Source organism: Nymphalis io, chromosome 24 (assembly GCF_905147045.1).
Source record: "Nymphalis io chromosome 24, ilAglIoxx1.1, whole genome shotgun sequence".
NCBI classification, from domain to species: domain Eukaryota; kingdom Metazoa; phylum Arthropoda; class Insecta; order Lepidoptera; family Nymphalidae; genus Nymphalis; species Nymphalis io.
Window position 1 is genome coordinate 3,014,793 of NC_065911.1, and position 288,358 is coordinate 3,303,150.

The 288,358-nt window shown below is 31.8% G+C and overlaps 3 protein-coding genes and 1 long non-coding RNA gene across 12 annotated transcripts; 1 reads left to right on the plus strand and 3 right to left on the minus strand.

The window, feature by feature from the left end:
* Positions 1-6,297: 6,297 nt before the first annotated feature.
* LOC126777795 (zinc finger protein 628-like) lies at positions 6,298-116,393 on the minus strand. 6 transcript variants are annotated; one of them, XM_050500929.1, is made up of 10 exons: positions 115,967-116,393; positions 71,173-71,755; positions 69,516-69,581; positions 68,797-68,859; positions 66,982-67,050; positions 39,611-39,842; positions 14,456-14,652; positions 13,762-13,927; positions 12,683-12,904; positions 6,298-12,466 (listed from the first exon to the last, which is right to left on the minus strand). In XM_050500929.1, the coding sequence occupies exons 3-10, from the start codon at positions 69,546-69,548 to the stop codon at positions 11,481-11,483; spliced, it is 1,968 nt and encodes a 655-aa protein (XP_050356886.1). In that variant the 5' UTR covers positions 69,549-69,581; positions 71,173-71,755; positions 115,967-116,393; the 3' UTR covers positions 6,298-11,480. The 6 variants fall into 6 exon arrangements, with proteins under 6 accessions (XP_050356886.1, XP_050356884.1, XP_050356883.1 ...); XM_050500927.1 differs by having other exon boundaries at positions 68,767-68,859; XM_050500926.1 differs by having other exon boundaries at positions 69,483-69,581.
* Positions 85,624-149,511, plus strand: LOC126777805 (uncharacterized). 4 transcript variants are annotated; one of them, XR_007670094.1, is made up of 4 exons: positions 85,624-86,288; positions 86,764-86,894; positions 144,334-144,477; positions 149,279-149,511. It is a non-coding gene; the product is annotated as an uncharacterized LOC126777805 (long non-coding RNA). The 4 variants fall into 4 exon arrangements; XR_007670097.1 differs by lacking the exons at positions 144,334-144,477; positions 149,279-149,511 and adding exons at positions 124,628-124,739; positions 135,494-135,783; XR_007670096.1 differs by lacking the exons at positions 144,334-144,477; positions 149,279-149,511 and adding an exon at positions 135,494-135,783.
* On the minus strand, positions 133,848-143,972 carry LOC126777800 (trypsin-1-like). The gene is made up of 5 exons (XM_050500933.1): positions 143,909-143,972; positions 142,475-142,591; positions 138,874-139,114; positions 136,668-136,811; positions 133,848-135,572 (listed from the first exon to the last, which is right to left on the minus strand). The coding sequence occupies exons 1-5, from the start codon at positions 143,968-143,970 to the stop codon at positions 135,426-135,428; spliced, it is 711 nt and encodes a 236-aa protein (XP_050356890.1). The 5' UTR covers positions 143,971-143,972; the 3' UTR covers positions 133,848-135,425.
* LOC126777798 (trypsin-2-like) lies at positions 149,245-151,154 on the minus strand. The gene is made up of 5 exons (XM_050500932.1): positions 150,998-151,154; positions 150,538-150,916; positions 150,115-150,370; positions 149,505-149,654; positions 149,245-149,435 (listed from the first exon to the last, which is right to left on the minus strand). The coding sequence occupies exons 1-5, from the start codon at positions 151,056-151,058 to the stop codon at positions 149,280-149,282; spliced, it is 1,002 nt and encodes a 333-aa protein (XP_050356889.1). The 5' UTR covers positions 151,059-151,154; the 3' UTR covers positions 149,245-149,279.
* Between the last annotated feature and the right edge of the window lie 137,204 nt (positions 151,155-288,358).

Here is a 288,358-nt window from a genome sequence, read left to right on the forward strand (position 1 = left end):
AGCTTGCACAAAGCCCTACCACCAGTAGATTTATATTATTATCGAGCTTGTTTTTTGTTTATAATTCATCTCGTGCGATAGTGAAGGAAAACAACGTGAGGAAACCTGCATGTGTTGGATAAAAATCTATCATATGTGTCCACCAACCCGCTTTGGAGCAGCGTGGTGGAATGAGCTTTTTAACCTTTTAAGAAGGCTTGTAGCACAGAGATCTTAGCTCAGTGGGACATGCAATCTGTTAATTTAAAAATAAAAATAATAAAATAAATAAACAACTATTAAATAAAAAGAATATATAAAAACAAAATTGAAATACATTTTCTTTAATTTGCAGTTAGATGATTTCAAACGTAGTAAGTCTATTTTCTCACGTTCATTTTAAAGACTTTGGTATTTTCTTACCCAGTTTTAATTAACACGAAGGCTTTATAGTCTATGGCGATAGACTTATTTGTTAGAAAACCATCGACCGTAGCTCTTTGGACGGGAAAAAGCAGCGGCTGTGAACATTTTTTATGGTTTTTTTGTTTATAAGCTAAATAAAATTCTTTGTAAACTTTGTTTCAAATATATACGTACTATATATTATATACTTGTGATAAGATTTTTTTATATATGTTTTATATTTATTATAATAAGTTATAAATATAATTAATTTTAATAACAAATGTTACGTAAACGAAAACTTACTTTAATATTTGAAAAAATATTTTATTTGTAGACTTCATTATTAAATTACATATTCATTAATTATTATTAATTCCAAAAACCATTTTAAAAATAACTTTCTTAAAACAACATAAAAATGTAATCTAAATCACGTTACGATTCATGTTGAATACAATTCACAAATAGAACGGTTATATAAAAATCAAATCAATGCGTGTGTAACGGAAAAAATGTAAACATTGACAAAAACGCGCACACAAAAACTTCGTTTCGTACAATAAGTTTGAACGCAGTCTACAAAAACAAAAAACAAAAAAAAACAACGTGTAGCGCCCCTGAGTCGTGAAAAAGTTACTTGGAATGAAAATTACACATCGTCGATGTGAAAAAGCTAAGAAAAAACTCAGTTAACGTATTCTTAGTGATAAGCGTTGCACGCGATCACCGCTTACGCTGAGCTCGTGTGGAGACGGATTCGAAATTTAAATTACAAATCTTGATTACATTTGCAATCAATAGTTTTATTAACTTTTTACGTGGTGGTATGGCTTAGCGCAAGCTCGTCTCAGTAGGTACCACTCACTCATCAGATATTACCGCAAAAGAGCAGTACTACATTAGCAGCACAAGAGACATAAGATCTTAGTTCCCAAGGTTGATGGCACTTTGGTGATGTAAGCGATGGTTAATATTTCTAAAAATGTCAATGTCTATGAGCGTTGGGGACCATTTACCATCATGTGACCCATTCACTCGTCCGCGTACCTATTCTTTAAAGAAATAGCTATTAATTAATTTATGTTATTTACCGAAAAAACTATGTTTTGAAAAGACTGTTATCATCGCCAGGGAATAGAAGTCTGACAATCGGACGAACAAACAACTCTCATTTATATACCTACCTAATATGTGTATATTGGATAGATTTGGAAATGTGCTTATGCTGCTTTAATTTCGTTATAAAAATCAGACATAAAAACATGGATATCAACCAACAAGAAGGTCGTTGTACTCCTTTGTCGTTTTTCTATTTGAATTTTCCAAAATAAATTCCCAAAAGAGTTTAGTTGACTGTTAAGCGTGTAAATATTTTCTAGAGGCAATAACGTTTAAAATAATATCTATGACATTATTTCAATTATTACAAATAAAAGGTTAAAGTTTTACCAAAAGTAGCTGACAATACCTCAAAGGATCAAAGCCGCTGTTATCGTCTTACACTCGTTGTATGTGATGTTTGTTCGTCTATTTTATTCTGTCAAAAAGATTACATAGTAAATGCTATACCTAAGCGAGAGTGTATTTAACATATTGTTTGATTAAGGTAGAATAAATAAATATATATTATATTAATTTAATGAAAGAAAAAATGTTTTAAATAAGCTATTTTATCTCGTTAACGTGTAAAAATGCTGTCAAAATATAAATGTTGGCATATTTATTACCTATTTGTGTATGCATTTACGAAGTTTTTACATACTTTTTACTGGAACTAAGACTAATTATTTGCAAATTCTAAAATATGTAATTACATTAATAGTAATTAAAAAATATCATTCTCCATACGCACCGAGCCCGCGCGTCTCAGAAGCGCGTCGGTCGCCCGTTCGATGTCCGTATCAGCGTTTTTTCAACGGCGATTTATTTTAATATTATATTAATTATTACGCTTCGCTGGGAACATTCGCTCTGAACGGGAAACACTCGACATCTATGATCGTTAATGCAGCGTCATTTAGCGCGGTCTCATTTAAAAACGTTTTTAATTTAATTGCAAATAATATTTAAGTTGCAACTATGTAACATCGCTTATTAGTTGCAAGTTGTATAGTAAAGTAGTTCAATGTTGAAGCAATACACCCTTGTTTCTATTGAAAATACTATATTAAACTTAGGTAGTCTGGCAAATGGACCATCTGAGGGTAAGTCATCACTGGTACAGACATTTCATCAGAGAAATATTATTCATCCTTGACGCTCCCGCCTGGTGACGCTGTAGAGGCCACTCTGGCCAACAGCAACTAGACAATTCGAAAGAGAAAATTTTTGTTTGCCAGTGGACAATACAATGAAAGGCTGGCACCCAGACGGGCTTGCACTAAGCCCTACCTTCAAATAAATGTAATATTAAAATCTAATATATAAAATACCTCGTGTCACGGTGTTTGTGGTCGAACTCCTCCGAAACGACTCGACCAATTTTTATGAAATTTATTATGCATATTTGGGAGGTATGAGAAAGGTCGTAAAGTATGTTTCATACCGCTAGCTGATAAGACTGTCCCTATCCAGATTTTTTTTCTTTTTTGTAGACATTTTTTTATATTTGTATTTTATTTTGATTAAGCATTAAAAATACATATAACCCCAAATTTTCACTCTCCTAACCCCATCATCCCGTTTTGTAATCACGATTTTAGTATTTTTGTATAAACAATATCAAAATAATTATTTATAGTGAATCTCATCGAACTTTCGTCTACGTCATTCACGAGAAACGTCGCGTCATTTTGACATTTAAAAATTAATTGACACTTAAAAATTTAATTGATAAGAAATATTACGTGTTTTATGATATTAAAAATGTTGGTAAATTACTAAAAGATCAAATATATTATCGGTATACCGTTTTTATCACTAAATATAATAATTCGGTCTATTTGTGTGTGTGTTGCAGTGAAAAATGCCAGCAAGACGCAAGGGGCCCATTTGGGCCGTGCAACTAATAAAGCATCAAGCATGCGTAATAATAGGGCAGAAAGAACAGACAAATAAATCCAACAAAATTACAAAATGTGCGTGTGAGCATGTCACCATTGAACGGTTTGCTCATCGGCACAAATCCAGTAGCAAAGATGTTCCTGATGTCCATTCGCACTCGAAAAAATATCGCAAAGGACTTCGTTCCTCCCTGGGTCTCTTCTTCTCCAACCGTACATTTTTTTTGTTATTGTTTTAATTTACACGGGACTTATATCATTGCAATTTTATGAAGGAAAGTCAAAAAACCGAAATTTTAGCAATATGTTAATAAATCATGTAAATTAATTCAAGTATACATACATTATATACATTTAATATACACATGATTCGAGATTTCTGATTATACTGACTGTATAATCAGAAAAATGATAGTATAATCATATGCTTAGCGTCAAAAAACCTATCGAAAGAAAAAAAAATCAATGACCATTATTGATCAAACAATTATAGCAATATTTAATTTATAGGAGTCTCTTTGATTGTTTGTAACTTTTAAAGACATTTTTGATGTTTAATTTATTGTTAAATGGTTTAAATAACTTTGACAATATTCAAAATAAAATCCTTTAGAAATAATATCATTATTCTGAATAAAATTTAATTATTTAATGCAATAAGTAAAACTTAATTCCATTTGAATTCTGTTAGCAGCATCACCTTTGAACAGATTATGTTTGTTTATATAGTTTGTGTAAAATAAATCATCTCGAGTTGTGTAAAAACTATATTTCAAAAAATATGTAGCAGTAATTCAATTTGTCTGTTTTAATAGAAACTGTTAGTTGCTAATAATTGAATCGTTTGAAAGGCAATAAAAAGACTCGGTTGCCTCACTGGAATTATAAAAGGATTAATTTAAATTAATATCTTAGGAGTCACGGCAATATTAAAACTCTCGCCCAAGAAGAAAAATTATGGTGATGGCCAACGATGCGATAGCGAAATAGCCAGCGCAAAGATTATGTTCCATTCGTATGTACTATGTTTATCCCATATTCTACCGCCAAACAGCGATATTTATTGTTGTGTTCCGGCATAAAGGGCGATGGAGCCAGTGTAAGCCATTCGCGATGCAAATAATGCTTAATATTTTTATAGTGCCAATGTATATGGGTGGGGGTGACCATTTATCAATATTATAAAGAAAACAAATAACGGACCACCTTTTTCAAAAGTTATGTCTAATAATGTGAATCGAATGTACGATCACTCACACACAAAATCCATAGACAACCTAAGAAAACTATAATAAATAAACGCATGAAAAAATTCGTAGGGTGGTGCTATATGCATATATGTATAATGACAATCAATAAGTCACAAGGCCAAACGATGTCTGTTTGTGGCTTAGATTTGGGCAGACCATGTTTATCACACGTGGCATGTTCTTGGGTGGGCAAACCATCGAGCTTATTTGGGTTGGCTAAAGAGGGATTGACAAAAAATATCGTACACTCAATTGCTAATCGAAATTAAGTAACTACTTTAGCATAATAATATATTACTTTTTCACTTTACATTTAACTTTTAATCAAACAATGAATATGTCCATTACATTAACGAAATACATTGAATTGAGAAAATGAATGGTTTGTGGTTTTTTGTTTTTATCGGCGGTTATCGTCTTTTTTTTATCTTTGATTCGGAAAGCGTAAATTAATATGCAGACAATTGTATAAATTATAACTATCGTATAAGGTATAGGATTCCAGACCGCACTCTACGTTTTACCAGGCCATGTTTTATACCCTTTCAAATATTCCAGCGATAGAATAAAAACTATTATCACAAATATGTATATACGTAAATGCCATATATTTTCTATTAATATTTATAATTTTAAAATATTTACTCAAACTATACACTTAGAAGTAAATATAGCATATCTATATATAAGCGATATACTGATCGACTGACTTCATCACGAGATCTCTGAAACTATAGGTCTGATTGACTTGAAATTAATTATAAGATGTTACTTATTTCAATGACTCATTATCTCAATTAACATTATCTCAATTGGCACTAAGAATGGATTTAACACAAATCCTATCAAAAATACATCATTCATAATCTGAAGCTTGAATAAGGGTTTAAATAAATTAAAAAATAATACGAAGTACGGACGGGAAGCTAGAGTTTTATGTAAAATATTTTTATCTTATTATCCAACCGGGAACGCAAGCGCCATCTTACATATGCTTTGAACATTAAGTAAGAATTTATTTCTATAGAAACATTATCTTCATGCTTGTTTAACGCCATCTGTTGTACAATAAGAGTATATATACTTGTTGTATATACTTGTGCTGCCATCTATCTTATATCATATTTTGTAAGATTAAAAGAAGAAAATGGTGCTTATTCTACACACTAGATGGCGTTTTAAATGATTGACATCTTAAACACATTTTGTGGTTTTTTCATTGTCTGCCGTCAAATTTTATAACACAATGCTGTACCCATCTTTACCTGTTTAATGAATAATAAAAAATAAATAAAAAGGAAATATTAATAAAATAAAAAAGGCTTTTTTGTAGAAAATTAGTTGCATTGTCTCTATTTTTGATAATAATATTATTTTAGTGGTTTTAAGCCTTTTATTACATTCAAAATAGTTATATTTGAAAAAGTATATTTTATTTTTATTAGTTACATTTTAATAGAAATCCTATTCATCAACAGATGGCGCTTTCCACACTCATTAGTTTTTTTATGTATTGCAAATTTAGTTTTTTACTTAAATCAGTCATGAAACATAAATTATCATGCTTTAAATTAAAAAAAAAAACTTTTACAAGTGTCATCATTTAATACAGCTATATTATAATATTTTAATATCGGGATTAAAAGAAAAACACTATGTATGAATCATCCTTTTTATTTTTTAAAATAATTATAGCTAACCGTTTCGGCAATAATAGTTACTATTCTCATTTTAATGACACAGTAAGCATTTTCCGTTGTTAAAAATAATTTTAACATAAAATTAATGTGTTAAATTTGTTCAAGTAAATAGTAAATTAAAAATATTGCATAACATAATTCAACACTAAAACTTAACTATTAAATACATAGTGTTTCGTATTAGTTACGAATAGAGTACGAAAAAATATAACCTCTATAAAAATATAATATTCAATAAACACATTGCGGCTTACACTAAACAAAACATGGCATCGAAAAATTTAACGTAACTAGAAATTAATTTTAACATACGTTATCTATACAAAAAATACAAATAAGAAATTAATTTTGTCGTGTTTATGAAGCTAATTTTTTTCAGTATTTGTCTTATGACTTAGGTACATCGTATGATAAGTCCGAGCCAAGTCACGACCGTATCACATGCCTAAATTATTTACATTTTTTTTTATAATTTACCAATCATTACATAAACGCCAAACTTGAATTTCGACTCCTACCTAATCGTTAATTTTTATTTCTAATGTCTAAACAATTTTACAGTTTACGCCAAATAGATACTTAATTTTGAATTTTTTTTCCATTAATTTACAATTTTAAACTTCATAGCGTTTATAATAAGGTACAATATCGTCCAAAAAGTGTTCCTAATTCGCATTTTCAATTTTTTATACTTCGCACGACAGTTAAAATGTAGAAATTGTATAAAAATAAGACTAGAAATACACCAATTGGAAAAAAATACTCAAATTTTTATTTTTATGAAAAGCAAGCAAAGATTATGAAAACGGTTTTCAGTTATTTTTTGTTAATTTGCTTGTAATCAGTGCTTTAAGAACAACGTTAATGCCCACGTGACATTATGAGGCTATGTTGTTTAAAATGCGCTGTTGGCTTAATTTTGATTAACAAACATTCCAAGCATTTTTTATTAAATAAATGTTTTTTTTTTGTAAAGTGAAAAAAAGAATACAATATTTTCAAACTGAAAATGTAAACCAAATACATCTGAATCAGTTCCAAATTCAATTATGTTATAAAACGTAAATGTTTTCACATTAAAAAATTCACAGATAATAAAAATATTACTCGTTCAAAATATTAAAAAAAATGACACAAAAAGATCTCAATGGATATGACACGTATCATGTTGATTATTATCCTTTAAACATCAATACGGAGATTCATTAACTATAATATTTAAGTACGTTTAAGTACAAGTATTTTTTTTTGTATTTATTTGTTTTTTTTTTATTCGTTGTTACTACATAGACGACACGGAGTAAGCAATTCTGGAATAAGTATTTGCTTAGTACATGTTATCTCTGGACCCGTTTATAAAAAATACACCTCTTTATATAACGGAGTTTTATAAAAGAGCCCTGAATTACATTACATTAATTACTAACTTACTTTATAAGATACATGAAATTACTACTATGTGAATTATGAATTGAAAACCTGGCTATCCTGTCTAAGCTTAAATTACGATTAATAATTGTGTATATTTGACTAAATATTATTTAAAACAAGCTGTTAATTAACAAAAACTATGAAGCGTTAAATCATAAACATTAACATTCAATAAGGATGATTAATTCAAATCAACAGCAATTTATATTTAAAAACTTAACAATTTCTCACATTTCCAACCTTGCACGATGTGTGCACTAGTGTGCGTGAACGTGCAAGTTCAGAAATGTAATTTAACTTTAAATAAAAAATGTAATGTAATCGCAAGTTGAAAACGCGAATTGTTTTGATCTATTACGATATTAATCCATAAAATTTTTATTTATTGTCAAATCCTTTGTGTTCATTTTCGTTTTAACGGATTATTTTATTGATTATTTTCGTAATAGACCGTGAGCGTTTTTTTGCCACGATTTGTTTATCGGTCGTTTTTGGTTTCGTCTGAAAACAGAATCGTTGCATTTGAATTTCCATCATACCACGATATAACAACAGCGAGAGATATATTTTTTGTTTATAATATTTAAAAGTCAATAAACTCTTTTTTTTTTTCAAAATGTAACATATTTAAAATTTATCTCCTGCGTAATTTTTAATACAATTTACAAAAATTTTGTGAAGACAAAACACATCTCTCGCTGTTATTTATTATTTCTAGTATGAAATAACGATGTTATTGTTTCAAAATTGATCAACTTATTTTCCTAGTAACAAAAATTGTAAAACAATTATTTTAAACATTAAACGCCAATTAAACTACAACATATAAGATTGTGTCATATCCATCGTAGCTACACCAACAGCGCATCGTTTCGAAAAATCCAGTGATTTTCCGTTTTGAAGAGTGACTTTAACATAAACCAGTACTATTGATACTAATTAACGAATTAGAAAGATGTAATTGTAAAGAAAGTGATCAAGTACATCCTCCTAATGTTCGTTTCAAGCGGCCGATCGGCCATTTACTGTTAATTAGGCTTTATTTTTATTATTAAATGTACACAGCTTATCTATGGAATTTTTCATCGTAAAATAAATGTAGAAAAAATTTTTTTCATCTTCCTTATTTTCGTTTTAACATTAAAAAATGTAACCTTCAAAAACTTAAAGTAATTTCTGACAACTCGCAGACACGATCTGTTAGTTTATTACTATTCCTTTTCGATGATCACAGAAAATACGTTTGTTCGACATTTGTGTGAGTACATTAAGATCTCCTAATAATCTTTTTAATTTACTCAAAAAGTCCTTATCTAATATTAAAATTTTATTATCTCGAAAATACGGTTTTTTTTTTACAAATATTCCTCATGTATTCACATAAATGTTGATTGAATTGAACACTTTCTTGGAAACGTAACTTTTGCTCTAAATATCTAAATTTAGGATACTTGATCCGTGCTTTTTTTATTTTTGTACAACTCGGCAGTCACGAGTTAGTTCCTTAACACGATGGATTATTTATAACTTTAAAAATACCAAACGTCCATAAATTTTTTCCATCTACTACGACCTAAATTTAAAACAATACCATTTATACAATATTCATAGGAACTTTTTTTCTGTTGTTATATTAAATTTATTTATATATTAAATTTATGTGAAAATTTTTACATAAATAGCGATCCGTTCACTTATTTTTTTATTGCGATTGTTGGAATATTTTTTTTTAATTTCCATATATATATTTTTTGTTTGTTTCGTTTTGTGTAATATCAGTCGAAATATTTCAGTTTTGAGTCCAAATGTGAGATTTCACGTTTCCTAGAAAACATAATCATCATCGGGTAACCCTTCGCGTCGTACCGTCCAATACACTCCAAATTATAATAAAACATCGGCCGAAAAGTTTTGTATTTAATAAATAAAAAATTCTTAATCGAAAACAATAATCAAAATATTACTCTCATAACGTAAAAATTACGACTTAAACGTAAACGAGTTCGGGCTATTGCATTGTGGTTTTTTTATTATTTACATTGAAATCTCATAACAGTGACATTACACATTATGAAGTATGCTATGTAAATGTTACTGTTTGACGAAATTCCAATATTAATTCAAGAATGAAATAATTATATACGTTAAATCAGCTTACGATAACTTGACCTATGTTACGATTATATTATTTACTCGTTTCTTGCGCACATGTGCGCTGGTGCGCTCATATGCGCAAGAATCGACACTTAATTATAATACACGATGATAATATTAAAAGAATTAATATTCGGCAACACTTGACATTCTTATATGATTGCAGAATCGTTCTAGAACATTCGTAATAGGACGATCTTGCAATTTTTTCGTGAACTATTAAACTACTGTTCGGGCAACTGTATACCATTGTATTGATTGAAGCTTAGTGCTTCGTTTATCATTTAAAAATGATTCGGGCTATTGTTTATTTATTTGATTAATGTAAAATGAAAATAAATATATTATTTGGGCTGTGTCTGAGTCCGTGTTGAAGAATGTCTCGTGTTTGTAGTCCATCCAAGACTATTTTCGTCGAAAATGATTTTAGTATTCGACGAAGTCCAATTAGGCGTTCGTCGGTCGACGATGTCATCGATTCAGTGAATAATCGCTATTTTTATTATTATTTCATGAACAATCACGTATTTATTTACATAAAGAAAAGAAAAATAACGGCAGTCTTATGAAAAAAACATAATATTCAATATATTTATTTACACCTATACAAAATAAAAATAATTTGTAAATAATTAGATTTTTTTTCGTCAAAAATAATAACCGTTTAATAATAAAATAAATTGTTATTTTAATTTTCTTTTAAAAATAATAATAAACAGACGCATCAACATTGTCTAAAGTGCCTACGTATTTACAATTATCACTAATATGGCATTTAAATAAAATTATAAGCCAAGAAAAAAAACAGATATATGAAAAAAAAGTAAAAAATTTCGATATTAATTTGAAAATAGAACATTTTGTGCGTTCAAAACTTGACTAGCATGAGACGTGTTATTGCGTGAAAGTTAAAACGTAATATGTTAAACGATTTCTATAGAATAAAAATATTATTTGGAAACTTAATGCAACTAAATATTGCAGAGACTCGCTAAATGCGATAAAACGTGCTTAAAACAGTTTGGCACATCCAAAAGTTTGTACTAAGCTAAAAAATACATCGTTCTGTGATAAAGCTAGTAAAAAATAAATATAATAAACACTCAAACAACCAAACAAATATTTATTGAAGATTGCACTGACACTATTCTCTACAGCTAATTATTTGTTCGGCGAGTTTTCGTTCCACTTTGTTCATTCGACTATTTTATAACGTAATTTTTTATATTTACACGAATATTTGTTTCCGCTAAACGCTCCTATTTACAACAGTTAGTTCTATCTAAGTTTTAGTATTATTTATCATAATATAATTTCATTCGGTATAGAAAAACAAGTTAATTTCGCTTAAAGAGAAAAACATCACTGTTGTAATAAAACGAACACAATTACTAATCAGAGGCGATTTCATTTCACGCTCCGTCGAAAATAAATTTCTCATTTCGTTTACCGAAAATAGTAAAAACTTAATTTTTAATTTTTTTTTCATATAAATTTAGTTTTCGCGATAAGAAGTTAGGAACCGAAATCGCGTCGGATTAGTAATAGCTGAATTTTCATGGTTGAGGGTTTTGTTGGAGGTGGACAGCTTGCTGTGCGGCTTGCTGGGCAGCCTGCTGCATTTGTTGCTGTTGTTGCACGACTTGCTGGGCAGCTTGGGCAGCCTGTTGCATTTGTTGCTGTTGTTGTACAACCTGCTGGGCGGCTTGAGCGGCTTGCGCAGCTTGAGCAGCTTGAGCCGCCTGAGCGGCCTGAACTTGTGCCTGAGCCACCTGCTGAGCGGCCACTGCCTGCTGAGCAGCTTGCTGAACTGGTGACGGTAAATTGAAACCCAACATCCTTGGATCGTGCAACCGCAAGGCCTGTTGCAATCTTTCTTCCTGAGCGATTCTAAACGCTTCCACCAATTCAGGAGATAACTGTCCACTCGCGTCATTCGTTGGAGGGAAGCCGCCATTGTGTCTTAGCGGACTTGGACTTTCATTGCTATGGGCTGCTGCTGCTTGAGAAACTGCTAATCTTAATGCCTCTGCTTGACTTCGTAATAGAGCTTCAGCCTGTTGGATTCTAAGAGCGGCTTCAGTTGGAGCTGGAGGTGTTTCAGGAGGTGGTTGCACTGGCGGCTCTCTGGCTAGTTGTTGACGCATAGCTGTAACTAAATTAGCAGCAGCAACTTGTACCGCATTTGCTCCTTCTCCTGGTTGCGCCATCATGTTAGCGGCAGCTGCTGCGATGGCTGCTACTCTTTCATCTCCGTATGCCTGGTGACCGTTATTTGCAGAACGTAGTAAATCGGAAAGTTTATTTACCGCAGCTCCTGCTTCGGATCCCGCTGATGATGAGAGACGGCCATTCGATGATGAATCAGAATGTGCTGGTGAAGGAGGGGCCAGATTGAGAAGGCCTGATCCTCCCGCAGATGCTGAAACGGCTGCGATAATATCTCTTTCTCGTCTTTCTGCGGCTGCTCTTGAGAGGACGTACTGCGCAGCGAACTGATGTTTAGGTTCCATTCTCATATGCTCCATGTGGGAGAGAAGACCTGCAATGTATTGTATATTATTACAGCATAAACTTTAACAAGTAGACAGACAAAGACAAGGCTGAAAAAATAGAATTACGCAACGTACCGATAAATGATATGTAGGGAAACTTTATTTTGATTAATGTATTAAAATAAAAACCTAAATATATTGCTTTAAGGGAGTCGTGTGTCCAATTCCCAATTTCGTTTTAAAAAACAGAATACAAAACATACCGCTCTCGTGTGTGAACACGGCTTGACAGACGGAACAGGGCCACATCCGCAGTCCGCTAGTCAGTTGTGTCTCTGGATGGCAGGCAAGGTGCTTTCTCAATGAACCCTCGTTAACGTAATGCTTCCCACAAACTGGACATGGATGGTTCGCAGTACGCCGCTTCGCTATATAAGGATCAACAGGTTTAGCTTGCGCTGGGTACGGTGATGTGGCGGGCGGACCTACCATCACCACCAGGAATGGGTAGGTTAGTGGGTTAGAGGAGGGAAAAAAAAAAAACAAACCGGTTAGTTCCATGTTAGACTCAGTTGAAAAACGACGACCCTTTTTAATTGCTGATTCGATTTCATTTAATAATCATTACTGATTCGAAGGGGGCTTTTAATAAAAGTCGTCGTTGCTTAAAATAATAAATAAATGATTTGAAATGACGGAAAACTAAATAAAACAAACTAAATTGATGGCATCGAAGCGGTGCCTGTTGGTAATGAAGAAAACAAAGCTATAAGATATATAAACAAAACATGTTATGATAATAAAGCTCGCACACCATCCGAAGAATCGTTTGATGCAAGAAATGTTTGCAAAACAGTCTACCCTTCCAATAAAGCAGAAACAATAACAGACGATACCTCAGATGGCGTGCCTTTTACTATAGTTACCACTTAGATTATGGAAACGATACGTTTTTTGTTATACCGTTGATTTTGAAAACCAACACCCCTCATGGCTTTGCGTCAGCTGGAAGCTTTTCATTTATTTAATATATATATATTTTTTAATTTCTATTTATTCATACTGTGACACAAATTATTACAAACTTCCACTGACGTAAATTATAACTAAAAATCCCTTCTGTCTATCGTGTCTGTACGTTTATCAACGTTACGAAGTTAGCTGATGTTTTAACACATTCAGCGAATGGTTCTATACAAAAGATGACACTTGACAAAAGAGATACCTTAGACTAGACTTAAAATTAGGACCTTGATCATCACCTAACAAAGAAACCTTATCTATAAAACATAGATGACATTCCTTTAAACGAAGAGATAAAACCGAACAGCCAGAAACTTACTCGCAACGCCGGACGCGTTCGGGTCCTTGTGGGTGTTCTTCATATGTTCAACAAGGGCTTCGCCCCCGAAAACGACTTTGTGGCATATTGGGCATGGTGTTGCGGTGGCACCACCTATCATGAGTGCCGCATGTTGCTGCAAAACACCAAGGTGCAGCTGAAGCTCCTATCCACCGGGCGGTGGCGATGCGGGCATAGTGCAAAGATTAGCATCATTGAATAAAACAAAATATGTTATCAAAGGGAATTTTGAAATCATAGTAACGATTTAAATTAAAAATAACGGCCAAACAGGAATTTTGATTTTTTTAAAGAATAAAAAGTAAAAAATAAACTAAAAATAAAAACCCGTGCACCTTTTCATTTATAAAAAAAACAGAATCGAAACATTTATAAAAATTATAATAGTTGGTGCAGCTTATAATATCGATTATAAAAACCAAATTCGATATTTTGTATCAACTATTTTCTAATAAGATAAAACCATTTGTAATAAATTTGCCAAACAGTTAAATAAGTTTTTCACAGTATTTTTTTTATCTTTATCACAAATAGTAATTCGAAATGAGTTAGTTATGTTCTTTAGAGAATATATTTAAAAGGTCTTAAGTAAGGAATTATGAAACAATGTAGATTGAATCTTAATCATATGCTTATGTGAATGTTAGTAGAATTCTTCACAAAAACAACTCACATCAATACTGACCTTGGCAGTATGTGTTCTTAGACTGCTCTCAGTTGCAAATCCCTTGCCACAAATGTTACAGTGAAAGGGTCTGTTCTTGGCCCTTTCCACCTGAGCATCATGGTTCCTCAGATGTTGCTGCAAATTGGATAGCTGTATGAAGGCTCTTCCACAATCTGGTAGGTGACATTTATAAGGTCTTTCGCCTGGAAAGAAGACAATATTCTAGTTAATACGGACGCCATGAGGTTTAGTTTTGTGTTTGTATACTAGATGGCGTTACTGCCTACAACTTTGAATTTTTACAAGAGTAGAATACATCAAAGTTGATTTTGCTATTATATTTTTGCCGTAGTATTTTATAAAATCTTCAAAATTATATATAATACGAGTTGTCGCTTGCGGCTTCGCCCGCTTGCTGTGAGTGGTGAGGTCTAAAAAAGCCTTAAGGGGCTCGAGCTTGCATTATATCAAATTACATCAAATTCGGTTCAGTTGTTAAGCCTTGAAAGCATAACTAACAGACAGAGTTACTTTCCCATTTATAATAACAAATATATTAAAAATTAAAATACATTTTATCTTATTAAAAAAAAAAACTTCATTAATCTTTTAATTGTAAAAGTGGACCTATAAACGTTAACGTTAATACGCTATATATTCCCGATATAATTAGGTCAATATTATAACTTCTAAGTACCTTCTAATTCGCCGCGTAATATAAGCAGTTACGGATAAACTTTAAGCTGGCAATCATTTTAAAATACCTGTTTAAATCTAACTAGTTCCACTGTGATCAGAAAAAGTGGGATATTAAATAATCCTTGAATTACTCGTTCATCTCGAACCCTCTGATGGTTATTTTATGGCGAATGATACTTGACTAATGGTGTTTTAAGCACCTAGTTTGCCTAGGTTTTCAAACAGGCTATTTCCTACTAGGACGTTTTATGGCTAGTGTCTTAGTTGCAGTGATTATGTTAGTTTATTTATTATTTAAATTATTCAATTAAATTTTATAATTTTGTTAAATATTGCTAAAACTTTATCTAACTTTATCTAAGAAAAATTTAGTAATTTAATTTTTTTTTAAATTATATTAGAATGAAATATGTATGAACGGAAGTACAAACATCATTCATGAAATTGGGACTTTCAATTGAATTTCACATTTGAAATATTTTCTTGTTACTAATCAGCGAACATCGAATGTAATTGAAACGTGTTTTCCAATACTTCTCTTATATTAAAGGTTTCAATAAATGATATGTAGTGACACAAATATTTTAATTTATGTTGATTATAAAAACAAATTATTTATTATCTATCTCTCCAACTTATATACTGATGCTAAATAATAAATGGTAAAGATATAAGTTAATCGTACGGACAATAATCAACTATAAGAAAAAGTTGGGAGCCAACTACAGGAACTTTATAAGGAAACGAAATACAATTTAACATTTATTTCAATATTCCAAATTCAAATCAACAAATTGTCATTGCCTTTAAATTCGGTTACACAAACCGGTCACTCACCGAATAACCTAAAACCCTCGTCCGCCCGCGACCTAACCCAAGATGACCGCGCTCATTTTTAAAATAAGACCATAATAAAACCAGCGCATACTTTTAGCCGTACTCCAAGCAAATGCATAGGTCATTGCACGCACGCACACAGACTAACAGCGTTGTTACAAGGATCTTTTCTGCGGTGCTACGTCTATGTGTGTGTATTTTTGCATGTCTGAGAAGAATGCGCGTGCACACATGCATTTAAGAAAGATATTGTAGAATTATTTCCTAGATGCCACGGTACGATATACGAATATGACATAGATGTAGCTATAAATCTTGTTTGTAGTAACGGAACGATTTATATAGTTTGAAGACTTGCATATTGAATATGAATATGTTAAATGTCTCATATTGTTATTTGTCATATAGATTACATTTCTGTAATAAATTTCGGTTTTTGTTCTTGAATTTAATTATATATTTTAAATATAATTAAATTTGTTTATTTGTAATTTGTTAATTTAAGTTTGCTAGTATTTAATATTAATGTTACAAAATAATTTGCTAATGCAAAACCATAAATAGACTTGATATTAGTCAAACTATTAAAAATTAAGTAATTCGATGCATTAAAGGTCTAAATCAGAATTCGTTTTAATATAAAAATGGTTATTGTTTTAATTAAATTATTGTAACTGTCAAGTTATTTTTCTAATAAATATAATAATAGTTTTATTTTTCTGTTAAATAACCTCTTTAGTTGTTAATAATGTAATCCTTTTTATTACATAACCGTAAATTACATTGAATTTATTTTGTACGTAAAACTTAGATATATTTGTCGGGCACTTTTAGTACAAAGTGAATGTTTATATTTTAACTATAGCGACGGTACTTTTATTGATAGTAAATTTTACAAGGCTAGTTTATTAGATCAATAGATTATATTTCGTAAAATATTAGTTTACTTTATTAGGCTTAGAGATGCTTAAGGCGGTCATTGCAAAACTAAAACTATAATATTATTTATTTACCGTAATTAATTGTAACACATTAATTCAATCAAACCCATTTTTAGACATTGTGAAAAAGATACGTAGTATAATATAATTATTAAAAAAATATACTATAACCTCAATTTTTACAGATAAAAAATATAATAAGGATCAAACATGGCGGCATTGGTCGCACAGATTATCTAAAAACTAGCCGTTGTACAGATTAAATCTTGTCTAAAGCTAAATCTTCCGGGTTCGCTGTTCCCTATACTATTGTAGCTAGCCGGCCGTTTTTCAACTATACTGCCTACGCGTAAACGCGACCACGTTAACTTGACCTCTCATTTCTTATACGAATGCCTTTTATTGGTGTGAAGTGTGAAGGTGGTGGGAGGTGAGGGGGCTCGTGTAATACTAGCTGGTATTGTATAGGTATATTTTTGTTATTTCTCTATGAATAAATGCAAAGGGAAAGGCGTTCGCCTTAGCACAGTTTGGACGATGTTCGTAAAGGATGGTATATCGTTAGATTGTAATATTTATTGGTAGTAATTTTATTAAATTCACTTTGTTCAAATATTTTTTTTAATTTGAATTTTATTTTATTTTCTCAATTTTCGTTATCATTTTAAATATTTGTACGTTAAGTTTCGATGTTATATATTATTTTAAATTCATATACTCATTCGTATCATAGTAACCAATAACCATAATAATATTTATAATATTAAAAAAGTATGTTAATTAAACACAGTATAAGTTACGCAATTAAAAAACGAATAGTTCCTTATAAGACAAAATCATTGAAAATAATTTATAATTTCTCTCTAATTGGTGATAAAATTTAACATAGAAAATAAATAGACAAAATGGTAATTACTTTCAAGCAACAATCGTGTAGATATCGAAATCTAGGCTCTCAGAGCCTAGGCGGCCTAAGCCTACGCATTCAATTTACATACAAAAGTACTTGCAGGCAATACAAGCATTACCTCTTGACTGCGCGTAGGACTGACATTCTTATAAGATACATAAGTATTTAGAAAAACCAATTTTTTTTTTAGTTTGGTATAATTTAATCGGATTTCATTGAGAAAAGGTTTCTTTTTTCGGTTTCGCGAATTTCATTTTAATATGTAGGCAGGTCTAAATAATTAGTAACTATTACAGAATATAAAAGAAAATTTTTGGTATTTACACTTTAAAAAATAACTAATTTGATAAATTATTATTTTACCTATACCGCCTTTGTATGGCACGTAGAAATGTTTCATATGAGAATTAAAAAAAAAATTAAAAGTTTTTTTTTCTTGAAAATAAAATGAAAAAAACCATTTTAAATTTCAAACGCAGAACATTCCGTGTCGATTTTAAAACACACCGATGCCGACGGCGCGTGTGTGTAGCGAATTTATTTTTGAATTTGGAACGCAATCTTACGCGCCATTTTGACTTGTATACGAATAATTCTTGCATGTTTTCTCATCCAATATTTCAGTTAGTTTTCGACGGACAGATTATTATCTTAACTTGTTGTTTCTTAGCTATACCTCGTTGGAATGACACACAGTTATTGATTGAAGCGTTGAACACACAAAGGGAATAGTCTAACATAGAAAATCCGTGACAAGCAGTCTGTCCGATTCTATCAACCGACTAAATTAGAGAGCCGAAAAATGTTGTTAAAATTGGACAGATAATTAAAAACCGGATATTAAATATATTATAATATACGATGAATTCAATATAAAATCTCGCGTAAAAGATATATAGTAAGTACGAAACATTAATCGTTAAGCAATAAAACATTTTCCATTAATCCTCAAATAAATCGAGCTCCGATAAAATATTTCTACTTACATAATGCATCGGCGAAGCGAAATACATAACATTAATTTTGTATTAATCACGGGTACCTATCGGAAATTTAAATTATTGGGCATGAATTTGCGTGCACACACGGTAAGTGCGCCCCCACTCGCCATCGAGCCCCCGGTGGGCGGAGGGCGGGGGGGTCACGCACCACCCCAACTATCCTCTCCCCCAACTATTTTGGGGTGGCCAGTGGGCATGAAAAAAATATAATAGTATTCCACCTGCGTCGGGCGGGCAAATGCGCTATCGGCTCGTGTATGCATAACGCCGCCATTTTGTTTAATAATAAAACGCCATTTTGTGTTGATATTAAATTCCGAATATTGTTGAAAGAATTGCTGAGTTATGTAAGAGCAATAAAAGTTCAGACGACTGGCCCCTTCCCACGTTGTAAACTTTTATCCCGACTGGATACCTTAATTTTTTTTCTCGGTACTTTTTTTAATTTTCACCGCGGCGCTATCTTGCGAATGCTTCAGTGGTCAAATAAAAACTTAAGGAGTTTTCAAAGAACACAGAAATCCATAGAGAATCAAACTTTTTAATATAAATTATTTTAAAATAAAGCTTTTTAAATGTTACACGCTATTAAGGTTATTGTCATTGTAAAACAAATGAGAAACGATAACAACATGACGCATTTAATATCAATCTAACTTTTATTTGTAATCGTAATCGAGGCAACATAGTTTCGAATACATAGATTTCTGATGAAAATCAAAATTTAATATGAACATTTATAATATATTTTACAAATTTCTAAAAGTAAATAAAAATGCTTAAAGCATATAGTGGGTCAGAGTTATAAAACAATTACACTATAATACAAAAAAAAATTAACAAATTACCTAATTGGAAGCGTTACAGAGTGACTAATCTTCAAGAATACAAAATAATTAAATCTATCAAACAGAAGTGGATATAAATTATATAATTTAAAATTAGAATCTATTCGTAATTGAATTACAAAATAAAACAAAACAAACTCAACTCCACACCGCTGTTGTTCTGAACAGTCAACTTAAGAAAGATAGCAGGCCAACTCCTGAAAAGGGTACACGTTTCGAGAGAAGTAAAAAGATTCAACCGGGCGGAGAGAACGGAATAAAAAAAAATAACCGCTTTGCAGAGAAAAATGGAAAAAGAACAAAACTATAGTTGGCGAGTTTTCCTTAAGTTGGAGGAAAGCGTCTCAGTTTACGTTAGGGCTGTCGCTAACGACTTAACTAATTAGTGTTATCTTAGTTCTGTATAAATATTATATGTGTATAGTAATTGTTTTGTGGTTTATTTTTTAATTACAGATTTGTTTCATAAATTATTAAAATGTATATGGTCAACATTATATTGATTTCAATACCATCGATTCTCATGATATATTTTAATTAGCAAAAGCGATAATTATATCATTTTTGGTTTGGTTTGTGAATCTATATTTCCAACTGGCGATGTAGACAAGGTAAATAAAATATATTTTGTAATAAATTATAAAATATAAAGCTAAAAACATTTTATAATACAAATAAATCTTTCATGTTGTCACCATATTACGAATTTGTAGCAGGAATTATTATACATGTACATATGTAACAAATTAAATATATAATCACAAAGTTATAGAGAATAAACCTTAGACGAACCTTACCTAACGAATTAAAAAACAACAAGTCTGTACGTTGCAATATCTTTGTCATTTTCATAAAAAAAAGTATAAAGTACATTGAAAACTAATATTTAAAGTGTCAGCCCTAGGTAATCGTGTGAACAGGCCAGAATAGAGTCTGCCAGCGTCACTCTTCCAACGATTATTTTTATTCATGGTCCGGGACGTAGTTTTGTTCGGAAAAAGACTTTTGCATCTTACAACGATTTAAAAATTAAACTCGACTAGAATCGTTTCCTTTGAATGAAGTTCTTTGTAGCTTAGTCTTACAGATATATTATTTTAGGAATTGTTCTCTGCGACTTCATTCGGGGGTTGTCATTTTTATTTGCTCTTGTTTTTTTTTAAGTATATTTGTTAGACTAAGGTATATTTTATAATGCCAAATTCCGCAAATAGATGCGATATAGCATTTAGATTAATTCAACCATAGCTCTACTAATATCTTAAGTTTATATAGAAATAAAAATGTATATAATGCATTAATAAAAACCATTTGGATACCAATACCAAATGTAATAAGGATGAGATGAGCAAGTGCCGCATATATAATATTTAAGAAAACCCAACCCGCATTGGAGCAGTGTGGTGGAATAAGCTCCAAACCTTCTCCTCAAAAAGAGGAGAGGAGGCCTTTAGCCCAGCAGTGGGACATTTACAGGCTGTTATGGTAGATAAACAGACACTTTACTTACTTATACATAGTAGGTATGTAGAAACAGCTTTATCAAGATTTCTTCGCAATATGAATTAATTTCATAAAAACACGTTATGAATTACAAAATAATATTTTATCTTAATTAGTCTATTTCATAATAAATGATAGATTAGTATATATGTAGGACTGCGTCTTAGTATATGATTAGATCTAACAAGCAGTGCATTAAGAAATCACAAAGTTAAAAAAATATAATGAATATAATGTTGATTACTGTGGAATTTAGAGACATATTTTACCATCAAAAAGCAGTACGTAGTCTCAAAGACCGATGGGACTGAAGGTCCGACACGATCGGAAATGGTCCGAGGGAAGAACCAGCGGCTTTACGTGCTTTACGAGGCAAGGCACACACTTGCAATTGCCAGACTCCGGGCTATTACTGAGAGTTTTTTCGACTGAAAATCGCAATGACTTTTAACGGCCCGACCTGGGTTTTAAATGCAAACAAACTGCTTCTTTTTAAGTTTATATGAAAAACAACATGTTTTTAATTTGGATCGCTGCTACCTAATAATTCAAATATTTTATATGTATTATTCGAATAGACATTATGTACTTTAAAATGGCGGGGTTTGAAGGATTTTATAGTTACAAACAACATTACAACTTTGACCGTTAGAAAACAAAAAACCGTAACGCAATATTTCTATAAATCTTCCATTCAACCCTTGATATTTTTTTGTCTCGTCAGAAACTATTATTCTTAACCCTTTGATTACCTGTTGTTTTGGAAAGGGTCCGGTATGACGACTCGTATTATTATTACTGTATTTGAATTCAATTGTAAAACGTAATGAAAAAAATTGTTGTATGTAAAATTAATAACAAGTTATTTAAAATAATTACGACAATATTAAGTAAAAAAGATAATATTGTCTTTTGTTGATTTTGAATGCGTTCTGTGATTTTGTTCAGCGTGGAATTAAAAATATATAAAATTTCAAATTCTAAAATCTCAATTAATATTAATTCAATGTTGCATATATTTTTTTGAAAAGGGTTTGTATATCTATTGTTTCGTTAAAGATCCAAAAAGGGTGACCTTTGATCGCTTCGAACGAATTCCGGTGGACAATGACCTCAGGAAAAAAATGGCCTGCAGCTGTCCAGGGCATTTGTTAGCCAATATGCCGAAAATAATAGTTTAACGCTATTATTATGCTAATATAGTGCGAAGCTATTATTTCACAGGTATAAGGGGTATCTTCGGCCCATTGTGTCCGAATTTCTGTTTGTGGACGCGCGACGGGTTAACTTTTTGTACGCTTTGACCGCGTGGACGTTATAATTTGATTGATGTGTGACGGAAATATAATAGCATTTTTATTTTATATTATTGATGTTGATGTTCAAAAAAGAAAACTCATATAAAATAATATTATGTTGACAAGATATTTGAAAGACTTCCAATTTTAAACATTTACAGAATAATTATAATAGTAAACCGTTTATGTCAATGTTATGTCATGGATTTTAAAATTCGAATTGATTCCAAAAATAATTGCCACCATAATTATTCATCCAATTAGAATGCACCGCGTCTTATCCCGTTCGATTGTTCTAAAATTGAATTTTAATCACCGATTCTTTACTCACAATGGTCCCACGAAGAATGCCAAAAAATAGGGAAAATGTTGAAAATGCCTTTAAGAAATGGATTCGATTTTATCTGGCATCGGGGAAGCGAAGAGCAATTATCTCGAGTATCTTTTGAGTTTAAATTAAGTGAAAAAACTTAGTCGTTTTTTTAAATTGTTAGGGCGAAGGTTAAGTTTGGAACGATAAAGAAAATCTTCTTTTAATTTTATTATTATTTTAAACCTTCCAATAATTTATTAGTATTTTAGGTTTCTCTTTAACATTGAAATCTAGCTTTAGAATATAATTTCCTTTTATTGCTTCAATAATTTAGTAATACTAGTTATTTGATACAAATCACGGTTTTAATTAAGGTGTGTCCAGGCGATCGGTTAAATCCCAGTGTACACGATAAACAACTTAACCCTTCCTCGCTGGAAAGGTCAAAAAGGCCGCACGCAATGAAAACTACAATGTAGATACCTATATATAAATCATCTATGTACATTACAATCATAGAAATATATAATAAACACAAACACTTCTATTTTAATAACATTTTTAAAAATATAATGATTTACTTTTTTACAAAACTTTTATTAAATAATTTTATGATATATAATAATAGTTAATGATATATTGCCATAAATAAAAACTATCAATCAAAAAATATATAATTAAAGATAAAAGGTACCATAGTATGTAAAATAAAAATCAAATAGACACCTATTGTATAGAAAACATGACCGTATTATGTCTGTGCATGTCTGAAAACCGGTAAGACGGTATTGCACAGCGCGTGTACCGTTAGTCCGCAAGTGATGCAACTTTTGATGCCTATAATAACATAATAGTGCACTTATCCGACCGGTGAAAATCGATACATGCCTTTATAAGTGTTCTAAAAATTGACATTTTTGACGTGTAAAATATAATAGGTAACAGAAACTTCTTGGCAGTAAATATTTTACACACTAGCAATTTTTTCTCTTAATAAAATATTTTATTATTTCACGCTATGTATTTAAATTCAATTAAATTATTTGTATAATTTAAAAAATAATAGTAATCTTAGGTACTTTAATATATTAATTAAACTTTTGCTTTAAGTTTTCATCTGAATAAAACACAAAAAAATTAGCATGTCATAACAAATTTGTAATGGCTGAACACATTATTCCCATTGTCTTTTCAAGAGCGGTAATTAAATTAAAAAAGTAAAAGCAACACGCAATCCCATTCTTTGTTAATTAAAGAAACGGCTTTAGAAGAATGAGAGACGCTTAAGTAGCAAGTTAGGAGTTAGTAAAAAAACAACAAAAGAATATCTTTTGTTTTTAAAACAGTTTGCATGTTCGCATCAGTTAACAATTTATTTTATAATTTCTGTTCTCTTTACAAATCCACAATTTTTAAATTTGGAACGTAAATTGAACGTTAGTTTTGATTATAAATTAAACCAAGTACTTAAGTATTCTGATTACTTTTTTTTCGTAAGTAGAGTTTAAAAATCTCACGCAACGCACCTGTTACATTCAGATGTTCCCGAAATCCGGTAAAAAATCACTACGCCGATATTGATGGGTCAGTTCCGGTTTTTTGGTTATTTCATTAAAACACGATTTTATTGAGCGGATCGAATGCAACCATCTGTTGCATGTATTTATTTAAAAATAAATGGATTTAAGCTTTACCAAACTATACCATTATTACTATATTGTTATAATTAAAAAAAATCGGCTTTGGCAGTGTAATAAACACAATTTAAAAAAATGTATAAATATTTTCGATGTCAAATTAATAGTACGCATGAATTATGGAATTTTATGTTAATATAAATATTCATACATGAAGTGACAATGATTTATCTCGATGGTTATTTAAACAATGGTTAAAAAATGTATTCTAGAAGGTCTTATGTGCATAAATGTATTTCAAAAGCAGGAAACCTGTTTTTCTGTTGCGATATTGTGTCTAGCGTCATTGTGCCATGTTAATTGTAATGTAAAATCTGCCATCTTTGTCTTGCAGAAGTGTGTGCGATTCGTTACAGTGCGCGGAGTTAAAAATTAATTCTTATCTAGACTAACAATATATTTTAGAAAATAATGAATTTAATTTTGTTGTTCTTATTTTAGATTATTTACATAATAATACAGAAGTATGCAAAATAACAACGTGATGACATTATAGGTATTTATGTAACGTTATACAAAGAAACGTTGCTTCTAATACCTATCTTGGCTTAAACCTCATTAAGTAAATCAAACGTTTCTATGTCCTAACTGAGGTGGTTTTTTTATAAAGAAACGAAAAAATGAGCTCAACCCTAAAATGAAGCATATGGCATCACAAAGGGTCGGGGTCTCGTGGACCCGAAGAAAGAATAAAAACAAAGCTCTATATAATTAATATCAGCGATTAATTATATTCCTTGTAACGTAATAAAAGTAAGAATCCAACTGTTTGTTCTTATAACACTTTTGTCTTTTTTTACGCTGATTAAATTGTTTTAATTTTTGTTCTCGGTTCGCTTGAAACTCTGTTTTTAGTTTTAGTGAATTCATTGTTGCAATTGTTTTGTAAAGAACAATTTTATTATTGTTTTTGATTTCGTAAATAATCATTCGTTATTTATGTTGAATAGTAAAACTTGTTTGAAAATTTTAAAGCCTATTCTAGTTGTCTTTAATTTTGTTTTATAAATTAATATTTTAAAATTCGAATACACAGATTAAGCAATCATTAATAATAATTAAGTTATTATCGATGTAAGTCTTCTTTTGATCGCACTTAAGCCACTACTTAAAAAATAATCTTTTTAATAAAGCCTACTCTGTATATGTATATATGTCAGATAAAAACAATGGATAATAATAATATTATTATTAACAGTGCCAGCGTCTTGAGTACAATGCCACAGGACAATCTTTTAAACGGCGTGTTTTTTTATATTTATGTAATGATTTTTTTTTTTTATTTTGTATATTATAAAAATGACTGTACATAGATTATAATCAATGGATTGAATGATTGCTGGATCTCGTGGAGGAACTAACACTGGGTGTATTTAATTCATACAAAGTATTTAAACAAAAAAGATAAAAGAGTAACTTTTGAGTTTGTTGCCGGTTCTTCTTTGTAGGATTCACATTCCGAACCGGTAGCGTTTGACGTTATGAATAGTCAAATTTACATACAAGTAAATTTAAATGAAAATATTTTAATTTGATATAACTTTATTGACACTTCTTTAATGATACTTAAAATACATTTAATTTTAAGAATAAAAATGCTTACGCAATCACAAATATATATTTCAAGTAAGTATGTAACATGTGCAAACGAAGTGTCTTCAATAATTCGTTTTGTAGTAAATTCAAAATTTAGACACCATTCGTCAGTAGGTACGAAATTTGAAGAAAATTAAAAAAAAATAGACAATTAAAAAGAGGGTGAAGTCGTAAGTCCGATTTAATAACCAATCGAGCCCCCGACACCTCGAGAAAAAAGATTGAAGAATCTTCCAGCCCCAATATAATTTCCTAATCACCGAACCGAACGTCCGGTTCCTACTAAAAAAGTCTTAGACGTCCTTGCTTCTGTCAAAATTCGATTTATATGGATACGACTTTATTTTGTTTTGCAATAATAATATATATAATAATAATTATTAGTTGTTTTTTTCATGTAAAATTTTACTCTCGTTATAAAATAAATCATTTAAAGATTTTGTAAAGGACTGATTTTTAGTATCATAAATATATTATTGCAAAAAATACTGTGTAATTATATGTATTATTTCTCATGTGTAAATAAGCTACTTTAACTTACATTTAACTTACTTTAGCTTAAGATTCCAAATTCAAAAGATACGTCCATTATACTCTAACGGCTCACCATGTCAATATTTACTCGGTGAAAGAAGGCGACAAAAAATAAATTAGGCAAAACTCATTTCGTCTTGAAATCTCAACATCTGCGGCCCGGGGGGTTGCAGTTCGTATTGTGAGCGTTCTGCATGATAATTGTGCGTTATATCTATGAACTTCTCTATATCTATCTTTAATGATAGATTTTATAAAGGCAGTTTTAATTATATGACGATTTGTGACTGCAAATTTGCGTCGAATTTTTGAGTTACAATTCATTTCTTGAACTTAATTTCTTCCAAGATACAATGATCTTGGAATAGAAATGTATTATATATTTTATTGAAAGTGTAAGCGAGAATAATGCTCAGTTTCATTAAAATGAAAACAGTTATTTTCGTGTGATGCATCTTATAAGATTGTATTTGTGATAATAAAGTTTCTTTAGTTAGTTTATAAACAATAAGTTTATATATAGCGTATTCGGCTTAATTATATGTACCTACCTATACATAAGAGATACCACATTGAATTGTGTATATATTTAGCGAAAATAGTCATGTGTTTTGTATGAACTAATAAAAATATAAAAAAAAAATTTTTCTGCCATCTCTTTATTTTTATAATACTATTATTTTTTATAATTTTCTTTATGTAATTATAAGAATCGATTAGCATTAAATATTCAAGCAGACTTTAAATAAAACTCCATAGAGATAAAGAAAAAAAAGAATGAATAAGAAAATTTAATTAAACTTAAATGTTGCAAAGAAACCTTTTCTTCGAGAAAACGTTATTTGAGATTTCGAGTAAAAATTTTATATGTAAGGATAACACTTACTGTTAATTAAAAGATAACTCGGGAGTAAGGCGGCACTTTTCTAAAAAAGCAAGGGTTATGACTTTTCGTTTACTCTGAATATTACACGAACCGTTACGTTTTTAATTATTTTAAAATTAATACAAGATAATATAAATTTTAAACTCTTTATATATCTCTTAAATAAATCCTGTAAATAAAGTATCAAGATTCAACAACTGCAGTGTCAATCAAACATTACAATATCAATTTTGAAAGATGTCATTTATTATATGTTTTTCGCTTTGTACGTATAATTTTAGACGAATTCGGTTATATACTTATGTGCTTATGTTAATTATAATAATAAAAAATATAAATATGTGTAACTATTATAACTATATAAGTTCTTATCCGAAAATATGTGTTTTTAACATTTTGTTCACAAAAATAATGTAAGGTGTATATGACTTATATATTAACGTTATATATATTGAGAATGAATTGAGAAGCAATGAACACTACGTTAAATCAATTTTCATTTTTTGTGCTATTGTTAAAATAAATCCTATAACAAAAAATGTACGATAAAGTATCTTGTATAATTAGTTACACTATATATAAAACAAAAAGAAACAAACATGATACGACGAAATAAAAACTGTGTCGAATTAAACGGTAAAATAATGTAAAAAGTACCACAAATCGAAATGTATGATATAATGTTAAATAAAGGCCAGACAAGGGTAAGAAAGATAATAACGTTAAGGTAGCGTCGCTAATTTGTACGCAAACACGACTGAAATCAAATAAAAACCGATCACGCGAAACAACCTTTTTTCCATCTCGCCTTCTGTAAATAGGCTCTTGTAGTGCATCCTGATGATGTTGATACTTGATCTTAGGTTACAAAACGACAATTGTATAAATTTAAGTTGTTTCTTGAAAATAATTTACATAAATATTAATAATTTTATACGCTATTCGTAACTGTAATAAGCGACTAATCTGTAATGGTGGATACGTCATTTTAATATAAGAAGCTATAAATAATCAAATTGAGTCATATATGTATCATATCGGACGCGGAAATCGTTGCTTAGTACTGCTTAGTACTGTTTTATATAAAACTGATATTATTAAAAATACGGATGTATATTTTTTTATTTCCGAGATAAATTATCGTTTGTGATTTGACCGCTACTAACCGTCAAAGGTGAACCAGAAACGCGTTACGTCAGATTGATTAACTACCTATATGCTATAATAATCTCAACCGAACGGCGATTAATATAATGTCACGTTCACTCACCCTTGCTATAAAATATCATTTAGTATCATCGCTTTATTGGATAGAAGAAAATATAGCTTGTAATTTATGTTTTATGATTTTTAATAAAAAAAACATTAAATATGTATTTTTTTACATTTATGACAAATAATAATAAACAAATATTCAAATATCAAGAGTGGTGAGTCGAACAATAAGCTGCCCGCTTTCCTGGAGGGTGGAATAAAGACGCAATGAACAAAAAAAATGACACAAAAAAGATAAGCGAGGGACTCTGGACCAATCATGGAAATTACAACCATTTCCATAGGATTTTATTTATTTTACGAACATTTTAAAATGTTTCCAATTGAATTGTCTTAAAATTATTATTTACGGTAATTTATAAAGTAATATTACTGCTATGCTAGTTATACCTAAATCACTTAGTAGTAGGGTTAGAGCTGAGCATGTGGGCCACCTGATTGTAAGTGGTCACCAACGCTCTATGGGCGTTGGTGACATTGGCATTGTAAGAAATGTTCACCATCGCTTACATCGCCAATGCGCCACCAACCTTGGGAACTAAGATGTCATGTCCCATGTGTTCACTCACCCTTCAAACCGGAACACAACAATACCAAGTACTGCTGTTTTGCGGGAGAATATTTGATGAGCGGGTGGTACCTACCCAGACGAGCCTGCACAAAGTCCTACCACAAGTAGTAGCCCACTCATACCATATTCTACCACCAAACAGCAATATTTAGTTGTGTTTCAGTGTGCAGGAATACACTCACACATATATAATCTTGGTTCCTAAGGTTGGTGGCGCTTGGACGATTTAGTAGTAACAGCTTGTAAATGTCCCACTGCTGGGCTAAGGCCTCCTCTCCCTTTTTGAGGAGAAGGTTTGGAGCTTATTCCACCACGCTGCTCCAATGCGGGTTGGTGGAATACACATGTGGCAGAATTTCGATGAAATTAGACACATGCAGGTTTCCTCACGATGTTTTCCTTCACCGAAAAGCACGAGATGAATTATAAACAGAAATTAAGCACATGAAAATTCAGAGGTGCTTGCCCGGGTTTGAACCCACGTTCATCGGTTAAGATTCACGCGTTCTTACCACTGGGCCATCTCGACTTTGACGATTTAACGGGTAGTTAATATATCTTACAGTGCCAGTGTTTATGGGCGGTGGTGACTTATCAGGCCCATTAGCCAGACATCATATTTTAATTAAAAGTTTACATAAATAATTACATAAAAGTCAACATCCATCATCATCATCTAAGGTGTTACAACCGCGGGAGGATCTTTGGCTTCCGCTTCCAGTTTTTTATACCGAATACCCTGATATTTTTCAAGTCTCTGTTGAATACTAAGCAAGCTAGTGTGTCGGTTGATATTTGATTTGTAAAAAAAGCTTAATTATTTATTTGTTACAAATGCGCATTTTACGAACCAATTAATATATAATATAAAAGTCAAGATTGTTTCAGAACGCAATAAAAGTCTAAAAATAAATTCAAATAGGTTTTTCGACGTAAAAAAGTTCGGTTAAATTTTCAACTGTTATAACGTTACTCTCCCACGTGTATACTACTGACAGAACTGAGTACTTTGTTTTTGTGAAACTTTCAGATTCAAATTTTCATAATTTTCGTTATAAACTTTTTTTTTTTTAAATAACTTCATTAAAACGTTATTTAGTCAACATAAATATTGCAATTTGTTTTTAGATATTTCGGTAGTTTTATAATAGCTTGTATCTCAATGGTTTAATAAATCAATTATCTTAAAAGATATATAGGCTGTAAAAAACTGTAAAAACTGTAACAGCCTGTGAATGTCCCACTGCTGGGCTAAAGGCCTCCTCTCCTCTTTTTGAGGAGAAGGTTTGGAGCTTATTCCACCACGCTGCTCCAATGCGGGTTGGTGGAATACACATGTGACAGAATTTCAGTGAAATTAGACACATGCAGGTTTCCTCACGATGTTTTCCTTCACCGTAAAGCACGAGATGAATTATAATCGCAAATTAAGCACATGAAAATTCAGTGGTGCTTGCCCGGGTTCATCCATCACCACGATCATCGGTTAGGATTCCCGCGTTCTTACCACTGGGCCATCTCGGCTCATACATATAGGCTATTGATTTTAAATTTATCGTTTTTATATGCATGTATATTGTTTATTTAATACGGTAATAGTCTGTAAACATCCCACAACTGGGCTGTGTCCTGTCCATTTAAAAAGATTATAAACTTATTTCATCACGCTACTCCAATGCGGATTAGTGGGATACACAGATTTCCTCGCGTTTTTCATCACCACGTCACACAAATGAAGCATATGATAAGTGCTTAATTTGTGTGCAGTCCATTAGTGCTTTGTTTTGAAGCCGAAATCTTCGATTCTTCAATTAATATTCATATATTCTAGCCACTGTGCCATCTTCACTTTGTTTTTAATATATAATAGTTATATATTTTATTTTCATTTTACTAACAATTATTCGTGTAAGACTAGACGGCTGCTGTTGTTATATATAAAATAAACGATGTTGTGTCTGTACTAATGGTAATCAGCGCCAATAATGAGATTGAAATGTACATGTTCATTTTAAGGATTAATATTTTACATCAGTAAAATCGAAATATATTTTATTCAAGTAGGTACCACCCACTTGTCATTTATTCTACCACTAAACAGCAATAACATTATTGCTGAGTTTCGGTTTAAGGGGTGAGTAAGCCGTTGTAACTGAAGGCAGAAGACATAATATCTTAGTTTCAAGGTTGATGGCGCATTGGCGATGTAAGACCAATGCCCATACCATCAGGTAACTCATTTAGTCGTCCGCTTACCTAATATATATATATATATATTCATTTCAATTTCAACCACATAATTTAAATTTTAAAGTCACAATGTATCAAGCGTAGACCATATTTATAATTCTATTCCCAATGGATCGGATTTCTTTCTCCCAAGCAAATTTTTCCATTAAAATTTTTCGAAAATTATAAGATGGATTATGTGCTCAAGTTACCACAATTCCCAATGGTGGTTTAACGTCCCCTTACTTTTAACGTCGTATCACAAGTAAAAGTACGGAGATAAAAATATGGCGAACGTTTTTATAATACATAAAGAAAGTAGCAAAGATATATGTAAGCAAGCAAGAAATTCAATATATATTATTTATTCTAAACAAATCTTGATATACATTATATTAAAATAATTGTTCCTTAACCTTTACTTAAGCTTGATAGGTGTCGGCGATTTAATCGTTTGTTGAGATACATCTCTATACTATATATATATATGTATACTCAAATGATATTATGATACCACTACTTCAATGGTTATGTAAATTAAATAAACCCCCTCGGGTAAGATGACTAGAAAAAGTTATATGTACTCTGTTAGGGGTGACAAATCAAATCACCGATGAGACGGGAAAACACGACAGAGCGACAGAATAGCTTACGCATTTCGAGTATTAATATCGAAACACTAAACACGACCCATATATTAACTATTATCCCACACATTACATAGCTCGCGATCAGTCTAATGCATGTTACGTTTAAATAAGCCCTTTGTGCGTTTAATACAAATGTTTATATTAACTTAAATAAATTAATTCTCTCTACCTAAATACTAAATCCAATCTAATTACTAAAACAAAATCGAACGCTGGCCGTACATTAGGCTATCATTTATTCCGCAATACGATAAAGCTTAGTTTAATTTAAAGGAAATGCATTAGCCGGCGACCGCATTGTGGTACGGTATTTCAGTATTTCTATCATCATTTTAATATTTAGTCATATATAAGAGTAATATGTACATACAGACCTCGGTGTGGTGGTTCATTGGGCTACAAGATTCGTGGATTCAAATCACGAGTCGAATTAATAGTTTTTGTTTCGAGAAGTTCTCAATAGTTGAATGTTACATGATTTTTTGATTGTTGCGTGTCGTGTATGTGAGTCAAATATAGAGTGCGTTTGTGTTTTTTTTTTTATTCAGACTTGTGAAATATCTCCTGTAGTTGGTTAGCCTCGTTGAGGAGGATATCTACGTCATCATATTATGTATATAAGAGTTTCCATGTGGTCACTGAATTAACAGAGTTAAATTATATTTTCATAAATAATTTGCCCACCTTATATATAATGTGAACGTGTATGTTTTATGTTTGTTAGTTTTTTCTCGCAGCAAATTATAAACGTTTTGCATAGGAATAGTTCCCAGCTAAAAAATTATGCAAGGAATCGGAGCCGTGGTTATTAGGAGAATATGAGGAACACTGTGCTGATGTACGATAGTTAAATATTTTTTCTTTATACACATTATTGTATTATACATAATAAAGCAAAAATTCACTTTAATATTTAATGGAGATAAAAGGTATGTAGACAAATATACCATTGCTGTTTAAAAATCATATTAAGACGAAGGATTTGGTTTCGATTTAACCACACATATACAACCAAGAGCTTAACTGGATTCAAACTTGCTATAAAGTGAACATATATCTACTTAGCCTTATGAACACATATATTTTATCTTATTATATTTCTATTTTATAAGGTAACAAGTACCGTATCATTTTCGAGTTAAACACATAATACTTTATATGGATATATACTTTAATAGTTTTATTATATATTCTAAAGTATGGCATCATTATTCAAAGTATAACGATGAATACATATTGAAATAAATAAATATAACTTAATAATAGAACCATTATAATAAAATCCCTCTTCAATATATACTGAATATAACTGAAGGTGTCAAAGTATTTTGGACATGAAATACATATTAAATGTAATATTAATGGAAATAGTGCATAAAAGAGAATTTCAAGCGTCACTGTATTTAGTATTCACGATCATATTACTGAATATTGTGTATGTGTGTCATATACGTGTTTATATTCAAAATGAGAGTTCAAAGCAAAATCGACTGTATCTTGTTTTATATAAATACGAAAATAGCATGAAATTTTGTTAGCCGCGGGGTCACCGTCATCGCGACGCAATGACTGTATTGATTTCCCCACTCCCAGATCAACCCCCACATGTAGGTATATAAGTGATAGTTGACACGACACCCCCCAAATGCACAATTTCGTATCAGGGCTGCTTAATATGACAGCGATCTCGTAAGTGTGGCTTATGGTACGCGTTTACGTTATGTTACATCATTATATTAAAAAAACGGATGTGTGTGTGATGCTTTGTTAGTGTATGATGCTTAATACACACGCATATAATTCAAATATCTTATTAACACACACACCCATCGTAATGTGTACAACGAACACTTAACCGATTTTTTTTAAACATGGGCAAAGATGTTGTATTTTATTGTAATTTAAAAATCACTCTTGATACTTTTTAAATAATAAGTCAGTTGAACATCTTACCTTTTTACCATTACATTTTATTTCATTATGTTTAATTTTGTAGGCAGCATCAGTGTTTGTGGTCTGGTTTATGTTTGTGTTTCTGGATCCGACACGATATACAATTCGATAACTTTAAATCGTTTTTTAAATTTATAATTGGAATTTGACAAACGAAATAAACAGAGTACAGATAAAAAATACTTAGACGATAATTGAATAATGTGACGTTGATGGCGCAGTGGTCGTAAGTTGAATGTGAATTAAATTCGTTGGTTCGTTTCATGCTTAAGATTAATATTTGTTATAAAGCTTAAGAGGTTGTATTAAAACTATAATCAAATAATATTAGTTCACGATATAGATAGCTCATATACTGAGGTATATAAATATTCACATATCGAATTAAGAAATTCACCCTTAGGAGCGGAGTCAACAATAAGTCCATAGAAAAATATTTATTTATATTTGTTTTTAATTTTAAGGCGTTATAAGTTAATTTGAAGTAGGTTCTTCGTTCGTCTATTTGTTTTTAATTTATAAATATTCTAATTTTCTTTCGTTCCATTTTTAAAATCGAATAAAATGATAATTTTTTTTGATATTTATTGCAGTTTAAAAAAAATAAAAAAATTCCAACCTTAAATCACGTTTCGCAAAGAATCAAAAGTGATATCAGAAAATGTTATTAAAAAAACTTCTCAACAGTTTCAAAGGGGATGAAAACTCTGTAAATTAGTAAAATACTTTCCACTCGGACAGTGAGTCTTTGTTGGCTGGCTCCGATTTTTAGGGTTACGTAAGAAAATCCGTTGATCGAAAAACGCTTACAGTTTAAACTTCAGCTGGAACTCTTTAAACGCTATCGACGGAAAGGGCTTACACTTCTTATAGTATTTACTTTATATAAAAACTAAAGATAATAATATATATGAGTTGATCCATGGGTAGCTGGTGGAGTATGCTCTAAACCTTCTCTTCAAAAGGAGAGGAGCCCTTAGCCTAGTAGTGAAAAATTAACATTCTTTTTTTAAATCGTAATATTTATATCGTGTGCGATTATACATAAAATATTGAAAATAATTAAGCAAATAAATGATCATATGATTATACTTTATTACAATGTTCAATACGATTCGGTCTTGACGATTTCACCTCGCCTCGTCTTTACAGTTTAATATCGAGTTTTCGCGCTTTCGAGCGTAAGATCTCAGCAACTTGTCAGAACACCTGCGCTTTTTTATCTGGACCTATGATGAAGTTTCGATTTAATGAGATTATATATATATATATATATATATATATATATATATAATGTAAAGTGCTACACAGAGCAATTTAGGAGAGTTATGTGTAAAACAGAGGCAGGGGTCCAATTCTACTAACAAATTGTGACTTTATCGCAATCGAGTCTAAGTGTAATCGTAGCCGTTTGCCTTCCTATTATTTTATTTAATTATTGACTAGTGGCATAAAAGTTAACAATTAAGTTGGATTGGAATTGAATCGGAAGCGTATCGTTATCGTTTAGTTGAATTGTATAACTCATCCGATAAAACGTATGACATTGAAGAAAGAGGATTTAGAAGGTACCTGATTCCTGTTAACCGTTAACGTACGTAACATAACTAAATTGTTTTATTATCCCTTTGTAAATTTACATACCTAAATTTAATAATTTGATTGAATTTAATATACAAAAGTCCCTCCGATCCCTATTCGACGCAAAGCTGCATAACACAGGTCGCATGCCACGCTGTACAGCAATGGACAATCATTTATCCATTTGTTGAATTATAATAAACTTTACCGTAAATCAATATACATATGTGTTTTACATTAAGACCTTTAAATGCTGAATACATAATATAAGCGATGCCAATCTAAGATTTTAACCTCGTATCTTAAATAAGAACGACTTATTTTAAGCACACAATAGAGATGTCTGAAGAGTTTTTTCAGACAAGCTATACCTGATATGATCTGTTTAGTGGTCCTTTCCCATAACAGACACATACTCAGACACACACAAATATTGCCACAGATAAATAAATCACTTATTATACAGTTCAAGGTAAATTGTGCTAAGACAGTTACTATCATTGTGCAGCTAATAATGGGATCTAAGCCATATTTACACTGACTCACTATTGAAACTGCAATACACCAATACAGACAGCAGATTAATTAGACAACAGATTAATAAATGAGTGGATAGTATAATAAGTCAACCAAAATCCTACTACAGGGTAAAATGGTATATGATCCACCACAGAACGGAAAAGCTTGTACGTTTAAGATTTGCGAACATTTAAACGTGTTTATATTTATTTACATTAATTCGCAAACAATTATCGTTAATTATATTACTTCTCGGTTAAGATTATGTGATAAAGTTGACCTATTGTTTGTTGAAATATTTACATTGTATTTTATTCATAACTTTTTATATTTATTAAAACTAGCATCCTCAGTACAAGTCTATTATGTATACTGATATTATATATACTATAAATGTTTACTGCCTGTTTCACTGTCGCGTCTTTTTAATCCATGCAAATCTGGACCATACATTTATACGAAAAAAATCATGCGTATCCAGTAGAGATGCTTTCTAAGAACACGCGAAATTCACCATAGAAAACAATCTATTAATAGCCCACCGCTGGGCTAAGGTGAATCCTTTCTCTCTTTGAAAAGAAGATTTGGAGCTTATAATAGTAAAATGTCAAAATGTGATATGCGACATTGACTATTATAATTATTATCATACACGCTTCAAAATAGCGTGTCACCATTTACCATAACGGTTACCAACATCAATAATTATGCGAGTTAATTCACACGGAATAGCACTACAGCGCTCTGTTTATGAGTGTAAGAAAGAAAAAAGAAGATAGAAGAACTTTATGCCTCGTTAGAATTATTATTATGTTGTCATTTTTTCGTACTATTTTTTTTAATTTAATATTTTTTCATTATCTGCATTATTTAAGTTTATAGTTTGGCTATGGTCTTAATATATTAATTTTTCATCAATTCAAAAAAAATAAAATATATTATGAACAGGATATGAACAGCATTTTCGTAAAGTAAATAAAAGGAAAATCATATCGGAAAAAAAGATTTATTTTCCACTTAAAATTATTTATTGAATTAATTATTCATATTTTGCTCAGTTCGAATATTCAATTTTCGAATACGTGAACAACACAGATTGGGGCTGATCTATGCGTACGAATTACTTAACTTTAGTAATGATTACTGCGGAAAGAATCGTCCGAAATACAATACGCTAAAATGATACCTCATACCTATAAAATCTACCTTATGTATACCTAACCTACTCATTAGTTGGGTAGTATCTAATATATGATTGCATTGCATTTAAATTGTATTAAAAAAATATAAAATTCGCGTTTTGTCAACGTCATTCTCAATTCAAAAAAAAATATTTCGCTCCATCAAGTTCCAATTTTAAAATAAATAAACATGGACCCCGAAGAACCATTGTTATGTAAAATCGAAGTAATTGACGTAACAGACGGAGATTTTACTTCGCCATTCTATTTATTTGAAAAACTTTTAAAATCTCTTTCTTTGATTAAGCTGAATGGAAAAATTGAGAGCGTCGCTCTTTTGTAGGTTTTTATCACAATATTGGCGGTTCGAATATAAAGTAATAAAAAAAAAAACATTAATACATTTTCAGTACTAGGCTTAAGAATATGAATTATTTAAAAAAAATATACTTTAAAAGATTGGTATAATTTAAACGTTTGGTATATAATTCATATTATAATATCTCAAAACATTAAATTAAAAAACAAAAAGACAATTTAACACTACATTTAAAAAGCCGTAAAGTCAACATGTTAAATTTCAAAGTCACACTTCAACTGGCCGTCATATGTGGACACTACTGTAATTACGACAATTAAAAAACTCATTACGCACTGGCAGCCAACAATCATCGTGAACCGTGAATAAATATTTAATTACTAAAGGCAACACTACTATTGACTATTGTGTGAAAAAGTGTGGGAACATTGACAATGCTTTGTTCTATTTTTTTGATTTCAAATAGTTATTACAGCTGGTCATTAAGCTATACATAAATATATTTTCAATATTTACAATAAAACATAAAAATATTTTTTAAAAGAAAAATTTAAAACGGAAAACACATTATAATAAAATTTAGATATGTCATTCCGCTTAAATGGAATATTAATTAGATATCATTTATCTATGCATTATTTAAATAAGAAAATATAAAATATGTTAATAGTCGCTTATATCTACATATCAATAAAAGTCGACATTGAAAAAAGATTCCACCGAATAACTAATTTAATTATATTGCGCATACGAATAGCCCGAAACGTCGCTATTGGCTAGTTCGAATATGGAAAAACACGTGAATTTTTTTTTTCTAAACCACGTAGAATGTACGTTGCGTAAAGCCGTGTTCTGATTGGCCGGCCGTCCGGCAATAGCAGACCATTGGACAATTTTTTTTCCCGCTTTTCACGTATACGGCGTTCGTAATTTTTTTCGCGGAAACTCCGGCCAATGGAACGAACGTAGTTTTAATTATAAAAGTTGTTCTAGTCTCGGATTGTTTTTGCGGCTCGTATATGGAGGCAGCATAACGAGTTGCATGAGTGTTATAGGTATTTTATAAGGCCACTGCTATTTTAACCACGGAAATCGGATTTAGTTTTTACTAACTTCTGATGTCGTCGACGTGTTAAATAACTTATTTTTTCGTGAAATTAATGCAAAGAAATAAATTAAAAAAAAGAATTCTATGCATTCGGAATTTTAAATAAGAAATTTAGGTTTAAATACGTATTATTACATTGAAACTGTAATTTCGTATCGAGAGAATGTTTTTAAGCGCGAAATAGCTCGCGATGCGATCTGTTTTATAATGGCCGACCGGTTTAAATTTGGAATTCTGAAGACACATCCCGTATGCCGTGATGTATGCGCTTGCGTTTTATTAAATTTGTTTATTTACACTAGCTTTAGATCACGTTTTACCTTATGGATGCCGCGATAGATGATTGTTGCGAAACCTTTTAATGGTTTGCGTTAAATATAAATTCAATAGTTTAAGGCTATAAATTCGTTATTCGGATACAATATGATTTTGTAGCCATTAAGAAAAAATAATAATAAAGTAATTACTAGAAAAGCTAATAACTAGGAAAGACCTGTTTTTTTTAATCTGCTTTAAGTTGAAGAAACGATTTATTTACACATTAAAATTGGATTTTAATAAAACCATTATATTTATAACGCATACGTAACGTTGATTTTCCCGGGACAACATTTGACTTCCATGGAGTGACCGGTATTACTGATATGTGAAGTCAGTAATGTAATATCAATATTATGAATAATAACTCTTATATATAATACACCAAACTAACCTGTATGTAATCGCGTGTGTTGCTGAACATGGCTCAATTGCTTGAACCGTCTGTCGCAGTATGAGCACTTGTAGGGCTTCTCGCCCGTGTGAACCCTGATGTGCTGGACCAGCTGGTGGTTCGAGCTGAATGATTTCAGGCACTGCTGGCACTGGTGTGGTTTCACCTCACCACCCAAGCCACGTTGCAGCTCCCTCGCGTGCATCTGCATTGCGTTCTTGTGCATGAAGATCTGGAAACGGGTGGTTGGCTGATTTATTTGGTAATTTGAAGAGTTTTCTTGGGGTAATCAGATTTTGAAATTGTTTCGTACTTTCTTTACAGTATTTGGACAAGTTTGTATCATAATGATTTAAGACGTTATGCCTTATTATTTAATTAAATGGGTAATATAAATATTTGTAAGCACTTCTCTGAACTTAAAACTTATAATTAATTGCGTTTAATGATTGATTGCGATTTTCGGGAACTTTATAAATCGGTCCAGGAGTTTTTAGAATGCAAACGAAACGCATTCATATTATATAATATACTCATATGGTGAAATAAAATATATACCTATAATAGATCATTGTATAACTTTCACTAAATATATATAACTTGTAACATATAATGCTATTTACATGCGTCTGTATTTTAATAGATTATTTGTAAAAATGTTTTAAATAAGCTTGGATTCATTTGATACTACATATCCTATACATATCCTATCGATTAGACTTAGATATACTACATATCCTATCGATTAGGACTTTTCACAAAGAATATTTGATAGATTGATTGAATATTATTATATATTTTTTATTCCATCGTATTTAAGCAATGTATACGAAGTTAAAATAGTCACATATCCGATTATTTATCTTAAATAATTTTGTTTAAGTTAAAATGTCATTTCAACGTGACATATTGTACACTTAAATATTTGTACTAAATAATTTAAATCTATAATAATTTGAATACATTGGCAAAACACATACATAAACACAAGTATCCACGTTCAGAAAATCGATATACATCGAAAACCGAAATCAACATATAACCATAACCAAGTAGGCTCTTGAATCGTCATTTTACAAGATTAATTTATAGTTCCACCGGTTAGCAATTTAGATTCTATAGAGAATAACCGTCAAAACACACAGTAGCCACACTTTTCGACATTTAAATTCCACATTAAATAAAATTCAATTATTTATTCTGCACGGATATCAACAAATGCTAACTCGACGCTTATGTAAATGTTTTATGTTTATACGCCTTATTAATCAATGTTTTTTCAACATGACATTTATGTTCTTAAGTAAATAAATAAAAAGTCATGATGTATTTAAAATATAAAAATATATTAAAAATTTACAAATAAGACTGATAAAGTTAAGGAGAACTGATATTTTCTATCTGTAAAATTTTACCGGTAAATAAGAACTTGAGCAAGTAGGGTTATAGTATATAAGGATGAATATAAATACATAAAAGTCAGAAATAAATAAAATACGCAATGTATGATGAAAAGTATGTAATGTATACGAGAACAGATTCATTCACTTAGAATAAGAAAATACTATGGTGATAGAATATAGAAATATATGGTCTCGAACCGTAACCGTAACCGTAACAGCCTGTGAATGTCCCACTGCTGGGCTAAAGGCCTCCTCTCCTTTTTTTGAGGAGAAGGTTTGGAGCTTATTCCACCACGCTGCTCCAATGCGGGTTGGTGGAATACACATGTGGCAGAATTTCAGTGAAATTAGACACATGCAGGTTTTCGATGTTTTCCTTTACCGTAAAGCACGAGATGAATTATAATCACAAATTAAGCACATGAAAATTCAGTGGTGCTTGCCCGGGCTTGAACCTACGATCATCGGTTAAGATTCACATGTTCTTACCACTGGGCCATCTCGGCTTGGTCTCGAAGGTATTTATTTATTTATTTATTTGATTACCAACAATATACGCAATGACAAAATAAAGACTAATAATGGTACTTCAATTAAAGATCAGAACTGTATGAACAATAATACAACAAATACATTATACAAAATATCAAATTAAAAAACACAAAAATTTAAAAAAATATATAATTATATAGAAATCTATACATGGATCTTCTAACTTAATAAAATAGATGTATGTATAAGTAACAAAAGATTTTTTTTTTTTAAATAAAGTTAAGTATTTATGTCTCGATGTTAAAAACATGACGGGAAATAAACACACACGCAAGCACAGCCATGTAACGTGATTATAAGTAAAATATTTTTTTATTTTATTGCTTAAAGTAATTACTTAGTTTATAATTATTATCATTTAATTGTAAAACGTGCGCGTTTTGAGAAAAATCTTGGCGAGATGAATATTTATTTTTAACAATATATGTATATAATGTAAATAAATGAAATATGTATAAATAAGTGATAAGGTATTATAGGCCTGTACGTCCGTGTACAATCCACATTAGGTGTGGGGTGTTAAGTTTCGCGCTGGCTCCTATAATTTTGCCATGGCAAAGAAATTGCTTTCTACTAGTGAGTCAGATAAGAGGGAATTATAGGGACTTAAAATTATTTATCGCCTCCGTAGTCCGTGAGCGTTATATTTTGATATGCGATGGCTGGTCAGATTTGTGCTTCATGGAATCCTATATAATATTTTATTTTGTAATTGAATATCGTTTGTTTAATTTGATTATATATATGTATATATATTTTTAATATAATTTATAATGATTGATGATAATGATGGAACAAATTAGGTTTTTTTTGTTATTATTTTGTTAATCCGAGTATTATATTTTTTAATCTTCCTCTACTTGTTAATTGTTTTGTCTTAATTTTCGATATACCAAATAAAGTGTTAAGTTTTAACGTAACTTCTCATATAAATGATTATTCTTTTGAGAAATAAATGATCTTAAACCGGAGGTTGTTTTAATTTTTTTTTATTGTTAATTTTCAAATATATCTGTTGTTATTATATATTATGTGCTTAGTATTTGATTGTGTTATTGTTTTAAATATAAAACGATTATAATAAATACATTTTGTTAGCCATGTTCTAATGGCATTAAAAATATTTTTGAAATCTCTTTCTTAATAAAAGAGATTTTTGAGAGTTTTGTCTGTTCTTGATTATTTAATTTTTAAGGTTATACGTATAATAATTTATAATACACATATTTTTTTATAATCTGTGCATTGAATAATTTTGTGCTGTTATTATAATTATTGATATGGTGATAGATACGGATTCTATAACTTTATTGTCGTAATATTTTTTTTTTATATATCAAATGAAATGTACTTATAAAATCTTCATTAATCTTATTATTAATTCATTACACAATTTTTTTTTTAAAGTTTTATTATACGATAAGTATATAGTTCGTTTGTCTGGTAACAGCATAATATAGCAATTTAATTAAACGCCATTTTTTTTTGTAATTTTCCTTAACTAAATAACATAACAACAAAATAAATAATCAATTTATTTTAGAAATAAATTTTGTTTTTAATTAATGAAATAAATTTAAAGAGTACTCAAACGGATCGTTTAAGTATCCACAAATATAAATTAATTACGTTAAATAAACAATTGTCGTTAACAAATAATGCAATCAGCTTAATCTTAGTTATATATTACATAGGTATATTTATCGAAACCTTACTTCTATGCGATTGCAAAGAAACGACTTCAGACACGCAAACGTACAATGTAGGCCAAGAAAATGTATACACGTTTCAACGTTATTGCTATTAGAATGCGATATATTATTTTCACCTCAATCCTATGATATAAGTTTATACTTGAGTTAGTATATACCGCTATTTATAATATAGTGGGTTTTATTTATAACTGCATATACGGGTTAATAAATAAGAAAGGTTTAGCTAGTAAGTATTTATATAGGATGTTTTTGTTTGTTTGTTGTGATTATAAAGATGATATTTTATTGGATTGTTTTTTTAACTCACTTCCTTATAAGTGACAATATCTTATAATAAATGTTGATTATGATTAAACATACACGAAAAACAATACAAAATATTACCTGTGATAAAAAGGCAGCATTTTCAAACTTATTCCACACTTCACAGGGCATCTCATCACAAAAAAACGCGTGCATACTAAAACAATGTCTAATTGTAATGTAACGTAATATTAATCCACTTTGATTAAGGAAAATATGGTATAAACATTTATTAAGTTATTTTATATGAAATATTTTTAATTTCTTATCGCCTTCCTCTAATAAACGGCTATATTTTTCAGTAGACAACAGGAAAAGACGGACGCAGATTTGTTTGTATATACGTACTATATTAAGCCATGAGTAAACTTGTCCTTTATTTTTTTTAATTTATTATAATATTGTGCTAGTTTTAAATATATCAAGTGCTAAAAATATATGTGGTGTACACTTTAATTGGTCGATACTGTAGCCCTTTCACGCGTGTTAGAAAGTGGAACTAGAGGCTTTGATCACGCAACGAAGAAATTGCAAAGAATTTATGCTTTTGATACGCTATGATGCCGGGGTCTAAGGTTCTATTCCCGGAAGGCGCAACGTGAGATATACTCAGAGATTTATAACGATATCACTATCGACCTAACTGTTATAATGTTTTATTATAATCGTTTCTTGCCACATCTTCGCTCAAACGTATCGCCAACCGGTAGAAAAAAACAATACTATCGTAAAAATTAATTAACTTAATTAGTTGGTACGTTTCCTTCAATTGTTATTTTGGTTTCAAGTATTTATTAAAGTGTATTTCCTGCTCAGTATTTTTCAATATATATATATTATTACTATTATATATATATATATATATATATATATATATATATATATAATAATAGTTATATAACATATAACGTTTATGAAAATTTATATTGTTTTTTTTATCACAAAAATGGTTTTTTCAAAAAAAAAAATTTAACCCTTTGACTTATATTGATTGTGTTATCTATACTTATATAATAAAGGAGAGTTTGTTTGTTTGATTAATCTCATTAATCTCTGGAACTACCTGTCGCAATGAAAAAGAAACTATTTACATTTGATAGCCCAACTCTTGAGGAAGATACTCATCAAATGAAATCAAAATATACTTTATTCAAGAGTCTTGGAAGATTTCCATCAGTTTCCAGTGCCGGTTCGACACAGGTTACCATCTCTTAGGATTATGAGAGAGAGGAAACAACGCACACACTTGTGCACTGTAGTATCCTCAGTGTTAAAAAAAATATAATGAAATAGAATAGAAATGGAAAACGGAGGAACAGATACAAAAATCCTTCATTGCGAAAATAAACTACTAATAAATTTTAATAAAACATAAGAGCATTACTCTTTTTTATACAACGTTGAGTAACACCGTCAATGTTAACTTATCACCGTAATAACGGACGTGCTCAGACAACCCCTTGTAATTAGCAATATAAAAAACGACATAACAAAACCCATGAAAAATGCAAAGTTCATAATTTTTCCGTAAATCGTTCCGGCGTTGGAATTAAGTCTCTATTAAGGGCAACCCTTCCGATGCGATTTTTAACAAGATTCGAGCCTTGATAACTGGGGCCGAATTCTACTAATGTAATAATAATAGTCCTCACACCGATTTCAGTCACGGCAGCCAATCTCAATATTATGTGCACAAGTGTGTGCGCAAACACAGGTGCGCCCTCTATTCCCTAACTCTCACAATCCGATGGGACGGCAATCCGACACGACCGGAAAGTGTTCAAGCGCAGGACCAACGGCTTTACGTGCTTTCCGAGGCACGTGAGCGTAGACACTTTCAACTTCCAGACTCCAGGCTGTTACTGAGAATTTTCTGACAGAAAACCCCAATAACTTTTTATTGGACCGACCTGGGATTTGAGTTCAGGACCTCCGGGTCTTCGGCCTTACATGTAGCCACTAGACCAACGAGGCAGTCAATGTCAGTAAGTCTATTAATGTATAAAGGTAACGAAACGTTCTCGATTCAATATAACATGTACCGTTATGACAAAACCAAACTTAATTGTTAACTTTTATGCCAATAATCGATAATTAAATTAAATAATAGGAAAACAGATAACGGCAACGATCACGCTTCGATTCAATTATTGCGATAAGGTGACAATTTGTTAGTAGAGTAGTCCCCCTGATTTCGTTTTGAATTTTACTAGATATTGTTTTGTGTTGGATTTAAAATTATACATACTTATTTGTAAACTAGCTACGCCCAGCGGTTTCACTAGCGGTAATTTTGTATTATATAATTAAAAAAAAATACAATCAGTTACGAAATACGAATACGAAATTTAATCTAAATCAGTAGAGTGGTTTTTGCGTGATGAAACAACAGACTGACATACGGATCTATAGATGAAAGGTTATAATGACAATTATAAAAAAAAAACAATTTCGGATATAATATACTCATAGGTTAAAAGTTATATTGTAACCGCATTTTGTTTATTGTTACAACTCTGATAGACACAACAGATTTAAATGAAATAAGAACTAAGCGATATCCTATATAAGCCGAGATGGCCTAGTGGTTAGAACGCGTGCATCTTAACCGACGATCGTGGGTTCAAACCCGGGCAAGCACCGCTGAATTTTCATGTGCGTAATTTGTGATTATAATTCATCTCGTGCTTAACGGTGAAGGAAAACATCGTGAGGAAACCTGCATGTGTCTAATTTCATTGAAATTCTGCCACATGTGTATTCTAATAACCCGCATTGGAGCAGCGTGGTGGAATAAGCTCCAAACCTTCTCCTCAAAAGGGAGAGGAGGCCTTAGCCCAGCAGTGGGACATTAACAGACTGTTACTGTTACTGTTAGATAATATACATTAATATGTATACATAATAAAAAGCGTGGGATTAGTATTTCAATCAACAGCCAATCGTTGTCCACTGCTGAACATAGGCCTCTCCCAAGGTGCGCCAAAGCTCCCTGTCCTCCGCCTTCCGCATCCAGTTGGTGCCCGCCACCTTCTTAAGGTCGTTAGGATTAGTATTTGTTGATTTATAATACCATTAAATTTATTTAATGGTATTTGATAGACTGTAATTAAAGATGAAAAAGTGTAATCACTGAATTTCTTGTCGGTTCTTCTCGGTACAATCGACAAGATCTCGAACCGGTGACAGCTTTACATTTAATTCAATACTATAACAAAAGTACTCAAAGTCTACTTGAATAATGAATTATTTGATTTATTTCAATATTTATTTTAATCTTTCATAATCTACATTCTAAACCTCAAAAGGAGAACAGGCCTTAGACAGCAGTGGAGATTTTAAAGGCCACTATATATATATATATATATTATCTATCATTTAAATGAAATATTTATAACAATGTATATACTAGGCTACCTAAGGGTATTGGTGTTACCTAGGTATTTCCGTAAGCCCCAAACATTTGAAACACGCTTACAATCGTCAGTTCTAAGATGGTGTCTTTTGTATCGGGAATTACACTGGTTCGCTCACCCTCCATAACAACAACACAAAGCATTGTTGTGTCATGGCAGATATCGTTATATTTTGTATATAGATACCATAGACTATTATTTCAATGTTATTTTATTACAAATCAAATGATTACTTCATGGTAGGTTTTTATTGGTAGCCGTAATCGCTTTCGATTTAAACACGATTATCCTGTGCTAGCCAATTAGAGTACTGTGCTTAATACTTATTACATTGTTTGTTTTAATACTGTGAAAAACTGTCAGAAAAACTCGGAAATTGACGTGGGTCTCGATCGCGATATGCATATGCATATTGTCAACAAAAATTATCCTATTTGAAATAGACGCATCAAAACAGCGTAACTCGGTTTACGTTTTACATTAGTATCGATCGAGCATCTAGTTTCGATTTTTTTTTTCATATAGAATAGCTTTGCAAAGTTTTGTATCACAAAATCTATATTCAAGGCTCGAATTTTGAAATTCGAATGAAAAAAAATTTGAATTTCCATTTAACCATGTAAAACCTCTTTTTATCGAATAGAGTTCAATTTTATCTTAAAGTTATAAATAAAAAGGCGGCGCGATAATTTCAAAATGAAATATGTATTCGTTCTCCGCATAAATACTCGATAAAGATCAGATTTAATATGTTTAAAAATAAACATTGAAAAGAATTGAGTCAAGTTCAGAAAAATTCGTTCAGTGTCAGCTACACGGGTCAGGCTAAATATAATCTAAATGAGCTCGCCGATGCGCATGCGTTAAAAAATAAAAGTGCACATTATATCTACCAACGAGATATGTATAGAATGTCGAGTTTTTTATTAAGTGTTATGAAAGTTTTATGAGGAACTTTAACGGGGTTTAAATATATAGAAAAATCACGAAATGCAGATTTATATTTGAATCATAATAACTACGAGGAAAACTCTGTATTGGAAGAATTACGGAATTATCATATAAATCTTATACTATATAGTTTACTATTTAATTTCTTCGATTAAAACTATCTAATGACTTTATAATCTACATAAGGAGTAAAAGGGGGAGGGTCTACTTAGCCCAGCGCAGCGGTGGCATTTCCACGGTGATAATTTTTCTTTTTCTTAAATCAGCATGATTGTTACGAGTACTTATTCGTATCTTGAGCGGAACATATCCACTGATGCATTGCATAGCATTTTAATAGTCGTTAATTATAAAAATATCGCTGTAACATCCGGTTTCACGTGAATTTCATTAGTATGGAGGAGTACAGAACTAGGTTATGTGGTATCCCTCAATTTGAGCGCATAGTCCTCAAAGGCTGAGAGCATATTGGAGCATAGTTCAAGATACAATATTCTTAATTTCGTTATACTATAACAACATATTATTAAGTAGCTTTAAAAAGAAAATTTTAACATATATTTTATAAGGAATTTTAATAGTGAATTGGTATAAAAAAAAGTTAAATTTATACACTGTTATCTTTGACAGATTGCCATTAAAAAAAAATTAAACTACTCAAACAGGTAAAAAAAATATTGTTAACGAAAGCCATTAAGCTCAACAATTTCAATAGTTAATTATTATAAGTATACATATAACGCTTTTATTTAGTATAATATGGGAAACAAATGGAGAATTGGTATGATATAAATAATGTAATCATTATATATATATACGCCCTCAAGAGAGCTCTCCTACTGCACAAGAGATGTAATAGAGAACAAGTGCACTTTCTTTTCCCTTACTATCACAATCCGATGGGACTCCAATCCTGTATGACCGGAGAGAGTTTATGCGTTAGACGTGCATTCCGAGGCACGAAAGCTTAAAAAATGCGAACTCTAATACTCCATACAGATACTGAGAAAAACTTCACAAAAAACTATGATTTTTATTGTTCACTACCTTTAAAAGTTTATAATAAATTGCCGCCTACTTTAAGACGTGAGCTCTTTTAATGTATTAAAAACTAAAGTATCAGAACAAATTATTCAAAACTACGTTCTTTAAAAGTAAGTAAATTAAATGGGTAAATAACTTGTAAAAGCTTAAGACCAATTAGCTTTACTTTAATTTATTGTTTCCATGTAAGTGACGTTATTGAAAATAAACATCTTTAAACCTAGAATCTACCTTGACCAATATTGTTAAACTGGTTACTCGAGCAAATTTTTTACACTTTTGAATATTTTTTACGGTAGAATTCATGCGAAACTACTATTAAAAGCTAGTAATTTTAATTCAAATCCAACCCCATGCGGTTCACTTGTCAACATATTCGAAACAGGTGTCAAAGTTACAATTAACAAGTTATCGCTTCCCGTGAAGTATGTAATTTTGTTGTTACAAAAACCACCGATACATAAAAGGGGTTTTTTTATTTATTATTGCCCTTCTGACGTCTTTCGTTTGATTCTTTTTGATTGAATTATAATTCGTGTCGTTCTATTTTTAAGTTTTAATTGTTGGATCGATAGCAAAGCATACCAGTAGCTGTCTTTTAGACATAAATAAAAATAGTGCGATTCTGTAAGAACTCAATTTATTACTCACGGGTGTAAAGTTGATAACCGACTTATGTTGATATACTATTTTGATGCGTGTTTTCTTGAAATGTTATAATTATTATGGTCAATGTCCCATGTCACTTTCCGACATCTAACGACCGATTTCTGCGGTGATTTTAGTTTGTTCTCGAGAACAGCACCACATGACTATTTAAAGGTATTTTATTAATGTGTTTTTTATATGACTTTTTTGTGTTATAATAAAAAACATTTTTTGTAATCTAAAAAAATATATTTATGTTGATTTATTAGGTTAGTATTTCTTAACTTATTAAAAAACAAACATAAAAATCACGGCGGTAATAAAAAAATATATTTAATGATGTCATACGATGACACACGAGGTATTATTGAGAAAAAAAAATACATTTTTAAACAAAGTACGTATCGGTTCAAGGCGTGTGTTACTCATTTATCAGTCTTTATATAAAACTCGGCCTTGGCGTTCAGAAAGTATAAACAAAGAAATTATATTATGAAAATAAAATCTATATAGTGGTTTATTTATATAAACACTATTGGTTTTACCTTCAAATGTTGTATAGGAGGTGATTAGCTAAGCAACGCTGTGTCTTCTTTTTTCGAATGTCTAAATAATTATGACAAAAAGAGAGAAAACGATTTTATAAGTAAGGCAGTTTATTATAAAAAGCGAGATTTAAGTATAAGGCACACTGACACATGCTGGTTTCCTCTCAATGGTTTTATTCACAGGCGAGTACTAGATGATTTTAAAACATAAATTAAGCATATGAAAATTATGTGGTGCTTGCCCGATATTGAACCCACGATATTCGGTTAGAATCCAGCTGTTTTAATTACTACTCCTTACATTAATCTTAGTTTTCGTATGCTGATAATTCGCTTCGTGATTGGTAACCTATAGAACCATGGTTGGATAAGCTCCAAACCTCCTTAAGAGGAGAGGAGGCTTGTAGGTACAAGCCCTGGGTAGGAGCCATTATAATATATTACCTAAATTTTTAATATAAATTTAACAGTATATGTATAATATTTATAGTTTAAAAATATATTTTGGCAGAGTTTATCCTGTAACATTACAATTAAAGAGTTCTCGTAATTGCCTTATTGAATATATTTTAGTTTTGATTTCCGTTTCAAATTTTAATTTCATAATTTTAAAAATGTTTTTAAAATTTGATCAATGTATGTCATAGCGTTATGTTACTTGAAATGTTTCTGGCGAACAAAACACAATTAAGTTCCACTTATATCTTTAATAATAATATATTGATTCTTTTAATACTGTTAGCACAAAACAATAATAAAATATCTATTTAGAGACAATTTGAATATAAAGCATCCTATATTTCGCAGCTTTTACATTTGTACTTATTGAAGAGAATATTTGATTTGAGGCTGAGAAAAGTAGGCTATAAATGAATAGACCTAACAAGGATTGCTAAATAAATGATTCGTCCCGATTCATGGTATGTAGGCTATGCTATGTTAGAGAGAGACAGATATAGTCTGGTCAGATGACGGTTAAGATAGTACAATCTCGATTCTACGCCCACGATATTTTGTACTTCCTACTGAGGTACTGGCACATGGTGTACATACTTGACCTATCATATACAATCAAATCTCAACCTTATAATTAATGGTTTAAACTTGATATTCCATCGCATATTATTTAAGTTAAGACGTTTTGTTATGTATGGCGTTTAAAAGAATAACACCAGTTGTAGACCGCATTATCTTTTTTAATTGGTCAATAGTATTGGACGGTTATTACTCCTGTTTATTGGTTTTAATCGATTTTGATTGTAACAAAACATGTAATACAAGTCGATTTAGTTTTTTATTAAAACGAACGAATGAATGAATGAATTGAATATAAAAAGATTAAATCTTGAAATAAATATTTACTTAGTAAATTGGTGATTAATAACATAATTTGATATTTTGCTCGATTGGTAATAATATATAGGTTTAAATAATTATATTGATTACGTTGCTGAATAGATACATTCCTACACGTATGTGATATTATATATATAAAAAGCTGCTGTCTGTTTATAAATATTAAAATGAATTTTTATATTTTAGTTTTTTTTTATATAAAACTTAATAATGATCGAAGGTTGATAAGATGGGTGTTGATAATTATAACATAGCTTGTACTATGATAGGGTACTTCGTATTTTCATGATATTCCTTACATACTGTAAAATTTCTTGACTAAAGTTTAAAAAATAATAATATAAAGAATCATTGAGCTGAGATAGACCACCAGCTGGTACGTATGAACCGAATGTTGAAATCCACCACCGAATTTTCTGAGTAATTTATATTTACAATTCATATCACGCACATTCATGTGTTGAATGAAGAGTTGTCACCACCAAGCATCTGAGAAGTTTGGCGGAATAACCTCAAATCTCTCTTCAAAAGAAGAGGCTGCATATCCGTGGTACATATGCTTGTTACCATTAATAAATACTGTTTTTTTATAGAATAGGAAAGCGGACGAGCATATGGGCCACCTGATGGTAAGTGATCACCAACGCCCATAGCCATTGGCATTGTAAGAAATGTTAACCATCGCTTACACCACCAATGCACCACCAACCTAAAAAAAAATCATAACTATATGTCGATTTGAAATTCCTATAGTTTGTTCATAAAATGAAAAAAAACTAGTAAAACCAATTTTCATTAATAGCTTGACCCCAATTAAACGACAACAAGGCGCCGATAAGTTTAACTAAGTTGACAATAACTTGAAAATCGATCGAATTACAAGTCAACTATTATTACGAGTACATTATAAAATAATACTTGTAATACTATACGGTGAAGAAACGAGAATAAAAAACAACTGACCTATGTCAACATACGATGTGCTTTCGTGTGAGTGTCGACAACGCTAGATATGTGTGTATTATCTTTTAGTTTTATTTTTTTATTTTATTAATAATATATTATGGTTACTTGTGCTTTTGTAAATTATCATGATCGTTATTAAGAATTTGAGGAAAGTAAATTCGTTTGCCTTGCCAGTTTTTTTTTTCTATTGATAACCCTAAAGTTCGTCAGTAGCTTACAATTTGTCACTTAATCGCAATCGAATCGAAACGTTTCCCCTAAAATATATTGACTTACTAATCTAGAACTTTCTAACGCGACCTATTTTTGTATTCAAAATCACAGACTATATAAGAAACTGACAACGCAAAAAGTTGCGTAAATGTTATGTTTTTTAAATTTAATTAAATATGTAAAAAGTACACGACAAAATATCAGACGGACGTCGCGTTTTATATATAGTGAAGTCAGTGACAGCAGTAAAAGTATATCTGCGCAACACTGACCTATGTCAACATTATGAGCACGTGTGTGTGTGTAAAGAGACGTGTGTGGGTTATTTTATTATTTTCGAAAGCGAGAAAATTGTTTTAATGGTAATACTATAATAATTACGTAATGTATTCAAGTTATATATAATGTAATATAACATCCTTTACGACCTTATTGCTCTTTGGCTAATGATTTATTTTTAAGTGTTTATATTTTAAAAAAAATTAATGGATACTACAGCGTTCATTTTCAATATTAGTAAGTTGCGTAGAAAACAGAGTAGTGCACAATTATGTGCACAAAAGAGCACAATTGTGTGCAAAAACCAGGTGCACTGTTCCTCCGTTATCCGTTCGGACGGCAACGCCGATACGACCGGAAAGAGCTCAGGGGCAGGACCAACGGTTTTACGTGCTTTCCGGGTATTATCCCCTGGCAAACAGACTCCAGGTTGCTTCTGAGAATTTCTCGTCAGAAAACCCTTTCTAAGCGAATGTTATATAACAAACCGAAATCCAAATTTCACCTTTGTAGACTAAGTTTTGGCTATGAGTGGATAGGCAGTCAGGACTAACAACTTTATGAGCATATCTTACTTGTACTAAGAAATTAATTAATGACCTATTAATTAACGATGACGTAATTATTTATTACATCAGTCTAATTAACTTTTAGAATAAAATATATTTATTGGCATTTTTTATGTGAACTATTAATTATTTAAAGTTTATATTTTAGTTATGTTATGTAAAATAGTGTTTTATATATAGTATGTAGATGTATTTGATATGTTATATAGTATATTCTCTAAAACAAAATGAACGTTGTAAAAACTTGCCATTTTAGTAGCATACAAAATTGGTTTCTCTGTGGGATCGAACCGTATAGTAACCTGCGAGGGCATTAATAACATTGCAATCTAGGCCATAAAATAACGCATTGAAGATGCAAATCTAGCTGTAGATATAGATGGACTAGTTTTTATCTATCATTACATATATTTTGGGGCTATTATGACGTCACGCACTGACCAATGAACTCTAAGACAAACAAACAGGGCCAGTTGTAATATTATATTTTAAGGATAGTATGGATATAAGAATGAAAGTTAATAAAGGACGAGATATCCGCTATACAGTCTAGATATTTTTAAGTCCGTTTTATGTGTGTGAGTCTGTTTATGTATAACGTATCACACTTGTACAAACAATGACAGCGCATTCAGATAACCTCATTTCTTTCCGCGATAGCACTCACACAAACGTACATCTTGTAAAGACGTACACACACAGCGAAAGTTATCGAGTCTCCATAAAAAAGTATATTTTCGGGATAAACGGAAATGAACAATTATTAACAACCGTTTGTTGATAAAGACATAAATAAAATTCTAATTGATGCATAAATGGATTGAAATATATTTAATCTTTCAACCAAGAAACAGACATATCAATCAATCGTGTCAATCTATAAAATCAAGGTTCCAATAGTTCATTGGCTAATATTTATGCCATAATTAAACCTGGCTAAGATAAGTAATGGCAACTTTATGGCCACCGTACCTTTTAACAAGCCTAACACAATAAAAATGTACATCAATTCCAGTACACTAACCGAGTTGCCAATTTATTTCACGCCAAATTGTTATCTATTCCTAGTAAGATTGAAACCATAATTGCTTGCAATATTTATGAATAGAGAAAGAATTGGCAATATCCGCGAACGTGTTGTGCAACGGAGATGTGACATTTCGTATGAATTATTTCATTCGAATTTGTTCGTTACTCCAGTGGAAGTAGAGTTAAATTTGCGTGTCGCTATTATAACAGAGGGTAATAGTGATGGGTATTGAACGATGATGCAATATCTAACAGTGTTTATCGGAGAAATGGGATGTGCCTAGAATTTTTAGCGTTAAATGCAATGCAAGGCTTCGTTAGGACACTTTTCATATAATAACTACTAACATATATTATACAAGTCATAATCTTAATATAGAGTAATGAGAATATATTTAATGATTTATACAAAAAATATACATGTATGTTATTTGAAAATAGAACTTAATAGCATATTTGTAAATACGAGACGAAAAAATTAGCCTATGATGAAAACAATATATTAATTTAATTAAAAAAATCAAGTGTCGCCTCAGTGCAGTGACCTCTGTATTACAGTGCCTGGTGATATCTTTGTTATTCTTATCAATAGCCCTGAAGGTACATTAGCCCTGCGTTTTAAGAACTAACTTATACTCGTAAGTGGACAACGCATTCTTTAATAAATATATTTTTAACTTTAAATAGATAAAAACAAAAAGATATATTATTACTAGAGATGTTAGTATAAAAAAATCAGTATCAATTTTACCACCCAGCGTGGTCAATTCTTTTACCAAATACCCGAACCTGATTTCAATTTCAAAACGGGTAACGTTCATACAGTATTCATGCGCGTGCGCAGGTCACGATCAAAGACTTGCATTTTTACATCGATTACCGCACAATGCGATACGCAATCGTTTTTAAACTTTATTTCCTTCAAAAACAATATTGTATTCGTATACTTGATTGTATGTTAATTTATTAATTAAAATCTTTAAATAATATACTTTTGCTTTCTTTTATAAGTGCCTATATAAATTAATGTCTTTATTTATTAAATCAATGATTTAAACGATTTAAATCATTGATTAAATAAATAAAGGAAATTAAAAAATTAAAAAAATATAATTAAAATGAATTTAGAAGAGGAAGATAACGTAATAAAAGCTCAGTGCCGTGGTCCACGTGTTGCCATAATAAAAATAAATGGGAGTCTGCGAAACGAGAGAGGTCGCTCACCTCCCTAACCTAAGACAAGAGCTACGCATCACGCACACACCATTGTGGGTTACACGTTACACACACAGACGGGACACACTTACATGCAAAGGCAGCGCGTGCGCTGAACGAGTTTAGACAAACGGAAGAAATATTATTTCTCTTTTTAGGCACGGCTTTCGCGAACTCTGTTCGTACTTTCTTAAATAATGCGCAGAAACATTTTATATTATAAAATCATTTGTAAAGTCAATAACTGTCGATTAAGGATTAATTGTGTTATAAGTTTACAGTAAATTAAATGTAAACATCGAATCAAATTACGTTATTTACAGTTAAAATGGTCATAAAGCGTCAAATATCTCGATATATATAACGAATTAAAAGTAGGCACATAACATTTTGCTGTTAAAATAAATAGCCTACGATTTTACCAAACATTCCGAGTAAGCTGACTAAGCAGTACGATGATCCATTTAGAGAGAGAAAGGAAACCAAGGTTTGAATTACATAGAGCGCACACTTAAGATTTTTCGTCTCATACGCAATAATATTACATCGACTGAAAATCATGTATAATTCTGTAGTACGCGATCAGTTATGCTATAGCTAAAAATCTTTATATTTACAAAATGCGATACCGTTTGCGTGCATTGCTCCTTCGTGTGAACGTGTGTGCGTCTTGACCTACGACAACGTCTGTGTGACGCTTACGTAATTCTTTTTTTTCTGTTTTTTTTTGCTGGCTTTGACGTTTGGGTTTTGTTATTTTTAAATGGACACGCGTTTTATTTAGATATAATTTAATACTCAGTAATGTTTTGAAGAAATTAAATCATATTTCTGCAAGTCATTTTCTACGTTTTTTTAGTTTTTTTTTTAAATATTTTTTACAAGTTATTTGAAATCGATTATACATACAATTAGTGCAGTATTCAATATAAAATTTAAATATTTGTATTTTGGTAAAACAATCATATTATAAGATTAAATAAATATTAATATTTTCCCCGGATATATTATATATTTTGTATTCTATGACAATATAACTAATATGAAATACAGATGAAATATTAAAAAAATATAATTATTTATATCAACACATTTTTATATTTATTTCTGTCTCAGAAATATCTTTACAACCCGAAGGGAACCTTGACGCATGGATGGACAAAAGAAATTTATTTTTATCAAAGCAAAGTGCGCAATAACTTTGATATAAATAAATGTAGGTATAACGAAGGATTCAATAAAGGAATGTGTGTTATTTGTTTATATGTACGTTCACTTATACATATTAAATTATTAGATATAATACGTAATCGGAATCACGATATCATAAGTACATACGTTATTATATATTAAAATAATTAAAATACAGTTTTATTTTTTTTCATAATTATATTATGATAAAATCAAACGTCTTACTTAAAATATTATTTATATAAATATATTTTTTGCTCTCGTGTTTAGAAAAGGGTATAAATTAATTTATATTTTAAGATTGCGTAAGTTACATAATGATCAATATTTTAATATAATTTATCCATCTGTAAAGCAAAAAGTACCCCGTTTTATTGCCTCGACTGGTGCAGGAGGGCTGATTCATTTTTCGCCCAGAGAATAAGAATAGCGTTACAACCGGGCAATGCTGGTAGCTTTCATGTCACCATTCCACGCGGTCATGATTTGTACAGTTACTATTTTAAATATTGATTTCTATATATAATATAGCCAAGCAGCAACGTTAATATTGTTGTGTTCCATTTGCAAGGTGAGTGAGCCAGTAAAAAAAAACAGGCACAAGGGACATACAATCTTAGTCCCCAAGGTTGGTCCCCAATGCGCCATTGGCAATGAAAGGGATGGTTAATATTTCTTACAATGTCTATTGGTGACCACTTCATATCCGGTGGCCAACTTGCCTGTCGGCCTACCTAATACAATAACAAAAACCTCTATATATGTCTGTAGTGTATATAATACTTATATAAATAGAACGAAGAGAATTTATTATTATAATTATTATTAATACTAAATTAGTAATCCAGCATGCGTTACAATACTTCTCATATTGTAAGCAAATTATACGATACGGCTGGCAAGCTTTATTTTGTGTATATATTTATTTAAATATACAACATAATTATAAAGTATAAGTATAACAGTATTAAATAATTTCACTCATTTTATTTTATTATTTCAGAAAGCTTCACACAAGTGCAACAATTTGAAGTATATATTCCTAATATATAATAAATTGGGAATAGTTTTCTATAGCCTTTGCCTTTTTTAAATAACTGTGCTCAGTTAATTAAATTAAAAAGAAATAACGTATGAATGTAACGAAATCAAGCATAAATGTAACAGCTGGTTGATATAGAATATTTTCTAATAAAATATATTTATATATAAGATACAAATAGGTATCTATAAAAAGGTACAAAGAAATATATATATCTATTTTCCTTATTGCTATAAATTAATTTAATGTATTTCATTATTGTTATTTATAATAAACACTTTTTTATTAAAACGGTATTAAGTATGACAACATATTTTTTTTATTTTAATTTCTATCGACCACTATGGTTTTTAATTAGCTAAAGTTTAATTCAAATATGATTTAAAATAAATATCTTTTAAATTTCAATTATTTAACAGGAAGATAATAATAAACATGGTTTTTAAAACTCATTTAGTTTTCATTGCCAGTGTATTTTTTTATTTGCCTCATAATTATTTATTATCTATGCAAAATTACAAACAAATTATACCTGAATTTATTATAATCTATGGTTAATTTGTTAAGTATATCTGAATATAATTTGGAACTGTTATGTAGAAGAAAAAAACTATTCTTAAAAAAAACTTTTTTATAAAATTTATTAGGTGTTTTCTTTTGAAATACAGATCTAATAATGCTTTCCCATGTAAACTTTTTAACCCCTTTTTTGATTTTACTTTACGCTACTTTTGCATCACATTTAATAGATCAGCTGTGTATGTCCGTCTCGTATTCCAGCAAGAATTTGAAGAGTATCATCAATAAATGTTGTTTAAAAAAACAATAATGTATTGTTTTATTAACAAGCCTCACATTAATTTCTGAACAAGATGTCGTATTTTTATTTTATATTTTCGTGTATTTTATTCAGACTAAACTTCCATAAAAATACTAATTATCAGATTAGAGACGCACAAAATTAATGTAAGTGTTCTAGAGTATTATAATTAAAAAATAAAGTTTTAATATCACATATATATCTGCATTATTTATTTTTTTAATTAAAGCACCTTCAACAACAAATCGATATAAAAATATAAAATATGTTTATAATTCAAACTGTATTCATAAAATTAAAAAGTCAATTTACATTTTGTATATACATAAAAAGCTATTTTTTTTAAATTAAATAATAACATACATAAATCAATAAAATTGTAAATTCGAAATTCAAATTTAAAAGTTGTTCTTTTGCAGTATATATATATACCAATTATGCAACTTCACACAACTAGTATATTTGGATACTTCACAAGGATTCCCTGAGGAGATATCCCGTGAAAACCTACTGGCTATCCCATAATACCTGTTATGTTATCTATATTCGTCTATATATAAACTTTGAACAAAAGTATTAAGCGAGGGAATCAAAGAACTTCATATTTTCTTATTTCTAAACTTCCAATTTTAAAATAAAGTTTTTTTAAATGTGCAATTTTCTAATTAAAATTGGCGGCAAAGGAATTGCAATTATATTTGATATTTTTTCTATAAGTATTTCCTTCAAGATTGTAATGTATTTTTTGTATGTTTTGCAAATGTCTTCAATTGACATTTAGCGCGCTGAACTTTTCCAACTTTGTTAGGTTACTTTCCCTAACCGCAGGCTAAGCTTGCACACGACGGTTTAAATATAACTACAGATTATAAAAATATGTCAATAAAAAAAAAAAAACGAAACGGAAAATTTAGTAAATCGCATAAAGTGTGTCCGTTCTAATTAATGTCGATATTGCTTTCATTCATTACGAACAAGTTCTTATCTCATAAACAAGTATCGATAGTAATCATGATAATTTACCTGCATCGATTATCTTTCACAAATAGATCACCAACCAGATCAGAGTTACGCATCGCACACGAAACCGCGAAGCACAACACTAGCGCATAGAAAAAAAAACAATCCAGAGTCGTACCAGTGAACTTTCATATTACGTCACACGTTTAAAAACGCGGCAATGAAGCATCATAGATTATAAAAGACACGAACTTTTTTTTTTAAACGAAACGTTTCCAGCCAGTAATATGTCTGTTATCGTCAAATAGTATTTTTCAAATGTCAGTATACGGCAAAAAATCGCTGTGCTCCGTCCGTGGCCCGTAGGCGTTGTGTTTATAAGTACTATACTTGTAGCATGGCATCGTAATGCACTTATGTGTAGGTACTTGCTAAGTTTTTTATTATAGTCAGTTATATCCACGCGGTTCCTTAGTTTGAGGCTTGAACGTTGTGAACGGATTGATAAGTCTTGAACGTTTAGTTACGTAATTACAAAGTTCTTTATAGTTTTTGTTAAATAATTTTTACTAAGATCTTGTAGCTGGAGTTATTTCTATCTTATTATTATAAACTATCATTCATAATAAAGATTTATTTGCAATATAACGCAATAAATGTATTTTTTTAATAAAAAAAAAAATATACTTTTTATAGTTGTTAATTGCGAAAGTAATTCTACCAATCTGTTTCCACGATTAATCTATTGAACCGATTATAATTTCAATTCGATGGTAATGTAATGGCTTGGGACCTATAAAAAACATAAGCTAATTATATATAAGTATGCATAATTATATAATTACGGGTAAAAGATGGATACAGAAAGTCATGGAAAATAGCTAGTGTTTTATTATTATATACACAATATAAGTAATTTAAAAAATAATTATAAATTGCAGTATGTTTTAATTTTGTGACGTAAATAGTTAATAAGAAGCAACAAACACTAAGGCGAATGTATCAAAATGACTCTATCACGATAGGATGGGCGAGCGAAATAGCGATATTGCAGTTTTTCATAGCTCTCTCTCACTCTGCTGGTTTTTTCCCGCGTTTCGTTTTTATAGCTTATTCGAACTCTTGACATTTTTTATGGAACTTCTAGGTGGTCGGCTTGAAAAAATATATAAACTGTTTTCTCAAATAATGTTTTAGACATATATTTTGTCTCATAGTATGCGGCATTGTTTTAAAATTTAATGTATTTTTGTTTCTGAAATAATGAAAAGGAAAGAATTAAAAGAACTATTTGCAACACGTTGATTATTTTTAAGATCGCCTTAATCAGATTATATTTGGGAATACTATTCGAAAGTAATAAAATATTAGACATTAGTTTCTGCCCGCGGCTTCACCCAGAATATTGGATAATATGGTGTTAGATACATACCCTATGGTAGTTATGGTGGCTGAACAAATTGGCACCAATCAAAAGACTGTATAGTTCCTATCTAGGAAAAGGGTATATTTACAATGATTTTGAATGCCATTTAAATAACCTCTTCTTGAACGATTCACTTCAAAAGTTGCGAATAAATCTCAGTGTTTATTATTTTTAGATTATTTTTTAATCATATAATTAGTCGCAAGACACCATGAAATTATTTAATAACATTGTAAAACCTAACGATGTCTTCAATGGATCGCAATAAAAATACCCTATTCCTAGCTCTTAGTACTTAGGGTTCAACGGAGCGGCAAATGTCTGGAATTAGGTCGTAATGACAAGTTGTTAGATTATACCGGCGATGAATCTGAACTTTGTTGTCGATACATGGTTTGTCGTTTTTATTGTTATTTATGGTCATTATGGAAGTAATTATTTAAGTAAAACCATAAACAATGACAACACGCTATGCTTTTGCACGCGTTCTATTTGTAATATATTTTTTAACTACCGTCTAGGTATATTTATTTACCTGTATATAGAGTCTTATATAAAGACTCAGACTGACATACATAAATAAATAACTAAAAACTGACATTTATAGATTATGAGGATATATACTTTGCTTAAAGTGACTACCAAATTAAAACAGATTTACCAAAAATCAATCTAACCTTTGGAAATCTGTGTCAGAAAACTATAAATTGTTGAGTTTATTTATACTCTTAGCTAAAAATTTGTCATTAAATTCCTATCATAACCCGTAAATGTTAAATTAACTAATGTTATATAATGATATTATTTGTATCCTGGTTATTATGAAATTGAAAGGTTCATAAAACGATAGTATGCCACGTATCGTAAAATTTTTACGAATATTCAATCATCATTCTATACATATCTTAATTTATTTAGAATTCAATGGTGATTTATTTATTAAAATTGATTTAGGTTTTAATGAATATCTAAAAGCTAGATCAGATTAATATATAATACAGTTATATACCTATATTAAAAACGAATATAAATACGTATATATTTTTTAAAAAGAGTTGAACGAGTATTTATATAAGTATACATACGAGATTTAAATAATCTACGTTAATGAATGTTTTTTTTTATTGCTTACAAGACCATGAAATTCACGCTTGTCACGTCAATAGTCCAATAGTCTAAATTTAATGTTACAACGTTTTTTTTTTATATAAAACCTTTTCTGATACGCGTTGCATCCTTGTTATAAGTTTTATGTAAGTGTTTTTCATTAGGCACCACAAAAATGTTTCATTTATAATTGTAAAATTATAACTAATTGTAATTATCCCGCAGCTGGAATAGGGCCTTTCATTTTGAGAGGTATATTCCACCACGCTACTCCAATGCGGGTTTATGGATACATATGGTACAGACTTTCATTCGAATGCGAGATTAATTATAAACACAAATTAAGCTTGGCTAGGTATGAGCCTGTTAAAATTCACGTGTCCACTGAGCCATCTTGGTTCATCAGTGTATCAATGCCCGAATTATCAGGGAACTACTTTAAAAATCGTCGAAATGAAAATGAAACTTGAAGTTTATTAAAACTAAACCAATTACACAACATTTATATTTAGTGAGTATTTAGTGAGTAAATATCGTATTTTTGGTAGAAATAAGCCAAAAATTAGGCGGAGAGGTAAGAAACAGAATAGCCTTCGTTAGCCTCTTTTAATTTCAGCTAATTTTTATCTTTCGCTGTCGCCTTTTTTACTGAGCACGGGCCATTAGCAGCGAGCTCCTGTGCTTGACTAGTTTTGATACTTGGTTTTATAAAATACATGAAAAATATTCTACATTGAACTTCTTAAAAGGTCATGTCACGTCATATTTTATTAAAATTGTTTTAAAATGTATAGATATACCTAATTATTTTATACATTATTTTTATTTATTAAAATTAATTATTGCCATATAAACATAAAGTAAATAATGAGAGAGTCTTTCTCTGGAATGATAATATATTTTTAGATATTTAATTTTAATAATATTAATTAGATAGATTCCAAATCAATCAAAACTTTTGATTTAACTAAATTAATTTTTAATTTATATATTACCATTTTACTTTTATGATCATGATATTAACAAATCAGCATCCTATATAATAATATATCAGTCCTAAAATTAAGACGCGAGTATCAAGATTACAGCACCGTATACAATGTATAAATCTAATTTTTGTTCAGTTTTTCTCTTATTCCGTCGCTCCCAGGGGTGATGTTTTCCCGCCAATTTGTAGTGTTTGTGAAAATTTTCGCATTAAACGGTCATGTTGCTGCCATATTTACAAGTCAACCATTTCGTTTATAAAGTGACATTTGTTTTTTTCTTTTTGTATATCATTCTGTGTATTAAAATATAATGCCTATTATAATCATTTTAACTGTTGTTTACTTTTATGATGAGTAATATTGGTTAATGTGAATAATTATAGTCATTAAATATTCAACGATAAGCAGGTGTCCGAAAAAACGAATTTTTTACGAGCAATAAGAAAGTTTTCTAATAATGTCGCGACAAGTTAAGAGTGTCTCACCGCTAATTGCGAAATAAATTTTCAAGTTTGGCCAAAAAACGGTTTTCCTTGGCGTGAGTTATGACGCTGAGAAAAAAAAGATAAACTCTATAGAAGTAAGTTACAGCGCCTCTACAGTTATGATCTTGATTCGGTTAATAGTATTTATTTATATATTATATAATTTTAAATATTTTGTTTCTTTATTCGTAAATTCATATATTATCAAACATAAATTACCTTTATTTATATATCGATCGTATTTATTAAAAAAAAAGCATTTATGGTAATTTAAATATTTTAGAATTATAATTATATGCATGAATACTAATATGGCTTCTATTGCATATTAGCGAACCATTAAAAAACATGCGTAAATAATTTTTTTCTGAATCTGTTCCGCAATTTCGGCGTAATTGTGTAACAAACATTGCAATATTTAAAAAAATTGTAAGATAATACGATAATGTTATGAACACATTAGACTTTGAAAAAAGAACTGTCGCCGATAATATTACATTCAACCGGTATCAACCAGTTTGATAAAAAGTGGTTATGGAGAATCTTTCAAACCCTATTAAGTTTAAAAGCCGTTCGGTCGTTAGAGCACTTTTTTTAAACGTCTTCGAGGACAATTTTTCCTCCCTCGGACACTTTTCATAATTACCAACCCACCCCAGCTTCTTGTAACAAGATGTTATACTCCAACCCGTTTAAAAATACAATTTCATTTTCTTAAAAAAGTCATTTTAAAAACCTATTCATTTTAAAGGAATGGCTATTTTTTTTGACGCTGTTTGTAACATAACTCTACGTAATATAATTTTTATATGACAATTACATCGAAATCTATCTATTAATTATTCTCTTAGAGCTTAATAATTGTTTAGAACATTTATAAATACAGTAACAGCCTGTAAATGTCCCACTGCTGGGCTAAGGCTTCCTCTCCCTTTTTTGAGGAGAAGGTTTGGAGCTTATTCCACCACGCTGCTCCAGTGCGGGTTGGTAGAATACACATGTGGCAGAATTTCGATGAAATTAGACACATGCAGGTTTCCTCACGATGTTTTCCTTCACCGAAAAGCACGAGATGAATTATAAACAGAAATTAAGCACATGTAAATTCAGAGGTGCTCGCCCGGGTTTGAACCCACGTTCATCGGTTAAGATTCACGCGTTCTTACCACTGGGCCATCTCGACTTATAAATACAATAAAATAATTAAATAGTGCACGTCTTTTTTTTCATATTTTGTTTGCGTATATGAGTCCACAAAATAACCTAGGCTTTCTATCTTCACGTCTTAGTCACTTGTCATTTTATTAAAAGTATTGTACCGTGAAGTCATTTTAAAAAGTAAATAAATAAACGGACTTACAAAAGAACCTACGCTTTCGATCCGTACATCATTAAAAACCTTTTTAAAACAATATTTATAAGAGAGACGCCGACGCGGAAAAAAAAGTAAACCGAATTGATTTACTATCGTGTTTCGAAAAAAAGTATTTAAAAAACATTCCGTGTGTTTAAAAGGGATAAAAAGTGAACTGAAACACATGTCTTGCCTGAATGGCGGACGTCAAAATCGTCTCAATTTCCAACAGAAAAACAATTGCGATTTGAATTTCAAATTTGGAACGCGGTCATTTTCTTAAGATTTTTTTACGGAAAGCCGAACGGTAATAAATCTTCAAGCAATAACGATAAATTCATTGCGGATCGACATGCAAATGTGGATTTTTTCGACAACGCATTTAAAGAACTTTTGTTATGGACAATAAAGATATGGAGCGGCTGGTTAACTTATCGCTAAATTAAAAAGAATGTAAAACATTTTTTTTAGCTAGTATTTATAGTTTCGCTTCACTCTTACATTACCTAATAAATCTAGAAACTCATTTATATCTAGCAATTTATAAAAATAATTATAACACGTGCCTGGTGCAATAAAAAAAACAAAAGACCTTTCAGAAAGTGATCTCGAACACAACGTAATAAAAAAATTAACATAATTACGTGTCCACACGTCGCGGTTCCACCAAAAATCAACTAAAAATAGTTCTCATTTTGTGCACTTTCCCGACTTGTCCGACGTGGACGCTTTGTTTTTTCACCTGAGCCGTTTGCATGTTACATGCAAATGTATGTTTGTTCGGTAGTTTATTTCAGAGATTTCGGGTTGGAATAGTTTTTGTCGCGAAAAAAGATCTATTTCGCCGATAACTTCGTACGTAGTTGATATGTAAAGTGCTGTTACTTCTTTTACCTGGTTCTGATTCGTTCACAAAGAATTCCGATATGTAAGTGTGTATTTTAGACGGGTTTTAGCAATTGGTGGATTATATCATACTAAGGTGATATGAAAACAATCCTGTGCCTTCTTATATTTAAAAAAAAAAACAATGCTATGACTTTTTACCAGAGCCGTGTAATATGTAACAAGTATAATGCACGGAACAACGGATATACATCAAGTTTTATTACACTGTTTCGAACTGGACGTTCAATTTTATTTTTTATCGCAATAACTCAGCATAATACAGATGTTGCGTAAGTACAAGTACTTCCTGGGATACGAAACCACCTTTTACGCAGATGGCGCTGCCTCCGACGTAAGAAAAAAAAAAGAAATCGCGCGCGAATCTCGATTTAAATAAATTGTAAACACGCCCATGGCGTTTTATCGCGGCCAGTATTTTTTATCTTGATCGATTCTATGCGAATATGTTGCTAATGAATATTCAAGATAGATAGATAGGTCTAGATATTTTATAGTTCCTGTGAAAAAATGCTTCCCTACCACCCACTGCTAGCAAGGATAAAATCTCTACGATACGAGAAATTTCTTGTTTTTACAAACCATGAAGATTTAATACTTCTTAGCAATGTATTTTGTATCTATATAAAACTTAAAATTAAATACTATGAGTAATTGGTTAAAAACCAATACCCCACTTTATAAGGAGCTATGTTTTGGCGGCTATGTGTCGACGTGACATTAAGAAAACACTACTGGCGGTATTCAAAAAAAGAACATAATATTTATTTATTAAAGGAATTCTTAATAAATTTGAATATCGAACACGTCAAGCGCAGAGCCGCCGCCGCACGTCCCCTACTCTTGGAAGATAACAATACGCATTGAAACAGGTGCCAACTCACTCGCTGAAGTGTCGACCAGCATTCTTCTAGCGTTCTCTCGCTGATACTCTGGCCGGATCTCGCTTGTTGCTGTTTAAAAAAAAGAAAAATATTTTTAAAATATTGATCTACATTCTAAAAAAGCTTACTCGATCGAGTTACAAAACGATAGTAAGGGCTGCATTGAAATGACAACTGTTACGTATCGCTTATTATTAAACATATAATTTGAAACTCGGAAATAAGATTCGTGTTTCATTTAAATAACAATAAAGCATTAAAATAAACAACAAAAAATACCCAAGTTAGTATAAGCTCAACTGAAAATATTTTTAAATGACATCCTTAACCTTTAAAAAAAGTATATTTTCTTTAAAAAGGCAATAAGGCTAATAAAGCTGACCATATAATAGCGAAGTAAATAACGGAAATTCATTCGATGTCTTCTTACTTAACTATTTTAATTGAAAATATTAAATAGTTATTACTCGCCTCATATGGCATTACTTTTTTTATTCTTTCGTATTTTATTTTTTTATAGAATAGGATGGTGGACTGGGGTATGGGCCACCTGATGGTAAGTGGTCACCAAACGCCCTTAGACATTGGCATTGTAAGAAATGTCAACCATCGCTTACATATCCAATGCGCCACCAACCTTGGGAACTAAGATTTTATGTCCCTTGTGCCTGTAATTACACTGGCTCACTCACCCTTCAAACCGGAACACAACAATATCAAGTATTTCTTTTGCGATAGAATATCTGATGATGAGTAAAATTATAAATGTACTCTATGACTTATTTCATACTTTAATCGAATCCAATCGTTTAAGTGCAATTACGTCATTAGCATCCATAGACATTTTCGAATTTCTAATATAAGTTATATAATTTATATTTATATCACATTGATTTTAATAAAAAAAAAACAGATTAAATATCAATTATCAAAACAATACTATTTTTATTTTCATTTTTAGAATATAGAAGCAATATATATGCAATTTAATAATACTGGGCCTTCGTATTGAAACTAGCTTATATTTAAAAAAAAAATCTAATTCATCCAAATTATAAATATTTTTTATCTATTAAACATTGTGATACAACAAGTGAATACAATGCTCGTTTATAAGCAATGTAGCGATCATTACTTATATAATAAATTATATAAAATAACAATAAATAAGATATAACAATAAATTACTATAACGAGTACAACGTGATGTTAGATTATTACCTTCGCCTTAGTTAATAGTTTTTTAAAAAGCATATAATTTTCATTGTTATATTACATATATAAATTTATTGGTTCTTTATTTGTTCGCAATTAAATTTATTAACGAATTATTATATGCATTTAATGATAATGATTGAGCCAGTGTAACTACAGGCACAAGGGACATAAAATCTTAGTTCCCTGGGTTGGTGGCGCATTGGCGATGTAAGCGATGGTTGACATTTCTTACAATGCCAATGTCTTAGGGTGTTGGTGACCACTTACCATCAGGTGGCCCAAGCTCGTCCGCCTTTCTATTCTATAAAATTCACGTAATATAGATAAACGATGTTCTTTATTTTTTTAATATATAACTGGTTGTTTTCTGTTGATTACATATTATGATGAAACAAAACGATTCATCAACCCTAATTTATACCTATTAATTGTTTATTCCGTATCTATATAGTTTAGATATGCTATTATATCGTGAATTGCCTGAAACCCCGAAAAAATAAATAGAACGAATGAATTGCCGTCAAGCAGACACAAAGAAGGAAGAAAGAAAGAAAGAGAAATAATTACATCGATATTGAGGCTATTCAGGAAATTTACCAATGCGTAGGGCAGCACGTTGCGGTCGCCCAGCGGGGCTTCCCCGGACGGCGACTGCTGCGGCTGGAGCAAGGAGTTTTGATTATAGAACGTTAAACATCAATGCAATACATTATATACTATGAAACTACAATATTTAACCGTATTTATTATATACTTAATCAGAATACAAAATTTTTAACTTTGAGGGTAGATTGACATTTAAGAAGAATAAATTATGCAATTAGTTCGAATTAAAGAGTCGTATACTTTTATGTTTTAGAATTAATTATTTTATTATATTTAGCAATTTAATTCACTATGAAATTTAATATTCTTGTTAAAACTCTAAATATTATCTTTATTTCATTGTAATGGGACAGTGAATTATTTTTCACATAGCATATGTGATGCGATGCATGTTATGTGATCCAATATTCGAAATTTGAAACATATTCCAAGTTTGATGGAAAAAAATATTACATAGTAATTTCAAAGAAAGCGGCTTGTGTCATATGAAAATATTAAACCTACTTCAATTGAATTTATGTATATAGCTGTACTTTAAATAATATTAGCATTATATTAACTCACACATGCAAATAAACCAACACAACGAAATTTGAAAAGCGAAGGCAAGCATTAATTGAGCGCTAAAAACATAAGTTTTTTTTTTAAAACACATATTATAAAAAAATATTATTTACATCGACATTATTGAGTGATGATAGTAAATTTACCAGCGCGAAAGGCACAAGTGATCGCTCGCTCATCGTAGAATCTGCGGATGGTGACTGCTACTGTTGCTGTTCCGTTCCAACGGTACGTTGAGAAGGCGTGGAAAAAATAGGTAGAGTTATAATTTATAAATCTAAAAAACACTTAAATTTTATATAAGTCGTATGAGTGTAAATTTTACTGATGTATTTCTAACTAAAACTATATTTAAAATATATAAGGTGATTCTGATTTACTTTGCACTGCAGTTTTTGTAGTAAGTGTAGTTCTTTAAACAAATACAAAATTTCACCCATTCATAAATACTTTGCATATGAAATACAAACACTTCAAATCGCAAGTGAGGACCATAAAATAATAATAAAACAAGTTTTAATTAACCGTTGATTAAAAAAAAGTAACCACAAAAGTGCAACTCCGCCGCGTCGAACCGTTAAATCTCTATTTACGAGAAAAAAAAGTGATGAATACGAAATATGAATATCGAAAACCGGTTCCAAATTTAAACAATGTTTAAAACAAAAAAAAATTGAAACAGGAACAGATTCGCAGTAACAAATAACTGTCAACACCCCTTCCGTGAAACAAAGCGCGGCGTAGAAAAATTAAAAAAAATAAAATCACAATGAGCCCCTAATCCGAGCCGTGGGAAACCGACAAATGCAAGGTAAGCGAATCCGAAACTAATTTAAAAAGTAATATTCTTTTGTCTTCCATTTTCAAATTTTAATTTAAAAACACATGCACTGCAGTTAACATTTATTACGTTCGAAATTGACAAATTTATTTTATTTTATTTTTTGAAATTATAGAGCGGTAATCGACTATTTGGTAACAATTTTTGTATTAGCCGAAACTCCGATCATAAGGCATATGTTCAAAACAAACATTTGTTTGGACAAATGAAATATAATTTAAAAAAAAGATAGGAATTCGAGTGTTGTCGACATGTTGATCAGAAGCTAATATCGAAATAATAGAATTATCACTGATTATCGCAATTTACATATCCTTTGTAAGACCGGATGCGACATAAGGACAAAAACGATTTAATAATAAGTTTGACGCGCGGCCCTTAACCCTTTCTTAACAAAAGCTTTACAATATGTTGCCTTTGCGTCTTGTATCTTTTTTTAAGGAAGTAGGGATCATTCAAATTTGGAACGAGTTTTGTAAGACCTCTCACAGGTCATTCTATCGATATGTTTCGGAGAAGATAGACGTTCGTTTTTAATAATTTTAAAATTTTAAAATATTAATAAGAACTCTGGTATTCATTGCAAAGTAGTTAGTTTAAAGTGCAAAGTGAAAAAAATTGTGATAAACCCAAAGTGGTTTAGAATTAAAAGTGTCAAGTTATTTTTTTTTTTTTTGTATCAATATACACCGGAATGAAAAATGACTAATAAGAAAAAGATGTTTATTTTCGTTGGCCGTTATTAAGTTGCCGGCGGCAGGTATTAGATATTGTTAGTATAATATGAAATAATTTAAAGTATATATGAATTGATGTTCTTTAGCTAGTTATTACTGATTTTTTGTCTGTTTAGATTATATCGATATCTTTCCAAAACATAATAAGCCGAAATTGTAAACTCCTAATCAGCTACATATCATCACCTACACAACTTTTATCACATATTACTTATTTTGACTCACCTGAATTTCACTAACGAGTTTCTCGGTCAGGATCTTGTGGTCAGGTGTGGCAGACGGCTGAGGTGTGGGAGGTGCTGGACCAGGTTGGTTGTGATCCACCTGTTCCTGCACTGGTGATCCTGGTCGGCTTCTGTTCCAGAAGTCCTGCATCTTAAACCTCTGGGCCTCAGTCTGCAGCGCAGGTATATGCAGGGATAAGGGGGCGGCGCGAAGATCTAGTGCGCTGCCTCCTGCGGCTGCCTCGTTGCCTTCTGCGGCCGTCATCTTAAAGGAGTTGTGTAGCCAGCTGGCCACAAAGTTGTCTTCCTCCTTAGGCGGCTCCAGGAGCCGAGGGAACGGCGGCGCGGCGCCCGGCTCGAAAGCGCCCTCGCCGCCGACCGCCTCGCCTTCCTCCGCTATTTTTGGTACTTTTGCCTCCCTCGGTGAGTCCTCTACTTCCGCCTTCCGATACTCATGGAGGTCCCTGTACCTCTCCTGGAGCGCTAGGGATATGTTCTCATTGAAGTACTTCAACATTAATTCCAGTTTCGGGCGTATGGTCACAACGAATTCATGCGATATTGCGCGCCGCTACACGACGGATCTGCAAAGAACGAGTCGTTTAGTCTTCGCGCGCGGCGGTTATCTTTAACTTCGCGAGGACCGGTCTATTTACGCGGAGGGATCGGAGGGAAAGCGGAAGCGAGACCTCCTCGAGGCGCGGGCGGGCGACGACTAACTTCTTGGTGGAAAACTTGAGCGCCGCGACGCTTTCTTGCGGGGTGGGGCGGACGCGCGCGCCAGCCGAAGACGCCGCTCCAACTAGCAAGACGCGGTGCCGCCCCCGCCGCCTTAGACGACGTGAAGAACATCCCCACCGAGGCCGGGCGCACGCGCCCCGCGTTTTTTCCGCGGAAAAATGTGTCCGGTCAAGGAAAAGACGGTCCGGCCGGCGGGCGAGCGGCGCCCGTGTGCCCGCCGCGGCGACCGGCGCTCGGACCTCACCGAAAACGGTGACGGACCGCTCGGACCACGGCCGAAATAAGAACTATCAAAAAGGGCGCGAAGCGAGGGTCGCCCCTCTCGCTCGTTCGACCCCGACCGCTTTCCACCCCTGTGTTAGAACGGGACGGGTATCGCTCACGATTTTTTTCTAAGCCGCTATTAGTGAGGGAGGAAATAGAAAAGAATGGGTTCTTTGTGATTTTTTTCTTATTACTCTGTCTCGTTTGCTCTAAGGGAAATTGCGTATTGCCATCCCGGGTCGAGTTTTTAAGTATTTCTTTTCGTTCCGCCTCCTTTACTATTGAATTTTTTCGTATTCAGGCGGAGCTTAGCTTATGGGGTTTTAGCCAACGGCCTTTTACTAACGCGTTTTTTCCTTATTTTACCTAAACTTCGTATTTTTATGTTTCATCGCTCTTCTTAATCTAGAGTAAATCAGGATTACTGTTGTACTTAAGTGAAATCATAATAGTAACAGACAAGATTTATTAATAAATATTATAAGCGTACTCGACTTTTCAAACTTTCTAAGACCCTTAAACAATATTTTCGACTTAGAACAGAGAAACGAATCTAGGTTCTTATCTAAGATGCCGTGTGTTGTAACGAACCCGTCTCGAGTTTTTCTGAGGGAAAACTTTCCGCTGCGCTACCCCACGAGAGATGGCGTAGCGAGCTACGAATTGTCTACGATGTTTGTTTGCGATTAGTATAAAAATAAACTTATTCTTGTAGAAACAAAGTGAAGTGCATGATGTTATATTTATATACAATATATATATATATATATATATTAGTTATAATGTAAAGTTAAATAATTGAAAGTTAAATAAAAAAATGTTCAAGTTCAAACGTCTCATGACTTGAAATATTATTAAAACAAAATGTGATAATAAAAACGAAAAAAAAAATGTTTTTTTTTTCCATTCTTTGTATGAAGTAATCTGAGAATTTTCTATGTTTTGATATTAAAATAAAGATATATTAATAAAAATTTTGTTTTTATTTACTACAACATAAACAACTTCTTATTTACCTAAATATTTCTAAAATATTTACTGATAGACATACAAAGCATCGCCCGAACCTCTAGGTCTAACAGGATGATATTTTAAGCAGGAATTTATTACGAAACGTCACTGAGCACTAAGAAGGATTTTTGGAATAGTTGCTCCAATAATGTACGGAAAAAACAACAAAATCAATGTTTAATAGTATAAACTTAACAATGAATCCTTATCCTTATAATCATGAATATGAATGTTTGTTTCTTTGTTCAGCATTAACTGCTCAAATTCATTGTATTCATATTGACCATATAATGTAGAAGAAGATGAATGTTGATTTTTATGGTTAGGAAAGTCTAGAGCAAATTGTTCACTAATAAAAACTTTATCAAGCCATTAAAATATTACGACTTTATTTGTATATATATATATATATATATATATATATATATATATATATATATATATATATATTTTATTACAGATACTTTTTTATTTGAAGTGTAATTTTTTTTTTCTATCTCAATATCTTCTCGATACATTTTTTTTATTTTTTATTTTTTTTTATTTTAGTGTAGTTTTAATTTCTTTGACAAACTTATTTCATATATATTTTTTCTCTTTCTATTCTTTTATATATTTTGTACAAATCATATTAAAATAGCTCTCTTTCAAAGACAGTTCAAGCGAAGACAGAATTTTACTGAGTATATAATTGACGAGCCCAACTCATTATAGCATTAATATGCACATACAAACAATGCTAGCTACATAATGAACAGGCGTGGCTGCAATGTATGGGAGTGACTTTTTTTTTCACGGTTCGTAAACACAATTGTTTTAAAATTGACATTACAGTGAGGCGATTATAATTACGTCATTATTATGGATGATATTTATTTATATTATATTTAAGAACATATTTTTTATTTATGTCTTCATTTCAAGGTCTAATTTTAGTGCAACGTCTATGTAACGTTTGCATGAAACGATTCTAACGCAAAAAGGTTTTCCGTTCACGTGTCCTGAGTTCGAATATTGTCGTAATCATGTTATTAAAATTATGAAGTAAGCTCAAGGTTCGTATCTAACTTTTATATGAACCCAAGTTTTTATTGGTTCTTATCAAAATTGTGTTTATTTAATTTTCAAAAATACGTTTTCGATTTATCTTTAAACTTAAACCAAAATAAAAATATATCGTAAAATTTCCTATCGTAGTAGTAGATATGTATTGGAATGATTTATGTTACTTTTTTATGTAACTTATAAAATATTAGGAAGCCAATGTATGAACCCTAACTTAGTTCTGAACCGTTTCACGCAAGGGTTCATATCTAAGCAAATAACTTTATCCCTAAATTTTGAAGCGAACCCTTTCTCGACACGAACCATCACCTAAGTTAAAACGTACAAGCATCTCCATTATATTGAAATATATGTTTTGTGTGATAATGAAAATAAATAGGTAGAAATCTGTTTGGAAATTGTTCTTTTTTTAATAAATTTTTGTAAAGTGTATTTAATTTTAAAAAGTCCTTCAAACATGTAAAAAAAATATTCATTAGAGTATTCAAAATTTGTTTAAAATACCTTCATTTAGCAATTATTAACAAATTTATTCAAAATTGTAAATTTAATTATTGACATACATATAAATAAGTGTAATACAAGAACTATTACATTATCACGCTTCATAAAGATTTTTAATGTGATTTTATTAAAATCTAAAGCCCTACCAGCAAATAGGACTAGTGTTATATGGTTTCATTGCGTAGCAAATTTTTGAATTCTACAATATAAATAACAATAACAATAAAGATTTTGAAACATTTACTTTTGTAATTAGGTAATTAGGATAGACAAAAAACTTACTCAGACAATATACGAAGCCATCGAATTCTTGCAAGACATGTTACACTACACTGACTTATAACTAGATATTGAGTTATACTAATATTATAAAGAGGTAAAGTTTGTGAGGTGGTAATCTCTGGATCTACCGAACCAATTTTGAATCATTTTTTACCAGTAGAAAGCCACATTATTTGTGAATGTCATAGGCCATATATAAACCCGAAAAATGAAAAGAATTTTACTAATGGTCGGCCAACGTGACTATTGACAGTCAGGAAATAAATCATAGTACTCGGTACTAACCGAACCACAATCATAATTTCATCACAAGTAAAAATGTTTACCGTCCAACGAAGTGGGCACGGGTCAGCTAGTATATGTAAATATTCCAACCGATCATAAGGAAATTTTGGCAGTTGGCTAGTAGTAATTATTACAAATTTTGACAATATTTTCTTAGTTTGTCTTTAAAGTTAGAATAATTTTCCTTTAGAAGGATGTTGTACGCGGTCTTTTAAACTATCTACACACCATAATTAGTCCTAGCCTTTGTTAATTGTAATTTATGTTTGTTTCGTGTTCAGTGTGTATGTGATTAAAATATATATATTGATAATGATGTGGCCATTCTCATCAGAAAAAAAACCTGTAGCGTAGGAGACATTATACCGATGAAATGTGCACGTGCACCTGTAATGTACTCTCTTAATTCGATGGGAGTGCAATCTGACACGACCTTAGAATGTTCAGGCACGGGACTAGTGGCTTTACGTGCTTTCCACAGCACGGGACGTAAACTTTGCCCGTCCAAACTTCGGTCTGATACTGAGAATTTATTTACAGAAAACATTCAATAACATTTTATTGGTCCGACGTCCGGAGAATTGAACACAGACTTTTTGAGATAGATCGCTAAAGTAACGAATCAGCCTAATATACTACACAGTACTTACATCTTCGACTATCTGAAGTACTCTTAACTGGGAGTGAATTTTTTCTATGTGAATTCTCATGTAGCAAAATGAATTTCAATAATTAAGTATAAATAAACACTTGAAGAAATTTCAAGTTTGTTTTAGTATGTCTGTTTTAGTGAACTTATTTAATTAAGGTATTCAATTAATTCAAAAAAGTTATAGATTTTATTTTTACAGTCCGTGTAATAATTTATAAAAAACTTTCTTGTTAATTACTTTTCTTAAACATACCATAGTTATGTTCAACTATATTTAATTATAATAATTTTATTTTGAAATATTATTATTAAAAAAAAATAGCACATTAAACAATAGTTAAGTTAATTAAAATTTAAACACCATTTTTTTTTGAAAAACGTACCAAACAATTGTATGTTCTAAATATTTTTTATTAATAATTTGAATTATCAATTTCTCAACCTTAAGTTTAATTTAATCCTTGCATCTGCTGTTACTTTATGATATTCGTATTTACAGACACAACAGGCATACGCTAATGTTAAAGTAATATCCGGTTACATAAAGTTCGAGCGTCTTGTACGATTGACCCTACGCACCTTAAAACCACAATGGTATTCAAATGTATGTAGGACTGTTGTACGACTACCTACAGCTGCATAAAAAAAAAAAATAAAAATAATTTACATCATTGACACATAATGCTGAATTAAAAAAAAATAATGGATTGTATATAGTTATCATGAGTATTTTTTTATAGAATAGGAAGGCGCTCGAGCATATGGGCTACCTGATGGTAAGTGGTCACCAACGCCCATAGACATTGACATTGTAAAAAATTTTAACCATCGCTTACATCACCAATGCGCCACCGACCTTGGGAACTAAGATGTTATGTCCCTTGTGCCTGTAATTACACTGGCTCACTCAACCTTCAAATCGGAACTCAACAATACCAAGTACTGCTGTTTTGCGGTCGAATATTTGATGAGTGTGTGATACCTACCCAGACGAGCTTGCACAAAGCTCTACCACCATAAGAAATTTGAAGAGTTCTAAATTTAAAAATATCTTACTTATAGACTTACAGAGACAAATTAAAAACGTATTACTAATAACAAAATGAATGGACAAAGTCGCGTACTTGAGGAAGTGAATAAAGAACGTCCATTGAGGAATGAACCGACTGCTGTTAGCATTGTTACATTTTTATGTAGGTACATAAATTATATTTTCATGTAATTGTAATGTATATATGAAAATGAAATCATTACGAAAAATATATATATGACTACATCTTAAATGAATTACTTTTTGTTAAGTTTTGATTTACATTTAAAAGTCAAATTCAAAATCTTTATAAAAGAATCATAACATTCGCTTATCGATTGTTAAAAAATTACCGCAGCTTGGAAAGAAACGCTTGAGACTTGAGAACTTACGAAAGAATATCAGCTGAATTAACGGTTTTGTTTTATAGCAATTATTTATTGCTTACTAGTATTATATGTTATTTAAACGAGCTAGAGGCGAGTTATAATCTGTAAAGTAAGTTAGTTTTATTGCCTTTGCATTCAAACGCTATTTTGGCTCGGTTCGTGTTTAGCGTAAATATTTTCCTACAAAAGATATACGTGGAAAGTCAGGTCATTATATAATTATTATTATAAATTGTAATATTGTTTTAAGTTTTTCATGTTTAAATGTATAGATGCTTTAAGCTCATTTATTCAGTCAGATGAAAACTTCTAGAACAATTAGTTACAGCAGTATTCTGTAAGATTACACTTCGTTAATCACCCGTGAAATGTTAACAACCGACTTATATGTATTCATGATAATATGTTATAATTATTATGATCAATATCGCATGTCACTTTCTAATATTTCACGACCGATTTCTGCTGTGAGTTTCGAGTTTGCTCTTACAGGATATTTCTTTTTAGAAAAGGTACGTGGACGAGCATATAGGTCACCTGATGGTAAGTGGTCGCCATCGCCCATAGACATTGGCATTTTAAGAAATATTAACCAACGTTTACATTGCCAAAGTGTCAACAACCTTGAGAACGAAGATGTTATATCCCTTGTGCCTGTAATTACACTGGCTCACACATCCTTCAAACCGAAACACAACAATACCAAGTACTGCTGTTTTGCGGTAGAATATCTGATGAGTGGGTGGTACCTACCCAGAGGAACTTGCACTAACCCCTACCACCAAGTAACATACATATAAAGTAAGATGTTTTGTTTATCAACATAATATTATAAAACTACACTAATTGTTTTTAACTGGTGTTTTATGGCGTATAGCTTAGAAATCATCTAGTTTTGGAATTAAAAATAAAACTGCTTATAACTTTTGCATTTATAGGAAGTTAAGCTTAAGCTCCCTTTATTTTATCAATGATAATAAAATATATCAATCATTCAACTAAAGCACAGATAAAAAAAAACAATAAAAGTGCAACATGAAAGCGTTTTCATTACGAAATTGGTTCCAGTAAAAAAATTGTAATCGTTTGACCCTTGACAGTATGCAAATGAGGTCTCAAATATCTTTACAAGGGCGCTAATTTTTTTTTGTTTCTACCTTATACCGGTTCCGACCGGTTTTTACCGGTATTGTTTAGATTGGATTGTCCTTTTGTTGTCTATGAGAACTAAGATTGTTGATAAAAGATGTTTTGTTTGATTGAATTTTGATGTGTTTTTGTTGTTTGAAACGTGAGAACGTTCTAAAAGATAAAGATAGATAGCACTTTGTATAATAGTTTTCTATAAATGATAGTATTTAATTGTATTTTTACGTAATATAAGTAGAATTATTAATGTGTATCAGCGAGTTACTTCGTGATTTTTCTTTCATGTCAACAGATAGATATAATTGTTACGTCTCCGCTGTCATGCTTTGTCACCTTTTAAAAGAAAAATCTAATTTGTTATCTAATACATTACTTCAAAATATACGAAAGAGGTTTTTATAATCATTTCTTAGGAATTATAATACCTAAGTTCTAGACTCAGAAAAATAAAACTTTTGAGAAATTAAATTTAAACTCATTTAATATCTATATTTTAGAAATAACTTTACTTATTACATTTTATTTATAAGCTTGTTTGGAGTTAAATCGATCGAATCTATAATATTATAAATGTGAAAGTAAATATGTCTGTTACACCTTCAAGACTATAGGTACAACTGAATTGATTTTAATAAGCCGATTAGCGTGGTTGATAGATACTTGCCTTTACGCCGAAGGTAGTGATTTAGATTCCCACCCAGGACAGACATTTGTGTGCATGAACATGTCTGTTTGTCCTGAGTCTGGGTGTAATTATCTATATAAGAATGTATTTACAAAAAAAGTAGTATATGTAGTATATCAGTTGTCTGGTTTGCATGGTACAAGGTCTGCTTAATTTGGGATCAGATGGCCGTGTGTGAATAATATCCCAGGATATTATTATTATTGTGAAATTTGGACAAGAAAGGGCAAAGACTAACCACCAGACCAACATGAATTACTTAACCCTCTTCCCCTAACACGTACGAAAACTAGATTATAAATAAAACAATACAAACGGATATCAATAGGCTGAAGCAATTTCAATTAAGTCATCAATAACATTCGGTAAATAAAATATTCAATTTTGATTGCAATGTTAGTAGGATTAGTATTGCCAGATTTTCTCCGATTAAATTATATTTTTCTATTCATTTTATACCGTATTATTTATGTTGTTGCTTCGTTTGACGTATTTTAAAAAGTTAAATGTTTTATATGAATAATTTAAAATTAACCTTATTCTATGACGTCATCTTCAATGTCCATTTTTATAACAATTCAGTCGTTTGATCTCAGTTGAATATTAAGCATATATAAACTTACACATTTATTTGATTATGTAGTGTATAATTATTTTTATAGGCTTAGGCAGGCTATTTGGCAAGTGGTCACCACCACCTAAATATTAACCACCTTACATCGAATAGTTATACCGGCTCACTCACCCTTCAAACTAGAACGCAACAATACCAAATAGTGCTGTGTAGCGGTAGAATATCTGTTGAATGGGTGGTACCTACACAGAGGGGCTGTTTAAGCGAACCTATGTAAGTAAAACAATGTTTGTATGGACGTGAGGAGTTTCTAAAACGCACTGAACCACTAGAGCCCCAAGCCCCATGTTACTGTACTGTATGTACCACAAGATATTTATTAGCATGCATTAATATAATTATCACATTGGCCGTTATTAAATTGATATTTTGGGGAGGGGGTAATAGAACTCTTAGTGTTTACAATAGCAATCAATCCATCGAAATCACATTGCGAAATATTGATCCTCCAATTTATTAAAATTATAAAAAAATAGGAAAACAATCAACAAATATTAAGTTTGATAGTTGTAATGAACTGGCAACACTGGGGCTGCGATGAAAAAGTTATTTGGAAGAGGGCTAATGACGCCTCGCTCACGCACCGCAGCCTATTTTTAATCATTTTCGGAAGAAGGGTTAGGGATAGCAATCGTGGAAGCGACTTTTAAATCTTATAATAATTCTGTACGCTTGTATTTTTTTAAATTTCGAAGTAGGTACTCACGACACGTTCTTGGCTTTGTATTATTAAAATATGTTTACTTGTAAGTATTTTTTTATTATATTAAAACAGATAAGAACAGATACATAATCCACATTATTGAAAAACAAATCATTAAATGTAAGTTAATTAAACAGAAAAAATAGATATGAATAAATCAAACCGCAACTTAAATTTTGTACATTGTTTTATTAATTTTAGACGTTTACTTTAAGACGAGGTCTTGTTTTGTAAAATAAATAATTATTTATATATTTCTAAAAACAAGCCGAAATGGCCCAATGGCTAAAACGACGCTGGTTCTATGCGATGTGTTTAATTTATCTCATGCTTAGCTGTAAAAGCAAACATCGTGAGGAAACCTGCATGTGTAAACCTTTTCCACATGAAGGCCGCCTCAGCTTAGTGGAACACTATCATATTTTACTTTACATTCCTTTTATTTATAAAAATAAATAAATATATTATATGTATAAGCCGTGAAAAATACGCGAGGTGAATATACAGGATTGAATATTGAAGCCACCTCCACCCTTAGCTGCCGGTAAACGTAAAACGTTATTGATGGTACGATTCCGTGACAAGTGATAAGCGTAACGGAGACCGTGGGATCGATAGCCGACAGACTGAATTTTTAATTTACTATTCAATGTGGAATTTATTTAACCGAACTTACCTTTGTATATTTGTCGTAATATAATTGTAATTATTGTGTTTGCGTGAGTGTGTGTGTATGCAATTCTGATGCCTGGGATTTAACCTCACTCCTAAATTTAGTTGAAAAGGAAAATGTATCCTTTACTTATTTAAAACCTTCAATATATTATTAGGCATATAATTTTAAAATATTAGACTGAAGTCGTCACGGAGTGGTGGCCTAGAGAAGCAAAAAGGCCAGTGGGCAGACCACCCGCCCGATGGTCAGACGATTTTAGGAAAATGGCGGGTGCTCAATGGATGCGACTAGCACAGGACCGGGAGAACTGGCGCGCCTGTGAGGAGGCCTATGTCCAGCAGTGGATTAATGTGGGCTGAATATGATGATGATGATATAATTTTAAGAGAGATGCCTCAATGGATAGAAGACATCTAAGGTTGGTTGAAATCTAGAAAACTACTAAGCTTTCACAAGCTAAATTTGGTTAAAGAAGAAAAAGTTTCGAGGAGTAATGCAAATGTCACATGAAATTCTACATGTGCACTTAATATCGGATATATTTCAAATAATTACTGAACACGCAAAATGAATAACAAAATATAATAAGTTAATTACTTTTGCTCGTGACCACTTAAAGTTATTTATATTAGAAACAATGAGAAACAAAAATTACACGAAACTGTATTATTCTTATTTATAACAAACATTAAAATTCAATATAGTCTTATAAAAAGTGTTGCCACCTAACTATAATTATTATTAAAATACTTTGTACGTTATTCGTTATTTATTTTTATTAAAACCATTAAATTCTTAATTAAAAAATGATCAATATTATAGCATTTAATAAGTCATATTATAATTATAAATAAAGGTATAACATACAAATAATTTAACACCATCCATTCTAAACAGATAAGATAAAAAAAACTAATGATGTAAAAAAGCTCCCCCACTCTACTCGATCGACCGTTAAACAGAAGCCAAATATCAATTCTCGAACGTTTAAACGGATAAAAAAAATAATAAAACAAAAAAACGCACCCTGTCTAAATATTGCGTGTCAAAGCCCACAGCTCTAAACGTTACCAGGCAAAAAAAAGTGAAAAGCAGTTAATCTTGACACATTTGCTTAGAATTTGAAAAAAGAACTGGCACAAAAAACCGCCCCCTGCCATTAGGTCGACCAATAAAAAAATGAAAAAAAAACCATGTTAAACAGCGTTTGAAAAAAGAACGACTTAATTGGTGGTGCGCGTGCCGCCCTAGTTTTTTTTACGCTTCCATTCAGTAACTTTTTTTATTTAGCCGTGGGGTGAATTTTTTGTGACAATTACGCCGGCGTTCAGCCGACAAATTATTTAAGATTATAACCTTTTAAAAGCTGTTAACGCTGCATAATATTACGTTGTAATTTATGTCGGTTTTAATTTAGTATTTTGTCGTGTAATTTAATCATAATATTTTGAATAAAGAGTAAATTTTTTTTTATTTTTATTGTGTATAAATTGTAATTTTAAATTAAGAACTTTGTTAAAATGTACTCGTATGCCTGTGTGAATACTTTTTATGTATTTCAAAGCGATTTTTTAATTGCAACTTTACAATTTGTATTATAATAATGTTATGTCTATTGCACTTACCTAATATTTACAAAGAGTAGTGTGTTTTAACATTTTATGATAACACATAGATAATGAATTAAAAGTAGAAGATAAGCAAAAATATTATTCTAATAAGTCGTATTACTTTAATTATAGTGACATCTATTGTAGAATAGCAACAGTATAAATTTTCTTATAATTCCAATAAGATTTAATTAACAAAAATATTAGCAACTTTTTTTTAAACTTTCAACTGCATTTAAGTTCAATTATCTATTTGTATTTTTTTTTTTACAATTTAAACAATTCAATATAACACAATCTGTAATCACTCGTTTATGTGATACCAAAAAAGGTCACTCCCGAAAATATGTTAGTAAAAAAAAAAAATAAAAAAAAAAATATTGCATAATTATGGAAAATTACCTTAAACGTGAAAAAGCAACCGGCCCGCGCCGCGACTACTTATAAAATTTCCATTTAAAACACGCTGCTCATTATCTTTTTTCTAACGAAAAAATGCACTACTAAAGAAACGAAACATCTAAAAAACAATTAACCATTGAACAAAACTAAGCTTTAATTAGATAGAAATAATAATTAATTTAATTTGTCGCGAATTTCGATATAAGTCCTTAATGAATATGCGTTCAACTTCTTGGACTACTTTATAGCCAATAGTGAGGGGATTAGTCTTATTCGAATGTCTAGTCGAAATCTCGACTAAGGCATTTCTGATGGGAACGAGCTATATTTATTACTTATTAGAAGCGTATTTTAGCTATAATCTTTTTTATGGTTATATTTATTGATTCATTTTAGTTTATTTTCTAGCCGATTTTATTAATAATGTTAACCTTAAATTATATATAAGAATTCGGTTAAAAAAAACGCCCCTTTTTTATAATATTATGCAAACATGAATTTATAGTAATGCAGAACTTATTCAATAAAAATACGAAAAGAAAAAAATATATAAAAGACAATACTGATATAAAAAAAATTGTTTCCTTATTCTGCAATTTACACTTTTTGCTTCGTATTAACTTGCTATGTTTGTGACGTAAGTTTAATTTTTCCACATTAAGAATAAAACTTAACTTTCAATTGTTTTCATATTTATCTATTTATTAATTACATATGTAATATTTTATATTGAATGGGTTATATTTGTAACGAAATTAAGAAACAAATACACGACTGTTTATACAGTCTTGTCAAAATTATATAATGAATTCATTATTTTCTTATTCTTTACGAGTTAATAAATAAAATTTAATTTAAATCCGACTACAACGATACCCTAGTCATTATCTTAGCTGCACACTGCGAGTGCAGTGCATCACTACCTATGTATGTGTGTGTTATCTCCTCTGCTACGTATGTAGATAAAATTTTGAAAAATTCTCAACTTTTCCGCGATAACCCCGCCGGGCGCCCAGAAAAAAGCTTTACGGACGCATGTGTAGTCGAAGACTACATTTCATTATTTTTAATAATCAAAATAACTCATTTTATGATTAATTGCAACTGTTTTTTTTAAATTGATTGGTTAATTTTGTATTTACTTAAATACTACACTTGCATTATAATTGCATTGCGTTTGACACACCAAACAGACACTACAAATTAAATATATTATAATTCCCTACAAACTATTTATACGATTGCATAAAATTCAGTTTATTTGAATTTTAGCTTTCATAATATGCCTAATATTTACATTTATTATTATTAATTTTATAAACATTTTTTGTAAGCAAATCAAAGAAAATTTAAACTGACATACTAAGAGATACTATAAAAAAAACAATGTCTAAATCTAACCTCTTATTATCTGGCTGAAGAATAAGTACAGAGACATAACATCATAGGTTCTGTGGTTGGCGGCGCATTGATGGTCGAAGGAAAGGTTTACTGTTATTAGTGTCTATGTCTAATGGGCGATCATTTCTCATAAAGTGGCCCATTTGCTTTCATGTTTTCCATAAAAAAAGCAACCATAAACCATTGGTGTATTTTTTTAAATGCTGGAATTATTTAAGTTGTTATAATATAGTAATTCAAATAAATAATATAATTTATAATTAATATTATAATAAATAATCGGGAACAGAATAGCGACTGCGACTAAGGATAGAGCACATCTTATAAATAAACGCTATGACCGACAAGTATTTATTATTTGCTATAACGTTATCATGCGACATAGTATGCGTTACAGGGTGTCTTTGTGAGAGTCTAGATAATGTCCTATCTTTGCCTAGATGCACGGCGACTGCTATAACCTGGCTAGATTGAAAAGTACATTTTAACTATTGAATATAGTTTTAATTAAATAATTTTAATACTACCGGTGTTAATTGTTGAATTAAAATATTTGTTTTGTGTTATCGAAATTGTACTTTCGTGATTGTGTGACTGTGTGTGTTATTATTCAAATTGTAATATGTGCAAATATTTTATAACCTAAAATTAAGTTATTTAAAGGTTTGTTTTCTGTGTTTTTTTTAGCTGTGGTATATAAATGACGCGCATTTAATAGAAAATAGGTAAATATTTAGCTTGTATATATTATATCGTTTGAATTTTGTTATTCATTATTTTATAGATAATATCCCTTATCTAAATACAAAATTAGAGACAAATCTTTAAATCATGTTTTGGAATACACGAAATATATATATATATATATATATATATATATATATATATATTATATATACAAGAATTTCTCATTTAATGATATAAGATAATATAATTTATTCATGCGTTTATTTTTTCCAGTTATAATAATTAAGTGTCCAGTAGTTCTTCCAGTTTTCAGTTCTGTCCAATTATTTGTATGTAATAAATTAGAACTTTCATTAATTATATTTATAATATCTTCGCCACGGCGGCCATTTTCAATAGAGACTAATCAACTGCGTAGGAGATATAGTGCAGAAGTGTGTGTGCAAACACTTTCTAATTTCTCAGTCTCATAGCAGTAGACGGCAATCGGACAAGACTAAGCAGAAAGCACGTGGAGGACCCACGTCTTTCTGTGCTTTTTAAGTGAAGGATATAATTCCTGTTAAATCTCCAGGCTATTCCTGGGAATGCCTTGACGGACTTAAAGCCTTTGGTTTAGAGGTATACTGCTTGTAAGCTAGCTACAGTTACGTGCACGAGTGTGAAGGAGACGCATGTACGTAGCTCATGTGTCAAGTGAGGATGTAAAGAATCTTTATTCTAAATTTCCAAAAAAGTAATAATTTATCGCTTTGAGGCAGCGCCATACAACTAGGTGTCTAAAGCATGGCGAATTGCATAATAGAGTTTTTGCTATGACCCCAACTCAATGGGATAAAACAGTTTTCGCTGTCATCATTATAAAGCTTGCCGTATGTCAGATTGTATGATCGAGCTTATCTACGGTACTACCAGTTCGACTTGAGAAGATCTCTTTGCGTTAAATGGTAAGGAAGTTTATCCATGAGTTAAATAGCTTAACGCTGCACCTCATAGCTTCAAAGACATTGAGTAAAACACATGCGTATACTACAACTACTAACGTCTAACATTGCCCAGTGAATCACAAAACCCTTGAGCCTTTACCGAAATTGTAGCAAAAATCCCAATTCACTAGCATTTGTGTTTTTAAATAATTTCCTGCTTAAGTCAAGGAAAATATCATGATGAAACCTGGATGCATGCGGATGAAATTCTTCTACATATATATCCGATCTGTATAGGAGCACAAAACGTTAAAAGGTGAAATCTTACTAATTAATATTTACTCTCATGTCAGAGTTAACTGATTCGTTACTAGGTAGTGCCCGCGACTTTGTCCTCATGAAAAAAATCATATTTGCGTCCTGTTACTATTACCACCTACACTTTAAAAAAAACAATTTCTTCATATAATTATGATCTAAATTTTTATTTTTACAGAATATCATGATCTCTAAGATGACACCGGGATTGATGAAGACTCCATGGACAAGAGGCGTTGTATTCAGAGGATAAGAGACAATATTCTAAAGATATACGGATGTATCGCATCGCTTCCAGTTTTTTGGCAAGTACGTATACTTATCGTAATAGACTGTTATTTCGAATAAAATACTTATGAAACTTATGTGTATATCATCTGTACTTTCTATATTTATTTAAACGAGTCAGTCCAAGCGCAATGGAGGAGCGTAGTGGTATAATCTTTAATATAAATGTGCGATATAAATTAAATTTTTAATCTGTGAGAGCTGCTACGCATTTAACTTTGAAATTTATGTTATTATTATTTTTTCATTCAATAATTCATTTCATTCAATAAGATTTTTCTTCAGAATTTTAACTATTTTTCTTATTATTATACTTGTATAAAGTGTCTTGCTATATATATGTATATATATGCTAAATATTCATCAATAAATTATCTGCAAAATTACTCAAAGTTTTATCATGCGGAAGATTTAACGAAATCGGCTTAATTACCGCAGTCAATTAATATAGGAATTTTCTAATCGCGCGCCTGCGCCGTAAAAAGATTTATCTTGCGCACACGCAGCCAGCGACCTCTGCCGGTAATTGGAGTAGATATAGCCTAACGGGGTGCCGCTTTTTGCTTTAGATAATGGAAAATGTTGTTTAGTCTTAAAAGGCATGCACAATTTTTTTTAAATCAAGTTTTTTAAATAAACTAATTAATGAATAATATTTGGGTCATACATAGATTTATATTATTACATAATACGAATATATGTTGCGAATCCAAATTATTACTAACATTTTTATAAGTTATGTTTGTTAATTTATGACTTAGTATAAAAGCGCAAACCATAATTACAAATTCATTTATAGTAATTATTATTTATTACGTATTTTATAGTAGCTAATAAAGTATAGTATTTTAATTATTTATAAATTTTTCTATATAATATTTGCGGTATTATATATCTGCCTCGTTATTCAACTGGCTAGCATATAAGGCTGCGGACGTTGAGGCTTTGCATTCCAAAAAGACGTAAGTAATAAGTTTTTTTGTCAAAGTAAAGTGCTAGTCCAAAATAAGAAGGTCTTTTTAAATATAAAATAGGTGAGTGGACGAGCAAATTGGTCATCTGATGTTAAGTGATCATCACCGCCCATAAACATTGGTGCTGTAAGCAATGTCAACCGTTCCTTACATTGATTGCCAATGTGCTAACAACCATAGACGTTATGTCCCTTGTGCCTGTCTTTATACTGGCTCACTCACCCTTTAAACCGGAACCTACTCAAAGCCACCAAAGTTGACAAAGTTATTCTCCCATTTTTCATTGCACGTAAATAAATAAATTGGCCCTGAACTCTCTCATCCCATTGGATATGAGTCAAGAAATGTAAAGCGCCCCAGTTCTGCACCGCACATTTGAAAACTGAATCTGATTTTCGGTGAGGACAAATTTATCATTCCAAAAATTTATCAACCAATTCTAAAATCGAAATGTAAATGTTTCTATTTTTTATGTCGATTATTAAAGTTTCCTACAATGATTATTATGTATGTACCTAGTTGATAATTAAGTTCTTTGAATTTGCACCACAAACATACATAATATCAGCCTCTGAATGCTTGTTCTCCCCTTTTGAAGAAGGTTTAGGCCCTGTTCCATCAAACGGCTTCACTGTGAGTTAAAGAATGACAGATTTCATCCGATACATGATACATTTACAAAGATGTTTGCTAGATTTTGTATCCGGGACCTTTAGCTTAGAACCACGTGAAATCATCTCCCATTCTCAATTATTTTATTTATAGGAATCAGAGAAATGTCATAAATATTTTTAATAGTAATATTTAATAAACTCTATGTACATACAATTTACGTACACATGAACAAATTCACTGACACAAATTTGTATTATAATATATAAATAATGACCAATCCGGATTATGACTCAACATTACCTTACGTTAAAACGTCAATCTATTACAAACGAGATAAAAGAGATGCTGTCAAATGTACCGCGACTCGGCTAAGTTTAGGACACCTGAGAGACTTTGGGCATTCCATGTCCGTTAATCACAATTAATCCAATTAAACAAAACCTTTATATTATATAAATCTTAGAACTAGAATTTATATAATATTCGTATATAAAATACTAAACATAGGCCTTGGTATTGTCATTTTATAAACCTAGAAATATCTCTATCTATGAGAATTAACGGAAATTATCGTTTTCTAATGTGAATTCTACTATCATATTCAAACAAAAAAAACAGCAGATAAGTTTGAATTTTGATATTATATTAGGTCATTGTCATCCCCGAAATTTATTGTTTACTAGTATGTGACGTCATCGTTGAATTAAGTCTGTAATAGAAGATTATTCATATTAAATCTGTTAGTCCTTGGCGTCAGTGAGTCTATTTGTTAAGTATAATATTGCATTGCTCCATACAGATGCGGTCTGGGTGCATTATCCTTGCGATTGTATCCACTTGCTCCGGAGAGCATGTTACATTGCCGTTAATATTTATAACCATTTGTGTTAACACTGCCATTGAAAGTAGTAACATTTAGTATATTTATTTGTGTGACTTATAACCTTTAAATTCATTTTCAATCGTATTTAGAAATCACAGTTATTGTACGAGTAAGAAATCGTACTAAAATGGTATAAAGCTTTCAAAACTATAAAAGATTATGCTTCCAAATTAATACTTAAGATTTAATGACTGCCGCTAATCAATAATTGAATTGAAAGTATAACTTATAATTATAGTGATGAAACCAATATTGAGACATAGCACAAAATAGTTAAACTTGTAATATATATATATAGTACGTTATGTTAAATTCAACCTATTTTGCATATATACATTGTAGGTGACTAATATAAATTTACGCGAACCAAATCTATGCCAATATTGTTGTCAATCCAAAACCAGCCTTAAAAGACATATACAATTATTTTCTGTATGTTTCAGACACGCCTGCAGCTTTTGGTCACATAAACAAAACCTCACTTCAAAATGTCTATTTACAATATATTTTATCGTACAGTATTACAAGTGAGCTAGAACATAAAAAACGGCATTAGAAAATCGACTTAGATATAACAGAAAAATAAATCATCGTCCCACGCACGCGACCTAGCCCAACGGACACACGCAGAGTGAAAAGGACAAAAAAAGTCGGAGCAGGAAAAAAAGCATCGGGCGCGAATACACCCGAGGGGAATGAACTGCGAAAAATAAGACGAAAACGTTCGCCCGCGCACATGTGCGTTCGGCCATTTTTTTCTCGTCGTCCCGCTCTAGCGCCAAAAATGGTCGCGTATCGGGCGTGTGCGAGTGAGACGGGAGAAAAGAAAGCGCGAAAGAGTTGGTCGTTGTTGGTTCTGTGCGTTGCCGCGCGCGCTGCTGAGCTGGGAAACCTCTTCCTGTTTAGACGTATTCCTTACCATTTTGGTTCGTTCTCCATTATGCGCTTATGTTAGTTATTTGCTAGATTAACGGAATGCTTTATTGCCGTAACAGTATTTAAATGAATGTTCCCCTTAATTATTCTACTATATAATGCTTTTTAATATACGTTATACCGTGTCTAATATTTATATGTAAATAAAAATCATTACAATATCACGTATCCATTTCGAAACTAGTTGTATTAAAATAAATTAAAAACTAATTAAATAATGCAGTTGTAATGTCTTCCTACACAACGTGTTACTAGCTGATTCTGTACCGATGCAGGGAAAATTAACCTATAATAGATTGCAAATAAGGGCTAGGTTTCATTTAGGTATTCTAATGAATCTGTCGGACGGTGATTTAGCGTTCTCGAGGGACCTTTTTAATTGATGCCTTTTTCTCGGCATGTTTATAGCGTAGTTGTTAAGGTCTAGTTGTATTTTACTAGTTTTTTTTTCTAAGATTAAGATACTGGCTGGAAATAAAAAAAATATTATCATGACAGTGATTTATTAGGCATAAAAGATAGAATAATATGGTTTTAATGGGATGTAGGAGGTGATAAAATGTTCCCTTAGCAGTCGCACTAAAACTAGGCAAGCACTAACAATACATTCGCGAAACTTAGATTTTTGAAGGTAGAAATTCGAAAATAAAATAAAATAGGTATTTGAAAATTAATCATAAACAGCTGATAAGCATTTTATAAATAATACTAACCACAAATATAACAGTTGAGAGATGACGTCACATTATTTATTTAAATATCGAATTAAGCTTTTTAATTTATTTTTGATATAAAAACAAATGATTATGTAATTAATAAATGTTTATTATATAGATATTATATAATATTCTCCTTAAGTTACTTTCTTAACTAACGTAGATCATCGGCGGCGGCATTAAATTGGCGTAAATTTTTAAGAGCGCACTAAAACTCTCCTGCTACTTTACACTTCCTTATTCAAAGACTAATTGGCGTGTATAATTATTGACTCTAAGTCTCTTTATTATTAAAAAAAATTAACGGCCTTACTTATAAACGTTGTTTGATTAACGCTGTCTTCTGCTTTCGAATTTCACTAAACAGCGGCTAAGCAATGTTCATAATATTAAGGCCGATAATGTTTTTATTAAGAACATTTTAAAAGTTTACATTTTTATTATGTTATAGGTAAGTGGTCATAACCAACCCACAGATAATGGTCTACCAAGTTTGGGAACTTAGATGTTATGTCCCTTGTGCCTGTAGTTACATTATATTTACTGGTGGTAGAGCTTTGTGCAAGCTCCTCTGGGTAGGTACCACCCACTCATCAGATATTCTACCGCAAAACAGCAGTACTTAATATAGTTGTGTTCAGGTTTGAAGGGTGAGTGAGCCAGTGTAATTACAGGCACAAGGGACATAAAATCTTAGTTCCCAAGGTTGGTGGCGCATTGGATATGTAAGCGATGGTTGACATTTCTTACAATGCCAATGTCTAAGGGCGTTGGTGACCACTTACCATAAGGTGGCCCATATGCTCGTCGGCCTTCCTATTCTATATAAAAAAAAATTAGAATATCTGATGAGTGGCTGATATCTACCCAGACGGGTTAGCACACAGCCACTTGATTAGATTACGATAGCACGCTTGAATCATTTTTTTCAAATATTTCAGATTTTTAATTAAATATGTCGTATAAACGGGATCGTATTCGATTTTAACAGTAGGATTATTCTGTAGAGTATATTCGAAATCCACCGCAGAAAACTGTCGTGATATGTCATAAAGTGATATGCGACTTTGACCATAATAATTATAACATTTGATGAATACACGCATTTCACGGGTGAGTTATAAAATGAGATGTCATGACCGTTTAGCGTAACCATTTTTTAACGTTCTAAAGCGATATTCAATTAGGCCTTATATGATAAATAACCAGATTAACTAACAAATAAACTTATAAAATAGCTATCCATGATTACAGTTCTTTTTTTAAACTAACATTTCCACAGATGTGTTCATGTCTTTGATTTATCTCCTCTGATTTATCTATGTATATCTACGTGTATTTAGATTAAGTTTATTTGTGATTTGGCTGTATGTTATCATACCCAGACCGCAAAACAATAGAAAAAACTTAACTTAATCGCCTTCTGTGATATATTCATTTTTGTCCACGATTACAGTCAGTAGACTAGTTTTCGCCTGCGAGGAAGTATTAGGTAATCTATATCCTGTTCCTCGAACAACGTGTATGCAAAACTATATGAGTTTGAGTAGTTTAGGCGTGAAAGCGTAACAAATATATACACTTACGCATAGTTTTTTTTTTCTTATTTAATTGAGGGACTTTACACCTACACAGGTACGTCAGTCCCACTGTCCCTTCAATTTTTTGTGACATCACTAATTATTTATTGCTATTGGACAAAATTCCAGGAGCATCCTAAAATAGAATTATGCAATTGTAAAACGTTACTGTAAAATTGGTCAAGTGGTTCTCGAGATTATCTCGCAGATGGACCGTATCAATTATTGCCCTATAACAATTATATAATTGCACTTTATTTATATAACATTGTATATTACTGATTGATTTAAAAAAAACCATCTTTGATTGTAATGTTCGATTTTAAACTTGAGAAAAAAGTAGGTAATAGGGGAACGATGGTCTGTTAAAAACCTTACTAATAAAGTGAGTCGCGGCTTACCTACTCGAACAATCATGAAATTTTGCATACTTGATGTCAGGGATACAAAAAATGATATAGAGTACCTTGCTATTACTCAAACACGGGGCGAAACCGCGGACGGATTTTTTTTTTACCATGAAATTGTACCTTTTTAATTAAGGCTGCCAGGTACATCATTTCAAGGTGGTTGGTGTTCATAAATTAAAAATTGACTAGTTATATAAATAAAAGAGTCGAGATACGCGGATCATAGCCGAAGATCACGGGTTCAATCTGAGCACCATAGAATTGTCAAGAGCTTTTAATTGGGGCTTATCTACTCACGCTCGATTGTAAAGCATACCATTAAAATCTGCACATTGTATCTGTTGAAATTCTCCTACATATTTATCTAGAACTTTACTAACTTTAGGGGTATTAAAGCTCCATACCTTAAGAGAAGAGGAGAAATTGTTTGTTAAGCGTGCATGGTCTGACTTTACACCTTCATATAAATATTGATGGAAATACCGCCCCCTAATATGTAGACCGTAGATGTATAAGTACCGAGATGGCCCAGTGGTGAGAACGCGTGAATCTTAAACGATGATCGTGGGTTCAAACCCGGGCAAGCACCACTGAATTTTCATGTGCTTAATTTGTGATTATAATTCATCTCGTGCTTTACGGTGAAGGAAAACATCGAGAGGAAACCTGCATGTGTCTAATTTCACTGAAATTCTGCCATGTGTGTATACCACCAACCCGTATTGGAGCAGCGTGGTGGAATAAGCTCCAAAAACTTCTCAAAAAGAGGAGAGGAGGCCTTTAACCCAGCAGTGGGACATTCACAGTCTGTTACGGTAATATGTAGACGTTAATCAATATACAACCAGCTATGTAGACAACACTTGGATAAGAAGAGCGTCGGGAAATGGTATGTAGGTTAAAATCGAGAACACCATTTTAAAGTACAAAGCAAAACCTTCCCAGTTTAATTGCACACTCGTTACGGTACCTACGGACTGGTACAGCTTTTAGGGTTAAGTGCGTGAGGACCTAAAGCCGTACTTGTGTAATCACAATTATTTGGTCTAAAATATACGTATTCATTATTTTCTCTCTGTTTACGTAAATTTAATTTGGATCCACATAATATATACATACGTATTATTTAAAATTTGTCAGTTTTAATTAAAAGAAAATATCTTAGAAATCCGATTGCAAAATTTACCTATAGGTATTAATTATTCTTTATTCGGAAAACTAAAACCTCGTACTCTTTACAAAACATTTTATAAAGTTACAGATTAAAAATGTTGATACAAACGAAATCACACCTAACACACACATTCACACGTCAAGTATCACCCGTATTATATTAGGAATAAAGTCTAGAATAAAAATAGTGTTTATAAAAGAAATATAATAAGCTGGACCTAGTCCGTGCTTAGCCTTGCCTAACCTGTTTTTTCTCCATATCGCCTTACCTATTCTAACGTAATAGAATAACATGCGCAATGTCAATTAGCCTTTTTATTTAAACACGTGACGAAAAAAGTATTATTTAAACGCAAACATTTTTTTTTCATAAATTTGGCTCTGACATAAAAAAAGTTTTTTTTTTAATAATACAAGATATAAATGTTTATTTTATATGCCATTCTTTATATTCTTAAATTTATGTATTACTTACTGGGTAAATTAATAAGCATATACTAGATATTAATACATATATAATAACTTAATGCTTATATGAAATCATTCATATAGAGCTTTATCTTTTGCAAAAATATATATAAGTAAATAAAATAATTAGTCTAACATATTATTTATGTATTAGGGTTAGATAAAAACATCGCATCCGCTATTTCGAAATATCTAACTAACGAGCGTTCATTCTAACTAAAACTCGAATCTTAGGCAATATAATTAGAATGGGATGCCATTACACTAACGGTCCCACAGATATCCTTAAATATTCCTCTCACATCGAATATCTTAAACCAATTCTCGAATTTAAAATGTAAACTTATGTTACATTTCGTAAAATCTAACACAGCAGCCTTCAAATAAATTAACAAACGACAATAATCTCTATTTCTTTATATATAGGGTTCTTATTTATCATAATCTATTCGCACTAGGTATCTCCTCCCCACCACATAGCTTCGCGTGAGTCAACTTGCGCGGGCGCAATTTTGCAACCGAAATTCTACCAGTTTGAGACAATGGCATTATTAGGCGTTAGACGCCATTTTGTTTAGATAAGTCAAGATTTAAGGCACATCTAAACATTGTTTTATCTGAACCTAAGTAGATTAATATTATGTTTTCTATAATATTATTTAATTTGGAAATTATTCTTTTAAAACGGTCATGGCGATTTACTGTATTCGGTAATATTATTTATGTTGATATACCCTTTATATAAAAAAACTAACGGTTTTGTTAAATTAATAGTTTATTATAGACTAGCGCTTTATCCGAGGCTTTGGTAGCGTCATAATTCTTGCTAAACTACAATTTCCATAGCTCTTTCTTCAAAAATGAAAATGAAGGATTTTCATACAAACTTTTATATCCTTTATTAATAGTGGTACTATTTAGGGGTTATTTTTCTAAATATCCTGCCTTAGTACCCCGCTGGCTAAAAAAACCCGTATGCCTTTTTCAAGGTACTTTAGTAATTTAGACTGTGAGATGATATTAATCAGTCAGTCTAATTACTGGTGGTAGAGCTTTGTGCAAGCTCATCTGGGTAGGTACCACCCACTCATCAGATATTCTACCGCAAAACAGCAGTACTTGGTATTGTTGTGTTCCTGTTTGAAGGGTGAGTGAGTCAGTGTAATAACAGGCACAAGGGACATAACATCTTAGTTCCCGAGGTTGTTGGCGCATTGGTGATGTAAGCGATGGTTAACATTGCTTACAATGCCAATGTCTATGGGCGTTGGTGACCACTTACCATTAGGTGGCCCATATGCTCATCCGCCTTCCTATTCTATAAAAAAAGTCAGTTATTCTTATATAAATATGTAATAATCAAGTTAAATGTCAAATATTATTATCACTATTAATATTTAAGCGTTAAATTTAACATAAAAATAGAAGTAGTTAAAATAAATATTTAATTAAGACTTTTCATTATAATGTTTATGTATTTCTGATTGAATTTCGGCCACAACGCATCTGTGCGGCGGATATTATTATGCAGAAATGTGTACGCAAACACAGGTACACTCTCTATTTCCACACTCTTATCAGAACTCCCGTCTGATTGGATGGTAACAGGCGCAGGAGCAACAGTTTTACGTGTTTTTCGGCGTTTGACTTCCAGAAAACTTACTTCATTATGTTATAACCTAATATAATGCAAATACTTTTATTTAAAATAATACTAACAGTACATAAATATAATAAAATACCTATACTAAATATACAAAAAATATTTTATCGAGAGCCGAGTAAAAAATTGAGTTTTCACAAATAAAATTTCAACATAAATTATAATAATAAAATTATATATAAAAATCAAATCAAATTGTATACAAAAAAAGTCGAGATGGCCTAGTGGTTAGAACGCGTGAATCTTAACCGATGATCGTGGGTTCAAACCCGGGCAAGCACCACTGAATTTTCATGTGCTTAATTTGTGTTTATAATTCATCTCGTGCTTGACGGTGAAGGAAAACATCGTGAGGAAACCTGCATGTGTCTAATTTCATTGAAATTCTGTCACATGTGTATTCTACCAACCCGCATTGGAGCGGCGTGGTAGAATAAGCTCCAAACCTTCTCCTCAAAAGGGAGAGGAGGCCTTAGCCCAGCAGTGGGACATTAACAGGCTATTACTGTACTGTACTGATATAAAAATCAACGAATATTAACTCGACTTTTTAGTATCTGTATAATTATGTTTGGGTTAATATGCCTTATTATTGTTTATTTTTTTTAAAGATTTAAGTATCTGTGGCATGTTCTTACTAATTTAACATTTGGTCAATTTATATAGATATTATTATTTGTTTCGAAACGCTTCATATTTTCCATTAGATGAATAGTCATTATTCGAAATCATGTTTCATCAATGCGTCAAGATGTTTAAATATAGGACTGTGAAAATATTATTACACTGGCAAGTATGTCGCCAGTTTTTAATTTACCTTTCGTAACAGAAAATTGAAACAGTACCTATGTTTTTACATATAAATATAATACATAATATAACTAAGTTTGTAAAATGAATGCGCTTAATGATTGTATATGATGCTTTTAAGTAGATGATAATGTAATAAAAAAAGATAAAATTTTATTTAATTATTATCATACTATTTTTTCAATTTCAAAAACGATGATATTAAATATACACATAAGCAACGTTACATATATGTTGCATTTAAAGCAATTTTGAGGTATCAATCTTTATAGTAATAATATTTAAGGAAACCAAAGCAGACAAGAAAATTAATAAAAATACAATATAATATCTTTGCGTGGGTTACTTTAAACACTCGTCTAAAATATAGGATGTACGAAAGAGCTGGCCACTATCGCGTTGTTTGTTTGAACTGGCTGAAAGAAGGGAGTCTGGTGTTGTTAGGCCGAGTGTTGACAAGCGACGAAAAGATTATGTAATTAGATAATTTGGATATATGTATTAAAAATTTAAGAAAAAATATGTAATGCATTATGTAGATATGACAAAAAATACATCAGGGAGCCATTTGCGTACAATGTTATATAAGATTATTTATTATCCAGTTTAAATATATAATATTTCTTCGTTCGGTATTTGGTAGAATCGATTCGATAAGCCCTTAACGATTAAAAAATAGATTTATGCTGTTAATTAGATGCTAAATAAACTATGTTTTAAGCAATATCATAGAAAATAATCTGAATTAAATATAAGTATCAAAAAAACAAAATATATAATATTATATTTTGAATATTATGCAATAACGAATAAGAATTCAGTGAAAGTGATGAAACTAGTCAAAGGGCTTATACAAGACATTAAGATTTAATTTCGATTACAAAGTATATACAGAATTATTATGTACAATTATAATTTATTATCTATATTGTATTGGAATGAGACTTCGCAAGCCGTAAATTAAATTGCCGTATCTTTTTATGAATTGATCAAAAAACCACCTTTTCTACGGCGTAATAAACTTCGAGCGTGCTTGAAGCACAAACTTCCAAAACATATACACTTATTTTCATTTAGTTATAATACATATTAGTAAGATCTGCAAGTCGTATTTGTACATAAAGAATAATTTTCAAATGAAAATAAAATCGAACGGAATTATTATCTGGAAAAAAAGGCTTCCAATGATCGAATCCGGAATCTTCTGGATATATTAAAAAAAATATAATATCATACTTACAACGATCTGTATTATTTATATAATTTAAGCTAATAGGTACTTTTGTCCCAGAAATATATATTTTTTTAATGTAAAAATAAAATGATTCTTTTGCACAACTCTATCATCAGTTCAAAAATTCAATTGTGACTAATGGTCGCAGCACATTCTGCTTTAATGATTAAAACAAACATTTTTAAAAATTATTGTAGTTGTGTTTACATATTGTATTGTATATTTGTCACACGGATGTCGTTAAATTATATTTCTAGGAAGATTGGTAATGGTGCAGAATAAAATATAATATTTAAACAAACAAATCTCATACTTTTAAGAAAGTAAGACCGAATATGTTGAGACTATTATTTTTATTTAATAAAATATTTTTTTCAACTGTTGCAATGTTTCTTTGTAAATTAGGCTCACTTCTTGTATTTTATTTTCTAATTTAATAACTTGGTATTTACAAATAATATTAGTTAAACTGTAGCAATTAACAATTTTATAACCCTGCATGTGTGTACCCCGCACTAACAAATTCTATTTTTGAAGTTTAGATCGGTAATGCGCGCTGCAGTTTTATGCACAATTTTGCGGCCGCCGGATGAAACGCCCGCCATTTTTAAATTTAATTATAGAACCGAATCGCAGGAAGCGCGTTCTATTTTCAAATTTTATTTATTCATCTAGGCGGAGTTTTGGCCACTCCTAGATGAGTTAGAAAAACATGGCGGATTATAAATTGGATTAATTAATGTTTAATATCCTCTCAAACACATTAATTACTTTTAATTTTTTTATGTAATGTTATAATAAAATAATAGTTTATTTATTGGTAAATATCCACTGAACCAAAGCAACCCATAAATGTTTATTCATTCTTAACGGCTAATACATTATAAAATTAATATACTATTTAATAGACGTGATCTGACTTGGCTTTAGTTATAAATAAAATTCCCTCGTAACTTTATAAGTGCAATTCAATAAATTCTTTGCGTGACTTTCAATTTTGCTAAGACGCAGATATATACACAGCTCGTATAAATGTTATCGTGATGTGACAGTATACCAGTTTTTATACTTAACCGTACCATACTCCTTTCTATAACTCCGTCATATCTTAGGAGGCTCTGGATATTTAAGAATCAAATATTTTATGTGGATTAAATTATATATTTTTGTATCTCTCACGAGCTGGTATTAAATAAAAGAGTATGAAAGTGGGAGGGATATAGGTTAGCCGAATCTAATTATTGAAAATAAGCCGTTAGGCCTGCGCCTGAACTCTTTCCAGTCGTGTCAGATTTGCCGTCACATTATGAGGATGAGGAAATAGAGAGTGCATATGTGTTTGCACACACACTTGTGCATTATGCCCTGCGCAGTTGGCTAGTCTCCCTTGAGATTGGCCGCTGTGGCCTTAATCGGTCAGGAGGACATCAACATCAAATGTGATAAGATACAAGGAAAGACGGAACAAATGATGGTAGGTGTCATCTACAAAAATAAGGGTTATGTATAAATTGACACCAATCTTTAAACTATCGATGCGGATCCAACCTTGGAATTTAACGTATTTTGTCCGGTGTAATTTCATTTATCCGTGGTAACTAAACGAAGCAATATATAATATATATCTGTCCCAGTAGTTAGGGATGTGGACCGATGATTCCGAGTCCATCCAACCGATGCTTTCTGGGAGGCAGGCACCACTGAATTTCCATGTACTTACTTTGTATTTATAATTTATCTCGTGCTCGTGAAAACGTCACGAGGGAATCAGCAAGTGGCGGATGAAAATCTGGCACGTGCCAAGTCGCATTGGAGCAGCGTGGTGGAGTAAGCTCAAAACCTTTTCCTCAAAAAGTAGGCCTAAAGCCAGCAATGGGTCATTTACAGGCTGTTACTTAAGGAACAATTTATGAGTATGAGGGCTACTTACCTGGGTGGGATTATAAGTCATCATATGTATACTAACATTAAAAAAACTAAAGAGTTTGTCTGTTCTTGCTAATCTCAGAATCTACTCAGAGCAATCTAATTTGAATTTTTTTTATGATTAAAATAGACCAATTAATGATAGGTTGCCGCGCAATGTTGTATACATTGCGCTGCAATCCAAAGAGGGTAATGGGCTGCCTTTGCAACCTTATCAAATATTAATCATGTTCTATAATTATTATTTATTATTTTATTAACAGGGCAATTAAGATGTATTTTGTACTCTTGATTATAATGACTCACTCATCAATGAATACGGAACGCAGCGATACAGAATATTGTTAGTTGGTTTCATTCCAACTCAGTCAAATAGATTGTGTTCAATAAACTTATATAAACCAAGCATCTCCTATTGAATAGGACTTAAGGAAGATTTGACAGATCTATCCCATCACACTCTTTTCACCACGTTTCCGATATCCTCGATGTTTTTCATTACCGTACGTTGAAAGCAAATTTTCTTGGGAAAAACTGAGTGTATTATTTAATATATGTATTTACGTTCTACGAACTGGGTCATGTACAAGGCTTAAAATTTGATAAGAACAAATGTAAAATACGAACTAATCGGTCATCACAGTTTTCACTCAATTTGGAAACGAAAATTAAAAGCAGTTGACCTATTTCATTATATAGACTTGCGTCATCGCCTTCCCGATCGCGATCTTTTTATAATTAAAAACCAAGACCTGCATTGCCGCCAAGTGCAGTGGGTGCATTACAAAAATACCCACTAAAATTCAAGGTTGGATCGGCAAAAATAACGTTGGATACTGGCGCTCATGCACTTGAACGCATCTTTGAGATCGACTCGACTGGATTTTATACGGATTTTAAATTCAATCATAAAAATAACAAAAACACAGAAATTAAAAAAAAAAGTTCCGGACGCAATCTCTCGATATCAATTAGCTATTTAAAGGCATTTAGATGCAATTCAACTTCTACTTTTCTTTTTTAATTACGAAAGCACATACGTATACGTATAGAAATATATACGCACACACATACACCGATAAAACAAGATACATAATTAAATATAGTATTGTAATATCTGAATCTTGAAGTACTTTTGAATATGATTTGTAAAATACTTGTAAAATATTTTAAGTTCTGATATCCATTAGTTTCAAGCAGATATTCGAAGAATACGAATATAAATAATATCATATAAACTATTATTAACCATTTTTGTTTTGTGTCAACGTTTCTAGCAACCGTAATGTAATTTCGCGAAAACGTACTCCGAAATACGCTGATAAACCAATTTTTATCCCGACTTAATTAAACTTGAACCGAACTTTTAATTTTAAATTAATAAGAATAAATTGCTATAATATTGTTTTACTTGCAGTAACTGAAATATATGACGAACTTTTCGGACATTTTAAATGTTTTTACAGTTTTCAATTTGTTTTGCTTTTAAACAAGTTGAAGTGAAATGGAACATCGTTTGTTTTTAATTTATCCTTGTAATACAATCTGAACATAGTAATGGTTTTTTAGTTTATCAAATTTTACTTGAATGTATACGATATATATACATATATATATTATATATTTTATGTAGATAGGTGTATATATGATTCGTCAAACATATTATCTTATGGTATTCCAGAGTATCAGCAGGAATATGGATTCAGTAACCTCCATCATCCCAATGGAAGGAAATATTTTTTTTCGGTTATTTGGTTAAATAAAGAAGATATTCTTAAAACATTGACCTACGATTTGATAAGGGCTCATATGCACGTTCCCTAATATAGTCTACATGATCTTCACATAGCAAACCGGAAAAGCTTGTCAGTCAAAACTATATTTGTAAGAGCTGCTATACACTAGACAGCTTTTAGGTATATTACAATATGCTCTCTATATAAAAACACCTCATAGGCCGAGTGGCAGGCAGGTACAGCTGTGTTTTTATTTTTTATTGAATAGGTAGGCGAACGAGTATATGGGCCACCTGATGGTAAGTGATCACCAACGTCTCTAGACATTGGCGTTGTAAGAAATGTTAACTATCGCTTACAACACCAATGCGCCACCAACCTTGGGAACTAAGATGTTATGTCCCTTGTACCTGTAATTACACTCACCCTTCAAACCGGAACACAACAATATCAAGTACTACTGTTTTGCGGTAGAATATCTGATGAAAGGGTGGTACCTACCCAGACTAGCTTGCATAAAGCCCTACCACCAGTAGAAGGTCGTGGCTTAAATCTCAGATCACCGAGAATTGTCGCGATATGGATATGCTATGTGCCTAATATAGCTTACAATATAGCAACTAATTAGAAGAGTAGGAAAGTTTGATTGTTTTTAACAAATGTTCTAAAATTAATTTAAGAAAGTATATTCTGAGTTTCTTATCGATTATACTCGGTTTCCATTTTATCGATTTCAAATATTTATCACTATTTATATATTAATTTGTAATGTGTTAAATGTGTTCGTAAAAGCTTCTTTCAACAAAGCGTTACTTTTATTTGACTGATTAAATCTTAAAAAGTTATTGGGTTTTTATGGCGAAGATTCTTAGTAACAGCCCGGAGTCTGGTAGTTAGAAGTGTGTACACACAAGTGTGGGAGTGTACGTAAAACCGTGTAGTAAGTTGTATTGGATTGCCGTCCCATCGGATTATGAGAGTGAGGTGGGTGAGTGCATCTGTGTTTGAGCAACACTTTTGCACCATAATACGTCCTTTCTTGGCCGTGTCCGAAATCAGTCAGCAAGACGTTATCATACCTCAATTTAAAAAAATACCTTCCTATATTCTATGTCAACTTTGAAATAATATATATACAGAAAATATAGTAGCGGAAATACTAGATAAAATTTATGAAATACATAATAATGTACAAATCTAATGAGTGACACTCTTGGCGCGTAAACAAAAAGTCGTAAAGCCAATATGCCGACATACAATTCCAATTTTTATAATGTTTCAAATGCCACTTTACAATAAAAATTATATATTTTTCAATATATGGACTATTTCTTAAAAACATATGTATAAAAAAATAAATTTAAATATAAGCATCATGTTACCATACCATTATTCATAATATTACATAATTGCATGGTACATTATTTCATATTTATTATTGGTACATAAGCAATTTTTCAGTGAAATCTATTACAAATATAAATTTTAATCATTGTTTTGACATAGCACAAATCCCAAATATTCTGTATATATATGTAAAGACTATAATAATATGTATTTAGCTCATGTATATACATGATTTGATATCGAGGCTGTTAGGGAACGCTATCACAATATTAAGGTTTAATTCACAGGACTAACAAACAAACTGTCTAGGTGTTTCAAATTGAATCGAACTTTGTAATGACTATCATTTTTAATAATAACACGTTTTTATTGTTTTTATTTATTTATAAATTTTCAAACTCACCCTGTATATTGGCACCGATAGCATCATATTGCACTTGTAATTATGGTTAATTATTTAAATATAATTTAATTAGTAGCAATGAATGACATTATCTTACAATTTAAATCTTTACGAGTTTTATAAAAAACTATTGACCAATGGGATTACCGAATATTCTAAGTCAACTCACACATCGATATCACAAATATTCTAATATCACTAACACTACGAACGGAGACATCTGATTGGCGCGGGCGGCGGTTCTCTTTAATGTGTTATGCACATTTTTACAAACATCTATTTTTGCGGTACTCAGTTTTTATACCGCTTATACCAGGAACGGACAATCTTAATACTTAAAATTTAGTTCTTTATTTTGATAATTTAAGCGTTATAATAATAAAATACAATTACATTCGTTAGTTCGCTTTAATATGAAACAAAAGTAAACTAGTTTAAAACGATACGTAACTCTTTTTAGAACATTCTAGAACGTTCCATTTCTAATACTAACTAAAAAGTAAAGATATTATCATACCAAAAGCCGTGACTCTCACTGTGCAAGGAATCCGTTTTGTATTTTAAATGGGACTTGATACTGTTAAGCTTTCATGTTTTATGTATAACTGCGCCCTGTTAAGTCTTTAAGTCATGAACATCATATCCTGTATCACTTCCCACATTTTTAAACGGAAATGTTAATACAGTTTATTAGTTAAGCGAAACAAGAGGCAGTTAAAATAACTATCTTATTGTGATTTCATAATATATTGAATAGTCGAGATAAAGTTTTATTCACATACTTTACGTATAAAAGTATAAAAAATGTTTATGTCACTCTTATAAAAATGTTGAGAAAATCGTAAGTTTTAATATTTGAAATATAACTTTTTGTATATAAAATATTTTCAATACTCTTTAATGTTATTACGTTAAATGATTACTAGTTTTATTATATGAAAAAAGATTAATGGAAAATAAATCATAATTTAATTATAAAATAGATATGAAAGCATCAAAATCGTTCGGTTCGAGTACACTCCTTTGTGTTTTTGGCACAGCCGCCAAGCACTGGTTTATGTGATGCATCAGCACGTCGTGAAAGACGAACACACTCGTAAAATGCGCTTGTGTATGTGCAAAGAAAACAAACTTACCATCTTTTAGAGCAAAATCGATGTTAATGCGAATATATTTATTTATAAAAGGGTAATTGATTTTATTTATTACAAACGACTTGATTTTTAAATTTAAATTCGTATTAAATTATCTTATGGCCGTGATGGCCTAGTAAATAGAACGCGTGAATCTTAACCGATGATCGTGGGTTCAAACCCGGGCAAGTACCACTGAATGTTCATGTGCTTAATTTGTGTTTATAATTCATCTCGTGCTTGACGGTGAAGGAAAACATCGTGAGGAAACCTGTATTTCATTGAAATTATGCCACATGTGTATTATACCAAGCCGCATTGGAGCAGCGTGATGGAATAAGCTCCAAGCGTTCTCCTAAAAAGGGAGAGGAGACCTTAGCCCAGCAGTGGGACATTAAAAGGCTGTACATTAAATTAGTGGGACATTAAATTGTCTTTGACATTTTCTTTACGTAAACAGAACATATTTTTACTATGAACTCATTTTAAACCCATAAAGCCTTATAGTCCAAACATTTTAAAAAAATGGAAAAAAATATATTAAGTTCTAGATTGTTTTTTTAATTTTATCTTGTCTTATAAATAGGTATGTACCGATATTATTATTTTTATAATACCATTCGTATATATCTGCGTATAAAATAATTATAATATTTTGATTAAACTTTTTATAGTGATAGATTATAAAACGTCTTACATACTTACTAATATTGTAAATGCAAATGTAAGTAAGTCTGTTTGTTCGTTACGCTTTCACGGATAAGCCGCTGTACCAATCAAATCACAAAAAATGTAAATGTCCTGGGCTACAGGGCTAAGGTCACACCTCCTGTTTGACCAGAAGGTTTGGAGCTTCACCACATTACTCCAATACGGGTTTACACGGGGCAGAATTCCATCCGGCACATGCAAGTTCTCAGATGAGTTTTAAATGCAAATTGAGAACACGAAGAGCGTCTTCGGTTTTTTTAGCCACTGGACACTTTATTAACGAGCTTTTAATTTAATTAATAATTATTATAGTTATGGGATGCAACCGCTAGTTACACTCATACGATTTATGTCGCCATCTATTTCAAAAACACTACTTCTGGAACAATGGTTTGTTTGGATAATAAACTTAAAACACGCCAATTGCAGGAAAAAGGACACAATAGAACATCGGTCTAACTTGTTAACTATTCTATCCATAGATAAAGAAATCGTAGAAATGGCATGTTTATCTACTCTTATAATAATAGTTAATACTATATTTATTTGCAAACATAATAAAACTTATGAAAAAATTAATATTTGCTTAACATGATTAAATTATCATGTATTATTATTTACTTTAGTAAATTATAAATAATTTCTACTACAGTTAAATAATCGATTTTTTAAATTTCGAACAGTTAATCAAAATTTACGGATGTATAGAAAAGCAGAGCTATTTCGTAAGAACTAACTTCGCATGCACTCGCGAATTATAGATAACCGACTTTTAGTGACACGCTATTTTGATGTTTGTTTACTTTAAATGTTATAATTATTATAATATATGTCGCATATCACTTTCTGTCATTACGATCTTCTGCAACAAGCTTCGAGTCCTCATAGAATACTACAGCTGTTCAATACCAGTTCTGGTATAGTTCTGTTCTAAGATTCGAGATTGGAATTTCTATGTCGTGGAAATGGTACAAGTAACGAATTTAAAATGTAACAAATAATTGGATGCTATATGTATGCAATATATACAATTACTAGCTAGGTAACGGGTTTACACGTTGAGAATACTAATATATTCAAATATAGAACACAGCAGCTTGTAAACGTTCTACGGTTGAGCGAAGGGCCCTATTAAGAATAAGGTTTTGGGACTTATTTTTTATAATAACATTTGAATGAGCCACATAGCCAAATTTTGATATTGTTGTGTTCCCGTTTGAAGGATGAGTGAGCGTGTGTAATTACAGGCACAAGGGACATAAAATTTTAGTTCCCAAGGTTGGTGGCGCATTGGCTATGTAAGCGATGGTTGACATTTCTTACAATGCCAATGTCTAAGGGCGTTTGGTGACCACTAACCATCAGGTGGCCCATATGCTCGTCCGCCTTCCTATTCTATAAAAAAAAAACATAGATAGTAAGTGGACACCACCACCCAGGACTATTGCCGCTTTAAGTAGTATTAAAATATGTACCACCAACCTTATGAACTAAAATATCGTGTCCCATGATTTCAGATCTCTGTTGGCTATTAAATTTAATGAAATAATTACAAAATTCATTATTAAATAAAAACCGTATGAAAAACGTACGTGGGAAAATTATTCGTCCAATTAAAATGCTCCCAAGGAATCAAGATCTTTTATCGTTCTGAACATAACAAACGGCTTAGAGTACGACCTAACACTGTTAACATCTTATATTCACTAAGACTGGATACAGGCTTGATGATATTGGAGGTGAAATGTGACCAATATTTGGACCAAGCCCAATGTTGGTAGTACATGTTTTAATATAATTATTTTTAAATGAAAGTGAAATTTATATCATATTATTTTAACATTATAAAGCTAGGTTGTACATTTTTCTGACCAAAGACTGAACTGATTTTTGCATTAGTTAGCTTAGTTAGTAAGGAAGGTTAACTTCACACTGCTATCATAAGGAGTGAAGATGGTAATCATAAACGTCAGCTAATCTGGCAATCTGTATGAAACAGACATGTATATTAAAGTAGGTATGATTATAATTTAATAACAGCTATACTGTAAGAACTAATTTGAACTCAGAATACACTGGAATATGTCAAAAACTGATATGCGACATTGACTCTTATAAATATAACGTTAATTGATACCTTTTGTATCAAAATAGCATATAAACGTCTTGCATATATTTAAATTATATAAATTCGTGTTGAGTAATTAATGAACACATTTGATATTGTCATTGCAAGAAATCTAGGCCATTTTTACAATCTTATTTTAGCTTTGCACATCGGAATGCGATGGTCAATCTTGAAACTGAATCTTAATTTAATGTACTATTTGCATCCTATAATATAACACAAACATAATTTTTTCACATAAAGTTTTTTTACCAAGAGAATCAAATATCTATAAATTGAATTATTGTTTAAAAAAATGTTACACAAAAAAGGAATGTAATGTTTTCAGGGTTCATGTATGTATGAGTTTCTTTATTCCACTAAAAGTTTTAAATGCCTGAACAGATTTAGATGTATGTGGTATCCTTACAACATCCCGCGTGACACTGGCTATAAATTACTTAATTGATTCAGGGCGGGCAGTCGTATTTTTTTAACGTAAAAAATTTTTGTAATATATATTGTTAATTATAACATTAGTTAATATTAGGTCCTTACATATGAAATTAGCGTTTCGTCGTACTGATCACATTGATCTGAAATATCTCCTCTTTGGTTAAGAATTCCAAATTCAAATTTATAAATTCATTTAGCTGGTACATTTGAATTTTGAAAACAGTCATTTATTTGTTTTTTCCTCATTATTTTTTTCTTTGGCGTCGCTTATTACCGCACAACGGAAAACATGAAATATCGGTATATTTACGAGTACGAGTTCTACCGTGGCAAAAATGGATAGATAACAACGGTGAATACTTTGATTAATTAAATATATTTTACAAAAAAAAAATTACTTTATATTCCTCCCGTACAAAACGCCAATTTCATATGTAAGGACCTAATATATCCCTTGTGTCTGTAGTTTAAAACTAATTACCTTAAAAGCCGAGACGGCCTAGTGGTTAGAACGCCTGAATCTTAACCGTGATCGGTTCAAACCCGGGCAAGCACCACGGAATTTTCATGTGCTTAGTTTGTGATTATAATTCATCTCGTGCTTGACGGCGAAGGAAAACACGTGAGGAAACCTGCATTTGTCTAATTTCACTGAAATTCTGCCTCATGAGTTTTCTAGCTAAGATTCACGCGCCCTTACCACTGGGCCATCTCGGCTTTGTAACTATACCATTTACTTATTAATTATATAATTTAATATACATACACTGGTGTATATACGTCCTATTCATTTATGCTATATATCAAATATATTTAGTATTTTTGACTGATCTAGTGGCTAGGTCTGAGGTGCTGAGTTGAAATTCGAGGTCCGATCAACTTCTTTTCATTTCATAAATTCTTAGTAGTATCCTCAAAATATACTTTATAATTTTGTCAATATATTAATTGTTAATAACGAAAGTTTTGAGAACATTTTAAGAGATTTTTAAAAAGAATAAATAGATATATTTTATTATAAGTTTTTTTTTAATTACATTAAAAATTTAGAAACCAAATGTAACCCAAAGCCGGAACGAATATGTCTGTAGAAACAATTTAATAATTAAAAAAAAAGCAAGTAAATGTCCCAATACTGTGTTAAGATTCCATCTTCTCTCGAGGTGTTTCGCTTGTTACATCCCGCTGCTTCCATACGAGTTACGTGAACACGAATTTCAACTATTATTTGACATTTCTACAACGATTTCTTTCATCAAAATGAATTTTGAACTCAACTACTTGCTTTGAACCCGTTATCTTCGGTTAACACTCGCGTTCTAACCACTGTGCTATCGGCTCGCGATATATTCATATTAAATTCCATCCACTTTGGATTACTTATTGAATTAATTAAAAAAGCAATATCGATTCAATTTTACGTTAGGACGTCCCCGTTACAGATACTAGTTACGGGTATCATCGAGACGATTTATCTCAGAGCGGTCCAGTTATCAATTAATATTATTTATAATATATAGAAAAATATGTTTTAATGGAATTACAACATTTTTCCAGTCCAGTGCTAGCTAGGTTTATTGAAATGTATGTTAATTTGCGTACAAGTCGCGATTGTCGATCCACTATCGTATGTTCCCATTGTACATGGTTATTATGTATGTATAAATATATCTAACTTTGTATATGACTATGTATAAAATTCGATTTATTAACTATTATGAGTTTTCACTTGAGACTGAGGTTTAAGTTAAATAGGACTTAGGCACATGTCAACGTTATAACAATATCGATTTTACTTATAAACCCGCTAAGGTGATTAGTTAAACAATGCTGTGTCTTCTTCTTTTGAATGTCAAATCAATAATGATAGAAAGAGCGAGAATGTTTAACTGAACAGCACGTTTATAATGAAGGCTGTTTATATTTCGAATATCATTTTGATTTTTTATTCGGGTGAAAAGATATTAAAAACCATTTCCATACAATTTATATAACACTTATTTAACCTTCTATGGGTGATAATGAAAAAACTAATTAATGTTTTACTATATTTAATAAATAGTTATAATTTATTTATCTATAAATTGATGAAGTAAAAATGAATTTACAGAAGCATTTTAATGTTTAAATTACAATTTGTTATTTTATTCATGATAATTTAATTTTGTAACTATTTAAATTTACTAACAATTAAAATAGTATATAAAAGGAGTTATTTTCATTATTTACATGATTCTGTTTCTATGTCCGAATATAAAAACTTGAAGGATGGCAATCCGACACGGCCGGAATGAGTTTGGATGCAGGACCAACGACTTTACGTGCTTTCCGAGGTACGCTACACACTTTCGACTTCCAGATCACGGGCTGTATAGCTTGTTACTGGGCCAATCTGGGATTTGAACCCAGAACCTCGGATATGCGGCCTTATGTCTAGCCACTAGACCAACGAGGCACCCATATTAATTATCCCCATATATCTTGTATTTGTAACTTTAAATACAAATTAAATAATAGAAGAACGAATCGTGACGTACATACAATTATTGTGTACAAAGTTTTATATATTTTTTCAATAAGCCGTGTCCTTACCAATGTTACAATGGAAACTGTCAACACGTTCATAATACATGCTCCAACCGTACACTATACAGCATATTGCCTTTAAAATCGCATTACGTAAGTAGGCGCCGAGCCTTTTATATTCTAAAATATATATACATATTATGTACATAGCAATAATGTTAGCCTTAAAATTTTTCCATTTATTCGCATGTTATTTTATTACACGAGGAAAATATAATTATGCGATATGAACAACAGTTTATTTATGTTTTATCTGTAAATGTTTATGTATTTCGTTGTTTTTTGTATCTGTATTTACATGGTTCTATTTTTAAATTTATGTTCTATCCATTATTACTTTTAAATTGTCATGGTGTATTATAATATGTACAACCATTGTTCATGTTCGATTTTTAAAAATTAATATTTATTCGTTTACTTTGGTTGTCAATTATCTTACGTAGTTAGTCTAATATATTCTAAATATAATTCAATATCAAGATACATATATGACCGACTTAAAACAAAATTCTCAATTCGGTTGTATTTTTTATGTTTGTTACCTCGGAACTTCGTAATTTATGAATCGATTTGGAAAAATAATGTTTTATTTTGGTAGACTATACTTCAAAAATGGGACCAAATTTGGTCCCATTTTTGAAGAAAATCGAACTCTCGGCTCGAATTTTATTTTGTCGGTTATGTTTTTTAAAACAGATAACTACAAAATTTCTAACAAACATTTGAATGCAAATAAGAAATAATGTATTGTTAGCGAGTTATTTGTATAGAAAAACGAATGGCAACTCGAAGTAACGAGATAAATATATGGAAAAAATATATAAATGATGGAATTGTTGAGATATTCTGTGTATTTAATTCAATTTTCTCTCTACAATTCTCTTCGCCAATGTCACATATTTAGAAGGAACAACAGTTCATAGACAAATATAAGAAAATTGTATTTTGCGATCGGGTTTTACTTGAAAGTTAAATTTGGAAATTCGTATCTTATAATAAACAAGTAAAAGTATATTTTCGATGATACGGTTTTATTAATGGTAATTAAGTTTTTCACATAAATTTATCCAACGTGAATATAAGTACCATAAATATATTTTTTAAATGTTTATAGTAATTATAGATAGACATTTATTGTAATATACTTTTATATTATATGTTTATAATCAATTTGTTAAGTGATAATAATAAAAATTATTTTTGCATAAAATTTATCTCCAAAAAAAATTAGAATGTGTTATGCTAGCCACACACAATATAGAAGCATGGAAATCTACATAACGATGTTTTTAACGTTATTATTTTTTTACATATAATTATTAAAAAATTTAAACAATTGTTTTGTTTTTTAAATATTTTATAGAAATTTCTCGATTTAAAATTACGATTTCGTTGAAATTAATAATCTGTTGTCAACAACTCGCTATAATAAATCACAAACGCTCTCGATAATTATGTATATTTTTAATTATTATACGCAGACAAGATAATAATTTAATAGTGAACAACGATGTAGTTTCCGCTACAATATATAATTATAAAGAAAATCTTTATAATTTGCGACGATACAATCTGGTCATAAGATTTTTTTGACTGCAATTATGTGATAATTTTTTTTCAAGTTCTTTTTTCAAAAATTCGAAAGTTCTTTCGGAAGTTATTATTAAATGTTAATATCATGAAGATGTCTTTAAGAAAAAGTTAATTTTTGTTAACACATTCCATTAACAAAATTTTTCGCAAAAAAATAACTGTTGTTTGTGATTCAACTGTATCGTCTCATTTTTTTAAGGATGACGAATTTTTACCCTCGACTAAACCACCAATAGAAAGTAATAGAACAAACGAGGCCGTTTAAATCGCGTAATTAAAATAGGACATACCGATGAATGTAATTGAACTTTGTCTTTTTAGACTAAATGGTCTAACGATCAACTTCAACAAAATGGACAAAAATTATATGAGATAAAATATTATAAAATTATAAACTATTATCATCAGATAATGATAAAAATATTGTATACTAAAGTGATGATGATAATGAAATTGCTGATATCTACGGCGGTCATTCTCAGGAGAGACATCTGTGATTGACAAGGGAACTCTATTCCTTCACTTCTGCTCCAGTGCAATGGAAAGGGATCGGGTGAAGTTTAGATGTTTTCCTAGACTTGACTCCAGGCTGCTACTTAGAATATCTCAATAGAAAAGCCCAACTTTTTACTGACTGAACTTCGAGATCTTTGACTTTATATACTGGACACTACAACAACGAAGCATTAACATCCCATAACCAAATCGACTAACTCTACTAATCGTTCCGGCTTTTCAAAGGTTGATAATAAGAAAAATATATTTTGGATAGGATTTGGTGTAAAATCCGTTCTTAGTGGGCGTCTACGTCGGGGAAGGAGTAACTGTGACAAATTTGAAGTCAACCGGGGACAGTTTAGGAGATATCGTGATGAGTGGTATTTCGATTATATATATAGATTAAGAGATTTTTGTTTTTATTAATATTGAGAATTTGAGTAGCACCCACTCGTCAGGTAATCAGGTAATCTATCTAAATATAAGTTTAATTGAACATAACAATATTTAGATAGATTTCACTGGTGGTAGGGCTTTGTGCAAGCTCGTCTGGGTAGGTACCACACACTCATCAGATATTCTACCGCAAAACAGCAATACTTGATATTGTTGTGTTCCGGTTTGAAGGGTGAGTGAGCCAGTGTAATTACAGGCACAAGGGACATAAAATCTTAGTTCCCAAGGTTGGTGGCGCATTGGCTATAAGCGATGGTTGACATTTCTTACAATGCCAATGTCTAAGGGCGTTTGGTGACCACTTACCAACAGGTGGCCCATATGCTCGTCCACCTTCCTTTTCTATAAAAAAAAATTACTGTTTCAGTGTAAATGGTCAGTGAGCCAGTGTAATTACAGGCAAGGGATTAACATTAATTAACATTTTAGTTCACAGGGTTGGTGTCGCAATTGTAAATATTAACAATATACTTGTCTAGCGGTGATCATTTACTATTAGCTTTTCTATTTCCACGTCTACCTTCCTAATATAAATAATTTAATAAAATAGGTATGTACCTACTGGTTTTGGACAACATTGCGGCCAATTTTTTGCTGTTGGAAAACATCGTGAGGAAAACTGCATGTGTGTAATTTCATTGAAATTATGCCACGTGTGTATTCTACCAACCCGCATTGGAGGAGCGTGGAGAAATAAGCTCCAAACCTCCTACTCAAAACGGAGAGGAGGCCTTTGCCCGGCAATGGGACATTCACAGGCTGTTGCTGTACTGTAACAACCATCTGTACTGTAACAACCATCATTCAAATGTACTTGAGCTCAAATTCTGCTAATTAAAAATAAAATAGTTTTATGAAAGTAAGCGCTCTTTATGTTTAGTAAAGACAAGAAAATTAATCAATTTTATGTGTTATTAATTTGTTATATACTTCAAGTTATATGCAAGCAATAAAATAATGTAGACTTGTAACTATTAAACAATGCTTTAAAATTATTTTATCTGATTATAAAAAAAAACACGTCAAAAATTAATGCTATTATATCTTATATATAATTCAAGGGAAAATTAATAAAATATATTAAATTTCAGATAAAGACTAAGACTTCATAAAAATAACATATACTTGAATATTATATTATGATTATATTTGAAATATTTAAATAAAGTTTATTTACTGTCTCGGTTCCTTTGGTACGATTGTCCATTGATATTATTTTACTACATGGATAATATCCTGCTAAGTATGGAATACGAGATTTTGTATCATTTATTATAATAAATGGTGAGTTATTACAGGGGTATAATATCATATTGTTATAAAACGAGAGATGCGTAGTGAAATTTAAGTTGTACCACCAATCAAAATATTAATATGTTGCTTAGAATATTTAACCCGTTGTTTAAAATAGTAAAAATAATAATATACTCATGTATTTAATTACATATTTACTTTATGTACTAGAAACTAGTTAACTCATCCCGGCTTCGAACAGTTAATAGAAGGGTCTAAACAAAACGCTTCTATCGCAATACAAATAACTCTGTTTTAATTTAAAGACTTCAGTCGGCATGATTTTATCCGAAATATTCAACAATCACCAGCTTCAGCCAAAACCATAATGAATTAAATACCAAAACCGCTCTCATAAATCAAATCACTCCCTCCAATGGTGAAGACCGTATGAAAATCCGTTTGGTAATTTTGAAGTCTTTCGCGATCAAACAGACAGTTGCGATGGGGGATCTATTTTATAATATATAGTGATAATCCCAAATATATCTTTAGCTCATTTTACACGAAAATAAGACGCCGTACATCAGCATTATACGCGTTACAAAAGTTAGAGCTTGAAAAGAAAAAAAAATAATCAAAATGACAGAACAGATTTAAAAAATGCCGATGGCTAATAAACCAAGCGAAAAATATGATTAATATTTTGTTCAAAGAAATTTGTTCATTAAATTATTTCATCTTATGTATTTTAAATAAACGCATATAACATTGAACGATAAAGAAAATTATTATGTATACACTAATAATCTTATTTATAATAATAATAAATCGCAATGTCGTCGAGTTGTTATAACAGATTATGATAATTAAATATTATTTTTATAAAAGAAATGTTTTTGCAATTATATTATAATAGTAAACGTCCGTTCGTTAACGCTTTATAATATTAGTCACGATGTTTTAATTAATATTTACTGTATATAATTCTTTTGTTATATTTTTATAGGAAATACTGGTAACTTTAAGAAATTTATGAATCATTGATTCCTCTCTTCAATATCACACAACTTATTTTGTTATAGCAATATTATGTAAAATGTAATAAATGTTGTATTTTAATAAAATGATTAAGGATTATTTCAAAAAGAGACTCTTAGGTTTTTAATCCGTTTGAAGCAGATCAAAAAATGTTTTTATTAAATATAAATTATTATATTTAGCAAAAGTAATTCCTATTTACATTTCATATTTTATTTATACAGATAAATATAAGTTAAAAAACTAAACCGATAACTAAGCATATTAAGATTGCTAAATAAAGAAAATGACGAAAGAAATATAATGCCTGCGTTTTTATTAATAACGGCACGCGTCATTTATCTAAAATTGTAATGTATTTAAATCAATTAAATAATGTAGTAGTATGTACAACACTTAACTGACCTTCGTCTTGTCCAACACTCAAAAGTCCAATTTCGTTGATCACATATCAAACTATCGTCTATACTTTTTGCATTTTTCGACACAAACCAATATGGCCGTGTCAAGAGAAATGCGCGCCAAAATCTTTATCGACAAAAAAATCGCACACTTTTTACGACCGTTGCGTAATTTTACATTTTCTTGTGATTACGAAACGTTATTTTTATATAACAAAAAATTCAAAGCGTAAAATTCGAATTTTCTAAAAAGTTTTGATTTAAAAAAAAAATTAGTCACATTTTCGAATATCGAACACAGTTCCGCACCGTTGTATTTCGGGGATGGTTGGCGCGTTCTCAATTAAGGAATTTCAGTTCGAAATTTTCGAAATTTGCCGGTGCGTTTCCATTGTTTTGCGGCGTAGTGCTGCGCGCAGGCACTTTCAACACATTATGATCTAACACTGGCCGACTCTCGATTGCAGAACATACTTATTCTAAGTCAACTTACATTCGTTCATATTTGCCTGCGGGGCGTAGGGCTGTGCTAGGACATAGACTTAGCCCCACTTCCTTTTTGCATACGTCACTAGACTTGCAACAGTATTTTTAGAATCGATTCGATACTTGTTTGACACTGTTATATAGTTAATTTAATTGCTATTAACAGATAGGGGGATTAATTACGCGTACCTTTTGAATATATTTAAACTAAAAAAACGATAAAAAAATCACATACAACTATGATTTAACTAAATATTACATTAAATATACTTTATCTTTTGTGTAAGGTGAAAAGTTTATGACATTTGTGACTATTTATATTATTAAAAAAAAAAAAAAATTAAATTATTTTCATTCATCATCAAGTTTTCTTATTAATTTATTAAGTAATGAAATTGGGTTATTACGTAAAACCATCAAATTTTATCATGAATGTAAAAAGAATGTTTTTTTTAAATAGAATGTGTTCTGTATGGCCAACCCTAGTTTTGGCGTAGTACAAGAAACGTCTTGCATATAATAATATGTTTTAGCCTATATCGAAGTTACAGGCAACGGGGAAGGAACGGCGCGCGCGCAGCTTAGCTCTCTCGAAGCGCTATTTTTAACAATATTGTAATGGTTGAAAAAAAGTCGCGGAGAAATTGTTTAGAGATGTATTTTATGTTCAATGCTGTATTTGATCATTGAAGCTTAAATTATTTATTATAACAAATATTTTTTTTAAATAATATAACAAATATTTATTTATTAAATATTTAACTTATTTATTAAATGTTAAAATTTTGATTAAAATTTTTGAAACTTCTGAGAAACGTAATAACGGATTTATTTCACATTTTATGATGCACTATCACTAAAAATAATTTCGATATTATTAAAATCGTCTAATGTTAAAATCTAACGGACATCACTACGCTATTCCGATGCAAGACGCAACACTATTAGTTGTATGCATCGTGCATTGGCCTGTACTGCCGCGTTCCTACTTACACACAAAGCGACATAACTGCAACATTCGCAAAATTTAAAACCAACTTCATGTCAAGAACAAAAGGCTTAATATCGCTTAACATATCGTGTTAATATGCGTCGTTTGTGTCGAAAACTTTTTTAGAAGCTAGTTCTTATACTTATTTCACTATGAATTTTAGCTATAGTATTGGGTATGGAAAGAATCGCTTGTCTGTAGGCGTAGGTTTCTAGGACGCTGCTAGAAATCTTTGGTATAGCGGTATAATTAGGATGGGCTCGGTCTGCGGAGGGATTTAATACATGAATAGCTTTTTTTAGTGCTTGTATTTATTGTATGACCTTAGTGATTAAATTTAGTGAGTTTATTTTAAAATAGTTTATCATAATGTTTTTTGTTTATTAACGGAATAAATTTTCAATATGTAATTTGAATATGGAATATATTTTATATATCGTTATCGTCATTTTTTTTTTTGAATTGGATTTAAAAATTTCTATATATTTGAAGATGGAATAGAATTTAACTAAGGAATAATGTTTTTTTTTTAATGAAATAAACATTTTTTTTAATAATGAATATATTTTTAAATAGAAATTAAATATGGAGTCAACAATGGCTCAGTAGTTAAGAGACGTGAATATCAACAAGATACATAGGCTGAAGCCCAGCAAAGTTAATTCCCATGTGCTTTATTTGTGTTTATAACTCATCCCATGATCCGTGGTGAAGAAAAATCGTGAAGAAACTGCATTTCGCAGATAAAAACTGCCATCTTTATATACACATAACTAAATATCACGTTATTTTTTTAAATATAACAATTGTCAGCAAAGGTCTTAATTTAAGCAACTTAATCGTATTACAATTACAAAACAAAAATGTCATAAGTACATTAAATAGAGATTTTGAACGAAAATTGTTCCCGTGTGCTTGTCAGACGTGTATTTCTAAATGGAATTAAACAATAATGTGTTACTTTACTTTACTAACTCTTCATTTTACTAACAAGACCGAAACCTGTCAAATAGTGAAAGTTTAATTAAAAACTTTCCAATCGCTATCGTTATATGCGCACACAGCCTTATATATTGACCGTATTATGTTTTTTAATGTGAAACCGATTTTTTTATTTTGTACGATATGTTGCATTTTTTTTTTTGAACATGGAATATGTGGAAAATTTTAATTGTTTATATTATAATTAAATATTAAACATTAAAAAAAACATACACGTCATATATATCTCGAAAAAGTGTTGATAAGTTTTTGATATAGATAATAAATTTTAAAAAATTCTTCGGGTATAATAAAATAAAAGTGGCCGGTTTATATGCTTTATTGTAGGTGCCTAGCTAAATAGCGATAGTTCGTTTTACTTTGTAACTGTGTTTATCGTTTCGGTGACAGATTCTTGCTGTCATACAATGGGTACCATTCATTCACTGACCACCTTGTCAAATATCAATTGTTCAATTCACTGTTTAACTGTGTATGTCGAACCCTCATAGTAAAAGTTTATTTGAAAAATATTATAATTATATAACGAATACGTTGCGTTTTTTTAAATTAATAACACAAGTAAAAAACTGTTGATTTTTGTTAGATATGTACAAGCTGACGATCAGTGAGCCAGTTATAAGCCAGCCAATTATAAGAGTAAGGGAAATAAAACTTAAATGTTATCTTTTGCAATGCATTGCCCCATAAAATATCGACTTTTACTAAACTTTACATACCTATGTGCAAGAATGATTAAAAATATAAATAAATTTTGTAAATATAAAAAAGCGCATTTTAATACAAATATTCTAAATAAGAATTTCACAGCAGTAGGGTTAGGTGAGAACAAACTCGAAACTCAACGCAGAAAACGGTCATGAAATATCAGAAAGTAACATGCGACATTGACAAAACACGCATCAAAATAGTATATCACCTTAAATCGGTCGTCGACATTTCACGGTTGAGTAATGAAGTGAGTTCTTACAGAATTTGCACTGCAGTTATTATTATAGTTCAAACAATAAAGTTGTAAGGAAAAAGGTATTGACAAGCGAAATATATACTTTGAAATTTTCTTCGCCCACGTTTTGCACTTTAAAGACTTACCGCATTTTGCCCGCGGGCCGCATGAGTAACTGACCGCGCCATCTTAGTCATAATAAATTAAATTAAATTTTCGTTCTACTACTACTTCTTAAATTATATATGTACTAGTTTAGCTCGTGTTTTTATCCGCGTCTGTGGGGGGGGGGGGCGGAGATAATCGGTGACCTATGTCTTTGTACCCCTGACAACGTGTATGCAAAATGTCATGATGATAGGTTATAGTTGAGTAGTTATGACGTGAACGGGAGAGGCTGCGGGATCGTGTTGATATAACGCATCCGCGGCCTCTCCACTCCGTGCCGGGGACGGCCATCGCAGTGGTTTTAATGGATAAGAATCCAACATAACCCAGTTACCCCCCCATGGGAGCTGGGTAAATTTCTGAAGGTTTCACTGCTTGAAAAAAGAGTTTTGACGTGAAAGCGTAAGAAGCAAACTCACTTACGCATTTATAATAATTGTAAGGACTTATTTATAACAATGCTTTTTTTTTCTTCTAATTAACTTTAAATTTTTGAATTGCTTAAGCTGTAGGAAGCAGTGTGTATGTTGGTTTTTTCTAATTAATTTATAGGTACTTTACCTAATAATCATATATTAACTGTTAAGCATGTTGTTATCTAAATAATTCCAAGGTTAAATATTATTTAAAAAAAACTTCTAAATTTAAATAAATTGAAAATTAAAACGAAATAGTATCAAAATTTTAAGACGATAGACTATAGAAAATGCAAAAAACGTAAATATATATTTAAAAATTTTCAACAGCCACGCGTTTTCATTTCCTAACGAGTTATCGTGCTTTGCCCGCAGGCGGCGTGCCAGCCGACTACGAACTAGAAACGTATTATAAATTTTCAATAAATTATTAATAATAATTTAATGTTATATTAACAGCTCATAAATGTCCCACTGCTGGGCTAAGGCGTCCCCTTTTGAGGGGAAGAGTTGGAGGTAGTTCCACCACGCTGCAATGCACGGATACAAACGAGGCAGACTTATTTTTCATCTAGCACTGGTATGAATTATAAGCACAAAAAATAAAAATAAGCACACGAAAATTTGAGCCTGCGATCTTCGGTTTGGATTCTCGTGTTCTAAGCACTGAGTAGTGCTATCTGAGATGTAATGATTATTATTATCTTGTTTATGATAATAACCAGGACCGGCTTGACGTGTCCCTTGAGGCCAACCATGGCTTACATTATATAATGAGCCAGAGATAATAAAAAAAACACAGAGTAACCACTCATTAATAAACAAAGATATATATATTAACCTTATTATTTTACTAAGTGGTAATGGTAGGTAACCACCCACTCATCAGATATTCCAAGCAATATTTAATATTGTTGCGGTTTGAAGGATGAGTGGGCCAGTGTTACTGGCATAAGGGACATAGCATCTCAGTTCCCAAGGTTGGTGGCGCATTGGTGACAGAATGGTTAATATTTCACATTTAATCTTCACTCTCAAAGATTTAGTGAAGAGTTAGTGTTTTGATACCAAATTAATAAGATTTTTTTTTATATAGAATAGAAAGGCGGACGAGCATATGGGCCACCTGATGGTAAGTGGTCACCAACACCCTAAGACATTGGCATTGTAAGAAATGTCAACCATCGCTTACATCGCCAATGCGCCACCAACCTTGGGAACTAAGATGTTATGTCCCTTGTGCCTGTAATTACACTGGCTCACTCACTCTTCAAACCGGAACACAACAATACCAAGTACTGCTGTTTTGCGGTAGAATATCTGATGAGTGGGTGGTACCTACCCAGACGAGCTTGCACAAAGCTCTACCACCAGTAAAATATAATATAATTATTGTAATCTCCAAATATTTTGATGTCCTTATAACCCTAATAAAAGTGCACTCTATATTCTCTCACTCGAAATCCTATGGGAGGGCAAATTCGAAAGATTTAATTACATGACCAACGGGCTGTGGCTTTGCCATGGCTGGCAATTTTGAGATTCCTAAAAAATACAACTTAAAAACAGCTTCAGAGTAATTTAAGCGAAGCAATATTGAATTCGACGCAAGAAATAAAACTTATTATGGTTAAAGCAGTTTTTAGTGCTAAACCCGGAATCGAACTCGCTACACCGTGAAACCGTGGCTCACGTCGCCACTCGATCAGTACAAATGCATGCAAAACATCGCACGACCGCCGTAATGTAATAAGACACATTTTTCTTTCACAAAAACATATGTTCTTAATGGTGTTAGAAAATTGATGTGAGTTCAACGAGGCGCACGCAGGGATGATGCTCTACTTCGTGTACGTTATAATACATTCATGCTTTTTTAATATTATTGGAGTGAAATTTCTATTGGCGCGATGACTGTAAAATTTTAATGTTTGTAGTGTAACATTTTTATATGTAACGTATGTGTGAAACGTTTCTGATCTAAGAAGGTTTTGATTGTATTAAGTTGCATATGCTTATTTTTTTATGATACTTTCGAACTCTTGTAATATAAATCAAAAATAGTCCCTTTTGATTTTTAAGTAAAGCTGTTGTCGGTATTTTTTTAACTAAGCTAACCGTAAGTTAAAGGTATTGCATATAAATAACCTTTCATATATACTTTAACTACCGTGCTATCGTTAAATAATAAAATATCTCCATGTACCTACTTACTTAAATAATTATTTCAAAATCTTTAATGGGTAGTAATTTCTATTAATCACTCTAAATTTTGATATAAAAGCTACATACATAGAGAATACAAGTCTAATACCTGGCAATACATTGATAATGATTATGTAACTTAGCTACAAAATCAATAGCTTCAATAAACTCAAAGATCATATCTTTTGTTTTAACTAGAGCTAACATTATCATTAAGCATTTATCATCATCAAATCAGAACAATAGCTAACAAGAATACAATATCTCACAAACCACTATAAGGATTTAAGTGAAGGTTAAATTCCGCTACAGAAAATAAATAAACATTATCTATGTCAATCGGTTTTAGTTGTAAGAACAATCATATTTCATTAATAACTTGGTGTTCAAAATCCTAGTAATATTATAAGCAGGTAATTTTGTTTGTTTGTTTTTTGCTAATTACTCATGAATTATTTTTTATTGATTTAGAGTTTTAACTATAACTTCACTAGTAGCTTATATTTGCAGGATAGTTATATTGATCTTATTGGTGTACAGTATATAGTAATAGATGTTAATGCGATACTGTTTGAGTTACTTATAATATTATTATTTAACAAAAAACTTGCAATAACAACTATGAAACCATACGCAGATAACACAAGTATCAAATATTAATGAACTTTTACGCATTTGAAGTCCAAAATAATTTATGATTCGATGAGTTATCGCGGCTTTTAAAAATAAACTTCATTTAGCTATCTAGGTTTTATCATAAGGGTATCCTGTTAAAGTTTTTCGACGGTTTTAAATATAATCGACATTCCAATCTGACAAGTTCCCACAATTCAAGCAATTATAAAATTCTATTACAATTTCAATAAATGTCACGGACATTATCTTGTTTTATTCAATACTATCTCTTACTGGCAAGCTTTTCTGGATATCAATTAAACTTTAGCAATGTTTTTATATTATATGACTCTCATATATAGCAATATATTAAACATAATGTATAAAATGTTCATTTATCAAATTTGAATTAGTTGATAAAATTTAAATCAAATGTCTTTTAAAATATTAGTATATGTAAAAAAAAAAATTATTTATATGAAACGAATAATAACTATGATTTGTATGTTTATATCGCTGTTGAATATCGAATAAAATATTTATATTCATGAAAAAAATTTATTTAAAAAGAAAAATAAGTTAGAAAAATTATAATAATTTCTATTATCTATAATACCTACTGCATATAATCATACAAAGGTTTCAGCATTATGTATACACAGAAAGGCATACAGATTTCATTACAACCAGACCAGTGGCTTCATACATGCTTACACAAATAAATGAACAATATTTTCCATTTCAGAAAATAGGTTTTTTCCTTATTATCGATAATAATGTCACTTACGAAGAATATTTCCGAATACAATACAACATCAGTTCCATTACTGTAAACAGCAACTATTTAAAAACAAAAAGATTGAGGTGTTTCGTTCCAAAATGTTTGAATATTTTTTGAAAGTCAATAAGTAATTGTGACGCATCTTTATATATTATAAACAAGTAAAGCATACGTCTATACCGTTGCATTATCTAGCTGCTCATATTTTTTACCGCGCATTCTTCGTCGCTGCAAACATTGCATTCCTTTGACGCAAAACAAGCCAATACGAACACCACGTACTATCATCATATAAACTTTACTATTTTTGCATTTTAGTTTTAATAGGATAGAATATTTTAATTGATATTAATTTAATGATTTTTTTCAATGATTAGCCGAGACAGTTCAGTTGTTAGACCACGTGAATCTTAATCGCGGGTTCAAAAACAGGCAATCACAACTAAACCGTCCTCAGTTCACTATGCCCTAGGTCTTCTCTAACATGAACCTTTACTTTCCATTTGTAGCAACCCTTCTTATCTCATCATCCCATCTTTTTTGTATGGTCTTGCTCTTATTCTTTTACCGTATTTATGATACGAGTCTGTTATTTGGCTCCAATTTTTTGTACTTCCTTTGTGGCCAGTCTATCTCCATTTTAGTTTGATTATCAGTACAGTACAGTAACAGCCTGTTAATATCCCACTGCTGGGCTAAGGCCTCCTCTCCCTTTCGAGGAGAAGGCTTGGAGCTTATTCCACCACGCTGCTCCAATGCGGGTTGCTAGATTACACATGTGGCACAATTTCAATGAAATTAGACACATGCAGGTTTCCTCACGATGTTTCCCTTCACCGTTAAGCACGAGATGAATTATAAACACAAATTAAATACATGAAAATACAGTGGTGCTTGCCTGGGTTTGAACACACGATCATCGGTTAAGATTCACGCGTTCTAACCACTAGGCCATCTGGTTTTTTTTTTGTTTATCCTTAAAATCAAATTTGTTATCTAGTTTTTATAACCCGTTCTTTCATTATTATACCAACGTATTGTTTTTTTATTCCTAGGATGACAAGTAAAATTAAGTAACAGCCGTGAATGTCTCACTGCTGGGCTAAGGCTTCCTCTTCTCTTGAGGAACTTATACCGATATGTTACTATAATGCAAGTTGGTAAAGGGTGAGTAAGACAGTATAATTACAAAGGATATAACATTTCAAATACCAATATAAGTTACAGCTTATATTTATTACAGTGCTATTCTCTCTCAAGTGAAGTTTTATCATCAGGTCTGTTGCCTTCCTCCTATATGAATTAAATTTAGTAATGAAATGGAAAATCTATTCTCCTTAGAATATATAAAATATATAAACAGCTTTCTTTGCCCAAAAAAAGTGTGTTCATGGTAGGAAGAGAATCTATTAAATTTGGGCATCCTGATACATTCTTTACAGTATTTGAAAAGCCGAATTATGTTTAATTAATTTCAATGATTTCGCATGAAGTACTTATTAGAATAGATTACTTTAATATAAACTCAAGCTCAGTTTTATATTTGAAAATAGCGATACAACAAGCGCGTTAAGATTATAATACAGTTTCTATCGAAATCATCGTAATACCTACTCATCATATTTTCTACTGCCACACAGCTTAGTATGTATTGTGGTTTGAAGGGTGAATGAGTCAGTGTATCAACATGTTAAAAGGACAAAACATCTTAGTTCACAAGGTAGCCTATTTTTGATGTAAGAGATGGTTAATATTTCCTACATGCCAAAGTCAATGAATGGTGTTAATGTATTTTTAAAACAAATATTGTAATTGTTGTGGCTACTTTAAAAAGCTTCACATGTTAGCTATTTTCACTAAATTGTTTTACATTTGTCATTAAAACATGTAGTAGCTACTAGTGGTCCTTAAAATAAATAAATAAATAAATAAAATAAATAAATAAACGGTAGTGACCACGAGGTAATCCATTTGTCAGTCTGCCTACTTAGTACCGAAAAAAAATGGCGTTTTTCTTATGATGTTCTTCATCGCCATTGAAGGTGATATTAAATTAGAAAACGAATTCAGCACAAGAAAAATCTCAGATGCTTGAATGGTTTTATACCTTTATACAAGATTGTGAATTTGATTGTGATCGTGATTGGTGAAGATTCATGGGCCAGCTAAATAATATATTAACAGGGCAATTACCTAAACCTAAAAACTTAAACTCAGATGATTCATTAATTAAAAACAAAACCTTAACCCAAAGGATAAGTCTTAAATATTTAATAAATACGTATAAACAAATTGCGGTCACGCCAAACCAGCTTTAGCAATAAAGGTCTATAGATTATTAACCCTAAAAGCTTGAATATTTAAAGCAAGATGTATCAGACTTCACTTTGTAGTTCTCTATGCAGTGTATTGCTTCAATTAAGAAAAGTGAAATTTAATTGTATTAATATAAGCAATCAAGTACTAAAGCCTGAAAAAATAAATCAAAACTTATATTTTAAATTTAAAACTTCAAGATTACTCTGTCCAACACTAAGTTAAATTTACAATCAACTTAAGATTTGACGTACTTCAAGTTATCAAAATACTCTAAGGCTATTTATAGTAATTTAAAATCTTAAGGCTTGCTTCGAAATAAGACCCCCTTAAATATGCTTTGATCCATGTAGTCTCTGAGTCCATCCAGATCCATTCTTTGAGTCGAAGACTATCTTCCATTAGAAGTTATATAGTTTTTGTTAGATTTATAAATAAGTAGATGTGATAAGTACATATCATTATAGTAAGAAGCCGCTTTATTGACTTCAAGTACCTTCCATAAAAAGCGCAGCGCGCAGTAAGAAACGACGTTGGACGGTGTTAAGCAGCAAAGAATTGCTTAAATAAATTTCATCCGACCAATCATAACCTGTACGAGATTGGATATCTACCTACATATAAAATTTAAAACCGTTTAATGAAAACCCATCAATGTTCCACTAAAGCCCGTCCATAAATTCCGAACACGCAGGCGGGGCCGATAGAATTTAATACAAAATCCGCTGAAATCCGCCATATTGATATATACATTTTTTCCCCCACCGACCCCCCACCCTACATAATTGAGCGTTGTGAAAACTATCACATTGGTAAATGACGCTCCCCTTTCCTCCCGCAGTTTTCCGACTACCCGCAATCAATAATTTGGCTGGGCAATGACTGCGATGACTTAGGCATGCGCAGTACACCCCTCCCGAGTCATCGGCAAAACCTGAACTTGACTTGACGAAAACGAAAGTTAGAGGCGAATGTTTCTATGCCATTCTTGGCATTGGGTACGCATGAAGTGCCACCTAACGTAAGCTAGACAATATTTTGATACATTTCCGTGTCTTGAACACATTCAATGACATTCGGACACGCCTTAAAAATGTCGTCGATGACGACAAAAATGATGACCATAAGTACAACAGTATAAAAAACGATTATTTATTGAAATCTCAATAATATAACAATAATTTTGAAATTAGAAGAATAACGGAAACCTATTTAAAATTTTCTATAGACGACGACTAAAACACTGATGCTATAGACGAACCCCATAGGAGCGAGAGAGACAGAGTTACCGGTTATTTCACAACAGATTATGAGCAGGACTTTAATAATGATCCAACTAATTTCGATCATATATTTTTACATACAAGTAATACAGAAAAAGAAAGAGAAAAAAATAAGTTTCGTTTTTCAATTTTACAAAATGCTGATACTTACCTATCGTGGAAACTTGATTTTCGTAGTCAGTCTGGGTATTTAGTCGCTCGTGGAGTAGAAGTTTATCTTCTGGTTAGAACTGCTTTCTATCTTCTTCTCCGACTCTTGAGATTAGTTTGTCAGATTTGGTTTTTATTATATTGTCTTTATTTATTATGTCTAGTTTATTTTTAAGCCCGTTCAATTTTATATATATATATATATTTATATTTACTCATATAAAACGTTACAGGTATAGAAATAACAAAACATTTAACTAAGTCTTAACTTTAATTTATTTTTAATTTTGTACTATTAAAGAAATCTAGAAGTCGTTTCAACAGGTAGGTAAACTTGGTTAATTTAGATTTATTTTTTGTAGATTTTTTTGGCGTAATTTTATCTTACCTTTTTACTAATAATTTAAGGCCAATTTAAGGCACGAGTTTTTTTTTGCTTAATTTGCTTTCACCTTCCGTATAATCTGAATCGGTTGATGAAATTGGTCGAAACTTTTCCCAAAAAGTATTTGCCGAAAGTCTCAAATATCACTTAGCCTTATGCTTGGGTCCAGAGTCACTAGATTACTTGCACTATAATATATATGGAGAGTCTGCTTATAAAAATTAAAGTAAATCAATCGAAAAGTTCCAAAAATAACCAGTGTTGTTTAAATGTACTTAAAAAACTCAAATTCTTAAATTCTCTTTTCTATTGTTTCCTTATAATAACGGTTGATATAAACGTAAAACTTGTTCTATTGCGAAAAAACGTGTTTCTTTATCGTCAAATGGCGATGGCTGTTATTTGTTTCTTTCTAAATTTCCTTTTGCTATAAAATCTTGGCTGTTTTCAGCTTCTTGCGCATTTAACTTAGTTGTTCCTGCATCTATGGTACCACGATTTCCTTCGTGTGTTTCCCATGGATTTCTTTCTTCGTGTAATTGTTGCTGGCTGCTCCTCCCGGATGGTTGTAGATGTTAATTTGCCCTTTTACAACAAATCCGAGCTGAACTGCCTTTCAGTTGCCTTAACACTAGTTTATAGTTTACTGAAATTAAACCGGTTTTCCGATCTATTGCAAGAGTTCAAGTGTTGCTGAATACTATTGGTTAATAAATCACTTAAAATCTAAGATGAATATGTGAAAAAACTGAATATCGTCTATTGCATAAAACTATTCTTGAATGTGTCAGCGGGCGGCAGCGATGACTCTAACGCATGCGCGTAATTTCGAAATTTTTATTAAACCAAAAGATTGGTATTTTTAAATTTTCGATTTTTTTTCTGGATTTTAGGCCGTTTGAAATTTTTTGTAATATTTTTTGATTTTTTTTTGCGCGGTTAGTTTTTTTGCGCGCGCTGCGTAGGTGGTAAACACGCGTCGTCATCAGGCTCGCTGGCCACACTGATGTCGGAAGGTTGCATTGCTGCTGCAATGGCCCCATCAACGGGGGGATGGGTTGCACCTCCCTTCCTGGGGTGACCCCATCCCAGTCTCCCGCGTACACCTCGGAATCATCAAATAATGATTTTGTGTTTATTATAAAACTCCATATATATGCCCACCCGTGCAGCCTCTAGTAGAACCTGACCGAGGAATTCAATTTACAAATTACTCGTTCAATGTGTGAGTGTATTTTGTACGGTCGTTTAGAATAAACTATTTGCTTGTTATTAATTTCAACTGAGGTGTTATCAACACGCGATCAATACCACGAAATTTGTGTACATAAAGATTATATATACAAAATGGCACTTTCTGAGTTACATAATATATTGGCGGCCATTTCGATAAGTTTATATTAACTATAGACTTATTTATAGGAAAATCCCTTGACTTTAAGCTTTTTATTTTAAATTAAATTAATTATAATTAAGAATGACGAATCGAACCGCCTCTAAAGATTCTCGAAAGCTGATGATCTAAAGGTGTTCCTTTCAAAACATTGTGATTCTTTTTTCTATATCTATAAGACTCATTTTCATAAGTCACATGTCTGTCTATCACGCGTACTGTGGTCCATAACTAACCTGCCCTAACAATTTCGCACTTATTGGGTTAGATGGACCGATGGCGATTGTTAACATGTCGATTAAAGGTATAAAGTTCAATTCCAGTCATTTTTACATATAATAAATTATTGTATAGATGAAATCCTTTAATTTGGCCGGTTTATAACTGGTTTACGTTTTTCTTGTGCAATTTTATTACGTCACACTAACTTATGTTAGGAAAATTATTGTATATGGGACAATATTTAATATATATATAAATTTAAATCACATAAGACGAAAATTTTAGTTAATAAGGCGTATTAACAAAAGGTTATATAGGTTAAAAAAGTATGGAGTCGGTATTCATTGAGTTCAGGATTAATAATAATTAAATTGTGTTTAATTATCTGTGTAATTTAAAATTGATGAACTACTACGTTTCTTGCCGGTTTTTCACACACAATCTACACTCTGAACCGGTAGTAGCTTTTATATTTAATTTAATCTTGTAAATTATGAATGAATAAAGTCTATTTTGATTTGATTTGAATAAACAATAGCTGAGGTGATTTCTTAAAGCATCATCATGCTATATCAACTTTTAAGATATATTTAATATATAAAGCTAATAACATATTATATTTAATAAAATCAATACGTTAAGAAATTAAATTTTTAATTTTTTTTTAACAAACCCCCGGATCAACTTCGCCCTTAGAATCTTGGTACAATCATAAACGAGTGCTTAAATCGTGGGATACCTATATATCTGTACAATTACATACGCTTATATATTATGTACAGTATTCATATACTAAATAGCTTTTAATTGATTTACTTTTGGAACAATTTTTTGTATCCAATGTAAAAATTACGTTTTGTATGATGTATTTATATAATAAATAACAGATATGTAACGATTACTCGTTTTCGTGTATTTTTTTATAATAATATTTATTTTCCACAATTACTTTTTATAATATAATGCATAAAAATCATTATCATCAGATAATTCGTACATTAAAGTATGATGCCGGGGGCCCATTCATTTGTGTATTACTGATAATCCTGGATCAATGGTTCAAATTTCTATTTGTCTTTATTAATACTGGCTTTATAAGTGCGGCAGTTTTGTTCCTGAGTATTTAATTGACTCTTTACTCTTTAGTAAATTTTTTTGTGAATAATTCGTTCAATTGTAGTAAGCTCTGTGATTTTATACAACTACAAAATATGTACATACATAGTCCTATAGTTAAAGTCTTAATATTAGAAAGAAATATATTTTTCAAAAATTAAATTTTTAAGAATATTGTCATGACAATTTTTTACTATTTTGTTAGCTATTTATTTATATTATAATATTTTATAATGACAATTTGATACTAAAAGCATTAATAATCTGTTCATAATTATAATGCGTCAATGTCGGAAGATTATCTTTCCAATTGTTCTCGATGTTTCGTTGAGCCTCGTGAAAATATACGAATATTAACTGTTTCATTTGCGCTTATTAAGCCTTATGTGCTGACCCGGAACAGTAACCATCGTGAAAATACCATGTCGAATAAGATTATATACACATATGCTACAGTCGTAGAACACATTCGAAATTTAAAAATAATTTATTTCGTCATGAATTTGAAATGCGTCAATGGCGTTCTTTTTTATTTTATTTGTTATTTAATTGTATACATACAAATTACACAGTCGTGGAACCTATTCGAAATTTAAAAAATATTTTGTGTTTATTAATATGAGCGCTATGTTAAAACGAAATAAGCGTTTTTTTTTTGGCAGTTTTGTTTTTAAGTTTTTGTTTTTACATAATAACGCTGTTTCAACTGTTGAACTGATCTTCTATGTATTTTGTAAATATGTCGAGTTTTATTATGTATGACCGATTTCGATATCCGATTATCACATGAACAAAGTTTATCACTTTCGTTGTATTTTTTATTCTGTGATTTTTATGTGAAATAAGCATATAAGTTAAGTATATATTATGCAAATAACTACCAGGCCACGTCTGTGTTGGAAGTAACGGATAATTTCTTTCATGGGTTCCGCAATTTTGAAAATCATTTAATATAAAAGCAATATAATATACTTTATAAATCTGTTCCATATTCAAAATGCTTGACAAATATTTGAAAGAATATAACTCTAAATTCAAATGAGTAATATATCGTGATATCGTGTTATAACAAATTTAACCTTATTAACGGTGCGATTTGGTTGAAATTCGTTAATCATCAGAATTCGTTTGAGAACTAAATTACTCGTAAACTATTTTTCTACAAGTAAACAATTTTTTTAAGCTCTTGTCAGCTTAACATGTCCTCTTTCATATTTATAAAAGTATTTTAAGTAAATAATCAAATGAAATAGATATAATTTTTTTATTTTTAACCATACTATAATTTACTTACAGGCTTGTAATTTTTGGATTAAATATATTTATTAAAATATACTTTGAAGAAATAAGTAAAACTTTTAATATTAATAATTATTTAAATCATATGTTGTTAAATATGTATGTGAACGACTTACGATTCTTATGTTATGTTATTTAGAGTAATATACAGATATTTATATTATTTGAAATGAAATAAAAAGTTAACACAACAAATCTTATTGCTGAAAAGAGGTTGATTATATGTCAACCTTCCTAACCATAAACTTATAAAGCTCCTATACAATCTTCAATCGTGTAAATATTTTTAAAGAATTTAAAATATTAGGAATATATTTTTTTAATTGCCTTCGTTCCTATTGAGTTCAAGCGTTGGTTACTGGTGAAATTGTCTATTTAGTGATTTTTTTATTATATTGTCTATGATTATTTTAAATATATTTGATGCATATACATTGTGTTTTAACTTAATTATATGTATAGCTTAGGACACCTTACAAACATTTGAGCCTGAATTAGCAATGCGATCCGAATTTGATATGTCTCGTGGAGTTTTTCTGTTAGTTAATGTAAACAGAAGTTTATAAGTACAAAATAGTGGTTTGTGGAATATCTGGTGGTTGGTAACCAACGAGGGTCCACCAACACCAGCGAACACTGCGATATTAAATTCAGGTCCGCGTCATTATGGAATGTGTTGGTGCATAGATAGAAGCGGGCTATGCAGTTTTTAATTTTAGACCACGTGTCGCCATTTTGATTAAAGAATTTGCGCTTTTACAGCCGTAAGCTATGCGTTTAAAAATTTTAATAATAATTTACTTTACCGACTGGACCGGTCGTTTATCAATAAGGCGTAATAGCAGGGAAAAACGGGTAGTATTCACCATGCTTATACACAACGTAGGGTGAAACAACAGTGCTATAGGTATCCTAGATAGTTTTTGTCTCGCCATCCCGCTCTAGCACTTGCGCAGACCCGTCATCATCATCATGACTCCCCCCCGGGTGAGGGTGACGGGGTGCACCCCCACACATCAATATACAGCAAACAGCGTAGATAAAATAAACCCATACGAATGCATTTCTGTATACGTATGCAGCCACGCGTACACACACAATTGTAAAATATAAACGCACACACGTAAAAATTTATACAAAATTGAAGGCAGATAATTACATTAACATTATATACTATATGCACCTATATGTGTATACGTGGGTGGTTTTCGGAAAATGGAAAATGTTTTTCGGGTGATTTTTCAGACGAAATTTTCTGTCGATACGCGATTTAAATGCCGGTGTCGGAGCTTTCGGCTGTAACATTTTATTGCGTTCGTTTTTTTTAAAGTGCAAAATTGATGAACGTTTTTGTTCGCGTTTATTTGAAAGGCGGTTGGCGAGTGATTAAAATGGAACGGAACGTTGAAAAGACACACTTATCGATATTAGATAGTTTTTAAACGTATAACGTTATTACACACCTACTATGCCCGAGGGATCAATACCCCAGCCTCATGGAATTCATTTAAATAATTCTCTTTGTTTCCGCGTGATACAGATAAAAAATAGGGTTGTTGAGTTTTTTATTTGTTTTTATATTTAATTACTGTTATAATATCTCACACTTATGCAACATAGCTGTTTATTTATTTAATATCCACATCAAGTAATTTTGTGATAATATATAATACGCCATTAATTTTATTTTATTTTTTTGTTATTAGCAGTCCAATTAATATATAATATTATTTTGAGTTCATTAGTTAAAAAAGAACAAAGAAATACTCAAGTTATATAATTTCCTTTCCAATTATGCGTAATGTAAAAAATTGAATGTTGTTTTTAATTAAATTCCGCCATTAATTAAAATAAATTCTACAGCCAATATAAACTGACGGTCACGCACTGAAACGACCATCGTGACCACAGTAACTAACGCTTTAAAGAGTTATTGGACTAAAATACACATACAAATACTGACAATAAAGGGAATTGTTTTCAGGACAACAGATTAAAAATAATCTATATTATATTCGAGTACTTTTAAATCATCATTTAATGTGTATTCATAATGTTTAATCTGTTGTAAAATTAAGATTGGCATATCATGACTGAGGAAAACACAGGCATGAAATTATATTAATATATTCTTATATAAATAATAAATTACAAAAACAATTATTTGCATGTAATATTCCTGTACTTTTGTTGGTTTTATCATTTCCAAAATGGTAACGCTAGACGCAACTAAAAGATAAGTTTTGTTTAGGGGTTATTAGTTAAGCAATGCTTGGTCTATTTCTCACACATGTAAATACTGATGATAGAAAGAGAGAAAAAACAATTAAGCAAACATTTATAAGGACTTAAATTATATCTATATAGTATCAAGGCTCACTTTTTTATCAAACATATTAATTATCAATAAAATTATAATTATGAATGAATATCGATGAAACTTTTGCATTATTATAAATCAAATACTACATTGGAATACTCGTTATAAAATTTTATTTATTTTCATTCATAATTTTTAGCCGCTTCGAAAATTATCTCATACGAACAGACAGACAAAAAACAAAAAGGATTGTTTAGGTTTTTGGAAAGTGATAATAGAGCATAATATTGATAGGAAAGATAGTTTCCATGGCTCTCAAATCGTATGCACTTTATTTGACGCGTATGTCGCGGTGGTCGCAGACAGGGTCTGTCAATCCAATGAATATATAATAATATGGCTCTCGTTCTCACTTTAAATCCCTTCGTCAAATAAATATATACCGGTATTATCTGCAGCCTCTCTCTTTACTTCGTTCTTTGTGTGTATAAAACTGAATGGCATGAAAAAAAATGCAAACAGGTTCAAGTCAGGTCGATTTTTAAGGTTAATTTAAATTGTCATTATTCAATATTTCTTATATCTCTTTACTCTAGTTCTGTGTCTATACAGAAGTTTCTTTCTTTCCATTTAGAAATTTTTAAGTTTATAATTTGTTATGCTATTAGTTATATTTTTATTATGTAAATAGCTTACGTAAATGTAAAATTTGTGTAGTATTTACATAATAATTACATAACTAAATAATTGAGCGTGGGTCAGTCTGCGGTCAAAATAGTTGCAAGCTCCGTAGCGAAGTGTTTGTGGCTCAGCTACCTAAGTTATATACGAAAATCAAACGCCGTTATAGCTCAGAAGTGGCGATTACACTATAGTATGGGATTCGAATAAAAATTCAATAATTAGTTTGTGTAAAGCAAAACTTCATATTTAATTTTATCGTTTGATAATTTGTTTTTGTTTTCATGCGTTATCAGCAGAATTAGTAAAGCAGCATATTGATATCCCACAGTTGGGCTAAGGTTTTATGTTCTTTGGAGGAGGATGCTTGGGACACATTTCTTTTTAATGTTTTCCTTCACCAATCAAGAGACGAAATTATGCGCGTATTAAATACCTAAAAATATAGTGCCGAGTTTGAACCTGCAATTTTCTAACCACTAAGCCAGGGCTCTATATTTCATACTATATATATGTTAAAATTACTTGCATTCAATTTGTATTTAATAATGCCAAAAGTAATAAAGTTACTTATATAATAACATTATATACTAAAATCTGCATCTGCATCTTTTTCGTTTATGCAGGAAGATTTTTCAGCTACGCGTTACAGAAAACCATCTAATTTATAAGTATATATATACATTGGTTATACGCCTGTATATATCCTAATCCATAATCTAATATAAGGGCTTGATACATTTGTATATACGCCAGGCACGCGCCCGCATCCGAAACCAAATGACGACAAACCTATAAGACGACCACGCGACACAGCACCGCTACCACTATCACCCTGAAAAGAAGACGTAAAATTATTTAACCGCCATAGTGGTAGGCTATTGACCTCTGGTGATCACCCTCGTACAGCTTCGTAATGCTACGTGTTGTTGTCTCGGCGAGAAGGGTGAATGAATCAATGTTAATTACGGTGGACACTGAAAATTGTCAGAAATTGCAGAAATCACACTACATACATATCTAATGTACATTAAATTTAGCACGCAAACACGAAAATAAAAAAGAGAAATAAATGATTTTTAAAGTCTGCGTTTTTTATTGCGTAAAGTAGTTTTCATTATTTAAAACTAGCTTATTGTTATTTTTTATTGTTGTGATTCTTTGAGATATAGTCCAAAGTATTATATTTGTCAAAAACAATAAAATACAGATTAAAATATATCTTACAGGAAGGCCGCGTTATAAGGCCCTAAATAAAATTTATATGAAGAAATAAAATATGTCAGTACATTTAAATTAATTATTATAACGTTGCGAAATTCTGTAAAACAATTGCGCAAGACTCTAAAAAGGATAAAATCAACAAAAGGTATTTAATACCAATCATAGATTATATCACCATATATGGCAGACACAAGAGTCTATAGAATTCACTATTATTTGTCGGTTACTAGTGAAAATTAACACAGTACTAACCGGAGCATTGATCTATTGAAACCTAATAAATCTAGACACAACACAATACGTAGTGTTCACAATCAAGCGAAGTGATAAAATCGATTGTTTGCGCTCCATGCCATGCCTCTATCATTTAAATTGTAAATATGTGCGCTATTGTATACTCAATTTATACACCCTGTAAATCTTCCTTTGCTGAGCAAATCTATCGTAGTAAAAAACGAAACGGTTCATTCAAATTATGTTTTCGAATTTCGAACTTCACTTTTTTAATAATATAATTATCGTGAGTTCAGTTTCTAAATTGCGAACTCGATGAACAAACATACGGGCCAGTGTTTACATGTTGCGTACACACAATACTAAACACATAAAGACCTTTGACGAGCTTTAACCAGTTAATACTAGTTTTGAATGGATCATAGTGTTTTGACTCGATTCGTATTCGAATATCTTAAACGGTTGATCTCACCTGACAAGCATCGCCATCCTCGTCTCCAGCGCAGAACATTCTAGAAGTAAGCGTGTTGTTGTACCAGGTCTGATCAACCTTTTGACATTCTTGTAAAGAGATTAACGGTAATTTGACTTGTTGTAATATGTCTCTATAGTCACCCTAGAAATTAAAAATAAATAAATTAAAAGAAAGTTTCAAAATCCTTTAAAGTTTACTTAAATATTATAAGCTGTGATCCGATGTCTTATACAAGTTTAATTTTTATTATACATAGAATTAAAAAAAATATATACAGACTGAAAATCTAACGTAAATAAAAGTGACGGTTGGTAAGTTGCAATCGCCGTATTAACTAAAAAATGGAGTCATTTTTAAATCAGACACAGACAAAGAAACAGACTCGTGATAGATTATACACAGTAACAGCTTGTTAATGTCCCACTGCTGGGCTAAGGCCTCCTCTCCCTTTTGAGGAGAAGGTTTTGGAGCTTATTCCACCACGCTGCTCAAATGCGGGTTGGTAGAATACACATGTGGCAGAATTTCAATGAAATTAGACACATGCAGGTTTCCTCATGATGTTTTCCTTCACCGTTAAGCACGAGATGAATTATAATCACAAATTAAGCACATGAAAATTCAGTGGTGCTTGCCCGGGTTTGAACCCATGATCATCGGTTAAGATTCACGCGTATACCACATTATATATATATATAGATTATAATTTAGGATTATTGTTGAAATTCATTTGGCCCACATGATATTATTAACAAGTTCATAGACACATACATTATTTATACTTGTAAGTTCCCATTTATTAAATATTAAATTAGTACTAAACGTAGATACTTATGTACACATGTTTTTATGTGGGTCAGTCTACAAGCCAAGCCATTTGGGTGGATAAAGTTCATTTTTGTGGCCAAGTGGTTTTCGTAATACGTAACAAGGGACATCGCTCTTGACGGTACATTTGTTTTATAACGAATGCTTATTACTTCTAATGCTACATTTATTGATCTATGGGTCTATGTGTGGTGGTGAACTTGATAATAAATTTTGAACTACTTTCAATGGTGTCAGATTTGTTGTCTCATCGGATTACGAGAATCATATGTAAACCACCACCGTGATAAAAAAAGGACATTATAATCACAAAACATCAGTATGTATCTAAACTCATACAGCGTTAGGATTTATAATTAATGAATCTTTAGTTAAAGACGTCACTAAAAACGTTCATCTAATAAAAATAAATATATCATAAAGATACATGCATGATATGGATACAATTATAAACAATATAGATAATCATTTAAAATATATATTTCTTAAAATTATGTTTTCATTGAAACGATTAATACCTATGTGTTGTCGGATATGAATCCACTACCCATATCCTATATACCAGACAGGATTGCATTAAACGAAATATTAATTTATTATTGATCTCTCCACGTCAAAGAGCACATTAAGCTGTCATTCGGTTATCATTCCACGTTTGCTGATTTTCACGAAAATGTTTGCAATAATTTAAATTTTGACGAATGCTTTTTATATCAATAATTCATATCCTCCTTTTATATGCAATCGAAAGTTCCGAATGCTTATCAAGTACACGTAAAATAGATCCCTAAATACATTGCAATAAGACAGCTATTTGATAAAACAATATCTTACTAGTATGTATTAAAACTCTGACCGATCAGTCAGACGTCATAAGCAGGACAGGATTAACTCGTAACAACGGTTCGAATAATATCTTTATTTAATGATCAGTTTTTGATTTCGAAAAATCTAGCAAGTCTGTAGCTGAATAATTAATTTTCTCAAACTACGAGTTTTTGTTATGACTATGCCGTTTATTCGGCACATTTATAGTAAGTAAAAGAATAATAATTAAAGTTCCTTAATTAACACATAGGATAGAAAATAAGTTCATCTGGTTGCAGAATACTTTACAGATACATCTAGGTGGCTAGGTAAATTTCATCTTGAACTGAATATTGGCAATTGTATTGCTGTGTTCTGATTTGAAGGGTGAATGACCTTGTGTAATTACAGGTACAAGACTTTACATCTCAGATTACAAAATTGTAGCCCTTCGATGGTATGAAGAGTTATAAATGTATTATAATATGAATTTGCCAATTCATGAAATTAACATCAGATACGTTTGATTTCTACCTGAAAATATATTTAAAAAATAACTTAAAGTTACCTTCTCCTCGGAATACCCCCAACCAGACACAGTTATATGGTCACCACATTCTCCGTTACTTATCGTAATATTCTTCACCGTTTCTCCAAACCTTAATTCTCTGAATAATTCAAGAAGCTGAACATCATAATCAAACGAATGGTCTTTCTTGTATAAAGGATGTACGAAATGTAATTTTATTCTTATCTTTGGACCCTTCAAACGATATCGGCTTCCAACCCGAATGAAATCACTTTCAGTTCTATAAGAAAAAGTGATTTATTAAATACATATTGGTAATATGAGTCCTGATGATCTGATGAAATTTCTATTTGTGCGGGAGATTTATTGTAAAAGTGTGCGCGTAAGAACAGGTGCTCTATTACCACAAGATAAAGATTGAGTGCAGGACCAAATGTTTTATGTAGGAACACAAAACATTTGGTCCTGCGCTTTCCGAGAAAAAGAAAAATTTCATAAAAGTGTATCGCTGCCAAGTTAGCATAGCGTAGAATAGAATAGAATATGCCTTATTGTACACTAAAAGAATTACAGAACCATTTTAAACACAAACACAAAAAAAAACAAAAACTATTTTGTACAAAGGCGGTCTTATCGCTAAAAGAGCGATCTCTTCCAGACAATCTTTTGGGTGAAGGACATGAAATAAATAAATAAAGCGGTAAGGAGGTGTACTAATAATCTCAATTTTTATTTTTGAATATACAGTACTATAGCTAAATATAAATACATATAAATAAATAATATATACATAAACATACATTTATAATGTATGAAAAAAGAAATGTAATTATGATAATTATAATAATAAATAGCAATAAGTGCGGCAGATAATAAAACAACACTTCCTGATAATTATAAAGATAAAAAATACGCGTTGAGTCGGATTTTAAATGTGTTAATAGTTTGAGATCGTCTAAGTGGAATAGTAAAGAATTCCATAGGCGAACTGCTTGGACAGAGAAAGAATTGGTATAAAAAGAAGAAGAGTGATAAGGAATTTTAAGAATTAGATTATCGTCAGATCGAAGGGTGCGGCCGTGCGAGTCCTTAAGGAATTCAAAACGGTGTTTAAGATAGTGAGGAGAATTTGAATGAAAAATTATACAGTAAAGAAGAGATAGAGTATTCCTGCGAAGACGGATTGGGGAGTCGACTCGAGTTTTATGCGAAATTCAGAAATGTGGTCAAATTTGCGGAGACCGAATATAAACCGAATACAGAGATTTTGAATACGATTGAGTTTATTTAATTGCTCCTCTCTTAGGTCAAGATAGCAGGTGTCAGCGTAATCAAGGATGGGCAGGAGGATGGCTTGAGCTAACGCAATTTTGGTAGGAATCTGTAGAAAATTACGTTATATACGAATGGACCCAATTGATTGAAACATTTTCCGCTAAGTTAGCATCAGGCTGTTATTATAATAATAATATCCTGGGACATTATTCACACACGGCCATCTGATCCCAAACTAAGCAGAGCTTGTGCTATGGGAACCAACAACTGATATACTTCATATACTACTTTTCTTTTATAAATACATACTTATGTAGATAATTACACCCAGACATATTCATGCACACAAATATCTGTCCTGGGTGAGAATCGAACCCACAACCTTCGGCGTGAAAGACAGTATCTTCCAACTATGCGAACCGGCTCGTCAAGTTGAAATTATCTTGGAAGAAAAATTCAATATTTTTTATCAACTTGACCTGGGTCTTATGAGTAGGTTCACTAGCCAACAGATAATGAGGTAGCTATGTAAGCAAAGATGAATAATTATCATTAAGAATAGAGTACCTAGTGCTGGAGTCTCTACTTATTCGACAGCGTTGGCATTAACTGCGATTTGTATGGACTGAAAACAACACCATCTAGTGACAATAATCGGAACTTCATAGAAATCGCAGTTAATGTCAACGCTATCGAATAAGTAAAAATACTTGCTAGACAGAAAAGAGATAAAGAAGGCGACGCGGATGAAGAGGAGAAATAAAAGTGGTAAATCTTAAAGAATAATGTCTTCCAGGTAACATTAAGGTAGGAAAAGGAATAAGGTGGGGTAACTATAAATAATGTAACTCGTGATTAAATTATTTAAGATAAGCAATTATTTTGTTGTACTTGTCTTTTTTGCCTTATAGATTGCAATGGAAAGACGGTTGTGGTTTTAGAAAGACCAAATCATTCTAAGGATAATTTGTGTATTCGTAACAATTCAAACATACATAATATTTATAAATTTGAAGAGTAAAGAAACAACTCATTACTTTTTAATTCTGTTCTAAGCTTGAATCCCGAGACATAGACTATTTTTATACCTAACCTCTTCCTCCCCCCTAACTCGCAGGTGAAGCCGCGGGAAAACACTAAGTTGTAAATATTTAATGTCCGTGCGACAATTTGATAATAATTACACGCCTAAATATATAGTTAAAATAAAATATAGCATGTGATAAATTTTCCATTATCATATCATGTCCATTAGGAACGGCTACCTAACCTATAACCTACATAGGTAGTAGGTAGCCATCGCTTCACATTTAATTCAAGTCTAGGTTTGATAGACACGGGATAGATTATTTCGGGAAAACACTGAGTCCAAGATTGTTTGCGGTGATTGGAAATCTTGCTGAAGCTTTGATAACCTTATCACAATATCTCGCAAAGTTAGGCTTCATTTTGATACAAATTATTTACGCATATAGAATATCAGCTGATTTTATCCTTATAAAAATTATTATATATATATATATATATTGGTATAGAGAGAATATTGACCTTGACTTGACATTGACTTGAAAGCCTAAACGGCAATGTATAGTTACTTTAAATTTGAAGACCTTCCTGTTGTAATGCTTATTAAAGTAAAATTTTACAAAATTATGATTTTAAGGGGAACCCCCTTTACTCCGAAATTTTTTAACTTCGTCCAATCGATGGGTTCAAAGTGCCATCCTTTGGCACACCAAGACATTTAAAGATATATACCGTAACAGCCTGTGAATGTCCCACTGCTGGGCTAAAGGCCTCCTCTCCTCTTTTTGAGGAAAAGGTTTGGAGCTTATTCCACCACGCTGCTCCAATGCGGGTTGGTAGTATACTGCTCCAGTGGGGGGGTCCTGGTCTCCTCGGTAAGTCGTATATACGTGTCAAAGCGTATATACGACATGAGATGATTTCACTTTGACCAAGTCATAAAGATATATGTATGATTAAAATCAAATCCTTTGTTGGATTGCCGTCCCATCGGATTATAAGAGTGCATCTGTGTTTATGCAACTATCCTGCATAGTTGGCCAATCTCTCTTAAGATTGGACAAACCCCTTTTTCCAATTGTTTATCGTTATATAAAGTAAATAAATACAAGTCAATCATAAACCAGACAACTGATATACTACATATACTACTTTTCTTTTGTAAATACAAACTTATATAGATAATTACACCCAGACTAAGGACAAACAGACATGTTCATGCACACAAATGTCTGTCCTGGGTGGGGATCATACCCACAACCTTCGGCGTGAAAGGCAAGTATCTACCAACCACGCCAACCGGCTTGTCACAATCAATAATACAAGTAAAAGTTTTTACCCACAATGTGCAGCCGTCAAAGTCCATTTCTTATTCAGTAAAACACCCCCACATATATCACCATAATTCACATGATATGACGCTTGTTCTATATCTATATCTGTTCCACCTAATATGCTGAAAATATAATTATTATATGACGTGTGTCACCAAGTTAGTTGCAATGAAGGGAATTAACACACACTTGACTGCACTTCTGTATAGCTTTTTATATAGTTTATGTATACTGGTGGTAGAGCTTTGTGCAAGCTCGTCTGGGTAGGTACCACCCACTCATCAGATATTCTACCGCATAACAGCAATACTTGATATTGTTGTGTTCCGGTTTGAAGGGTGAGTGAGCCAGTGTAATTACAGGCACAAGGGACATAAAATCTTAGTTCCCAAGGTTGGTGGCGCATTGGATATGTAAGCGATGGTTGACATTTCTTACAATGCCAATGTCTAAGAGCGTTGGTGATCACTTACCATCAGGTGGCCCATATGCTCGTCCGCCTTCCTATTCTATAAAAAAAAAAAAAAATATAAGGCTTTCAACGGCATTTTTTATGCTTATTTTAGTTTTGATATTAGAAAAAGTTATCATATTAAATATTGTTATGTGTGTGTATGTTTAACTTATTAATATGGAAAGTCATTAAACAGATCGTTTCTATTTTTGCTGACTGTATTATTGTTTTTTAATTTCAAAATAAAAGACAGTCTTTGTAGCCCCATTACTATAATTATTGCCTGTGTATAATGGATGAACAAATAAGACAATAAACATACATACATACTCGAACTACTTGGATCGCGACTTTTACTTACGTAACATGTGAATGTCCCACTGCTGGGTTAAGGCCTCCTCTCTCTTTTTGAGGAGAAGGCTTGGATCTTATTCCACCACGCTGCTCCAATGCGGGTTGGTTGAATACACATGTGGCAGAATTTCAGTGAATTTAGACACATGCAGGTTTCCTTACGATGATTTCCTTCACCGTAAAGCACGAGATGAATTATAATCACAAATTAAGCACATGAAAAGTCAGTGGTACTTGTCCGGGTTTGATACCACGACCATCGGTTAAGATTCACGCGTTCTTACCACTGGGCCATCTCATCTTACGTATTAAAACATAGTTTTATTTTAATGCAAGCTTTAAGTTAATCATTGTTAACGAGACAGTTTCAACACTCTGTTACAGTGTACGTTGGTAGATTCACGTGGCGTGATCATGTCATGACACATGCAGGTTTCCTCACGATCACAAGAAATATTTTACCGCTGTGTTTGTAACACAAAATAAGCACATAAAAATTCAACAATTCTCCGTATTTGAACCAGTAATCTTCGCGATATTGGTATATTCAAACCTCAGCTTACATAAGTGATATTTATAATAACATTTTAAAGTATAAATAAATGAAAATAAATAATTATAAGTAACTAACGAAATTCCACGGTCAATATTTATTACTACAAGAATCAACGTGAAACAATTTAATGTTTTCATTATATTATTTCGAAGTACATAACTACAATCATGTATTTTTAATTGAATTCCATATTATTTTATCCAATTAATTAATACAAATAGTCATATTTCGTTCGTTATAATTGTTGCTTTGTTGCTAAATATATATAACTAACTTTATATTTTATATGTTAGTATCTTTAATAAATTTACCTCGCTTTGCGTGACGTCACTGGATATGTACGTCAGGGGTTGATAAAATATATTAAGATGACCCTTAAGATGATTTGTAATTACATTTTCAAGAAATAATTAAAGCTACACCAGGTCCGTAAAATAAAGTACGTCCATCATAGAATTTGGATTTAAGGGAATTAAATTAAATTAATTTTTTTTTTCCAGAAAAAGCCCCAAAGGAAGTGGACCTGGCGAAGCCCCGATAACATAGCGATGAATGAGATCGACTTCATTTTATCCAATAAGCGCCAAATATTTAGGGATGTCTCCGTGATCAACAGGGTAAACACTGGAAGTGATCACCGCCTGGTAAGAGGCACCCTGAATATTAACACTAAAATAGAACGATCGCGGTTAATGAAGTCGACTCTTAGACCAACTCTGCCTCAGGTCGAAGCTGGTTGCGAAAGCTTCCAGCTGGAACTACAGAACCGATTTGCCATGTTGGAAACCAGGCAGGGCATTGACGACGCCACCAATGGTCTGGTGCGTGTCATCCGCGAGGTAGGCCAAAATTACTTTCGACAAAAGAGCAATGGACGTAAGTCGAAGCTCTCAGGCGAAACTCTGAACGAGATGACGAGGAGACGAGAACAGCAGAACATGACGCCATCTGATTGTCAGGCACTTAACAGGAAGGTTAAAAAACTAATAAGGCGTGACACAAGACGAGCGAATACCCGGAATATTGAAGATGCTATAGCACTCAATAGGGGCTCAAAGGTTCTTGCAAAGTCACATACCTCCTGTTGTCACCTGACAAAATCCAGAACCATACAAGGCACAACCGTCACCTCAAAACCAGAGATTCTAGCTGAAGTCGAAAAGTACTATGGCGATTTATACTCATCACGAGTACCTCCACCTGAGTCCCACAGTGCGGATGATCCACGAGCCAGACTAACACGCCATCTATCAGACGATCTTCCCGACATCGATTTGGGCGAGATTAGGATTGCTCTCGGGCAACTTGGAAACAACAAGGCTCCAGGAGATGACGGAATTACCTCAGAGCTTCTCAAAGCAGGAGGCACACCAGTTCTGAGAGAGCTGGCTAACATCTTTAATTTCGTCCTCCACAATGGTATAACACCGAAGACATGGAGCAGAAGTGTGGTGGTGCTGTTTTTCAAGAAGGGCGATAAAGCTCTTCTGAAAAACTACCGACCCATTTCACTTTTAAGCCATGTTTACAAATTGTTTTCGAGGGTAATCACGAATCGTCTTGCCCGAAAATTCGATGACTTCCAACCCGTGGAACAGGCTGGGTTTCGAAAAGGCTTCAGTGCCGTAGACCACATACACACACTAAGGCAAATAATACAGAAGACCGAGGAATATAATCAGCTTCTATGCCTAGCGTTTGTGGACTACGAAAAAGCCTTCGATACCATCGAGACCTGGGCTGTTCTGGAATCCATGCAGAGATGCCTAATTGACTGTCGGTATGTCCAGGTAGTGAAGTGTTTGTACGAAGCCGCAACCATGACCGCCCAAGTACAAGATCAGAGCACAAGACCAATCCAATTGCATCGCGGTTTAAGACAGGGAGATGTAATATCACCGAAACTCTTTACCAATGTATTGGAGAACGTCTTCAAGACGCTCGATTGGAACGGACGCGGCATTAATATAAATAGCCAACACATTACACATCTGCGATTTACCGACGACATTGTCATCATGGCGGAGACTCTGCAGGATTTGGAAGAGATGCTAAACAGCCTGAGCGATTCTTCAAGACAAGTAGGTCTCGGGATGAACATTGAAAAGACCAAAATTATGGCAAACCGTCATGTATCCCCGAGACCAGTGGTCGTAAATGGCTCTCCACTTGAAGTTGTGCAGGAATATATCTACCTGGGCCAAACTATACAACTTGGCCGGCACAACTTTGAGAAGGGGGCTAAAAGAAGAATACGTTTGAGCTGGGCGGCATTCGGGAGGTTACGTCATATTTTTGAATCGTCGATCCCACAGTCGCTTAAGACCAGGGTCTTCAATCAGTGCGTCCTACCTGTAATGACTTACGGTGCCGAAACGTGGACACTTACCGTAGGACTGGTCCACCAATTTAGGGTCGCTCAGCGAGCAATGGAACGCGCGATGCTTGGGGTTTCTCTGGCAGATAGAATCCGAAATGAGGACATTCGCCAGAGAACTAAAGTCACCGACATCGCGCTTAGAATTAGCTCGCTGAAGTGGAAGTGGGCTGGTCATGTCTCCAGGCGCATTGATGGCCGATGGAGCCAACACGTGTTGGAGTGGAGACCACGCTTAGGCAAACGTAGTGTAGGACGACAAGATGGAACGATTTAAAAAAAGGTGGCAGGTTCGGGATGGATGCGGACTGCCCAAGATCGGGATGGTTGGCGTTCTATGGGTTCTATGAGGCTTTCGTCCAGCAGTGGACGGCAAAAGGCTGAAAAAAAAATCATAGAATAATATTAGAGATTAGATATCTATCTATCGAGCATTTAATCTGAATTTCGTCAAATCTCTTCTTATTGCCGCCTCTAAATTTCCAATTTCTATATCTTATATTTTTAAGTAACAGCCTGGATAGTCAGTCAGGACGTTGCCTTATATATGTATAGAGATGACAAGTGCAGCTAAATTTAAAATTCATATTATAATACACGTTTAAGGCGCAACACGTGAAGACATAAAATTTCTTTACATTACATGTTTGTAAATAGAACACTACTTACCAAAATACCATAAATCACACGTGTGTGTCCTATTGGCCATTGAAAATGTGTGATTAGTTATAGCTGTTTGTACTATAACCGGGTACACCTTCAGATTTCTATTCGTATTCGTATTCGTATCGAATAGAATTTCATTAAAGAAATAGAATCATTGTTACACTTGGTCTATAACCAAATATGGCTGAGCTGTCACAATACCACGCCATTTACGTCATGAGTTACGAACAGTAAGGGACAAGAAATAAGTGCAGTTAATATCGATATCTAACTAGATATAAAAGATTTCTAACAGGTTCATTGACCGATCGTAATCACTTTGCTTTGGACATGTTTTGGCTTGAATTATTGTGGTTATATAAAACGAGATATCATCAATTCAATGAAAGCTATTTATTTTTAAAAAGTATTAGTTTCAATGGAAAATTGATGTATTATAACTAAATAGCGGTTTGGTCTTTCAGAAAATCAGATCTTTGACTAACTTTCGGACATTTTTTGATACCTATTTGAGAGACACCATGGTTGCAGACATTTTTAAAGTATTTGTTTTCTTTTTGTCTGGATTAAGTTACTTTATTTAAACAACTACAAATATGAATTTAGATACCAGAATTTTGCAATCATTAATGAAAACAAATTTAAATACAAAATTGGATCAGATTAGCTAGATTCAGCAGAACCCCCAATGTTCTAGTATTCTACTGATCTTCCCTCATTACATTATAGAAAAAGCTTAATCTAATAAAAATAGCCACTAGGAAAAATAAATTACAAGAGAAGCACACTGTAAATGTGCCACTGCTGGGCTAAGGCCCGCTCTCGTTTAGAAAAGTTTTTGGAGTTTTTCCAAAGCGCTAGTGATTGGTGGATACAATTGGGACAAAATTTTCATTCGAAACATGCAGGTTTACTCACAATATTTTTCTTTACTGCCAAACACGAGACAATTAACACAAATTAAGCACATGGAAATTCAGTGGGGCTCATGTGGACCAAAACCCGCCATCATTGAATAATAATCACGTGTTCCAACTACATCTCTGATAATGTTAAAACTACAGGACATAAACAAAAGTTCTACTTCGAGGCGATACACTAAAAGAATATTATTCTTACGATAGCGATGTTACATATAAAAATATGAGACTAGAATCCACCGTTGGTAGCTCTATGGTGGTCAATTGTTATGCCCTAATTAATTAAGTAGACACGTTAATGATCATGTTTGGCAAATTTCCAATATCTAAACATCAATGCATAATCGTAATAGCTTTTTCAGTCATATATTCGATTATCCATAACCTACATATTTGAGGGTACCACATATTGTTGCATTTTTATATTTACTTTGAGTCCCAGTAAATATTTTAAATGACTTCTGAAAATAGTAGATTTATTTAGAGAAATAACCAGTCGAAATTTTCATAATTTTTAGTTTTAATACAGATATATAATATATTTTTTGGAAGGAAGACGGAAAAATAGCCCACCTGATGGTAAATATTCACCATTGCCCATAGGCATTAGCGCTGTCAGAAATATTAACCATTACTTACATCAATGAGCCGCCAACCTTGTAACAAAGATGTTGTCTCTTATACCTGTAGTTACACTGGCTCACTAACCCTTCAAAACGGAACACAACAATACTTTACTAAGTATTCCTTTTCATGGTGATGAGAATATGTGATGAGTGGGTGGTACTCAGGTTGGATCGCACAAAGTTCACCAAGTAAGTAATCACAATTGTTAAAATTACTTCACTTGGTAATTGCTGGTTCCCTACAGGTTCTTTTCTGTAGTGTCTACATTTAAAACAGAATCATCTTTAAATAAATAAATAAATATCCTTGGACATTATTCACACAAAGCCATCTGATCCCAAACCAAGCAGAGCTTGTACTATGAAAACCAGACAACTGATAAACTACATATACTACTTTTCTGTTGTAAATACATACTTTTAAAGATAATTACACCCAGTTACAAATTTATTTTTGAATTCAATTCAAATACTGTACACGACATTGAAATACAATTATAATGAAGGCTAGGGACGATGTACAAAAGCGATCGTATCGCTAAGAAAGCGATCGTTTAATCGTTTAATGTCATGATTTAAATATGCTTTACAAGAGCCTATTTGTATAAAGAATATATTTTATTTAGTTTGACTTCCTTATGCTTTATATTTATGATCATTATATAACAATTTTTTTCGTGTCTTCGTCTTATCTTTTACATATACATACCTAATAAATACTAAGAAACTATCTTATCTAATAAAATTCATTAGATCTTAAGTTTTATATGGTAAGGTTAGTGTATAGTATATATGGTAAGGGTCATTAAAATATAGTCAGCAAACGGATAAAAAATAATATTTAATTTTGTTTCAGGTTAATCTAATATCATTCCTGTAATTTCTTTTATCCAAGGTCTGACTTTAGACACTTTGCTGTAAACACCAAAAGAGCCAGGAGTAGCGCATCCATAACCAAACGATACCATACCTAAAAGTCTATCATAGGCCACAGCGGGTCCTCCTGAATCGCCCTAAAATAAAAATAATTGTAAATTTATAAAAGTAAATTTTTAAATTTACTTAAATGTAATCATATATACCTGGCAGGCATCCTTTTTTCCTTCGGAAAATCCCGCGCAGAACATTCTAGAAGTCAGGCTTCCTCGAAAATATGGAAACGGTACCAGCTGGCAATTTTCTTTCGATATAATTGGCACTCGAACCGCGCGTAAAACATTTGAATAAGGGCCCTGAAATAGTTGAAATGAATAACTGTTTATACAGCAAGAATAATTAACCTATTCTACGAACTTTATCGTAAATGCCACATCACACTTATCATGCGTAAGAATCAAGCAAAGTAGCAGAGGATTATCACAAAGCATTTGTTATAACCAGAAATTATTAATTGCGTTCGACACAAATTTTGCAATAATGCAGTCTTTGTTTCAAATGTTAGAACTTGTAATATTGTAAAATCATTTAAAATGACCTAGTTAAACAAAGTTGATTACTAAGATGTTTTATTTCCAGCAATAAAATAAGTAAATATGATGAAGAAATATAAACATATTTTAATTAAAAATTACATTTCTCCTTGAATCGAAACTCTGATAAAGTAAAGATAGAATCATGCAGAAAGAATCAACAAGACGACAAGTTAAATATTGCACAATCTTTGGTTCACAAACAATTTAATATTTCACTTACATTTTCTTCAGTATTACCCCATCCAGTAACTGTAACGACTTTACCAATTACCATATCTTCTACGTGGGCTATTTTAACTGGTTGTATGTTTTCATGAAATTTCAATGGTACAGCGAGTTCCAGGAGTTGAAAGTCGTAATCGAAAGGATGATCTTTATTCTTTGCTGTCCACATTGGATGGATGATGTTTCTTCTTACAGGTATTTTTTGGCCCTGGTTCAAGTATTTAGAACCCACTCTTACATATGGTTTCTTTCTATAGATTATTAGTATAGCCATTAATAGATACTTATATATTGCTTTTACTTATGATGACCGTATTGATTTGAATTTTATAATAAAACGTACAGGTAACACTTTATTTTTTTCAAGTTAAACACGCTTTGATAGATCTTTAAAATTTTAATTTTGTTATAAACTTACCCACAGTGTCCAGCTGTTAAAATCCACTTTTTGTCAATTATCGCTCCTCCGCAATTACTTCCATATGCGGCATGGTATGGGTACAAATTGATATCAACCTCAAAACCGCCCACAATTTTATCCTCGCCATAATTTGCTGACAAATCTTCACCTATTCTTTGAGGGCTACTATCTTTTTCTGATAAGTATAAGTTATCGCGATCTTTATTATAATCGAAGCTATCAATATCGACCATATCCGTTGCTTCGTCGTACGGTTGTATGTCTAGTTTTAAATCATCATCATTATTTTTCTTATATCGCGACCATAGATTTAGTTTTTCATCGTTTCTTGTTGTGCCTTTTACATTTAATAATGGTATAATAATTATATCAAATTCTGAAACAATAACATATTTATTTTAATTATACAAATAATTATACATCTGTTGCTGTCAAAGACGTATTTAAATTTTATTACTATTAAAATCAGCTGGTATTATATGATGAAATATAAAATATATGAAAATGATATAAAACATTATAAAAAATTTCAATCACACACTTCACATTACATTCGATTTAATACTGAAAGCTTAAATTAGTGAGATCAATCAATCACGTCGTATGTGGAAAGAATTAGCCGTGAAATTAATAATTTGTTTTTGCGTGTCGTACGTAATAGGTAAGTTGACACCATGCGTGTTTCATTCCAAATACACTTAATTAATACAACCAACGTTTTGTTAATAAATAATATGGAAACGCTTGCATTCAAGGTATCCATTTATCATTATCCTCGAAACCAATTTGAGCACTTGTGAGCTTATTAATAATATTCCTATTTTTATCTACTCACCTATTCCTATTTCTAAAACTACAAACTTCTTTTTTTGTTTATATATTATATCTCATCCCCTAAATTATACATCACTTTGTTTAATATATATTCTACTATAAACGCTACGTAACGCACGATCTAACGTTTTTTTAACGAATAATTTCTAATAGAAGGGTAAGTATACGTTTTTATAGAGGAAATAAAGGTACATGTGATAAAAATAAACAGGAACGTGCAAGTCATAAAAATATAGGTCCAACCAAAAGACAGTGGCTAAGATTAATTGACAGCAACTAACACAAAACAAGATGAAGGCAAAACAACAAAAAATAATTGCAATCCAAAAGTTTGATTGTGTGCTGTCTGGATACAAAAACATATAGACATATCAAACAACCAACATCTAAACTGATCGGAATGATGAAAGATACACCAAAGGCATAGACAACACGTTTGTGAAGATTACAACAAAAAATAAAATAAAGGCTAACAACTGATTGACATTACGAAATTAGTGTATTTTCGTTATTATACATTAGAAGGTTTTTTTTTAAATATTTGCCGGGAAGGCAAATGGCTACTATGGTAGTAGACTCCAAACGCAACGTCCAGTACAGTCGGGAAGAATGTTCTGCACTAGCCGCCCCCGCCTTGCCGGCCCGCAAGATGCCTCTTCACGCCTCGTTTGAAGGAACTCGGAAGATATTAGTTTTAGGCTAATATAAATATCGATGCATTTTTAAAGTTTAAATATTAAATGATAATTGCTTTGCAATAATGATAACAATAAAAGGTAAGAATTAGAGCAACTAAACTTTAATAATAATAAAATAATTACCTAATTAGTTAAATCAATATTCATTTTCCTTTTCAGACAAAATTACTTAAGATCAACCTGTTCAGTTAAAATTACTTTTGATCGATTAACAGTTCCTACTGAAATATACATAATAATTATAATTATATAAACAAATAAATTTTAATTCAAAAGTAAAGAATATAAAAAGTTCGGAATAGTATAGTAACAGCCTGTGAATGTCCCACTGCTGGGCTAAGGCCTCCTCTCCTTTTTTGAGGAAAATGTTTGGAGCTTATTCTACCACGCTGCTCCGATGTGAGTTGAAATAATAATAATAATAAACATGTGGCAGAATTTCAGTGAAATTAGACTCATGCAGGTTTCCTCACGATGTTTTCCTTCACCGTCAAGCACGAGATGAATATTAATCACAAATCATTTCATACACATTTAAAAATATCGGTAACAATAATTTTTATAAACACACATGAAGTAAAGGTATAAATATATTGTAGTATAGTTAGATTTTGGTAATCCTTACAGATGTTATAAATTCGAAAGTGACTTTGTTTGTTTTCTTGTTACGCTACTAAACTAGTTAACTAGTCAACCGATCATGACATTTTGCATTCACGTTGTCAGAGGAACAGATAAGGACGTATGTCACCCAACCCACAAATGCGGGCAAAACCACGCGTGGAAATTAGTAATTTAATGAACATGACGTGTATAATTATTAAATGGATAACTTACCGTATTGTGCTGCCATCTGACAAAAGTAATAGAAATTACTCTAAACTACATATTCGTAGCGACATCTCTTATTGCTAACTAAAACTAAGCCACTATTATAAGTTTTTTTTTAAGAAATTTACATCGATGAAATATGTTTAATAAAGTTTTAATGCATTTTAATAATTCTAAGTTAAAAAATATGTAATATTCCAAAAATAAGTTTAATTAAATAGTATAATAGTTTTTGCTTAAAGCGCCATCTATTGTCGAATAGCCTTGATAATATAAAAATTATAATAAGAATAAGTTTCAGTCAGTTTGAAATAATGATTGGTTTGTTTTTAATTATTGTGTAAGTAACAGTTTTATAACAAAATGAATTCAGTGTTTTTTTATTTATTTTCTGTCCTTAATTATAGAATATATCGGTAAATTAAGGAGTACGTCATATTCAGTGGCGTATAGGGCCAGGTGGTGCAGAGCACCTGGGCCCAGGAGCTCAGGGGGCCCTCTAACCTCAGCTTTGAAAAGAAAGGAGCATAAAAGAAAAAAAATTATAAATATTGTCATGTGCGTCTATTTGTTCCCATTTTCTTCTATTAAACACATAGAGATTCTACCTCTCATAGAGACGACATATGGATTTAGCCTACTAGGGATAAATTGAACTCACTTTCCTATTTTTGTTCCTATCTATAATTTTGAAGGCCAATATAAGTTCAAGCTACGCGGAAAGACCCTACTGGATATCCAGTATCCCACTGGATGAGGGCCCGATTCTTTCCTTATGCACCGGGACCCTTGACCACCTAGCTAAGCCACTGGTCATATTATGACCCTCGTGCCTGGGATTCCACTGGCACACACGGTCATGAACAGTCTTACAAGTAAGCTATAATGATATATATATTTATTTTTTATTGCTTATATAAAGTCCATCAAAATCGATTCAGTTTTCTAAAGGTGAAAGCTTAAGCAAACATTTATAAAATAATAGGTATAAATTATAAGTATAAATTTAATTTTATAATTATTGCACTTATCAATTACACTTAGTAATTGATCCGCCTAAAAATATATTTAAAAGTGACCTTATAAAAGTGATTATAAAATGTAGTTACTATTATTATTTCCTTATTAAAATCCAGTTAGATTTTTTTCTTATAGAAATTTTCATTTTGTCATATTTATTTCTCAAAGGTAAGTAACCAACTGAGTAGGGCATAATAATGCACAAAAATTGCACTCGCTAATCCATACCTCTCATAATCCGATGGGAACGGAAATACTCCCAGCGCAGTACCAACAGCTTTACGTGCTTTCCGTAACAAGAGAATGAAGACACTTCTAATTTCCAGTAACAGTATAAGCCAGCTATTATCAATATAAAATTCTATTCTCACGTTGTCACTCACATCGTGCAGCGTAAGGACATAAGTCGTGCAAAGGGCATATCAAAGGTAAGCTCGAGCAGCTTTATCAAAAGCATAACTAAAATAAATTATAAATAATTTATCAAGTAATTAAAGTACATGAAAAAACATTAAGTTTACAAGAAAAAATTAACGCAAAGGTACAACGGCTTTAGAATATGAGTTTTTCGATTGGAAACCACTAGAAGCTCGGCACTGTTCTATACTTTGTAATGGATATAATAATATATTATTTACAATTAAATTATATATATACATATAAAATCATTGAAAACTAATTGCAAGGCCCTTAAAAACCACATTATAATTAAAATGCCTCGATGAAAAATGACATAGACTGAACTTTTATTTACAAATTAACTCTTTACAAGTTATATAAATCTGTTTAAGATTTCCAGTACTTTTTAGTGGTGTACAGCTCGAGTACGAGCTACATTCGATACAGACCCTTTATTATTATCATGCCATTAACACAACATCGGTGTTTCAATAGATTATATTAATAAAAAAATGTTTTTTTATATATTTATTCGAGGTATGATCTCATAGGTTTCCTTCAGACTTCATTCGGGGTACGAGGGTCAAATTTCAAGGCAAAGTCTAATACTCGACCCCCACTTGGTGATGCAGAAAAAGTCAATAGAAAAAATACCCAAAGAGAAAAGTTTAATTTTATTTCTTTTATGTTGACATCAAAATTTGACACTACATAGTAAAAAATAAGTTAAATTAATGTATAAGTATAAGTTAATGACGTAATGCATCCTCAAATGAGCCCAAATTCAAGGATTTTATTAGTAGCCAATGTGCCACTACCCATATCCTGGCACCATCATGAGCTAAATAATAACCAATATTCGTATTATCATACGAAGTCAATTTGCTAATTTTTTTTTTCTCAAAAATTAAAGTTAATTAAATATTCTGTCACAATAAAAAAAAACAGAATATGAAATAAAAATTTCACAGTTTCATACATTAGGAGATTTACAGATATCTCAATGTGCCCATATTAATAATTTACATACTAGCGAATCATGTTGGAATCATTAAAATAATTTTATGTTATATAAATAATAAATAATTGTGTTATTATTAATATAATACTTTATTGCACATGCTAAGAACAGATGACGTAACAGTAAGAAGTAAAGAAAATTGCGATTGCGATATGAGGTTAGTACGAGAACTGGAAAGTGCGGTCAAAATATGAAAAAATAACTAATGTACACAATTGTTGATATCAAAATATATTTAAAAACTATCAATTTATACATACTAATAATTCTCACAACATAATATATTAATTATTTTATATTCCATTCTAAATTGTTAACAACTTGCAAGTTGATTAGATTATAAAACTTTTCTTTAAGTTAATTATTGTAAAGTAGATTAAATGATATACATAAATATAATTGTTATAAATTACTCTTTAGAAAATGAGTCTTAGATATGCCTGGAAATTAATTCAATATAATATTGAATATGAATATTTTATTACGTATTAGAATCCTTAAAAACTGTTAATAAGTCTTGTTCGATAAAAACATAATAACGTATTCGTCTAAGATAACAAATGGTAAAATTTTCAAATTCATTTCCAAAATTACCGTCGATTCGTATCCCGAAGTTATCTTAAACATCCTCAACAAAAGAATCTTCATCGATATTTCGAACAATAACCCCCCCAAGTAAATAAGCCGTGGGGGATGAATATATAATGAAATTTTGCCCTCGCCGTCCGTTAATCAAAAACTGCTGCAGAGCGGGCTCTGGAAAGACGTAAGAAAATGGAAATTTTCCTACCCTCCTTTTTCCTGTTTACCCCCCACTCGCCTCCGAGAGGTCGGACACCCTCCTTAGTCATAGATATATGGAGAGAGCTTGTGTTAAAAAATATGTATTAGCGTTTTAAGTTTTACATAAAAATTGAAACAAATATTTTTATTAACAACTTCATATACAGCATTAACTTGAAGACTGAGTGAGCCAGGCTAATTACAGGCAGTAGGCGGATACCATCTCAGACCGTGATCGGCATCGTATTAACAGCGTAAGACAATTTATTTTATTCGTTTTTCTTTATTTCTAAGTACATACAGTTTAAATATTTAAGCATGTATTCTTTATTATATTATTTTTTTTTTTTTTTTTTTATAGAATAGGAAGGCGGACGAGCATATGGGCCACCTGATGGTAAGTGGTCACCAACGCTCTTAGACATTGGCATTGTAAGAAATGTCAACCATCGCTTACATATCCAATGCGCCACCAACCTTGGGAACTAAGATTTTATGTCCCTTGTGCCTGTAATTACACTGGCTCACTCACCCTTCAAACCGGAACACAACAATATCAAGTATTGCTGTTTTGCGGTAGAATATCTGATGAGTGGGTGGTACCTACCCAGACGAGCTTGCACAAAGCCCTACCACCAGTAAAAATCTTAAGTCTTATATTATTTATTTGTAAGAGCACACTTACAATATACATACAAAGCATTTACAAATGAACTCATAAAACAATAGTACATATCTATTATGAATGTCAGTTACAAGTGTACTTCCAGATTCATAAATTAAAAGTAACAAAGTAACATAACAGTTATTAAATGTAACTTATGTCCTCCAGACCGACTTCGGCCACGGCGGCGAATCTCAAGAGAGATTAGCCAATTGCGCAGGAGATACTACTAAAGAACAATTATGATACATTTTTGTTTTTGTATTAATTTAAGATTAAGAAAGTCAAATAAAAAGTTATAAGCACTGCTATCTTTTACGAGAAAGTTTCGTATTGTCTTATATAGTTATTTTTTTATTGTTAAATTTATTAAAATACAAAGTTTATAAGCTAATTGTAGGTATTGTATATTGAAAAAAACCACAAAGGTTTGACTTCAATGTAAAATGTTTGACTTTAGTCTATTAATAAATTAAATGTATATATTACATCGAACAATTAACAAGCAAATAATTCAAAATTACCAATATTCGTCAGGTTTTGTTTGATACGTTTGCGCGTTATCGTAGCCAACTTATGGTTGTATTTAGTATTAATCACTTCATGAATACTACATAAAATATAATCTTTATTAATAGGATGAAATGTGACAGTCATATTGAACGTTACAGAGGCCAATTCTTCTACACATCTAGGCAATGCTGAATGGTTGAACTAACACGTAAAGTGATAAGGGATTGTATACTATTTATTAATCCATTTACAATGATAAGCCTATCAGATATTATTAAATAATTTATTTTTATAGTCGACTATTAAATGACCATTTGATTTTAATTTTTAAAAGGTAACAAGTTAATATATAATAAATACAACATACAACATTTCGTTTCTAAGCAGTTCATACTATGGAGTCGTTTCGTATCATAAGGAAAATTCAAGATTGGTCAGAGCGGATCAAACTAAAAAAAAACAAAAATTGAACACTATTAATAATTAACATTTAGTTAATGCGAATATAAAGATCAAAATCAAAGTACATATCGAATCAGCTTTAAGACCCTTTGAAATTAAGTAGGTTTATTTTACAGAAGCCTTCTCCTTTCACCTCGCCTCCCTCCGCCTGCATTACGCCGCCAGCCGAATGCAAATTTTATAACACGACGCCCGTTTTCTTATAGGCATTGTCGTAAACCCGTCCGTACTCGCTTCGCCTCGGTCATTTGTTCTGATTGTGTTTCTATACTATATACCTAACGTCTACAATATACACCTATGTATATCACAAACGATTATATATTTTGTAGCAATATATAACGCAATAAGTATATAAAAATACTTTGTCTCGTTAAATTACCTACATATAACATATTTGCCTATGCCATGACTTTATTTGTCTCTTTTATTAAACACAGTTTTAATGCCAACCCCAAGTAAGCACTTGAAAACTAAAGCTCAATCGGATTTGAACCCGTGGTATTCAATTAAGATCCACTCATTCTATCCACTGTAGCACTGTATCTGCTGTCATCTTGCTCTTATAATTTAATGTCCTTATAAATTAAAAACTTATAATCAAATAGCATCAACGGTGCGTCAACGTAACCTTTTCAAGGAAATCGTTAATCGTTTAAATTGTCTCAAAGCATTAATCTAAAGCAAGCATAACAATATCCATTTTATATATTTTATTGTATATAAGATATTACCTAAGAGTAAATATCTTTAAGACTGATTATGTATTTCTTTTTTCAATGAGATAATATATAAAAATATAAACATTACGAAAAGGTATTATGTCAGATGTTACTAAATTATCTGTGGTAGGATTAAAGTCTTGACATGCCAAGACTCTGGACCGAATCGTGATTGTAATAATTACACATAAAACACCCGCCAATAACACAAGTCGTTGCCAAATTTCGAATTCAAAAGTACATTTTTGTTCTACCTGCCTCCCTCAAGATAAGTGTAATAAAAGTTCTCTAATGCGAAAACTTGGTAATGTTATCGGGATACGTGATCTCGCCTTTTCGTTGAACGTTCCAACTAATGTTTTTCGATTTTCAAACTTTTGGAAACAAAAAACCTAATTTGGTGAATCGTGGTTACTGGGAATAACTATTTGCTAGTGAATTGTTTATTTAATCTGTTAAAACTATTCAGAAATAAAACCTTTTTGATATTTTTTTATATAGAACTACGATTATGGTTAATAATTTATTTGATATATCGATACAGAAAAAGTTTTAAATGTTGGCAACGCATTGATCATAACAAAGAAGACAGAACTCATCATGAGCCTATTTATTTAACTTGGTGGTTGGGCTTTGTACAAACCCGTTTTCTTATGTGCCACCCACTCATGATATATTCTACTGCCAAACAGCAATACTTACTGTTGTTATGTTCCAGTTTGCAGGGTGAGTAAGTCAGTGTAACTACAGGCACAAGGGGTAAAACATCTTTGTTTCCAAAGATTTGTGACACATTGGTGATGTAAGATAATGGTTAATATTTCTTACAGACACAATGTCTTTCGGCGGTGGTGAGCAATTCCAATCAAAAAGCTTATATGTCCTACCTATATATATATATATATATATCCCATACACATACGAAAGTCGAAATCCAAGCTTGAAGTAACAATTATGACCAAATTACCATTTTTATACTATATAACTCACCCTCATAGTGCTGTGCATAAGGGTGTGAAGAATATCAGCGAAATCGGTTAGAGGGAACTGATCAAAAGAGCCACACATACTAATAGGAGAAATTGCATAAAAGCTTGTAATTAATTAGTGGTATTTGAGGTGGTGTATGAACCGGCTTTATATTAAAATCCAGTTTTCATCGCTAGAACAGTCTCTAAAAGAGAAATTAAGCAAGCAAAATAAAAATTAGAATATAAAATATTTCGATTCGTAAAACAATGGTAACACCAGCCAGCCAAGCGTGCTCGGCAAATTCTTTAAGGCATTATCCGCTAAGTTATTATCGGCTCTACGGATAGCTACGTACGATTTGCCGTTGAGTCTCTCCATATGATACTTTTCATACGTATATAATTAACAAATTTATATCGATGGCAAGTCTAAAATTATTTATTTCTTGTACTGGATCTTACATTCTTGTCATACTAAAATAAAATTAAAATAAAAAACCATAGTGATTTTCTATATATTTTTTTTGTTTTTTTTTATAAATTATTTTCTGTATGTTAATTATGATTTTTCGTATCGATGAACGCTTTCTTATCTGAAACAAAAGAAAATGTTTTTTGTATTATTATTAAACGATGATAAATATCTAAATGGACCACAAACAAATCACATTTCTATTGTATAATGGAATTGAATGACTGAAATTATATAAGGACTCTTTTCGTTTACTTTTTGCTTTAAGAAAAATAGTTCATCTTATTATTAATAATAATAATGTATATTATAATAAAAGCATTGAAAGATCGCAAAAATCAATATATACAGTACAGAATTAGACGTATTCATAAGCGTTATCTTCTATGCATAAAATAAAATCACTTTAATTAGCCATAAAAGACTCAGTGTCTCCGATAACAAAGAACTTAACATTACAAAGTGAAATAGGATGAAATAGAATAAAATCCGCATCAAATATCAGCGTGTAGGTCCACTATCAGAGGTCCAGGTAAATTTTAATTTCCATGCAAATGCAAGACACGGTTGGTTAATCTAGAGCTCAGCTCTGGATCGCGTTTAATGAAGCCCGCTTTAGATATTCTTCTAGGTTTTAAACAATTTTATCAAATCAAATGTATGGAAAAAAAATCAGAATTCAAAGTAAAACATGATAAGCTTTATTGTTATTTTGTTAATTGAAATAATTGTATCGACTTTGTTCGCATTTTTTAATTTTTAGACCATTTTTTGTTATTTTATGCTGGACAAAGAAATAAATGAATCAATTTATGCACTACAAATTAATAATTGACAATGTTTCCATTCTATTTTCAAAACAAAATTGGCGATAATTAATTCTGTTTTTTTAATCTGTTATTTTTTTAAATCTAAGATGTTAAATTGTAGAACTTAAACCAATAAATTATGTACAAAAAGTGTACAGTACTAAAACACATACATTTATAATAATAGTTATATATCTCTACGTAATAAATATTTTTTATATAAAATCAAAATAAAAAAAACATTAACAACAAATACAAATATACCATAAATACACTGTATTAAAAAACCTATAATATATAAATAATAACCAGAAAATTACATCAGAAGTCTTGAGGTATTCGCGAAAAGATATTCGGTGGAATTAAAACAACATTCGGAGAGAAAAGTGGTTCCCCCACCGCCCTCTCTCCACGGGGGGGCCAGTCGCAAGATGGCTCCTTTTAAATGGGGTGGACGGTGGAATAAAAGTGTGCACCTTGGTGGGTGGGGGCATTCGATTTGCTGCGAAATTTTAATTGGTTGCTTGGTGTCGTATATTTTTACTTTTTCTAAATTTTATTTCTACCGTAGGGTTTGTGCGATATAATATACTTGATTTGTTGTAGGTGATTGTACTTTAAAGTGTTTATAATATGATTATAATTAAAAATTGTCCCTAAACATTTTAAATTTGGAATAATTGTTATTAAAAACGTAAAATAAATTCTTAAATTTTGTAATATACATATTATATACCGTTTATAAATAAGATCTTCTAAATTATTATATCTATATTTATGTAATGAATTACGTCATATAGAATTTTCTCAAATATTTCGTAGGCTTAGAAAGAGACATATTTAGAAAATATATTATCAGCTTTAGGATGAGACACAAATATTATAATATTTATTATCGTGCAAGGAGACAGATGGTACACCTGGTGGTATGTGTGGTGCTGGTGTATGTGGTCACCTTACTTGTTAACATTCCTTTTATTGATAAACCACAAATACTTGTTTGTCGGTAAATTAAAATTGGATAAAAAAACTATTTACTATTTATTTTTGTCATTGCACAATCTAAAAGGATAATTTAAAAATATTATAAGAAGCAACGAAATATTTTGATTAAGCGATTATTTATGAAAGTTTTCAAGCATCTACGGAAACTTAAACTTCAGTACACATGTGATCTAGTCAAGTTTAGTCAAAAACATACTTGAATGATATAAAATAGAGTTCAAAATTGTTTAACGTGTTAGTTAACCTTTATAAGAATGGGAAACGTACGTTGATTCATTTGAAGCCTTGAAATAAGGTCAGTGTGATATATAAACAAACACATGTAAGCTTACACACACATACATAAAAACTAAATAAACAACATTGCCTATTATTTTGCTCAATTGTTCTCGTTTCTGGACGTAGAACATATTCTAGGAATATATTTATTAATTATTAAAGTGCTTTAAAATTGAATCTGACATAAAAAAACCTTGAGACCATGGCTATTCAATGCATGGAGACAGGATGAATGGCAGTGATGGGCAAATACATTTTTAAAGGTAAAAAGTTTTCCTAATGTAAATATTTATGATGATGATCCTTCTCACCGATTTCGACCAGAGCTTAGATAACCGCGTAGAATATATTATAGTGCTAAAATTTCAACTCAGATGCAGTATCATACCCTCACTGTCATAATCCGATGCCAATCCAACACAACCGGAAAGAATTCACGTGCTTTCTCTAATCTACTCTCCGATGGAAAAACCCAATAACTTTTTGTCGGCCCAATCTGGAATCTGAATAAAGAATATATATATAAATATATATATAGCCGAGATGGCCTAGTGGTAAGAACGCGTGAATCTTAACCGATGATCGCGGGTTCAAACCCGGGCATGCACCACTGAATTTTCATGTGCTTAATTTGTGTTTATAATTCATCTCGTGCTTAACGGTGAAGGAAAACATCGTGAGGAAACCTGCATGTGTCTATTTTCATTGAAATTCTGCCACATGTGTATTCTACCAACCCGCATTGGAGCAGCGTGGTGGAATAAGCTCCAAACCTTCTCCTCAAAAGGGAGAGGAGGCCTTAGCCCAGCAGTGGGACATTAACGGGCTGTTAATATATATATATATATATATATATATATATATATATATATATATATATATATATATATATATTTAATACATTAATTCTATAGTAAATGATCAGATATTATTTTTATTTTTTATGTTATTGGTAGGCGGACGGACTAATGGCCCATAGACATTGGCGATGTAAGAAGCATTAACCATTCCTTACATCGCCAATGCGCCACCAACCTTGGTACGAAGATGTTATGTCCCTTGTGCCTGTAATTACACTGGCTCACTCACCCTTCAAGCCGCCACGCAATAATACTAAGTATTGCTGTTTGCGGTAGAGTATCTCATGACCCACTCATGTACCCAGATGCACTTGCACAAAACCCTACCACCCAGTGAAGATATATATAAGAATAAATATATAATAAAAACATTATTTATTTTAAATTACTAAATCTTTTAACGCGCAAAGAATATTTATATCACTACCTGATATAATTATGTAATATTGTTGTGATTACAATTATTAATGATCATTTATAGGTTTGCAATCAATCAAGGAACAGAAATACAAAACAAATGTCTTTGCTGAATTTAATTTAAAAAAAAAAACAGTAAAAATTGCGTTCTAAATTTAAATTGCGGTGCCCGTTCCCATTCGTCTTCAGATGACTCTTGCTTTTTTATTCCGCCATAATTTCGAAAGCATAATTAATCGCCCGCCGCCCGCCTTAATTGAATCACCCCTTCCCCCTAACGTCCCCCAGGAAAAACAACCCTTTCTTATTTTTCCTTGTCCCCCTTGCAAGACGATAAATCCTTGGTAGAGACAGCGGGAGATATCTTGCAAAGTCTTTGCTGATGAATAAAATTTGTCTACACCTTATTTCAGTGAAATAAGAGTTATTTTCAATTGATATTTTTTAATTTGTTGATGTATAAGTCGGTTTTTAAAACAAGAAAAACCCTACGCAATTCGTCATTCGAATTCCGCGGGCGTATAATGACGCTTCCATTTTGAAATCGCGGCGTTTGAATTTCGAACGTTATATTCTTCGACTGGACTCTAGAAAATATATCACAAAAAATTTGCCTATTTCTTACATTTTTTTTTATAAATACTGTTAAGCCTTATCATGGGCCTTTATTTTTTTTAATACGTTTATATATTTTGATACTGAATATTTGGTTTCAGTCTATTAGCATGTCTTTTATATATAAAAATATTTTATTGAATATTTAATCTTATACTTACATACAAAAGGATAGCGTATATTGTTTAATTCGTACGACTTATCAAAACTCTGGAGGCGTGAAAATATTTTTTTAATATTTTCATTGCTATATACAGTAGAAAATATTCTTCCAAATGAAAAAAAATCTTACATTACTTAGTCTTTTTTATTGAATAGGATGGCGGACGAGCATATGAAACACCTGATGGTAAGTGTTCACCAACGCCGTTAGACATTGGCATTGTATTCTTACAATGCCAATGTCTAAGGGCCATGTTAACCATCGCTTTCATCACCAATGCGCCACCAACCTTGGGAACTAAGATGTTATGTCCCTTGTGCCTGTAATTACATTGGATCACTCACCCTTCAAACCGGAATACAACAATATCAAGTACTGATGTTTTGCGGTAGAATATCTGATGAGTGGGTGGTACCTACCAAGACGAGCTTGCACAAAGCTCTACCGCCAGTAAATCATAAATCAATGATAGAATAGATAAATGTCACATCGCAGGCTGTATAATTATAAAAGTAAGAATTTGAAAACTAAGAAAAATTATCCTGCTAAGTGTGTCAGGTTTATAACGTGTACTAGTATAAAAATTGCAAATTTACAAAGAATAAGAAAAACCGATAGAATGGTTAATAAATATTTTATATTATTTAAAGAGACAAAAATACCTACTCTTTCAAAATGTTAATAATAATAAGATGCGATCCTACCGTGACGTACCACCCTCGATTAAGACGGGGTTTCGTTTTTTAGGGGCACCATTGCCCTCTAAAGCGTTACCACTCAAGGCAGACCTCTAGGTCCCTTTTTGGTTCATCTTATATACCGTTGACTAAAATGTGATTCATATTAAGGGAAGGTCAACTTAGAATTGACGCCTTGAAGGGGAAAAGAAGAAATAAATGTACAGGGGGTATTTTAAATTACTAAGAGCGACTGCTTCAGCGATTTGTTTTGTTTCTTCGAATAATTTGCATTTTACTTACGTAATTAAAAGTCGAAACTTTACCAATTCCAATTAAAAATTTATCGGAATAATACTTGAGCACACTTATATTTTTATGCACTGACGAAAGTTAGCATTTTAGATTTGTATTTTTTAATATTAATTCTTGTGTAATTGTGAAATGTAAAGTTGTTAGTGAATTAATTAAAAAAAAGTGTTTTAGTGTGATGTGACTTTAGGTGAAAATTGTATATTGACTTTTTCTTCTGCCTCTCAACTATCGAAGGTTGGCCGTCATCTCGTCATCTTCGTCCACCACCGTCCTTTGCCAAACGACAAAGTTGAGCAAATGGCTATCCTGGTATATAGACGTTATAGTCCTTTAAAAGACTTTAAATTACGGTTAAATATTTACTAGTTCCACTGTGTTATTACAAGTTGAATAATTTTTTTAATGATACATTCCATATTTAATTATTATAAATTATAATAATTAAATAAATAAAATAAAAAAAAACTACAATTGATAATAATTCTTAAAGACTTAGTTTCATAGAATTAATACTAATTAAAAAGTAATAAGAGGCTTCACAGCAAATTTACCAAAAACTTTGAAAATCCATTATTAATTTGGATCCGTTGAAATCACCCTCGCACCCCCATAATGTACACCATTTTATATAAAAGCCCTTCTAAAAATGCACTCAGACATTTAAAGATATAATTAAGGGGGTGGGCACGCCCTTAGGGAAATTCGCCTTCTTTTGACGTTTTAAAGACCCCTTTTCTTGCCCTTGCATCAAATAAGTGTTTTAATATAGGAACGATCTAGATAAGCTAAAATAATATAATAAGGTATATAGAAAAAATCTTATCAGTCTAATTAATAAGACTTATTTTGTTTCTTTGTCTTCGTGTAAAGAAGAAAAAGAAATGGGAGAGCCCTAACTGATTATTCGGCTGTTCAACCTTCGGATAAAACGAAAAGATTAAAGCCTAATTTGAGTAGATCATATTTATTTAAAGCAACATCCGAGTGGCCTTAAAAACGTGATGAAGCAAGTTGCAAAGAAAATTTATTCGAAAGACGTTGGACAAAAACGATTATTTTACACTTCTTGAAATGACATAAATTTTTTTAGTTTGACAGTAATTATCATTGTATATAATCTTGTAAACTGTATGTATTTAGTGAGAATGTTAACGACTTAAGTTGATACTAAATTAAATGTAATGATTATAAAAATATTAATAAGAATATATACATAAAATTAAATTAAATCTAAATTTGGCTCTTCTATCTATCTACGTCAATGTTATATTCACCCTACGATCGTTTAAGAGTATATAGCTCATAATTACCGAACGAACGTAGCCCAAAGTTTTATAGTACTTCAGAGAAACATCTTCAGTTATTATTATTCTTCATGGCTTATTTATATTTTAATGATCAACATTAACATGTTTAATGAATACACATTTCTTTTCTCAAGATAGTTTATAATGTTTCATCAGAAAATTATGCAATAATAAATCAAAGCCAATTAATAAAAGCGCAATCCAAAACAAGTAATAATGAAAGAAATAACGGCGGGACCTTGATTGAGAGAGAGAATAAAAATTCCCATTAAAACGACAAGAAGCACAACATTTGTCGTTCAAAATTGGCGGGTAAATTTCCCACGTCACCGACGAGGGACGTGTTAAAAAAAAACAGTTAAAAAGGCGGGAAAAATAAGGAAAAAGCGAAGAGAACCGGGTATTATCCATGTTAATTCCCGGGCTAATTTAATTCACGCCTAATTCTATTTGCCGAGCAAAACGGGGAGGTGATAATTGTAGGACAGTTTTTTGTGACACGGACGAAGGAAAATGGGGATATATTTTTTTCAACGTTAAGTAATCCTTTCTTTTTAGGGCGTGGGAAATTATCCTTTTGTATAAATACGACCTTTTTACACTTACCTTTTCTAATTTCACTTCACTTTCACTTTAGATTTTAAGAATGTTTTCGACTTTACGTGTCACGATGATCACCGTTAAAGGTAAAATCAAAACTGACCAACACTTTTTGTTAGACGGTAGGCGACATTAGTAATAATATTAGAAACTTATAACCCTTTTGATTTGATACCGGTTTTGGACAAAACACGTGAAAGTGACCGGCATGCCCCAGGGGTCAGTTTTAGAGCCGTTATTGTCTATTTTTTGAATAGGACTGGTCAATCTGGTTTCGCTGACCCTTCCTTATCCTTTTAAATGTTTTGTAAGTGTAGGGATTTGAATGTGCAGCTGCTACTTTGGGACTGGTTTGGTGACGAAACGATTTTGTTAACCTATGTTTTCATATTTTTAGATTCCAAAACTTAGAATTTATTTTTCGCATTCCATTGTCGTTACTACATTATACCGTCGGGTTTAAAATATATATTAATAATAATTTACTATCATACAACTGTGATATACATGTATAACATATCATATTTCGTTTCTTAATAATGGCATTACTTATAAACGTTGCTCAGCGTCTGTTTATTTAAACACTGATTTCGCTCTTTTTGTCATTATTGATTTGTCATTCGAAAGAAGAAGATACAGCATTGTTTTACTAATACCCGCTAAGCAAATTTTATAAGCAAGACTTACTAAACTTATCATTTTAAAACTTGATAAAATTAAAATTTACAGCTGACAATTCACAAAGCATTACTTCGCTATAACGTTGTATTTGATGCATTTAAATTAGTAGGAAACGATGTATAATTTGAAAAAGGCTATAATAAACAATTTATAATGCCCGCCTACACCGCGCTCTGTCATTAGATATACTTGATCATTTTAAAATGACAGTTATTTAAAATGTAACATGAATAACCAAACTCACAATGATATTCAGAGTTCCTTTTTTAAATGGTAACGAGACAAATAAATATATAAAAGAATTAGACATAAACTAAATACGTATGTGATAGATTGACTAAGACTTGAAAGATTAGAAATTGTTATGTCAAACTAGCTGTGCCCAGGCCAGGATTTATGCCTAGGCATGCAGACAAGGGATCCCACCCAGACAATAATAATATAATTTTACTCTAACCACTTCGTAACGGACTCAAATGTTCAAATACCTAGGGGACTCCGGGCTTGTAAGTCCGGGCTTGACTATACCAGAATTCAGTTGGTTATTCTGAAGCAACTCGGTAGCACTTTTTCTTCCGGCTTAAACACGAAGACTAGCTTCTTGTTTCACTCTTAGAAGACTCGTATTTAAAATAAATGAAAAAATAAAACTATAATAGCTACTTACGTGTCTTTTGAGCACAATCATTCACGTGAAGTCAAGCACGCGAATTCTCGATAAAATTAAATCAAAAGTTGTCGGTTTTTATCGATTATTTTACAAACTAAACTCAACTGGTACCATCTGATTAGGTTAACTTTCTGGATTTAACTAGTTTTTGTCAGGCTTCTAAACGTAACGAACTGCTCTTGTGATTTTATTTGCAGCGACAAATTGTTAAATATTGACTTTAGAACAGTTCAATTTTTCATATTTGTTTCAATTATGTGAGAGTAAATACAGACACAAGAGTCATAACATCTTAGTTCCCAAGGTCGACGCGTTAACTTTCTTACAGTGTGAGCGTCATTAGAATAAAAATAAATGTTAATACTTTTGCTAGAATAAACAAATGAAATTAAAAAAAAAAGATAATGTTCCTCGCAATTAATTTTCATAGAACATTTGCAAAAAAGGTATCTGCGCTATACATTCTAATGTATTGAATTCACGATCAACGTTGATCCGTCTAATTATATGCTATATTTAAAGACAGTGGCGTTTCATTCCCATAACACCTCAAATAAGGATTGGACTATAGAACAACAATGGTAGTCATTGTTTTTTCGTAATAGTGTTTGTGGTAGACTACCTCACGTGTACCGAATGTAAATATCATTTATTTAATTTCACATTTATTATATATGTAAAATCTTATAAATAAACATTTTAATAAATATATTTAAAATTTAATGTTATAAATAAATATACAATTTCATTTATGAAGCTGAAGGTGGAGTCTTCATTCCAAGGTTTAAAAGTATATTTGAATAAAGTACATTTTATTTACCATGATAGAAATTTTATACAAATTCTTATCATTGTAATATAAGGTTGAACATTTTACAATCAATATAAAAACTCATTGCTCGTTTAGCAACTGACGGATGACCGGAACAAACTGATATTCAACGAAGATTTGTTAAAAAAATTCTAAATTTGAAATCAATGAACCATTACGTAACGAATATCAATAAAGAAGCCAACATTTTTTTTGTCCTTTTCCAACCCTTTCACGCCACATGTCCTTTCTTTGAACACAAAACGTGACTGCGAATAAAAAACGTATAATACTTTAGCTTTAGACCGTTGTCCATATGTCCTTTTGTTGTTTTTTTAATAATAGTCGATAGAAACACATCAATGCAATTTGGTTATGGTCAGTTTAGGGTTGCCATGCTTATAATTTTATAGGAAATATGTGTATATTTTTATTAATACAAATTGAGATTGGGAAATTATAAAATAAATACGTAGCAAGGTAAATAAAATTATTAAATTGAAAATAAGGCTTTTAAAATGAAAAAAAAACCAATACAAAAAATGTATATATGTATATATATTAATTTCAAAATAGAAATAATATATGATTTTAATTTTAATGATGTAATAGTATTTTAAAACCATGTTGTAATTCACAATAAAATTAAGTCCAGCAATATGTTCTTACATGGATACCGCTTCCCGCTAGTTTAAACCGGTTGAAACCGGAACCGACTAGATCCGGTTTTGACCAGTTGGTCACCGCTGACCCTTTCTTATACTATTGTTTGGGGTCGAAAGGTCCTTGAGCAGATGTTAACGTAAGCTGATAAGTGTTAAATTTTTATCTGCATCTATTTTTTAATTTTACGTATTTATACAGTACGAACTATTTTTAAAAATCTTTGTGTTTTTTTTTTACTGTACTGTACTTGTTTTATGTAATAATTATTGTAGTGATAAAGTCAAATTATGAAGTTAATAATACTTATTACATATACGTACTGTATACAGTCCGTGTATTAATAAGCTTGTTATTATTATTCTGTCCATTTTTTTTTTTCATAACTGTTTTTATTTATATAATTATAATCGTACCAATTGACTTATGTCCAAAAAAAGTCATATAATCTATGCAACAACAAACGTATTTAACGTTTGTGTTATTTATTTATTTGTTAACGATACTCAGACTATATTTTTTTTTAATATTAGGTAGACAGACTGGCAATTAGGCTACCTGATGGTAAGTAGTCATCAGCGTCAATGCGCAACCAACCTTGGGATATAAGTTGTGTCCCTTGTGAATGAAGTTACACTGGCGCGCTCACCCTTCAAACTAGAACATAACAATACTAAGAATTGCTGTTTGACAGTGGATTATAATGATAAGGGTTGGTATCTACCCAGGACGTGCATCAAGTAAAAAAAGTTTAGGTTTCGAGTTAATAACAAAAGTACTTAATGTTTTAACCATACTAGTATTTACTATTCCACGGCAACATCTATCTTTAAAAATCGTTTCATCTATATTTAAAAATTGTAATTCTAAGTAAAAGTAAGACGCGAGTGTGTAGTACAGACAATTAGTTGAACAGATAACGTGTAAGCATTCTAAAAACTACTTCCCGAGATCGATATCAGGAATGAGCACGAATGCTAGTACAAAGTAGGCGAAATGTAAATGCGGACTTTCCCAAATATCCCGGTTGTTTCGCAAACAATTTGTAAGGCAAATTTTTAGTGTGACGTCGCCCGGATTTCCTTCGCCGAGTTAACTATTCCTCTCGCCGGATAACCTGTGTAAATCTTACATTAGTACTGCTGTGTACAGCCTCAGGAGATAATGTCACAATGGAACTTTGTTTTACTCCTCTTTTTCCGCCCCTTTATAATATTGAATAATTTACAAAGTAATTGGTTAGGTCGGCTTAAGTACCCTTCAGACATGGCTATTTTACAGGCACAAGTTAGTTTTTATAATAAGTGGCGCATTGACGGTGTAAGAAATTTATGCACATTGGCAGAGTATATTGACGAAGGACTTACCTTCTTAAAATAAATTTATTTAATTAAATATTGATCATAAAGATTTTTGGTGTTTTTCCTCTGTATGTACGCAATGTAAGTGCGTTTTCTTTATGTCAGATGATTGCGCAGCATACTATGATACATTTTTGTCTGTCTATCCGCGCGTTCCTTATTGAAGTATGAGTGATATGCGACAGGAGATGTGGTTTGAACCTTTATATCGTTATAAAAATAAAAATAAAAAGTGTTTGATCAATCACAACCCTTTAAAATATATTATAGCTTACGTACAATATTTTATTTTTAACTTTGAACTGGAATTACCAATGTAAAATTAAATAAAATACAATAAGATAAGCAATTTATATTTAGGCCCTCTCTGAATAGCAGCGTTGTGTATGAATGGTCACCAATGCTAAAGCTTATGCTGATGTTTATGTTAACTAAGCTATTTTTTCATGACTGTGTTTATTTAAGTACCTTATTACAGATATTGATAAGATAAATATAGGAATAGCAAAAACGATACATTTTAGAACTACACACGCATCACAATCGCGAATATAAATGCGAGTTAATTCTTAAAAAAAAGTGTTATTATATTTAAAGGTTCACACATGATTTGTGCCTTCTTCAGCGCCTGTACCGCATATCTGGGGAAGGCTGCAATAATTCGCCGGTGTTTTCGCGAATTCTTCCCGCGCCACACACTCGCCTTCCGCTCGCATACCTCCGCCGCGCCGCTTACACCCTGGTAACTTTGTCACGATACATTGTACAAATTCATTTTTTTAATTAAATTCATATTGTTATTGGAGTTAATTAGATTATATATCTTACTGAGTTTTTTTTTATATATCGTATTGTCTGGTCATGACCAACGATCTGCTGATTCTTGAGCTTAAATTGATATTTCCATTCCCATGAATTACCTAAGACCACTCAACTACTGATGTATAAATATATCGCTAATAAATATTTAATTTAATGTATAACATAAATTTACTACTAATTTTATTACTATTCTAAGACTTTCCTATTTTCACCAGTTATAGGATATGGACGAATTTGTCTGTCATATGTCGGAAAGTTAAATATACAAAAATCTATTTTTTTATACGACAACACCAGTAAACATTTCTAAAGCCATTCATTTTAAATGATGAAAATATATATGTTTTAATATCATATTCAACCACGGACTATATTATTATATACATTATAGTTGAGTGATTTTTTTTTATAATTGACATAAACACCGGTCCACGCAACCATTGATCGCATTAAATCGTTAAAAACTATCACGATACTATTGAAAAATGCATCGTAAACAACAGGTGAACTGTCATACTAAACACATGATCGTTGTGGTTTCCACAGATTATTAAAGTAACAGATGATTTATCAAAGAGGTTTTAATATTAATTTTATTTGACATTTATTATACAATAAATTATATAAAAGCACCTAAATTCCTTAGGTATTCCTTTTTTAATTGGTTTAATAAAAAAAAGGTAATAGTTTTAATTCTTTTTACTGGTTGAGAAAAGCGAGTGATTAGTTAAACAATGATGTCTTCTTTCGAATGTCAAATCAATAATGACAGAAAGAGCGAGAGTGTTTAACTGAACAGTCGCTAAGTAACGTTTATTAGTAAAGGCGCTTTGATTTTAAATGTTATATAAATTTACAGTTGCGGTTTTAACATTAAATTTAAAACAAAAATATTTATTTATTTTACTATTAATAAATAAACCTTTAGTATTAATCTATGAGAACATGTAAACAAGGTGTCAAAATAGAAGTTATTCGAATCAATTTATTGAAAGTTAAAGAACATCCTTTTGTTAGTAATAAAAAAAGACGTTTCATCATATTTTAGACCTTAAGTTATTGTAATAAGGCGTAAATTTGAAACGTCTACTTTGAACGGTTGTAACAAATGGTGTGACATACTGTCGAACCCAAGATTTATAAAAAGGCAATAAGGACGAACATTGCTTGCGTTATCTATAAAAAAAATTGTTAACTTTCGGTTTTCGAATTGATTTCGATAGTTTTTAAATAAATATTGATATAAGGGTCGGAAGTTGGTGATTTATAAGAAAGTGGTAGAATCGATTTTACGGTAAAAAATATATCGATAGGAATTTACGATTTACGACGGTTTGAACTAATCCATATGTTGTGATGTGTTATAATATTTATTTGGTGTTGTACTTTTTGACTTTATATAATTTGAATAATTAACATCATTCGAAATTTAAAATAATGAGTGTAAGAATAGGTTTTTACACGATGGCACTTCAGGTTAGTTTACAATATCACGTTATTGATCCTATTGTAAGAAGTTAGGCTTTAAGAATTCCATAAATTCATAGTTATTATGGATTGCGAAAGTTAGTTTATTTGTTTGTTTGTTACGCTTTTACATCTTAACTACTCAACCGATCAATATAAAATTTTCCATACACGTTGTCAGTATTACATAAAAGGACATAGGGTACATAATACCCCCCTCTCCTCCCAATGACGTGGTCAAAATCCCGGGCGACTAGTGAGTAAATTTTTCGTAATTATAGAATGTATTTTTTTTTTAAATAAGTTTTGCTTTAAATCGTGTACTTAAAGTTAAACTTACTTTTCAATTCTCAATAAAACCTTTATGTTATTAAAACTTTTTGTATTATTTATAGTATAACGATTTTTAACAAAAGGGCTAATGATGAAGCGATGACCTCTTTGCAAAACATGCCTTATAAGTTATAAATTACAATCAATACGTTGCAACTATATAATTAAAACTGGATTGTCTCTTGTTTTTGTGTAGTGTACACTGGCTTTTTTTTATAGAATAGGAAGGTGGACGAGCATATGGGCCACCTGATGGTAAGTGGTCACCAAACGCCCTTAGACATTGGCATTGTAAGAAATGTCAACAATCGCTTATAGCCAATGCGCCACCAACCTTGGGAACTAAGATTTTATGTCCCTTGTGCCTGTAATTACACTGGCTCACTCACCCTTCAAACCGGAACACAACAATATCAAGTATTGCTGTTTTGCGGTAGAATATCTGATGAGTGGGTGGTACCTACCCAGACGAGTTTGCACAAAGCCCTACCACCAGTTAACACTCACTCACACTTTAAAGAAATACTGGAATATAAAGTATCGATGTATATATGTATGTATATAGGAGAATAAGTATACATATGGTGGTTCCTCCAATACAAAGTGCATTTGTCATTATATTAACACAGTAATCTTAAAAGAAACTTCACACTTGGCAAAAGAAGAAATTTTGCGTTTTATTATGAAACGTTTCTTTGGTTATTATCTAAAAACAATAACTTAATTACAATAAAACTCTAAATAAGATAGAAGAAAATTATCCGCTTCGATTCTTCTTAACCTAAATATATACAGCCTCCAAGCTCACGGACCCTAGCCTCAGCTATGTAAGTGCAATTTAAAATGTAAATTACGGAGCAAAGAAGTAGGGGCCCCTCGCCAACTTGGAGCAGCCTGTATACGAGCGTTTCAATTTATAATGTTCAAAATACAAATTATTGATATCGTAAATTGAACTTTATTTCATAAATGATTAAGTTGTTTTTTTGGTTAAACGGTTTCTTGAGTTACAGCGTTAATGTTGCTTAAAGTTTTTTGAAGAGATAAATTTAATGTGATACAATATAAGTTTTATGTTAACGCAATAAGATCGATTTTAGCTTAACGTTTAAGTATTGGAAATAAGACGTTCTAGTTATATTTTTTATATTTCTTCGCAAGTAAAGGATTTGTTTTGCAAGAAAATGTGAGTTAAGAAGCGGACGCCGTCTTCGTAGTTTAATTTATTTCTAAAAGGATATTTAATTATCAACGCCTTAATTATATATTTAATATCCTTCAGTATTTCGTTTTAATTTTATATTTTAGTACATAGTTTACTTTAAAAAATTAATAACTTCTAGACTTGGTGCAAGCTGGTCTGGGTAGGTTAGATATTCTACCCTTAAACAGCAATACTGAGTATTGTTGTGTTCCAGTTTGAGCCAGTGAAACTATGTACAAGGGACATAACATCTTTGTTCCCAAGGTTGGTGGGACATTGGCAACGTAAGGAATGGTCAATAATTCTTACAGCGCCAATGGGCGACCATGTACCACCAGGTGGGCTATTTTCCCGTCCACCTACTTATTTCATAAAAAGAAAAATACATCTCAAGTCTAGTCTATGGGCAAATATTATATTTATTATTTTGGTATTCCATTAATTTGACATTTTGTATATAAGTAAGTAACAGCCTGTAAATGTTCCACTACTGGGCTAAGGCCTCCTCTCCCTTTTTGAGGAGAAGGTTTGGAGCTTATTCCACGACACTGCTCCAATGCGGGTTGGTGGAATACATATGTGGCAGAATTTGATGAAATTAGACACATGCAGGTTTCCTCAAGATGTTTTCCTTCACCGAAAAGCACGAGATGAATTATAATCACAAATTAAGCACATGAAAATTCAGTGGTGCTTGCCCGGGTTTGAACCCACGTTCATCGGTTAAGATTCACGCGTACTTATCACTTGGACATCTCGACTTAAAGACATTCGTATATCTGTTCCAGATTAATATACTTTGACACCGGTTGAAGGATTAACAGCGTGTTACACATGACGTAAAGTCAGCCGCCGGCTGTCGAACGTTACGCAAGTAACTGCTTTTTACATGTTTAAGTTATCGTTCACACTATCCGATCACATTCGATAACACGATATAACGCTGTACGTAGTATCCTGACTCTCGGGGCCTATTGTTATACTACGTCAATACACGCCGCGGATTGATTGGCTACTTAGGAGACCTTCACGTCAGTAGGCGCCAGTTTTGGTTTTCAGTTTGGAAGATGAGCAGATGTAATTACAAACATAAAATCTTAGCTTCTAAAATTGGTTGCGCATTGTAAATGTTAATGGTGGTTAATATTTTTACAGAACCAATGCATATGGCCGATGGTGACCAAGTGGTCGCCATGGTTAGGTTATGGTCACATAGTAAGTACCATCAATGTAACACATTTCCCAGTCTACCTACTCATTTTAATTTAAAACACATTTTATAATATTGTTGTCGCTAATAAAAATGTATAAAATACTACTAATTATAAGTACATAATAGTTCGAATAGACATTGAATATTTGAGGCAATCACGTCATGACATTTACCCTCTTATGTAATAAGTATCTTTCTTTTTACCTGTTCTCCTGAGTAGTGCGTTTCCGTAAGAACTCATATCATTACTCACCAGTGAAATATTGACAACAGACTTATGACGATGTACTATTTTGATTTGTGTGTTCTTGTAATAAGCCGAGATGGCGCAGTGGTAAGAACGCGTGAATCTTAACCGATGATCGTGGATTCAAACACGGGCAAGCACCACTGAATGTAATGCGCTTCATTTGTGTTTATAATTCATCTCGTGCTTTTCGGTGAAGGAAAACATCTTGAGGAAACCTGCATGTGTCTAATTTCATCAAATTCTGCCACATATGTATTCCACCAACCCGCATTGGAGCAGTGTGGTGGAATAAGCTCCAACCCTTCTCCTCAAAAAAAGAGAGGAGGTCTTAGCCCAGCAGTGGGACAGTCACTGTTACTTTACTATACAAGTCAAATTAAGAAGCTTTTTTGTTACCAACCACACCCTTAAATCCAGAATAGAATTTTTTAATAAAAAGAACAAGATCTAAACGAACTTCATGATGGTAGTAGGTCACTTCTATTGGTATAGAGATCACACCGAAAATTACAAATACCTACACACGTACACGTAATTACACAATAATAAACTTATGCTTCAATCCTTTGTGACTTTGTGTAGTGTAAACTATTCCTAATATTCACAAAGCAACGCTAACCATATCAACCAGAGATGAGAGTTAACCATCTGAAATAAAAATCCGAAAGAAATATGTTTATCATTTAAATCATTTATATCGACCAAACAGGGATCATAAATACAAATAAATAGTAAAAAGACAAAAATTACAGTAATAAAAATCTGAATTAAATCAAATTAATTCAAATTCACACTAATCAAAAGAATCAATCAGATTTAATTATATTAAACTAGACTAAATCAAATATATAAAATTAAATTAGATTAAATTAACCTCCATTAAATTAACCGTAACAGCATGTGAATGTCCCACTGCTGGGCTAAAGGCCTCCTCTCCTCTTTTTGAGGAGAAGGTTTGGAGCTTATTCCACCACGCTGCTCCAATGCGGGTTGGTAGAATTCACATGTGGCAGAATTTCAGTGAAATTCGACACATGCAGGTTTCCTCACGATGTTTTCCTTCACCGTAAAGCACGAGATGAATTATAATCACAAATTAAGCACATGAAAATTCAGTGGTGCTTGCCCGGGTTTGAACCCACGATCATCGACTAAGATTCACGCGTTCTTACCACCGGGCCATCTCGGCTTTAATTTATCATTAAATTAAATCAAAAATAAATTTAAATTAAACATTTATTTGATGTTTTGTATTTTATTGTAAAATTGTTATATTTGTTTTAGGACAGCGTTACCTTGTAATAATCGTATTCCCCTTTTAAAATTCGGACAATCGAAAATTTACCTGGTGATAGGGCTTTTTGCAGGATCGTCTGGGTACCACGCAGTCGTCAGATAATCTACCGCAAAACAACAGCATTGTTGTGTTTCGGTTTGGAGGGTGAGCCAGTGTAATTACAGGCACGAGTGACGTAAGATCTTAGTTCCCAAGGTTGGTGGCGCATTGGCGATGCAAAGTATGGTTAATATTTCCTACAATGCCACTGTCTATAGGCGGTGGTGACTTTACCATCAGGTGGCCCATTTATCCGTCCATTGTATAAAAAAATCGAAATAATTTTTCATCCGTAACTACTCTGATATATACTCAAAGCCTTAACGTTATCTAACGGCTGTCTAATTAATCAATGACTTCTCTCTTTCTATCATCATAGATTTGACAATCGAGAGAAGAAGACAGATTGTTTAACTAATCACCCCCTAAACGTTTATAAGGAACGTCGTAATATTTTGTCCCTTTGTATCTCTACAGTAACAGCCTGTTAATGTCCCACTGCTGGGCTAAGGCCTCCTCTCCCTTTTTGAGGAGTAGATTTGGAACTTTAACACCACGCTGCTCCAACACGGATTGGTAGAATACAAATGTACCATAATTTCAATGAAATTAGACACATGCAAGTTTCCTCACGATGTTTTCCTTCACCGTCAAGCACGAGATGAATTGTAAACACAAATTAAGCACATGAAAATTCAGTGGTGCTTGCCCGGGTTTGAATCCACGACCATCGGTTAAGATTCACGCATTCTAACCTCTCCGTTCTAACTAAATGTATGTATATAAAATGTTCACATCCTAAACACAAATATATTGCATTTATGAACAAACAAACAGTCACTCGATACCAGCCGATCGAGCTGCGAAACTTTATAAACGAGTAACAAAATACCTACTCTCCGTATCGTAGCAACGGAGACCATTCCTTTTTTCTCCTCCCGGGGAGTGGGGGGTGATGGGGAGGGGAGGGCCGAGAAATGGAAAACTCGGGAAAATTGTAGCATTCTTGAGGCGACGCCGCTCACACCTTCTTAGCCAGGGGTTGGTAACATTTTTTGTTATATTCTTACCTGAAAAGCGGTTTTTTATCGATTTAACAAAATATAAGCTAAAATAATGGCTGTATTTTTAAATATATGTTTATAAAATGGCTAACAATACAACTAGTAAGAGGAGTATATATATATTTGTGGCCACCAACGCCCATAGACATCGGTATTGTAAGAAATGTTAACCATCGCTTAAATCGCCAATGCGCCACCAACCTTGGGAACTAAAATGTTATGTCCCTTGTGCCCGTAATAACACTGGCTCACTCACCCTTCAAACCGGAACATAACAATACTAAGTACTGCTGTTTTGCGGTAGAATATCTGATAAGTAGGTGGTACCGTGGTACCTACCCAGACAAGCTTGCACATAGCCCTACCACCAGTTAAAAGTAATATTTAATCAAGTCCTATCAATAGCTCAATATAGGTACATATTACGTATCGCTATTATTTTTAAAAAATTTCAATTCATTTCCAATTAAAGTAAATTACTCGTATTTTTAACATTTTAATTATATAAATTCAACTGCTATACTAAGCAACGTAAAGTTTAAGAAAAGGTGTCGCACCCCTGTCTCAGCGTGGAACGTAAAAAGGAGCGCTGTGTCGGACGTACCCCCTCCCCACCCCAGCGCTACGGACAGCGTCGCTGGGGCGGACTTGGGATGCTGTATAATACAAAATATAAATTATTTTTTCGTGTAGAATTTGAAAATCGAATTTGACAACGTTTCTATAAGTAACGTTCGAGTGTAATGTTTCTATTGTAAAATACTTTCAAACCAAAACCTCGAAAATACATTTTCTTTACCTTAAATTTAAGTAGAAATTTACAAACTATTTAAAAAAAAAATAGTACTTTAAAATAATACTGTAAACTCACGACAAACTTTTTTATCATATAAAAATTTGTAATGTAACAAAATGAAAACTACATCATTTTGTTTACTTCAAAGTTTATTTTTTTCTTTTTATATTATTTAAATAAAATTTTATTAAATATGTTTTTTACTGTACAATTGGATTTATAAGAAGTGTTTTAAATATCAAATTAAAATGTTGGAATTTAATCAGTGGCTATATTATAAGGAGAATAAAATCCAGACTTTTTTTATTCTGCCTACCAGATTGCTATTATACTGTTAGATTATTGTTAAACATATATTTAATTTACATTTAGTAAAAAACGAAAGTGACATCTGTATGTACGTATGCGCCTTGTTATACCAAATACACGGACTTTAAAGCAATATTAACATATAATTATGACACTGTTGGGATAAGGACTTCCCCGAGGAAATGGTTTGGAGCTTATTCCACCACGCTACGGTACAATATCTAACCATCAAACAAACAAAAATTCATAAAAGAATTCTAAAACATTAAATCTGAAGTATATTAAAAACCACAAAGAGGTTCCATTCCAATACTACAGCCGAGCTTTATTCTAAACGCTCTCAAAGAAATGTCACTTCAAAAATTAATACATAAATTACAAGAATAAATCTATTGAAATATATTTCAATACGTCCCTGGACTACGTCGCGGGTTTCACAGCGTTTTACATATTTCTTAAGTTCATTGTGAGCCGCATTGAATCAGATGTGCTTATTGTACCCAAACCACAGCCTCCTAAGATATTATATCTTATTTAAAGTCTAGTTGTAAAACATACTGCGTTTATTTTTATCGTGGTTGACATTTATTTTATATAAATGATTTACTGAATAACTTTATCTACTGTATAATAGCATGTATTACTACTTTCTAGCGATAGATGGCGGTAATAAAATCTGTCAATTTTCTGAATCGCGCTGTCTAGATTCGCTACTCAATATATATGTATTGTGAAAATCATAATGTTAAAAACATGCCACTGTACGTCCTGAGCCGAGGTGCGATCTCGTAGGAGATATCCTCAGGATGGACGTCATGTAGAGCCCGAGACGGCTCGAAATTCAAGGCGGAGTCTAGTACTCGCCTCAACGCCCGGTGACGCTGTAAAGGCCAATAGGGCCAACAGCATACAATCATTCAAGAAAAAAATATGTTAAAATGAGCAGACAAAATAAATTATAGTGTGACCTTAGTTTCATTTACAGTTTCATCCCCCGATATTAGTTCGGCGTAAACATCTACAAGCCCTATTATACTACATATTAAATATGAATTTAAATAAAATAGTAACTAACTATATATTTTCAAGCTTTTATATCGTACGTCGTGGTAACTACATATAATAATTCCAGGCATGGTCATGCTATTTGATTATTATATTAAAAAATAAATCTCTTTTCAAGTAGACTATTAATAACAATTACGAATCTTTTTATATAAAAAAAACTACCGGCTATTTTTAGGTAAGCTACCGTTTTTATTTGATGGTACATGGTCACCATCACCCATAGACACCAGGATTTCAAGAAATCATGTCTTAACGTCAATACGTTGCATACATACGTACATAGTCTTAAATTTTTACTGTTTTCATTCTCTTTATTTATGTGTGCAATAAAGATATTTATTACATAGATATATACATACATCATCAACCCTTCGTCGTCCACTGCTGGACATAGGCCTCTCCAACGGGACGCCACTGAGGTCGATCCTCAGTTTTCAATCTCCTTCCGCTGCCAGCCACTTTGCGAATATCGTCAATCCACCCTCCGCTCCACATATGAAAATATAATCCCTTGTAATTGTAGTTACACTCATTCACCGTTTGAACCGGAACATTATTAATGGTGGTATAAATACCTATCATCATCGATGTTCTACCACCACCGACATGAGTGTTGTTTATGTGATATTAACCCGAATATTTTAAAATAACCCCATGTAATTAGGACGTAGCGTATATTCGTCTTATACTAACAATAGCTTCCATCTTAGCCGTAATTTCTTAAAGCTTTTTGCATCATTTACGCTGAGCAAAACAAAACATTAACCGTCCATTTACAGGAGACCTCTCGATTTTCATGATCGACCGTTTTCTTATGAACTTGTCCGTTATAAGGATGGTTTCGAGGTGTCACTTTATATTGGTTACGTTTTCGCTGACAGAGCACAAACAACGTGACGTCAGACGAGATAAAACATTTTTCATTTTAAGTAAAAGTATAAAAAGCTTAAAATAAAGCTTTATACATTAAGAGACTTGAATTCTCTAATCGTAAGTTAACTTTTAATATATTGTATAAAAGTATCAAAATTTATTTAGTTTTTTTTTTATTTATAACATTTTGTATAAATAATATTGATGTATGTCACACATAATATGGACTAAAATAATTTTCAAATTTAACCTTTTTTGTAAATATTTCTTTTATATATTTTCAATTATGTTAAATGATGCATCTTATTAATATTTCATGAAAATATCGAGTTATAATACAAAGAATAAACCCTAAACTAACATAGGTCCATAATACCCTCGCCACACTGGAACGTATGCCGAAAAATTTATGTATTTTACTAACTTTGCAAATTATTATATGTGTATATAACGTGAATATTATAAAACAAATTTTAAATCATATATATGATAAAATAGATTAATTTTTTTTACAAACACACCAGACAAAAAATATTTTTTGTTTTGATTTTGGTAACTCGCAAATAGCCATATTAACAAATAAATATTAGATGTTACTCTAATTAATTATTATTATTTGTCATCAAAAATCGTCGCCTTATATTATTCATATCACTTTTAATCATACGTGTGAAAGAGATAGCTATATTTTGTATTTCTTTACTCTTTATTACAATCGTACTATGTTTTTGTTTATTAAAGCTCTTGTGTATCTTTAAAAGAAACGTGTGTAACTTAATTATTGTGAAAGAGACGTCCATATTGTGTCTGATATGTTTTATTTTTAACGTTATTTGTGAAAACGTCTTACTTAATTCGACTTTGAAATTTTACGCTTCGCGATCAAAGAAGTTTCATTTACATAAATACTAACACAACTTGTTTATTTATTTATTAATGCGAACTAAAAAAAAACTATAAAGTGAACTCAACCCTAAACTGCCGCGGCACATTGTACCGCCATGATGCGTTGCCAAATTTATGTTTTTTGCCAACTAGGCACCTTATCTCGTTTTAATGTTCTGCGCATTATTTTTGCGTCCCGGCTACGGTCTTGGCAAGATTTTCGTGTTTATAAACTTATGAAGCTTTGGTTGGCTTTTAAACCGGTTTTGCTGACTACGGATTTTCAACTGCTTTTGATAATTATCATACCTTACTAAAAAGTATATATATATGAAATTATATTAATGCTTTTAAATATTGCTATGCCTACTTTAAATATAATATTAATAATTCATTCAACTTAATTTAATACATTTCGATTTTAGTTAGAAAACAGACAAAGATATCATTCTACTCAACTTAATTTTATCCCAAAACACTTTTTTCTAACCGTATATCAAATTATCTAACAATTATTAGAATCTAATGAAGTAGATTTTTTTTTAATTACCCTTAAACAGCTGAGCTTACTCAATGTATAACCTAAGTTCATGGGTTCAAATCTGATTCAAGAGTTTTATTATAATCAATTTGATTTTATAATTCATCTTGAGCTTCAAAACCTTCTCTATAATAGGATATGCCTAAAAGACTGCTAATTTACTTTTACTAAAAGCATAGAAGTACCAATAAGTATATAGTATTTTTTATTCAAACGAAGCAGCTTAAAATATTTATGATTCATTATTCTGTATCAAATATATATATATATATGTATATATTATGGTATGTATGGTATGTATAATACTAAGTAGATATTACACTAATTAAAAAAATAAAATCGTTCAACTGTCATTTTCAATAGTGGTTTCCTTTTAACTATCGTCGAAATTAAGAAAATATTTCGGTCATAGTTGAGATTTTAAAACATATCTTAATACCATGCTTCTTGTTCAATTAGCAATTTTCCAATACATTTCATATCATAAAAATATATTTAAAGCAAAAAGAAAATAACCAAAAATGTTATACGTTTAGTAGAACTGAAAAACCTTTAATGTACTAAGTCTAATGTACTAATAATCTAATTATAACCGAACCCTACAACGAAGCCATTTCAAATCCAAGCCAAAACGACCCTCCGCGCATTTTTTCTTGCGGTTACACAAGCGCGATCACGCACACTGCGATACATTTTTCCTCCATCGCCTCTGTATGAATAAATGCGAGCGTACAGACACAGCACACGGCCGCGTGACGCGCTCGTGTGCGTGCTAGCCGCTGCCACCATTGGACACGGCGCTATTTCTTTATTGATCCATATTTCTTCTTCTTTAGACTGCCCCGGTTACCCCCTCCCCACCCCATGGGAGGTGTTTTTCTACAGTTTTAACGAAGGACTCGAAATTTGCAAAGGAGTCGGGGGAAGAAAGGTTATTAATGGTTTTTAAGCTGTGTAATTTTCGTCGTAATGTTGCGAGTGTCGAGTTTTTGTATCTCTTTGTTTTAGGCGATACTAAACTGGTGCTATTATAAATGTTTCGTACTAAGTGTTTTTATATTATACGAAGATTATTTATATATAAATATAAGATTGTGAGATCAATCATAGCATCATAATAAGATATTATATATATATATATATTTATCTTAATAGTAAAGTAAAATAATGCCTAGTAAATGTCCCAGAGATAGACAAAAGACTTATATCTTTTCTTAAAATGCAGTTTGAAGCGTATTACACCACGCTGTTAGATAATAATGCTTATGTAATATATTTTGCTTTTTAATTAAAGTAAAAAATCGTTATTAATAATTGTAAAGGCAAAGAAATAACTAATAAAATAAATATTATAACTATAAATGAACTAATTTTATTTGTCTATTTTGAACTATGAAAACATTTCACCACTCCATACTAATTTGATAAATGATTTATAATAATAAGAAAATAAAATTATAATAATGTAATTTATCTTTCAAGTCAATTTCAAAACTTCATTCAAGTAGGCTCTCATAAGCCATTTTGAATCGTCATATTATAATTTCAATTTACATATAAACCGACCACGGTTTCGGAATGTAGAATCTATCGAGAAGAACTAGCAAAAACTCAGTAGTGACTCTTTTAACGATCAAAAAATGAACATGTAATAGTAAAGTAGTAACAGCCTGTTAATGTCCCACTGCTGGGCTAAGGCCTCCTCTCCCTTTTGAGGGGAAGGTTTTGGAGCTTATTCCACCACGCTGCTCCAATGCGGGTTGGTAGAATACACATGGAGCAGAATTTAAATGAAATTATTCAGTGGTAGTTTGAATCCACGATCATCGGTTAAGATTCACCTGTTCTAACCGCTAGGCCAGCTCGGCTTCGTACATACATGTAATAGTCATATAAAAATATATTTATATAAAATAAAAAAAAAAAACACCAACGAATACTAACTCCAAGCTCTTATATAATCATGTACATTACATTATAATAAGTCTTATTTATTAAATACTTTTTCCTATATAAGGTAAACCACAATGTAATTGTATAACACAATACAAACCTTTGGTTCTTAAGGTTCGATCATGATCACTAGCAGACGAGAAAAAGTTATATATATTTTTAGAATATGCTTATAAACTGTCTTATGGTTTCGGCGGCAATAGCGTTTTTATTATTATATTACGTTATATTATTGCCTTCAATTTATTTATTTTTTATTATCACTCACATAACACTTTGTGGTAGAGCTTTCATGCCCGTTAAGGTAGGTACCACCTACTCATCATATATTCTACCACCAAACATTAGTTGTTGTTGTGTTAAGGTTTGAAGAGTGAGTGGACCAGAGAAATTACAGGCACAAGGGACATAACATCTTAGCTCGTAAGGTCGGTGGTGTATTGACGATGTAAGGGGTTGGTATTTCTTACGATACTTATGTCAACGGGCGTTGGTTACCACTAAATATTAGATGGCTTATTTGTTAGCCTATCAACGTATTTATAATTATAGTAAATAAACCTGTTTGTTTTACCCTGTATTACATTATTTATAGGAACAAATATATCATTTGTCATATACAACTATTTTCTTTGTTAAGTTAATTAGTAAATTTATTACAAGAAATATCAATGAAAATAATAAAAGTAAAATTAAAATATAATAACAATTTTAAAATCAAATACTATATGCTGACTATAAATATTTGTTTAATATAACACGGATTATAACAAATACAATTTTAAAAAAAGAAAAATAATTCAAAGATATAACACAAACATAAAATATGACTAAAAAAACCAATAACAAAAGCGTTGAACGCTACAATTCATAAAGAGAATCACGTCGTCCTCAGAGAGCACTCAAAAAAATTATTGACAATATAACCCGCCACTTATCTTTAACAAACAGCGACTGAAGCCCTGAAAAAGAGAAAAAAAGAATCCCACAGCAATCTGGAAAAACAACCCTAATAATTTGGCTCATTACTAAATGCACGAGAAACATATTCTGCCTTAACCGTCCCTATAAATAAAGGCGATGGGGGTGAGGGAAAAATTTTATTATCCCTACCCACCCCCTAAAGGAGAAATATGAAATAAAATGAAAATGTAATGGGGAAAAAATACTGAGTGCGCGCGGCAAGACAAAGGGATGGGAGACGCTGGCTTAATATGCAATAGGACTTTCTATTACCTTTTATAGATAAAACAAAATAAGCAAAAGGATTGACTTAACGATATAACTTTTCATGTATAAAATTACATATATATGTATTTATAATCAAATCATTAAATGCATCATGATCATAATTCTTAATAATGTGCAGTAGAGACATAATAAGTAAATAATAATAAAACATAGAATTGTTCTTCTTTGAACAAATAATGAAACTCTTTTGTGCCTTATTAAAATATATATTTGTAGGAATTTAATTCTTTAAAGCTATACAGTAACAGCCTGTGAATGTCCCACTGCTGGACTAAGGCTTCCTCTCCCCTTTGAGGAGAAGGTTTTGGAGCTTATTCCGCCACGCTGCTCCAATACGGGTTGGTAGAATACACATGTAGCAGAATTTCAATGAAATTAGACACATGCAGGTTTCCTCACGAAGTTTTCCTTCACCGTCAAGCACGAGATGAATTATAATAACAAATTAAGGACATGAAAAATTATTGGGTACTTGCCAGGGCTTGAACCCACGTTCATCGGTTAAGATTCACGCGTTGTTACCACTGGGCCATCTCGGCATTCTTTAAAGCTATACTGATACAAATTTCTTTAAAACATACAATAACAGCCTGTTAATGTCCCACTGCTGGGCTAAGGCCTCCTCTCCCTTTTGAGGAGAAGGTTTGGAGCTTATTCCACCACGCTGCTCCAATGCGGGTTGGTAGAATACACATGTGGCAGAATTTCAATGGAATTAGACACATGCAGGTTTCCTCACGATGTTTTCCTTCACCGTTAAGCACGAGATGAATTATAAACACAAATTAAGCACATGAAAATTCAGTGGTGCTTGCCCGGGTTTGAACCCACGATCATCGGTTAAGATTCACGCGTTCTTACCACTAGGCCATCTCGGCATTCTTTAAAGCTATACTGATACAAATTTCTTTAAAACATATCATGAGATTATTACTAACGATTCTCTGATCTCTTTGCAATTACAAAGTATTGTACTGACAGAGCTCCATTTCAATAATATTATGAATAGTTCGACTGAAGCAAATTAAAATCTAATTTTAAATAAGCAATAAATCAAAGCTATGATGGAATTATATCAATCCAATCCGTCTCCACACTAACACAGCCGGTAAAGGCGGGAACAGACAGCGCGAGCCTCCGGCAACGAAGACACGATTCTATAAATTGTTCCTTATCACAAAAATATACCCTTATTTATATCCACCGTATATCACTGCGCTTGCTTTATAGCCTTAAATAAAAATAATGTTCGAATAAAACTTACATTAAACAAGAAAACGAACACACTCGAGATCATTCATTTGTTTTGAACTTGAATATTAGTATAAGAGTTCTAAATTTGAAATATGAACTATAATATCCCATTTAACGGTAATTAAATTGAACTGTTGTTAATGCAAAGGAATGTGTTTGAATGTTATACAGTCATTCACGAGTGAATGAGTGAACGGATTGTATTGAGGTTTGGTTATTTGGTAGAATAGTACGTTAGCTTTTTATTTAAGTTAATATCTAATAAATTAAGAAACGGATATTTCAGTAAATTAATTTATAGTTAGCAAGATATTTAAGACTATATAGAAGTGTGTATATGATTTAATAATATTTGATTTTCTAGCGTTTTCGTTACAATGTACATTGCCATAGCTTAATTTGTTAAATATTTTATAATTGCCTTTAATAAAGAATATTGTTATTTATTATTATCATTATATTTATAAAAATATCCATTTTTATATCAACCCTTGATGAATTGAAGCGAAAAACCCAGTCTTCAAAAGAACCGTACTCAGGTAAAAGAAGTCGAGACCCTTGCAAAAATTAACCCGAGAAGGGGGCGGGGGGCGGCCCCCGTTGAAGGGGGACTAAGAGCATTTTTCTCCCTTATATTAGGGAGAGGCATTGTTACCAGTTTTTGTTCTTCAGTAAGTGAATTTCGCAGATAATTTTATGTGAAGTTTTTTTTGGTCGAGCTTAGGATATTAAGCGAGAGCTTTTACGGATTCGGTGAGCTTAATGTATTAGTTGATATTTTTAATTATAATTTATACAATTGACTTTTTATTGTTAAGCTTTATACTGTTTTAAATATTAAATATTATTAAACACTCATAGTGTTTTAAAAATAGGAATATAATATGTCATTATTTTTTTTTATTACAGATTATATTTATAATAATAATAATAATATCCTGGGACATTTTTCACACACGGCCATCTGATCCCAAATTAAGCTTGTACAAAGCTTGTGCTATGGAAACCAGACAACTGATATACTACATCTACTACTTTTATTTTGTAAATACATACTTATATAGATAATTACACCCAGGCTCAGGGCAAACAGACATGTTCATGCACACAAATGTCTGTCCTGGGTGGGAATCGAACCCACAACCACACCACAACGGCGTGAAAGGCAAGCATCCACCAACCACGCCAACGGGCTCAAACTTTATTTAATTATAATTTATTTAATAAAAAATAAAATTTACAAATTTAATTATAAGCAGTTTTATGAACAAGCCATGATGCGAAGCTGATAACCAAATCTACCAATGTATAATAGTCACATCGAAATCATTTACATAATTCAATATAAATATTTATATAATTGAAGATTTTAATACTATCATCTATCAGAAATCACAGTCTTCTATATGATTGTGTACCAAATGGTTTGCAATAAATTATTATTATTAATATTTTATGTAGGTTTTCGTCGACCAGACCAAAGCCAAGTGCCGTATATAGGAGTTTTGTGTAAAAGATTGAACAAGATCATAATGCGGGTGTTTTGACGCGTAACGATTACTATTATTATATTAATAATTCGCTACTCGTTCGTAATCTCACTTCTCTTAAATGAGGTTAGCATTTTTTTTTCATAGAGAAAGTGGAATGAATGAATCCTTTTTTTTCTATTGATAGATACTGATATTATAGGAACAATTATAGACTATTGTGTCACAGGGCTGTCAAATTTGTTTGATCTATGTTATGAGCATTATGTCTGTCATTACATTACGGACTAAAACCACCACGGTTCCTGCGATCCACACTAGGCAAAGTTGCGGGTCATTATATTACCAACTCAAGTAATACAACCAGCCCAAATCACGTGATACAATGCACAAATAGAAAAAGTTTACAAATGTAAACATTTTCAGCCACGACGCTGATTACCAATTAAAACTAAGGAACTACGGAAGAGCTATAATATAATTTTATGGGATGGTGGATGGACTGTACCGGGGAGAGCTCAGGTATAGAACAATGGATTTTACCGAGGTGTTTATGGAAGAACCGGAGTGTACCAACTTCCAAACTCCAAGGTGTTACTGAAAATTTCACGGCAATTTTGAGTCGGACCAATATGCTGTTGGTCGATGTTGGCCGAAGATGCCAAATTATATTTTCTTATGGTATATATCATATAAGAATATTTTAGAATCGGTATTATATAAAACAAGTGAATCTGTGCAATGTTTGAATAAGCACTAATTCGACTGCCATTGTTAATATTCTAGGTTTTGACACATATATAGCGTCATAGCTTGTGACACAAGTTATTCAAATCTGAACTCAGAACATTAGGATCTTTACAAGCTAGCCTAGGCCAATTGCCTAGCTAGTCTAGTGCCTAGTTTATAAAACCGTCAAATGTATATTAAGTTAAATATGGTAAGTTTTCATGTTGATGTTGATTTTTATTTCAGACTATATTCAATTCGTCCCGCGCAGAGCAAATATGAACGTTGAACTTAAAATTGTTAAGTTCTATTTAAATACCAATTATGCACGTAAGTTTACTCGTGCAATTTATGAATGGACGCATTTGCTGTTTCATATATTAACTTACTATATACTATTACCTATTTAAAAAAACATTTGATATATAATATGATTATGATACATAATAAATAAATAGTTACTCGAATATGTATTTGAGGTTTTCGTAGTATTGAAACGTTCTTTAGTTTCGAAACGATTATATTACGTGTTGATTTATTTTATAAGATTTTATTAATTTTGTGTGTATATTTTATAGTAGTTAGTAACAGCCTGTTAATGTCCCACTGCTGGGCTAAGGCCTCCTCTCTCTTTCGAGGAGAAGGTATTACTATTTTATAGTAACATATAATTAATTTCTTATTTATTTTTTCTTTCTATAATAAATGTAATAAAGTGTATGCAAAATATCGTGATGGTCAGTTGAGTAGTTAAGGCGTGAAAGCGTAATAAACCAACAATCTAGTGCAATTATATCATTGGTCGAGATGTTCATGATAAGATCAATCTGTATTAATAAAAATATGTGTATATAATTACTGATTCAACCATTTGTAAGGCTGTATAATTATTTATATGTTTTTAAAATCCTTTTTTTTCAAATCAATCGTAGGCTCCGCTTTCCTAATTGATTTATAGTTCGTCGTATGTAATCAAATCTTAAAGATGTTTTTGGGGAAATAAATAAATATATAAATACATGTATAAAAAATGTCGCTGTCTAAAATTTAAGATAATATTCATAAGCATATATAAATAAGGTAGGGGGAGCAGAAAACCTCCCCCCTCCAAGTAGCCCTCATAAGTGGGAGAGGATACGCGTCAGGAACTCTGTGGGATTATGATATTTATTTTTGTGATTCATGTTGAGTTATATTTTCACTTTACATAACAATATCAATATTTTTAATCTTGTTTTTTTTTTTAAATCATCAGTTGCCCTTTATCGACAGCAGAAAAAATGACAGACTTGAGTTTTTCTAGATTTTTTAAAATTTATATTAGGAATGCATACGAGCTCATTGGTCATATGATAATAAACACTATCTTCCTCAGATGCGCTGTAATAAATGATACTAATTCCAACGCCGTGCTTCATCTACTACGAGGTTTGTGACGTTACATCCCTTAGGCCGTAAATACACTGGCTTACTCGCCCTTCAAACCGACACGTAGCAATACATAGTACAACAGTTTGGCAATAGAATTATTTCTTAATACGATTATTATTATTATTGATTCTTATTGTTGCCAAACAAAGATATCTCGAAAGGAATAACTATTACGTAATAAGGTTTTTGCACTATTTTAATATTTCGTTTATTCTTTGTTATATGTGTAAGAAATGCTACATATGCTTAAACAATAATTTAAGGTAATATAAAAAACAAATGTATTGCTATTTTGTATTATATAAATTCATAATTTCCTAATTTGTGTTCGCGACACATTAAGGCGTTGGAGCTGGAAAACTGGATCAGAAACATACGATGTCCCGTTTACAAACAAAACAAATACAAATATATTTAAAAGCGTAGGACTTTCATCTGAACTCAACATGGCTATTGCCGTTATCCAATAAAGTATTATAATCTTCCACTAATTAGCATATATATTTAACGAATCTTTTAACAATTAAATAGTATAAAGCTCGTTTCATATTCTACTGCCATACCGCAATACATAGTAATATTGTGTTCCGGTTTTAAGAGTGTGTGAGCCAATGAAACTACAGACAAGGATATAACATCTTAGTTCCCAAGGTTGGTGGCGTATTGGTGACGTATTGGTGAATAGTTAATACCTATGTCTTACAGCGGTAATGTCTATGGGCGATGGTGACTACTTACCATCAGGTTTTTCATCGCTTATACTTAGCTTATACTAAAAAAATATATGGCCGCTGACATGGTGAGCTGGTGAAACTTCGCTGGTACGATTTATTCTTAAAACAAAATCAGATATTACCTCACTACCATAGAAAAATAAGATATAAAATAAATTTGATTTTAAGTGTCCATACGGCTTGGACACAAATTAAAATAATATTTTATTATTTTAATATTATTTTAATTCATTTATATAAATATTTCAAAACAATTCGCAGATAACGTTGAATCTACCGCGCGGTGAACAGAACAGTAACACGTTATTTGTTTTATTATTCACGAATGATATATATATATATATATATATATATATATATATATATATATAACTTAATTAGTTATTTGACAATGTGTCTTCAATATGCAATATATGAAGTAACAGAATGAAAAGGAATGAGTGAATGTAAATATAAACAAATTAGTCGTTTGGATAATGTATAGTGGATCGTAATGAAATCCATGAAATGGAATGGCTTTGGACCAGAAAAATCTTCCTGATTATGACTTAATTTAAAAATATTATATTATAAACCGAATTGTTGGCCAGTATTTAACGCAGTCCCAACCCCAGCACTCGAAAAAGGATCAAATGCAAGGGATGCCATTCATTTTTTTTTTCATTAAAGTTTTTAATATTAATGCGAAAGTATCATCTCGGGGCGCGTCTAATTATTTTTCGTCCATTCCATTTTACGGACGGACGGACTCGTGCTTTTTTTATATAAAAAATCTCAGGTGTATTAAAATTAAACAGAGTTTTATACGGGTTCATTTCGAAAGTATTAGTGCCGTTTCGTTGATTCGGAAGATGGACTTACTCGGTTGTTTTTGTAATACGAATCGTTATTATATTTATATATAAATGTAGTCGGTTGTTGTGTCTGTTTATGTATATGAAAATTGCGAAGATTATCTGAGATGAACGTTATCAATAAAAAAACGGCAAGGGAATTTTTTCCAGTCATCGCGTTTTTTATATCAAATATTTTCACTTCTATCAACATAACTGATATATGCACGTAATTAAAATTTTTGATTGTTTTTTTTTAATAATTTATACAGTTCTGCCGGTAAAAAATATTTCACCTCGAATAAGTAATTTGGGAATAGCTTGAGCAATTTATTACTTTTAATTAGAATAAAATATATTTTAATAATATTAAGTCTTTTATATATCTGCCTTGGACAATTATTATAATAGAAATACCAACGATATTATGAAATTGAGATTTTCAAATGACATAACGTTTAATGCAAATATTATTAAGACACTTGTATTCGCATTTAGCTAAAATATTCACACATTAATAATTGTTTATAATAATAAACTAATTTTCCAATATGGCTCCTATATATGTGGTCTCATATTAACTACATTAAAGTTTTTATGTAATTGTAATTTCTATTAATTGAATTATGTTTTAATACCTTCGTATTCATAATTTGAGATACAACCGCCATCTACTAGTGAGTAGTAACACTATATTTTTTTGTACACGAATTTAGCTATTTTTTTTAAATAAGGTTTTTTTTATAATTAATGGTTAATTTATTATATATTTCCCCTTATAGATTTCACTAAGTTAAATATTTTTATAAACAAAATTTGTTTTTTGGTTCTGCCATCTATTGTCCAATAGTGACACTTACTTTTTAATAAAATGATGGACGTATTTTAAGCATTTAAGTTACAAACAACATAACATTAACAATAATTGTTCTTATGATTTTCATTAGTTGAATAGTTCACAATGAAGCAAATAAGAATTTTTAAAATCTCTTCATTAAATAAGAGACATAAACAAAATCATATTCTAAATAATATATTGTAATAGACATTTCATTTCATTAGTTTCAAAATGTCACCCAAGTGTAAAACAATAATAATTGACAAGTAAACACAATCTGGGACCAAACACAGCTGACGGACGGGCAAGTTTTTTAAAGGATTTTCAATATCAATGCCGTTTTCATTTCCCTCTGCGGGGCTTTTCTACCTTTAGAGTTCTGCTCGTTCATTTTATTTACAAAAAACTCATTGAATCAAAAAAAGTGATAGTACAAAAAACTTATTGAATCAAAAAAAGTCTTAGGCGAAAATATAATGATTAATATTTCAATTATATCAAATCAAACAAAACTATGAATTTATTGTTAAGTAAATACTTAAATTCTATGACTTATTATTGAATTAGAAGAATGGAAATTATTTTTTACCAATTAGAATTGATTCCAAACTTGAATAAAATAAACCAATTAGAATAAAGAACATTAAAAAAACCTACAGAATTCCTTTTTCAAATTAAAATTCGCAGCTGTCAAAAATTTTTTCCCGACCTTTTACAATTACGCACCGCGCGACTAAACATCACTGGATGACGCGTTTTTAGCCGTTTTTTTTTCATTTATCCGCTTTTCAATTTATCTCTTTTTCCACAGACAAGCGGATTTTTCGCTTATTTGCTCGCTTCATTGGCTTGTAAGTGAGATGGGTTGGAGATTGTTTTTATGTTTTGTTTTCAGCGTTTGAATTTGGAATGTGGGTCGAATATTTTGCTTGTCATTTATATTGCGTTTTTGGTGGGACTATTATAAACTAATCCTGCAATTATAGTGTCATCTATTAACGAATAGAAGTAATATTATTAATTAGAATCTTAATATACTATCACTGTAAAAATAACCAGTAACCTTAAAATACTGGTTGTAAATTTATAAATTATTTTAAAGTATGTAAACTATAAATTTATGATATTTTATTTAACTTTATTTTATGAGCAAACTAGCAACACCAACCATTTACAGCGCCATCTCTTGGTCAATAGCATATTAATAAAAGTCCAATAAGACATACAAGTATCTTTTCAGTTGAAGTCCTACTCGAATCAATATTTATTATATAAATAAAATATCGCCAGTATTACTTTTTGTTGGAATCGAATTGTTAGAATTACATTTTATAGTTATGAAATAGTATATTATGCATGTATGTTTAGTTAATTCTGATCTTAATAGCCCTTAATTGGTGTTTGAGATTTGTGGAAGCCCATCTTGGTGAGTACTAGCCACTCATCATATATTCTGTTGTCAAACAAAAATACTTAATATTGTCGTAGTGCGTTTTGAATGTGCTTGACTGCCTCGTTGGTCTAGTGGCTTGATGTAAGGCCGCAGACCCGGAGGTCCTGGGTTCAATTCCCTTGGTCAGGCCAATAAAAAGTTATTGAGTTTTTCTGTCAGAAAATTCTCAGTAGCAGCCCGGAGTCTAGAAGTTGGAAGTGTGTACACAACCGTGACTCGAAAAGCACGTAAAGCTGTTGGTCCTGCGCCTGAACTCTTTCCTGTCATTGATGGCCGTCCCATCGGATTATGAGAGTTAGGGAATAGAGAGTGAACCTATTTTTGCGCACACACTTGTGCACTATACTATCTCCTGCGTAGTTGGTTAATCTCTCTTGAGATTGGCCGCCGTGGCCGAAATCGGTCTGGAGGACATTATTATTATTATAACTACATACACAAGGGATATAACGACTTTTTACAGTGCCGATGTCTATCTGCAATGGTGATTATTTACCATCAGGTATTAGATAAGACCGCAACCTACCTATTTTATAAAAAAAAAACAAGTTTTTGGGCAGACGTTTTGTTTTACTTGTCATGTAGGTTTTTACTTGAATATTATTAAATTTTAAAAATATTAAGCAAATCACTCCATCCCATCATTTAATTATGTATTATTTTATTTTTAAAATAAGTAGACAGACTTGCCTAGCTTGAAGGGGCCTAAAGGTATGTTATATTAAAACTAAACGACGAACGAAAACTTAAAAAATGACGAAACTTAACCCTTACCACCAAACAAGTTTTGGTGGTAAGGGCTAAGTACCACTCATCATATATTCTACTGCCAAACAAAAATAATTAGTTTTGTCGGAAAGTAATGTAGGTACACCTTGGGACATAACAAATTAGTTCCCAAGGTGATGCATTGTCCATGTAAGGAATGGTTAATATTTCTTACAGCGCCTTTGTTTATGGGCAGTGTAACTAACCTACCATCAGGTGCTCATCCGCTAACGTATTTTATAAAAGAAAATTAAAAAAATACAAGAAATAAGTCTAGAACCAATATGGCTAGATCACTTGAATCTTAACTGAAGCGTGAAGTGCGGATTCGATCCCGGCCATGCACTGAGTTATCCTGTTTTATTTGTGTTTATAATAAGATTCATCTCGTTTTCCGCGGCGAAAACTTCGTGAGGAAACCTGTTAGCAGGTTAAAATTCTGCCTCATGTGTACAGCTCATTGGAACAGTGTGGTGAAAGAACACCTTCTTCTTAAGAGGAAAAGAGAAGGAAGCGTTTGTCCAGCTGTGAGACATTTACTATTTATTTACATTTTGATTAGTTAAACAAAAAATACTGAAACAATTATAAAATTATTAAATTAATTTAAAAATATTCCATTTTTAAAACGATACCAGTGTTTTAAATGAACACGAACAATTCCCAGTGATCATTAAGGTAACGTAAAAACTCCCCCACGCTCCTGTAGTCTTCATTAGGGGTGTTAGGAAAATCGTTTTTTTAAGTGGCGCCTCTCTGATTTATTGTAAGAACAAACGTACTGGATTACTTCGTATGGAAATGGACTATATTTTTTCGTGCTTTGTAAATTATATTATTTTTTTATACGTTTTGATTATTTTATTTCTTAATTATAAAAAAGATTAACAGTACAATTAAGATATAAATTTATAATTATAACAATGCAATTGCCACTCACAACATTTCACCGATGCCTCGAATACTTACGTATGAGAATATAAAATATTATATTAAGATATAACAAAGCTCTTGGTTGACATGTTAACTATATATTATTTAATTAACATAAATTTACTTGGTGGTACCATCTCTCGTAATATATTCTACCGTCAAACTGCAGTACATAGTATTATTTCGTGCCGCTCGGAAAGTTAGTGCACCAGTGAAATAATGAAACTGTATTTATACTTAAAAAGAAACAAAATAGTATTTCTTTACAAAGTATCAGAGGACATAACAACGTTCAATGGTCCACTGTCCACTTATTCATGTATTATGACGTCATCAAAACGTAACGTCAGTATATCTATTATTATTATATAACTTAATTTATAGTCGCGAAGATTTAAAAAGAATACTGAAAATATTAAAAACAATAATCTTTAATACTAAAAAATAAAAAAAAACATAATATTTGTAAGACATTTCATCCTAATAAAATGATTATTATTATTATTATTAAATATTAAGTCGTCAGTCTGTCTCCATACAAAGTGCGTTTTTTCTAACTCGCCTGTTAATCGTTTGCGTTACGGCGGTTAATTTAACGCTAGCGGCGAGCCGCAGCGCAGATGTAATTATTTCATTATACTTTTTTCACTGATTTTTTTTATTGAATATCATTTTCTTTTTGTATTGAATATGTGTTTTAATGTTGCTGTTTTTTATTTTTTACGATAACTTTTTTTTAACACAGATTAAAATTAATTTTTATATTCAATTCCTTTTATAAATTTTTACTAGTTTGTAAGTAGTCATATTTTGGGGACAAAAAGATTTGGGGACAAAGAGAAGAAGAAGTTTCTTAGATCGAGCCAATAAAAAACGTATTAGGATTTTCTGTCTTAGTACCAGTCCTGATTCAGGATGTTGGCAGACAATGCAGTTTCTAAACACACTTGCCTAGAAAATAATGTGAAGGCGTTGATCCTTCGCTTCAATTCTACCCAGCCGTATCCGATTTTTCAAACCGTCGGATTATGGGCAAAGGGCGTGTGCGCGTGTGTTTTTGTACTTGTTTGCGCCAGCAACGTCAAATAAGGTCAACGTATTTGGCCAATGTCTTGCACAATCGTGTACCATCACACATTGACGTTGCTCAACCCCGTGAAATAACATCAAAGGAAACATCCAGTCACCTCAAAACACAAAGAAAATAGTTAAGGCGTCTTTTCGCAAGATTTAATTAAAACGATCTCCCTAAAGGGGTGGGCAAAAGGTGGGCGTAGATTATTAACATAATATTTAAATAAGACATCCTCTGTCTTATAAGATGTTTTGTTTTATGTGCCTTAGATAAATAATGTATATTCACATATTTGACGGCGATAAGACTAAGATAAAGCTCGAGAAATTGTTGAAAAGTTAATTCTATTTTAGTTTTGATTAGATCGCCTGATTTATCTCTAGTAAATTGAACAAGTAATAATGACTTTAGCTGGAATGTTGGCAATGTATTGGCAAGGTCAGGGTTCTGACTCGCAAAAAATATTTGATCTTTGCTTCCATTTCACTGGTGGTAGGGCTTTGTGCAAGCTCGTCTGGGTAGGTACCACCCACTCATCAGATATTCTACCGCAAAACAGCAATACTTGATATTGTTGTGTTCCGGTTTGAAGGGTGAGTGAGCCAGTGTAATTACAGGCACAAGGGACATAAAATCTTAGTTCCCAAGGTTGGTGGCGCATTGGATATGTAAGCGATGGTTGACATTTCTTACAATGCCAATGTCTAAGAGCGTTGGTGACCACTTACCATCAGGTGGCCCATATGCTCGTCCGCCTTCCTTTTCTATAAAAAAAAAAAAAATTATCATAGGGATAGGGATAGATCTTGATATCATATCCGATATAAGTCCTTCTTTTTATATAATATAGGTAGGCGGACGGGTTAATGGTCCAGATGGTAAGTGATCACCACCGCAATGGGCAGTGGTGCCGTAAGAAATATAAACAATTTCTTACATCGCCAATGCCAACCTTGTAGAAACACTAGCTCAATCACCTTTTGGACCGGATTACGACAATAACCAATAGCGGTAATTGGCGGTAGAAACGTAGTCCAGTCATCTTATTTCAACATTCCTCTTGCCTTGTCAACTAATACTATTCCTGCACTCTTGTTGTAATATAATATTCATACAGCGATACTAAAAAGTATTTCAGATCGCGTGTTTTTACTATAAATCTGTAATGTGTATTTTGTTTTTTTATTTTTTTTATTTTATAGTAATATTAATTATTATTATGTAATATCTTGTCACATAAAATATCAAAGTCTCGACATCGATAATTAATATCTGTAATGATGATGATGACAATGTCCTCCTGACCGATTTCAGCCACGGCGGCAAGTCTCAAGAGAGAGCCAACTGGGCAGGACATCGGATAGTGCGAAAATATTTGCACAAACTCAGGTGTACTCTCTATTCCCTCACTCTCATAATCCGATGGGACGGCAACCTGACACGAATATTCGTAGTATTGCAGTATCAGTTACCTTTGAAATCTTTTTTACTTTTGTATTTATCAAAACTAACTTTTAACCTTTTTTAATATAACAATAAGCATGCTTATGTAAAAAAAAATCTGAAATTTATAATTATATTTTTAATAGTATTTTTGTATATTTATTATTATGGTTATTTAAATACGTATTTTATACTAAGTTATTTATTTATTGAGTCTCTATACACTATAAAAATATAACAGAACAGATAAATTATAAAGATTACAAAGACGGCCTCATCACTCACAGTGATCTCTCCAAGGCAAACTCTATTGAGGATTAAGATAAGATGAGCATAGCACATACCTACATACATACTCTTATATATGCATATAATACATATATACTTACTTACACACGTTACCTTATTACACGTTAACTTATTTTTTTGTGTTTATACAGTTGGCATTATTATCTCAGGCAGTGACATCGGGCGAGAAAAACCTAGCCAAATAATTAGAAACTTTTTACTTTGAAAATAAAGTTATTAAAGATAGTTACATTTCAATTATCATTGTATTAACTTTTATTAAGTATGTATATAATAATATAAGGTTATATATATAATTTAAAGTCGCTGAGCGAGCAATGGAATGCGCGATGATTGGGGTTTCTCAATCATCTTTCTCTTCTACCAACCCGCATTGGAGCAGCGTGGTGGAATAAGCTCCAAACCTTCTCCTCAAAAGGAGGAGAGGAGGTCTTTAGCCCAGCAGTGGGACATTCACAGACTGTTACGGTACGGTGGGGTTTCTCTGGCAGATAGAATCCGAAATGTGGACATTCGCCAGAGAACTAAAGTCACCGAGATCGCGCGTAGAATTAGCTCGTTGAAGTGGAAGTGGGCTGGTCATGTCAGGCGGATTGATGGCCGATGAAGCGGACATGTGTTTAAAAAGGTGGCAGGTACGGATTGGATGCAGACTGCCCAAGATCGGGATGTTTGGCGTTCTATAGGCGAGGCGATTCTACTGATGGTAGAGCTTTGTCCAAACTCGTCTGGGTAGGTACCACCCACTCATCAGATATTCTACCGCAAAACAGCAGTGTTGGTATTGTTGTGTTCCGGTTTGAAGGGTGAGTGAGCCAGTGTAATTACAGGCACAAGGGACATAACATCTTAGTTCACAAGGTTGGTGGCGCATTGGTGATGTAAGCGATGGTTAATATTTCTTACAATGCCAATGTCTATGGGGGTTGGTGACCACTTACCATCAGGTGGCCCATATGCTCGTCCGCTTTCCTATTCTATAAAAAAAAGGTTTTCGTCCAGCAGTGGACGGCAAAAGACTAAAAAAGACATGTATACAAATCGTAAATTAATCTACAATGTAATCGTTGCATGGGATGGCCCCTAAGATAAGGGTCTTCATAGTTTGGGGTGCCACAGTATCTTTGAATTTTTGTGCAAAAACTATTTCGTAAATTTTAAAAACATATTCGTAAATTGACAGAAAACAAATGTTATGTCCCATAAAACATAACCCTGGCTCACTTGTTTCATACCGGAACGCAGCAATACTAAGTATTGTTGTTTGCCAGTAGAATTACTACGTGCCGTTCTACGCTCGTAGCTCGGCGTAGCTAACCTCAGAATCAATTCTCCCCCCGCACCTATGAACCTTTCACAAATGCAAGCAAAACCGCGGACCACAATCATTAAGTTAGATCTTAAAGTATACCAAACCCTAATAACATCAATTGTGTTACATTATTTGCATTATAACATCGTATAATTATAATATAATTCTGTACTTTACATATATAATTAAATTTTTGTAAAATTATAATATATTAGGAAAGTATATACAAAAACACACTATCAAGAGAAGTGAATATTAAAGTAAGAATTTCGGTTACTATTCAATTACGAATGCTAAATTATCGGCGTTAATTAGGCGTTTATCTAACAGATAAGTAACAGCCTGTAAATGTCCCACTGCTGGGCTAAGGCCTCTCTCTCTCATTGAGGAGAAGGTTTGGAGCTTATTCCACCACGCTGCTCCAATGCGGGTTGGTGGAATACTCATGTGGCAGAATTTCGATGAAATTAGACACATGCAGGTTTCCTCACGATGTTTTCCTTCACCGAAAAGCACGAGATGAATTATAACAGAAATGAAGCACATGGAAATTCAGAGCTGGCCCGGGTTTGAACCCACGTTCATCGGTTAAGATTCACGCGTTCTTAACACTGGGCCAACTCGACTTTTAGACTTTTTGATGTATTTTCTAACAGATAAACGGATACATAAAAAAGTGTAGAGAAAACAGCTGTAGTGGAATGCCCTCGCAATTCAAAGAACTGATTGAAGAAAATCTCATGTTCGGTACGATCCAGTGTCTTCAGAAAGTAAATTTTGTGTCAGTCCTATTTTATTTTTTTAATTTCGCTCTTTTCCTAATCTATTTCTAATACATTTATTCTTATATTTATTATTTACAACTTATTTTGCGTTTTTCTATATGTTTATTTCTCTAGCAGTCACGTGCATTCTGAAATGAGCACGACTAAAATAATATAATGCAATTTGTATTTCGTACTTTCAAATCGGCCTTACGTATAAGCGTTGTTTTATCGATTAGTTATGCAATGCTGTGTCTTCTTCTTTCGAATATCAAATCAATAATGACAGAAAGAGCGAAATGAGTGTCTAACTGAACAGCCGCTTGTTTCTTTAACAAAAAATATTAATATATTAAGCTTAAAATGTATAATGATTATTCAATAAATCACTGGTATTATTAAAAAAAAATTGTAAAATATCAAATTATATAAAACACTATTAAATATAACATACAATTTCCTCTTATTCATTTGAGGTATGATGATTATAAGTAATTAAAGTGGTAATTATTTATTTGTATATATAAATAGACGATAAGTATAATTTTGTCACGCATTAAGCTCCATATACTCTTTTCATATTAATTTATAAACATTTCTATAGAAATAACCAAAAACTTTTTTTATAAAATACAGCTCACAAAAAACCTATTTATTAGATATATTAATTAATTATCTATAACGGTGGATCAATACCGACAGCCCGTAGTAGGTACATAGGAAATGAACCAACATAATTAAATTCCATAACTCAGCGAGCGAAATCTTAATAAATTTATAAATTTTCCATCCGAAGAGCTTTTCTTACAAAGCGGGCGTAATTTGAGACTCACACACGTAAAACTGTATATACATATACGTACAAGCCCGTGCAATTTAAGATGAATAATTATGTGGCAGCGCTTCGTACGCTCAAGAAACAGCGGCTGAATTATATGGATATACTTATTTTTTTTAATTTATGTGACTATAGAAATTTAGTCAAAGACCTAACTTATGTGATCCTAATTTAATATTTATATAGTTATATATTGTAGGGTAGTATGGTTGAGCTTAAATTTGAGACTTCAGTAAATAGTCTAGGAAAGCTATTATTTTTATTTGAGATAACTGATTATTTTAATATATACCCCGAATTTGGCGCTAATTATCACATTATATTTCTTGTTTAAGATCTTAAAATAGTGCTGCAATAGTAATTCCTGTAAAGTGTTTTTTTTAGTGTGTGATAAAAACGATGATGTGTAGATAAAGGTAAATAAAATTACAGCTGAAACATCACGTGAGTTGGTACTGAGCGTTTACGGAAGTCCACTAAACGGCACTCGAAAATTTTAATCCTGATGGCCTGACCGAGTCTTGGTACTATCCCTTAAACCAACGATCGTGTTCAAGCACAGGATAGCAGTTGTGTTATTTTGCTTATTCTCTTGGTAATTGACGAAATAAATTCATAGATGGCGCTGTCCAATATTCTGTAATGTCCTTGATTCACTATATTTATTTGCTTTTACGTTATTATTATGTTAAATCCAACTTATTAGGAGATTCGGATCTTGTATGAGATAGCAATATAGCGCTTGATATTTTTACACTTCAAAACGCAAAGACACCAATCGAAAATCCTTTTATCACTTTATAAATAGCATTATTATTTGTAAGCTATATATAAATGATGCTTTTTTAAATGATGTAGAAAAAAAACCATGTCTACCGTGCAAAGACATCGACTACTATGCCGAATATTTGTTGAGCCTTAAATTTGTTACTTCGACATTTAAAAAAAAAGTAAATTATGACGTCACATCCATACTAAGCTGTTCCATCTCAAGAAGGGTACCCTAAGAAAACACATACTACACTTATTTATCTACGGACCCCCACTCTTTATGAAAGGAATGATTAATGTCTGCCGGCATTAAGGCCCTAACGAACCCCCCAGCCCCCACCAATTATTCGCACTTATAAGAGTTTTGAAACAAAGATATAATGTTCTAAGTTATTATACACTTTATGGACTATGTATTAATTAATTATAATTAATTATCATAATTATCATTAATATTGTTATATTTTAATTGATATTTATTAAAGATTATTTATGAATGTAGCGTCAGCAAAAATAATATTTATATATGTTTATACAACAGTTTAACATTTTATTATCTGTTAGATAGTACAAATAAATAATAATAAATAAATAAATAATATTCTGGGATATTATTCACACGCGGCCATCTGATTCCAAACTAAGCAGAGCTTGTACTATGGAAACTAGAAAACTGATATACTATATACTACTTTTCTTTTGTAAATACATACTTATTTAGATAATTACACCGCCACTCAGGACAAATAGACATGTTCATGCACACAAATGTCTGTCCTGGGTGGGAATCGAACCCACAACCTTCGGCGTAAAAGGCAAGTATCTACAAACCATGCTAACCCGCCCGTTAATATACAATTTTTTCAGGTAAGCTTTTGTCAAACATTTTTGAATAGTCATTTTACAGTACATTTTAAATATATAAACTGCCACCGGCTAACTAGATTCTACCGAGGAAAAACAAGAATTACTTTTACAAATAATAATAATTTCCCCCAGACCGATTTCGGCCACGGCGGCTAATCTCAAGAGAAATTAGCCAACTACGAAGGAGATAAGTTAGACCGGAAAGAGTTCAGGCGCAGGACCAACGGCTTTACGTGATTTCCGAGGCACGGGAGTGTACAGACTTCCATCTTCCAGACTGACAGACAGGCTGCTACTAGGAATTTTCTGACAGAAAAACCCAATAACTTTTTATTGGCCCGTTTTATTGATTTATTTATCCTGAAAATCAGCGAATTCGAATTCTATTTTAACATTTATATAATCTTGTACAATTATGTCTTAATTATTATTATTATTAATTTAAAACATTATTAATTTTAGTTGAACAATCCTCCTTTGAATATTTCAATTATTTTTAATTATAATTTTATTATTAATATTAATGTTACAGACTTTGTTTTATGTATTTTTGTTTTTCCAAATGTAATGTTTTGTATCAAATGAAACGGTATCTACTGTGGGCTAAATAGATAAATAAATAATCAGTAATAAGGATTTACCATAGAACCGATACAGTTGTATTACAAGCACAAGGGATGTAACATCTTAGGATTCGTAGATCATATATTTGACGGCAGTTGGACGAGATAGGGCACTCCCTATACATATTGCTGTGCCAATATCCATGGGGAAATCTGAGTTACTATAAGGTAAGTTTTATGCATTTGCCTTTCTGAAAAAAATATTTAAAAAATGATTACGATCTGTCCCGTTCCATATTTAAATACTATCATTTATAATTAATATAACGATACGTATTAAAAATTTAATTCATATAATATGATTTTTATACTTTGTATGTAAATAATATATAAGTTTTTAGTTATTACATATATATTTTTATTATTTAGAACTATTTTGTATATTCATTATGAAATGACAAAGTGTAAGCCAATTAGAGATTTATTTCATTCTACCTACTATAATATAAATTATATTTATCTTTATTTTATAAATACATATATATATAAAGATGTTCTTTAAGGTTAGGCTTTTTATGATAGGTAAAAACGTTCTAGCATTAGCCCTGCATTCATACAACATATGTTTTCGTATAAATTAATAAAATTATTAAGTAAAAATCACTTAAGTATATAAAAACAAAAACATTTATACAGCTCATCTTAAATATTAAGGAAGTTCATGTGATCATTTTCAGCGGCCCCCTAATCAATCCTTCAAATACACGCCTTATCCGTGTGTGTAAGACGTGACACTAAGACGTGAGGGTTTTTTGCAGGCCTCCTTCCTTCGTCGTTAATTACTCGCGTTTCGTTTTGTGTATATAGGATGTTTGATTGATTGAATTAATCAATTAAACTATGCTTCCAATCGCGCAGCACCTGATTTCTCGTGCGTATATTTTTATAATTCTTATCGTAGCAGTAAAGGCAAGATTTAAATTTTGAAATTAGAAAACAGATTATTGAAATAAATTGTATAATTTTTTTTTTTTTAATTTACGATCAAACGGCAAGTCCTTCACTTCCATAAATACATTCTTATAATAATGTTTTTTTCCTTGGACCGAGAATTAAAATAAGATAAAAATCTATACTAATATTATATGCGAAAGTAACTCTCTTCTCTTCTCTTTCTGTTACGTTTTCACGGCTAAACTATTAAACCAATTTTGGTAGAATTTCGTATGAAGTAAACTTGAAATCTAAGAAAGGATATAGGCTACTTGCCCCCGCCCTCCAATCACGCGATTGAAATCGCGGGCGAAATTATTATTACATTTTATAATAATAAACAGTAACCTATTACCATTAATTATTAGGATTTTTTAATATATAAAAAGAAAAATCCGTCATTATTGCTAGTACACATTTGCAAGACAGGTTTACGTGTTAAGTCAGCGTCGCAGAAAGTTTCAGATAAAGTTATGATTGCAGTCAGATGTCGCTTATTTAGTTATGACGTAATTAAAGTTTGCACGTCAGAGGGAACGTGTTTGTATTAAGTTTTATAATCTTTACTTTTATATGTTATATGTGAGCTTAGTTGCGTGACCGTTTACGAAGCTCACGACATTTAATGCTACAAGTGGTAATCGGGTTATACACAGGGACAAAAAGACATATAATGTTTTTGATATTTTTATTTTATTATACTTATACATTATTTACAATAAAGAGGTATTTTGTGTATATTAATATTCTTTTAATTGAACTGTTCGAATTTTGTACAATTTCAAAATTATATATTAGTTTTTATGTGTTATAATTAACATGCTGTATAAATGGAGTTCGTCAAAGAAACCTTAGGTCGGGGTTGGTGCAATTTATCACTGGCGTATATTAGTGTGGTGAGCGGGCGGGTGGGTCAGGACACGCCTTCACTTCAACTTGATTGATTTTTTTCATAATTCTCTTATAGATTTTGAAATTAGAAAACTATACATATTCATAGCATTTAATTTTTAAATTGAAAACTGTACGCTTGCCCGTATAGTATACTTATATAGTAACTTTTCATATTATTAATATATATAATAATTTAGACCTCTTTAATATTATTTTTACCTATTCCATTGAATGTCTCGTTTGTCTAGTGACCAATTTCGTAGACTTCTGGGTTCAGACCCCGTGTCGGACCGATAAAATTATGTTGTTAATTTTTTTGGTAGAAAACTATCAGCGCATGAGCTACCGTGGTTTCATAGTCAGAACTCTCTGGTGGTATCGAACTGCCGTTCTTTAAGATCATGAGAGGAGGGGAATAGAGAGTACATCTATTGACTATAATGAATGCGCAGTTCGCTAATCTCTCTTCAGAACAGCTACCATGACTGAAATCGATTGGGAGAAGGTTATCATCATCAAGACGCATTAACTATTGTCAAATTCAACCCTGAAATCTAAGTTATTCTTATGTCATTGCTATCAGCTACCTTCACTTGGTCAAAATTACATTGCTATTGTTTTATTACAGGATATAACATCGCGGCACCCTTGAAAGCCTCTTAACCATATAAGGTTTTTACGGGAGAAGATAAAAGATTTGAAGAAAGAATTAGAATAATTTATCGAAGTAAATTTAAGACCGAGTTAAAGAGCATTTTTATCTCGCTTTTACTTAACCCCATCGTGTTAAGAGATGGGTATGTAGAACTCATAGCTAAGTAATATACTACCCATTAAAAACGAGCGATAACCTCTCTATCATTAGTTCAAATTCTTAGAGCTGCAAAGCTAAATATATAATATGTATATATATATTGATATTATTTAAATATAGCTTATAAATATGTCAACATTGAAAACGTAGGACGTGCGGTATGGTGTAGGTACCTATTAGCGTAGTGCGGGCGAGTGGATCGCTAGGCTCGATGTTTATATAATATGTAATTAGCTTTTTTTAATATTAACAGTACCTTATCTATGCAAATTGGGGCGAGAATTTTGATAAGCAAAACAGCTTTAATAAAAAAAGCAGCATGACTTTCGATTACTATTTTTTTTTTATTTCTTATAATGCTTATTAATATATGGGGGGGGGTCTTTTCATTTTCGTATCTTTATTCAATTCAACGGTAATTTAAAAATAGAACAATATAATACAAAGTTATTACCTGCCTACCTATGTTCCCCCCTTCCCCATGTAATCAGATAACCAGTCTATCATGTCTGCGATAACAAAAGCTTGTAATAAATATTAGTGCTGTCAATACATATACATAACTTCAAGTTATCTGGTAGATATTATATAAACGCCCCGGGGTTTGAAGGCGGGAGATTGTAAAGTTATCTGACATTGGGATGAAAAAACGCATGAAATATAAATTATATAAATTATATGAAATATCTACTTTATGATGGTGTCTTCCTGGCCGATTTAAAAACCCAAAAACTTTTTATTGGCTCGATCTGGTTTGAGCCTCGGACCTCGGCATCTGTGGCCTTGTAACCACTAGACCAACTGATCAATGTCCACTTTAAGTGTTTTATGGCTCAGTGGCTAGACAAGTGCATTACCCGACTCTTGTGGTGTCTTCACCTTATTATAATGATGATCATACAGTTATTAATACACGGTCTTACTTATAAACGCTGTTTAGCGGGTGATTAGTTAAACAATGCTGTGTTTTCTTTTTTCGAATCGCAAATCACTAATGACAGAAAGAGAATACCGCCTTTAACTAAACATCCGCTTGGTAATGTTTATAAATAAGGTCAATAATACATATTGTAATGTTAGCGTTTATTTGTTTCAGTGAACGAATGACGTACAAGCCGTAATGAGCCCGGCCCAACTTTCTGCAGAGCCGCGAAAGTAGCACGGAAAACTTTAACGGCGTCTTCACTCTGTACATCACTTGAATAAATTGATACTTACTTAATTATTAATATTAGACCACCTAAGAAATTAACAGTTGATATCCCACTACTGGGCATAAACGTCAACTCCTTTTAAGGAAGACATTAGAAGCTCATGTCACTACGTTACTCCAATGAGGATTTGTAGCACATATCACGGAATTGCTTTCAACACAAGCAGACTTCAGTGGGAGATTCCTTCGCTAGGCATGAGATAAATGTAAAAAAAAACATTTGACAACATTGATTTTAATTGTAACATGTTATTACAATAATAATTTTACAACAACAAATTGAATACAAAGGCTTTTGTTTATTAAACAAAACCAGTTCTAACATTACAGATAAACATATATTTAATATATTTTTTTTATATAATTTAACGTTAAAATCACAATGAAGGTTCTCATCAAATTCACCCTTCGCACCCTTTCCCACGCGCTGACCGCTGTCCGGCGTCTTGACCTTTCATTGTCGTGACAAACTCGTTTCTCTACAATGGTTGTTTCTAGAAAAACAGGTTTTAACGATGCGATACACAAGCCTTTTATACTGAGTTCTGCTTAAAAAATTGAGTATCTATTTTATTTGGACGTATAATAAAATACTAGGTAAGAATCTCTAATAATTCTTTATTCAAGTAGTCTTATAAGAGCATTTTTGAATCGTCTTGTTACATTATTGAATTAAATGTAAAGCATTTGCTTTAATTCAATGCTGGTTCGGAATATATATTCTACCGAGAAGAACAAAAAAAAACTTGTTTTCATTATTTTTCTAATGAAAAATTTAAATCCTGCTAGCACTCTTGCCTCCGTTCCATTTTTTATTTTTATTTATTAAAGGCTTTAATGTAAATCATTAACGTGTTTTTATACAATGAAATATATACATGGTATGTTTGTATATGCTTGGAAATCAAAAATTACTCAAAAAATACTAGCTCCCCAGCTTTTTTTATTATTCATACAATCTTATGCATGCCTTATTTATCAAAGTTTTATATGAATATATTTAATATACATTTAAATTAAATTTAAGTTACGAATAGAAAAGTAAGTTACATTAGGTTATCTAGGAGAGATTAGTAATTACCCTTGTCAATAGATATATTGTAAATTTATTATTATGTGGTGAAAAATAATGCAAACATATATGCAGGATGCCGGATATGCCGGATGAAAGCCATAGAAAGTATGAAAGTATAGACCAACAGATGCTGGAGAACCATGTCTTAAGATAAAGGAAGGCCTTTACATAGCTGTTAGAAATGTTTTGGCTTATATTTTACTATCAGTGACATCGAACTTGTAAGATATATTATAATAATGTAACTATCAAGATGACTCAATCCAACTACACCGCGTCTGAGATAAATTTTGGAGCGTCAGTGAAATTTTAATAACTAATTTTCTTGTAGGACTCGCGCCCGCGGCTCGATGCTCTATGTATTAACTATGTATTTAGTTTAAACATCGTGCGTATAAATATGTTATGATGTGAAGGAATAGCGGTCAATACATTCGTACTTTTCGTGAATACTAATATGAATTATACATCAGTAGATATATACCCGCGATGGCGCAGTGGTTAGAAGACGAGAATCTTACCCGATGATACCGAGTTCAAACCAATTTTCATGTGTTTAATTTGTGTTTTATTTAGCATGTGTGATTAAAATCAGCCACATGTATCCACCAACCTAATAAGCAACGTTGTGGAGTAATCTCCAAACCTCTTCAAAAAGGAGATCGTAGCCCAGTAGACATTTACAGGCGGTTACCTTTTTTTACTTTGACAGTTGCTTAGTGAAAATAGTTACGTTACAGTCAGGTACATACATATATTATACTACGTTTATTACAGTAAGGTATTTTTATTATCATATAACATTATAAATGCGAAAGTAACTGTATAACAATACGGAACCCCAAATAATTATCAAAAATATTCAACGCGATATATATTTTGTTATTTAAAGTATTTCAATAATTAGAATTTCGAATAAAAATTAATAATTTATCGAATAAATCATGCGTATTATTACACTAGTAAAGGTGCTTAAATATGTTTACACTCTAGTTATTTCACACAAAATAACCTTTAAAGTGATAATCACTAGGCCAGTGGCGTAGCTATCGGTGGGCTAGGCGTCAACAGAATTTTTGGGAGTCCTACGGGCAACATTTTAAAAATAGAAGAATGTTTATTTATTAAACTAGAATTTTTTCCATACTAGCATATAACTTGTTGATATGCGATATTTTTGTAATTATTCAAGAAATAGACAAAAGAAAATATAGTCAGAAAAATGATAATTTACTATTTATATGACAAACTAGAATTTTGAATATGAACCACAGACAGGGGACCGATTATTTCTTAACAATGCAACACCACACCGAGGCCTTTAACCGCTTACTACGTCACTGCATTAAGCTCGTTTGCTTATTGTAATTAATTAAATGATAAAAGTAAGTCCCGATTCCGTGGCGCATTGGCGATTCCGTTACATATGTAATTATACCAACGCCAATGTCTATAAGCGGTTGTGACCAGTAGCCAATTCTACTAATAAATTGTCACTTTATCGCAATCAAATCGAAGCGTGATCGTTGCCGTTTTTCCATTTTCCTATTCTTTAATTTAATTGTCGACTATTGCCATAAAAGTTAACAATGACGTTTGATTTTGACATAATGATATGTGTTAACATATTATCCGTTCGATTCCGATTCGAATAAATACAGATGATTCAAAGTTGGATCGGAACTGAATCGGGAACGTATCGTAATCTTTATAAATTAGTAGATTTTGCTCAAGTTACCGTCATATGGCCCACTTTTCAATCTGCCCACAAAATACATTAAAAAAAAATATTAAATTAATTTTAGAGACAGTATTTGTTTAAGTTTGAATATTTATCGCGTCGCGGATGGTCTATGTATTAAAACTCTAAGCTCATTAACGAGTACCGCATGTGGTACTAATTGTCAATCAGACAGAAGATTTGGCGCAAAAAAGCCATTGAATTTATCAATTCTTTATAAAATATAATGAGATGAATGAAAAACATTAATACTAAACTATAATATGACGCTTTAAATTTAATTTAATTTTGTTAATCGACGATTCAAATATGTTTGTTGAACGACGTTTATTTTCATTATGATTTTAAATACCTACTTAGTATTACATATAAAAACATAGCAATCTTTTGTTAAAGCAAATTTCTAAACGGTTCAAGCTATGCTGGTCTCGGAAATTACCCCAAGGCAAGGAAGGGAGGGGGGTACGCGTGAAAATTACACAAGAAAATTTCACCATTCAGCATCTTTGTGTTTTCCTTCAAGATGGCGCTCGCTGGTTGGGATGAATGTAGACGGGAGTAAGTGTTATTTGAGAACATGAATTTGTTATGTTTTTTATTAAAATAAGATATTAATTAAGATAAGTCATATTGTTATTAGTCATTTGAGCAGGATATATTGTAGTGGGTATTATACTAGTGCGCCAACAGAGGTAGGTACACTCTTGGTATGATGAAATGACAATTCGTACACCACCGGAGAGATATCAGACGCAAACCCGTGCGCAGGCGCAGGAGTTCAACGCTGTCAACTTCCAAATCAAAATATCCAGTCTATACCTACTTATGAAATCGTTTATTCGTACTGAATATCTACACGCAGTCAAAACTACTGAGTCTAAAAAGATGAAATTTTGATGATTTTATTTCATAAATTCTATTCTAATTTTATGGGGAAATGGGAGGGGATAACTTTCTATGAAACTTCCGGACTTCGTATGGATACAAATCCATACGAAGTCCGGACAGTTAGCTAGCAATATGTAATATTATAAAGACCTACGTGATCATCAGACAATTGCCTAGTATTCTAGAACCTAATAAACTTTGCAAAAAAATTTCTTAAAAGCAGTTCTTTTTTATATCATATACTACTAATAAAATAATAAGAAAAACAATTTGCTAATAATATATTTTTTTTATTATTTTATGGTGAGATAAAAAAGATAAATCAAAATTTGTTAAATTTTCACTCGCGCAATTCTCCACGTAAGGCCTGACAGGAAGTCGGTACAATAGCTGAGAGCGGCGTTCTTCTTTGATCATCGCTTTAATTAACGCGGGTGCCACTCGCCTCGTAAATATATTAATTATATTCACAGGTCATTTATTGAACATAATTTTTTCACATACATTATTAACTTAGTATAATTATTAATTATAATAAACAAAAACATGTATCTATTATTGTAATTGAATTTTTTTATTATAATTTTTTTTTTTATCAATCGTGACATTTTTTCTTTATATGTTATTGAAATTGAATTGATTTTAATGCAATTTTTGTTTGGTGTAAAATAACTCGCTCATCAGATATTCTATCGCAAAATAGCAGTACTTGGTATTGTTGTATTCCGATCCAGTGTAATTACAGGCACAAGGGGCCTAACATCTCAGTTCCCAATGTTGGTGGCGCATTGGCAATGTAAGCGATTTCTTACAATCTAATATCTATGGGCGTTGGTGACCACTTATCATCAGGTGGCTCATATGTTCGTCCGCCTATCTATTCAATAAAAAAAAATAGTTAAATTTAGGCGAAATCCATGTGTTATTTTCAGGTTTCAGGACTTAGTTTTCCTTATCAACATCTTCTTACTTTCATGGTTGATAGTTCTTTGACGTAAGAAATGGGTTATAATTAAAAATGTCTGCAATGGCACTGTTTACGGAAAAAGGTGATAAAGTTTAACCAGTGGGAGACTTTGTGTAGACTGTCTAGATGGTACCACCGTCTCGCTTATTTTACCAGAATATATATCGCCAAATACTAAGCTTTGTATGGCTGCATTCTAGTGAGTAAGTGAGACAATTGGCTTGTTATGTCTCTTGTGACTGTAATTACATATTTTTTTTTTAATTTATTTCTCACAGTACCATACATACATATAAACGAAGGAGATCAATATCGATTGGTCGTTTATCTACTTAAAATATTTAAAAATATATATCAAATAAGACAGACAAAAATTTTAGGTGTTTTTGTGCATTTTTTAAGAATTAAAAAGAAAACACGGTCCACAGGTGATCTTCTAGCGTACGTAACGCACCTCTGGGGTGAAACTATCGACAAGCATGGAGAATCGTTGGCTGTTAGCCTCGATATCTCCAAGGCTTTCGACAGGGTCTGGCAAAGAAGTCTTCTCTCCAAGCTACCGGCATATGGTCTGCCTGCTCAGCTATGCACCTGGATTGCCAGCTTCCTACACAAGCGTAGCCTTCGTGTTTTAGTAGATGGTTGCGCTTCACAATTCTATGTAGTGAATGCTGGCGTCCCCCAGGGATCTGTGCTATCTCCCACACTCTTTCTTTTGCATATCAATGATATGCTCTCTCTTGGGAACATACATTGCTATGCAGATGATAGTACAGTGCATGGTGGATACCACGGACGCGCAGTGGCTGGGCGGGCGGAAACTGAGGAGAGGCGGGAGAATCTTGTTATTGAACTCGATAGGACATTAGAGCTCATCGCCAAATGGGGTTCTGATAATCTTGTTGAGTTTAATGCCAAGAAAACACAGGTGTGCGCTCTCACAGCGAAAAAGTCACCATTTTACCCTCATCTCTCCCTCTGTGGCACACCGCTAATGATACAAAGCAAAATCGCCATGCTGGGGATGGACGTTCGCTGCGACCTTAGTCCAAGGGATTACATCGAGGCTATTATAAAAACAGCTTCACGAAAACTCGGAGTTCTGAACAAGGTGCGGCGTTTTTTCACGCCACAACAACTGTGCCTGTTATACAAAACACAGGTACGGTCTTGCGTTGAATATTGCTCGCACCTTTGGGATGGCTCCGCTAAGTACCTAATGGAGGCCTTGGACCGGTTGCAGCGACGTGCAGTACGCATTATTGGCGACGTAAAGGTCACAAACACCCTTGAACCTTTACAATTGCGTCGCGAGATAGCAGCACTGAGCGCTTTCTATCGTCTGTATCACGGCGAGTGCTCTGAGGAATTGTTCTCTCTAATTCCTGCTTCCCCCTTCCTTCTTAAGTCCACGCGAGCTGGTTCTCGATGTCACCGCCTAACTGTGACATCAATTCCATCGCGCACAAAGAAATTTGGCAACTCCTTTCTTTGTCGCACTACCAAAGAATGGAATTCCTTACCAGCTCACGTGTTCCCCTCCTCTTACAACCCGGGTTCCTTCAAACGAGGCGTGAAGAGGCATCTTGCGGGCCGGCAAGGCGGGGACGGCTAGTACAGAACATTCTTCCCGACTGTACTGGCCGTCGTCGCGTTTGGACTCTACTACCACTTACCATCAGGTGGAGTAGAGTCATTTGCCATCCCGGGGCATATAAAAAAAAAAAAAAATAATTTATAGAACCTACCTAAAAAAAGGCAGCCTATTATTGGAGGCAATACCGCTATCGTCGTAGGTAGGTATGAAAGCACATAATGTGGCGAGTGCCGATTTACCGTGTATATTCCAATCGCAGCTCGCGGGAGTAATACAAATAAACGACTTTGACATTGAATTGACATGATAACATTAGTCAAAATTTGGAATAATATATTCTGGGACATTTTTTTCACACACGGCCATTTAATCCCAAATTAAGCTTGTACAGAGCTTGTACTATGGAAACCAGACAACTGATATACTACATATACTATTTTTTCTTTTGTAAATACATACTTATATAAATAATTACACCTAGACTCAGGACAAACAGACATGTGCATGAGCACACAAATATCTTTCCTGAGTGGGAATCGAACCCACAACCTTCGGCGTGAAAGGCAAGCATCCACCAACCACGCAAACCGGCTCGTGGTTGAAAATTATCAAAAAAAATTACCAATAATCTGTGGTATTCATTATGGATTAGTAAAAAAATGGCGATATGAATATCGTTGAAGTTATTATGGGAACTGCGGAAGCAAAATTAAAGTCAATATACTCGTTAGCACGTGGAATAGGATTGTGTTATGAATAAAAAATATTAATCACGAACTGTTTATATTGCGTCACATAGTCGAGCAAATATCACATGTTATAAATAGATAATGATAAGTATATTTGTCTGTTTGTTACCTAATAAATACTAACGTTATATTAAAAAACCTTTGAAACCTTAAAAAGAAAATCTATCATCCGTTCTATTACCACTATACATGTCTTTAAGTTCAATTTATATACACTTAATTTTTTTTTCACGAGAAATATTTACATTGAGAACTAAATTAGGTATACAATGTTTTTTTTTTAATATTTGTATGTCGATAATGTTTTTTTTTTTCTTTCGCATTGGGGGATATGAAAAGAAGTTCTAGTTTTTTCCCTTTGCAAGCACCACGTGCTTAATCTATCACAGTCCAGTTAATCGAGTCGGGCAACATTTGAAAAAGCGGTTGAATCGAAAATTCCATAGAAATCTCGTTTCAACCCTCGCGACAACTAGTCCGGTGAACTCGTGAATGTCTATTGCGTTAAAATGTACATAAACTAGTTCGATTTGAATTTCGAACCGGTTCGGCTCCAATTTTATACTCTTTATTTTTTTTTTTACAAGTATATGTAATGAAACATTCCAAGTTACGTATTAAAAAACATTAATAAAATTAATTTATCTTTTATAATTATTTTCTCATTGTTATAATAGAATCAAATTTGATTTGTGTTTACTAAATTCCAAGACATGCCATTAATAAACTTATAATTAAATATAGGTAAATTATAATTACGTTACCTCCCCTTCCATAACGTAATTTTCGCGCCAATTAAAATGTTTAAATTAAATTTCGAACGTCTTAAGTTCTTTATCGTGCGCGCTAGAAAACGTCAAGCCATTTTAATTATAGTAGGAACGGCATAAAAGCAGTTTATCGCGGAGGGGTGGGCGCCCCCTCAGGGTGTAGGGGGCAAGAAGCAGAGATTTTATAGCTGAGTACCGTCGCAACGCTTTTAATGGCTTATTTGCCCGGCCTTTGTCAGGGGGTAAGTCAGCCCCTCTTTGTATTGTCGATTTTATTTCGAAGAATGATAACGGCGCCGATAAAACACCTACGTTACATTGATGCTGATTTTGATTTGGGTTCTTGTTATTTGAGTCTCAATTGTTTATTTATTTTGGTCAGTTAATGGTCGATAGGTGTCAGACAGTACAGACAGTAACTATTTATGTGCTTACTTATGTTATATTTAATTATATAATAATTATATACAACTTTTTTTAGAATTAATTTTATAACAATAACTGTTTTTTCTAACCTCTTTATTTGTTGTAATTTCATACAAAATGAGATTATAGTTAATCGATAATTATTTTTAATTCGAAACTGAGTCCTTTTTATTTATTAGGATGAATAACACGTTACACTCGACACCTTGACGAGAGCTATAAAAAAAATACGTACTTAACTAACCGTCATAATACTTTCGCTACAGTATTATGTAGGTATTTCACAAACGAAGAATCGATCATAGTTTTTCATTGCAAGTGTGTGTGAATAAGCAACCTGTGTTTGTGTGTATTTTTATCATATAATTACTTTTAAATGTAAATGTATTTCATCGTGCCTTTTATTTAATACAGAGAAGAATTTCGAAATTCGTTCGAACCGGGTGTTTTACGACTCTCAATAATCAATTTTGTTTTATTTTCTATTTTGTATATGATTTATATTTTATTAGCTTAATATCGTCAATGATAAGAAATCAAAAAATACTATAATTAAACTTTGAAACTCTTAAAAAAGAGAAAAAACTACAAAATCTCCATTCAATATAGAATCATAAGTTGATTTACCACTTTTAAAATAGAAAAAATATTTTTGTAATTCTGTAATTTAATGAAAACCAATATAAATACAGCAATAGATAGACAATTAGAAACGTACTCGAGTTCAATGACCTCACCGTTCATCTGAGTTCGGTAGCTATTAATATAAATTAACTTCAATATAAAAATTAATTTACGTAAAATAAAAAATATATATAAAAGTTATTTGACTAAATAACTTCGACATAAAATAATGTAACAAATTACTCGATCGTATATTTTTATTTAAATAATATAAAAAGTTAAGTTTTTCGGATATCTATCTTTAAAAAATATTATTACTACTACTAAATAAATCTTGACCAGCGGTCATTCTAAAGACAAACATAAACTCAAGATCAACCACCACATTAGAACAAAACAACGCCACAAAATGTATACGCAAAACATCTAATCTTGGTTAAAATCGATACGTTTTTACCTTTCCCCCCAAAAATTTCACAATCTCCCCCCACCCCACGCAATTTCAATAAACGACAAAGTATTATTTAATTTCCACCGTCTTTTCTCCATTGTAAGACGTCGAGAGAGAGAAAAGATAGCTCTTTTCCTTCTTAAGACATCCACTCTTTCGACGAAACGAGTCGTATGAAAAAACAACGCGCGCGAGCGAGACGGGTATATATAAGATGTTGCTGCTCAGCTTTCTTAATGACGTCATATAGATTTATAGATGTACAAGAGGGGCTACGCCCCGGTGGAGGCAAAAAGTTTTCGCCTCGTTTTATGAATGTTTTAATATGTTTTTTTTTGTACATGTTACGGATCCGAGGGTTGTTTTATTCGCACTGAACATATTATTATCTTGTTCCCAAATGGTGAATCTGTAACTTTTTTATTGCATACCTTTTAATTTTGCTTTTAATAATAAAGCCTCATTTATTAAAAAAAAAACTTATATCAAGCGTATAAATATTCGTTATTTATGTAACACTTGAATTGAGTTTAAAACATTAATACTTTATTAAACTATTTTACAACTTGTAATTAGTTTTTAATATTAAGAGACTAAAACACAAGAAAATTATATCAGTAATGTTTTTAATTCTGGCACATTATAAAATTACCTACAACGTTCCAAATTTAAATCAAGGCAAGCGAATTAAACATTAATCCATTTAAATTCAGAGGCGCGTTCGAGTCGAGTTCGAAGGCATAAAACGCGGAGACGGCGTGCTTTGAAATACGAAAAAGCATGTATTGTCTACTACGTTATAACATTTACAACAATGGCAACTTCGTGTCCTTTATTAAACCTTTATTAAAAAAAACTATTTTAATTTTTGTATTAAACACTTAGGTATTAATTAAAAAATTACAATAGTAATATTTATTATAAGATCTGTTAAACAAAAAAAAAACACAAAGAATAGACAAGTGTGAATTTCAGTTTGCATACGTGCCAGAATCAGAAACTTTTTATTTTGAAACGTTACATTTTCGTTGCGCTTAAATTCGACCTTAAAATGTCTACTTCATCGATCAACCAAGAAATCATCTGATGCAATATAAACGTTACTATGTAAAATAAATGATTCATAATTCGCTCTTCCCATAACTTAATTTGTATTGAGTATGAAAAACCCGCAGTAAATCGCGTAATCTTGAGACTCGCTCATGACGCATGGGAAGCACGTCGACACAGGCGAGGTTCAAATTAGCAATACGCCATCTTGAACTCGCCATAGACTAACATTATCGAAAATAGAATAGAAAAAGATTTTTTGTAATATCTATTACTGTATTTATATTGTGGTTAGAGGCTAAGGATGTGAATCATGATCGAAGATCGCAGGTTCAAGCCCGGGTGAGTACCGTTGAGATTTAATTTACTATTAGATAATTACTCAAGTGTGAAGCAAAACATCAGAAGATGGAATCAGCTCCAAACCTTCTCCTGGAGATGAGTGGAGGCCTTTGCCCACATTTGAGACATATATAGGCTGCTACCTATTTAACTGTATGTAATCATATCCCTTGTTTATTTATTTATACTTAATTCAATTCACATAAAAAACAATAATATATTTAAATATAATTTTAAAATTAAATCTGTTTCTGGATTTTTCAATCGAATTTTCTTTACGTAACTGTATCTGCACCTGTAAAAAAAAGTATTTATTAAAAAATGTTTTATATTCTATTTTTAAAATGATCATGAACTACGTCATTAAAACTAATATACGTTTAGAACGCTTAACATAACTTGTTTTAAGAATAGCATTGTCTTCAAAGTGTAGTAACAAAGTACATAGCACACATACATATATATTAACCAAAATTATATAAAACCTCATTAGATCGCGGCTTAAAAAACAAATCCACCGACAAAACAACATTATTTAATCTGTGGCGCTAGTATTTCAGTTCGGTAGAGATAGAGGAATCTTGGGCGGTCTAATCCAGCAATTACGCATTTTAATGGCGTTCGTTCCTACCGTTTTAATATTCCACTCCTTGTTTTATACCACGGCTTAGCCTCACCCGACGATATTAAGGTATTTATTTTATATTACGTTTGTAAGATTCACTTTTGAATACTAATTATTTTTTATCTGTGCCCGCATTTAAATGAATTTTAATTGTTGTTTTTATTCGTTGATATTTCGATGCGCTTTAGATACGTATATGATAAATACTGTATACACATAAATAACAAGTCTTAGGCACTAATGGTGGCACATATATACTATATATATAAAAATTTTCTGTATGTGTATATGTCACTGTACTCCTCCTAAGCCAGACAGTTTTTGATATTATTTTGTGTATTCGAGTGGGTGATGGCTTAGATTGGACCCGGTAGGTGGCGCTGTTATTTATTTATAAGTAGTAGTATTGTTATGGTTCATTATTATCATTATTATTTACCTGGTGGTAGGGTACCTTTGTGCAGGCCCGTCTAGGTGGATACCAACCACTCATCAAATATTCTGACGCTAAGCAGCAATACACAGAATTGTTTCGTTCCGGTTTGAAGGGTGAATGAGCCAGTGTAACTACAGGCACAAGTGGTGACATCTCAGTTCCCAAGGTCGGTGGCGCATTGGCGATATAAGGAATGGTTATTATTTCTTACATCGCCAATGTCTATGGGCGGTAGTGACCGCTTACCATCAGGTGTCCCATTCCTCGTCCGCCAGCCTATAACATAAAAAATATCAATAAAGTATATTTTAATAATATTTTAATCACATACTTAACAGTTAAACTCATTGCAAGTATAAACGCGTCTAGAATTATAAAAGTACAGAAAGAAAATAATTTTGTAGTGAATAAACAAATTCGCAACAATCGTTTTGAAAATTTAACATTTAAATATTTCATGTTACTTCATGAATATTAAAAAAGTTTACAAAAAACATTCATAAATGATATATCCGAAGCGAAAACAAAACGCTGCGAATGCAAAGCGCTCATTAATTTTTACAAGCGCGTCACGGCGTCAACTCGAAAACTAATTATACTATAAAACTAAAGTCCCCCGCGCGGCATAACTGTATCCATATGAAAACCAAAGGATCCCAGCGTAAAATTCTCTACGAAAGACTGTAACATTTATTAATACCAGCAAAGTTAAAATTAAACATGAAAAACGGTCCCTCCCCAACTAGGGGCGAGGGGCCCGGGGGCCTGGGGGGGTGACCCGCGAACTATGCTGTGCCTTATTTCGTAGCGAAATTTGTAAATTTATGTAAATTTTCCGTCTTCGTGGGGTGAAAAGTTACTCGGGAAGGTACGAATGTGAAGTCAGAGTTTTACTGCTGAGTCGTTTGTGTTCGTGCGACTATTTATATTAACTATTTTAATGTTTTGTTTCTTGACGTTCGATTTTTAAAAATGGAACATAATATTTTCAAATAATTGTATGGATTAAAATATGACTTAGTACACTGAGATGATTACGAATGCTAATAAAAAACAACTCGACATTATTTTGTGCTATAAAGTTTCTGTTGCCTTATTGTTCATGCAGTTATCACATGATTGAGGTACTTTTTGTATTTATTTTGTCAATTTTGTTATCATATTTTGTATTTTTTTATTTGTGATATAAAAAAAGTATTCATTGATGGATTCATTTAATAAATAAATATATAGGGGTATACGTATAACAGGAAATTGAAATCAAATTTTGGAATGTTTGCTTTTTTTCTTAAAATATAATAAGAATAATTATACATTAAATCATATAATGATCATAAGTAAAAATTGCGAATGAATGTTATGAAATAATTGCCTGCCTTTTTTAAGAATAATGAGGCAAATATCACAACTCTTAATATTGATAATTGCAAGTAAAGTGAAAACCTTCATACTTACTAGTAAAAACGTAAATTGCATCAGAGTATATAATATATAATTGTATACTTTGTACTTTGTTTATATGATGACGTCTTTCTGATCAATTTCAGCATTGGTGGTCATTGCAGCGAATAGCTACCTACGTAAAAATATTAGAGGACACGTGTGGGGTGTACAAACACAGGCGCACTATTATTCCTTCACACTCATAATCTGATATGACATGGATACCACTGAAAGCATTAATAACTTTTTGCTGGTGCAACCCGGTTGCACCTAATTTCTTTGGATCGATGGCTACTTACTACGATGACGTAATCAGGGGGTAGAACATAATAAAAGTATTTAAACCAATTTACATCCCTCAAGTCAGCACGCCGCAAGTATTTCAAATGTTAGCATTCGGACCGTGTAGTAGCTGTGTGTAGCTAATGGAAATTTCTATTAAAACTTTACTCGTTCTGTCGAAGACATACGACAATTTAATGTTATTTGTTTATTATTAAATAATACATACATTTCTTACATATCAAATTAAACTGAGAGCTTGTAAGTATTCCTATGCTGGGCGGTGGCAATATTTATTTATATGATACACATAACTAATTATAATGGTTCAATCAACCAAATTAATCCAATCGTTGTCCACTGCTGAACATAGGCCTCTCCCAAGGTGCGCCAAAGCTCCCTGTCCTCCGCCTTCCGCATCCAGTTGGATGGAGTTACTATAATTTTACAATTCGCGAACAGACAGCGTAAGTAGGCAGTTAGACTATATCTTATGTTGAGAAAAACATTTGACGTATAAATTCTTTCACCGACAAAAATCGGTGTTGATTGTCTGGATTTGCAATTTAACATCAAAAAGATTTAAATGCAAAGCGTACAAATCGAACCTGTAAGCGTAATTAACCGTTCAATAGAATCATAAAGGGCTATAATCGCGCTGACACAAACACGGATGTCGATATTTTTGCCAATATAGATAGTTTATTTACAAATTTAGAAGGACCAAAAGGCCATTAATAAGCAATACTTAATTATCAATATAATTTATTATATTGTAAACTTTAATACATTTGTTAGAAAAAATATAAAAACTAATAGCTGAATACTTTTATCAAAATCTGGTTTATAAATTTTATTAAAAAATAACATCACTGATACGCCTGTCCGTATTTCGGGCTGCTTCCCGCCAAAAGTGAATTCAATTTTAAAACCAATCTGACAGCTTGACGTATGTCGTTCGGAAAGTTTGACTTATTTTGCGTATAATATTTTTTTGTTTTTTTTTTTTTTATATTTTGTTTTTTTTGTGCTATAAAATTTCTGTTGCATTAATGTTCATGCAGTTATCACCTGTAATTGAGGCCACCACTTTTTTGTCTTTATATTATCTGTATATTTGTGTTTGCTGGTGATCTGGTCTGTCATCTGGTGGTGAAAAAGACACGTTTTGTCTACTGAAAAATTATCGCTCTTCTTAAATACTTATTACATTAAATATTGCCAATGAATATTCTGCGGAATTTTGTCTATAAAAAGGCGTGTTCGTTTCTATAAAATTAGATTAAAAAGTATTTTATATTAAATTAGCCGTTCCGCGTGGTTTCACCGGCTCTAAACGTTACTGCCCCGACCCCGTGATTAATATAATGCTTTAACCTTTCTCATCAAGCACGTTCTTTTTTCAAACCACAATGACAGTTCCTCAGATTTCTGAAAAACAAACGAGGTTCGTTTTTTGTTTGTTTTTACCTATATAAAAAAAACATGCTATGTATTTAACTCAACCTTAGCATTAGACAAATGTTATGTAGTAAATAAGTAATTCATATTTTTTATTTATGATTTTACGCAAAAGGTTACTTGATGGTAGGTCTCCTTATACCAGATATACAAGGTCATAATCATGGGATATAAGATGTACTTTTATCCCTGCATTCTAGATTATTCATCCTTCATGTAGAAACACAGAAATACGGTAGAATAATTAAGTTGGTATAAAAAATCGGTATACAACACATGAGTACAATAACGAAATCATTCTGCATTAAAATATATTTATGGACTAATTTAGGTATATTATTATTAAAAGTGTATATAATAAGAGTTTAGCAAACGAGCGTAATGTATAATTTGTTTGTTTGGAATTTATATTAATAAAAACAATTTCTTTGTCTTACCTCTTTTAAAATAATTTATAAAATTATTATCTATGTAATTATTTAAGAACTCAAACTTATATTTGTCACATGAATTTTATTATATAAGCATTAAAGGCTATTTTGCAATAAAAATGTTCATCTCAATCTACATCTTAATTTGCCAGCTGCTACCAAATGAGTTCTCCAACTTATTGTCAAAGAAGCCTCGTCTCGTTAAAGTTTTGATAGAATTTTCAATTACCTTCCTTTGTTTCAAGAACATGCGCTCTGGGGACTAAAGCCATTTTTCCTTTGGATGTATAGCGATATATCGCAAGCAATATATCTTTAGGTAACCTTAACTGCGAAAAAATGCATTCATTAAGCTTTTTTTTTTTGTATTAAGACATTTATATAAATTTACTTAAATAATTTCTCATTGCTATTTATGTGCATAGAATCTGAAATACAAGACAGTGTCGTACAGACATCTTTTTAAAAATCATTTTATGCTGTTTAGTTAAAAATATATTACATTAGATAAACTTTGCAATGTCATCTGACTTATGTATAAGGGATATAATTCGAAGGACTTTATATTTATTTTAAAACGTATAAAACAGGATCTGGACACTTGGCCGGACGAGAAGACGGAAGGTGGACTAAAGTCGTCACGGAATGGTGGCCTAGAGAAGCAAAAACGCCAGTGGGCTACCCGCCCGATGGTCAGACGATTTTAGGAAGATGGCGGGTGCTCAATAGATGCGACTTGCACAGGACCCGGAGAACTGGCGCGCCTGTGAGGATGCCTATGCCCAGCGGTGGATTAATGTGGGCTGAATATGATGATGTATAAAACACGATACCAAAATTACTTCCATTATCACCTCTTATTTGTCTGTGGGTTTGAAAACTATTTGAAGTTTCCATAAGAAACTACTTCTTTAAAGATTTATTTTAAAGCCATTTGTAACATTGCTATTTCTTTCTCACGCGTGGGATTCAAATGGATAGGATAGGTTTATAGATTAGTTAACTTTATATTTTTTTTTTTTTAAGTTTAGTATACTAGCTTTATTCCGTAATAAATTCTGACTTCATATTTAGTAACTAAAATATTATCATAGTAAAGCATGGTATAGTATTTCCAATGGATGTCTGCACTTACAAGGTCTATGCAGACATATACTCTAGTATCAACAAACCCAAGAAACGTCGTAGAGTTTGAAGTGTTTCTTAGTTAAGTATTCTTACAATATGAAGATAATGTCCGCATCGTACGGCTTTGTTGGAAATAAATATATCACTATGTACTACAAATATATATTTTTATCGATTACATATAATATGTATTAATATATTAAAATCAATCATACAAATCATTAAAGTATGTTTTTCTGCTAATAAATATATAATAGAAACGATTGGAATAATTACTCGATTTCCACTCCAATTTTAAAATTAAACACGCTGTATACAGATTACCTGTTAAAAAACTGCCTTTGATATATTTACAGATACATTATTTACTATATACTTGGTGGTAGGGCTTAATGCAAGCCCGTCTGGATACAATCTCATCATATATTCTAAGGGTTTACTTATAAACGCCGCTTAATGGCTATCAAGCAATGCTTTATCTCTTTCTGTCATTGTTAATTTGACATTCGAAAGAATATGAAAGCTTTTTAAAGCCGTTCCAAATTCAAAAATTAGTAATAATGTTAAGTATTTTTATTATATTATATACCATTTACATTTTAAGATAGAAACTTGTTCCTTTAATTTTGTAAGCGGTGAAAACACAGTTCTGTTGACTATTAACTTAGAACTATCAAAAACTAGAACAGGCTCTAACATTGTTTTACTGAAAAGTGCGCTGTGAAATAGACATTTTTTCCGAAAATTGTGTTTTGTTTTCAGTATAGCTTAAAACTGTACATCCCTAAGGTTTAACTCGAAATAGACTCAATAAAAAAGTTAGGAAGTTTTAGTATTACACTACCGTTTCTCGAAAATTGATTAAATATACATAATATAGTAAATATATAATATAATTTCACAAATGTTAAATATGTATCGGCGCGTGAATGTAAGACCGACTCGTATGCCGAGACGGAAAACGGCACGACGATCTTGTATGTCGTCATATCTCCTATTAAGTTTATAAGGAGGGATGTATATTTGTTACTCTTTCACGCAAGAACTACTGAATGAATTTGAATGAAATTTAAAATAGAGATAGCTTTTACCCTTTTGCATCTCGCTGGAAAAACGCATGTACGCGTTTCCCTCACATGTAGTACAGCGTCTGGAAAACACATGTATGCGTTTCCCTCACATGTAGTACAGCATCTGGAAAACGCATGTACGCGTTTCCCTCACATGTAGTACAGCGTCTGGAAAACGCATGTATGCGTTTCCCTCACATGTAGTACAGCATCTGGAAAACGCATGTACGCGTTTCCCTCACATCTCTTGCGCATACTACTGTGGGGTAGCTTATATACTGACTTAACATATATATCACCTAAAATCTGCTCCTCTCCACTAAAATGCGGAAGCAAGCGTGCGGAATACAGATTAAATATTTCAAAATTATATTTAACAAAAACGAGATAATTTCTAACATTGTCTATAAGTATCAAGAACCACATACATATATGATATACATAGATCCGTGCGTCATAGTCATCAGTTACATAATGATTACGTGCTCTGAAAATATTTTACCAAGGTTCCATTACCTTTTGTCTACTCCGAGCAGTTCTAGAACAAACAAAGCACGTTGAATCATAAGTTCTGAACTCATCCACCCGGTAGGATCTTCGGTAAGTTCCCTCGTAGTCAATTACAGTTTCACTCAATCTGAATAAATAGTAAATAATATTTCATTGGTGAATTTGTTAGGAGTATGTCCTCAAATAAATACCTAAAAAACGCCCAATGTCCCAAAATATAGGACACGCTCCATTTAGGTTACAACTCGCTTGACGAACCATTAATTATTAAGATTGAACTATTAAGACGATTTGTTTAAAATGCATCACGTTTGTAAGTACGATTGAGATAGTAGCTAACCTACTTAATTTATCATCGTAATTTAGTCCCATCTATCCATTATTCATTCTAATTCTATTTATTTGGGGTGGCGCAGTGCGTCTTATAAAATGGCAAGTAAAAAGGACTTGGCAAATTTTACTGGTCTGCGTGGCGTCATGAAAATGATATTACTGGTAACTTAGTTTCTTGCTACCAGGTTGTTGAATTTCTATGATTATATTAGTGTATATTCGTAGAAAAATCTTATGACATCCAGCGTTGTAGACGGGATATCTGAAGTCTACTGTACCGGAAGTGACACTGATTTGCGATATAAACAATAAAAATCAATAAAACATATAATGATTAATTACCTTAAACTGAATCTTAGCAAGTTAAGAAAAAATAAAGGTTTTATGCACAAAATACTAACACAGTCTATAGCCGGTATAACCCTCGACAAACGTCTATTTAGCCGAAAGAACAGACGGGCGAGTCTAATTTTAAACTTCCCCGATCCGTCTTCAGTGCGCTCATTTTTGCCCCCTTTTTACCCCACCCATTTGGCCCCCACGCTTCCACCCCGCAAACTTTGACGTTTCCGTAGAACTAACTCGTAGAACCGTGCGGTCTACGCGAGCTTTAATCAATTTTTTAACTCCATTTTCAGAGGGAATTAATTATTTATTCTTGTAAGGGTACAATGTGGAGATAAGATTTGAGATGCTGTAATGTGAACGGTGTAATTGTAATTAACGCTGTTTTACAAGTACAATCTATATTATTAAAAATACATTAAAAATGACACGCCATGATTTATTTATTTTTTATTCTTATTTGTACTTACTTAATACTTTAATGAAAACAATTCTTATGCAAATGAATTAGACTATGTAAATGTAAAAATGTCACTAGGAAACTTATTCATAAACGTCGCTCAACGATGTTAGTTAAACGGTTATTTATCTCTTTCTGATATTATTTATTTTACATTTGAAAGAAGAAGACACAGCATGAATATGTTTTGTTATGAAATAGTAGAAACTAAAACCAAACTGTTGATTATGTTATGTTTTAATGCGTAAAACTTTGCTTACATAACTATCAAATACTTATAAACTTTGCTTAAAGACTGTTCAGTTAAAAACTCGTTTTGCTCTTTCTATCATTATTGGCTTGACATTCGAAAGAAGAAGACACAATATATATTTTTTTTGAAATGACGAATAACTATGTTATGTTTATATATACAGACATTTTTATAAAATACAAAATTAAAATAAAAAGAACAAAATACACATTAGCAGAAGCACGCCGTCTAAAAGATTGTCCTGTGGCATTGACGCTGGCACTATTGCCTAAAGTACCCGCTAAGTAATGTTTATAAGTAAGGCTTTGTGATTCTATGTTAATTTTCTATTAAAAGCGCATTTTTTTATCTTATAGTGGTTGGCAAGCCGCCCATGGACATCTGCAGCACCGTTGCAGGTGCGTTGCCGATCTTTAAGGAACGATTAAACTCTTTTCTTGAAAAATTCCATTCTAGATTAAAAACTTTAAAAAATTACAAATGCATTTTATAAAAGAAACAATAATGTGATAAGTTTGTTTGAATTTTTTTTATGTAAGATGGGACAAACGGTCTGGAAACTCACGTGACGAAAAGTGACTACCATCGCCCATGGACACCTGCAACATCTTAGGGCAACATTTCTTGTTTATTGTGTATTAATAAAAAATTATATCTCGATATGAATCGAGATGGCGCAGTTTATTTTAAAGACATAAATTTTGATGAATGATTGAGCGTTTCAAACCTAACCGAGCCCCACTATAATTATATTACACTAAGGAGTTCGTAGCCCAGCAGAGCATTTACAGGTCATTGCTTTATTTTACTTTTCTATATTTATATTTCATATCTCACTCATATACACATATTTATTAATACATATAAGTTTATATATCTACCATGCTTTACACAAATATTAAATTTACCATTCTACACACAGACACACACGCACGCACACACATAAATAACAAAAGCAACGAAAGAACTTTCCGAACGTAATTTGAAAATTTTATCTCCAAACTACAACTATCCCTAAAAAAGGTCCTATCCAAACATCGACCCTTATAAAACAGCGAGACCCAAACAGAGCTAAAAACCCCCCCAAAAAGGCATAAAACTAAAGGAATTAGACCCTTCCAACTACTTTTCAAAACACTTTTGGAGCCGCACTAAATATATGAAACCCAATTTATATTTTCAAACGCGGGTCAGGCAGAGTCGAACTCGGACCGAGAATCTTTATGTACGGAAATTTATATATTTAGAGAAAGTTGTACTACAACTAACTTCAAATTAATTACCGGTATTCAATTTTATAATTTGTTTCAATAATGTTAATGAATATACTTAACGTATATGTAAATATTTTTAAAGGGGGTTTAATAAGGAATTTTGAAGTGACTTCTTATAATAACGTACGTATACATATTATATTATACATACATCATATATATAAGTATGATTTAAAATATTTACATAGATGTTAAGTATATTTATTAACATTATTGAAACAAATTATAAAATTGAATACAGCATATTATGTATATAATATAATATTGTTATATTGTGATCATGACGTTCGAATCGGCTTCATTAACAACGGTCACTCTCAAAGGATTACGGAAAAGTCATTAAACTAATGATTTGATAGATTTTGGATACTTGATATCTATGATACACAAAAAACATGTATATTTTACAACAACAATGTGGGAGAGAATCTAGAGGGGAGACCGCGGATCGGCAAACTCAGCGTAGGGCGCCCTCCAGCCAGGTGGACCGATGACCTGGTGATGATGAAGAAGGTGGCGGGTACCGACTGGATAGGGAAGGCGGAGGACCGGGGAGCTTTGGCGCACCTTGGGAGAGGCCTATGTTCAGCAGTGGACAATAATTGACTGTTCACGATGATGATGAGGGAATAGAGAGTGCACTTGCGCTCACACTTGTGCATGATTTTGATTATCAGTGCAGCTAACTAATGTTCGTTAAGAACGGCCAAGGGGCATAATCGCCATCATTTTTACTATTCAAGACGAAACTAAGTCTTATTAATGGAATGTGGGGGGTGTTAAGTAATAATTACACGTAGTAATGGCCTTTGAATACATCCCTGGTAACCAGACGATAAGTCTCTGTTAACGCTAACGATTTCTTCGCAACTCATTACTGCTCTAATTACAACTGTAATATATTTTAAAACTTAATTAATTTTTGTTTCATTTTAGTATTTAATTAAATTCAATTTTATTTAATTAGAAAAAACTAACACGAAGCTTAAAACGTTTTCTGATGTCTTGGGGTTTTTTTTTTTTATAGAATAGGAAGGTGGACGATCATATGGGCCACCTGATGGTAAGTGGTCACCAACGCCCATAGACATTGGCATTGTAAGAAATGTTAACCATCGCTTACATCACCAATGCGCCACCAACCTTGAGAATTAAGATGTTTAACTTGTGCCTGTAATTGCACTGGGTCACTCACCCTTTAAACCGGAACACAACAATACCAAGTACTGTTATTTTGCGGTTGAATATTTCATGAGTGGGTGGTACTGACCAATGGGTCACCACCGCCCATTGGCAATGTTAAAAAGTTTGAACATTCCATACATCACCAATTTGCCACCAACCTTAGTTCCACTAGCTCACTCACCCTTCAAACCGGAACGCAAAAATAATAAATATTGCTCTTTAGCGGTAAAATATATGGTGTGTGAGTGCTACCTACCTACCTAGAGGCGTTTGCACAAAGCCTTACCACCTTGTAATAATAATGTCTGTAGCGTTTTTGTGACTTATGCTCCATTCTGCTCAGCTCCTTGTTTCAAATATCACACACAAAAATTTATCTGAACGGAACGGAAGTCAAATACAATTTTTTTATTAGTATGTGCGGGATAAACCTTGCAAATAATTTCTATACCAGTTTAACGATAAAATCTAGTATTTTTTTAGTCGGTGGAAATAATTAACGCTTAATTTTTTTTTAAATGACTTATTTCATAGTTTGCTGATTTCCACCCCCGCAGTTAGAATCACGTGTAGTTCTAAATTTAAACTTTTGAATGTCATCCTTATCATCATTATTATTGATGCGATAAGGTGTTTGTTTGTTTATTTGTTACATTTTCACGTCTTAACTACTTAACCGATTATCATGAAACTTTGCATACAAGCCGTTAGGGCTAAAAACAGAGTACCTAGCAACTGAGACCCTCGCACGCGGTCGGACTTGGTTTTCTTCTGCTGATCTTTAATAATAATTAAAGGATTATTGCGGTTCAAAGGAAAGATAATGCAGGTTGAATATTAGGGCAAGATTTGATATAATATTGGTCCCATAAATTGTGTTTGAGCATACGCATTGCCTATAAAGATTTATAAATACTTATTATGTTGCAAATTTATATAAGCAATTATCTACGGCCTTATTTATAAACATTGCTGTTAAGTTAAACTATGCTGCGTCTTCTTCTTTCAAATGTCGAATCAATAATGATAGAAAGGGCGCAACAGTGTTTAGCTAAACAGCCGCTGAGCAATGTTTTTATAAGGCCGCTAATGTTTAAAACATATTTTACACACAACCACCATTACTATCTTGGTGTGTTGATAATAATATTAGCAAGAATATATAAGTATATAAGACAAGTATATAATTATACAATATATACAACCGTTTCATTGTCTACAGAGCCTTCCCACTTTACTTGAATGTAACTTAATTTAAATAACAATATTTCAAAGAGTCAAATTAAGCGTAGCGCGCAGCTGCGCCTACAAAATTTTCATGTCTCAACTTTACCTGTAATTACAAAATATATTCAGAACTTGTAACTGGATTTAAATAGTAACGCTATTGGATAGGGATGTTACTTTTTATCGACAACTACTTCTTTCTAAACGATTAACGCTTATTCGATAATAACTAAAAGACAATATGAATTAAGTAATTTTGTTAAATTTGAAATCGTGTCTTTCGTGAGAAATTGAGTTTTGATTTTGATGACGACCTTGGTTTTTTTTGGTTTTACAAACAAACAATATTTTATACAGCTTGTAGGCGTAAACCAGGATTTTAGAATTTTATATTAAACTAAAAATAAATCGCTGTACATAAATAAACCGAACTTAGAACGTCCTAATTCTTTTTTAAAGTTTATTTTAAAAGCAGTTATTAATAAATAACTATAAAATAGAATCAGGAAATATAATATTTTACTTTACTAACATTTTAGGTATTCGATAAAGAGGGGATTTTTTTTTTGGAATATTTATATAATTATTTTATATTTTAGGTAGGCGCGCAAACGGGCCACCTGATGGTAACCCGCCGCCTATAGACTTCCTTACATTGCCAATGCACTATAAACCTTGGGATCTAAGATGTTACGTCCCTTGTGCCTGTATATCTCCTAAAAAAATAGCATAACATAACTTTGCCAAATGTACGTGTTTTTAATGTTACCATAATATTGACAATATATGATGGTAACATTGTTTAATTAAAATAATTTAATGCAAAGACATAAATTGAAAATATAATTTAAATTTTGATTTTCTTGTTTCCCGTTTCATTTCGTGTTCACGTTGCAAATGGTTGGGCATTATAAATTATTCTACCTCCGGACTACGATATCAGCTGACTTCCTGCAATCTCTTGAGGTTTTCCTGCCTCGTTTCAAGACGTGAATTTATGTAACCTTTCTTATGGAATAGATACAGATTCCAAATTTGAATTTTCATTTTTTAATGCAATTGATATCATTGTAGGGCTTTGTGCAAGCTCGTCTGGATAGGTACCACCCAGTCATCTACTTAAAACAACAGTACTTGGTATTGTTGTGTTCCGGTTTGAAGGGTGAGTGAGCCAGTGTAATTACAGGCACAAGGGACATAACATCTTAGTTCTCAAGGTTCGCCGCGCATTGTCGATGTAAGCGATGGTTAACATTTCTTACAATGCCAATATCTAGGGGCGTTGGTGATCACATACCATCAGGTAGCCCATATGCTCGTCCGCCTACCTATACCATAAAAAAAGTATATCATATCAAGCAAAATTAAAAATTTAAACAATTTTTTTATTTATATTTATTTACAATCGAAAAAAATGTTAGATTTTCTATCGATTTTGATTGTTACATCTCTAATCGCGTACAAAGAGACACTAAGAAATTATGTATTCCCCTTAGTGTAGTTTCGGCAACTTTATTGAATTTGTTTAGAGGTGTGCTGCAGTACTTTTGTCTCCGTGATACGAATGCCGGTAACGTCATCCATTTCGTTGGCGCGTAACTTTTGCCGCCATTTTGCATTCGAATTTTGAACGGGATGTTTTTTTAATAAAAAAATGATCCTATTCTCACGAGTATGTATTTTTTATAAATAATTTAAAAAATATCTTAGAAATATTAAGATATAGTTTAATTATAGGAACTAAGGGAAATAAGGTAAAGCCCGATGCAATGTATTCCCTCTAGATGTAAAAAGTTTTAATTAAAATGCGGAGAGATAATTTCGCAGGAATGCAATTAAAACAAACACATATAAAATATATAAAATCCATTCCTTAATCGAGAAAAGTCAAATTCAGCCGCTTGTATAAATATAACAATAACCCCATACCGAAATACTAGCACAGATAAGAAATCATCCCTTTGTTATTTCGAATCTTAACAATGTTATGTAACGTATTATATAAATGCTATGAGAAAATTCAGTGACAAAGCAAATTGCTTTCCGTCGTGTATAGAGAAATTTATTGCCTCCCTCCGAGAAAACACCGAGATATAGGCAACTATAGAAATTAGCGGAGTAATATTACACAATTATTTAGCCTCTGTGTCTGCCTCTGCCTCTTATATAGGCTCGATACGACGTCGATATGACCGAAACTGTCGCGTTACGACCGACATCTGTGACGTCACAACTTGCTCGACCTTACGCTTGACCTTCAATTAGGGTTGGTGCAGTTTTTTTAATCCATTCATTGTGTTCAAAACCGTTGAAACAGTCTATCTGTTTTATTTTGCGTCTTTGCGTATTACTGTATTTGAAAAAAAAAGAACAATATCAGCTTTCTGTCTATATATAGGTTAAATTAATCTTATAAAATAATTATTTAAAGGATCTTGGTTTACAGTAACAGCCTGTGAATGTCCCACTGCTGGGCTAAGGCCTCCTCTCCCTTTTTTGAGGAGAAGGACTTGATCTGGTCTGTTTTTTTTTTTTTCAATTTAGTTGTATTAATGTTAATACATTAATAGGTCGACGGTATGCGAACCGCGATGTGTATTATACAGGCTTAATCCCGATTCCACTTCTAGAACAAATTTTCTTTATTAGAGGGGAACATATTCCTTAAAAAAAGCATAGCTAATAAATTTTTTTTTTCAAAGTATTGTCATAATAAGTAATTGCATAGAAAAGCATATTTGATTGTTATTCGAACGAACTTCGAACGACTGACGTTTGAATAACGAACTTAATATCAACAGATCAATTGGTTTTGACATTGACATTACGAGGAATCCTTTTTAAATGACAATGTGTCCCAATCGCATCTTATGTCTTATGTTGTATTTCCCGCGCCCTGTGATTGGTCATTCACGTAACGGCACAAAGCATTTTATTTTTGGAAGCACGTCATTGGTAGAAAACAGGCTTAAAATTTTAATCATTAAAAAAAAAGAATACTAATGACGAATGTTTGTTTTTAAATTTGGAACGCGCATCGAACTATTTCCTTATACACAACAATTATCATGGCGTCAGCAAAACTTCTCATTCTCTCTCATTCGCACTCAATAAAATTAACGATCTAAATATTTACGATTAAAACTTGTCAAGTTTAACTTACATTTATTAGAATTCGGTCGAAAATGGATGTTTGTTGAGGATACTTCGAATGTTTATCTTGATCTTTGCGTCTCGATACGAAAGATATTTTTACTACGATCAAAGTAGCTCGATATTCACAAGTTTCAGTGCTGTCAATTTGCACGTGACAAATCCTGCTCTTTTTTTTTTTTGAGGAGAACTTTTGATGCTTATCCCAAGACGCTTTTCCAATGCGGTTTTTTGGCAGACTTACTTGGTGATAGAGTTTTGTGCAAGCAGCAACCATAGGTACTATAGATTAATGTCATTTTATTTATTATTAAGTAGCACCACCTACCTCATATCCTATGAGTTATTACTTACACCGTTGGTTGCCTGGTAGCGATAAGGTCGTCAAATTGTATGCTACTTTTATTTAGGCTGTATCCATGTTTTGTTTTTTTTTCTGTTTGTGGTGTACAATAAACTATAAAGTAAGTAAAGTTGTGTTCCGGTTTGAAGGGTGAATCTGAGTAACTACAGGCACAAGATTGGTGTCTACAGGTGCTGATGACCTCTTAACAGCAGATGACACGCCTGCAACATAAAAAATGCCTATATGAAGAAAGTATGGTATATATTTCTATGTAAATTAAAATTGTCGCCTAGCAGTTTCCAAGATTGTAGCGCAATTGTAACTGTTGACTGTTGACTGAGCTGGATAATACTATAAGATTTAATTCGAGGTGGTTAAATTCAATTTAACAATTTTAATACCACCACGAATATAATAAAATATTAACTAATTTGAAAAAAAAGATATTAAGCAAAATAGTATGACACTTCTAACGCTACTTATGCACTTATTCGAGGCACGTGGTAGCTAGCCCAAACTGGTTTTTTTTCCGTTTTAGTATGTTTAATATGTATATTGCAATACTACAAACACAAAAACGTCTCCAAGCTGATTTTTTTATATAATAATATGGCTACCACCGGTGGATAATTATAATGCATCTCCTGCTTGACGGTGAAGTAAACTCGAGGAAATCTGTATGTGTATCTCATATGTGTATTCACCAACCCGCATTGGCGCATCGTGGTGGAATAAGCTCCAAATGTTCTTCTCTAAAAGGAATGATGATTTACACCTACAGTGGGACATTTACAAGCTGTTAATTTTATATTATTATTTTAATGGACTTTCATCGCGATGAATGTTTAAACATAAATTTGAATAAAGAACATTTCTTCCCCCGTTACGCTTAAAATGCTTTATTCGTTTGCTAATTCAAAACTTGAACGCTACGCCATATTGTATTTAATTCCCGCCAAGTCGGTCTAATTTTCAAATTTCGAAACTTGGAACAACTCCACGTTTAAATTCAAGTTTGGATTGAACGCGTTCCGTATTCGGAGCACGAGTTTTCATATTGCTCCATCCGTATACACTAGACTGATTTTAATTTCTATTTGGAAAAATCGTTATTTTTATAAAATGAAACGTATAATATATATATACGTATTTTTTGACCGTACGTAATAATAAAAAAGTACTAAAGTACATAATATATTATATTACTTCTTTAGTCAAATTTAAATTCACATTCTTCTTGATAGTCAATTAAAAAAAAATACAAAAATATTTAACTTTTTTTTTCGCATCCTTAAATATAATTCTATATTAATAAATAATAACGTATTCATAATTTAAATATATTTGTTGAAACAGAAACAATATCCGAAATAAAATTGAATTTACAAAACAAAAAATCCCAAAAAGTGACCGGTAACGAAATAAAATGCCATTATAGACCACAGACAAAAAACGTAGCGGGCGGATTTAAACTTGAAACGCAAAACCAATCCCCGCGCTGTTCCTATTCCCGCCGCTTCCCGGATTCCCTGTTCCTTGCGAGAGAGAAGTAAACAAAATTTCTACAAGGATATGAGGGTCCCCCTTCCCGCGCAGGGGGATAGACATGTAGCGTGGTCCACGCGGAACGTACCAGAGTTTCACAAATACAACGAAAGAGATAACAAACGAGTATACCTACCAAAACAGTATTTTGTAGATAAGTATGGATGTTTTAAAAATGATTATTATCATTATAATGATATAAATAATATTTTTAATGAAAACAATAATGTACAGCTTAAATTCGTATTTACGTTTTATCAGTTATTTATGTTTTAACTGTCTACTTCAAATATTTTATAATTTAGTTAATCCTTACTTTAAGATATCTTGGGATTATAATTTATATTTCGGTTTAATTCAAAGTAATAATATAACTTTTAATATACATTTAAATATATAAAATATAATACGTTTTTAATTAATTATTTTTCAATATAGCATCTAATTATTTGTTTTTGTTAGTTCATTTTTTTTTACATATTGCACAGTCCGTATAGCACAGCTATGGGTTAACTAGTTAACGTTTTTTGTCTGTGTTACGTTGGGTGGCAGATTTTTATATGTGTGCGTGCTAGTGTTGGGATGAGAAAGTTTTTTAGAGGGGGAATTTTAGTTTAGCCGTTCCATATCGGCTATGTTTGGTAATACGAAGCGATGGAGTCGCGGTTAACTAGCGTACGCTCCTCGTCTATAGATATTGTATTAATGTTTCGTTTTTTTTTTTAATTTGAGTTTTTAATAACAAGGCCTTATTTTACAATGCCACATTTATTGTTTGATTATTTTTTATTTTAGATGTGACATTATTGTACATTTAATAAATTCTTAAATAATAGTAAAATAACAAACAAAACGTTTTGTTTTATATAGAAACCTGCTTTTTCAATAAATAAGAAATTAAAAAATAAGGAAATAAATTGAATGAATAAATATAATATACTTACTTTTTGAATTTATACTTTAATTAAAAAAAAATTAAATTAATTTAAGATAATAACAGGTAATAAATAATTTAAATATAATTGTAATTCTAGTCACTAGTGATTAATGTTAAGACGACACATTAAAAACAAAACCACTGACCGCTAAGAAAAAAAAAACAATTCAATCGGCCTTCGAAATTCAAAATGCAGAACTGAAAACCGAATAGCAAAAACGCGCCATTCTATTCGTTGCTAAGTACCCACCCCTTTTTTCACCCTAAGAATTACTTTAAGGCGGGCCCGGATGGGGTGGGGTAGGGTGCACCCTGTTTTTTCACCCTGTGAAGAATTGCCCCAAGGCGAGGGGGTAAGTGTAAGTATTGAAAAGGGTTGAGTTTTTGGTGGGATCTTGTTTTAAGTTTGATTAAATACATTTTGTAGTTAAAATTTTCGTTATATTTTAGAGAATTTTTGCTGAAATATTAGCTTTGAAACATTCAGTATTAATTTGAATGTAGCTTAGACATATATATTTTTGATGGCAAATTTATCTCTATTTAACTGTCTTATAAATTGAATTTCCATAATTCATTCTTTCACTGACAAAATATTCTTAACATAGGAGATAGTATTGTGTATGATATAGGCACACCCAAGATCTTGGGTGTGCCTATATCATTATCAAGCTGTATACATAATCGTGTGATATAATATTCACAAAACACGGTCACATAAATATATTTCTAAACGATTAAAAATAAATGTTAAAATATGAATTTTAAAAATCGAACGCTTTCCAATTTTCGAATTACAATTCTATTCACAAAGCATGACTACGGTGACGTTTGATAAATACCGTTTTACGCATTTCGAAATCACTGAAAACTATATACTTATTAACAAATTAAAAACTCTACTAAACAAGTGAACTAGATTTATAGATTTAACAGAAGGAATAATTTTATTTACTTTTTCCTAGTCGACAATCATTTTTTTTTACAAATCGATTTTATTTCATTCGATTATATAATCCATACATTTCTAGAAACTTTTACACGTCACTATATACATACTACGTTAAAAATATAATACAAAAACTTATTTATATATTATAATCCGACGAATGCAGGGGGGGGCTGTATAACTAACGCAAATTGTAAGGACACACCTACACCTTTATCAAAGTGCATTATAAAAGTCAAAGACACTCGCGTCGCCAAAGAGTAAAGATAAGCAAACGAATAGCGAGGGTTGCCAGGAATGCGTTGTATACAGGTTGTTAAATATTATAATATATACTAATATTATAAATGGGAAAATAATTCAATTTGTCTGGTACGCTTTTACGACTAAGCAGTTGAACCGATTTTGATGAAATTTTGTATAAAGCAAACTTGAAACAAAAGGAAGGACATAGGCTACTTTTTATACCTAACACCTTCCCAACACGCGGACGAAGCCGTACGCGAAAACTAGTTATTAATATACTAAAGTTTATAGAACTCTGTTTCCAGATATCCATTAAATCCAATAATTATAAATAAAAATATTATCGAATCTATAGAAAGTTAAAAGTAGATTATATATATTTTTAATTGAATTTTAATTATTTTATTTATTTATTTGTTTAATATTATATAAATTTAAAACGAAATTTGATTGATAAAAAGAATTACGTCATATGTGATAAAGTTGTCCTTAAAATATATAATGATATAAGAAACTACATTTTCTTAATCGAGGTAATAGCCTGTGAATGACCCACTGCTGGGGTAAAGCCTCCTCTCCATTTTTGAGGAAAAGGTTTGGAGCTTATTCCACCACGCTGCTCCAAAGCGGGATGGTGGTATTCCATCACAGATTTTCAGTGAAATTATACACATGCAGGTTTCCCCACGATGTTTTCCTTCACCGTCAAGCACGAGATTAATTATAAACACGAATTAAGCACAAGAAAATTCAATGGTGCTGGCCGGTGTTTAATATTAATTCTAAAATATTTTTTTTAATTTATTGTATTTGATATAAAGGACCAATTAATAATGTTATCTAAGTTTTATAAGCGATAAAAGCTTCTAATTTTAATGCTTACAAAGCTCACATTATCACATAATTAAGTCTACATATCGTTATTTCAAACATACATAATACGATATATATGATTTATTATGTAAAAGTACTTCTAAGATGAAATATCAATCAATTACCAAAGAGCAACACCTTGGAACAAGCAACCAATGGCTTAAATTCACACCCTATATAAACATTTGCGCCCTAAAATCTTCGCGACTCATTACTCGCGGGCTTCCGAGGGGTCGTGGTGGGGTGGGGGGTGGAATCTTCGTCGAAATCTCCGACATTTTATCTAAATGGGCCTCAGAATGGAAGTCGTTCTGTTAATGACGCTGAAGAAATACGCAAGACTATACTGACGTTGATGTATACGAGCCCTTAGATGCGTTATTGTTTAACCGAATTAATGGAATGGAATCTAATTTAATTGGTATCAGGTATGTGTATGTATTCGTTCGGTTATATCTAGTGAATGTGAAATAATTCATAATAAGAAAATGAATTGAATTAATTTTTAATATCAATTCACCAATCATTATATACAATTAATAATTGGAATTTAATTGTTAATGGATTGATAAATTTAATGACGCCAAAAAATTACTTAAACCACGTATTAATCATACTCATTACTTACTATTAAAGCGATAATTGAACTGGTTAAAAATATTATCAAAATTCTCAATAATATTTTCAATAAGCTTATATGATATAATGACGATTATTATAAAGAACGAATCTTCGTAATTGAATACATATAATAACAATTAATTTTAGCTTCAAAAGTACAGAAAATTATATTCTATAATGCAGATATAATGTTTCTTTAGAGCTGGCAACCCCAGAGATAGGAAATATGGATTAAAAGTTCATGTGTAAGCTTCGTTATATTAAAGTCTAGTTAACCAAATTTCAATGAAGTTGGTCCATCTCATACACTAGAAAAAAAACGATATTTGTATGTTGCCCTGTCTTTTTTTTCGAACTGTCTAGTTGCTGTTGGCCAAAGTGGCCTTTACAGCGTCACCGGGCGGGGTGGGCGAGATGAACTCAGCCGGATGTTGGGAGCCACACGAGAGGCTCAAGAGAGACGACGTCTTAAGGGTGCCTCCTGTGAGGCCGGACCTCGGCTTAGGACGCCGTTGAAATCGGGAGGTTGCCCTTTCTATACCTATATATCACAATCAGACAAGAGATGATGACCAACTTTACACGGTTTGCGAGACGAGAGAGTTTTTTTATAGTATATGTACGAGGACCAGGCTAATGGGCCACCTGATGGTAAGTGGTCACCAACGCCCATAGACATTGGCATTGTAAGAAATGTTAACCATCGCTTACATTGCCAATGCGCCACCAACCTTCGGAACTAAGATATTATGTCCCTTGTGCCTGTAATGAAAAGTGAAAGTAATTACACTGGCAGCATATCCGACTATTTAACTCCAAGCAATTAATCAAAAACATTGAACAATAAATTTTAATTAACACAAGCTGAAGTCCGAACAGCTACCAAAACATGTACAAACACACACGCATTTAATGTCGTTAAAATTATTCTAGTAAATAAAATGAAACATTAATCAACAAACACTTATACTGGAATCCCCACCAACTCTATTTACCCGTATATTCCAATATTTATCTTAATCTCTAAATATATAAACATTTTCCAAGTTAACAGTGCTTAGGATATAATTACACAAGTTTCTTGAGAATTCATTATTCCGTTCCTCCGCCAGGTGGCTAGGTGGCCAGGCTGCCTGCCTGTAGCCATAAATCCTGCCGCTCTAAACGAGAAAACATAATGAAACGGCTTGCATTTTCTCCTCCGCATCAGTCAACTCGCTCGGCGGGTATAAGGTCGAAACTGATAGTTTAACAAGATTGTTCATTTGAATATCGAATTTTATTAAACGAATTGTGTAATTACAGCATTAAAGCGCTTTAAGAGCTGTCATATTAATTTACTATAATTGTCGTAAATAGTGTATAACATTTATTTATTATAATGTTTTTGTAATTGATGAAGATTTATGATGTTGTACTTACAAGGTACTATTAATGTCTAATCTTTAATATAACATTATAGATAAATATTTAAGAATCTAATAAATTTGATATATACTTATTATTAGTATTATATAATAACAAACCAAGTGAGAAAATAGGTAAATAAGATTTATATATATTTTTTTTAATTTAGGGTTAAAATATTTTGCCAATATGACGAAAAAAAAGTAGAAAATCCGTTTTAATTAGCACCACTAATGACGTATCTACGAATCTATGGATAAACTAAAAATCGACTACAGATAAAAAATAATTTCAACGTCTTAAGGTAATTTTCACACGTTGCCCTTTCACAAGGGAGCCTATAACCCGTGCCACAGAAAACATATTACAAATCATCTCCCGCGAAGACGCTCAGCGCCAAATGACTCAGTTACTGCTAAATTGCTCGCAGATTGCCGTCTAGCAAAATTTCCGACGGATTTAAATTCGGGCAAGCTGTTATTGTGGCGCGGCTTAATGAAATTGTATCGATTTAATTGTGGCCGGAATCGATTCGGATACGATTCCTATCGATATTGAAATATTGATAGAGGGTTACCCTGTATTGAAATTCGATTGCTCCGAGTGAATTTCACTTTAATTGTTATTAATAGGGATTTACGTTTTATGTCAATTATCTTTTACAAATTACAAGAATTATAGTTATTAATGAAACTAATTTTGTGTGTTTGACCGCGACCCCATGTAAATACTTAATTAAAATTTATAATGATAACAAAATTTTAATGATTATGAAAATCTTACAAAAATCACATAGAAAATACATAAGATATTTTGAAAAACATAAGGTAATAGTCGAACCGAGCGCATTATTTAGATATTAACAAAAGTTATGGGGGGTAGTTACCGCCCACCCATCACATATTCTACCGCCGAATAGCATCCTTAGCATTACATTTTTACAGTTCCCAAGTTTGGTAGTGCATTGGTGATGTTAGAAACGGGTAATATTTCTTGCAACGCCATTGTCTATGGGCGATGGTCATCACAAAACTTGACCCATTTGTCCATCCCCCCCCCCCCCTCAAAAACTTATATAAAAAAATAATTAAGACTATAAAAAAAGACAATTAGTGGACACGTTGGTGATTCATTATTATGGTTAATAAATTTAACTGAATTCAAATGTTATATTATATTTTTTGTATTATCACTCACCCTTCAACCGAAACACAAAAATATCAAGTACTGCTGTTTTAATTATCAATTACACTTATTTAATATCACTCACTTTGATATTTCAATGTAAACAATGAAAATATTATTTTTTCACTTTTCACTTCAATTTTCACTCGTTTCACTTTTTATTTTTATAACACTTTTCGAAATCGTTCCTTAACACTACGAATGTCCACTGAAAAGTGAAGACAAAATCCGACGGTGTGGGAATAAAAACTAGTTTAGTAAGATACATGTCGGGTTCTAAGGAAATAACAGGTTCCTTGATGGGGCAGAAGTAGCCCCCACGGTGAAACGGACAGCGGTCAGCGGACGGGTTTGAAATATTAATTGTAAACAAGAATTTTGAATTGCAACAATAAGATTTTAATTTTAAATTCATAGATATAATATTATTCTATCATTACTTCATGCGGTCATAATTTGTATAGTTTTAAATATAAATGTATGAATTGTATTTAAGCTCGATCATAATATTTAATTAAATGATTTGTTAATTATTTATTGATTAAATACTTTTTATAGTATAATTAGGCAGACGAGCAAATGGGCCACCTGATGGTAAGTGGTCACCAACGCTAATAGACATTGGCATTGGTATTGTAACAAATGTTATCGCTTACATCGCCAATGCGCTACCAACCTTGGGAACTAAGATGTACGTGTATTTAGTTTTTGTTCACCTGCTTCGAATAAGAAGACGGAGCTTAAGTGACACAAGTGTTTCTTCCTATATATGTGTATAAGTTATTTTGACTAATATATATTAAATATGTGTATGATATATTACAGTATGATCAATGTTTTTAAGGGTTACTGATTTGCCCTATTTATCCATTGTTTTAAGAAATAACTTAAATTTTTTTTATTATAATTCATGTAATAATATATTATTTGTACTTTATACGATGTTATCGTTATTAATTTCAAATATTCCCATGACTCAATGATACTCATCTTAATACTAATCTTTTTAACCCTTTTAAAGGTAAATTGAAGACGGTCGTAATGTCCAGTGTGAGAAGCAAAACAGGTTTTTCAAGACTCACTTTGTATAGTTTTGAAAAATAGCAGGTTTCTTTGTGATGGGGTCGAAGCAGCCCCGCGACGACACCGGACAGCGGTCAGCGTGGGAAATAAAGGGTTGAATGGATGTAACGACGGTTAATTTAATTTATTCCTAAGAAACGTAATATTGCAGATTTTTTACTTGAAAATGTGTTGAAAATGTTTCCAATTTATTTCTAAACTTTTATCAGACTATAGTAAAATATGCAATGTAAAATTTATATTAATGATCATACATATGAGTACGTGTAATATTTTGTGTTTGAAAATGTATTCTTAAAAAATAATTATAAAATCACCGTTTCTAACATATTGAAAATATAAAGCTCATTTAACTATTGAGAAGTTAATTTTTTTAGGTTGTCTTTAGGTGAACAGGCAAATGAGCCACCTAATGGTAAGTGGTCACCACCGTCCATAGACATTAGCGATGTAAGAAATATTACCCATTCCGTATATAGCAATCAACCTCGGAACTAAGATGTTTTCTCCCTTGTGCCTGCAGTTACACTGGCTCACTCATCCATTTAACCGGAACGCAAGTATACAAAATATTACTGTTTAGCGGTAAAATATCTAATGAGTGGACGGTACCTACCCAGACGAGCTTGCACAAAGTGCTACCAACTAGTAAAACGTGACCAATGAAAATATGAAATCATAATGAACTCAAAAAAAAAACTCGCATTATATATCATAATAGTAAAGATATGGTTTTTTTTACATTTGACTCTATTAACTGAACTTACTAAAATGTATCTTCTTCTTCTTGTGCCTCTCCACTACTGGTTGGCCATCAGCTCAGCGAATTTTTCGCGGTCTCGCGCTAAGCGAGATTGTTTTTCCTAAATATATCCATATATATTCATAATATACTAGAATGTGTAAAAATAATAATTTATTTGCAATCGTAACTTCGATCATTGTTACACATTAAAAACTTTAATTGTTTATTTATTAAATCGTTATTAAAAAATAAAATAAAACGTTATTATCAATAGAATATATTGATAACGACTATAACACTTAAATGGTTACTACATATTACCTTTTAAAATATAAAAATATTGATTTCTATTTGACAATGTATTGCATAATACTTGATCAATATTACAGATAAATACAATTATTGTAAACTTGTTGATAAATCTATTCAATCGAACTCAGTATCGAATGATTTATGTACACATATATGAAACACATAACGAAATAGTAATTCGTATTATTAATGTACATAGTTATCAAATAGAGATCAACTTCGCTATTAAAAAGTAAAACTTAATCGGTATTTCATAAATAATTATCCATTTTATCAAAAAAATCTTATTTCTTTTTTGTAATTTCAATTATTATTCCTATTAGCTACTATGGCCATCTGTCGTTTCATAGCAGAAGTAAAATTTTAGAAGCGCCCTCTACTTATGTTTACACTGCCATCTATTGTTACATAGCTAAAAACTAGTGCACTAAATGAAATCATAATAACATTACAAAACAAATCTTAAAAATTAAAAATTTATAGAATACAAAAAATATCTTATTATAAATTTTAAAATAATAAAGGGAAAAATATGTAATCCAAGTAGCGCCATCTAGTATCGAAAAGTTTTGAATGTCTACTATATTCAGACTTATCAAAGAAAGCATTTTTTTATAAATAAATTTCCTGTTGATTACGTTTGAAGCTTAATCCACCACGATGCTCTAATGCTCACATGCAGGTTTACTCCCGATAATTTCCTTCACATAAAAAAATTCAGTGGTGCTTTCTCGTTTTGACCTCTAACCACTTGGCCATCACAATAATCATATATAATATATAATCAACATAAGTCTTATAATAAATAAGTAATTAAATTACTGTAATCTATTAAAGTTATTGAAAAACGAAAACAATTAATAATCATAGCATTATTATAACATAATTCGGTACATTTAAGTCCGCTTTAAGTGATAATACACAGATAGACTAACAAAAAACCTCATTGGAAAATTCTTATAAGATAAGTTTTATGAGTAAAGTATAATTATATGTACATCATCATCAGCAGGCAATCGTTTTCCAATGCTGGATTTAGACCTATATATATATTAACGCTGGAAAAACGCTTTACGCGTTTCCCCCACGGGAACCGTGAGGGGTGTGGGGAGGTATATAGGGCTCGCCGGTATCCAAGGCACAGTGCGCCTCAAAAATCGGAATACTCACTAAAAAACCAGCGGTACCCTTTCCATCTTAACGAGGAGCACCACGGGATCGCTTGCGCATGCTCTCCTAAGATGCGCCAAAGGCTCACACCATTTACATCCAGTCAGGTCCCGTCATCTTTCCAAGCCATTGGTCCTTGGCTGGAAGCCTTACGATGCTTTAATTTTACATCTATTAACGTATAAATGAACGCTTTGTTCACCTTACTCTTCTTCCTCCTCCAGCGTATTAAAAATATTTGCACCAAAAATGCTCATTGAGAATTGGGACTGTTTGTCAAGCATCAAATCCAATTTGAATATAAATTGTGATCATGTTCGACAAGTTCGGTTAACGTTGAACTCATAAGATATTTTCAAAGCCTTCTCACCAATATGACAAATATGAGCCACAGATCGTTATTTTGCCGCTAATTATAGGAAATTGCATATTTATATCCATAAGTATAGCCACAAGGAACATAAATAAGATGTTATGCGATGTGTGTGTAAGAGCAACGGTTCACTCAACATTCAAACCGGATCAGGTAATTACATAATATATTACAAATTCGCGTTAACATAACTGGTGGTACCCAACCAGATACCTACACTTACCATACAAATACAAAGACGTCCAAGCTCATATTTAAGAACTTGGTGGTAGAGCTTTGTGCAAGCTCGTCTGGGTAGGTACCACCCACTCATCAGATATTCTACCGCAAAACAGCAATACTTGATATTGTTGTGTTCCGGTTTGAAGGGTGAGTGAGCCAGTGTAATTACAGGCACAAGGGACATAAAATCTTAGTTCCCAAGGTTGGTGGCGCATTGGATATGTAAGCGATGGTTGACATTTCTTACAATGCCAATGTCTAAGAGCGTTGGTGACCACTTACCATCAGGTGGCCCATATGCTCGTCCGCCTTCCTATTCTATAAAAAAAAAAAAAAAGTTAACAATTTCTATAATTGTATCATCAATAAAAAGAGAGAGTTGGTTCACCCTCAAAGGCCCTTTATGAGGGTATTCACTATGATAAAAATTGAACACAACAATACTTATTTCAGTTTGACAGTGGAATATCCCATGAGAGGGTGGTACGTAACCAGACGAGCTTGCACAAGGCGATACCACCAAGTAGAAAGTACCATGGAACCTAACATTATCTCATCAGAGATGTTATAATTGCCTTAATTCTTAGTCAAATAATTATTATAGGTTGTACTTTATTATTTAAATCTCATCAATAATTTAATAAATTATTGTTAAAATAATTCTGTTCAAATAAAATGAAATGAAACCGATTGTGTTTAATTGGATTCAAACAATAGCCAGTATAATATATTCAATAAGTAAGCAATTTACATATATATTTTTGTATGAAATAGGTAAGCGAGCGGGCAAATGGGCCACCATGGTCGGTAAGTCCATAAACATTGGCACAGTAAGATATATTAACCATTTCTTACGTTGCTAATGCGCCACCAACCTTGGGAATTAAGATGTTATGTTCCTTGTGCCTGTAATTACCCTGGTTCACTCACCCTGTAAACAGGAACACAACAATACTTGTTTCCGTTTGATTGAAATATCTGATGAGTGGGTGGTACGTATCCAGTCGGGCTTGCACAAGGCCCTACCAACAAGTAAAATGATACTATAATATAATAAATTCTAGATTACATAATTGTAAAATAAATTAGTGTCTTATAGGAAAAAGACTTGTTGAATATTAATATGTTAAAATAGATGCATTGTCTGTACAAACGTACAACTCTACAGCCTATTCCAACCACAGGCGGAATAAAGAAAAATAAACAATTTTCATATTGAATTGACATGCATTGTTCGAAATCTGGAATAATCAACATGGATTTGCAACTGCAATAATATAAAACGAATATGAATTTGCGGGGCTGGGTTTTGAAACATTAGGTCCATGGTCGTTTGATACTAAAAGAATTATAAAGGTCTTTCTATGAAACTGGTCCGCACTTCTGGTGACCCAAGACTGGCGCTTATTTAGCCCAAAGGCTGAGTCTAGCGGTGCAGAGACAATAGTGCCAGCGTCTTGGGTACAATGCCATAGGACAATCTTTTAGACAGCACGTTTTGCTATAAATTTGTAATGTCTATTTTGTTTTTTTATTTTAATTTTATATATTATAAAATGACTGTACATAGTTTCCATAGTTACTTGTGTAAGTAAATAAATATGACAATTGAATTGAGAGCTCTTGTCATTATTTTTGCTTTCAAATAATTACGTTATAAATATCGAGAAAGTTGTTACCAAAGCTTTGGATCTAAAATCAAAGAATATATTTAAGGAATAAATTTAAATTCAAGGAATAGTTTTCTATTACAAATAAAGATTTATTAATCAAATAGCATTGGATTACGTAAACCTAACGTTTGTTTGTCTTAATACCTTCTTCGATTAGAACATAATGTATGAGATATATGTTTAGTTTTCGTAACCTTTATTCTTTTATATACTCTTGAAAACAAGTACGCAATATTTCATAATGAACGCTTGAGTAGTTTAGATGTGAAAACATAACAAACAAATAAATTCAATCTCACATTTACAATATTAGTAACGATTATAAAGCTATAGATAATTATTACTAACTTAATTTTAGCAACATTATCCACGAAATTACTTTCTAAGTGAGATCTTTGTCAGAAACGTTAAGTGGATATGAGCCGTCAATCCGGCGGCAGTAGGCCACTACGACTGACCGGTCAACGACCCCGGGCGAGATGTGGAGCGGACATCTTACTAAATATATCATATTTATTTATTTTTGAATACGCTCTACCGCTTAGACAACATACAAATACAACATTAGAATTGTTTCTTAATAATGTTTATATACTAGTAAGTTGTAGTAAATGGCCTCTTCTGGATTAATACTGTCACACCTATTAAGGGGTAGGTTTGGAGTTTATTCCACATCGCTGCGTTTTTTAGACGATATGGCAGATTTTCATCAGGCATTCCTCATGATGATATTTCTTCACTGTCAAGCGCGAGATACACAAAAATAGGATATGAAAATTCAGTGGTACTTGCCTGGGCTTGAGCCTGCAATCATCGTTTAAGATTGATGCGTTCTGGGTGCCTAGTACGAGTGTCTTTACTTATTCGATTTGACGTTTACTGATATTTGTATGGAATTCCTCGTCTATGTAAAATATATAATTAAAATTTTATGTTTTTGTTCCAGGACCTTCGCTAGCGTACGCAGAACACCTCACCAAAGTTTCGTCATAATCTGATGGCTAGTTTTCCTGAACAAATATAAGCCATGTAAAACAATTAAATCATATAAAAACAATTATACTGCTAATGATATCGTGTTTTTTTTATTTTATTTTTATTTTATAGGAAGCCAACACAATGTACAATGTTTTTACATGTCTGTCCCAGAAAATAACAATTCCAAATAATATATCGTGGGACATTTTTTTATATATCGTGGGACATTTTTCACACACGGCCATCTGAACCCAAATTAAGCTTGTACAGAGCTTGTGCTATGGAAACCAGACAACTGATATACTACATACACTATTTTTCTTTTGTAAATACATACTTATATAGATAATGATAATAATGACACTTATTAACACTACACATCGCAATTATAGGCCAACTCATCATGCAATTTCACAATTTCAGCTTCGCTCACTGTAACTTAACATTTTTAAAGATATCGCATTAGCAAAACAACACGTATACACATAAATTAAAGAGGAATAGAGAAAAAAAAATAACAAAAATAAATTAAAATAAATAAATTGTGTGTAAAAAAAAGGATTATTTATTCGAACTAGAAGAAAACCAGTAAGATTTTAATCGAAAAAAGATTGACATTAACGCTAAAGATAGATTTATTAATTATTACGAATGTGAAATAAACTCGAAGGCAAAATTAAAAAAAAGTTAATCATCATTATACAAATAGTAATCGGATTGAAAACGTCGTTAACATTACTTTCTCTAAAAATATTTTCCATTTTGATTTGATAGCTTACAGTAGAATACAATTGAATGTTTTATAATTTAATGTTAAAAACACAGAATTATTTAACAAACCAACATGCGTCGATGTTGTAAATATATTAATAAACAAACTTGGCAAATTGAATCTCGTCCATTGTTTTATTTATATCTAAATATATTGATATCCAGTTACTTACTCAATTACACACGGCTTATGTCATTTCGTAGTTCGAATTATTTTTTAAGTGTTTACATAGCTGGTAAACATAATACCAGCTATGTAAACATGAAGGTAAGTATGAAACTTTTACTATCACAGACTAAATAAACAGAGACATTTTAAATTTAACATAATTGTTCTCTCACTAAAAGAACCGGCTCGGTATTGCTGAATCAACATAGAAAACAGTTTCTCAGCTGGTATCCTTAACTGACATTACGCAACTTAAAAAAATATACAACCAATTTTTTTTTAAATAAAATAAGTAAAACAAAGTAATACTTACATATAACAATCACGAGAAGTGTACGAATACGCTTCTAATATCTAATAATCATTAACGAAAAAACTAATTAGAAATAAAGACAGCCCCAGAATCTATACCTTTTTTTTTAATTTTTTTTTTTTTTTATAGAATAGGAAGGCGGACGAGCCTATGGGCCACCTGATGCTAAGTGGTCACCAAACGCCCTTGACATTGGCTTTGTAAGAAATGTTAACCATCGCTTACATCACCAATGCGCCACCAACCTTGGGAACAAAGATGAGATGGGACATAATCCCTTGTGCCTGTAATTACACTGTACTCACCCTTCAAACCGGAATACAACAATACCAAGTACTGCTGTTTTGCGGTAGAACATCTGATGAGTGGGTGGTACCTACCCAGACGAGCTTGCACAAAGCTGTACCACCAGTAAGATGGTAAGTAATGATACAAAACCAACTATAGATAGCTCATAATTTACTGACACCATGTTGTTTGTTAATTAACTTAAGTCTTGTAATAATTATTTTTTTTATATGTTATCTAGTATCCACAGACCTGACGTCCCTTTATCGTATCTTCGTATTGGCTTATAGCTTGGTAATTTTAAGTGCCATTTCCAGCCAGCGTCACAATATTTTTTTTACTATCATCTTGTTTTGCATCAGCTGTCTTCCTCACAGCCTGTCTATGCTATTGTTTCTTCTTAGAACTTAGCTGGTATGTCTTTATGTATTATATTGTAAAGTTATTTTCAGTTATAAAAGAAAAATTATATTCTCACCAAAATCGGTTGGCTATTCCTGGCCTTAACTTTGAACGATATGCATATATCGTAATGATTGTCGTATTATTTGACGTGTATATGAACTGCTCCTTATGGTTATAAAGTTATAAAGCCTGTGTGAATTGTCCAAATCGGACGTGGCCTGTTCATCGCGTTCCATATTAACTACCCAGGTTTATGATATAAATATTGATTTTAATATATTTTCCAAAACAACAATGCTAGTACCATTGTACCAAGTACCAAGTAACGAAAACACTTTCACTAACTTCTAAAAATTAAATGCTAGTGTTTTCTTTTTAATATATACATGATACATATACATACATATGCTAAATTCATATAACTTTAATACACCAGCAGTCAATATGTATCCCACAAGTGGACAAAGATCTCTTCTTTTAAGGAGATTAGAGTATTAGTATTTACATAATATTTTAAAAAGAAATAACTTCTTCAGATTTTTTCTTATCGAAACAAAATAAAAAAAAACAATCATAATAAATTTAGGTACATTGAAACAGACACCGTCTCCGCGGTCGCCTCTGTCCGAGGGTCACCAATCGCCAGGCAGGACGTCTAGCAAACAAACCACATTGCTAAATTAATACCTACAATTGCCTTCACTTGGCATTCTGCATTCCTTCACTTAGTGACTTTAGGCCTAAGTCTGATTTTATTACTCAGGTTTAAAAAAAAAACAATAATTTCTGCCAATATTTCCACGTGTTAAGGGGGGTAGGAGTTAGGTACTTTATGTGTATGCAAAATTTCATAATGAATCTTTAAGTAGTTAAGACGTGAAACCGTAAAAACAACAGTATAATAACAACAATAACAACAGTACAATAACAACAACAACAACAGTACAATAACAATAACAATTTCGTATTCGCATTTAGAATATTAGTAATGATGATAAAATAATAATCAATTTATATAAAAATATAGTTAATTCAATTTGTCATTTTTTTATTTAAAAAAAAAGACAATCAAGTTGACCAATAACTTAAAACACTATCGGATTCTTAATGGGAATTTTAATGCAGCCCTCGAGTGCGATTCTATTAATTTTGTATCCTACTCGCGATATGTTAAACACTCACTTACGACAATATGTAGATACGCTGTTTTAATGCGTGTATCATTTAAATGTTATAATTATTATAGTCAATAATAATAATAAATAATAATATCCTGGGACATTATTCACACACGGCCATCTGATACTAAACTAAGCTGAGCTTGTACTACCAGGCTACTAATCACAAATTAAGCACATGAAAATTGAACCCACGATCATCGGTTAAGATTCACGCGTTCTTACCACTGGACTATCTCGGTCCCATGTAATTGATTAGAAATACTAAAAGGATATATACGTATATATTTAATTATGTAATTATATCTATTGTTACATTATATTTATAACATTTCAACATTTAACAGCTTTCGAAAAAACATCGATTACCAATTTAATTCTCTATACATATACATAACAGTCAAAGTTATATTAAGCAGAGATTTCAAGGTTTACTGGTGGTAGAGCTTTGTGCAAGCTCGTCTGGGTAGGTACCACCCACTCATCAGATATTCTACCTCAAAACAGCAGTACTTGGTATTGTTGTGTTCCGGTTTGAAGGGTGAGTGAGCCAGTGTAATTACAAGCACAAAGGACTTAACATCTTAGTTCCCAAGGTTGGTGGCGCATTGGTGATGTAAGCGATGGTTAACATTTCTTACAATGCCAATGTCTAAGGGCGTTTGGTGACCACTTACCATCAGGTGGCCCATATGCTCGTCCGCCTTCCTATTCTATAAAAAAAAGGTCTGTTGTAGTGTTTAATTTTAGTCTATAGGAATCGGGAATATCTATTCTTCATTTTATACGACACTGCGAGAGATCAGCTTCAATAGCTTTTCATGATCTCAGAGATGCGATGTTTAAGCGCTACACTGTTTCCATTGAACTTTTCGTTCTGATTGTGTTAATAATTCATCACGCACTCAGCAGTGAATTCAACCATCGTGAAATAATTCCACGTGTTGTAATCTGCTACATATGTGTTGTGTGCTTTAACGTAACGGGCAAACGTTTTACTCTAAAAGGAGGCTTCACCGCTTCACCAACTGTTACTTTATTAACTTAAAATAATAAAATAAATAGATAATGCGTATATACAACGTGTCAATATGTATATAGAGAAAGGGTGATATTGTGTATGTGTATTTGTTGATCTCCATGCATGATATATAAATATGTATACTTAATCCGAACCGAACCGAACCGAAACAGCTTGTGAATGTTCCACTGCTGGGCTAAAGGCCTCCTCTCCTCTTTTTGAGGAGAAGGTTTGGAGCTTATTCCACCACGCTGCTCCAATGCTTAATTTGTGATTATAATTCATCTCGTGCTTGACGGTGAAGGAAAACATCGTGAGGAAACCTGCATGTGTCAAATTTCACTGAAATTCTGCCACATGTATATTCCACCAACCCGCATTGCAGCAGCGTGGTGGAATAAGCTCCAAACCTTCTCCTCAAAAAAGGAGAGGAGGACATTCACGGGCTGTTACTGTACTACAATCTTGATATGGGTGTTAACATAAAGCCTTTTGAGTAAACATAGGTAGTTTAATGCAGTGGTTGATTTATTTTTAAATATCTTATAATAACTATGTTCAAGTAAGCATATTTACAATTCAATACCTACTCATTTTAAATATGAAAAATAAATCAAAAGCTATATATACATAAATAGGTAAATATGTACCTAATTACTTATTAAGATTTTTTTTATGTTTAAATAAATATGTAGGTACCTAGTTAATTGCATTATTTGTATAACTAGGAATAATATTACTTTTATATAAATATAAAAAAAAATCAACGATATCTTTGTATTATATTATTTCAATAGTTATAGTATATTTTTTTATATATATATACAAATAATTTAAAAAATACTAAAACTTTTATAAACATAAAATCAGACATCTTGAAATTCCAATGTCGACATTACAGCTCGTTTTACCGAACGAAAATCCAATAAAAACCTACCCTTTTCAAACTTCTTCCAAACTTGATCCACTATCAAAACTATTTAGCCACGCCCGTCAATACGAAGCAACTATATAATATCCATCTCTTTCTATTACATTTCCGTTCTCGTTTGTGAAGCGAGACACCAGGATTTATGTTGTAACCTTTGTTAATATAGTTTTATAATATCATTGCAAAAGAGCATATGACAATGTTACATTCGAACTAATTTCAACCTTATCGAAGAGCAAGAGAGTATATATTTAAAAGTTTTAATTTGTTTTTGTTTTGTTTCATAATCAAATGAAGACGGAATAGAGGAACATTTTTACGCGAGCGATTCAGTAGCGTAAGGTGACGTCGTAAGAGCTATAGTGGCGTAAAAATGGGTAACTTAAGACGTTCTAGGAAAAAAATACGCGGCAGCTATTTACTCTATATCGACGTCTTGCGCAAGATGGCGGTGCCAGAGGCGTTCGAAATTTGAATTTCTCTTAGGAATAGGTGGGGTGTTTATTTTATAGGGATCTTGATATGTTGGTGGCTTCCAGCGTTTCGGGCGCTTCGAAGCGCTGCGCAGTTTTGTATGAGATTGTACAACAAGGCCGTCTAATAAGAGAAATAATTTTGTTAGTAGCGTCGCATGTCTTTCTTGAATATATTCGAGTTATAATTTTCTTTATTATATAAAAAAAACTATTTTTATATTTATAATTTTACGCACTATATAAATATTTCTGCAGATTTTTAGATATACTTAAATGTAAAATACAACAGCTAGGTAGGCTCATTAAATTCTAAGTAGGATACTTAAAATTCACGATTTTTTTTTATTTTTAAATTATGTACGTTTTCAATAGGTAAGTAATTACGCTGTTTATGATTAGCTACATTTTGTACCTGGCTGTACTTATAAAAAAAATCATTGTTTCTTTTACCAAAAAAAATTAAGAAATGTCAAATCGATCGATGACTATATTAGAATAGGTACGTTACATATAATTCAGTCACATATAATTCAGTCACGTTACATATAGTTCAATCAGTATATCAATATATCAATGCTAATTAGAACAGTTTAATATATGTAGTCGTAGTATAGTATAATATTACTTAATATATGTATATATATATATTTTGCACTTACGAATATTATGTTAGTAATACACCAAGTACCAACCTAACTGAAGTGGATATATATCTATCTATTATAATAAATCATTACATACAAATAATTTGAATGCCTCGTTGGTCTAGTGGCTTGATGTAAGGCCGCAGACCCGGACGTGCTGGGTTCAATTCCCAGGTCGGGCCAATAAAAGTTATTGAGTTTTTCTGTCAGAAAATTCTCAGTAGCATCACAGAGTCTGGAAGTTGGACGTGTCTACACTCTCGTGCCTCGGAATGCAGGTACAGCCGTTGGTCCTGCGCTTAAACTCTTTTCGGTCGTGTCGGATTGCCGTCCCATCGGATTGTGAGGGCGAGGGAAGAGAGAGTGCACCTGTGTTTGCGCACACACTTGTGCACTATAATATCTCCTCCACTTGGCTAAGCTTTCTTAAGATTGGCCGCCGTGGCCGAAATCGGTCTGGAGGACATTATTGTTATTTATTATTATATCAATACTAAAGGTAACAGGTTATAATAAATCCAACGTAAATAAAACACTTCTGAAATTTTATTGCGATTTAGGTATTATCATTACATACAAATACCCATTGAATATTATTAAGTAATATTAGACCAAACTCATATGGGATTTAATTTTTACATATGACCTTTTTCAAATGTCAATTATAGCGATTTGTCAAAATTATTATATATATTATAATAATTCTTTTGGTACAAATTACTGGCTTAGATTCATTTTTGGTATTAAATGTATTTATATTTCTAGATTGTCGAGCTGAATCGTTATAGTCGTAAGTGTGAATAGTCGTATCTAAAAATTAAGTCTCCTTTTTTAAATGTGTAAAACATTTAGTTCTTTTTTAGTTTCATTTACAGTACAGTACAGTACAGTAACAGCCTGTTAATGTCCCACTGCTGGGCTAAGGCCTCCTCTCCCTTTTGAGGAGAAGGTTTGGAGCTTACGCCATCACGCTGCTCCAATGCGGGTTGGTAGAATACTCATGTGGCAGAATTTCAATGAAATTAGACACATGCAGGTTTCCTCACGATGTTTTCCTTTACCGTCAAGCACGAGATGAATTATAAACACAAATTAAGCACGTGAAAATTCAGTGGTGCTTGCCCGGGTTCGAACCCACGATCAGCGGTTAAGATGCACGCGTTCTAACCAATAGGGCATCTCGGCTATATAGTATAGTTTCATTTATAAATGTATAATACTTTTAATATGGGTGATAGTTTCTAATTTGACTATTAACAAGCAAGTGTTAGTCTATATTATTGACAGAGGTGACTTGCCATCGTTTGTTTTTGTTTAATCATGTCATTTAATTTAAATTTATACTTCTTCATTAAATATAGACTGCACTTACTAATTAATAGTTACAGTGAAAACAACGAAATTATCAGAATTACCAATCGGTGAATAAAGTTCAGCAGGCTTCCTTTGTTATTTATATACTTAGCTACCTATATTAATACGGGATGTCAGTGATGATTATGAAACGTGTGAAATTGCCGCGCTGTGACAATCCAGCCACATGTTCGAGCAAGTCGATAAAAAGATTGCTTGCGAAGCGATTCTTTACATTATTAGACATAGGATAAGTTGCACGCTTCGTTATGATGCATAGTTTTGCACATGACCCATTTAACGCTCAATAAGATATATTATTGAATCATATATTATTGAAGAAAAAAATACTTTTAATAATACTTAAAATAGGAGTTTACAGTTTTATTTACTTAATTATCATTTTTAACTTGTATTTTTTAATTTGAATTTTAGTATTTATAAAATTAGGTGTTACTCAGTTACATAAGACGGATTCTGTTTCTTACCGGTTCTTGTTCGGTGAAATTTCGGATAAATAACTTGTATCTAGTAAAATGACGATTTAAAAATGCTATTCCTCCTATTTGAATAAAGTATATTTTTGATTAATTCAAAGCGATCTATTCATCATCCGACGAACAAATACTGTAATCGCAAAAAAGTCTATAAGGTTCAGTTAATAAAACAGCAAACAATCGTATGTGTTTTTTTCATTTAAGAATTTAATACTTTAAATGTAACTTCGTAAGTAACGTTAGCTTATAATAAATCTAGACATATTCAAGTATATGTTTATGTTACTGAGTGTACGATTTAGATAAAGATTGTAAAGTGCCGACAAATTATGATTAATTGTAGTTACCATGGAAACGGAAACAACAGAAATACTAAAACAGTATAAGTGTGCTTCGTTAGTCATGTGGCTAGCTTAAAAGACCTCAGATCCGGAGGTCAGGCCAATAATAAGTTGTTGGGTTTATCTGTAAAAAAATCCCGATAGCAGTTCTGAGTTTAGATATAGATTGTGTATCCATCCGTGCCTCGAAAAGCACGTAAAGTCTTAGTCTACCGTCAAACCTCTTCGGCATTTCATATCGCTGTAAGTATATTCCGAATTCCTTGGTTATTTAGTTAAGGTTTTAATGGAACATTTGTTTACTTCTTTATAAACTGAACATCAATTCTGATTATAAAGCTCCCTTTTTTAATAATACTAAGCGCTGGTAATAATTGTTGAAATTACCTACATAAAAAAAAACAATAAGAAAAAAAAACATAATGACTATCATATTACAAATGAGCTCTGTTCAATGCGGGTTGTTTGAAAGAATACAGCCAGCAGTCCTTTGTTGATCACATTTTTTTGTATCTTTATTTAATGTACTACCCACAAAACTTTTAAATTGTTAGCACAATACATATTAATCAGTACTTAAATAACAAGGAATTAGAAATTTATATATCTTATGTGGACTTTTAAGCTCATTTTCGAGGCTACTGTCTTTGCACAAAGTTGATTAAAATTATTTCTAATTCATAGAAAACACATTATAAATATTTCATTGTTATTCAAGTACTCAATTACTACAGTAAATTTACTACACGTACTTCCATTTCTTACTACCAGTCACCCCATTTCTTATGACACACAAAAAGATATCACAAAAAGACCTGTTCCACGCAACAGGTTAAGAAAACGCTACGTAAAAGACTTTCACACAAGCAATCGAGTTCAATCCGGCTCGAACCGGATTTAACCAGTTTTGCTTTGATTTGATTCATTTTCGAGAAGTACTTGATTTTATGGGAATCTTAAGGTCGTCGGTGTCATGAGAATTTTATCGGCATTTGAATTAGATCTGGATTTACTTTTACAATTGTGTTTTATTATCCACTCATTTGATTTTTGATAACAGGTTAGTTTGTTTAAGATTCCTGAATTTGTGGGAATAAAAAAGATGGCGGACAAGTTTGACATGTCCGTGAATCTTAATAGTAGTGTTATCTGTAAATAGATAAATTACAACCTTTAAAGTTATTTGTAATAATAATATAAATGAATGTCGTTAAGATTATATAATAAGAAATCAGATTTAATCTGAAAATAATTATATTTCTTATTATTATTTAGCAATACATTTACATATATTTGATATTATTATTCTGTACATAAAATATCAAATTGGCAAAGGCATTGCTTCTTTCCAAAAAAATATATATACATGCATATATGAACTGAATACAAGCAATTAGTGAGACCACCACTATTACCATTAATTAAACAACAACAGGCATTATGGCAATTGACTTAAATTATATGTATATAATTTAAAGTCTCAGTCAAGTCGTTGGCAACGTTTTTTTTTTAAAGATAATTTTTAAAGATAGTTCAATCCATAACCCCCCCCCCCCCCCCAACCTTTCCTTTTCTTCCAATCGCTACAGTGCAAGTGTGCAATGTAAGCTAGATGGAGTGCGTCGTCTTGGATTGAACTAACTATATGCCATTTTTACCTGTTAATACACTGGCGTTCTTTATTTCTGTGGTAGAATAAAGATTTTTTTATCAAGAGAATATGATAACAAATTGTAATAATTTACATAGTATATATATATTTTTCATAAAAAAAGTCGTATAGAGAAAAATCGATTCGTATTGAGATTTATATTAATAGATACATTTACTTATTAAGAAAAGAGGCGGCTTATATACCTGGCATTAATTCCCAAACGCCAAATATTATTATCAATATTTTCTAACACATTCAACAGCCCTATTGCATCCCCTATGACAGAAGGGCTTGTTTATTCGTCCATAGAATCGGAATTTGGATTCAAAGGAGAAATGCTGCTAGAACTTGCCACCATTCCACGGGGTTATAATTTGAAATAGTAACAATTTTAATAGAATTCATCTATCTTAACCTTAGTAGGTTTGACCTACTAAGTAACAGTACTACAACTAAGTGACCTACTAAGTTTGTAACTGTTTCTTTTTAAACAATTTTAACTAACCAATTCTAGATGTTAAATTTTGCACAGTTACGTAATGTATAAAACAGACGTGTTTGATTTACAAAAGTAAACTAAAGTAACAGACTATGAATGTCCCACTGCTGGACTAAGACTTCTCTCTTTGACGAGAAGGTTTGGAGCTTATTCCACCACGCCGCTCCAATGGTGGATACACATGTGGCAGAATTTCAGGATTCATGCAGGTTTTATCACGATATTTTCCATCACCACCGAGCACGAGATGAATTATATACACAAATTAAGCACAAGATTCTTTCGACCGTTCTGCGCCTATTTTCTCTCTGGGACTATGGCAATAAGACAATGTAATGCCCCACACTACACATTATGCCTGTTATGGCCTGCGTCGTAAGTCGCTTTTGAAAATTACAAATGTAAAACATATTAGCATTCCTTACATCGCCAATGTATTACACACCTTGGAAACTAAAATGTTTTGAGCCAGAAGTGTCACTGGCTCACTCGACTTCCCAACCGGTTATACAACAATACTATTCTATTTGGCGGTAGAATATTTAATGAGTAAGTGGTACCTACCCAATGGGCTTGCACAAAGCCCTACCACCAAGTAAAATAAATTAAAATAATAAAATGAAATACAGTTCTAAACAACATAACCTCAGCCAATAATATATCAATAGGCATATTTGTACATAAATAATTTTCGTTGGGCGACGAATGTTATATTTGATATGTTTACAAACAGTATTGAAGATAGGAGTATATAATATGTACATAGGGGTCAGCTGATTGCCGGCTGCCGGGTCAGGGACACCGTATTACACCTAAATAATAATTCTGAAACCGTGTCTGCATTAAGTACCGAATAGATATAATATTGCCATGTTAAATAAACTTTAATTATTCTCCTTATTTATTATTAATAGAAAAAAATTATACAAATAAATAAGGAGATAAGTCAAAAAAAACTACTAAAATAATATAAGTATACGGGAATCTACATACGGGAATCTACATGAAACATATATAGAAGGACAGACGTACAAAACAAATTGTTCTCTATAAAAAATTGGTCGTACGTATCTGCGCAACAACAACAATTAAATTCGTCAGTGATAAAATTATTGAAAATGTGTATAACATGTATATAAACATTATTGATTAATAAAGTCATATATATATAAGCGAAATATCACCACGAGATCTCTTAAACTATGCAACCGATTGACTTAAAATTCGTCAAAGTTACTCCTTCTAGAAGACGCTCACTACGAACGGATTTTACGCAAATCTTATACAAAATACATTTTTCTTCTTATCTACCCGTGCGAAGCCGGGGCGATTAGCTATTTATATATATATATATGTATATATATATAAATGTATCTATAAATAGGTATGGAACAATAATAATATCTATAGATAATAATCGTATGCTCCCACAACAATAGCATGTCCATAGTGTCTGAGGGACGGTGATTTACGTTTATCAATGTAACCGACCTTGACCCCGATCTCTAGAGATGAACTGACCGCTAACGTCTATATCCGCTTAGAACCTTTATATAGAAAGCGAATTATTATTTGAATTTAGAATAAAAAAAACATTTTTGAAACAAAAGATATACTGCTTTGTAAACGTACAGCTTAAAATTATAAAGTTGAATATAAAATTTGTAAAAGATATATGGTTTTATAAGGAAATAAATTTATAGCTTTTGGAATACGAACGGAATTCTAGAATATTCTGGTAATATATATATGTATGTATCGTTGTATATTCTGTTTCTATGGATATTTTCATGTTATATAATATGTGATATAATAAAATAAGATTGACTTTCGACTATTAAAACAGTTTTAACATCTTAACAACATTTTGTTAATTATCGTAGAAGTCTACAAATAGTGTAGTTAATTTATTTTGTATTATAAAAATATTAGGCAGAATAATTTATTTTATTTATGTGAAAACTAGAAAATTTTAGTCAAAAAACAAAGATAAACGAGTAAATAGCATGACGTTACGATTTATCTAAAATAAAAAAAAAACTAACATTTACTTAATTAGTACATATTTAGTTATCCTTTCAATTATATTTAATTATTATTCCTGTCAAAATTGTTGCATTTTGCGAACTCTACTAAGATTTAGGGACATTGATGAATGCTTTACTTTTTTTTAAATATTGCAGATATCTAATTATATAAGTACATTTTTCTCAACATTACAGCTTATACAAATATATTTATAATGTAAAAAAATATTGTCGCAACATCTACGGCCTTACTTATAAACGTTGCTTAGCGTTTGTTTAATCAAACACCGATTTCACTCTTTCTGTCATTATGGATTTGACATTTGAAAGAAAAAGACAGCATTAAATGATCATCCGCTTTATATATAATAACATATTTCTTATCCAAAAACTAATTCATATAAAATGTAGTTCTTTCGACCTCGATGCAATTACGTATTAGAGATAATAGGCAAGAATTAAAAAGGCTGTTAAGTTTATATTTTAATCAACATACGACAATAAAAAGAATAAAGGTAATTAAAAAAAAATTAAGGAATATATATTTACATAAGGGATGTTGTCAATTAAAATTTTTGATATTATTTTACTTACGAAATAACAAAATTATCTATCAAAGTATTACTGTAATGTATAACTCTTGTTACTAATATATATGACCAGAAGAATATATGTATGTTTTTAAATTTGTTCTTTATGTTTTTTTTTTATAATAGACTTAACCAACCGCTAAATATATACCTAGAGGAAGCATACATTTAAACAAAACATATATAGTCAACGAACCTAAGTCACAACAGCCCTTAACGATAAAATACATTATATATTAAAATTCATTACATTTCAAAATTGCATTCATTTTAAATGAATATCAAAGTTACAAAAGGAGCACCCTACATAAACATAAATACATAAAACCGATCCACTAACAAAACAACCCGCATCTCAGAAAAGGAAATAGCGAACCGATAAGGACTCATTTCGAGACGTCTGCAAGACTAATGCTCCCCAAGGCTTATCGCACAAAAGGTACCCCACCCCTCTTTATAGAATTTTCGGGCTTTCCTCTAAGGGGGACGACCCCCCTTTTTGCAGCGTACATTTTCATTTCCTTCATCTTTCCGCGCTCGAGGTATACAGAGACGAATTTGGTTGAGTGAATTATACTATTGTTTAATATTTTTTCATAATTTATTTATTGTATTGATATATAAGTTACTGCTCTCAGTAACAGCCTTTTAATGTCCCATCTCTGGGCTAAGGTCTCCTCTCCCTTTTGAGGAGAAGGTTTGGAGCTTATTCCACCACGCTGCTCCAATGCGGGTTGGTAGAATGAAGCATAATTTCAATGAAATTAGACACATGCAGGTTTCGTCACAATGTTTTCCTTCACCGTCAAGCACGAAATGAATTATAAACACAAATTAAGCACATGAAAATTCAGTGGTGCTTGCCCGGGTTTGAACCCACGATCATCGGTTAAGATTCACGCATTCTAACCACTAGCCCATCTCGTCGTCACTGTTCTACATTTAAAGTAATATTTACGAACCTTAAAGTAACTATAGGTACATAGGTTTCTGAAACTAAAAGAAATATGTATTCGTATTGGCTTTTTGTATTGTTTTCCTTTTTAACTTTATCCAAGGCTCTTAAATTTAATTTTGATTTTTTATTTACTGGTTTGGACTATGGTTTGCATAAGAGATGAACCGACAAGAATGTATGTGATATTTTTATTTCTTATTCGACGGGTAAGAATATGTATCTTTTTCAGAGTTTCAATTCAAACATATTTTTTAATAATCTGCATATTTCTATTTCCAGACATCATCAATATCTACATTTTAAGATCACTGATGACACGAAGATTTAAAAAACCTTAAGAAATAATAAACATAACATATTTATAAAATAAATACAATAAATAAAATTAAACAACTAATCCAGCACAGCCCGCCCCTGCATCCAATTCCCCGTCTTACAGCGCAACCTTAGACCCCCCTCCCGACCGCACCACCCTCCCGTAGTTCGTTAGCGAACTTCCATACTTTGTAATATGCAAATGTCGAGTCTAAGGGGATGCTGTGTTAGGCGTCTTAAAATGAATTAATGACGCAGGTGATTTAGAGGGAGCCGGGAGGTGAGAGCAGGTGGCTGGCAGACATTTGAGTTAATATTGATTATAATTATATACGTATTTGGTACCTACGTTTCATGTACTAACATTTGTGTATTATTTCGTTTGTTTTATACCTAGATTTTCAGTTAGAAGTATCGGTAAGGTGCTATGAAATTAACTTTAAAATAGACAATAATTTTGAAACGACATACAGTTTAATTTTATTTACAGTAATTTTAGTACAGTAATACAGTAGCAGCCTGTTAATGTTCCACTGCTGGGCTAAAGCCTCCTCTCCCTTTTTGAGGAGACGGTTTGGAGCTTCTTCCACCATGCTGCTCCAATACGGGTTGGTAGAATACACATATGGCAGAATTTCAGTGAAATTAGACACATGCATATGTATACCTATTAAAATATGTCATGAACCGAAATGGCTCGGAGGTTGGAACGTTAAGCTTAATCGAAGATCGCGGGTTCAAGCCCGGACAGCCACCATTGAATGTGTTTAATTTTTGTTGGTGGTTCATCTCGTGCTCGGTAAAACAAAAGCTATATCTGCCAGATGAGGTTCTCCTATCTTATCTACAAACACGTGTTGGTGCGAATTGGCAATAAGATCTAAAGTTCTCCTCAAAAGACGAGAAGGCCAGCCGTGGGATAGTAAAATAGATAATTGCATTAAATTCGAGAAAGATTGTTACTTATTTTAATCGAATATACATTAGCTATTACTGGTGGTAGAGCTTTGTGCAAGATCGTCTGGGTAGGTACCACCCACTCATCAGATATTCTACCGCAAAACAGCAGTACTTGGTATTGTTGTGTTCCGGTTTGAAGGGTGAGTACAGTGTAATTACAGGCACAAGAGACATAACATCTTAGTTCCCAAGGTTGGTGACGCATTGGTGATGTAAGCGATGGTTAACATTTCTTGCAATGCCAATGTCTATGGGCGTTGACGACCACTTACCATCAGGTGGCCCATATGCTTCATATTCTATAAAAAAAATGTAAACACATAAAAAATGTTCGGCTAATATTTAAATATTCTAACTGGATAATCTCGTCTTAATGATGACACTTAATTAATCTCGAATATTCGTATAACTTTTAATGAATATTATAAATATATAAATGACATATTGTTTTTAATGTTCACGTACTATTTGCAGACAGACAAACAATAACTATTTCCCATTAGTGTCACACTCGTACCTACAACTAAGTCTACAAGACATGTCGGGTTGCTGTAACGCAATTCCCGGGGATGGCAAAATGCTAACCAGCCGTAGCGATCGTCACCCCGTCTTATCCAGCCACTTATATGCGCTCCTCAAACCTTACCTCAATAAATAAATACAGATTATGTCACTTTTTAGGTAAAACTTACACTGGTGGTAGGGCTTTGTGCAAGCTCGTCTGGGTAGGTACCACCCACTCATCAGATATCCTACCGCAAAACAGCAGTAATTGGTATTGTTGTGTTCCGGTTTGAAGGGTGAGTGAGCCAGTGTAATTACAGGTACAAGGGACATAACATCTTAGTTCCCAAGGTTGGTGGCGCATTGGCGATGTAAGCGATGGTTGACATTTCTTACAATGCCAATGTCTAAGGGCGTTTGGTGACCACTTACTATCAGGTGTCCTATATGCTCGTCCGCCTTCCTATTCTATAAAAAAAAAACATCCATTCATCCATCATTATGATTATTGTTCTCAATAGTAATAATACTAGGCTTAATTTTTTTTTTGCTTTTTCTTTCTACTCCAGATACAATTAAAAAATATCGCAACCAATAAGAGTCAATTTAAAACAATGCAATATTAATCCTTCCTTCTAGACGCAAGTACATATTCTATAAAAGCTGAAATCACAAACAAAACACAGCTTCATTATAATTTAATATTACATTTATAATAAACAGATGGGTTCGATTTACTTAAAAAAATAATATCTCCTTTTTAGAGCGTTTACATAAAAGTTTTTTTAAGAAATATATATTTTTAATATTAATGTGGTGGTTCTTGATTCGAACGTTTTATCACAGACAATCTTTGCCAAAATTTTCTAAGTACAGTGAAATTAAGAGAAATAAAATTAATTAATATATTTATTTTACATAAAAAGAATTATATGAAAACATCGGAATAAATGCACATATTACACAAACACTTTTCACTTCAATTTAATAAGAAACAAAACTTTCAAAATGAATTCTAAACTAAAGTTTGGGAACCAGTGACATCATCCACATCTCCCCCGTCGGGTGACATTATTGCCTTTATGAAATTCCTACGTATCATCCCATCGAAAAGATTTACAATAAAACATTACAACAAATGTTACCAACATATTACAATTCATCATTTACTTGGTAGGGCTTTGTGCGAGTCCAAGGTTGGTACCATTAGCGTCACGGTAGCATGCACAAGCGATCCCGTGGCGCTTCTCGTTAAGACGGAAACGGTATCGCTGGTTTTTTAGTGCGTGGTGCGTACTTTTGGTTGCGTGCGTAGGCGCCGAGCATTGGACACCGGCGAGCCCCACATACTTCACTGTTCCCGTGGGGGAAACGCGTGTTGCGATTTTATAGCATTATAAAAAAGGTATTACATACTCATCACATATTGTACCCAAGTTCCTATACCCCGTGCCTACATATGATATAAAAAAAATCCTCTTTTATTCGATCTCGTTTCTAGTTCATTTCATTATATACTTTATTACCTTCATCCTTTTGCTAGAAAAACAGACGTCACTTAGTAACTGTACAGTTAAACACGTATTCGCTCTTTCTGTCATTATTGATTTGACATTCGAAAGAAGAAGACGCAAGATTGTTTGACTTATTACCCGTTAAACAATCGTCTATAATTAAGGCCGTTATATATATTTTTTTATTTACACCCGATTTTTTTTTTTTTATTTTGTTTTCACTCACCTTTCAAACCGGAACACAACAATACCAAGTACTGGTGTTTTGCGGTAGAATATCTGATGAGTGGGTGGTACCTACCCAGAGGAGCTTGCACAAAGCCCTACCACCAGTAAATGAATCATGTAAATTTGTTTGCAGTATTATCTAAATCTAGGGTTTTTATTTACATTAGCAACACTGGTGGTGGACCTCTGACTCCGAAACTAACATAAATTGTACTATCAGAGTCAGCGAAATTATATTATGTTTTATATATCACTTACGCTTATAATATAACAGCGTTGTTTAACTGATCCTAAATATATTAACGGATTTCGTTTTTTAAAAAACAAATGACAAATTTTCATTTCACAAAAAGACCGCAAAATTATGTATAATATTTTATTCTATATTCAAAATTCATTATTTACAGAACCTACTAACCAGAACTTGAGGGTTATATAAATATTATCTCAATGCTATGTCAATGTTAGAGTTTATTTCATTTTCTAACGTAGCCTTATATAATAAATAAATAAATCCGATAACATAATACCCAAGATTGGCTTAGAATTTTGTTTCCTATTTAAAAAAAAATATATTTTAAGAAACGTAAATGTTACGTACTAATATTAAAAATACGAAAGTCTGTCTGTCTTTTCCGACGAAATAGAATTTGGTTAACAAATTAAAATAAGTGTAAAAATTATAATCTAATAGAATCAATATTATAATAATCCAATATACATAAATGTATGTATGTCGCGTCCTATCCATATAAAGACGTTACCCGTTGGTAATTTTAATGACGTCTTCCTAATCCTTCGGGGGCTTATTAAACGCCTACCCTGAGGTTCCGTATAAAATTACTTTGTCTATAAGCTGTTATTTTGATAGTTGAGTCTGTGTGCGTTTATTTTATCATTAATATTAAACGAGTAAATTAAGAAGTTGTTATATTCATATTGTATTAATACTATTAAAGTGGATAGTTAATTTTATATTATATTTTTAGTACAGGCGTGTAGTATTCATTAGAAATTAATGAATTTAAAGGAACAATTCAATTAATGTTACGATAAAATAATTTAAAGATTACATCGATATCTTACTGACAGCTAACTGTCATGGCGCACGTAGATAATAGAAAAAAAATAAAATAAGTCAATGACAGCTACGACGTGTATACCGCCAGTCCTATTGTCCACAGATAATCGCTAACTTCATACAATGTAGCCTTATTAATATTATAAATGTGAAAGTGAGTTTGTTTGATTTTTTCTTTTGTTACGTTTTCACTACTCAACCGATTTTCGTGAAATTTACACGATATATTTATTTATTTTATAATAAATACTCAGAGTACGGAAGCTACTAAAAGTAAAATAATATAAATATCGTTTAATTATATACAATTATGTGCTACCATCGAATCAATAATATTAAAACTAACAAATGTAAATCATTCTAAAATGCGAAGCTATTTAATTAACGGTTATGTAATGGGAAATTTTAAGTGCTATCGTCTTCCAGTTGTCTCAGGTGGCCCTCACCACCCGACCACCCACAGCGAAATGTCTCCTTCTCAACCAACGAATAACATATATACGATAGATTTTACACAAGCGGTGCCCGCCGCTTTGCTCTCGGATATGTAGTAGCGAGCTTAATGCTAGAAGATTTCTCTACCAGCTAACCTGAGTAAGTGCAGAGCACGTTTATATGTGTGCAATTTACTCATACACATATATATATATATATATATATATATATTATATTTAGCGATTGTGTGTATACGCTAAACAACGTTTGTAAGGCCGTTCTTATATTATTTTTATATTTAATTTAAAACACCTCAATATTTGTAAGAAAAAAAAAGTGAATTGTGCTTATTTGGTTATGGAAGCAACTCCTAGTGGAGTTGACAACGTGGCTGGTTAATTTTTCAATCGAATTCGAAACTCAAAATTGTGATTCAACGGATTGCTGCTAGAATTCCCGCCATCATTGAAAGAGTTCATTCGTCTTATTTAACGTCGTTCGTCGAAGTCTTTTAATAATGAAATACTTCGACGAAGTCACGTGTTCCCCTCCTATTACAACCTGGGTTTCTTCAAACGAGGCGTGAAGAGGCATCTTGCGGGCCGGCAAGGCGAAGGCGGCTAGTGCAGAACGTTTTTCCCGTCTGTACTGGCCGTCGTCGCGTTTGGACTCTACTACCACTTACCATCAGGTGGAGTAGAGTGATTTGCCCTCCCGGCGAATATAAAAAAAAAAGACGACGTTGTATAAATATTATTCGAGACATATATATAATAGGTTATAATTCAATGTATTTAATACCTATATTATTGCTCTTCGCGGTAGAATCTATATTCCAAGCCTTATATTTAATTTTATCATGTAACATGACGTTTGAAAGTATTTATAAAGAGTCCAGATGAATAAAGTGTTATTTGATGTTATGTTTAATTGGGCTTTATCTCGCGTTCGAAGAGAAGGAAATGGGCACCTGCCCACAGATATATATCCTAGGAAACTCCGGGTCGGCCCATTCAAACGTCAGTATGTCGAGAAATTATTATTTATCGCGGTCTGATTTTTCTAGATAAGTAGTATTTACACATACATGTGCATTATAATGTCCCGCCCAGCTGATCCCAGTCACGAGGACTGCCACCGTGGACAGCCACCATCGCCTCCACAGTCGCTTATAAAGATAAAAAGCATTTAATCATAAAAAACATAATATTTATTTATTTATATAGTAACGTTGCTTTATATTCCGACCCGACCAAGAATTTGATATAACGGTTTGAAACTTCGCCGCGTGCTCGTTTTGAATTTAAATTACAACAAGGGTTGTCGCTTGTACTAATAAAAAAAATAAAGAAAAAAAAATAGACCAAATTTTAAGGCCAAGGGGTGCAAGTTCTATAATAAAATATAATTTGTTTTGACTTGTATGGTATAACAGAAATAGTAATAATAGTATTGCTATTCTGTAGAACTCACTTGATTATAAATTTGAATTTGGAATTCCTAACCAAAGAGGAGATATTTCAGATCAAAGTTGTCAGTACGACAAAATGCTAATTTCTTATGTAATTGTAATATAAAATGTATTCTAATATAAAAAATAGAAAATTTATCCCTTATCCAGTTAAGTTCAATTGTCTACAAATTGTTGTGGATGCTTCATATAAAAACACTTGAAGATTACTCACCCGTGAAATTTTAACAACAGATTTATGGTGATATACTATTTTGTTGCGTGGATTCTTGAAATGTTATAATTATTATGGTCAAAGTCGCATGTCACTTCTGACATTTCACGACCGTTTACTGCGGTGATCTTAGTATATATATAACCTGTTGTATAAAGGAATTAAATAATTATTATTTTAAAATATACAGCCCTAACAACAGACACCTTCCAAGAAAGCAAAGCAAAGATTAAAGCATATCGCATATTAAAATACGACATTATATTTTATATTTTATACACGAAAAAGATGGCAATAAACAAAGTAATTTGCAGTTTTGTGTTTTTTAATCGGCTACTTATTCTTGTACATAGCCCGTATATTTATTAAATTTATAGTTCATAAAGTTTTAAAAGGTAACAAACTCATGTTACAAATGCGATATATATATATATAGTTAGGTAGGCGAACGAGCAGCTCGTCCACCTTATGGTAAGTCACCAACGCCCATAGACATTGGTATGGTAAGAAATGTTAACCATCGCTTATATTGCTAATGCGCCACCAACCTTGGGAACTAAGATGTTATGTCCCTTGTGCCTGTAATTACACTGGCTCACTCACCCTTCAAACCGGACCAATACCAAGTACTGCTGTTTTGCGGTAGAATATCTGATGAGTGGGTGATACCTACCCAGACGAGCTTGCACAAAGCCGTACCACCAGTAAATATGCGACACAAGTGATGTCTTCAGTTATCAAAATATGAAATACCAGTTTTAAAAGAGACAGCAATAAACGGAGAACAGTACCAAGAAAACCCAACAAAACATTCATCATAATTTTATAAAAGAATAATATTTATTTAAAATTGGCAACCCTAACTCCAGACGCCTTCCAAGAAAGCAAAGCAAGGAGCAAAGTTAGATTGAAAGGAACGAAGTGAGTACGTGCCGGAACGATGTTGAACGAACGCCGTAGAATTCCGAGCGGCCGCAGTTACGAGATTTCATACTACGGACGAATGGGAACGACTTCTATTTAAATTTCGAATAAGCTTTAGTTACTACTAAAATTCATGTAATTATTTCTATCTATGTCAAAGTCTCTAAAATATTCTTCGAGTCGCCCGGATTTAGAGGTTTTGGGCAACAAAGGAGCGGGGGCCCCGAACTATTTTCCAAATAAATTGAACAATTTATTTCATTGGGGCGTTTTAATAATAAAATTTATTGCAGCATACAAGGATTATACTCGTACTCTACCATATCTTCATAAAATATATAAATTGTGGGGGGCCCTCTCTTATGGAGACCACGGGGCTATAGCCTCGAATGCTTAAAACTACCACCGGTTCGGAATGTAGATTCTACTGAGACGAACCGGGAAAAACTCAGTAGTTACTCTTTTTAACAATTAAAAAATTACATATAATAATCTTATTCTGTATGAACATTTAATCATACACATATAATAATTATATTTATATATCTCGTCAACATCAACGAATACTAACTCCAAGCTATATCATTTATATAAACCCGTACAGTGTAATAAGCCTTATTTATTAAAAAAATAAATAAAATAAGTTTTAAATTTAGTTTTGTAATAACTAAATTTAATATATATATATATATATATTAAAGTTATTCATTTTTAATAATAGTTCTAAATTAGTTTTTTAAGTGAAATTAATTATATCATACAAATTAATTGATTTTATATTAGGCACAAAAGCTTCAACCTTGTTTAGATAAAATTAAAAAAAAATCACTTTAATTTGTGTCTCTACCTCAGTTGAGATACTAACAATTCCCTTAATAGATCAACACCACACGTGTAACTTAATGTCTCAGCGCCATCATATTACGCGTCGTATACGGCTTTATAAACTGGCTTTATAGGAAGTCTGATCAGAATGCATATCGCTGTAAGAGTAAAAGGTCGTATGTAATTAAGTTATATAAAACTACAAAAATTCGTTTCTATTTTATATATTTCATGCTTGAAAGTTGCTTTATATATCATGTATTTATAATATAATTTGTTTATAGATCGGCGAGCAAATGGGCCACCTGATGGTAAATGGCCACTAGTGCCCATAGACATTGGCGATGTAAAAAATAATAACTATTCCTTACATAACTAATGCGCCACCGACCTTGGGAACTAAGGTGTTATGGCCGTAGCCAGTTGCACTTACTCACCCATCCTTCAAACTGGAACGCAACAATACTAAATATTGTTGTTAACGGGAGAATAGATGAGTGGGTGGTATCTACCCACACTGGCTTGCATAAAAGCCTACCATATATAATAAGGATCTAGTAAATTTTTATTTTTTTATAATTAATAGGCCAGCGTTTGACCGTTCACTTGCCTGATGTTAAGCATCGACACGGTCTAAGATGTAACACGCTTGCCTATAAGAAACCTGTTTACTCTGGATTTGAAGACACCAACATTGTACCTATCAGGAAATAATATTAAATCTGTATTTAAATCGGATAAACCAATTGAGAAATCTTTCTTTTCATTATATTTAAGTAACCGCATAATTTGGCTCACGTCACGATATTGTGACGTAATTGAACGCAGGTGGGAATCGATTGTCAACACTGAATTAAAATTGAGAAATTTAGAAATACCACAGATTAGTACAACAGAAATACGACAAGACTGCATTATATACCCAACTTTTTTTTAATTCACAATACACGTTAGATAACACTGGCAGTATAATTAATACTAGTTGACATTTTTGAAATTCGAATGCGATAGCTTTGGCATTATACGATATGTGGATTAAAAAAAAGTTTCCAACCAAGAATCTAAAACGGGCACAGCTACAGACAATTTAAGATAGAACTTTATACCTAGAAACAAGAAGAGGCCACAAATAAAGAATTATGAATAAGTATAATTAATTAATACTAAATATAAATTCCCATACATAAAGGATTATGTATGAAGTAAATGCGAATCACAGTTTCACACTAAACAAACTTCGTAACAATAGAGAGAACTCGAAAACATTAATCTTCAAACGAAACCGCGATCTCAATATAGTTGGAAAGCTGTATAAGCACCTACATATTTTAATATATCTCGCACGTAACTTAAGTAACGGGATGAGGAGCAAGATGGCGCCACGAGTACTTCTTAGCGCGTAGCCAGAGCTACATATGGAAGCGGCTTTTGTTTCTAAGTACATTCTATACTGTGCTATATAAAATATTTATATATTTTTCACAAAACACTGTTAACAATATGTTTTCATATTAGAATATATTATCTATAATATATTAATATATAATACTATAAGGCACTGAAGCAAAACTTTGTGGAGAAGGAAAAAAATATGAAAAAGAACGTTGTTTTCCTTGACATTTTATTTACATTGCACAGCATACACAGGAAGAGTCGGACACCAAGTCACGGGATGACGTGATTTGACTAAAATTGTACCTTTTTTTTTTGGAACAAAGTAATCAAAAATCAACCAACCAATCATAATCCACTGCTGGATATAGGTCTCTCCCAAGGTACGCCAAAGCTCCTGGTTCTCCGCCTTTCATATGAAATCGCGTAGCGCCATATTCTTCAGGTCATCAGTTCACCTAGCTGGAGAGCGCCCCACATTGCGTTTGTCGGTTCGCGGTCCTTCGACATACGTGACCAGTCCATAGCTATTTCAGTCTGCTAATTTAGCAACATGTCAGATCTTTTCCGGATAATCTAATTTCTGATTTCATCCTTCAAAGATACTCCGAGCATAGCTCGCTCCAAAGCACACAATAGCTGAGCTGGTTACGATCCTAAAATATTTTTATATTAAAATAGTAATTTAATTTCATGTATTTTAAATAAAAATACAAAACCCATCTCCATATGTTTACCCAGCAGGCGCACAAAGTTATAATATCTCTGGTTTTCGCGGAGGGGGAGGCGTCTTGGGCGGAGGGTGGTTTCACGCCTTACTTATTTACGTAACCACGTATATAGGTTTATTAGAATGAAGAAAAAAATTACATTTAATATATTATTATAGTGATTCAATACGATGACGTCATCACTGTATTTATGCTTTTTATAATAATAAATATGCGTTTTTAAGGTCAAAAGTCAGTTAAGAAATTAGTCATCAGAAATATAACTTGTGCGACAGCGCACAAAAAAGTGGTTTCCATTATAAACGCGCACAAAATTACAACTATGTTCTCAAGTTCTTATTATTTCCTATATTATGCGCATAAAGTTACACAAGACTTATAATGTCGTTGGTTTTAGCGGGGGTGGGGGGTGTCTTGGGAGGGTGCTTCATGCCTTATTTACATAATTACGTATAATTCCTATCTACGTATGTATGAAACGAAGTTTAATATTTCACTCGGTAAGGAATTGTATTTTCAATTTTTTTTATCTACTTATAATAACATAAAAGAACGGCTTTACTTGAATTTTCTCTTTCTGTCATTATTGATTTGACGTTCGAAAGAAGAAGACGCAAGATTGTTTAACTAATAGAATGAAAATTCAGTGGTGCTTGCCCGTTTTTGAACCCACAATCATCGGTTGAGATTCACGCGTTCTTATCACTGGGCCATCTCGGCTTCCTTGGATTGTAAATATTAAAGTAGTGCTAATGTAAAATCATAAATAGTCATTAAATCAAAGCACCTACACAAACTTCACATTACAGTCATTATAAATAAGTTTAAAAGTTTTTAGATTGTTACTGTTAACTAGGTTGGGCAATTTTTAATTTAGTTAATTGTTTTTTTTTTTATATTTTAATAGTAATTAATTCTGTTTTTGCGCCAAAAGTTACGGATTCGAAATTCAAAACATGATAACCTGATGGGGAAATTTGCGAATGTGATATTTTGAGGGTAGTTTTACCATTTTCTTTCCAGAGCTTAATATAAAGATCACATTTATTTCTCAATTATATTATGTACTCTTATAGTGTAGTAATTTTTCTACATTTTATTTATGTACTGGTAGAAAAAATAAGACAACAAAATGAAATATATTGGAGTAACATAATTTTTCTTATAATATTTTTATGAACAGCATTTAAACCAATATTTTTTATCGATCTTTAATGCTTTAATCATTTCATCTGCCGAGATGGCCTAGTGGTAAGAACGCGTGAATCTTAACCGATGATCGTGGGTTCAAACCCGGGCCAGCACCACTGAACTTTCATGTGCTTAATTTGTGATTATAATTCATCTCGTGCTTGACGGTGAAGGAAAACATCGTGAGGAAACCTGCATGTGTCTAATTTCACTGAAATTCTGCCACATGTGTATTTTACCAACCCGCATTGGAGCAGCGTGGTGGAATAAGCTCCAAACCTTCTCCTCAAAAGGGAGAGGAGGCCTTAGCCCAGCAGTGGGACATTAACAGGCTGTTACTGTATGATCACTAAAGTTGTACATTAACATCTTGCAGATTAAGAATCTCAAGTATCAGGAACACATAAACGAAAGATGCACAAACACAAATAAAGGCGATAAAACAACGAAATTAGCGAAAGATATATAAAAGCTGTTAAACAAGCGATCGTCTTCAAACTGAACAATAAAGTAAGACAGTTCTCCGAGTAGCGACACATTTCAAACCCAATTTATCGTTCACGAGACGTGATTTTAGTTACAACTTCGTATAGTATATAACTGTTACATAATAACGGGAATTCATGTACTTATATTACTGTGTTCAATTATTGCAAGAACAATAAAATTAAAACTCTTTATTCCCAGTGTCCTCAATACGCACACAAGCAAAAAAGAAGAAAAAATTAGTAAAATAAAATCGGTTGAGGACACTGGGGATAAATCCCCAGTGTCCTCAATACGCACAGAAGTGTAAAAGAAAAAAAAAATAATAAAATAAAATCGGTTCCTTTATCCCCAGTGTCCTCAATACGCACACAAGTGAAAAGGAAAAAAAAACTTAGAATACTGCAACAGGTACCTGGGGAACAATTCTAGCAAAAAATCGACGGTTTATCGCAATCGAATCGTAACGTAATCGTTGCCGTTTACCCGTTTTCCTTTTACTAACACGACGATCCAGTTGCAGTTGGGGCGAAGTTGGATCGGAATAGAGTCGGGAACGTATCGTAACTGCTATAAGCAGTAGAATTAGTCCCCTGTATAGGCAATTTCTACTGTTGCATAAGGGAGTAAGTATAAATTGCCTTCCGAGGATGCAAACTGACATAACCTTACCACAAAAAAAGCAGACTTCAATTATAATAATTTTATTCATGATAACAATTATAAATTAAACTATGAATATTAATTAATAATTAATTAAACTGTATAAATTAAATATTTAAAATTAATCAGTACAAGAAGCGTTCAATTTAATTAAAATAATAAGTATTATGAAAGATAACAAGCGTTCAATATTAATATTGAAATTATTGATTCTGATTCTGTTGTAAGCCATTTCTAAGGAGTCTGACCGATGAAAGAGTCATCAGTACCAATATGTACAGTACATATTACATCTGTTTTACTCACCGCTCGTCTTCCTAATATTAAGGTAAGGCTTAAGCTCAAAATATTCTGTCACGCTTGTAACAAAAGATCAATATTTTTAGCCCTATCAATTAAATTATAAAAGGCTGAAGCAAAATAGCTTAGAGAATACGTAAAACAGAAATGTTGCCAGTTACTAACATTTTTTTTTAATTTCGTTAGTAACTGGCAACTCTACTGGCAATACATTATTCAGCGCGACGTACACTTTGATTGAGGTCGTTTTTTTGCCCCAGAAACTCTACGATTATGTGCCATTAGTCCCATTTCTAGAATGTCATCGATTTGAACCATCTCCTTGCAAGTTACTGGTAAATTATTACCATCAACGGACAAATTAATCAAACCTCTCGGTTTTCTATCTAGAAGCTTCTGGAACATTAGTACTCCTAACAACTTTTTTAATGATAAATATGATATATTATTGTACGCTAAATTTAAATAGCAAAGTATATTGTTCCCTTTGGAAAAGACAGTGGAATCCCTGACGATTGTGTCGTATGAATTGTATGGATCCTTAAAGTCTCCAAGAGAATTTTCAACCATGTTTAACGCTTTTTCATAATATATCAAATCTATATTAGCAAGGCTCTTAGCATCACCGATGGATTTTAAAGAAGACTCCTTGTCTAATTTACCTTTCTTTCCAGATGCAGCTGATATTGGTCTTAATGATTTCCTTTTAGAAGATTTCTTATCAAATTCACCGGCTCTTATTTCTTTAATCATAACTTCGATTAATTCTTTTTTATGTTTTAAATAAAGCATGTGCCTCTGCCGAGCTTCGAACAACTCCTGAGGAGTTAACGGAAATTCTACGAGTACGCCGAATATCTGACCGACTCCGTCATCAGTTAATCTGTTATCAGCTAAATTTAAGTAACTTAGCTGTCGATTCGATCGTAAAGCTTGTGCTAAATACGTTGCACCCAAATCGGTTATGCTATTCGAAGATAAATTGAGAATCAATAGAGTTTTAGAAGCAGGCATTGGATAGACTAACTTTTTTGCTATATTCTCAATAATCAAATCATCAATTTTGCATCTGGATAAGGAATAATGACGTAGAGGGCTATTTGTTTCCAGTAGTATGTCAAAGTTTGCTTCCTTTAAAAACGAACCGTCTAAACAGATTTCTGTTATATTCGAAGTACTGAGAAATTTATTTATATCATAAAGTGTGTACATGTCCAATCCACCGTTGATAACGAGATTGGTTACACTTGGTAGAAATTTTATAATTAGTCCTATGATTTTGAATATTGTCCTCGGTAGATGTCTGTTTTTTAAGAATTTTATTTCGATTAAATTATCAAAACTGTCATAGATAGCTATGATTCTTACCATCTTAAGATTTGATGTTGGTTGTGTGTGCTGGAGAGCTGATGTTGAATTTTCTCTATCGAGATCCGATCCGACATCGTGACGAGATTGTGTCAACTTAATGCGACTTTTTACTTTCTTGCTTCTGTCTGTTAAGGCTACACTTACATATTCATCTGAAAAATAAATGTAATTCACGTAATATTAATTATTTGACTATACTTTTTTTTAAGTAGATACGCTATCACACTCGAATGGCTGTACACATTCTAATATTTGTCGTAAGTCTTAAATGTTAGTTAAAGGTAAAATATATAGTTTTTTATAACAGTTTATAACAGTATTAAACTGTTATAGAAAAAAACAATACTAAAATTTCATTAGGTTTTGCAAAGAGGGCGACCTATCGCTAATTATATCATAATTCTTGAAAAAATGCTTATGTACCAATGAATACTAAAAAGATTAATTTATACACTTATGAGATTTTCTTAAATAGATTCCGCTATTCTTCATTCTAGCTGACTGCTCAAAGGATATAAAATGCGATATATTTAAAATACTGCTACTGTTAATGCCTTGATAAATAAAAAAAAACAATATTATTGACCCGACCTAAGATTTGAATCCAGAACGTCACAAATCTTATAACAGCTGTCCACTCGATCAGCGAAGCAGACTTATGTCGGTAGGTGGGTGAAAAAACATACATGGAAATTATTTAAATACCCACAATTTGATTGATAAATTCTATCAATGACATAAATAGGAATATTACTTACTTTGAAAATCTTTTGTGATAAGAACCATTGTTTCTAGTTGAAGCTGGTTGCAGGCCCAGGGAATAAAATTGATGAAATCATCAGGTGAAGGTCGAGCATCAGACGGTTGATCATCTGTACTCTGTTTTTCCATATTAATAATTTCAGCTGATAAATATTATGACAACAATTGATATTCTTGATTTTAAAATGTCGCTATATTTATTATAAGCCCGTAAACAATATTAAAAAATATGGTTTTTTTTCTTTATCGTGATTTTGCGGCTTATAAATGTGCACAAAATATTCTGCCAATATTATATATTTTATGAATATTTTATTATAAATAAAATTTGTATTTACAGATGATATATGTCAATTCTGAAATAGGCGATTTAATTTATAAAAAAGAATAAAAAAAGAATTATACTAATATTGACAGCTTTTTTAAAAAAATGAACTTTAAAATAACTCGAATAGCATGGGTATATCTTGATATTTTACACATACAATATCATAATACCAAAACTGTATTAAAAAACCGATACATTTAAAAGAATGAAAATTTATATGCTAACGAACTTAAGCACACACATAACTTTAAGCCAAATATAAAATCACGCTAGAGTTGAATCCATAGATAAAATAATTCCAACCAAACAACATCCATTAAAAAAATATATCTACATAAAGAATCACAACAGTGTTCTAATTACAAATTAAAATTAACACATAAAAATCTCCGTTCTAAATTTATAATTAAAAAAAATATAACCGCATGAAGCATAAGTAAGTGCCGAGTCCCCACGGGTGGGTACAGCACAAATCAGTGCTAGTAAAATTCGTCGACGCGGCGGCGCGCGGGCGGCGGGGGCGCGTCGATATTCGCGCTCGGAAGCCATCTTAAAATATAACTCCCTCCCTCTCGCCTCCTTAGACGATGCTTTTTCAAACGCGCCGGGGTTGTCAACAATTTATTTTCGGTATTAATTTCAAGTTGTTTTTTTTTTTTAGCTTTGAAATTTGTGGTCACATCACATCAATATTCTGCAATAGTTTTATATATTACAATTCAGAGAAACGATTCTTTAATAACAAAATTTTTCCTTCTTTCACGTAATCTAAGTTTCGTTCGATTTAATTTATTTATCAGAACAAGAGCTTTGAACTGTTTGTATTTTATATAAAAAAAACCATGTAATTAATATACAATATAAAATTATCTTTAAAAACCGAATCAAATCTAATCAAAATACACTTAATTCAAATAGGCTCTTACGAGCATTTTTCAGTCGTTATTTGAAGGCTTAAATTAAATTTAAAGGTACCACCGAGTTGGAATGTAGAATCTACCGAGACGAATATTTCGTACCTTTAATAATCTGATCACAAATACAATTATATAAGTACCAATTCAATATCAACAACTTCATCAAATCGAAGTTTTACACCGTATAAAGTAAGTAAAGAGTAAAATATTATCAAAAATTATATATATTTAATTACAAGACATAACTAAACTCTAATCCTAAAGCTTTGATACGAATTAAACCAATAACACCTCATTCATTGAACATTTAATATAAACAACTACGAATAGGGACCCAAAAGTAAACGGCTTACTTCGTAACCACTTATCTTGAAGGTAATAAATTTCTTGCCAACTTTGCCATAGCGGCTAAATCAATACGGCATTAACTCACACACGGGCACCTCACGCCTACCGTTGCAACGTAAAAACTATTGAAATGAAAATATAAACTCACACATATAAGCTTTACGGCGAATGCACTCACACAAATGTAAAACAGGTGTGTACACGAACCGCGCCTCCACCACCCTCGCCCGTTCGCTCCGTGCGCCTTAGACGTTGGCTTTTTACATGGCTACAAGCAACTGTACAGGGTTTCGCAACATTTTGTTAAATTCGAATTTATTTTGTTATGACCGATAACATTCTATACATTACAGTGTAACGCGTTAAATAAGAATAGACTTAACTGAAAAAGATTTCATAATAATAATTGTAAAGTGTGATAGACAACTAATTGTTACACATTGTAAAAATGACTAAAAACGATAAAATTGCATTGTCCAATCTTGTTTTTACCCTATTTTAAAAACCAGTTGGATATAAATTTGATCTTGATTTCGTTATTGACTTGAGACGTCCCTTTCAATATGACTGGTTTTTCTTACGATTGTTGTTTAGTGGGAATTCGATAAAGTTGAGAATTTGGTGTTTCTAAAGTTTCTCTAACCTGTTACGTGTGGACGATAGTTTCGTAATCTGGTTTATTGGTAAACAAGTTTTGACTCGAAAGCTTTAATTCCATTGTAAGGCGTTTGAATATATTTAATTTTTCCCACGAGTGAGAATTAGAAAAACCATTCTTGTTAAATATAATAATTACAGCACGTTAAATGCAACAAATTAAATGATTTTATGCAAATTATGTTATGATTTTAAAGTTTTCCTATTAAGTGAACATCGCGCAAAAAGAACTAAAGAATATGTTTTTTTTAATGAAGTAACAGTTTAACTTCACGCGCATTTCATACAACGAAATATTACTAGGCTTAGCAAAAATACCTCTTTTGGTTTTTTTATTTAAAAAAAGACTAAATATTTTAAATCCTTGTTGTAATAACTACACTGACTCAATTGTAAATAAATATCTGCTCAGTAATAACAAAATTAATGATTAAAATAAAAAAAATGTTAAATGTTTATCAAAACGAAGAAAACAATTTTTTTTCTTATTCTTTTCTATTTGATGTTGTATGCATAATATCTGTCACATAATATTAAAAAAAACTCTGAAAGTCAACTAAATCGAAATAGCTCCCCTTATGATAATCCATGATACAGGTTCATAAAAAGATAACGTTCCCACGAGCTAAGTCAATTGAACTGGTTTATTTTCTTGGTTCATCTTTCGTGTATAGTCTATTCATAAATATTAAAACCTGTTTTATATTGCAAGTGGCCTTACTTTGTCAGGTGGATTTGTACGATGTCAGTATATTTTAGTTTCTTGTGATATTAACATTACATAACAATAGTAGAATACTTTAAAAAATTGCGTTGTGTGTATATAAAAAATATAATTCGATTTTTAAATTTAGCGTCAGTGATACACATTTTCATGATCTTATAACGTTTATTATTCATAACATAAATTATATTTTCAATAATATTTTTAAAGAAAAATATTCTTTTAATAACTTACTAATATATTTTTCGATTTAAACAATGAAAATTATGTTAAATATTCATTTATCCCTAATCACATCCAAACTTCTGTAACAAAAATTAATATGCATAGGAGTACGCACGAAAACATAGCAATACCGTAATTAGACATTTAATTATAAATCCAACATGAATTCTTAACAGACTAGACATGTTAAAATTTCACTTCCCCCAGCCGAACTACGCTATAGGCGTATCACCGCGGCCCCATCTCGCTGTCTTTCTAAGGGGACCGCATAAAATAGTTATAGAGGGTAGGGAGCTACTTAACCGTTTTTAGGAGACACCCCGCCCGGCGCAGAAAACACCCCACTACTTCAACCCACTTCCTGCTCCCACCCCCAGCTCCGTCCCGGGTTAACCCCACCCGCGTCGTATAACTATTCCTATATTTTTGCAAAAGTGAATTCTTACCGAGGGTTGGCGATACCTGTCTTTTACGTACGCGCTTATTGGTGTTAGTATTGTTTTTGTAGTGGTGTGGGTATTCGAATTACAAATTCGGGTCAGGCATTTTAGTTTTAATTTCAGCAGATTGTGCCGAAAATGGATAATGTCTTTTACGACTTGGCTTGCATTGTGAGATATTAATTTTTTGTGGTGTAGTTTTGTTTTAAAACGAATAATTTCGAAACGTTTTGAGATGTAATATATGTAAATGTTATCTTTATTTAATTTGTTTTATTGCTCTATCTACTTTAAGAATATTTATTAATCAATATATATAAAGTAAACTTAAAAAAACTTTTTAGTAATTATTATTTATAATTTGTTATAAAATAAGTAAGCGATCATCTTAGCTGTTTTAAGTAGATTTTATAATTATTTACTGCTTATGGACTCATAAATAATACCAATTTAATACTTTAAAAAAATCTAATATTTATTTACGCACTTTAGAATATGTATGTACCATAAAGTACTTACCTATTTATTAAATTTAAAAAAATTATATTAATAAGAAATAATGTAGACAATCAAATGCATGTATTAACAATATTCCAGGTTATAACATCTTTAAAACTCAACTCCCTGTAATAGAACCTTCCGGTTTGTTAGACCATACTCTAATAAGATTACACTGCTCTCTTCGTTTAACCTATTATAGCGGAGAATCCATGCGGCGTGCTATAATATTATATCTAAATAATTAAATTTATTATTTTTTAAAATCGCCTAACATGTTTGTGACATCTGAAAATTATTTTTAAAATAGGAACGAGTTTTTTTTTAAATAAAATTGTTTAAATAATGACATTTATGCGTTCGTGTTCTATTAGTGATGAGATTGGCAACTAATTTATTATTAATGACGTCATCGTTGCGTTCCATTGTTCTAATTTTAAATCCGTAATATAAATAATAAATAAAACAGAAAAACTCATCTTAAGAGTTCAAAATATTTTAAATATAGAATAAAATTGGAACAACAATTGTATTTAATTTACAGTTAATTAATACTAAGTACTTAAGTACTATTAGAATAATACAGTAGGTACCATAAAAGACCATTTATGTTTTTAAAAGTATAAATATAAATATATAAATTCAAATAAATTAAACAAATTTATTATAAATATAACTGGCTGACTCTCATATTTAATTTAATGACTGCTTCATAGCACCTTAAAAATTTAGAACATTTATATACAATGTACATAGTGTCTTTATGTAGTATATAAAGTCGCGAAGATACGCAGTAGCTATTCTATCTATGTATGTGCCGTATACGCGCCGCGCAGGAACGAGCTGAGGTAAAATTTTAGGGGGGTGCGCCAGCTACGGTAGAAAGGTTGCAAGTGACATTTCTTAAGTAAATATCAAATAAATTTTAATATCTCCTAGTCTCAAAATAAAGATCATTTCATAAATAGTTACTCGGAATGTTGTTTTCAAACAAAAAATTAATAAATTCGTGATGTTGTTCTCTAATAAAAAAAATTGTTGATAATTAGTTCAACGTGACAGAAATGAAACAAAATGGCGCCAGAAGCTATTCATTCGAACCTTTAATTTTACATTTACCTAATAAATACTGTACATTTAAGAATTGGCATATATAATTACTTTCACCGACAATCCTCTTAAATAAATTAAGAAATAAATTAACTTACTGTAAATATCCTACTAGTGGGTAAAAGTCTCTTGAGATAAAGAGGTCTCTAGAGAGTCTCTTGAGGTTTCCTATTCCACCACTTCTTTGCTGCTTGGTCGGCTTCTGGCAGAAATCCGACACATATAGATTTCCTCATGATGTTAACATTTACCACCGAACAGGAGATGAATTATAAACACATAAAAACTCAATAGTGCTTGTCTGAAATTAAACATGATTGATGTGTGACTCACCAGCGCTGAGTGAAGTGAGTGCTAAAAAACCAGCGGTACCAAGTCCGTATATTTGGAGAACTTATCGGGAAGAAAGACTATAAGGCCTGGACATGGTAATGCGACATTGGTCATGTGATATAATTAAGATTTTTCCATTACAATAATAAAAGTAAAAGTAACAGCCTGTGAATGTCCCACTGCTGGATAAGACTTCCTCTCCTATTGACCTAACCTTTGAGGAGAAGGCATTGGACCTTATTTCACCACGCTGCTCCAATGTGGATTGATGGAATACACATATGACAGAATTTCCGTGAAATTAGACACATGCAGGTTTCCTCACGATGTTTTCCTTCACCGTCAAGCACGAGATGAATTATAAACACAAATTAGGCAGATGAAAATTCAGTGGGGCTTGCCAAGGTTTGAACCCTCATCATTTAGATTCACACGTTCTAACCACTAGGCCATCTCAGCTTATTGCAAGAATACAGCTTAACAAATTCTTGCGTCACAAGTCTCATGCTCACAAGAATACATTGCGCGACCTTGTATCCACAGCATCTTGTCCCATTGACGCGTGTTGTTGTGGCTTCGACGTGAACTTTGGTTTACTTGGGTTTTTCTAAGTCGGTTCTAAAAAATAACTAAGTATGGCTTTTAAATTATTTTTTATTTAATTATAAAAATATTTTAAAAGTTATTCTTCTTTTTTTTATAGAATAGGAAGGTGGACGAGCATATGGGCCACCTGATGGTAAGTGGTCACCAAACGCCCTTAGACATTGGCATTGTAAGAAATGTCAACCATCGCTTATAGCCAATGCGCCACCAACCTTGGGAACTAAGATTTTATGTCCCTTGTGCCTGTAATTACACTGACTCACTCACCCTTCAAACCGGAACACAACAATATCAAGTATTGCTGTTTTGCTGTAGAATATCTGATGAGTGGGTGGTACCTACCCAGACGAGCTTGCACAAAGCCCTACCACCAGTAATTATTCTTTAAATAACATCTCTAAAGAAAAACAGAAACGTTTTAAGCATAAAAATCAGAAATACTGCCAAACATTAGCTATCATTGACAATAAAATTGTAATTAAAAATATTGAAATGTCAAGAATATTACATTAAAATAAACAAATTAAATTCTTTCAAACATAACAAATCTGTAAGGAGATCATTTATTTGGTTTCATCATTGAATATGGAATAAACGTATGAAAAAAAATACTACTCTATACATATCATTCATTTATATATAATTAATAGTATGTAGTAAATAGATTTATGTCAAAATGTATGTCAAATAACATAAAAGTCACAAACATTATATAAAAATGACTGTTTTTTGTATCTAATGTATCTGTCACTGCGATGATAATTTTTCCCTTTGTTATTTATTGTAATTCTTTTATATTTTCTATTTATGTGATTTTATTGGTTCATTCTACGTAAAAAAAACTACGTAGTCTTTACACATATATACGTCATAATATTAATTTAATATGATATTAATTTGGTCATTAAAACAATTTAAAACTATTTGTCCACTAGTTGAAATGTAGGAACTATAGATACTATATAGCAGAGCCAGCTATGTAATAATCACCTTCCATGTATTCCAATTTTTTTTACGTACCTATAATATTATATGACGTCCACTTGTAACGTCTAAGTACAAAAGCTAAGAATTAGTGCGTTGTTTTTTCACATCATTCAAAAAATAATAAGATGTATTTTTTTTTTTTTATAGAATAGGAAGGCGGACGAGCATATGGGCCACCTGATGGTAAGTGGTCACCAACGCTCTTAGACATTGGCATTGTAAGAAATGTCAACCATCGCTTACATATCCAATGCGCCACCAACCTTGGGAACTAAGATTTTATGTCCCTTGTGCCTGTAATTACACTGGCTCACTCACCCTTCAAACCGGAACACAACAATATCAAGTATTGCTGTTTTGCGGTAGAATATCTGATGAGTGGGTGGTACCTACCCAGACGAGCTTGCACAAAGCTCTACCACCAGTATGAATAAATGTACTTAAATAAGACCATAAAATTCACTTATACTAATTATAGGTAAAACTTTTTTCATTGCTCGGCCTTTCACTTGAGATCAAAATGAATCAGTATATGATCCTTTTAACTTAATATAACAATTGATATTCAAATTTTCTACTATACTTGAAAAATGTTGGTCAAATAGTGAACTACTTATTTGATAATAGTTAGTTATTATATATCTATATAATACAAAAGTTCAAAAACAAATTTCACTTACAACTTTGTTCACGAACGTCGTATGTGTCTTGATACAGCATATAAGTCGATCGCGAGGGTGGTTTTTACATTCTCCCTCAAGTATACCCACCCTACCGCGAACCACCCGACGCTACACCGCATACAAACTAACAACGCATTAACTGCTGTGTAATAAAGGCGATATTCCGTTGAACCCAGCCCAAGACGTTTCACCCTCTTTCCCGGGCCGGGGTGTAATCTTAATATTAATATCGCCTTGGGAAGCTCCTTATATGATGGAGTTTTATGTTGGTATGTAGATTGCTTCGAGGATTATGTAGGCGCTTTATGGTAGGAGATATAAAATCTCTTGGATTTTATGAGTTATTGTTTGGGATTCTGATAAGATTTATTCGACTTTGAACGTTAAACTTTGTGTATTACGTATTAAATTCAAAATGTATCTCGAAAGCGTTAGTCCAATTGGTTCCTATTACAATTTATATTTTAAAGGTGATTTTATACAACAGATCTAACAAAGTAGAACTGAAGTCTATCTTTATCTATGTCAAGATTTTTGTTTTTTAAATTCTTAGTTCAAGGCAATAATTATCAACATCATATTCAGTCCACATTAATCCACTGCTGGACATAGGCCTCCTCACAGGCGCGCCAGTTCTCACGGTCCTGTGCTAGTCGCATCCAAGGCAATAAAAATATATTTTTTTAATTTTAATTTCAAATGTGAATCTTACATAATTTATATTCAGAACGCTATTTATTCGTTCCTTTTTATAATGTTCACATATTAAAATATTTAATACTATTTTTTGGTTAAAATTAATATTTATACCGTACTAATTTTATATGAATAGTATATATTAGTTGTAGGAAACGAAACGTTAAACGTCAATGTCGCTGATGGGACGCTTTCGACCGAAGCTGTCAATCGTTGAGTTTGCGTGCCTATGCCGTAAAAAATATAAAGAAAAAAGAAACAATCAAAATGATGAAAACCTATGTGAATTATAATAATATAATTTTGTTTTTATTTTTATATAATATTATAATAACATAATTAATTATATATACTTGGATATTACTCAATTGTGGTTAATTATATTCTTAGGATATTGATTGTTTAAGAGGAACTTAATATTTATAATGAAGTTAATTAAAATGATGACTGTCGCTTCGTACATATTTCATGATATGATCATAAAAGATTTTTCTAGAAATGTTATCGTAGGTAATC

Bases quoted from the DNA above. Each gene is read 5' to 3' on its own strand.
- LOC126777798 (XM_050500932.1), bottom strand. From the start codon at position 151,058: ATGTTTTATATCATTTTCATATATTTTATATTTCATCATATAATACCA. The intron at 150,371-150,537 runs GTAAGTTTATAA...AATAATCTATAG, and splicing joins TTAACAGCTGGACACTGTGG to AAAGAAACCATATGTAAGAG. The intron at 149,436-149,504 runs GTATATATGATT...TTTTTATTTTAG, and splicing joins GAAAAAAGGATGCCTGCCAG to GGCGATTCAGGAGGACCCGC.
- LOC126777795 (XM_050500924.1), bottom strand. From the start codon at position 69,548: ATGAGCGAGCGATCACTTGTGCCTTTCGCGCTGGTAAATTTACTATCA. The intron at 39,843-66,981 runs GTGAGTTGGCAC...ACCCGTTTCCAG, and splicing joins GCTGGTCGACACTTCAGCGA to ATCTTCATGCACAAGAACGC. The intron at 12,905-13,761 runs GTAAGTTTCTGG...TGGTGATGGTAG, and splicing joins GAACGCGTCCGGCGTTGCGA to GTCCGCCCGCCACATCACCG.
- LOC126777800 (XM_050500933.1), bottom strand. From the start codon at position 143,970: ATGAAAACATTAAATTGTTTCACGTTGATTCTTGTAGTAATAAATATT. The intron at 142,592-143,908 runs GTTAGTTACTTA...TTATATTTTCAG, and splicing joins AATATTGACCGTGGAATTTC to CATATTAGGTGGAACAGATA. The intron at 135,573-136,667 runs GTGAGATCAACC...TCTTCTTTTCAG, and splicing joins AGGATGGCGATGCTTGTCAG to GGTGATAGTGGTAGCGGTGC.